The 234,415-nt window shown below is 42.9% G+C and overlaps 3 protein-coding genes across 9 annotated transcripts; 1 reads left to right on the forward strand and 2 right to left on the reverse strand.

Moving 5' to 3' along the window:
* Positions 1–38,154: 38,154 nt before the first annotated feature.
* On the reverse strand, positions 38,155–123,149 carry Cep152 (centrosomal protein 152). 7 transcript variants are annotated; one of them, XM_040746211.1, is made up of 29 exons: positions 122,896–123,149; positions 119,649–119,748; positions 118,727–118,833; positions 118,446–118,518; positions 118,095–118,334; positions 111,021–111,186; positions 106,079–106,222; positions 104,759–104,898; positions 102,781–102,981; positions 99,294–99,441; positions 93,048–93,139; positions 92,128–92,291; positions 85,818–86,016; positions 80,986–81,099; positions 80,347–80,456; positions 79,439–79,567; positions 79,164–79,290; positions 74,581–74,724; positions 72,064–72,345; positions 70,064–70,195; positions 68,511–69,161; positions 65,518–65,659; positions 60,589–60,753; positions 58,367–58,463; positions 57,543–57,646; positions 55,387–55,543; positions 54,989–55,101; positions 44,145–44,225; positions 38,155–38,441 (listed from the first exon to the last, which is right to left on the reverse strand). In XM_040746211.1, exons 2-29 carry the CDS (start codon positions 119,733–119,735, stop codon positions 38,392–38,394), a joined length of 4,359 nt encoding a protein of 1,452 aa, XP_040602145.1. In that variant the 5' UTR covers positions 119,736–119,748; positions 122,896–123,149; the 3' UTR covers positions 38,155–38,391. The 7 variants fall into 7 exon arrangements, with proteins under 7 accessions (XP_040602145.1, XP_040602140.1, XP_040602139.1 ...); XM_040746206.1 differs by lacking the exons at positions 38,155–38,441; positions 44,145–44,225 and adding an exon at positions 51,675–52,980 and having other exon boundaries at positions 106,079–106,219; positions 122,896–123,144; XM_040746205.1 differs by lacking the exons at positions 38,155–38,441; positions 44,145–44,225 and adding an exon at positions 51,675–52,980 and having other exon boundaries at positions 122,896–123,144.
* A 2,152-nt stretch (positions 123,150–125,301) lies between these two features.
* On the reverse strand, positions 125,302–225,377 carry Shc4 (SHC adaptor protein 4). Its single transcript, XM_040746212.1, has 12 exons — positions 224,041–225,377; positions 191,136–191,206; positions 174,356–174,419; positions 172,751–172,870; positions 163,884–163,937; positions 160,542–160,593; positions 148,147–148,267; positions 146,144–146,312; positions 143,112–143,172; positions 140,574–140,747; positions 130,258–130,511; positions 125,302–127,602 (listed from the first exon to the last, which is right to left on the reverse strand). The coding sequence occupies exons 1-12, from the start codon at positions 224,623–224,625 to the stop codon at positions 127,447–127,449; spliced, it is 1,881 nt and encodes a 626-aa protein (XP_040602146.1). The 5' UTR covers positions 224,626–225,377; the 3' UTR covers positions 125,302–127,446.
* Eid1 (EP300 interacting inhibitor of differentiation 1) lies at positions 167,952–169,647 on the forward strand. Its single transcript, XM_013112258.3, has one exon. It carries the CDS (start codon positions 168,126–168,128, stop codon positions 168,603–168,605), a length of 480 nt encoding a protein of 159 aa, XP_012967712.1. The 5' UTR covers positions 167,952–168,125; the 3' UTR covers positions 168,606–169,647.
* Positions 225,378–234,415: the final 9,038 nt, after the last annotated feature.

Genomic DNA, 234,415 nt, shown 5'->3' on the forward strand with positions numbered 1-234,415 from the left:
ATCAAGACCAGGCTGGAGAAACCCACAGAAACAGCTGACCTGAGCATAAGGGAGCTCATGGACCCCAGACTGATAGCTGGGAAACCAGCATAGGGCTGACCCAGACCCCTGAACGTGGGTGTCAGTTAGGAGGCCTGGGCAGTCTATGGGGCCTCTGGTAGTGGATCAGTATTTATCCCTAGTGTACGATTGAACCTTGGGAACCCATTCCACATAGAGGGATACTCTCTCAGCCTAGACACACGGAGGAGGATCTAGACTCAGCTCCAAATGATGTGAAAGACTTGGAAGATCCCCCATAAATGGCCTCACTCTCCCTGGGGAGCAGAAAAGGAATGGGATAGGTGTTTGGTGGGGGGCAGGGGAGGAGGGGAAGGAGAGGGAACTGGGATTAATGTGTGAAACAAGATTGTTTCTAATTTAAATAAAAAACATAGGAGAAAAAGAAATATATACATATATACACAAACACACACAGACACACACACACACATTTTTTAATAACTTTGTGCAAAAAAAAATACCCTTGTTTGGAAAGCTCTATTTATATTCACCTAATGTAAGACCAATAAATAAAAAGAAAGTCCCACTCGTTTTTTTTAATGTAGCTTTTTCACTTTTTTCCATTTTTTATTTCATTTTACATTCCAACAACATTTCTGCTTCCCACCCCACCTCCCTTTCCTCCTCCCACCCTCCCTCACCTTCCCCCAGCCCACTCCCAGTCCACTCCTCCTCACAGCTTAGGGTTCCCATGAGGAGTCAGCATAGGCTGGTACAATAGGTTGGGGCAGGGCCCAGCCCCTCTCCCATGCATTAAGACTGAGCATGGCATCCTACCATTGGGAATGGGCTCCAACAATCTAGCTCATGTGCTGGGATTACATTGTGGTCCTACTGCCTCTGAGCATGGCGTCTCACCCTAAGGAATGGGCTTCAACAAGCTAGCTCATGTACCAGGTTTGTGCCATGGTCCTACTGCCAGGGACCCCTATGATAGTCCAAGATTCACAACTGTCTCCCATATATCAAGGGCCTAGTCCAGTCCCCTAGAGTCTCCAGTTGTAGATCATGAGTTTCCATGAGCTTAGTTCATCTGTCTCTGTAGATTTCTCCATCATGATCTTTACCTCCCTTGCTCATGTGTTCCCTCCTCCCTCTCTTCGCCTGAATTCCCAGAGCTCAGTCTGGTTCTTGGTTGTGGATCTCTGCACCTGATTCCATCAATTACTAGATGAAGGTTCTATGATGATAGTTGTGGTATTCATCAATCTGATTACAGGGGTAAGCCAGTTCAGGTACCCTCTCCACTGTTGCTAGGAGTCTTAGTTGGGGTTCTCCTTGTGGATTCTTGGGAGTCACCCTAGCACCAGGTTTCTCCCTAAGCCCACAGTGGCTCTCTCTATTAAGGTATCTTTTTCATTGCTCTTCCACTGCATCCCTCCCTACCTAGGCCATCTCATTCCCTCTTGTTCTAATCCCCTCCCTCCTACCATCCCCCTCCCCCAGTTTGCCCTGTAGATATCATCTAATTTCTCTTCCCAGGGTGATCCATGTGTCTCGTTTAGGGTCCTCCTTGTTACCTAGCTTCTCTGGAACTGTGGACTTAAATATGTTATCCTTTGCTTTACACCTACTATCCACTTATAAGTGAATACATACTGTGTTTGTCTTTCTGAGTCTGTGTTACCTCACTCAGGATGGTTTTTTCTAGTTCTATCCATTTTCCTGAAAATTTCATGAAGTCATTAATTTTATGGCTGAGCATTACTTCACATTTTCCTTATCCATTCTTCAGTTGAGGAGCATCTGGGTTGTTTCCAGGTTCTGACTATTACAATAATGCTGCTATGTTTAAAACTACTGAAAGGTACAAAATAAATGACATATTACATACAGAAGAACAATGATGTAAGAAGATATTGTCATCTGTGGCGGTTTGAATAAGAATGGCCCCTATAGGCTCATATATTTGAATGCTTAGTCCCAAGTTAGTGGAACTATTTGGAAAGTGTGATTTTGCTGAAAGACATATATAACTTGGGGATGGGTTTTGAGGTTTCAAAAGTCCACACCAACACCCATTCCCAGGTTCTGTCTCTCTGTCTGTTCTCTTTCTCTGTTTCTCTCTCTGTCTCTCTCTCTGTGTCTCTGTCTCTGTCTCTCTCTGTCTCTCTCTCTCTCTCTCTGTGTGTGTGTGTGTGTGTGTGTGTGTGTGTTTCCCAGTCTCCTACTTGGCAATAAGGATATAAGCTTTCAACTATTCCTTATGAACTATCCACTTTAAAACAAAACAAAACAAAACAAAATAAAACAGAACAAAACCACATCTCTTACAGACCTGGAGCTCTCTAGAAGACTAAGCTGGCTGTCCAGAGCGCCTGAGGGATCCACTCACCTCCACCTCCCCAGTGTTGAGATTAAAAACCTGTGCCACCACATGAGGCTGTTTAACATGGGTACTGGGATAACATTAAGTCCTCAAGCTGTATCTCAAGGTCTTTATGACCAGGCTCAGGAAGCAACACCTTTAGACTGTTGAACAATAACAGTAAGAATGCATTAGTTTAGGGAGCTGGAGAAATGTCTGAGACAGTAAAGTGCCTGTCACACAAGCATGAGGATCTGAGTTCAGATACTCAGAACCCACATCAAAATGCCAGGTACAATGGGCACAAGCCTATAACCCCAGTAGTAGAGGGGCATAAATGCGGGCACTCCGAAAGCTCACTGGTCAGCTGGTCTAGCCAGTTGATGAGCTCCAGGTTCAGTGACAGACTCTGTCTCACAAAATAATGAGGAAAACAAAGCAGTACTTGGGGAGTGATAGAGGAAGATAGCAGACATTCACGTCTGGCCTAGACATTTGCACAAACACACATAAGAACACACACAGAGAATAACAAATAAATTCTTGGCTTAAAGTTCCATAACCATGGAAAAATACAGCAAGGATGAAAGCTAAATTAAAAGTATTTTATTTTTACTATTTAAAATGTTATTTTTAGCACGCGGGACGCAGAGGCAGGCTGATCTCTGTGAGTTCGAGGTCAGCTTGGTCTACAAAGTGAGTTCCAGGACAGCCTCCAAAGCTACAGAGAAACCCTGTCTCAAAAAAAAACAAAAAAATGTTATTTTTAAAATGTGAAATGTTAGACAGGTGGTGGTGGTGCACACTTTTAATCCCAGAGCTAGGAAGCAGAGGCAGGTGGATCTCTGTGAGTTTGAGGCCAGCCTGGTCTACAGAACAAATTCCAGGTCAGCCAGGGCTACACAGAGGCACTCTGTCTCAAAACAAACAAAATGTGAAATGCACGCGCACACACACACACACACACACACACACACAGAGAGAGAGAGAGAGAGAGAGAGAGAGAGAGAGAGAGAGAGAGAGAGAGAGAGAGAGAAAGTCACAAAGACATTCTCCAATAAAATTACTCATTATATAGTCAAAGAAACTTCTTATCCTCCTGCCTCCCCCTCCCAAGTGCTGGGATTACAGGACTGTAAACAGCATGGTTTTATTCATGCTGGAGAGGGAGCCAGGTTTCCTGCATGCTAGGCAAGCACTCTACCAACTGAGCCATATCCAACAGTCCAGGTATTTTCAAGTTGATTTTTTTTCATGATATGAGGAAAGGTCAGGACTCATTTTCATCCACAGAACTATCAGGTTTTCTGGTAACATTTATTAGCAAGACTGTTCTTTCCTCATTGATTTGTGTCAGCATTTGTATAAAAGTCAGCAGTTGACAGGCATATGGGGTATTTCTGGGGCATACCCACATGGAGATCCCTGCTCATCACTTGTGCCTTATTAGCAGTTGCATGCTACCATTTTGTTTACTTCATGATAGAGCAGGTCTTCTAACTCTGAGACTTCTGTCTCAAAATTGTCTTAACTTCTGTGTCCACCAAAATCATTCAGGCTATTCTTCCCAGATACTTCTTCCTTACAACTAAAATATTCCTAGATGCCATAGCTACAGGCACACACGGTCTCAAACATGTAGCACAAGAACTGCATTCAGACTTCAAGACTCAAGGGAAAACAAGGTGGTAAGTTCTTAGTGATTTTCTTTACTCTTCTCATGTGGAACATGGGTACCTTGGACTGCAGATGGCTCAGATCCAGAGGCTTTAGTGGTAGAAGTCTTTAGACTCATCAAAGAATGGGGAAATGAGTGGCCTAGCAACAAGTTCTTCTTAGTAACACTGTGGTGTTTGATCTTGATTTTCAACTTGATGAACTTAGAGTCACCATAGAAACAAACTCTCATGAAGGATTACCTAGACCAGGTCGATTACAGTGGGAAGACCCACCCTAAAGGGACCATTCCACAAACTGGGACACTTGGACTGCACAAAAAGGAGAAACCAGCTGGGCAGCAGCATCCGTCACTCTCTCTGCTTCATGATGATGCAAGCAATCTGGTCAGATGCCTCCTGCTCCTGTCACAAACATCACCCTGCCATGGTGGATTGTCCCCCTGGATCCATGAGCCCAAACAGACCTCTCCTTTTGAAAGTGGCTTTCAACCGGTATTTTGTCACAGCAGTGAGACAAGTAACTGTGGCGCTGATAGTCCTCTCTCCAAATGCCAATGGGAAAACAGACTTTATTCCCTATCCCTCAGACACAGATGGCAGGCTTTGATTTGGTTGAAGAGTGCTCTGTAACTCATACCAGAGGGATGTCACAGGCTCCAGAAGTGAGGTGAACTCCACACCTACTTGGAAGCAACAAGAATTAGTGAGGCAAGAATTTCTCCACCAAATTTGCTTCACCAAATGCTGTAGTCTGTAATCCTAGCACTCAGCACTCACAAATAGTAGAGCTAGGAAGATCACCATGAGTTCAAGGCCAGTATTGTCTTCATAGTGAGTAATTCTTGGTCTCTCCTGGCCTAAAGAAAGGTTTTGTCTCAAAACAAACAACAAAAAAGGATAGTCAGGACTAAAGAATACTTGAAATTCACTTAAAAGAATCTAACTCTTTAAATGTACAAAATATTTCTATTTCACAAAAGAGCTTATATAAATGCCACACAAAAAGGTGAGTAACACCATGACTCAAGGGGGGAATTCAGATAAAAGGAAGTCTGAGATCACTGCACACAGGAGGGAGCCTCATTTCACTGAGCAGGGCTGAACATATACACTAGGATTTGAGAGCTGCAGTTTCCATAAGCGCCAGGATCTAGCCATGCTAGGGACAGGGCTCCAGTTCTCCAACCTTCGTTTCAATGTCTCCAAATTCTACAATTCATGATACATGTTTTGTAATAATTTTCAACATTCATGAGTTTTCTTTTTTAATTATTTATTCTTATGTGCATGAGTGCTTGCCCTGCATGTATGCTGGTTTTCCATGTGTGTCCTAGGTATCAGAGAATGCAGAACAGGGGTCAGATCACCTGGAACTGGAGTTACCAACATTTGTGAACCACCTTGTGGGTGTTGGGAATCGAACCTGGGTCATCTGAAAGCCAGTGCTCCTAACCTATGAGCCATCTCTCCAGTGCCATAAAGACTTTTCTCATGAAAGGGTAAGTCCATATTTTGACCAGAATATTCTTGGTAATACATCACAGATAGGCAGAGCCGGGGGAAGAGGAAGGGCAACAGCACTGCATGTAAGTGGAGGCTGAGCACACTGCATGTGCAACTTGAGCACTGCCCTGGAAACTTATTGAATTTGGGTTGTTGTTTTCAGATTTACTTATTTTATTATTTTATGAGTATGAGGGTTTTGCCTGCATGCAGGTATGTTTGTGTACTATGTGAATGCCCAATGTCCTCAAAGTTCAGAAAAAGGCATTGGAGTCCCTGGGACTATAGTTATAGATGGTTTTAAGCTGCTTTGAGTCTGTGAGAGTAACATGTGCTCTTACATGCTGAGCCATCTTTCCAGATCCTAGCTTAAGTTTTAAAAAGTTTTGTATTACCTTTTTTTTTAAAGTGCCATTGTCAAAGTGAATTAACTCCTACCAAAAAGAGAAAGTTATAAAGCACTGTACCATTACTCAATTTTTTATCTTGGTTAAATTACTTGTCTATGAGCTACTTTCTCCTAGTTTGAAATAGTGAGATTGCTCATATTCATGGCTATTCCTGCGGTAGGTGGAGGCTGTAATCAAACATACTAATATTGTCTGACCTTAAGGACTCTGGCCCATATGAATCTAGCTCCTGTGAGTAGCAAGAGTAGCTTTGAAAAGGAAGGGAGTCCCAGCAGGGGTTGCTTTGGGTGCTAACGGGATACTTATGAGATACCAGATTCACATCTCATCAAACACAACAGTGACCATAATATAGCTGTTCATGCTATTCAAGGAAGCCACCAGCCCCCACCCACTTATTCCCATTCTGTCCCCATTGTCACAAGTCCAGACTTGAATGAATGCTCCCCTCCCTGGAGTCTCTGAGTATTCTGGGATACAGTAATCTTCCATTTTTCAAATATACATTAGTCAGACAAGTGTCAGTGCCAACTCCAGAAGTCACCATCACTCAGAATTGGTGGTGAAATAACTTTCACGCTAAGTCAGGGCCTGGAAAGACGGCTCTGAGGTTAGGAGCACTGGCTGCTCTTCCAGAGGACCAGGTTCAAACTGTAGCACCCATATGGTGGCTCACAACCATCTGTAACTCCAGTTCCAGGGGATCTGATGCCTCTGAAGATACTATTTGCATGTGATGCTTAGAGACGAATGTAGTCAAAATACCCATACATATAAAACAATATTCAAAAATACCAGATCAGGAATATAACATACCAACATGAGAACCCATTTACCCATTTCAAAATGCAAAGAGGAAAAGCAATGAGAGCAAGGGTAGTGGGCAGGGCTTTTTCTCGTTTTTTTAACCAGAGATTTACATTGTATCAAGAAATGTCAAAGACTTTACAAATAACATCTAGCAGAATCCCTTACTTTAGACAGAACTATCCCTCAACCATAGAAATCAGAAATACACATCAATTTTAGGTATTATTTAGCGACTCCTGTCAACAACATTTTATTTTTATGCTCACAAAATACCCACTGATAGATTCAGAGACATGTGTCTGCTTGTATATCTATTTACTAGGAGGAAGAAGGAAATGCAGAAGGAAGAGAGAAAGGAGAAAGAAATTTGTTGATGCTTCACTGAGAATAAGCTCTTTCTGAAACAGACCAAGCATATTTTGTAATTCTTTGAAAAAGAATAAACTCAGTAAGAAAAAAAGATAACTGGGAAAGATAAATCTGTTGTGAATAGTTATGGGACCTGGTCTTTAAACACAGTCAGGAGCAATAGAACTTCTTCTTGAGATAGATGGTCCAGGGCAGAAGCAGGGAAAAGCGACTGAGGACGCTGCTGAGCTTAATGCAAGGCATCTGTGGCCAGTCTAGAGAGGCAGGAATGGTGGAGCAGGGAGTAGACATCCCGGGATGCGCTGGGGGAGATGAATACTCCCGTCCCGGGATGCGCTGGGGGAGATGAATAGTGGAATACTCTGTGTGGAATCTGAGGAAGAAAAGGATGAGTTCCAGATGGAATGACCAGTCACCAGGCATCTTCTTAGGCTAGCCTGGGAAGAACTGTGGGGCACAGAGAATGAGGAGCAGGCTCAGCACAGACTCACCCACACTGAGCAGGGTGCTGCTTAGAACTGGGTCACTGTACTGTTCTGACACCCTTCTGTATGCTTTAGATTGTTTATCTAAAACAAAAAAAATCCTAAAATGGCCATCTTAACTGCAGAAATCAATCCTTAGGAAACAATCAAAATCATAGATTTTTATGTAAAGATATTCATAGTAGTTTCCTAATACTGAAATATTAAAAGTATTCTTATTGACTAATAAAAAGGCAACAGTTAAATCTATGTGAAATACTTATATGCTATTTTCAGTCATATCCTAGAAAGCTATTAACTATGTGAGGGAATGTTCATAATTTAGTGGGGAGGGGAAAAGCAACCAGAAGCTCTCATATGTGGTGGTTGACCTTTACGGTCAGCATGACTGGACTAATGTCAGCATACAGTGGCAGAGGAGACTTACAAGACACACCTCTGGGCCTATCTGCGAGAACCCTTCCTGAGAAGAGGAATATTAACTAAAGGAGAGAAGCGTCTGGAATGCAGGCAGAGCCATCACACGGGCTGGGGCCCAGATGAAGTGGAGGGGGAAAGAAGGAATCACCAGACAGTAAGGGCTCTCCATCCCTCTGCTTCCTGGCTGCATCCAAGAGCAGCTCTGCCTACCACACCCTCCCCACTGTGATGGACTAAAAAAAAAAAAAAAACCAAAGATAATGTGTCCAATATGGGGAATCTCAAGCTCAGTAAGAACAAGTAACAGTTATCCACCCATGTCTGTTGCTGTTGCTACCTCAATATTGCCTTGAAACCATAGACAAAGTATTTCACGGGTACCGTGTCTATGAATTGTAACATCACGAGGAAAACAAGGAGAAAGGCATTGTTCAATGGCAGCTGTTTCAAAAATGTGTCAGGATTACTTGTAAACCCCGGGAGGCAGAGATAGAGCCGTTTCTGGGTAAAATGAGTTCATATTACAAGAACTTGTCATTAAAGGGCAAAAATTACAGCTTAAGCTGGCAAAGTCTTCTCCAAGGTTTCTGTGTTCTGGTCATCTGGGAAGGCTCAGGGCATAGCCACCATGAGACTGTTCGTTTTTTCTACAAGCCTGGGGCAAGGTGACTTTTGAAAGAATGGCTGCTGTATACCAGAGGGCCAGAGAGCCCTGCATTGGCCACTGCTTCCTCGACAGCTGCAGGTACCCCAGGAAACATCTGCACTTCAGGCTGCCAAATACACATTTTAACTCCTAAGCAGCGGCATTGATGCTTCAGCGGAAGGAGGGGAGAAGACCTCTAAGGAGAAGGGCTTCTTGTCCCTGCTGCTTTTTGTTTGATTGGGACAAATTCTGGTTGGCCCTCTGCCCTCCACCTCTTCACTAGCGGGAAAGCAGCACAGAATTCTTCTAGACACAAAGGAGCTCACCCCCCCCCACCCCAGCATTGCTCTGCTGCTTGTTCCAAACTCTGAGGCACACAGGGAAGGTGGGGGATTCATAAGGCCTTTGGAACAGGAGTGGGTGGACACATGGTAAAGGGATGTGTTATAGTGCCTGGGCCCTGGAAATAAGGGGTGTGCACAAAAAGACCTGGGCCAAACTCATGTTCTCTGGCCTCTGTGGTTACAGTCACCCCACGCTGAGAAGACAGCAGTGGCCAAGTTCTGGGTCTGATGTTCTCAAGGTCATGCAAATCTCAAATGACTAGACATTTTAGTGTGCCCTAGATTTGCAAAAAAAGCCAGTTGGGGGGGCAGGATATTCTATCCCACCTGGACAATGAGTGAGAAGGAGCACTTTCACCCTGTAGTGAGTGGAGCCTTTGGAGAACAGTGAAGTAAAATGAGGACTGGCCCCTCAGCTAACACATCTCATGAGTTAGCTCCATGAGGGATTGCCTTGCATATCATTCATTAAATTGTTCCAAAGTGATATTAAAAAATAAGCACAAAAACATAAACTAAAGTGATAGATAATAAGTAAATAGCAATGCTTTGGTTTTATAGAAGAGAATATTCAAATACTTAGATTAGCTTCTTATTCCTGAGGTTTGCATATTATTTAAAATAAGATAATTAGATTTGGACGGCTTTGATACCTAGTGGGACACTCATGGTTTGGTTTCTGTATCTCATGTGACACATGATGATTACAACATATGAGGTAATGTTGTACAATACATAGTGTCCACAAATGGAGACAGAAATAAACACATAATCATTCAGTACCCAGATTCATGACAGTCGATTTATATTTGCCAAGGAGCAGATTTTTTTAGCTCATTGAGTTTGAAGTTAAATATATTGCCAAGGGATTAGAGCCGTGTTCCATTTGTTCTAGGCAAATCCCTTTTCATGCTTATAGTCATGTCTTTTCTCCTATGCACACGCATAGGAAGTCTTCACTCCTTGACATGAAAACACCGTTTTAAAGATGCCTGAACTTCTCTAGGAGACTAGTTGCTTTTTTCTGGCTGGCCTAGAACTCACTCAAGTGTACAGAGAGCCACCTGCTTCTGCCTCCCGAGTGCTGGGATTGAAGGCATGTAGCACTGCTCCTACGTGCAGTAAGAACCTAGCTTCTTGTTTAGTTAAATAACTATGAATTGTGTGGTCAGAAACACCAAAACAAAGGTCATGTGTGGGAATGTATAGCATGTCCACATACACACACTGGAAACTCAAGTACAGCTGCAGCTGCGTATTCAGTGGGGGATGCGCAGTAGTCAGTAGCGTCTTGGTCAGTTTGTGTGGCTATAGCCAGATAACATAAAGAAGAAAAGTCCATTTGTCTCACAGTTCTGGAGGTCCAGGAGGACAGTGCCAGCATCCTGTCTTCTCAGGCGAAGGCTCCTAAAGGACTGCACCACATAGCAGTGAGTAGAGCAGAGAGTCTCAGGGGACTTCCCAGGAGAATAGCAGCACCCCCATAAGAAGATTCCCACAAGGCCCTAGTCATGTCTCTTGAAGGCACTACCTCCTTGAAACCCTGGCATTGGAGAACCAAACTTCAACCTGAGTTGTGGTGGAAACAACCCACACACAAATCATGGGACTACCAGAATACAGTCTATCTAAAACCTGAAGGCTTGGGTCAGAAGTGCAGAGTGGAGTGCAGTGTACAGAGCTGTACAGTGCAGTCCATTGTCCCGGGAAAACTCACAGAGGGGTCGGTGGACAGAGAAGGCCCAGGGAGGAGGCGGCGCTTGAAGTCTGCTCGACACGGTAAGTGCAATACATTCGGGGCAGAGGAGGAAGGAAGCAGCCAGGCTGGGAGGAACGGTATGAGCATAAATACAGCTACTTGAGTGCCTGCGAGCCCATCACCCTACACGACGAAGAGCAGGGCGGTGTGGTGAGGAAGTGGAGAACAGGTGGCAGCCTTGAGCAGGAGCCACACAGAGCAGCGCAAAGCAGGGAGCAGCAGGACAAATGTCCCCAGGGAGGTTCAGGGGACATTTGTCCGGTGCCTTCATGCAGGATGGACTGGGAGAGGGATGCCTGAAGTCAGGGAAGTTTCCTGGGAGGCGATATACCATCCGATGAGGAACTGGAAGGAACTGAACGTGACAGTGAGGACAAAAACGCAGGGATGGATCAAAGAAGCCAGCAAATGTGCTGAGAGGCGTGGGAAGAGAAGGCTTCAAGTGGAACCAGGAAAATGCGAGTGGGAAGCTGGTATTGGCAACAAAGGTGTCAGAAGTAGGTACACCGCTGGTTATGGAGAAACTAGGTTGTTTTCAAACATTTTGATGGAGCTGTAAAGACCCATTTTGGCATTGCAAAGCTAGGGGGCATTCTTCAGTGGCTATAGGGCTGGAGGAAGAAAACAACCTGGAAAATCATATTTTTCTTATTCAGTCAAGGTGGACATGGTGTAGCTTAGTCTTTCTGTTGCCGTAACACCATACAAGTGACTGGGTAATTTACAATGAATTACAGGTGCGTTCGGCTCACAGATCTAGAAGCTGAGATGTCCAAGATCAAGGACTCCCTCTGGTTACCTCATAACACAGTAGGAAGTATCACATGGTGAGACAACGCACAGGAAAAGAGACGGGGGAGGGGATCCAACTACCACCCTTCTACCAGCTCTCCTCTACAGTCTGTTCAGGAGGGGAAGCATCTTACCACCTGACCGCCACTCTAATGCCCCACCTCTTAGTATTATCACATTGGCAATCAAATTCCAACATGCTTTAGAGGTGGCGTTTCAAAACCACAGACTGAGTGAAAGCAAAGTCTGTGGAACACTTAGCATCCAGTAAGACATGCCAGTAAACGGGCGGGCAAGATGGCTCAGCAGGTAAAGGTGCTTGCCTCCAAGCCTGAGTTCAACCCCGGCAACACACACAATACAGGGAGAACCCTGACTCCCGCACGGTTGTCCTTCACCTCCACATATGCCATGGCATGAATGCACCCACAATAAAATAAATAAATGTAAAATACCTTGATGCTAATGAAAGACTGCCAGTAGCTTAGAAAACAATGGCAAAACCTTAGACTTTTCACAAACCAACTGGAACATAAGACCCATGAGGCCAGTGACTTCTAGTCTTTATTTGTCCATCAGTTCTAAGCACTTTTGTTAAATAGGCAAGGAAATGAATGAACAGACAAGGGCGGTGGGCATTTTTTTTTTTTTTACTCAAACCTCAAGGGTCACTTTGCAGAACTAGGCGGGATTTTACATCTCTACGGCGGAGAATATGAGGCAAAATCTTCTGTGTCTGGGGCCCAGTGTTCCACACAAGGCTCCTGTGTGGCTGGGAAAAGAGTGTCACACAGGGGCAAGGTAAAGGCTGACTGGAATGCTGACCGTTGCCTTCTCTAACCCTCAGTTAACAGATAGCATGCTGTGTGAAGAGAGCCCAGCACAGAGCGCTGACCTCATTCTTAGTACAATTCCCTGAAGCATGCACAGTCACTGTTTCATTCCAGGCCAAGCCAATAGCACCCCTCCCAGTGCTGAGCTTCAGATGGGACCCGCTGGGATGCTGCCATCCCAGAAAGCATCATGTTCCAACTTCACATACTTTCTGCATGTGTGATACGAGGGTCTCCCTCAAAAGGGTGGTGTCTCAGCTAAAAGGGGCCCTTATTCCCAGGCCTTAAGGGGTTCACCATCTTGATCTTGTCGGGTGGTTTCCGAGAAGTTACATTTAATAAGCTGAGTCTGTCTTTACTCAATCTTTGGCCTCTCTGAGTTTAGATGACTAAACTTTTGTGATTTCTTACTCCCCTCTGGTTTGATGGGTGGTGTTTCTGCCAGAAGGAGGTAAGCCAGTCCAAAAGGTTCTCTCTCACCATCAGGAATCTTGTTTGTTGTCCAAATCCCTGACAAGAAAAGACTTAAGGTCAGACACAGAGAGGGTTGGAAGGCGTCTTGGGGACCTTCTGACATTAGAGTCTTACACTCATGCAAACAATGGCTGGGTAGATGCGTGTGACAATGGATGAGAAGTGTTCATACCAGATCTGATGCTGCACCCAGAGGGTTCACAGCAGAGCATTTTACAACTCATTTTGGTTAGACAAAAAATAAGTATGTGAATTGGTGAAAATGTCGTTCACCAAGAACATGCACTCCATTGGGAATCGTTAGACCCAAGTTTCTAGATACTTCCATGTATCAAATGACTTTGTGTTGTTGATCTCTTGGAATCTCATTTCTCTATCTATAAAGTGGATAATTTCCATAAGATCTTCCATTCTCTAACATCTCAAGAGTTCCTCATCGTTACTTCTTATGAGATTTCCTCAGTGCTTTGGCACACCATGAAAATCAGGGGAGGGGTGCTGGAATAACCTGCAGCTATGTATGGAGTATTCTTTCTGAGAATGTCTGAGTTGTATGTGTGCAGGAAGACACTTCTAAAAGTGGAGTCTCAGAAGTTCTCAGCATTTCTCCTCTTCCCCACTGAGTTGGTGTCAAGGAACATGGTGTCAAGGAGGGAGGCTGATTGGAAAGAGATACTGGATATCTTCATTCCCTTTCTCTCTGTCTGTAGGGGTTTTCCTGCTTTTGGAAAGTGAAAAAATAAATGACTACTCATGACCATCCATTCCAGGCCAAGATAATTCTCATTTCCAAGATGCGTACTCCACTGTCTCGTCTTACCCTCCTGGATAGTGTCACTCTAATCAAAGCCAAAGTGGACACACTGGCACTGAAAAGTTGGCCATGCCTACCCCTCTAGTCTTTCTCCATATATACTTCTTTCTATCTGCTTTTGTACTTCAAATGTGAAAGTTGTTCCTGTGCTTTGAATTTGGATATGATGTCATCCCAATCCTTAGATGTTTCCTTCCCCAAGTCACCATATGAATTCTCTTCCTTCAGATCTCAACCCAAATATCAAAGGGAGTTAACTGCCCTATCTGAAGTGGTCCCAAGCCACCTATCATGATCACATGTTTTGACTGTATGTGACCATGGGATGGTCCCTCCTGGTAGAAATCATCCTTTATATTTATCTACTTGTTAGTCTCTGTATAACTCCTTTACATGTGATTCAGAGTTATACTATGCTTCATCTCATTTACCATAATATTTTCAGTGCATAGAACAGCACCCAGGGGGTAAGGCAAAATAAAGTTGATTGATTTTTTTAAAAAAAAGTGGTTGTAGAAGTTTCCATGGCTCATTAGTAACAGAGCTGCATTTTATGTCAAAATCTCTTGTTCCTCAGTTTTTTCCCCCTAAACCACCCAGCCTGGGAATAGACCTGTCAGTGGACCACCGAGAGAAGAGAGTACTAAGTCTAGTATTCACAAGTCTTCAGGGTAGCATAGGCTGAAAGAGCAGCTGATCCAGTTCTAATTCAAACTCTAGCACTCACCAACTTGTCCAAATCACTCAGTGTTAACTTTAAATGTGCCTTGAGACCATCTAGCTTACAGTCTTTTAACATACATGTAGCATCAGAAAATTACTTTTGAACATAATCTACACAGACCCCAGCATGCAAATAAGACAGAGAAGAGTCCAGAATCCGAGTCTGTTCTCCCCTCCTGACATTGTCTCTGTAACAAGTCTGTAAAAATATAGTTTGAAAACTACTGTACTGCCCAATTACTCATCTAGTTCAAGAGACACTCTGCAAGGGCAGCCTGTTCTATTGTTGTAATAGTTACTAGAAAATCCAGCTGTTTCTTGGATTAAGTATCCATTTCACAGAAGTAAAAGCCACCCCAGTTCAATTATACCACAGCATACACAAAAAAAGGATCAGGATCAGTAAGATGGGGCCTTTGTCCTGAACAAAACATGCCTGGACTCTAGGACCAACCATAAGAGACCCTCTATAGCCCTAAGTACTTGCCCCGTAAGCTGGGGATGCTAACAGTACATCATAGAACCATCATAAGGATGGCAACAAATTCTGTTACAGAGGTCTGCACTATTTTTCTTTTCTTGGATTTATTATTTGTGTGTGTGTGTGTGTGTGTGTGTGTGTGTCTGTGTGTGTGTGTGTGCGTGTGCGCGTGCGCGTGCGCGCGCCCGGGCCTGTGGAAGCCGTAAGAAGGCAGTTGGATCTCCTAGAACTGGAGTTACAGGGGTTGTGAGCCATCATGAAATTCAGGTCCTCTAGAAGAAGGGTAAATTTTCTTAACCACTGAGCTAGCTCCCCATTCATATGCTGATTTTAAATAAGATTAGCCTGTAACACAAAGATATTGATTTAGAAACATATGATGCCCATTGTCCTCTCCACAATGCCTTGAAAGTTTGTAATTTTTCTTGGCCAAGCAAATTGGATACATTTGTGCTGTCTCAGGCCTTGCAGAGTAGCAACCTCAGCTGGAAGCATGTTAGCTATACATCATTTTCCAGCTCCATTCTAGACCTCCTGTAGCTGAACCTGCATTTGACAAAAGCTCCAGACCCTTTACATGTTCATTAAGGTTTCTTTTCTTTTGTTTTTTTTTTGTTTTTTTTTGTTTTTTTTTTTTTGGTTTTTACGAGGCAGGGTTTCTCTGTATTGTTTTTGAGGCTATCGGTCCAGCCCAGCCTCGAACTCACAAAGATCCGCCTGCTTCTGCCTCCCGAGTGCTGGGATTAAAGGCTTGCGCCACCACCGCCCGGCTCATTAAGGTTTAAGAGGTACTTAATGGGGGTCAATTTTCACTCATGAGGTGAGAGAACTATTTACTCTGCCTACATCACTAGGGTTCACTAGAAATTTGAATGGGATGTTGCTACTAAAAACACCTAAGAGCAAACACACACAGAGTTCCCCAACCTACCAGATTCTTCTACGTGTAGAAATGACTATCTTATGGAAGGACAAGCACTGCTCGCTGTATTCTGTAAATGAGGAATCCATTATTAAGTGATTGGACATTCCAGCTAAATTTACTTTATAAGCAAATATAGTCTCTGTGAGTTCAGAGATTCAGTTACCATGGTTCCCTCCTCAGAAAGATACATATATCCTTGAGACTCCCTGGTCCCTGTGTGGTCATCTTCCAGACTTCAGTCTGACCTATAGTTATTATTCCCACTCTAGTTTATGGAGTGCTTTCAGCTGGCCCCATGATTTAATGGATTTAAACACATCATTATTGCCATTATTTCATAGTCCCTGAGCCTAAAATAATATATGACACATTTTAAAATGTATCTTAGGACTTATTTTTATGTTTTATTATCTAGGAATTAATAAAAATCCACTTGTTAAATCTTGCCACCTAGGACAGTAAAGCAGTCTTGATTCAAACTAGCAGTTGGGTGGTCAGAACAAAGCTTGAGGGGGTATGCTCTGAAGTACCACAGGACAGCCAAAGCCAGACACCCCAGCAGGACAGGAAATGCTACATATCAGCAGAGCCAGTACCCTCTTAGGTGGTCCAATACAAAAACAAATGAGCCAACAGCTCAAAGCCCCCAGCTGACTTCATGAAGCTGATGAATGTAGGCACAATTATAAAATACTTGTAAATGTCTTCAGAGTGTGATTCATACATTATTCAGTAAATATAAGAAAAGTGGGAAGATTCAGGAGGCAGCCTTGGAAGGGAGAGTTACAAGGAGCTGTGACAAGGACTCAGTCATCAGCAGCATTTTATTCCTCCAGGTTCCTAGATAGGATTTACCAGCTATTTGGCCTTTTCTTTACTCTAGGGAAGGGGTTGCTCAAAGATCAGCAGTGATACAAATGCCCATTAGTGAACACCAACACAACTATTTTCTTCACCTCTATTATGTTCAGTAGCTTCTGAGTGTGACCCATTTCACAGGCTGTACTAGGATGGGAGAGGCTGGAGGGAACGTGGATATTGGAACCATGAATAGGAGCATTGGTTAGGCATGTAGAAACTTGTCTAGCTCCCCAATATCCCCAACAAGAAAGATGATGCCTATGAAAATCGACACTGGCAGCAAACCCAGAGGTAATAAAAACATCTAGGTATAAAGGGCATGGCTGGAGGATGTTGGCTAGGACTGTCCTGAACCCTCAGAGCTGTTCTTAGTTGGTCTTCCTTCTTGAGATAAATTAGAATGGTTTTTCCACGGCAGGAAGAGCCCTGGGAAAGCAAGTGCATATGGCAGGGAAGTCTGTCTCCCTGTGTTGAAAAGAGATGATTTAGTTTATGAATATGGAGGTATGGTGGGACTATGAGCTGTTGGGACTATAAGTTTTCAAAGAAGAGGTTTATCTGAAGACTCAATAGAAAAGCCAGTTGATCACACATACTGAGGAAAAGAGGACTCCTACCTCAAACGTTCAAGTTGGTCTGTTGTAGCCATTTTAGTTGTGTCAGGGAAATTTCAAAGTGATATGCTACTTGGATATGTTTATAAGTGTGAGAGTCTTTTAGTCTCTTCATATGAGTTAACATAAGTTTTACAATTAGCAGGCACAGTGAATGAGTGGATCTTACTGAGATTGGCAGGTGAGATCAGCATTTTATGATTGTCTTTCTAAGAGAAAGTTTCCACATACATATTTTAACAAATGTAGTTGTCTATAATAAGCATTTCTAACCATAATTCAACAGTCCTTAGAAATACCAAAACAAACCTTTCAGGTCTTAGAAGTGAAATCCAGGTCTGCCTGACCTACAGTATGAGATCCTGTCTCAGAAAAACAAGCAAAAATTCTTTCAATACATTTTGAAACAAATCTACACAGACATTCTCCAATTACATGACAAAGATTAAGTTTTAAGGTCCATAGTATATAAATATCTGCTATATGTTATCAATCTAAACAAGGGCTATGACTAATTGGTGCTTTGGCTTTCTAGTGCATGGCATTCCTTGGCTTCTAAAAGGTTTGTGACTTAAAAAATAACCAGGATTCTTTGTAGGAGGAAACTCATATCTGGCACTCATAAATAGGGAGGCCCTAGGTCCTAGGAGGGAAACTACTATTTCACTAAATGGACATAGCATCCAGCTGCCCTCTACATTCACGTCTCTGTACTCATAGATCAGTGCAGCTCCCAGACAGCTTCAGAAAAGCTCCTCTGTGCAATGGACAATGTTTAACACAGACACCCACAAGTAGTCAAGGTATAGGGAATGAGTGTCTATGAAATGCTCAGCCATGGGACATCTGTATTATACCCCCTTCCCTTGGGGATCAGGGAATATTGGAAAAGAGGAAACAGAAAAATTGTGAAAGCCAGAGATTAGGGAGAACCCAAGTGAAATGGTGTTTTCGGGACATCACATGACCACTGTTTTGTGAATTCACAGCAGCTGTGGTGACCTGCACACAATCAATCCAGTCAGTGTTGTGCATGGAGAGGGAAGGGGCCTACTAAGCTCTACCTGCACTTAGCTAGCAACAGGTGATGGCTAATGAATTTAAAAAATGAAAAAGGGGCCATGAAGTTTTCAGAGACTGTGGAAGAGCCATGAGGAGCTGGGCAGGAGTGGTAAATATAATTGAAAGGCATGGAATGCTTGTATGAAATTCTCCAAGAGTAAGTAGACAATATTTTAGAAGAATAACTGCATTTCTTGTTCTCACTTTAAACAAAGCTGGATTTGAGACACTTGAAGGCTTTTAAAATGTGTTAAGTGGCTTCTAAGTGCAAACTTTTGTTCCAGACAACATTCCCATTTCAAAATTGAAAAGTTTTAGGCAAGTTAAGCAATGTTAAGCAATGTAAGCTGAGTGACAGTCTGCGAGGGAGACAGAATACCTTGACTCCAAAGCTCGTCAGTTTCCGGAGTGTGCCCACAAACTTCTTAGTCAGGACTGAACCTCTAGGTAAACTCCCCAGTCACAGAACTCACCCTGAAAACCTGCAACAAAGGCAGCAGCTTGACTTCCTACTGGCCGCCTTCTTTGGAAATGTAATTGGGAAACCAGCATTCTTGCTTCCTACTTGTGAGCTCCCTGCTGTCACCATTCGTCCACTCCATTCCACCACCAGCAGCCATGGAGGTGTCTGTCCCTTCTTCCTCAGGCTGGGATGGCGGGACTTTGTAAATTACCAAACACTTCAAACAGTGCCTTAGTACTTCAGAGCAAGAAATGAATGTTAGGGCTTTATCCTTGAATGCCTGCCTTACAGACCTAGCCTCTGGAATTCTGCACAGTTTGAGTGATACCATTTCGTTCTTAATTCTTAACTTCCAGATTCATTATAAAGAATCTGCACATGCCTCTACCCCTAGCATCTCACTCTAAGTATTTGATTTGCCTTTAGAAACTCTGTTTCTTCTGATAAACAGAACATTGGTTGTCTCTTAAGGCTTATAATCTCTCTTGGGGTCCATCCTTCATGATTAATGATTGCCTCATGCACACATCGTAAACTAGGTCACTAGGGTAGTCTTCTATGTGTGTTCAGATCTCTAGACCTTAATACAGCACCACAGTTTCCTTCTAAATGTCCACCAAAAATAGTAACAGAAATGGATGCAGCATTCATAAAGAAAAAAATGATCATGGAATATGGGACTTGGGACATTTACAATGAGAATTTCAAAAAAACTCAAAGACTTAAAATATCAGGAAAGGCAGGAAACCTGTATTAACTCTCAAAGTCAAAAGATAAAAGAATAAAAAGCTTTCAGGGATAAGTGCGAGAGGAAGGAGAAACAGAAGGTGATATGCACAAGGCTGAAGTTGGTCCACGGCCCTGTCTCCTGGCGTTTGGTGACCTTCTTTGGACCCCCCGGACAATGTTTCAGCACACGAGTCAGCAGAACTCTGGTATATCAGCAAACAAACCAATACAATGAAGCATTCAAAGCTCTGAGAATCATAAGCTGTTACTAGTACACACATGGAATCATACATTCGTTCATTCATTGATTCATTATGAATGTTTTTTTCGAGGCAGGGTAGCTCTGGCTGTCCTGGAACTAGCTCTGTAGACCAGGCTGTCCTTGAACTCAAGAGAGCCACCTGACTCTGCCTCCCAAATGCTGGGACAAAAGGGGGCACCACCACACCTAACTGGCAGATTATACTTTTTAAATTAATAATCAAACTAATTATTGATAAATTCACCATGCTGGAGAGTGTAGACAGGTCTTAGTAGGACAAGTCCATACCTGTAAGAATGAACCCTTTTAAACCATACATGTGAGGGCTGGTGATGTGAGTCAGTGGGTAGAGTACTTTCCTAAAAATACATCTTCTGGCATATTAAAATGTTTTGATATATACAGTTTCTCAAATTTCATCAAGAAATATTTGTGCCAGACTATTAGCATCTGTAAACATTAGTCCAGAAATGGTGCTATGACTGTATGAAATCATCTAAATACTTGGAAATGTGTGACACATTGAAGGTCCTCTTGGGGATTCACAGCTAAAGTGATTTAATAGAATAATGAAAATCGTTCCTGAATTTATGGGGGCAAATGAGTTAACTACCATGTGCTGGGTGTGGGAAATGAAGGCAGATGATATTTAATGCCCAACAGTCTTAGGCTCACTAGGAAAAGCTGCAGGGCAAATACCAGGTCTTTGTCTGCCAGCCCACTGTCCTCCAAGGCATCTATCCATCTTTCTCTACTAGATCCCATGTTGGATTTATTTCATATCATTTTAAAAGAATGGACTCAGTACATTGAAAATAGTTATAAAATTAATCACATATTTTGAGCATAGTTAGCATGTTGATTTTGCCGTGACAATTGAAATAGAAAGAGAAAGAGAAAGATGAGTTGACAAGACCCCGTTCAATGGATGTGAGTGAGAAGAGGCAGGTGACAACTCCTTGAAACACATCATAGCAATCTTAAAATGTGACATTATGTCACACTGACTCTTTCTATCCAGTGGGGGGGGGGGATCAATAGCTAAATGTCTTGAAGCTTTTGGCATAGGCCTTTTAAATTAGACTATTCCAATGGCTAACATGGAACTTACCTGCTATTCTTGCATCCTAGAATTCCAAGACATAAGTCAAATGATTATTTTCCTTGTAAGGTTTATCATCTGAAAATTCTGAATCAGACACCTTCCCTAAGGGTTCAATGGAGGAAGAAAAAGTGAGGCTGAACAATTATTGAAATCTGCCAGGCAAGAATTAACTGATACCCAAACAGTCAACTGTGTGGATTCAATTCAATAACTTGTGTGAAGGAAGCCATATAATATTTAGCTCTAGATACACATGTTGGTGATGGGGAGCTAAGTAGATGGGTCTAATTTCAGAACTAGAAGATTCAGAACCACCTAGTCGCCCCTCACTGAGTTTTATCGTGGAGAGAACAAAATTCTGGTGTCTAAATGGTGCATGCATCATACCTTTACATTTCCTGGGATGCTGGGGAAACAGTTAAGTGCTAAAAACATGTTCTTGGCTCTATCCCTGGGGGATCCTAGGAGATTAAGGAACAGAAAAGTCAGTAACAGACCAGCCATTTAGAAAAAAAAAAACAGCTGGGCGGTGGTGGCGCACGCCTTTAATCCCAGCACTCGGGAGGCAGAGGCAGGTGGATCTCTGTGAGTTCGAGGGCTGTATTGACAGCCTCCAAAACAATACAGAGAAACCCTGTCTCGTAAAACCAAAAAAAAAAAAATAGTGAAACTATGGATTCTTAGGACAAGTGACTTTAAAGGTAGACAATCTACACTCCAATCTAGGGAAAGTTTGCTTCGTTAGGTGGATCCTGTCAACAAATTAACCTGTTGTCATTTCTTCCATCTTTAAAACCAAATAAAAATTTATAATGTGATTGGCACACAGCATACATCAGTATGGAAATGTTACATTCAATCGAACAAATATGCATAATTATGTGTCAACAAAAATATGTATTTTTAAATAAAATTTTAAAAGACCATGTGCATAGCTCTCCCTCCCAAAAAAAGGCAAGTGTGGTGGTACTCCCAAGTGGATTTCTGTGGATTCAAGGCAGCTAGGGCTGCATAGTAAGGTCCCACTCCCAGCTTTCCTGGAAAGCGATCCACACATATTACCCCTGTAAAAGTGTCCCACGATGTCTTGCTCTGCATAAAGTTTGTCTTTATCAGGGCCTATGAGACCCCCATGATCTTTCCTTTATCAGCTCAAGGCATCCTACCCCAGCCCACACCTTCACACCGCTGCCCTAGCAGCAACTCACTTCCTGGCTGTTCTCAGAGGCCCTCTACACCTGTTCACACAGCTACCCAAAGAATGCTGCCACCAGGACTTTTCTCCCTCAATTTATTTTAGGTCCTTGCTCAAATGCCACCATCCTAAAGCTTTCTGGCACCACCTTCAAAAGATTCCTCATGCATCATGGACTCAGGAACCTGCTCCCATCTGTGGCATTGCTCTCACTGCACTTGGGCTAACTATTTATACCAGATGTACCTGATTGAGTGTATTCATCTGCCCCTTCCAGTGGGAATGGAAACTCCATGAAAGGAGGATCTTTGTCAATATCTAGAATGCTGCCTGAAACATGCTTAAAACATTTTTTTAAACAGATGAACAGCTAGGAATAACTAGGAATGTTTATCTGTTCCAACTGTAAATACAAGGTTGGTATGTGATTGTAATCTGAAGGGGAAGTTTTTCTTGGCCCTCCACTTAAGCCTTTTGCACTTACAGTATATGACTGTGGAATCTTATGTCATGGATCATCGACCACAGGAAAAATTAAAATAAATCTCTGGCCACAAGGAAACAGAAAGCAACAATTAAGGGCTAGAAACATGATTAGACAATTAGTCACCACTGGCTTTTGCCAGCGGAGTAACTGAGAACACAGCCTGGGAGCAAGAAGAGCTAGGTTGGAGCCATTGCTGTGCACTGCCTTACCCTGGAACATGGTGTTATTTGCTTGTCTGAGGACACTGATTGGTAAAAATCAGCTAAAACCTCTAGAATGGTAAGAATTTCATAACATAATGTCCCTATCACAGTCCCAGGTACAGAACAAGAATTTAAAATATAATGGCTTTACTATTTTTCAATACACCATCCAATCACTACTCCATTGACTTCCAGTATATTTTAAAAATAACGCAACGGGCTACATACATCTCTCCAATGGAATTCTTTGAGGGGGAAGAGTGTGTTTATTGGCAATGCTCATAAGATTTTTTTTACACTGGTAGAGATATATTTACACAGAAACCTATAAGTAACACTATTAAAGGGTTCATTTAGTCGAGACAATAAGGATCACATAAAGAGTCGTTGAGAGGGGGGAAATGGCTAGTAGGTATAGCATGCAAGCATGAGGACTGGATATCCAGAAACCACATAAATCTGAATAGGTAGCATGCATCTAATACCCCAATGCTCACACAGTGAGATGGGAGACATGGAGAGAATCCCAAGAAGCTAGTGGGCCAGGTGGTGAACCAAAGACCCTGTCTCAAAGATGATGAAATCTGTCCCCTGACCTCCACATGCACTTGCACATACAAACACACTCAGTACACAAAAAGATACAAAAAGGTCACTGAGAACATGGGATCACATGCATGAACTGTCTATTCAATGAACTATGCACACAAGCTTGAATTCTTCCTGAAGATAGCCAAGAACTGTGTGTCAAGGACAAGCCTTCCTAAAGAGGAGTGAGGTAAAGTCATGTTTTCTGTGCAGCTCAGGATGTCATCTTCCGTTTGCTCCATGAGGGTCTTTCTCCCTGGACCTGACTGGTGTGTGCTGGGGTAGCCTCTTCTCTGCTTCTTTTCTTCTGTTGCCAATTTTAAATCTGTCCGTTGTTACTGGGTGACTAAATAACACAAAAAGGAGTCCCTTTCTCTTGTGTCTATCCAAGAGATCTATGAAAATGTTGCTATGAACTCATGTAAGGTTACAGAAAACAAGATTAGTGCAGTGCCTGGCACAATGTTAGTCATTTGGCACACACCTAAAAATGTGTTTGTGCTAAGAATTGTGACACATAGAGCCCTTCCTGGATTCTGCCTCCAGCAACCCTTCCCCTGGCTCTGCTGCTGCTAGGTCCTGCCCCCAACCCCAGCAGACTTTCACCACTGAATCACAGACCACACCAGGCACAACTGCCCTTCCACAGAACTCCAATAGGCTCCACAGGCCCACATACAGTCCACCCTAGTCAGAAGAAAAGCCCCAGCAGCTTTACCAGGGGCTAGGCTGGTCCTAGGTACCACAGAAGACACAGGATTTACTGAAGGCCATAGCAGATATAAAGACCCAAGAATACCTCAGCTTTACCAGAGGCCAAACCCAGTCAAGAGACCCAAGGCCCCCAAAACCACAGTGGAAAGACCTTACTGGACCTGAAGGCTCATCAGTCACCAAAACCATTGGCCACTTAGACCAGAAGACAAGAGAGGAAACAGAAATCAAGAAACAAAACGCTCATTCAACAAAGACAAACACAGGAATCAATACCTAGACCTATAATCACCACAAATCCAAATTCCTAAATGTCAGTGTAAGAACACAGTCAATACCAGAAAGGACAATATGTAACCACCAAAACCTAGCTATCATATGACAGCAAGACATGAACAGTCCAACACAGCTGAAGCACAAGAAAATGACCTTAAAAATAACTTTATGAGATGATAGAGGCCCTTAAAGAGGAAAGGAAAAATTTCTTAAATGGAGGAAAAGACAACCAAAAAATTGGAGGAAAAATTGGAGGAAATCAATAAATCTCTTAACAAATGTCAAGAAAACCAAGAAAAAACAAATGAATGGTTAATGGAAACAAAACTATTAAAGACCTGATGAATAGTTGGAAACAGAAGCAATAAAGAAAAAACAAACTGAGGGAATTCTGGGAACAGAAATCTGGGTAAGTGAACAGGAATTACAGGGGCAAGCATCACCAATAGAGTACAAGAGATGGAAGAGGACTCTCAGACATTGAGGATATGGTAGAAGAAATAGATTCATTGGTCAAAGAATATGTTAAATCTAAAAAATCCCTAACACAAAACACCCAGGAAATCTGTGACACTATGAAAAGACAAAACCCAAGAATAGAAATAAAAGAAGGAGAAGAATTCCAGCTCAAAGACACAGAAAATATATTCAATAAAACCATAGAAGAAAAATTTCCCAACCTAAAGAAGTATATGCCCTATGAAAATACAAAAAGCCTGCAAAAGTCAAATAAACTGGATCAGAAAAAACGTCCCCTACCACATAACAATCAAAAACACTTAAACATAAAGACTAAAAAAATATTGAAAACTGTAAAGAAAAAAGGCCAAGTAACATATAAAGGTGGGTGTATCATAATTACACCTGACTTCTCAATGGAGACTCTAAAAGCCAGAAGAGCCTGCATAGACATCTTGCAGACTCTAAGAGGCCATGGATGCCAGTGCAGACTACTTTAGCCAGCAAAAATTTCAATCACCATATGATGGGGGAAGTCCTGTGATTATGTCAATAAAGCACTGTTGGCCTATAGAGAACCAAGATAGGTGGGACTAGGAGTCCAGGAGGACTCTGGGAAGGAGAAACACAGAGAGTCAAGATGTAACGCCATGGGGTAGGAAGGCCGGAACTTCTCCGGTAAGAGATATACTTAGATTAACAATTATGTGGTAATTACTTAAGTCAGAGATAGCCAGTAGGAAACAAGCAAGGCCATCAGCTTCATAATTAATATAGCTTCCTGTGTGTTTATTTGGGACTGATGCAGCTCTAGAACCAGGCTGGCGGGAAGGCTTCTCTCAAGAAAAAGGCTTCCCTTTACAACCATAGATGGATAAAAACAAGATATTTCATGACAACAACAACAAATTTAATCAATATTTATCTATAAATCCAGTTCTACAGAAGATACTGTAAGGAAAACTCCAACCCAAGGAAGTTAGTTACACCCATGAAAACACAGGCAATATATAATCCCATACCAGCAAAATCCAATGAAGTGAAACGCACACACCACCAACAACAACAACAAAAAATATAACAGGGATTAATAATCACCAGTCAATCTCTCAATATCAATGGACTCAATTTGCTAATAAAAAGTCACAGGCTAACAGAATGGATATGAAAACAGGGTCCATCATTCTGCAGCACACAAAAAAACACACCTTAACATCAAAGACAGACATTACCTCAGAGTAAAGGGTTGGAAAAGATTCTTCAATCTAGCAGACCTAAGAAGCAAGCTGGTGTTGCTATCCTAATATCTAACAAAATAGACTTCAAACCAAAATAAATATAAAGAGATGGAGAAAGGCATTTCATATTTATCAAAGAACAAATCTACTAAGATGATGCCTCAATTCTGAACATCTATGCCCCAAACACAAGGTCACCCACATTTGTAAAAAAAAAAAACATTACTAAAGCTTAAATCATACATTGAACCTCACATATTAATACTGAGAGACTTCAACACCCCACTCTCACCAATGTACAGGTCATCCAGACAGAAACTAAACAGAGAAATAACAGAACTCACAGATGTTATTATTCAAATTGACCTAACATATATCTACAGAATGTTTTACACAAACACCAAAGAATGTACCTTTTTGTCAGCATCTCACTAAATTTTCTTCAAAACTGACCACATATCCATCACAAAAGTCTCTCTGAGTTTGAGGACAGCCTTGTCTACAGAGTGAGTTCCAGGACAGCCTCCAAAACAATACAGAGAAACCCTGTCTGGAAAAATGAAGAAGGAGGAGGAGGAGAAGGAGGAGGAGGAGGAAGAGGAGGAGGAGGAGGAGGAGGAGGAGGAGGAGGAGAAGAAGAAGAAGAAGAAGAAGAAGAAGAAGAAGAAGAAGAAGAAGAAGAAGAAGAAGAAGAAGAAGAAGTAGAAGAAGAAGAAGGACTAGATGCAGGAAATAATCAAATTAGGGCTGAATTTAATGAAATAGAAACAAAGAGAATAATGCAAAGAATCAATGAAACAAAGACTTGGTTTTTGAGGAAATCAACAAAATAAACCCTTACCAAAAATAACTAAAAGGAAGAGAGAGTAATCAAATCAACAAATTCAGAAACAAAAAGGGGGGCATAACAACAGACACTGAGGAAGTCCAGACAATCATTAAATCATACTTCAAAAATCTATACTCCACAAAATTGGAAAAGCTAAAAGAAATGGAAAATTTTCTTGATTGATACCACTTATTGAAATTAAACCCTAAGATTATATAAATGTTTTAAACAACCCTACAACCCCTAAGGAAATTGAAGCAGTCATTAAAGGTCTCCCAAACAAAAGCCCAGGGCCACATGGTTTCAGCACAGAATTCTACCAGACTTTCAAAGGAGAGCTAATACTAATACTCCTCAAATTATTCCATACAATAGAAACAGGAAGAACATTGCAAAATTATTTTTATGAGGACACATTACCCTGACACCCAAACCACACAAAGACTCCATAAAGGAAGAGAATTACAGATCATTTTCCCTCATGAACATTTCTTACAATTGTTTACGCTGCATTTGTTTAACTATGTAAGGATATATGTTTAATTATGTAAAGATGTATTGCATTTGTTTCATTTTGCCTGCCTAAGGTACCTGATTGGTCTAATAAAAAGTTGATTGGACAATAGATAGGCAGGAAAGGGATAGGCAGGGCTGGCAGGGAGAGACAATAAATAGGAGAAATCTAGGCTCAAGGAGAAAATAATGAGGTAAGAAGCCAGACAGCTACCAGGCAGTCAGGCCGCCACACACAAGAAGCAGTGAGAGTCAGATATATAGAAAGAAAGAAAAGTGAAAAGCCCAGAGGCAAAAGGTAGCTAAATAGGTTAATTTAAGTTAAAAGAACTAGCCAGAATCAAGCCAAGCAAGGCTGAGCATTCACAACTAAGAAGGCTCTGTGTCATGATTTGGGAGCTGGTTGGTGGCCTAAAAGAGAAAGCCTACACATATGCACACCTGATTTTTGACAAAGAAGCCAAAATTATACAATGGAAAAAAAGAAAGCTTCTTTAACAATAATACTAACATAACTAGATGTTGTCATGTAGAAAAATGCAAAGAGGTCCATATCTATCACTCTGCACAAAACTCAAGTGCAAGTGGACCAAAGACCTCAACATAAATCCAGTTACACTGAATCTGATAAAAAAAAAAGGAAGTGGGAATAGCCTTGAACACATTGGCACATGAGACCACTTCCTGAATAGAACACCAGTAGCACAGACACAGATCAGCAATTAATAAATGGGACCTCATGAAACTGAAAAGAAGCCTACAGAATGGGAAAAGATCTTCACCAACTCCATATCTGACAGAGGACTGATCTCCAAAATATACAAAGAACTCAAGAAACTAGACATCAAAAAACCAAAGAACCCAATTTTAAAATGGGGTACAGACCTAATCAGAGAATTCTTACCAGAAGAATCTCAAACGGCAGAGAAACACTTAAAGAAATGTTCAACATCCTTAGCCTTCAAGGAAATACAAATCAAAACAACTTTGAGATTCCACTTTACACTTGGCAGAACAGCTAAGATAAAAAAACACAAATGATAGTTCATGCTGGAGAGGATGTGGAGCAAGGAGAACACTCCTCCATTTCTGGTGAATACAAACTTGTACAGCCACTTTGGAAATCAATATGGCAGTTTCTTGGAAAATTGGGGATCAATCTACCTCAAGACTCAGCTATGCTGCTCTTGGGCATATATCCAAAGGATGATCAATCATACCACAAGGACACTTGCTCAACTATGTTCATAGCAGCTTTATTTGTAATAGCCAAAAAGTGGAAATGATCTAGATGCCCTTCAACCAAAGAATGGATAAAGAAAATGAGGTACAATTATACAAGGGAGTACTAATCATCTGTGACATCAGGAAATCAGAAGGCAAATGAACAGAAGTATAAAAGTCATGTTGAGTATGCGAGGTGGGGAAAAGCGGGAGGAGAGAAGGGAAGGGGAACTGGGATTGGAATATAAAAAAAAATGAATCAGTTAAAAAAGTAATAATTAAAAAAATCATCCTGAGTGAGGTAACCCAGACCCAGAAAGGCAAGCATTGTATGCGCTCACTAATAAGTGGATACGAGATGTAAAGGATAATCAGAATACAATTCACAGACCCAGAAAGGCTAGGTAACAAGTAAGGCCCAAAGCAGGACACTTGGATCTCCCTGGGAAGGGAAAGTAGAGATCCTCTAGGAGGACTGGAGGTGGGTGGAGATGGGAAATTGAGGGCTTGAGTTGTTGTGGGGGGCGGGGGTGCTGAGATGACTGGAATGGGGAGGCTTTTGGGGGGTCAGGTAGAAACCTGATGCCATGGAAACTACCATGGAATCTACAAGGATGACCCCAGTTAAGTCTTCTAGCAATAGTGGATATGTAGCCTGAACTAGCTCTCTCCTATGATCAGATTGGCGACTGCCCCAATTGTCATCAGGGAGTCTTCATCCAGTACCTGATGGAAACAGATGCAGAGGCCCACAGCCAAACATTAGTCAGAGCTCAGGAAATCTTGCTGAAGAGAGAGAGGAAGGATGGTAGGAGCCAGAGGGGTCAAGGACATCGCAACAAAACCCACAGAAATGACTAGCCTGGCTCATAGGAACTCACAGAGTCTGAACCAACAACCAGGGAGCCTGTATGGTACTGACCTAAGTCCCCTACATATATATGACAGTTGTATACCTTGGTCTATCTGCGGGACTCCTAACATTGGGAGCTAGAGCTGTCCCTAATGTTTTGGCTGGTTCTTGGGAACCTATTCCTCAGCCTTAATACAAAGGGAGGTGCTTAGTCTTACTGCAACTTGATATGATTTGTTGATACCATAGGAGGCCTGCTCCTTTCTGAACAGAAACAGAGGAGTGGATTGGGGCGGGGGAGGAGAGGTAGGAGGAGGGGATAAGATGAGAGGAGGGAGCGGAAACTGCAGTCAGGACGTAAAATAAATTAAAATAAAGAATAGTGACAGATCAGAGAATTTCTCCCTAAAGAATGCTTTCTGTTCCAGTCGGTGGTGGCGTACATCTTTGATCCCAGCAATCGGGAGGCGGAGGCAGGTGGATCTCTTTGAGTTTGAGGCTAGCCTGGTCTACAAAGTGAGTTCCAGGACAACAAAGACTACATAAAGCATCCCTGTCTCGAAAAATAAAAACAAAAATGCTTTCCAAGTTATTTCATCATGAGAGCTTGGGATCCCCAGAGCCCACAGAAACATATGGGCATAACCAGTTGTGAGCATCTTTATCCCAGTGCGGGACGGAAGAGTCAGGTGGCTCCCAGGAGCTCTCAGCCAATCTACCTGCAATGTTCCAGGTCCAGTGAAGAGACTGTCTTTAAAAAATAAGGTGGAAGCTGAACATAGTGGCCCACATATTTAACTTCAGCACTTAGGAGACAGAGGCAGGCAGACCTCTGAGCTTGAGGCCAGCTTGGTCTACATAGAAAATTCCAGGCTAGCCAGTGCTATATAGTGAGACCTTGTCTCAACAAATAAACAACTAACTAAAAGGTAATAGAAAGTAACTGAGGAAGACATCCTAATACCAAGCTCTGGGAACCACAGGTGCATGCACAAATGTGTACTCCTATACATGTATGTGCTTACACATACACACACACACACACACACACACACACACACACACACACACACACACCAGATATGTTGCCTACCAGGGACTAAAAACAAGAGACAACTTTCCATGCAAACAAACAAACAAAACCTATAATACTAAATGCTTCTGAAGTGAATACATGCCATGTTCTCTTGCTTTCTGCCACTGTTATTAAGATTGACTGACAACTAGCTTCAATGCCCACTTCCTTCTAAGTGTTACCTTATATTACATGGGCAGCAAAGGAAAGTGTTTCCCCAAACTCCCTTGCAGCTAGGTTCTACATTTGAAATGGGCTCAACCAGCTAGCTGAGTTTGCAAGAGTAAGTTGGACCCTACTAGGACACCATCTTGTTGTGGCTTCTAGGAAATTATGGCTGTAGATAAGGTCTACACAATAGTGAGCATGTGCATGGTTGCCAGTCAACAGTTTTGGCTACTAGAATCAGGTGTGACCATAGTGACAGAAGCTTCTTGAGCCTTGGTTTGTGACTGTGGCGTTATAATCTTAAATTTAATGGTGGCTTTAGGTTCCTGGTCCTTTACAGTGTCTTAGAAGGACTTTATTCCCTGTATCACCCCTTTCTTCTTCAGTGACTTGAGCCATGACTTGGGTCAGTTTACCCAGAACATACTCTGAAATGAGAATTTATGTGTGGTTTATTGAGGAGGTGCTTCTGGGAGTAACCAGTAAGGGGACAGGAGATATGACAATGGAAAGAGGAAGAAGCTTATGACTTTAGATAGAGCTCCAGCCCCAGACAGTACCACCAAAGTGCCCTGAAGGGCAAATTACATCTCAAAAATGGACCTCAGCTGAGCAGGGCTTTCAAACTTACTACTGTCTGGCACTGGCCAGGGGCCACATTGAAGAGAAGGAAAAGGTGCTGTGTGCTTCCAGAGTACTCTGGGGCTCTGAGGGCATTTCTCTGGGAAATCCTGGGTATTTAAGACAAAGACTACAGACATGGAAGAAGGGCACACAGAAACACCCAGTGATGCTGGAGAGCAGGACAATCATCAAACATAGGGCCCTCTACAAGGGAGATGCCTACAACTTTCACGAAAACCCTGACAGGCAGGAACCCACAAGCCACAGCTTTATTAGGGGACAATGACAAGTACCATACGTGCTACTGAAGTGAAGCCTACAACCAAAGTACATGTCCACAACTGTGACAAGGACCAAGCAAACAGGCTTGCTTCAGCAAGCCCTTTGGGCTCTGGTTTTCTACCTCAGATAGAGGGGTTTATTGAACATGTAGGCATTTTCTTTCATATTTGTGGCCATCCAGCAGGGAAAAAATGAAAACAACAGCAACCCAACATTGGCACGGGTCTTGGCACCCTACCCATAGTGGGGAATGCAGCCATATTAAAGCCACAAACTCCACCTTGCCAAGCAGACACCATGGGTAGGCCAGTGGTTTACTCTGTGTCAGAATGCTTCCTCTACAATAGAAATCAGAACTATTTTCCCCTTGTCTATGTCAGAATCTGATGCAGATTTACAGTTACACAATATACTTATTTACCCAAAACATGTTTCCTCCTTCACATCATCATTTTGACAAGCAATGGTTTGCCCCAGCTGATCAACAGACCATCACTAATTCCCTTTTCTTCTAGTGTTTACTAATTTTAAAACCTAGCAAAATTGGATAAGGCATGTCAAAAAAATTTCGTAACCTAATTATATTACTGATAATGAAAAAAGCTAAAATTCTTTGTGATTTTTCTGATGAAAGTTCATGTCAAGTCTTTTCTGACAAAGATGTGACTAACAACAAGAACATTGGCTGGGATGGGCTCTGTACAAATCAGTAACCCAGCTTGCAGGAGAGGCAGCCATGTGAATGTGGGCACCACTAGGAATAAAATGAAAAGGCATTTGTGAGTTTCTTGTATCAAGGGATTTTAAATCATTAATATTTACATATTCTCAGGACCTCCTGAAACTGAGAAGCTTCTGTAAGGCAAAGGACACAGTCAACAAGACAAAATGGCAGCCCACAGAATGGGAAAAGATATTCACCAACCCCACATCTGACAGAGGGCTGATCTCCAAAATATACAATGAACTCAAGAAGTTAGCCACCAAAACACCAAACAATGCAATTAAAAAGTGGGGTACAAGCCACTTTGGAAATCAGTATGGAGATTCCTCAGGAAAATGAGAATCGGTCTACCACAAGATCCAGCAATTTTCTTAGGCATATACCCAAAATGTATGCATTCATACAACAAGGACATCTTTTCAACTATGTTCACAGCAGCAGTATTTGCAATAGCCAGATCCTGGAGGCAACCTAGATGCCCCTCAACTGAAGAATGGATAAAGAAAATGTGGTACATTTACACAACGAAGTACTACTCAGAGGAAGAAAAAAAAAAAACAACAGAATCTTATAATTCGGAGGCAAATGAATGGTACTGGAATGAAGTAACCTAATCACAAAAAGACAAACATGGTACGTACTCACTCATATATGGATTCTAGACACAGAGCAAAGGATTATCAGCCCACAATCCACATCGCTAGAGACGCTACGAAACAAGGAGGAACCTAAGAGAGACATACATGGTACCCCAGAGAAGGGGAAAGGGACAAGATCTCCTGAGCTAATTGGGAGCATGGGGGGAGGGGAGAGGGAGCTAAGAGAAAGAGAAGGGGAGAAGAGGAGGTGAGAGGAGGACATGAGGGAGCAGGAAGATTGACTGGGGGTGGGGAATAGAGGAGAGCAATATGAGATACCATAATAGAGGAAGCAATTATAGGTTTAAAGAGAAATCTGGCACTAAGGAAATTTCCAGAGATCTACAAGGATAACCTCAACTAAGAATCTAAGCAATAGTAGAGAGGCTACCTTAAAGGCCCTTCCCCAATAATGAGATTGATGACTGCCTTATATGCCTCCCTAGAACCTTCATCCAGTAGCTGATGGAAGCAGAAGCAGACACCCACAGCTAAACACTGAACTGAACTCCTGGAATCCAGTTTCACAGACAGAGGAGTAATGAGCAAAGGGGTCAAGACCAGGCTGGGGAAACCCACAGAAACAGCTAACCTGAATAAGGGGAACCTCATGGACCCCAGACTGATAGCTGGGAAACCAGCACAGGACTGATCCAGAACCCCTGAACGTGGGTGTCAGTGAAGAGGCCTCGGCAATCTATGGGGCCTCTGGTAGTAGATCAGTATTTATCCCTAGCAAACGAATGAACTTTGGGAACCCATTCCACATAGAGGGATGCTCTCTCAGCCTAGACCCGACCCAAATGATATGACAGACTTTGAAGATCCCCCATGGAAGGCCTCACCCTCCCTGGGGAGCAGAAAGGGGATGAGATGGGGGATTAGTGTGTGCAGGGGAGGAGGGGAGGGAGAGGGAACTGGGACTGACATGTAAAACAAGCTTGTTTCTAATGTAAATAAAAAATAAAATAGACTTTTTTCTTATATAATATATCCTGACTACAGTTTCGTCTCCATTAACTCCCTCCCCCCAGAGCTCAGGGAACCCTGTGGAAGAACGTAAGAGTCAGAAGGACTAGAGAATAAGGTTCTCTAAATCAACATGATGAAAGTTCATGTGAACTCACAGAGACTGAAGCAGCAAGCACGGGCCTGCACAGGTCTGCGCCCGTCCCCCGGGTATTCACTACGGCTGCTGCGCCGGTCCCCCGGGTATACACTACGGCTGCTGCGCCGGTCCCCCGTGTGTACGCTATGGCTGCGCCAGGCCCCCGGGTGTACACTACGGCTGCACTGGTCCCCCGGGTGTACACTACGGCTGTGCCGGTCCCCCGGGTATACACTACGGCTGCGCCGGTCCTCCGTGTGTACACGGTCCCCCGTGTGCACGCTAGGGCTGCGCCAGGCCCCCGGGTGTACACTACGGCTGCGCCAATCCCCCGGGTATACACTACAGCTGCGTCGGTCCCCCGTGTGTACACGGTCCCCCGTGTGCACGCTAGGGCTGCGCCAGGCCCCCGGGTGTACACTACGGCTGCGCCAGTCCCCCGGGTATACACTACAGCTGTGCCGGTCCTCCGTGTGTACACAGTCCCCTGTGTGTACGCTACGGCTGCGCCGGTCCCCCGTGTGTACACGGTCCCCCGTGTGCACACTACAGCTGTGCCGGTCCCCCGTGTGTACACGGTCCCCCGTGTGCACACTACAGCTGTGCCGGTCCCCCGTGTGTACACGGTCTCCCGTGTGCACACTACAGCTGTGCCGGTCCCCCGTGTGTACACGGTCCCCCGGGTGTACACTACGGCTGCGCCAGGCCCCCGGGTATATACTATAGCTTTCAGTTTAGTGTCTTTATGGGACTCCTGAGTGTGTGAGCAAGTGGGTCTCTGATTCTTGTGCCTTCTCTCGAGGCTTTTATTTCTCTATTAGCTTGGCTTGTCCAGTTTGATGTGATGGCTTTTGTTTTATCATTACATTTTGTTTTGCTATGGTTTATGATTATCTCTTAGAAATCTGGTCTTTTCTAATGAGAGACAGAAAGGGAGTGGATCTGGATGGGAGGGGATGTGGAGAGGAACTGGGAGGAATAGAGGGAGGGGCAACTGTAATCTTCACTTTTGAAATAATGCCTTAAGAAACTCTGGGAGACACTGCTACAAAAGCATTCTTTCTTCAATCAGATGTAAGGCAGGAATGACCCTGCCACCACTATGAGCCAATGCCATTGTAGAAGTACCAATAAATACAATAGATATGGAAAAGAGGGAGAGGAGGAAGAGGAGGAGGAGGAAGAGGGAAGAGGAGGAGAAAAGAGGAGGAAACAAGGATGAGGAAGAAGAAAGCAGGTATATATGCATTTGGGAAAGGTAATATCAAGGAACCTATATGACTCTCCCGACAACACTTGCAGTAGCTTACATCTAGAACTTCCCCGGAGGTCATCTCTCAAAGGCTTGGTTGTCAGTTTGGAGAGACAGAGCCTAAAGGGTGGTTTCTAAGCCACTGGAAGCCTAGACTCAGAGACAGCTATGTGGGGCTGCAGAGACAGCTCAGTGGTTAAGAGTACTTACTACCTTGCAGAGGACCTGAGTTTGATTCCCAGGACATCAGTCAGATATTCACATTTGTTCTTGCTATCTAAATAGTCATAGTGTGCAATACTGGTAATAGCACTTTGCAAATTAAAGAATAGAATAAAAGGTTCAGGAATATCTACATTTTAGAAATTACTCTGGAAACCAGAGGGAGCTAATACTTCTGAGGAAATAGCTCCTTGGGAATATACTATCCAAAAACTACTCCTAAGAGGGGAAACGAGGGAGCTGGTTCAGTGGGTAGAAGCTTGCCATGTAAGCACGAGGACTTGAGTTCGAATCCCCAGTGCCCACATAAACAGCCATGAGTATCTGTAACCCTGATGTGGGAGGCAGACATGGACATGACAAGAGGACAGGGCAAAAGGACAGGGATGATGGTGGGCAATTCCCTAAAGCTCCCAGCCATCCAGCCCAAATGGCAAGCTCTGGGTTTGGTGAAGAGAGACTGTCTCAAGCATTAAGGTGAAGAGACTGAGGAAGACACAAGGGCACTGACTCTGGCCTCCAGGGGCCCCCCACAAGTATTCCTGTACACTTGCAAACTCACAAACACACACACTGCCCCCTGGATGCAGGTAAGGAAACAGCCACACAACCTTAGAGTAATAGATTCGAAGTGCGGAGTGAGGGCTCAGTTGGATAAAGCACTTGCCGTGGTCCGACAGGCCACAGTCCCAGCACTTCTAGCAAGTGGGGCATTTCTTTTTTTCTCTCTCTCTCCTTTTTAAATTTATCTTTTTACACAAGTTACTCTCAGTTCCCTCTCCCTCCCAACCCCGCACCCCACTCCATCACCCCTCTGCTCCCCATGAAGGGTAAGGGCTTCCATGAGGGATTTTCAGAGTCTGTTATATCATCCCCGGCAGGGCCTAGGCCCTCCCCCATGTGTCCAGGCTGAGACAGCATCCCTCCATGTGGAATGGGCTCCCAGAGTCTATTTGTATCTACTCTCCTAGTGGGGCATTTCTTAACAGTGCGTATGGAAGTGGAGCCGTTCTCCCGTACACTGACGCCCTGAAAACTGACGGTGAGTAGAATAAGCTCGCAGTGAGAAAGAAGCGCTTAGTATGCCCCGGACGCATGCAGAGCGAGCATGGTGTGTGCTAGCAGCAGCGGGTGGTGAGGAAGTACAGTGGACTGCGTTTATGTCATGTGACATCCTCTGAGAGAAAACTAGATGCAACCTTGACTCTTCTCAAGTGTGGCCAGAGTTCTAAGGTACCTACAGATAAAATGCAATGCTGCCTTAAAGGGCTACAGGAAATGAAACCTGTATAGGGGAGGACAGGACAGACCCAACAGCTCATCTGCACACAACTCAACACTCGCCTACGTGAGCATCTCCAGTAGAGCCAAACTCTGACCAGAGTATCGTCACCAGGGAAAACGCCCAGCCTCACACATGCAGGCCGATCATCTCATTTAGTGGACAAGGACATCGCTAACTCCTCAGGGACTGACTCAGGCAAGCCCCAGGAGGAAGCTGTTCGGAGCCCCCACCAAAAGATGCCCTGGAACCAGTACAAGTTTAACCTTGTTGTTTTATTCTGGTGTCAACTAAGAGTCAGTCACAGAATGGGGGCGGGGTCTTATTGATGCCCATTCAGCTGGTGAAACACACCTCCTGATTGGATTCTCCCAAGCCCTTCCGGAGTCTTCCAACTGCTGCCAAGCCTACCCGCTGGGACTTCTTTAAGAGGCAAATCCAATCACCACAACCTGCTTTTCCCCTCAGCCAAGGTACTGAAAGCAATGCTTTGCATGCTGGGACTCTTCCTGTCTCGCCACCCACTCCCCATTCCCAGTGTATGTTTCCAGTGTTGCTAAGCAACAGGTCATGAGCCCACCTAACCGGGATTTGAGATCATTAAAGGCAAGCCAGAATGGCTACGAGAATTCCATGAGTTTTATCTTCTAAGTCAGCGGCTATTAAGTGGAAAATACTCTAGATCCAAAGTCCCCAAATCACTATCTTTATTTCCCCTTTACTCTGGTTTTAACCATAGGTCATTCTCATTAAAAAGTCTCTGGGGTCTTTGACAAATGCAAGTTTTACAGTTGCTGAGAGATCCTTGGCCCTGGCCTGCCACAGCAGGCCTGCCAGTCACCCAGCTGCTATCAATTAACATTCCATCAGTTTCTCTGTCAGTTTGGGTTAGACTGACTGACTCACAGGTACAGTCTCCTTGGCAACATTCTGATCTCACAATGTGCTCACCACAGAGCTGGAATTTTTAATGAAGTTTCATTCAAAAGAAAATAATTTAATGAGCAGTTATTATGTGAAAATCATTACTCAACAAATGTGATATAATCCCAAGGGTACTGAACCTCATTGTCCTAGTTAGTGATAGACTAATTTTCTAAGTAGATATTATTAAATCACTTTCTGTATTAGACAAACCCACCCTTTTTTAAAAAAAACTGTGTTTAAAAGATCAACTTTTTAAAAAGGAAAAATAAGAAATACAACAAAAGAAAAAGAGAAACAAAAAAAGAACAAGAGAAAACAGAAAATATCAAGAAGAAATTAAAACACAGAATGACAAGAAAGAAACAGAAATACAAGAAGAGGAGAAAACAAGACCACGATGAGGGAATTACTTCTACTTCCTTCAGGGCAAAACTGAACAGCTAGGAATCTATTCCTGATACAGTCTGTTTTATGGCAACAGACTTGATATCCACATATATTTTTGTATAAAGCCTGAGTCACCAAATGAATAGTTTATATGATAAAGAATCCCAGGAAAATCCTCAGAGGCCCCAGTCACAGGAGAGCGTTGAAGCTGAAGAATGTGTCCATCAATCCCTGGTGGCCTGTGGAGAAAGGAACAAAGGAAAAAAGGCACAAGGCTCATCAGGGTGCACCACACCAGAGACCTCACAGGCCGTACTTTACTGGAAAATAAATAACAAAGGATGAAAGCCCACAGAGGCAGAGTGCAATGAAACTTACCTGCTTCCTACTATTCAGGTAGCAATTTCAAGCAGAATCATGATTCGAAGTACACACACACACACACACACACACACACACACACACACACACACACGAACACACGCACACATGCACGCTCAATAAAATACTTGCAAATTCAATCCAAGAACACATCAAAAAGATGATCCATCATGCTTACATCAGCTTCATTCCAGAAATGCAGAATGGTTGGATGCATATAAGTCAATAAAGGAAGTACATCACAGAAATGGATTCAAGGGCAGAAATCACAAATCCCTTCAACAGATACAGAAAAGGCCTTCAGCAAAAGGCAATATCCCTGCAGTGGCAGTGCACACCTTTAATCCCACAAAATATATATATTCCTCCAACATATATTTTTGGCATCTTTTTAAAAAGTCAGTTGGCTATAACTATCTGGGTTTTTGTCTGGGTCTTATTCTATCCCATTAATCTGTGTGTCTGTTTTTGTGTTGGTGCCATGTTGGTTTTATTATTATAGCTCTATTATATAACCTGAAACCAGTTATGTTGATACCTCCAGAAGTATTCATTTTGCTTAGGATGTGCCATCTAGGGTCTTTGGTGCTTTTATATTAATTCTTTGATTCTTTATTTGCTGTTCGTATCCCTGTTCTTTCCTTCTGTCTTACTGCTCTTCCTAAGCACTCTATTGAATAGAAGTGGGGAATGCTTTGTTTCTGATCTTAGTGAAAAATCTTTTTTCCCATGTATATTGATTTTGACTATAGATATGTTATATATAGCCTTTATTAAGTAAATGTAATGTGGATTTTTAAATGAGAATGGTCTCCATAGGTTCATATATTTGAATACTTGGCATCCAATTGGTGAAACTGTTTGGGAAGAATTAGCAGGTATGTCACTGGGGCAGGCTTTGGGACTCCAAAAGTCTTCCTTTATTCCCCACCTCTAGTGAGCTGTCTGCCTCCTGATTCTGGCTTGAGATGTGAGCTCTGTTGTTTCTGCTGTCAGGCTTTTGTTCCACCATCATGAACTCTAACCCTCTGGAACCTTAAACTAAAAGTCTTTTATAAGTTGTCTTGGCCATGGTGTTTTATCACAGCATTAGAAAAATAGCTACCACAGATGATGTTCTCTGTATTCCTTGTCTCTTCAAGGCTTTTATTATGAGGGATATTGGATTTTGTGTGTTGGGGGTGGAATTTAAGATAGGGTTTCTTTGTGTAGCTTTGGCTGTCCTGGAACTAGCTTTGGCCTCAAACTCATACAGATCCACCTGCCTCTGCCTCCTGAGTGCTAGAATTAAAGGTGTGTGCCACCATCACCTGCCAGTGACTGTTTCTAAAAACAACAGAAACCTAAACTGAAACTTTCATATATAACCCAACTATACCACTCAAGAGACTAAAGATGCACCTATTGGAACACTAGTGGCAAAGGACTCTACATCTTATTGAAGATGCTTGCTCATCCATATATATGGCCACAGTAGTCACAATAACAAAGAAATGGAATCAGCCTGGATGTCCATCGACAGACGAACAGATAGTGACAATGTGGTACACATACATAATGAAGTTTTATTCAGCCATAAAGAAAAAGGAAATAAAAATTGGGAAAATGGATGGAACTGAAAAATACGAAGTGTGTCCACTCAGTTCAGGAACACAACATGCTCTCTCAGAGACTACCTTTTATAAATGCACATTTATGTGGGGGTGAGTATGTATAGAGCCTGGAAAGTCAGAAAAGGCCCATGAAGGAGGAAAACATTCTCTACAGGGAAGGGAAGAATAATAGAATGCATGTGATATAAAAGCCAAAGGTGAATAACTGGGGATGGAAAGCAGGATGAGTTGGGCAGGGAGATGGGAAGGTAAACCAAACATAGCCATGCAAGAAAAACCAATAAAGAAGAAATTAGCTACTTGGGAATCTAACAAAATCATAAAATTAAAAACAAAATACCCTATACGATTGGATAGAGCTACTGCCAATGCCATAGGCTGTTAAATAAATACCCTAGTGACAAGGTTGGGCTACCATCTCAAGGCTTCCAAAACACTACTGACAATTTCCACTACTGGTGGCTATCTGCAGAACTAGATAATGAAACCCTACTGCTAAGCACACACACACACACACACACACACACACACACACACACACACACAGAGCACACAGTAGGGGTGTCTAGTTGCAGGACACAGAAAAATACAGCAGGAATGGAGCTCCAAAATTCCTCCCTGCTGGCTAACCCTCAGTGGAGAAAAATGCTATGCAGACTACTAAGAGAGAAGTGCCAGCCTTACTCAGTATAGAACCTGTGTGCAACAATACTGACTGATCAGGTAAGATGTAGCTCCTGGTACAGTAGGGACAACTTTGTTATGGGGTTAACCAACTGTTTTCTGATTGTATTTGAAGTCCCTTTCTTCTTTTCTTTCCTTTCTATTCCTTCCCTTCTTTATCTTCCCTTCTCTCCCTTCCCTTTCCCAATAGCCTCTCTCCTTTGTTTTTTGAGACAGGACTTCAATGTAGTCCAGGATAGCCAGGAACTCACTGTATAGTAGGCTGCCTTCAAACTCAAGGAAATTCTTCTGCCTCCGATTATAGGTGAGATCCACCACACCTGACTGGCCTTATTTCTTACGTGTTTCTGTGGATATATAATTTAAGGCTGACAGATATTTTTCCTGTAAAGCTCTTTAAAGGTGTTGATGGAACAGGGGATACAGATCAATGGGTAAAGCGCTTGCAATGCAAAGATAAAGGCTGAATTTTAGAGTCCATGTCAAAAAGCTGAGCATGGTGGCATGCACTTGTAATCCCAGCACTGGGCAAGCAGAGATAGGAGGATCCCTGGGGCTCACTGGCCAACCGGTCTAACACCTCTGTTTTCACACATTCACCAACACTATGCATGTGTCTACACACACACAGAGTGTTAGTTTACTGTTTAGTCAGGATTATCATTTCTGTGATGAAATACCATGAGCTTTCAATATTTACTCCTGCTTGAAGATAAATACAAAAGTCGACTATGAAATGTGCTCAAACTTAGAATCACAAGCAGTTTATTTGTATCAGGCTTTCCTCCCTATTTTATACATTATACAAACTGAGTGCCCAGCATGGGATACATTTCAATTTTTGAAAATTAAATATCTAACCATAACTATATCTATATGTATGTATGTTGGGATGAGACTCAAGGTTAAACATGAAATTTACTTAATGTTATTATTGTTTTAGTCAGGGTTTCTATTGCTGTGATGAAACAATGACCAAAAGCAAATTGGGGAGAAAAGGTTTATTTGGCTTACACTTCCACGTCACTGTTTATCAGCGGAGGAAGTCAGGGCAGGAACTCATGCAGGGCAGGAAACTGAACTCAGGAGCTGATGCAGAGGCCATGCGAGGGGAGTGCTGCTTACTGGCTTGCTCCTCCTGGCTTGTTCAGTCTGCTTTCTTTTTTCTTCTCCTTTCTTTCTTTCTTTCTTTCTTTCTTTCTTTCTTTCTTTCTTTCTTTCTTTCTTTCTTTCTTTCTTTCTTTCTTTCTCTTTCTTTCTTTCTTTCTTTCTTTCTTTCTTTCTTTCTTTCTTTCTTTCTTTCTTTCTTTTTGTTGTTGTTGTTGCTGTTGTTTTTTCCAGACAGGGTTTCTCTGTGGCTTTGGAGCCTGTCCTGGAACTAGTTCTTGTAGACCAGGCTGGTCTCAAATTCACAGAGATCTGCCTGTCTCTGCCTCCCAAGTACTGGAATTAAAGGCATGTGCCACCACCGCCTGGCTTCAAACCTGATTTCTTATAGAACTGAGAACCACTAGCCCTGGGTTAGTACTCTGCAAGGGTACAGACCCTCCTACATCAATAGTTTTAAAAAGCCCTACAGGCTTGCCTACAGCCTCATTTTTTGAAGACATTTTTCATAATTGAGGCTCCTTTCTCTGATGGCTCTAGTCTGTGTCAAATTAACATAAAATTAGCCAGCACAACTCTTCTGATCTCTTTTTCTGATGAGATTTAAGTTACCATCCAAATCATTATTCCCTTACAAATAATGGTTGTTTTCTCTGGATATGTCCAGGAGTTTCCATTTATTTTTAGTTTTCAGAAATCTGTGTAGTGAGCTTCTTAAAACTATAAACATAATTTACACAAAAATTGGACTTTGAGTAGGATTACTTAAAATGTTCTATTCCCCTTCTGTCTCTCCTCTGAACTTATTTATATATTAAGCCTTTTGACACATTACTACAAACATCGAAGTTCTGTTTCCCTTAAGTCTTTGATCACTGCTGTGGATAATTCTAAAAAGTCTATTTTCAAACTGGGTGGCTTTTTATGCCATTTCTTTCTACTGTTAAGCCCATCAGGTAAATTTTATATTGCAGATAACTTCATCTTCAATAAAAAGCTTTGGGTTTTGGTTTTTCCTTTGCTGAAATGTCCTATCTTTTCATTTATTATAAGCATATTTTCCTTTACATTCTTGTGTAAAGCTATGAAAAGCCATCTTGAATTTTTTCTGATCATTTCAACAGTGTGATCATCGGTGTTTGCTGTTTTGTTTCTCCTATGCTGTGGGATTATGGGCGACAGGTGGAGAGTGTGGCCATCAGCTGGTGGGGGCTGGGCTGGGCTCTGTTACACCTCCCAAAGAGCATTTATTACTTATTATTTTTATTTCATGTCAGCAGTTTGTTGGACTCAAACCGTAAAGTCCCATTTCTTGTGCAGCAGTCCAAATCCCCCATCTTTAATTTCACCATAACTAAACCACTTAGAATCAGCCCTGCCCAAGAAGAGTTCATGGGTTCATGCAAAGTTTAGTAGTGTAGCTTGCACCCAGGGTTTCTGATTTCCAGTCTTGCCTCCCTGTTGCTGGGATTTCACTTGTTCTTTGTGCATTTTAAGTGGGCATTTTAGACTCTATTCGGTTAGCTGCAGTAAGGTAAAAGCTGTGTAAACATGGAGAGCTAACTCTTTGTTATTCCCTCCTCTCAAACATTGACCTCTCTCTATAGTCTAATTATACTCAGCCTGCTGCATCCAGGAAGTTGGTTTTTGTGTCTGTTTTTATTTTGGTGCAGAGTTTGGAATTTTGTGTGTGTGAAAACCAGTACAGTTTTACCTTCTCTGGAGCCAGCTGCAAGTGTGCAGGATCTCAGCACACTCAACACATCTCCCACGATGAGCCAAAGTCCCTCTGCCAACCACCGGAAAAGCCTTTGTCCCCCATAACATTATTGTATCTCTCACCCCCCAAATGAAACTTTATCTTTACCTTGATGTGAGAAAGGAGAAAAATGAAGTTGCTGGAGAACAAGTAAACGTTTTCAAAGACTGAAACTGGACTGAGAATCCCATAGCAGAACTTTGCACTACAGAACAGGGGCAGGAGGAGCTGAAGGCCACCACTGAGCAAACCCTGCAATCAGCAGGACAAAGGAGCAGCAGATCAGGGCCCTCCTGGTCGGTGTTTTCATCTCTAAGCGTTCTTGATCATTCTTATCCTTTCCTTACTGGGTCAAGGCCCTCCCCTCCCAGAGTAGCAACACCACCAGATATACTTACTAAATTTGACTTCCAATTTCTTCCAAGGTATAAGCCTCCCCTCGGTGAGTTGGTGAGCATCTGAGTATAGGCATTCTACATCTGCGGGCAACACACGCTTGAGGTCAGCTGTGAGAGGAGCAGAAGCAGACTCGTCCTGGGTTGGACGAGTCATTCTTCATCCTATGTGTGTGGGGGGTGTCAAATTCATTGATCTTTGGTTTTTATAGTGACATTTTATAGACTTGAACAGAAACTCTACAATACATGAGCAAGCTTTCAACACACTTTAAATCGGTTCCTCCAAATCTGCCATCCTACACCCAGGGTATCACGTGCTGTATGAGACCACTAGAGGGGAGTAAAGCATTAAATGAGAACATAACACAACTCCACCTGGAATCCTAGGTGGGTCATACTTACAGCTGTTGCCTGTTTGCTGTTTCCAATCAACCCCACTTAACTGCTTCAAAACACACAGTAGTGAGGGAATCCCCGTTTCCATATGGAAATCTGTCCTGTGAGATTTGAGAGCACACATTCCTCAAGCAGGAACAGCTCTTCCCTCCGACATGGGCATGCTCCCTAAAGCTCTATTTCATGACGACAAGAAGGAAGAGCCTGATCTTGAGATCAAGCCCCATGGAAAGCAACCGTAGTGTCCCCCTGCTGCTTGTTTTCAGAGATCTCAGAACACTGACTGGCAAATTTGCCCCTAGCTCAGTGGTTCTCAACCGCATGTTGTGGTGACCTCCAACCATAAAATTATTTCATTGCCACTTCATAACTCTTATTTTGCTACTGTAATGAATTGTAATGTAAAAATACCTGATATGCAGGATATCTGATATACAATGTCCAGAAGGGTCACAACCCACAGCTTGAGAACCACTGCCTTAGCTCCTTCTAGGAGACTGCCAGTTTTTCCCAGGTGTCCACTCTGCTCCCTGAAATCCTACAATGCACAACAGCTCACACAGTTGTCCGACAATGATGGCTGGTTGAGAAGCACTGCCCTAAGTGCCTGTTCTCTGAAGCCAACTGCAGGGGCAGAGCAGTGGGTACAGGAAGAAGGCTTCCCTTCTGGACAACCAGCTCAGAGGGCCCGGTATTAAGAGAATCGACGTCCACATGTATCCTTTGGTTACTATTACTGGGCAAGAGGGCGGTGTTCCTCAGCTCATAGGTTCCCAGCAGTTACAGAATGATAGAGTCAAGATACTGTTAACTTCCTAGTCAGGTAACCGAGAGTGTGATCAATTAGTGTGATCAATTGATTGATTTCTAATGATGGCTGAAAACTAGTAATACAATCTTCTTCAGTCACATGTGACAGAGCTGTGGCTACAAGGGGTAGGTAGAGAACATCAAGTTCTCTCTCTCTCCCCCTCACTCCCTCATTCCCTCCTTTCTTTCTTCCCTTCCCCTTTTGGCCCCTCCCTCCCCATTTATGTGTGTATCTCTCTCTCCCTCTCCCCCATCTGCCTCCCACTCCCAGGGAACAGTGGTCTGAGAGTCCGAAGCTTGAACTGGCTGCAGCCTGCAAGTGTCGCAGTCTGCTGAGACGAAATCACAGGAACTGAACAGGTAGAAAGTCTCCTGTCAGTTAGTATTAGAGTCAAGCCTGTGGTCACACTGCATTCCTTACCACTGTCCATGCTGATCATTTACATAGTCTCAATTTGTACAGACTAAGATGTAGACCCTTAGAATTCCTCTTCTAACATGTTCACCACTAAGAAAGGCTCGAGATAGATGCTCATGCAAGATTTGGATGGAAGGGAACCAGCAGTCACATGGGACTCATGAGCTTCTCAGTTACTCACTCCCAGGTTACAGGTGTGAAAAAAGTCCCACATCAAGAGACCCAGTTAGCTAGTTCCAGGACAGCTTCCAAAGCCACAGAGAACCCCTGCCTCGGAACTCCCTCCCCAAAAGAGACCCAGTTAAGAGGATTATCTCGCGTGAGCCTCCCTTCCCTGTACAGACAGACGCTGCCTGTGGACATCAGCTTCAGCTGAACATGTGGGCTTCCAACTTTGCTGCTGCATTCTCCCTTTCCTGTGTCCAAGGCTTTGGGTTGTGTTTCCAGTCCCAACAAATGCATGACCGAAGTCCTTAATATTCCCTTTTATCCATCCACCCACAATCTGTGGTCTGTATCTCTTCTTGGTTTTGTTTGTCTGGATGCCAGCTGTGTTTACTTCCCTTGCACCAGAGCAGGTGAGAGAGGTCTGTGGGCTTCTCTTGTATCGTCAGGCCCAGGCTTCTTGACTGCTGCAGTCTTTTCTATGACTCTCTTCCACTACAGAAGACAGAACTCACAGAATTCAGAGCAAAGGCTCACAGAAAGGTTAAAGGTACAATGAGAAGAAGGCAGAGGAGGAAGAGGAAGAAGGGGAACAGGAGGGTGGAGGGTGGCTTGGGAAAAGCAGAGGAAGATCTGGAGTGGCATTAGAGATACAGGAAATCCAGCCATACCACCTCCGCTCACCTCTGTCTGTCTCCACCGGCACCTCTGCTTGTGAGTCAGGAAGGCTGCCCATGCTTAGCTTATGGGTCATATGTGTAAATAGCTATCTCTTAATCCAGTTTTCATAACTTCTAGGTTGTTTGTTTTGAGACAGAATATCTCTACATAGCCCTGTCTGTCCTGAAACTCACTATGTAGACCAGATTGGCTTTGAGCTCAGAGACAGCCACCTGCCTCTGCCTCCCTCCTATTGGGATTAAAGGTGTGTGGCGCCCCACAAGGCATACTTGTAGGTTTTTAACACTACAAACTGTGACCTGTGGCTCATATTTTGGCTTTAAAGGTACAGAGCAATGGCTGTAGCACGCTGCCATTTATAAGACACACCACTTCATGTGCACCTGTGTATACAAACGGAATACAGACTGTGCTGCAGGGGTGGACTTTAACCGGGAACCAGAACAAGAAACAGGACTTTCCAAGCACATCTACTTACACTTCTATCACTGACGTTAATTTTAGAAATGTGGACTTGCTTATGAACAAACTTATCACAAATATTATTTTATCTACTCTACTTGCAACACACTGAGTATCAACACACATAGAAGTGGCTGCTGCCATCTGTGTCTCCAAAACAATCTATGGTGACAATGATACAGCCCTCCCCATGAAGGTATTTCCACTGATGATTTTATCTGGCCTCAGCAAATGATGACTTGTGCCGGTTAATGAATTTACAACAACCTTCACATCTGGGCACAACTACTTAACCTGTGTGCTCACTGGGAAAGGGAGAGATCCCACAACACACACAGTCAAGGTTTCCAGACGAGAAAGAGAACGCAAACTGTGTACCCACTCAAACGGAAGCCAGGCATCTGTTAGGGAATGCATCTTAATGAAGAGAACAAAGCTATGATTGCCCCTAAGGAGGCAGGGCACCATGGAAAGATTTTCTCCAACAGAATAGCATTGTGAAACTGGGCCTAAACAATTATCTATGGTCTCTAGAATCATGGAAGCAAAGGGCAATGAGGGCAGATCAACTTATTTTGTATTCTTAAAAACCCACAGAGAAACTTTGTGTGATTACTAAGTATCCAGATGAAGACGGGTTTGCCAGTGGGAACCATTGAGGGCAGGGCTCTCGTGGTAAAGCAGCTGAAGAGAAGGCAAGTATGTGTTGTAGGCTCGGTGGAATTTGCTTAATAAGTTGCACATTTGACATTGTAGGTCAGTTCCTCGGGTGCCAGGAGACAAAGCTTATTATATAATCACATACTTGTCCTTGCTGGAAATGAGTACTGAGGAAAGACAGTCTCTGCTGTTTCCAAGCTTTCTCTGGGCAGCCAGTTGCTGAGGTGAGCAGCCCTTAGAGGCATGTTTTCAAAGCTGAGGCTGCTCTGGGGAGTCTGCCCCTTGCACTTACCTTCCGCCTTCACGGGAGGAACCAGCACAGGTCTCCCTGGCAGGTTATTGGGGGGTGGATGGCAGACTATCTGATCTTGACCTGAGCCAGGGATGAGAAGCTAATGACTCCAAGTTTTTCAGCTTACAGACTTCTGCCCGTTTGGCCACAGATTTTTTTTCCAGCTACAGTAACATGCTCTGTGGGACTAAGGACAAAAGCCTCTTCAGTTCTGGCAGTCTTTGCTGCACATGGTGTCCACATCCAAACCGCATCAAACCCCTGTGTTTGTTTCTGGTCCTTTATAGACTTCTCTAAAAGGGATCGAGCTCAGCACTTCACCAAGGGAAGCCACTGGCTCATCTTGGTGCCTTTGAGATGATTTGCTCTCTTCCAGTATCCAAATGTTTATTTTGGAGCAGGTAAATAGATGCAAATAACCCTCTTCAAGGAAAGGCCGAGGGAAGGTCAGCCTGTACTATACAGATTCAGGAGGGGGCTGGAAGAGGGAAACTGGCTTTGAGCAGATGACATCTTTATCTCCAGATGGAGATGCTGCCAACTTTTCTTGGCAATAGGCCAGATACATACCGATCTGAGAAGATCCTCTTTTCTTGAAACTTAGTTTTAGGTCAACCTCTGTGCATCCTGGGAACACAAGTTTACTTGATGTAGAATTGATATACTCACATGTCATTTTTACCAAGTGCTGAGAGCATGGATGCAAGGGGCCAGCGGGGGAAGATTTCACATCCAGAACCTTGGAAGCTGATGCCAGCACTATGCTTTGTTCACTCAGCTCAGATGTACCCAGTCTTTAGTAGGTATGAGAGTCATTAGGACCTTTGCAAAATCTCTCATTTGAACTCTCCAACCCCATGCAACATGTTATCATGGTAAAGTGGTTGCACAAAGGCTCCAGTTTTCCCAACAATGAGGGTACTACCTCATGTGGTCTGGGGACATTCAGCAGAGTCCGTCCCTCCTCCCTCGTTGGTTTAATCTCCCAGGTGGAAGCGAGGTAGGGCAACAGATGCAGAACGCACAGCTAGACACAGAGGCCTGCAGGGTGCATGCGGCGTGGTTGCCATGTGCCAGCCATTTTCAGCGCGGAAGGGGATGGACTTTTAAAAGGAACATTTTCTAGAGCTTTTCAGCCATTGGCTGGATGAGGGATACGAACCACCCTAAGCCAATTAGGCATAAGGGACTGAGACCATTGTGATTAGCTCAGGCCAAAGAGAGTTGAGCTCTAAAGAGGCAGACACTCCTCCTTGCTCTAAAGAGAAGTCGACAGTGTTTGGTTTGGCAGAGAAGCACCAACATCACTGAGACAGCCTCCTTTCTCTTACATGGAATCCAAGCTCAGCAGAGAGTGATGACATACAGATCTCAAATGGTTTATCCCAAATTGTATCAGGAGATTTGAAATTATATTACCAGAAAATGTCTAAATTCCCTCTCATTCGTAAATGAAACAAAACAAACTGAAATTTAAGATGGTGTGACAGGCTTTCCCACTGGTTGGTTAATTTCTAGTTACAACATAGCCCACAGATAATATCCTATATCCCATAAACTTAAAACAACTACGTATTTACTTAGTGTGAGGTGTGTGTATGCATCTGTGTACTATGACACACATACAGAAGCTAGTCACGCTTTGTCGATCAAATGAATCCAGGGTATCACACTCAGGTCATCAGGCTAGATGACAAAGCTCCTTTTCCCCCTAATCCATCTCACTGGCTCCTATTCCATCAACTTTCAATACTCACTAAAATCTCTTTTCCCCCCACATCCTTCAAAAAATTTATTAAACTGGTCTCATTTGGGAAGCCTGCTGAACTCATTTACTTTCTTGGGAACATGGGGGAGAAGAGGAAAGGATAAAGGATCAATGACACATGAAGGCAAACACGAACAGCATGGATAAACAACTGAGTAAAACACCAGCTCCCAAGCTGCTGCAACTTATATGGGAGGCCACTAGTGTTTAGCGATTTTATGAAATGGGAATGGGAAAAGGAGACCCAAGATAGTAGGAAAATCAGAAACTTGAACATGGGTTAATCAGAAGCCAAGAAATAGCCAGTATCATGTCTGTGTGGATGCAGACATGCTCCCTGTCATGCTGATAATGGACTGAACCTCTGAACCTGTAGGTGGGCCACCCCAATTAAATGTTTGCCGTGATCATGGTGTCTATTCACAGCAATAGAAACCCTAACTAAGACACTGGGAGAGGGAAAAGTTGGTTCAGGGTGTAATTTCTGATAACTCGACAGTGATCCAGGGCAGTCCTGACACCCAATAGTATATATACACTGTCACAAAAGAAAAGAGAGGAAGGAGGGAAGGAGGGAGGGAGAGAGGGAAGAGCAAAGGGGGAAAGAGAGATAAAGGGAGCTTGTCTAGGTTAAACAAACAAAAAAGCAAGTTCCAGAAATATGTTGCTAGAGATTCCCATTAAATTAAAGGAAAAAAAGAAAAAAGAAAAAACTAGGGGTAAAAACAACAAAAGAGACACCAAACAATAATCAAAAGAGCTGAAATGAGCCAGGCATTGGTAGTACACGCTCTTAATACCAGCACTTAGGAGGCAGGTGGATCTCTGTGAGTTCCAGGCCAGCCTGCTCTACAGAGCGAGTTCCAGGACAGGCCTCAAAGCTACAGAGAAAACCTGTCTCAAAAAACAAAAACAAATGGAAAAAAGAAAAAGAGTTGAAGTAGCTACAGTCATTACAGTAAAATTAACTTTAAGATAAGAAATATTAAATTCAAAGAGAATCTTATAATGGTAGAGGATCAATACATTAGAAACAGCAAATATAAACAGACTCCTAACAACACATATACATGACACAAAAAAAACGTAATGATTATAGACAGAAATAAACATACCCCACTCAGTAAGAAATGTTATTATACATGTAAATCCCTGTGTGTGTGTGTGTGTGTGTGTGTGTGTGTTCGAGTGTGCATGCATGTTCACAGAGGTCAGATGGTAGCTTTGGACCCCTGGAGGTGGCATTAGACATAGGTGAGAACCACTCTAATATGGGTGCTGGAAACTAAACTTGAGTCCTTTGCCAGAAAAGCAAGCACTCTAAAGCACTGAGCCTTCTCTGCAGCCCTCCATATCCCTTGCTTACCAGAACAAAAGGCAAACCCATCAGCACAGTCATGGCAGACTTGGTGATGCCATTAACCAAAAGCCTAATTCATGTTGAAAGCTTCCAGAGAATAGGAGCTACACTTTTGTCAGGTGAAAGGTACTCCCCCACAGACCATAATACCAGTCTCTATAAAAGAACTTTAATTATTCAAAGTATATTCTCCAGAAACAATGGAAAATAGGGGAAAACTGTGTGTGTGTGTGTGTGTGTGTGTGTGTGTGTGTGTGTGTGTGTGTGTGTGTTGGTGTTCCCAAATTCTCGGGAATAAAGTGACATATTTCCAAATAAGACATAGATCAAAAAACAAGTTACAAGGAAAATCAGTGAAAACTAATACACAACATATTGATATTTATGAGTTGAGCTTAACACTACATCTGGCTTGTTATATACACAAGTAATCAGTCTGTATTTTTTGAGTCAATTTCAAGCATGATGTCAATGTACCATTTCTAGACTATAAACTACAAAATAAATCATGACAAATCTACAGATTACACACAATTTTATTAAATACTTTAGCACTGCAAAATAAGTCAGCTTATAAATATAAAAGTAGAGGGCTAGCAACTGAATAAATCACAGAGGCAGATCACACAGCACATCACCCAGGCCCCCAAGATGAAGGCGACTCCAAACCTCCAGTAACTGCATGGGAGAAAGAACTTTACTCAGGGCCAAGGGCATCAGGCACACAGAGACTGCAGACCTCATCATTAATTTTCAGGATAAAGTATTCCCATCAGTTTCTTGGGTAAATAGTATGATTCTTCTGAAATATGGCACATGATCAGTCTAGATTGGCAAACGGGCTGTCAAAGCCACTATCTTGTTGGCTAGTCGGGGGAGCAGCTAGCTTTCTCGAAGGCTTCTGGCATGCTGAAGATGGCCCTGTGCCATTCAGTTTTCTGAGATCTGGCTTTAGCACATCAGGGCTCAGCTGAGACTGTCCTCGAGTCGCACCCATCCTCCCTGGCTGGGAATGCAGGGTTTCTCTGGGCAGATCTGGAGTGGAGCCTCTCCGACAAACCATGTTACTTTTCTGGGCATCTGGTAGACAACTGGCTGCTGAGAACTGTTTCAACTGAACAGGGTCCCCCAGCATCTCCCGAGTCCTTTGTGACCTCTCACCTAGAAACAGCACAGGACGATTGCCACAGGGTGAAGTACTGTCAGGGAGCCAGCCTGGAGAGCTGCTAGGGCCCCCTCCATCCTTCACGGGAGGGTCCTGAGTGCCCACACCCTGACTCTTCTCAGACTTGGCGCTCTCAGTTTCTGTGAGAGAACCACACATAACTGCTTTGAGCCTTGGCACCTCACTGGGGCCTCTAAGGCTTGAGTGTATGGATCCTGAGATGCCTCTAGGTGAAGATTTCTTTTCAGCACTTCCAAGGAAAGGGGTGGAAGAATAAGGAAGCAGTTCAGAGCCAGCTCTACTGGGTGGGTCTTTCTTCTTGTGCAGATCAAAACTGCCTTCGCCCCTATGTGGAACAAACTCAGAAGTAACGTTCTTTGCCAAGATGTCTGGAGGCCTGCAGCTCCCATCCCCACACTGACAGTTTGAAGGTGAAGCTGCGGAAGCCACAGGCTTTATCTCTCTGTGTTCTGAATCCTCTAACTGCCTCTGTAAATGCGATGCAGCCCTCCTCCTAGGAACTTGCTCACACACACTTCTGGGGATAGTTTTTCCACCGTTTGGTTTATTTTCAATGTGATTTGGAATATTCTGATTCACACCGCTCCTTTCTGATTTTTCAACGCCAGTCAGCATCTCTGAAGTCAAGGGAAATGCTACTATGTGCAAAGGAACACAAAGTTAACACAAGAATTAAGAGAAAATTAACACTTTAAAGAGAACAATTTGTTCATAATTTTGTGTATTATCAACAAAAATACATCAGGGTTAGACAAGTAAAAATAGTATCTTACTCATGTCCATAGAGATGGCAGTTTTTGTGGCCGAAATGTCACACACTAGGCTGGCTAGTTTATGTCAACTTGACACAAGCAGGAGTCACCAGAGGAGGGAGCCTTGTTTTTCAGCTATTCCATTATTTTTTTAGTTAAGTCCTACAACATTTTAAGAGCTGACTGCAATGCAATGTTGCTCTGAGTCTGATGTCAAACACGAAGTTTCTCACAAAGAAAATCCAGTAGAACAAGCCCATCTCTCTAATGCTCAGGACACTGCACCAGATCGGAAGAAAAACAGCCACAGAATTGTGTCTGAGTAGTGAGTGACCCCCTAAGCCTGAGTTGACCGACAGAAGCTGGTTCTCCTGGGGACATGATTTTCACGTCCTTGCACCCAAAACAGAAGACAGCTCTCTTGTTACATGCCACTGCCCTTTACACCCCAAGGACACCAATCCAAAACTCACACAAGTAATGCTTGTGACTCTATGGAAATATTCTAGGTGCCTGAGCAATCTCTGCTTCCAGGTGTCCAGAAGGTGAGAAGCTGAATTTCCACATAGGCATGTTAAGTATCTAATTGGGAAATAGCAATTTTCTTCTTGTATTCGGCCAGTGCTTATTTTTCAGACACTAAAGCCGTGCTACACAGTTTCAGGGGAGATCATCTCATTATCACCAGCCCCTTTGATGTATGCTCTACTTTGCTCACATACATTTACGTTTAAATTCCAATAGCCCCATTTCATCTCCTTGTTATCATTCTCTATTACCTTGAGTTCCTGTAAAAGTAGCAAGTATCTGTATTTTGTAAAACCCTTACCCCATTCCCAGTCAGCAGTTGCTGATGTTGCAACCTACTTTTAGTGTTCACTTATGTATGTCCTCTAGCTTTTCTTCTTTTTTGATTTTGTTAGACTAAATTTTTTTCTTAAAACATTTCCTTCTAGTAGTTTAGAAGTCACACATTCATTTCTTCTTCTTGGTTTCCCCAAAGTTTCCATCTTTCTAAGAACATTCACTATACTTCTGAACATCCTCAGGGGCTGCTTTCTAATTATAGTTGGCCTTAGGTATGCATTCTGTTAGCTTTGTTCTGCATCTGTTTCTGCATCTCTTTCCTGGTGATGATGTTCTTTAAATATATGGTGACTCTTGGTGAAATGTTTGTCTGTCTGTGCTGCATGACTGAGGAGCTGGTAGAGGGGAGCAGCTGGGTTGCAAGGAGGAAGAAAGCTGACGCTCAGGGAAAAGAGGCTAACAGTACATCCCCGCTGTCCAGGCGCCCAGCAATCTGCTCAGGGAAAAGAGGCTAACAGTACATCCCCGCTGTCCAGGCGCCCAGCAATCTGCTCTGCTTCCATCTGGCCCAACACTAGGCTTGGGGAAGGGAAAAGAGAAACGGGGATGGGAAGGAGAAGGGGAGGGAAGAGAAGGGGACTGGAGAGGAGAAGAAGGGAAGGAATAAAAACAGTGCTTCCACATGGGCACTGGCTACACCACCAGCTCCATGGGCCACTGCTCCTCCTGGAACATATGATCCCGCCCGCATGTGAAACAGGGTTGTTGTTGCTCCTACTTGTGTTATTGTGGGGCAGTTTTGAACTGAGGTTTCGTCCCATTTTCTCATAAATCCTATGGCTTCTGGTCTACCAAATGCCATGGCTCAAATCCAGTTACAATTCTGCCCTTTGTTCACGCTTTGACATTTCAAACCTTGTCCACCACTTCTCGGGACGGCTGGCACAGTTGGTGAGGCTATGCAGTCTACCTGTTGAAACCGCAGTCCAGCTTTCTCCCTTCTCACCCCACGTACAACGTTATACATCAACTCTGACTCCTTTTGCATACAGAGAATACCAGATATCCAGATGACAAGAGAACCCACCTGAGTGGCCCGCCTTCGCACACCTCACTCTGTAGTCTGACTCTGCGATTGTTCCCAGCAACTCTGCCATTGTAGCGAGTTTACTAGCAGCATTCATAATCTTTTTCTCAGCTCTGTGGGGAATTCCAGAACATAAAATCAAAACAGTTTAAATGGAACACCTGAGACTTCTCAGTCCTGGGACTGTTTCCTAATAGCTCTGTCAACACTCAGCCTAAACTTCTTCAGGATCACATAAATGCTTGGTTCTGTGGTTAAGGAAATGACAGCACATTGTCCAGATGTAGTCAGGACACACAGTATACACTGATCATATATATACAGTAAACTCTGCGGTTAAGGAAATGAAAGCGCACCGTCCTGGTGCAGTCAGGACATGCAGGGAACACTGAACTCACCCTTCTTCCTTTCCATTATCCTGCAGGATCTGCTGAAGGCAAGTGAGATAATACTTGCGCATCTTCCGGGCAGTTTCCTGTCGTTCCCTCAACACTTCCGCCTTTACCATTTCTGCAGCTCTTTCCTTACTCTCCTGGATGTATCGAAGCATGTCACCTGCAGAGGGTGAAGAAACCCTCACAATTTTCACTGTTTCTCCAAAAGCAGAAGGTGCAAACTTCAGACCAGTTTTCTGGCAGATGAGGTGAAGGAGGCATAGTTTAAGCTTTATACTTTCCATGCTCTTTAGAATGGAACATTTCACAAGGCCACCTTGGTGGATTCAGAAGAAAAGCAGTTAGCCCTAAGGTAGTGATGGCTGTATGTGGGGAAAAAACACCATGTATTCTGTTACGTTCTAAACCCTCAATGCAGTGAGCAGGGAGCATGTGTTCTGTTGCACCCGATGGTACAGTTGAGAAAAGAAACACCCAGGGGTGAGCAGAAAGGCAGACACTGGGAAGGAGGAAGACCGCATTTTTCTCTCATCCATTCTTAGCCGGTGCTTTCAGTAGTTCTTACGGACAGTCAACAACTCACAAGGGACGTACAAGATGCTCTGCACAGACTGGCAGAACCGTACTCCCTTCTGAAAGTCACATAAAGTCACAAGCCACACCGTTCTCTTTGTCAACGTGGCCTTCGTTTGTACTACTACTGGTTAAAGCTAACTTTTAAAAGCTAAATCTAGGACTACATTCTACATCGAGAACTTAGCCGCTTTAACTATGTTAGGAATGCCCACTCGCACAGAAGTCGCCCTGTCAATGTCAGGAAACATCTGAAAATGAGATGCTGTGTATACAAATACTAACTGGGGTCCACTTTACCTCCTTTGAGATGAGAAAATTAAAATGATGTTGCCACACAACCTCCAACTACCCTTCTAGTAACTAAAACTTAACATGTATATTATATCAGGATGAAAACTGCCTGACTTCCACTTCTCAGAGGAAGCATGGAGGAGATTTTGTTGTAATTATGCCCTCTGCTAGTGGGAAAAACAGCTGAGAGTCTCACCCATGATATTGATCAGCCTTTCGCATCTACAAGTGACTGACACCCAACAATCAGAATCTGAGACTTTCCCTGCCTTTTGTTAAAAAATGAAAGCAATTTTAGGAGGAAAGCGTGTCCTCTACATAAGCCCTGACTGCTGTACTGAGACATACACCATGTCCTCCGTTTTTGTAGCTAAAAGGCAGGAGACTTTACTCCGGAAACTCCTGGAGATGCTCTGTACGGTGGCGGGCACTGACAAGGCCCTGGCAAATTCATAGCCGTTTGGAATAAGAAGAAACGATACCGACTAGATTCATCCCCACAGTTCCTATGTCTGCAGTAGGAATCGGGCTTAGGTGCCACACTGCCCCTCCCTCCACACAGCTGCAGAAGCTCTGCTTCTGAGCTATACTTCAGTCTTCCCATGGCATGCTCTTTACTACAAGTGATTTACATTGTGAGACTATTACATTTTAAGATACTTTGATTCTAATGTCTAAACAAATAATAAAAAGTGATAACCAACAATATAAAAGTAACCACTCTTGGGAACTAGAGATGACTCAGTGGTTAAACGCACGGGCTTCTCTTGCAGGACCAGGCTTTAGTTTCTAGCATCCACACATAACCATCCCCAACTCTAGTGCCAGGGGCTCTGACACCATATTCTGGCCTCTACAGGCAACAGGCATACACATGGTGCACAGACACATACACAGGCAAACTTGAATACATATAAAATAAAAATAAATGCCAGAAAAAATCTGGGTGATGGTGGTACACGCCTTTAATCCCATCACTTGGAGGCAGAAGCAAGTGGATCTCTGTAAGTTTTTGAGGCCAGTCCAAACTAAAGAGTGAACTCTAGGACAGCCAGGGCTATTACACAGAGAATCCAACCTCAAAACACCCCTACCCCCCACCAAAAAACTACCAGTGTCACTTGGGCAAACTAATCCATTGCTCTATAATTTTGAGATGGCATCAATAATCTCTTCTAAGGCTGAAGAAAAAGGCAATTTGGAAAATTTACTAAAATGGTAAACCCTGAGTTTCCATTTCACAATAGCATAAAAGACCAGGAAGGGTCTTGAGAATCTATTTAAGGACTCACGTTTAATTTTTTTAACTGCTTTAATGTACTGCCCACGGAGTTCTTCCAAGGCTTGCCTACTGCATGGTAGCCATGCGTTCTCAATGGCTCCTTCAGACAGTGACCTAACAACAAAAACAACAGATTCGAAACAACACAGGCTGTAAATGAAAGCATCACTTGAAAGGGTTACATGTAATCCTACAATCTAACAAAACGACCTGAGATGGGCCCAGGATTCCACACAAAGGAACCATCATTAGCCAGCTACTTAATGTAAGAGGAAGGCCGGGGCAGAAGCTCCGTTGGTAGAGAGATTGCTCAGCATCAAGACACCCTGGATTCCAGGTCCAGAAATCAGGAGTCTTAGTACACACCTATAATCCCACCACTCACTGGATTGAGGCTGAAACTCAAGGTAATCTTGAGCTACATTTGATGCCAGCCTTGGGAGACATTAACCTTGTCTCAAAAACAAAAACAACAACAACAAAAAAGGAAATGAACGAATCAACATATGATTGCCTAAGTAAATACTAGCAAATCCACAGGATGAAAATGTGCAGAGCTCCTGAAGAGCATATTGTAGGAGGTTCCTAGTAACACTGGGAAACACATCTCTAATCTTATTAGTCTTCACTAATAATCCCCAAATCCCAATGTTTTGAACATCATACACATGGCATGCATATATAAACAGCCTAAGTGATATAAAACAATGGAATAATACAGTCTTTCCTGTGAATATATTTAATGTGAAGTAACACATTAAACACATTCAGGATGATACTTCTACTAGTGTTAAGGTGCTCAGAAATGAAATGGTTTTAACTATAAAGGTTTACCGTGGTGGTGATGCACAACAGGCCCTCAATGCTTCCAATTTATTCTTCATGTCATTGTTTTCTTCTATTAATTCTTCAACCACTCTGCTGTTCTCTTCTGTAACAGAAAGTCAGCATTAATTTTCTGCCCCTTTCTTCCCTAAGTAACTGTAAAAGTGCCTTCAGAGGGGCTGTCAACTTTCAGGTTCTCTCCCATGTTATCATTCCCCAGCGAGCTCTGCACTGAACCTTTCCTATGCAGTTTTCTCAGCATTTAAAATCTGTTTCGTCTCCACTGCACACATCCTGAAAATGATGTCCACCTGTCTGGGGCGTGGCGTGCATGCTGAGATTCCCAGCTAAATAGGAGCTCTCTAGAATGGATCTGCTTTGTTTTTGCGGTGTTTCAACTGGAACTCAGTGTTGTACATGGTATGCAAGAATTCTGCCAGCAAGCTACATTTGCCACCAAGTTCTAGGTTTTCTAATTCTATGTATGCTCTGCTCCTAGTATAGAATTTATGTTCATAAAAACCACCGTTGAGCAAGAACCTCAATAGAAAACCAAGAGAAAATAACCTAAAGTAGGTGCCATTCTTTTAGTTAGTGTAAGGTGTTCAGGAGAGAGAGGTAAGCACTAACTATTTAGTGTAAGGTGTTCAGGAGAGAGAGGTAAGCACTAACTATTTAATTAGTGTAAGGTGTTCAGGAGAGAGAGGTAAGCACTAACTATTTAATTAGTGTAAGGTGTTCAGGAGAGAGAGGTAAGCACTATTTACTGGCTACATGGGCTTGAGAAAATTCCTCATCTTTCTAAGCCCAAGTTTGTCCCACATGTAAAATGGGGATAGTGTCACAAACCTCAACAGATTATACACTAATAAAACAACAACTCCTAGCTATCAACGCTCAGTGACTGAACAAAGTCACCATAGTAGTAGACCCTCTGAACTAAGACACAAAAGCAGTGGACTTGGAAGCCACTCACACTAACTCTATCACTTTTTGAAAAATGCTATCAAAAAAGGAAATTAAAAACAAATAAGCAGAACTGCAGATTTCACAGAATAGATTTATAATAAGAATGTACATACAACTATCAGATGACTCAGATTCCGACCCTGGCTCTTCTATCAGTCCACTGCTTTGAAAGAAGCGCCACCTTTCTTGGAGTTTTTGGAATAATACAAGATAGAAGCTTCAAAATAACTACACCAAGTGTGGTGACATATGTCTTTAATTTCAGTGCTCAGGAGGTTGAAGTAGGTGGATCTCTGTGAACTCAAGACCAGTTTGGCCTATAAAGTGAGTTCCAGGCCAATCAGGGCTACATGATGAGATCCTGTCTCTAAATAGGTAAATAAAATAACTATTTTATGATCATGGTGTACAGTGTTAAATAGTACTATGTATAAATTACAACCACTGAAGAGGCTTAACAAGAGTTACAATCCAATGCATTTTTAGCTGCCTTGTGAAGGACAGACTGGCAGATAGGAAAGGAAGCGGGAAGGCGCGAGAGTGAGTGTCAGCATCCAGGTAAGACCAGAAGTGAAATGAATGCAAAAAACAAATCAAAGTGCTTGCTTGCCCCACTACACACATAATCTCTCTCTCTCTCTCTCTCTCTCTCTCTCTCTCTCTCTCTCTCTCTCTCTCTCTCTCTCTCTCTCTCTCTCTCTCTCTCTCATTTGAGACCATAACATTTGGCTTTTTAAAAATTATTATTATTCATTCAAACATTTAGTGTGTAGCATGTTGTGGGTATCATGACTCTGAAGACAAATAAGATAAGGCACATCCTGCGTCCTTAAGAAACACTTTGATGGTAGAATGCAGAATAGCAATGGAGAAAGGGGTGAGTGGAGAAGAGGAGGGGGGAGTCATGTCAGGCCAGCAGCTCCCTTCTTCAGAGGGGCAATGGGAAATGGTAGTGGGAAACCCTGACAGCGTGCACAAGTGGACCGGATGGAAGCTGGCCCACACCTACACGCTTTATTGTGCTATACCCACCACCCAGAGCAAAACCTGACTTGACAACCACTTCCATTTCCAGTCACACTCAGGCCTTCGGTATCTGATCAATCAAGAAAGGATGTTAAGCTCTTTAATTCAATTAGTAAATACAGATCTAAACTGGATTAGATCTAAACTGGTGCCCATGTTAACATAAACATTCCACCTGAACATGTCAGCCAGGGCCCGCCAGCCTTCTGCAGCAGCAGTGAGCCTGAAGCACTAACCTCCAAGTTTCTCCACTGCAGCCTTTTGTGTCCTTTCTAAGTGCTGAAGGTGCCCACGGCACTTCTCCAGGTTCCTTTTCAGAGCTTGGCACTCCTGCTTTTCCTTTCCAAGTTCCTGGGAGCAGTGTCCACAGCACAAATCTTTAATTCCAAAGATATTTTTTTCTGTAAAAAATTAAATGATACAAAACCTTTTCATAAACTGCTTGGGTTACAGGCAAGCAACAAAAAGAAACTCATAACCAAAGGCCACAGCATAAGTGAAAGAACAGGGTGCTCAAGAAAGGCCAGGTCTAACTCCCATCCCAATACTTGCTGGCATGGTTACTTAGCCTCTGTAAGGCTTAATGTTGTGATACATAAAACTCAGTAATGCCACCCAGTTTAAAATTGCTCAGAAACCAATGTCCAGATCTTAATATTGAATACCATTCTCCATAACAAAAACCTTTTAAAAGAATTTTTAAGAAATGGCTAACTTCAAAAGTAGAAGATGACACGATGAAACAGAAATATCTTGCCAACCCAGAAAGTAAGAAAAGAACTAAAAGTTATGAACACGGAACAAGGACACAGGTGACAGTCTGAAAGGTCTCCTCGATGACTCTGGGCAGTTTGAGTGCTGATTAAATCCACTAATGAATTGTAAAGTATTGAAAAACAAGAATATGTGAATCACACACATAATGACATGGATGGAGAGACAGATAGTTGAATTGATGAACCAGCAAGTAAAGATTTTTTTCTTTTAATTGTAAAAACATGCTGAATGCCAACTGGCAAGTGTAGAGAGATGTTTGGAGTTGGAAAACTTACCATTTTGAAACCAGGACAATAAAGACAGTCAGGCAAGAATCACCAGTAACCGCCATCTCTAAGAGAAGGTTTTGTTTTTGTTTTTGTTTTTTGTTTTTATTTTTCGAGACAGGGTTTCTCTGTGGCTTTGGAGGCTGTCCTGGAACTCACTCTGTAGACCAGGCTGGCCTTGAACTCACAGAGATCCACCTGCCTCTGCCTCCCAAGTGCTGGGATTAAAGGCGTGCGCCACCAACACCCGGCTCTAAGAGAAGGTTTTAATGAGAAGGTCATTCACAAGGTCCTCAAAGTGCCTCTCTGCAGATTGTTTATTGGCTACAGATGGAGGAAGGACAGTACTTACATAATGAATAAACTGGACACAATTTTGACCAGGTGATCAAATTTAATCTCAACAATAAAAGAAAAACGGACACTAAATGCTTCCAGTTGTGAAAAGATACTACCAGTGTAGCCTTCCAGGCAAGAAAACACAAGCCAAATAGAATCATGAAGAACAGAAGACAAACAAGCTCTGTTTTGAAAAAGGGAGACCTGCACCTTTCTCAACAGAAACAGGAGGAGTGGATGGACAGGGTGTTGGGGGATAGGGTGGGGGAGTAGGAATGGGAGCAGAGGAGGGAGGAGAAAATGTGGTCAGGATATAAAATTAATTAATTAAATAAAAAACAAACACAAAGAAGGAGGGGAAGAAAAGAAAGAACATTACTTCTCAACATTTCAAAGTGACAAAAGACAGAGATGCCATGGAAATGCTTTATCAAGGGTGACTGAGTATAGGACACGGTAAATGAGCATGAAGAACAGGGGAGGTGCTATACTAGACGGCCTTTGGGTACACTGACAACATCAGAATGAAACAGCAGGTTACACTTTAATGTTAAATTTGCTGTACTAAGATTATACAAGGAGAAAAAAGCCCTATTCCTAGAGAGCACAACCTGGGGCATTTAGGCATTAAACATCACAATATATGTAGTACTCCAGAACGAACAATTTAGGTATTAAACATCACAATATATGTAGTACTCCAGAACGAACAATGAGCACAAGACAGAGATATGTCAACAGGTATAGCCAGCTAACTGAGTGTTCCACTTAGCTATTTTTATTCTTGCAATATTTTATTCTTGTAACTATTTTTCATAAGTTGGAAATTATCAACAAATTGAAAAGTCAGTAAAAAAATGGGAGCCATAGACAAAATCATTTGGCATATAGTTAAGTACCTGACATATAGTAAGAACACAATAAAATAACAAGTATTGCCACCAGTACCACATAGAATTTATAAAATTAAGGTAATATGTAAAAGTGTTACCAAAAGTAGGTGACCATAACTGTAAAAGATACGCTAAAGTGGAGATGCAGGTAAGAGATGAGGATTTGACGCACTGTGAGTCAGTGGTTCAGTGACATTATTTGCAGCCCCCTCCTGACTTCTCCGTCTCTTTTAAATGGTGCCAATTATGTTCATAAACACCAGGAGTCATATCAGCATCACACTGGGGCAGCAGGCTGATTCCAGACTCTTCATTTAAAACTGATGATAAAACTGAAAACCAGACAATAATGTCCACTGACAAAAAACACATGAACTATAACATATGCATTAAGTGCATGAGAATGTGTGGCTCAATACACAGGCAACTGTCAGTTCTTTGAAGGTTACAACAAAAGTGTCAATCATGCAGCAGAAGAGCGTGTGTAGGACAGGAACACACTACACAGGTTCAATATACTGGAAAGGATGTCATGAACTTGACAACTCCTAGTTCAGAAATCAGTGGTTAAGCAACAGCCTCATATTCCAGGTAAACTCTGAATACAAAGGGCTACAGCATAGTATAAGTTACTTGGGGCTGGAGAGATAGCTCAGCAATTTAGCACATTGGCTGCTCTTCCAGAAGACCTGGGTTTAATACCCAGCACCCACGTGGGAGCTCACAACTGTCTGTAACTCCAGTTCCAGAAGATTCAATGCCCTCTTCTGGCTTCTATGTCTTTATGCAGACATAAAACACTTAAACACATAAAATTAAAACTCAAAAAATTTTAAAAACATTATTTCAAAAAGTTAAAATTTTACTACACCAAATGCTTATGCATTACCATGTACTTTGCTATGTCAGAAACAAGTAGAAAAAAGTACCACACCTGTCCTAAAATCTGCACAAATAAAAATGATTGCAATGCACCAGAAAGACTTGCATTAACGGAAACAGCTGAAATAAAGCTTGCAGGATGGATCTGCAGGTAGAAGCACTTGCTGTACAAATCTGACTACTGCAGGAAGGAGAGAACAGACTAAAGTTGTCTTTGACCTTCACACCTGTACTATGGCACATGTGCCCCTAACTACCACTGCACGCACGTGCACACATGCACACACACCCCAAAACTAGAAATATAAGAGAAACAACTTAAGAAATGGGATAAATGGAGGGTGGGGGTGGCGCTCTTGGGGAAGGAAGAAGGAGGACAGAAGTAGGGGGAATGGATAAATAACACTAAAACATTAAAGATGTTTGAAATAGACATAAGGAATCATATTTTATAGTTACCTAATGTTATAAGAAACACATACATGTGCAAATACACACAGAGAGTATAAATTAAGTTATCATACTTGGGAAGATAACATTCCCTCACGAGTCAGAGAGCTAATAAAAATCCCAGAACCAGGCATGAGAAACCTTCTTTTGAGTTGTTGGTCATGTTGGTTCAAGAGAATCCCAAAACAATATAGATTATTTATGCTGCCCTAGGTTGCCTCCCCAAAGTTGAAGGTAAGTCCCTATGGCTGAAGACAACACACGAGTTGGGAGATTTCAGCTTGATCAAACCTGATGGCGCCTTCCGGAAGATCAGCTTTCTTAGTACCAGAAGTTGATTTGCAAGTTGTCAAGGGAGGAAAGCAATCGACAGTCCTTCCCAGCTGTCATGCTTACAAACCACAATGATGACCAGCAGGGCAAGATATTCCTAAGGTGCAATAGTGGCAGTAACCAACAGCTCTGTAGTTGGATTCGGAGGCCCACTCAACAAGAGGGAAATCATGCCTGGTACGTAAACCTAGCCAACCACTATGGCTAGTGAGGTCATAGATCCTACTACTGTAACTTTCCTAGGCCTGTATAATTACTAACTGCATTCTAAATAGTTATCCTTACACCACAGATAAACAAAGCTCTCACCCCTCCTCAAAGAATACTCATTTTTACACAAGGAGACTATTACAGGAAGCCACAGTTGGTCGAAATGCAGAAAGCAGCTGACTGTGAGGCACCCATCCCTAAACGATACACCTACAACACTACTCTACACCCATGGCTCAGGGAACATCGTGGAAATGAGCAAGAGGGGTTGAGGAAGACTGATGTAAGATTGTGTCTCCGAGATATGACAGGGAAGCAACACTAATGAAATCTCAACAATATGACTGCTTAAAAAAAGATCTGAACAATTATAATACCAGGTGAGATGTCAAAGCAGATGAGGTCTCACAGGGTCTCACCCCCCCAAACAAGAACTACAGGCCACTAAGACATGCAAAAGAGAGGGAGGGAAAGAGAGAGAGAGAGAGAATTTGACTACCCAATACTAAATGGTCTGCCCTGAAATCATACATATAAACCAACACTAAACAGACTCAACAGATTGCATTTATCTATCCACACATGCTTATTCACTCATGCGCACACACACCCCCACACCCCCACACACACACACCCACACCCCCCCCCACACAAATAATAATGAATAAAAAGAGACCATAAGTTTGGGGGGAATGGTTAGGCGGGATTGAAAGGACATGAGGGGAGAGGCTAAATGACAGAATTGTATTTTAATTAAATAAAGAGAGGAACAACTTTAGTAAGTTTCAGTGATTTGAATGCACTCTCCACTATTCACATTTGGCAATTCTCTTAAGTGAAACCCTTGAGTTCTCAACAGTCAGGACTAAATGTCTGACAGGTCTATCCAAGTCTCACTCTTCACTTTGTAAGCATCATTGTGAATGGAAGGAAACCCATCAGGATGGAAGAGGGTCTAAGTGAACCCTGCCCCTGAATAGGAGAAATGCAATCTAGAAAGGAAACAAATCAGTACCAGTTTCCACTTCTGCTTCTGGCAAGGCCAAGGACTCAGCACGATGTCCGGAGGCGGAGACAGGAAGGGGAGCTGCGACTCCAGGGTCTCCTTGGCCAGTGTTCCAGCTGACAGAATTTGCAGAGGTCTTGACCACATTTCTCTGAAATAAATTATCTTCTTACTTAATACCTGGGAAAAATATCTACAAATATTTGCTTAAAATCCTAATTTTAAAGAATAAAGAACTGCAATTCTAATATTAAAAATACAAAAAGAAGCCAGGTGGTGGTTGTGTACACCTATGATTCCAGAGGCAGGCAAATCTCTGTGATTCCAAGGTCAGCCTGGTCTACAGCGACAATTACAGGACAGTCAGGAATACACAGAGAAACCCTGTCTCAAAAAAACAAACAAACAAACAAACAAAAACAGAAGCAAATTAATATAAAAGAAAGCACTGCCTATCAACAGTCTTGCTTTAACTATCAGCAGTGTTGCTCTTAGGATGGTATATGACTAGCATCCAATATGCCAATGGATAGGCCTCCCTGGCTAGCTACAACACAGGACAGGAGACAATGAATGGTATCAGAATTACTGGTGAAAATCTATCAGTACAACAGGAGTCAAATTCACTAGCGACTATGACACTGATATTTTACTTCGTAGCATATTCAAAATAAGTACTTTAACACACTCTGTTACTAGGCAAGAAAGACACTTGAATGCCACATTATTAAAGACAGATGATGCTTACAGAAATGAACCCAGTTCTCAAGGCCCTTTCCTCATCATGAAGGCTTAGTGTCCAACACTCTTTCAGGCATTATGCCTACTAAATTCACCAGTTTTTAAAGCAGTATCTTCATCTTTTGGACACCTAATGACAACCAAAAAAAAACAGAACACATGGCATTGCTATCTAGCTTTAACTTGTCTCTGGAAGGTGACAGAATGTAGTGCCTTAAGTTTGCTTGAAATTCTCCCAACATTTCCACTTTCTTCTATCCATTAAGAAATATTTTATTAGCTGGGTGTTGGTGGTGCACGCCTTTAATCCCAGCACTTGGGAGGCAGAGGCAGGTGGATCTCTGTGAGTTTGAAGCCAGCCTGGTCTACAAAGTGAGTTCCAGGACAGCCTCCAAGACAATACAGAGAACCCTGTCTCGAAAAACAAAAACAAAAACAAAAAAACAAAAAAACTATTTTATTTATTAATATCTTTTGATAAACCATTTTCTTGAAAATTGTCTTTCTCACTTCCTGCAGCCTTCCCATCTTAGCAAGTTTTTGGTCTATTTCAATCTCCATGAGCAGTTCTAAACCCTATCTATGGCTTTCATAAACTATAAATCAGCCTTTCATATTTGTGGAACACATACTGCAAACTTGGAATCACTAATTGACCCCCAGTGTCCTGGGCTGTGTCGGCTACAAGGCAGCAGGTCAAGTGCTGCTTCTATGACAAACTGGAGATGAGGCGTTTCAAGTATCTTCCTCAGGAATGCAGTGGGGCCCACCCAAGGACAGCTGTGAACAGCTAAACTCTGCCTGCATTGTCTCATGTCCACAGCCCTGAGCCAGATAAGTCCCACTGATGAGCTACACCGCTTGTGCAATTATAAGCCCTGAAAGACCTCCAGATTGATTTTGCACTGACATACAATGAAAGGCCTTGAAAGTCCTGCATTCTCACTACAGAAAAAGTTAAATTCATTAGCAACTAAAGTTTGACTGAATAAACAACTGTAATAAACACATGCATTTTTTCACTTGTAAATACTCTTTTCCAGACAAACTTGAAAGCATCAACATGCTTTCTCCATCACCTCTAGTCCTAAAACCTGCTATTTTTCTTATTTCAATTATTTCTCCCCAAGATTCTCAATGAAGTATTAAGCAACGCTCGTGAGAAGTAATCTTGCCAGTCATTTTTATTGATGGCAACTACGTAATAGTAACATTGTTGTAAAACCAAGGATAAACATATGACCTGGGATGAACTGGGATGAAGTGGTCTGAACATTTCCATCCCTCTGGCTCTAAAGTTCTGGTTTTTTTTTTTTTTTCATATGTAAGATGCAGACAGAGTCAAGAATGAGGCCAGGGATTCTCTTTTTTTCTGGATGGCCAACCATAATATAGACCTGCCCAGAGCAACTCGCTAATTTGTGTCCTACACTGGAACTACCACCCTGGCTTAAAAGTATTTCCAGTACGCATGAGTATCAAATGCTCAAAAACAGCCTAGAAAAGCCTTTAGCAGTGACGTCTTCACAGATAAGAACTCTAATGTCTAAAGCTTGCCCCAGAGTCTATTCAGACACCTTCCCACCTGGTCCTAAACACTGAAACAGGCTGGCACACACTAGAACAAGATTCTGGAATTTTCATGATTCTAAATTAGTCAGCCTGGTTTCATCTGGTTTTAGACAGTACTGCATGACTAAAAGGACACAGAGAATTCATTCTGCATGTACACATACAGGGCATCTATGAAACTGGACTCTAGGAATTCTGGCAAATGAATCAAACACCTTGTTTGCTTATTTCTTTTTAACAATTCTGGGACCTCATTGGCACTTTTTGTATAACAAGACATTGAGGACAATAGATACACTTCTAACCTGCTCAAAAAAAAAAAAAAACAAAACAACCCTTTGTCTTAATATGATGTATACTTGATTAGAAACACAATTATTTAGTTTCTAAATGTTATGCCTTTATAAAGAATAACACACATATATGTTTAAGTAATAGATATCTAGAGGATAAATGCCCTGCTTCATAGTGGTAGAGTTATGAAGCAACTAAAAAAAGAAAAAAGAAAAAGAAAACCTAGCAACAAATGCAATCCATTAGATCTGCTACAATAAAGCTTGTTTTCACTGGGGAAAACAAACATTGTAACCCATTAGTCCTAAGCTGAAGATGAGAAAAGTCAGCCAGAGTCACCTTCTACAATCACAATCACCCCTGGTATTCAAGAGCTCTCTACTCTAAGAACATACCTTTGCCCACTGGGAGGCAACAGTGTCTGTAAGCGAGGGCAGCATGTCTTGAAGTGCTTTTTGTATGCAGACTTTTACTTTCTCAAAATACTGCACAGATACCCATTTTGAAGAACAAACTGACATGACTTCCAAAAGCTGCCTGTCCTGTGAGTCACCAGCGCACTCCTTCTGGGTGTCCCTTAGGAGAAACTCGAGCACAGTGAGGATGTCTTCCTGATACTGATGGATTTCCAGTTGTGCTCGCTCGGCCTCCTGCAGTGTCCACTCCCTGCGACTCTGGTCCAGACATGCCTGGAATTCTGTCTCCTTCTGAAGAAGCAGCTCAGTGTTCTGCTTCGTAAAGTCTTCTTTAGCTGCTGCAAGCACCTCGTTAATTTTATTTCGATGACCATCTAAAAACTGCCGATAGTCTTCCTCATTTTGTTCTTGAATCCTACGGATTTCCTCCTGTTTTTCTCTGTTCCATTCAGTTCGGGCCTTCGCCAACTCAGCCCTGACAACCACAGGGATTTCCTTATCCTTTAACTCCAGTTCCTTCTGGAGGGAATGTATTTTCTCTTCCAGTTCCTTGACAGCCACTACATTTGGTTTCATATTTTCAAGTTCACTTCTCCATTTCTTTTTAGCTTCAGAGAGTGCAAGTGACAGCTAAAAGATATAGCAGCACACATATGACGGGGTCAACAGCACACATATGACAGGGTCAGAAGCACACATGTGACAAGACAAGGGTCAGCAGCACACATTTGAAAGTCCCTGACAGTCTTTATTAACAACAAATCCTCAGTGTCTTGGCTAAACTTCCAACTAAACAAGCAGTTGAAAATAAAAATAGTGGAAAAATAAATCTAGATGTGACATACATTCTGTAAAATATGCTTACACTATATGTAAGGATCCTCTTGTGTATGTGTGTGTACATGCACGCATGTGTGGGTGCACTCACCTGTGATGGTGCCAGAGGCTGACACTGGGACTCCCTCCTCTCGTGCTCCATCTTATTTGTTGGAAAGAGTCCCTCACTAACTCTGAAGCTTGTTGCTCCCACTGGATTGGCTGGTCAGCAATTCTCCGTGCTCCTGCCATCTCCAGTCAAGCCCAGGTGCACATGCATGGCCTTATGTGGGTTCTGAGACTCCAAACTCAGAATCTCATGCTTGCATAGCAAGCACTTTACCCACTGAGACACCAACACCCACATAAGAGTGGCTCACACCTCTATCCGATGCCAACTCCAGGTATCCAAAGCTACCATCTGACCTCTGTGAGCGTGCAAGCAGCTCAGGAAACCTTTGCACGTATGAAATGATAACAAGGAGGAGAGACCTGTTCTCAATCTCAACCATACAGCTCGTAATGAAAAGGGGTTAATTCTAACTGTAGCCATCTCTCTGATGAGAGATTAAAGGTGCTGAGACACACGGCCTTCCCCTCCAGTGAGATAAGAGCAGATTCCACCTGCTTAGCTCAGTGTGATAGCTCAACGCCAGGAGCAGATGCACATGCCAGAGCGGAGGTGGGAGGGTATGGACAGACAGCGCAGCACTCACCCTCTGGGCAACAGCCAGCTCCTGCTGCTCCGCCCACTCCTGCTGCTGGGCTCTCAGCAGTGCCTTGTACTCTGCAAGCTTGGGCAGCTCCTGTATCCAGCGACTACGGGCATTCTGCACAGCTGTTTCCACCTACAGGAGGTGACAGGACAGAGGCATAGCAAAGGTAAAATTTCACAGCAACTATGACCTCATACATATTTTACATTGTATCTCCCTACATTACAACCAGTTGACTTCATACCAAATAGTACACAGCAATCCTTCTTTCTAAATTCTGTCCCCTGCAAAGGGCAAAACAGGAAGTGGGAATCTGTATCTGATGAGCAATGTAGTTATCAGACGCTTCATACAAAGTACTATCTGTCATTTCCAACCAAGTTCTATTTATCCTGGTAGAAAAACTAAAGTACGCCATAGGGTCACCTAGTGCCAGCTGTCAACTGCTATATCCATCCCCTCCTCGTTCGTGCTCAACCAATACACCATGTGCACACAGACACAGACACACCTCATACCTAGAACAGATTGCTGCTGTCAAGAATTAATTTGGAATTAATTTGGACATAAGAATGCAGATGACCCTTCAGGTTCCAACAAGACCTCAAAGCATGATGAATTTTAAAGGTGGGCAGGTTATAACCTATCCGCAATTATCATGTGCACAGCTTATTAAACTTTGCTCTTTCTTTTAAAACATACACATAGCAATGCAGAGCTGACACAAACACTTTGCAGTGAAAGTACTGATTGCATGTGCATATAAACTCCAGGTGGTTAAACTAGAGCAAGAAGATAAAAGTTCCTACAGAAATTTATGCCTTCTGGAGACTTTTTCTCCATATGGTGTTATCTTTTCTTACTTTTCTTCATATGCTCTAAAATTTCACGTATACTAAAGAAGTGCTTTTAAACACTTCTCTAAGCAACGTTTTCTTAACCTTAGTAAAGACTTCAGAAGATTGCTGGTCTGGGACTATGTAGACCAGGCTGGCTTGGAACTAGTAGTAATTCTGCCTCTTAAAGTGCAATACTAGGCTCAGTTTCAGGAAACTTTAGCTAATGGAAGGTGTCCTTAATATATCACATGTTTTTTTCCTTTGTTTCCTGACTGTAAGATACCCTACAATAACATACAGAATAATGCATATGTACAAACTGCCAAGTAGTTAGCAAAAGCTAAGGATATTTAAATACCTTACTTCAATTACTAGTTTTTGCTTTTTTTTTTAACTGGGATTGAAATGAGGGTTCTATTGTGCTGGGCAAGTATGCTATCACTAGTGTACACTCTGAGCCCCAGGTAGCTTCTTGTTTAAAGTAAAATATCTAAAATAATAAATATATAATAGATTTTTAAGACAAGACTTGCCTTTTGCACTCTGATCTCTCATGCTTAAACAGCCCAACTCTCCAGAATCACCACACTAACTACTGAATACAGAGACTAAGTCATCTTTACTCTGTTAACATGAGCTACACTTTCCTCAGTACAGTCTTGCTTGGACAATGCTCTCACCCATGTCTCAAGCAAGGCTGAGAATGTTTCAAGGGAAAGGCAATGGCACCACTTTTTGGCCATTGATGGGAATTACAAAGTTCCATTATGGGGCACATCTGCCAGCCCAATTCAGGATAGAATTTTAACACCGATGCTATTAAATATCTTAATCTAAAATTACTAACAAAAATACTTCAGTGGAATATTTTCTGTGAAACTAAATGTGAAAGATTCTTAATTAATTAATTTGAATGTTAAAATAACCACCACTCACAAACACCCCTCAGGCATTCTCACACTTAGATTTCAGAAAGCAACACAGAAAGAGTTTTATAACAGAAATGAAAAAAGTTTTATAGACACTGCAGGATCTATGCCATTCTAGAAATGCTAAACCATTTAAAATGTACAAAGTCACAATCCAGTTCAAAGGTAGCGTTTCTCAGATTTTCATTGATCAGCAACCCCCAAACTTCACTCCACTGAACGCATCTATCACCTGTTGCGTAATATTCTCACAGTACTTGAGCTCCAAGTCAACTTCAAGCTTCCTCAAAGCTTCCTTGACAGCAACCTCTTTCTCCTGCTCCAACTCCCGTTGAACCTTGCCAGCCTGCTCCTCTGCCAAGGCCGCTGCTTCTGCCTTAGAAATGGTATCTGGAAGGGCCACCTGGTCAGTCTGGCTGCCACAGTCTGAAGTTGCCTTCCTCAAAGCCTGTACACTATGATTCAGTTTGGACCGCCATTCCTTTTCCAGCTGTTGAACAAGTTTTTGTCTGCTCTGTTTTTAGAAGGAATGAGAAGAAAAGCACTCAATAAAGTAAAACCTAGAATTAAAGGTTACTCAAAAAAAAGCAACTACACGTGTACTTAAAACCTTTTTCTGACACTGCAATACAATGTTGTCATCTATAAAGTTCATGGTCCAAAATCACACAAATAATTCCATGTTTTAGTTAAGTTTAAATATGTTTCACACACCGGGCACATTGTGTCCTGCAGTAGCCGTTGGACACACCTGATAAATACTCTTGTAGTTATTATATGAGGGTTAGAAATTCAGTCCACAAAAATATATTCCCAAGCAACACTTGAAAATTCCTCTTTGGCTTTAACTACAGAACAGAATTCACATGAAGACTTAATGATAGTATTAAGGGCAGACCACCTCAGGGTCAATATGTGACCAACACTTTCTGATTCTGCCACTGTAAAGAGTCCCACTGTAGAGATGTCATGACAAAAAGTCACAAAATTGTTTGCTATTAACCATGGAGTTTCATATCAATAACGCTTCCCACAAAGCAAGTACTGAGAAAATCTAATCAACAAGTTTAAGTTGGATGGTGTAAGAAACAGTCTTACCAATTTAAACACCCTGGAATCTTACTCAGTATATACTAAGTTAGAGGGCGGCATGGACAGAACCCCTCCTAAGTTCCCCATGTTCAGCAATGCAGTAGGATGGGTCGAATTAGTCTCATGCAAAATTATAAAGTAGCAAAACAGCCTTTCCTTTTTTCCTGTTCCACCTGCTGAGTACCTGAAGTTCTAAGAGTCCTTCCTGGCTAACACACTAACTGAATAGCAAGCTCATAGACAGAATCTAGTTTAAACAAGCTAGAATTCTGGTTTATTTTTCATTTCTAAGTGTTTGAGATCACATTTTCATCTTTAAATTTCTAAGAAACCAATCAAGCATGGTGATGCATGCCTTTAATCCCAGTACTTAGAAGGCAGAGGCAGATGGATCTCTCTAAGTTCAAGGTAAGTCTGATCTATATAGCAAGTTCCAGGCTACAAAGTGAGATCTGTCTCAAAAAAGACAGAGGAGGCAGAGAAGAAGACAACTAACCCATGCTGGTAAGGATGCAGACAAAAGGGAAGTCTGTACACTGTTGGCTAAATCCAGTCCAGCCACTATGAAAGTCAGTATGGAGGATCCTCCAAAACCAAAACTAGAGCTATGAAAGGCACAGCCACACCACCACCACTGGGTGTTCACCCAAAAGATGCAAGTCAGCATGTGGCAGAGACAGTCACACAGCAATGCTTACTGCTTGCTCCAATAAACATAGACTACAGCCAAGTATAGACTCAGCCTAGATGCCACAACAAGGTAAACCAATAGAGAATGCAATCTACACACGAGAGCTACCTTCAGTCACCAACTTATAGCTTTTGCAAGAAAGCAGATACAGTTGAAGATAATTATACCCAGAAAATTAAATCAATTTCAGAAAAATAAATGCATCATCTCTCATTGTGGATCTACAGATTTCATAAAGATACATAAAATCAAGTATATACAAGAGCATGAAAGTACAAGTAAAATTGTCTAGAAAACAAGGACTAATGGGATGGGGGAGGGGTGAGTAGAGAAGTTCAGCAGGGTAGGGCACTACATGCTAGGACATTCTCATACTTACACTGCATTTTAGAACTAAATAAATTAAAGTTTTGGCTTCTGGGCCTGCCCATTACTTTTCTTCTAATCCAATGCATGAATCATTTATGTCTATAATTATATAATTAGAGACATTGGTGTAGACTTATTAGAGTTTTCATAATAAGAAATTAGACCACAGTTTCATTTCTAGGAATCAAATAATCAAAAAAAAAAAAAAACAAAAAACCATATATCCTGAATTTGGATAAAGACCATGGACTAATTTGGAAAAGTCAAAGTGGTATGATGTGTTCTAACAGCCAAATTCTGAGAGACAGAACAGATGGCTATCTAATACTTGCTAATTAATTATAAGCCACATGTCCAGGAAGAATGACCTACAGTTACTAACACATATAATGACCAGAAACCAGGTGTAGTGTCTCATTCCTTTAATCCCAGCACTCAAGATACAAAGGCAGACATGCCTGTGAGTTTAAGGCCGGGCTACTCTACGTGGCGAGTTCTTGGCCAGCCAGGGCTGGGAAAAATAAAATAAAGAGTGACCAGAAGCCTTGAGCCAGCCCCCTTTCTTGAGATACCCCAGTGTGCTCCGCACGGCATCACCTCTGCCTCAACCTGCTCTTTAACACCGGCTTCCTGCTCTTTCAGCCAGCTCTGCCTTTCCGCCTTAAGGGTTTCTTGGTACTTCTCTTCAAGTTCTAACTTCAGTTTGCCCACGTATTCTTCTCTGTCTTCCAAAAGCTGCCTCTGTAAATAAAACCCAGTTAGTATCTCAGCAACGTTAAAAATGTCTCAACATGGCATGGTGGAGGCAGGATCAGGAGGTCAAGGTCATTCTTGGCTCCACAGCCGGCTCAAAGCCAACCTGGGCAACAGTATGAGACTCTGTCTTTATGAAAAACCAAACAGTGCATGTGGCATGAGTCTTGGTCCTGCTTCTCATAAATTCTGTATCTAGACTAAGTTCCCTACCTAACACTCACATCCATGATTCTCTCCTTATTTTAATTTTTATAAACATCACTAAATGCTAAATTCTCAATTTCTAAATAATTTTAAATCCTTTGTAACACTTCTGTAGCCAACACTGTCTAAAACTGTTCCTTTAAAACTTCATTTTCCACTGAGTGACTAACATATATGACATGCTTTCCATCATGTTGATCTACTGAAATATAGCCAAAATATTACATGAACTCAACTCCCCATCTGCTCATGACTGCCTTTCCCACACACATGATGTTGATAGCTTGCTTTAAGATATCATATTAAAAAACATCTGGACAGAATATTTATATTTAGTCAAGACTTTGTGCCTAGTTTCTGTCTTGAAGCAGGGAGCTTTCAACCTGTGGTCTGCAGGCTGGTCCAAGCAAACCAGAGTCAGATCTCCATCTCCAAGGACAGAGCTGACCACTGCTTACCAAGAGTAAACTCCTAGACATGCAGCAAGGACCGGTCAGCTAAAGAACCCCATGCTCTTTCTCCAGCTCCCAAGAGGCCAGTGGTCATACACAGCCTTCTCCAGAGCCTCACCTTCCTTGTCACAATAAAATGACAATTGTCTACAACAGGTATACGGGGAAAGTCACTAATGGCACTCTGTGCAGCACTCACAGTTGCTGATGGCACACTGTGTGCAGCATTCACTGTTGCTGATGGCACACTGTGTGCAGCATTCACTGTTGCTGATGACACACTGTGTGCAGTGCTCACAGCTGCTGATGGCACACTGTGTGCAACACTCACAGCCGCTAACGGCATACTGTGTGCAGCACTCACAGCCGCTGATGGCACTCTGTTGGGGAAGTCCTGTGCATTTGTCAATAAAGCACTGTCTGGCCAATAGGGAATCTAGATAGGAGGGACTAGGATTCCAGGAGAATTCTGGGTAGGAGAAACACAAGGAGAGTCGAGATGTAACCGCCATGGGGTAGGAAGCCCGGAACTATTCTCCGGTAAGAGAAATACTTAGATTAACAATTATGGGGTAATTACTTAAGTCAGAGCTAGCCAGTAAGAAACAAGCAAGGCCAACAGCTTCATAATGAATATAGCCTCCTGTGTGCTTATTTGGGACTGATGTGGCTCTAGAACCAGGTTGGTGGGAAGGCTTCTCTCAAAGAAAAAGCTTCTCTTTACAGTATGGTGTCAGAGCGGGATTGAAATTCCACACAAAACAACAAAAGCTTTAAAGGAATTTTAGAAACAGAAGAAGGGAGAGAAGCACAGATTTTTCGTAGCAGCATTTTCTCAGGTGGGCTCTGTTCTGCTAGCAAAAAGCCGAGATTCACGTGGCTCGCTTACGGGAGTCTTCCTGACTCGGCATAAAAAGAAAAAAAAAAAAGCAAGGTTCTTTTAAGAGACTCTGCTAACAATTGAAAAGTTGTATGTACAGCTGGAAGTGGCAGCGACCACATCTCCAAGCTGGCAGCTGGAGTCACGCTTACGCCCGCCATCTTGGAAACGGCAGTTTAAACAGCCGCGGTTTTAACAGATAAGACACGTGGCCAGAAAAACATAAAGATTTACAGTAAAGTCAGACTTGGATGAACAAAACCTCTAAAGGTTTACAGTGTGTTTAAAAATATACGTAAGATTGAGAGACAAAATGAAACGGCAAAGTGTTAAATAAGTAGAGAAGCCGGCTGTTGAGGTGCACGCTGGTAGGATTTACTCCAGAGGCAGAGGCAGGCGGATTTCCAAAGAGAAACCCTGTCTCAGAGAAAAAGAAATAAAAGTAAAATAAATAAAGTAATAATAGGTAAATAAATAAGCCACATAAAGATGGAAAATACACAGAGAGTCTGGATACTGTACACTATTGTGTTTTTCAGTTTTTTGATTGCTCAGGAAGGAACTGCTGCTAAAGTACACTTGATTACAAATGCTGCTAAATTAATCCAACTTCTATCTTTTGAAAATGCCTTGACTTCAAAATTTAAGTATAATGATATGTTACTTGGGAAAGGAGATTTATTTTGTTTATGTTTCTACAGAAAATGAAAAGCTGAGGATTCCTTCCAGGCTTCTGTGGTTTGATCAACCAAGAACCCCGGAAGCAGTGGACCAGGTGTTCCAACAACTGAAACGGCTAAGATGATGCAGCCTTACACACCCTGAAAATAAGAACTTATACAGGTTTCTGAGTTTTGTCATGATCCCCATGATATAAACAGCGCCCCTTCCAGCATGAAGCAGTTTGGAATGAGCGACGTCCTAATTCCCAACTTGTTTATAAATCTTTTTCATTTAAATGGGGTTGTTTATTATTGGCTAATGATAATAGCCGATCTCTTTTTTAATGGTAAAAAGGGGAATTATGGTATGGGTATGGTTTTTCATTTATTGATACAAATTCAAGGTAAAGTTTGTGATGTGTCTATTTCTCCTCTTGATTAAGTATTGTGCTTATACTGATCTTTTAAAATGTAATGCATAATTGAATACAGACTATAGATAGTTAATGATAATAAAATTTATAGTTAGGTAAGTTAGGTTTTCTAGATATACAGAAATATATTTGAGATAGATAAACAGTCTTCAAACCTCTCAAAGACCTTCAGAAAATGACATTTAAAATGGTTTGGGGTTTTTCTTGACAATGAGAAATGTCTGCTCCTGGCAGCACCAATTACGTCTGAGAGGAAGATGGGCATCGAAGAAACTTGTTATGGAGTTTGCTTTCAACATGGCAAGATTAGCCATTTGGGAAAGAAACTGCTCTTGCCTAGACTGCTTGACTGTTGTTGTATAATCTGGACATGCAGGACCCACAGGAAAGTGACTGCTGAACTCAGTCTTACAGGGTTCCTGCTTCATGGAAGAGTCTACCAGACTTTCTGCAGGACACAGAAAAATGACTGACAGACTGCCAATGCAGATGGACAGTTTGAAATTTCCTGCTTTGCTGAGAAGTGTTCCAGACACATTGTGGCCTATGGGCTGAAGATGGATGCCCCAACGTTACAGAGGAACTTCGGGGGACTGTCCAGACAGTTTAAGATATCTCTGTCAATCCTAGTGTTTATATATTATCCTTCTGTGGTCTTTGATGGAGTTGAAAACAGATAGTTACAATTATAGTTCTCCTTAGTTATGATAAAAGATAAGCTACATATAGGACTTTGGACTCACAAGAATGAGATAGATGATGTTTTCTTTAAATCTTGCTAAAATATTGTAACTATGTTCTTATTTGATAACTGTTCTGTTATATATAATTTGACTATGTTAAAGTTAAGACTTTCTTTTTGTTTAAACAGAAAAGAGAAGATGTTGGGGAAGTCCTGTACATTTGTCAATAAAGCACTGTCTGGCCAATAGGGAATCTAGATAGGAGGGACTAGGAGTCCAGAAGGACTCTGGGTAGGAGAAACACAAGGAGAGTCGAGATGTAACCGCCATGGGGTAGGAAGCCCGGAACTATTCTCCGGTAAGAGAAATACTTAGATTAACAATTATGGGGTAATTACTTAAATCAGAGCTAGCCAGTAAGAAACAAGCAAGGCCAACAGCTTCATAATGAATATAGCCTCCTGTGTGCTTATTTGGGACTGATGTGGCTCTAGAACCAGGTTGGTGGGAAGGCTTCTCTCAAGGAAAAAGCTTCCCTTTACAGCACTCTGTACAGAGCTCACAGCCGCTAATGGCACACTATATGCAGCACTCATAAGCTATGCAGGATCTCCTGCACAGGCAGCAAACACATGAAAATGGAGATGCCGTGGGGAGTGAGTTGATCCAGACTGTTTTGTCTTCCAGCATAAGTCTATAAAGCTGAGACTGGACAGATGGCTCAGTGGTTACTGCTTTTGCAAAGGACCAGGTTTGGTTCCCAACACCCATGCCAAACAGTTTACAACAGTCTGTAACTCCAGCACCAGAGACACAATGCCCTCTTCCGGACTGTGACAATTACACTCATGTGCACAACATACTCACAGAAACACACACACATACATAATTTAAAATAATAAAATAAATCATAAGTTAAAATTTATTTTAAAAAAGAAATGTGATCTTCCCTCATCTAGTCACCCTTTCTACAAAGGTTTTAATAACAATTTGAGTATTTTTTAATTTTGTGAACCATATAGTTTGATATACTCAAGTAAAAAGGCCTCTGTAAATACCTTTCCACACAGTGTAAATGAGCAGACCTGAAAGGAATGGGAATGGCCTACCTTCTGCTCCTGAGCCTTTTCCACGGTCTTCCTGAGAGCGGATTCTAGCTCGTCCTTTTCTCTGCATACTTCCAGATAACATTCCTGCACAGAAGCCATCTCCTTGTTCATCTTATCGAGGTCAGACCTTGGAAACACAGAACCAGCAAGTAAGCAGGTGTGTGTGTGTGTGTGTGTGTGTGTGTGTGTGTGTGTGTGTGTGCGTGCGTGCACAGGCGCACATACATGCACGTCTCCAAATTACGAAGCAAACAGGCAGTGAGGCCTCCTCTTACCTGAGCTGTGACTTGGTACCCTCATAGACCTCAAAGAGATGCTGCTTCTCCACAGCATGCTTTGCTAAAAGGCTCTCTCGGATCTGGGCCTTCATGGCTTCGTGGTGCTGCTGGTAAGTCCTCTCACACCTAGCAAGAGAGGGAAACTGAAGCCATGCAGCACCAGGGTCAGGATAACTGGCCGGCCTGCCTGTCTGCCTGCCTGCCTGCCTGGCCCCTATTTTCATTAATGCAAATTATAACCAGGTCAGACTTCTTTCCCCCAAAAACAAGAACAGTTCATTTGAAACCACTGGCCTTACAGGAATCTTCATACATTTCTTTCTTCATGTTTCTAGAAAAAAAATTGGACTTGGGTATGAGAATATTCCAATACTTCAAACAGAATAGTTGGTCTATACTCAAGACTACTGTCTATAAATAAATAACTGTTTAACTGAAATAACTGAGAAACAGTCTCTGAATTTAAATCATACATGTTCAATACACAAATACCTGCAGCAGACCTCTTACAAGTCATCTTCCACAGCACTGTCTGCAAATGTGTAACTCGGTATTTGAAAGACAAACCCCTCCCAAGTCTCCCGGGTGAGCCTTTAGAAAGGCTCTAGTATTTCAGGGAACTGCAGCTGTGATGAGCTAGTGTTAGCCTACCAGATAACTCTGTCTTGGTGTTCCAAGTCATAATCTGGGAAGTAGGGGCTGCCCATCTAAGTGCTCCTCAGGGACCTTTCACTCCACTTCAGGAGAGGGGCTGCAAGGGCAGAAGCCTGGGCTATCCAGGAGGAGATGCTCCAGGGCGACGCCCTCCAGGAGGACACCCTCCAGGAGACAAACAATGGGCACCAACATGACTCTCTCACCTATCCACAGCCTCCTGCTTATCGTGGTCAAAGTCCTGCTCTCACCTATCCACAGCCTCCTGCTTATCGCGGTCAAAGTCCTGCACCATCTGTCTCATCTGGTTACACAAGTCTTGGTTTGTACTTCTCAGTTTTTCTTCCGCTTCTTTAAGCTCCTGGACACAGAACAAAGGGTTACGGAAAAGAAACCCCACCTGCATTGACTAGTCTGACATCCTAACACCCTCAGACTCATGCCATTATCTGATACAATACCTCTCTCACAATTCTACAAAAAGTATCTTCACACATAAGACAGACATATAAGCATTAAAATAGTGTGACTGTTTTGAAACATGTCAAATAGAAATATTTAACCAGAGAAGTATTATGCTAATCGATACCTTAGAGGAAGCCATAGAATTCAATAATCTTCATTACAATAAGAAAGGTTTTACATCTCGGTCAAGAGCTGGCTAAGAAGACAGAAGCATGTCTATTACTCAAGCTACCACATGAGATAGGAACCACCCAACCTTCAGGAACAGTACAGACCATAATAGCAAGCAGTGAAGGAGACAGCCAGAAGCACAGAGACTTCCCAAAACATGTCCACTACCTCACATCGCCTGTGTCTGCAATTAAGTCTGCGCTACCTTAGTAAGGCCATGAAACGTCTCATTAAAATATAGGACATTTACTCACCTGGTTCTGTTGTTGTAAAACCTGAACTTCATTTTTCAGTCTTAGAATATCTTCTCTGACAATTGCCTCAGGCCATAACTGATCAGTTGTTTTCTCAGAGGCATCTGTTTTTGTCTGAAAGTTTAAAAAGGTTTTAAGTTAAACTAAAATGATATACTTTGAAAAAATTTCACTTAGGGAAAAAATGTTTAAATAAAACAAATTCACATGCCTTTTTCTTCATCTTTCTCAAATACAATCAATATAACGATCAAAGCAGAAAGCTAACACGGATGTGTAATAACCGTTCTACATATTTCATACAAACAAATGCCTCCAATTTTCCTCTAATACCCTTCTCTGCATCAAGATTAAATCTATGTCACACTGCATTTAATTGTCTTGTCTCCTCCCAACTATAATAGTTCTTCATTCTGTCTCTCAAACCCATGGCATTTTCTAGGAGTGCTTATTAATTACTTTGCAGGGTACTTGCCTTGTTTTGTTTTTTCTAATGTTATTTATTAAATTCTGCTTAGGCATCTAGCACAAATGCAAACATGTTCCATCACTGGTGATGACCAGCTGAAAGCAGAGCACCCCAGACATTCCCCACTGCTTGCTGTCTTCACACACTGTACTTAGTAAGGTGTATCTCAGGAGAAGATTATTAAGATAAGGCAATATCCCATTTCTGCTACACTTTTACTCATTAGGATTAACATATATTCTATTTATGTACGTTTTACTATACTTTATTCAGTAGGTACTACTTTTAAGATACATAATACACTTTGGTATATTACTTTCTAGACAAGTCATCAAAATGGACACACTGCTAGGTGGTACAGGAGCTAGTTCCAATTCTCTTGACCTCTAACATCAGCAATTATCTTCAGCTACTGAACTGGATGGGAAAAGGGGGAAGCTAACAATTCCTTCACCTTCATTCTGTGCTGCCACCACCGTGGAACCTCTTTGTTTGTATAACTGCATGTCCCCTTCCATCTGAACGTTTCCATATCTATGAGTTCCTTATTCTCTAAAGGAGAATCAATACATCCATTCAGTCTATGAAAGCACCTGAGATCTACTCCATGACGTTATCTGGACACAGTCATGAGAAAAGTAACTAACACAGATTGTTGCACAAAGGGGCACTGCTGCCCTGACTACATGACTGTGTGACTAACAGGCATTTTTAACTGGTTTGCCAAAGGGATTCGGAGATTTTGGACCTGATGAGATGCCGCAGGCAGAGCTCATTGGACAGCTCTGGCAGAAGCATGGGAAGACTAGCAGGCTGACAGATCCAGACAGTGAGTCTGGCTCTCCAGGTTTCAGCCAGCGACTGGACTACAGCTATTCGTGTAACATTCTAGAAGAGAATCCAGATGCATTCTGCAACAGCCTGGGAATCTGTGTGAGGCTACATTTGAACGGAATGGACTAAGCCGTTCTGGGGAAGGAATTTTAAGACTTCACAGCATCAGGGCTGAGGTGTGGCTACTACTCACTGCTCTGCTGTTCTCATTCAGTACCCAAGGAGAGAGCAGGTGAGGCAGAAAGATTAGAAATGTAGTTTGGTAGAAAAAGGAGTGTGAACAAATTCAAAGTTTCAGACATGGCAGATGGGGGAAAAACAAGTGTAACCATTAGCGATTACTACAGAGGCCTCCACCCCTCAAAGAGTTAACTGAGCATCAGAGCTGGGATGCCAGGGTTAAAACTGACATGCTCGGGTGTCAAGTTGAGAAAGGGCGGAATGACGACTGTTAGTCTGAAGCATTAACTTCGAAGGATTGAGATCACCTAGGAGACAATGGCTCTAGACCCCGGTGAGGGCGTTTTCAAGGAGTTTGACTGAAGAGGAGAGGAGCTCCACCCTTAACAGAGGTGGCAACATCCCACCAACTACAGACTGGGAATGAATTAAGAAGAAGGAAAAGGAAGCCAGGTGGGTGTCAGACCATTTCTCTCTGCATCCTGACAGTGATGGCATGCCATGACCAGCCACGTCACCTCTCCCACTTCGGTCCTTCTCCAACACAAGAGCCATACCCCTTCACCACGAGCTAAAATACACTTGGAGTTGTTTCTTGCCAAGGGTGGTATAGATATCCTGTATATTATGGCTGATCCCTCAACAGTCACTTATTTTCATCACACCGACAAATGTGCAAACCCACATGATCAAACACAAAAGCAATTTATTGGAGATCAGACACAAAAAGTTTTCTGTGTTCAGTGTTTTGTGTTCACAAAGATTTCAGAATATGGACTCTGAGACTGTTGATAGGTCAGTATGGTTTTCCTAAGACCGTTACAATTCTATCTTAAATATATATATTCATAAATATTAATTCTTAGTTATGTATCTATGTGCCAGTATGTGCTCATGAATGTGACGCAGCCCAAGGGGTCCATCAGATCCCATGAAGCTGCCCCAACAAGAGTGCTGGGAACCAAACTCAGATCCTCTACAAAAGCAATTGCACACTCTTGAATACACACCCATCTCTCTAGCTCCACTACATTCAGTCTTAATCGTCATTGGTCAAATGAAATGAACAACATATCTGATCTACTCTCAAACACTGCCCAATGCTGTATATGAGCAGTCTCCTAATCTCTATCAGCTATTAGCCTGGAAATGCTGCAAAAAAAAAAAAAAGTATGTTTTGATTGTTTGTTTTACTTAAGACAGGGTCTCACTGTGCAGCTCTGGCTGTACTAGAACTCATAGAGTTCATCTGCCTCCCAACTGCTGGGATTAAAGGTGTGTACCACCTCATCAAGCTGAATTTTTAATAAAAACAATTTTTTAATTGTAGATGTCCCAAAGTGCTACAATTATATGTGGCTCCACATAGTCAAACTGCCTTTTAAATATTAATGTATACCTTATAATTCTATTATCAATGAACCCACTAAATCTTACACATAATAGCTTTTTAAAACCAAAATGAATAATTACCAAGTTGCAGGACAACAATAAGATATCCAAGAGGAGTCCCAGTGAAGGCTCAGTATTGATGGTGTAACAAAAGCCACTCAAACCGGACTATGATTAATGATTCACTGCAATGAACACTTGCAAGTGGAGATGTATGAACTAAAGGGTGTACTGTGTGATCTACTGAGTCACACTACAGCTTCCACAATGAGATCTTTCTTTTTCTTTCCTTTTAAATTTTGTTTTATCTTGGGAAGAAGGTTGCAGAGGCAGAGAGCAGATGAGGGAGACCGGGAAATGAGTGGGATTGAGATGCAGATGTGGGGTCACAACAAATCAATAGTTAAATTAGAAAAACAAAAAGAACTATTTTTTTCTCTCTCCATAGAAATCCCAGTGCCTCCCAATCATGTTTCTAACTTTACAGACTAATTGAATCCTATTATAAAGGTTAGGGAAAGAAGAGCCCCTGTGATGTTTGAAGGTGATCATAAACTCTCATTCATTATAAAATATAGTCCAAACTTGAATGTTTAACAAAAACCAACCTTCTGGATTTTATAGTACCAGAAGGTGCAATGCAGGATTCTCTGTGTGTGTGTGGGGGGGGGAATGGACCAATCAAGAGTCTCCCTCAGCTATTAACACTGTGAACTACAGTATTGACCGGTATGGCAAGGATGCCCATGTGTGCAACAGTGGCACAAATGTCACAGGGTAACCAGGTCTTTCTCTTTAAGTCACAATAATTAGCACCTTAGAACCCTCACATACTTTGACAGGATTTATTAATGAACAGGACTCTTGGCATAAGAACAAGGACATTAAAAAAAAGCAATAGTCAGACTAAAAATTATTTCCCTTCAGGAAAAAAGGAATATACTCCCTACATTCCTTTCAACAACCTACTTTCTTTTCTTAATTGCCAGTTCATTTCTGCTTTATTTTCCTTGACAGTAAAGATGGTAAAATGAGGAGGAAATGGGCTGGTCTCAAGATCTGGTGATAGAAGCTTCCAGCAATATCCCTGACACTCTATCAGTCATACAATGTAACTTCAATTTTTTCAGATACACTGTGTAACCCCAGCCACAGACTCTCCTGCCTTCATTTTCCTCATCTCCAAAGATACTGGCTAAAGAATACTGAGGTGGATAGCAGAAGCAGGGTGTCATAGCATTCCTATGATCTTGGTACTCAGCGGGCAGAGACAGAGATTACAAGTTGAAGGCTAGCCAGGGCTACAAAGTGAAATCTGTCTCAAAATTTAAAAGATACAAGTCAAAAGTAAGTACTGACCAGTGCTATAAACTCCATTTCCTTAGAGTCAGGTTCTTTCTTATAGGAACAGAGCCAGGGAAAGCACAGAAGCAGAGCTTTTCAACTGTGGTTCATGACTCCCCTTTCACAGGAGTTGCTGAAGACCATTGGAAAACAGATATTTACATTATGATTCATAACAGTAGCAAAATTATAGTTATCAAGTAGCAAAAAAAATTTTATGGCTGGGGTCACCACATGAGGAACTGAATTAGAGGGTCACGGCATTAGGAAGGTTGAGAAACACTGGAGGGATCTCACTGGAGGTGACTACTAATGGAGTTTAAAGCACGGTTGGTTCAACCCAACCAACAAAATGCACATGCCCTTTTACAAAGTAAGAACTCCTTTCATTTGTGAACAAAGAATTGAACCTAACTGGTATCTCATTTACTAGGTGCCAAGAACAAGCCAAAAATACCCTTTCAAGTGGCTTTTTTTCCTGTAAGCATTACTTCTAAGAGTCAAAGGAACCCCAGGAAACCAAAAACTTAACATAGATCTACAAAGCATAAAGGCTCTCTTTACTGCGTGCTTCAAAGGGACTTCTGAACTGTTCAGGCTCCATGGACCTCACCTCCATGCCTTTGTCGCCATCCTTCGATTGCTGGAGCGCTTCTGTTGTCCCACGGCAGTCTCTGAGCTCTCTCTGTAGCTGGGACACCAGATGGCGCTTCACGGAGTTGCTATTCAGCAAGCGTTGAACTTGGGCTTTCAACTTCAGGATAAGCTCATCCTTCAAAAGCTCTTCGTTTGCAGCTTCTTGCTGTGCAGTGCTGAGGGGAAACAGCCAGTGTTAGGATTAAAACAAGTAACGAATCAAACATAGGTGTCCCTTAAAGCCCTAACCACATGGTAATCATGCTCTTCCTGCCTTGACTGTCACGGCATTTTGAACCACTTTATTTCTTTGTTTTTTTGGTGCCTCATACATGCTAGGCAAGGGTTCCAACACTTACCTACACCCCAGCTCTGCTGAACAGTTTGAACTTGGGAGCTGGAGCGAAGGCATGGTGATTAAGTGCACTTGATGCTCTACAGAGGACTTGATTCAATGCTCAGCACAAGGTGCCTCGCAACTAACGCTAGCTTTGGGGGCTCTGAGGCCCTCCTCTGGCCTCAAGATTACCAGGCACTTCAGCAGTGCACATACAAACATACAGGCAAAACACTAATACACATAAATCAAAAATAAATAAACAGCTTTTGTCATACACAGGGACATCTTCTTTGCACAAAAATAGGTCCATTCCTCAGAAGACACTCTCTCTGTTTAGTCTTTCTGCTAGGCACAAGTGGTTTAACTCACACTTGCGATTTTAGGTATGTGGCATGCTTATATTCAATGAGGCAGTATGGACATTGACGAAGAAAAAAACATCAAACATCAGCTACCCTAACCAACTACTGTTATCTCTCCCAACTTACTGACATATAAGTCTAGGCAAAATTCACGTAACCAGAAAACAGAAACAAAGCCATGCTAATCTAATCTAAACTTTTTCTCTCTCCTCTTTCTAATTCGCTCCCCTCTCCTTACAGAACAAGAACTGAACCTAGTGGCCTCATGCATGCTAAGTGCTCTGCCGCAGAGCTGTATTCCAGCCTTTAAACTCAACTCTATTCTCAATAAGCTTAAGGCTTAGAATGAGATTCTCTCTCTTTTTTTTTAAGTCATTTTATTATTAGTGTGTGTGGGTGACACGACAGGACCACTGCCCTCATGAATTCTCAGCAGCTGAGGCTGCCTATACACGACCTACACAAGGCCAAGCCAGTCACCATCGTAGTTAGAAGAAGAAGGATGCTTTATAGGTCCCCACTCTCAGCTGAGGAGCTATTCAGTGATGATGGCTTTTAGGGAGGGATAATCGGTTTCCTTTAAGGGCATGCACAGCCCCTGGTAGGTCCATGCCTTGGTGGACGGCCCTACACCCATGAGCACATGGCCGGCAAATTGGATTTTTATTTAAATTTTTATTTAAAACAAAAACAACAAACAGGGCATCAAGTTGGAATGCATCTAGGAAGCACAAAGGGAAGGAGATGACAAATATAATCAAAATACAGTGTAGGCATGTATGAAATTCTCAATTGATAGAACTGTCTTTTTTCTTAAATGAAAAGTCATAAATTTCAAAGCAGCTTCACAGTGGCTAGTATATACTCTAAAATCATAGGTACTGGGTAAACACTAAATCTCAGACATTAATGATAATGTAAATATATTGGTTCATTAATTTTAACAATTCAATTTGTTAACAGGGAGCATAGGAGCTGAGTAAACAGAACTGTGTAAAATATAAATCCCTATTTCTAAAATCTTCTAGAAAAAAAATAATGGTATGTGAATTAAAGTTTTTACTCCTGAAATAGAAAGATTTCAGATTATTTTAAATGAAATGTTAAAATATTGTGCATGTATGAACAGAGAATGAACAAATCACTAGGGTTTTTTGTTTGTTTGCTTGGTTTTTTATTTTTTTGGTTTTTCAAGACAGGGTTTCTCTGTGTAGCTTTAGAGCCTGTCCTGGAACTCACTCTATAGACCAGTTTGACCTCAAACTCACAGAGATCTGCCTGCCTCTGCCTCCCTGAGTGCTAAGATTAAAGTCGTGCGCCACCACTACCCGAAAGTAAATTTATTTTTTACAATATAATTGGAACTCCTTAGGATGGATATATCTTATATATAAATATAAAACGATATGCATATATTCTATATGTATTCTTGCATATATAAAACCTCACCTATTTAAATCAAAATGGAAATCATAACTCTAACAGGTAAAGTTATGTAAGAAACAAAATACATTACAAAGTACTCTGCTCTATGATGTGGTGAACTGTGAGTCCTCCATTTGCTCAGCTAGCAAATGAGAACTCCATAATTCCTCCTTTGACTGAAAGCAGGCCACTGAAATAACACTGCACTCCTAGAGGAAGCCAAATCAGAGAGCAGAGAAAGTGCTTGTAAAACGATTTTCTCTACTTCCTCGAAAGGAAAAAAGTTAGAGTGGTCACCATTCTGCCTGGGGCTCACAGCACCCTATGTCAGCAGGGTCCCTGAAGCCCAGATAAACTGCAGTCCCTTATGCAGCCTACTGAGAAGAACAAAGGGAAATGGCATTCCACTTGGTAAATGCTTATTATTTGAGCTTAGCAGCCAGCTTTTAATAATGGAGAGAGGAAGTCGTCTGCAAGCAGTATACAGATTTAGCTACTCAAATTCCATCAATGTAAAGTAGAACATGGAGGCTAAACCCTTAAACTTCACTAGACAGCAGCCAAAGGGGGTGGCTGGTGGTTGGCAGTAAAAGCTGGGAGCCACTGATACCTGGGTCAGTGATTTGAAAGCAGCTCAAGAAAACAGCAACTCAGCCGGGCGGTGGTGGCGCACGCCTTTAATCCCAGCACTCGGGAGGCAGAGGCAGGCGGATCTCTGTGAGTTCGAGGCCGGGCTGGACCGATAGCCTCCGAAACAACACAGAGAAACCCTGTCTCGAAAAAACAAAAAAAAAAAAAAAAAAAAGAATACAGCAACTCACCCTGGGAAAATTTGCTTCCTTTTATTCAACAAATCAGTTCCCTGGATTTCTTCCTTCCTGTGTCCTTGAAATTTGATATGAGGATGCTTCTCAAAGATGGGTGATCAACTATTAACCGCTAGTGTGAGATGATTCTAAGCTAGATGTGTCCTCTGGATGCTCTCCCCAGCTACCCACTCCAGTTCAGTTATTCTCCACTTTCCCAGATGAGTGGGTCAGTCACTTCTTTATAATAATGGTGAGATGCCTCGAGTCTATTAGCTTTAGGAACATACACTAGAATTACTACATTGTGGCTATGAATGTTGTATAAATAGAAATTATAAGAGTAGCTAGGCATGGTAGTGCATGTCAATAATCCCAGTACTTGGGAGTTCAGGGCAAGCTGTGCATTTGAGGCCAACCTGGGGTACACAGCAATATCCTACCTCAAGGAACAAAACAAAAACCAAACAAAAAGGAACAAAAGGTAGAATTCATTGCAATGAATAAAGATGAAGCTTGTCTATTGAAAGTTCAACATGGATGTATTCATCACTCAGTTTCAAAGCCAATCACAACACAAACCAAAAAGTAATAACAAACTGAAGAGAAATATTTTTAAATGAACTGTATCATTAATCTTCAACATAAGACAGATAAAGAAGAATGAAGTTTAAAGTAAAAGCCTTCACTATTACGTAAATACAAACAAATAGAAAACTAAAGAGTTTAGAGTTCAAATCCTGGTGGCAACAGTGACTATCTGAGCCAAGTGATTCACCCCTCTGTGCTCCAGTAAAGCCAACATTTGTTACAAAATTGGGGATCAAAACGCTTTATACAGCATGTGTTGAATTTAAAGTTGGTAAATGGAAAATCTCGTCAGTGGCATATTTTAACCAATCACCTCTAAGATAACAGAAACATCTATTACTTGTTAGTACTTAATAAGTCCTATGGCATATTCCAAGAGACTCACATTCATTCCCTATTTTAGTTCTCTAAGTTCCAAGACAGAACAAGCCTGATAAAAGCAAAAGCAAATCACAAGCTCAGAGAAAGTTAAAAGGCTGGTGTAAGGCCAGTTACCTAGCAATACAAGGCAAAGCTGTGGTTCAAACCATCCTGGATCTGAAGTCTATACTCTTCCCTAGTTCCTGAGAATTCAATTGGCATTGACAAGAAATGAGGCTTTCACAGCAAAGTATACTTTCAAGATGATTACATATAACTTTAAATTTGTAAGGACCTAGGTATAAAAATAATAAAATACTTCTTTTGTGTACACCAGCCATAGTGGAAGCCTTTGTTCAACATCATATGATTGAATCATACGTTGCCATTACTTGGCTTTCCACAACTCTCCCTAAGGCTGAGCTGATAGCAGCCACGGTCCCCAACTTCATCCAAGCCACAGTGACCTCCATGTGCAAACCAGGTAATTACTGGGATGGAAAGAAACATGGGTCACATGTCCCTGGATAAGAGCTGTGGATGACTCCCACCAAAAACAACAGTCTAGTTCCACTGTTTTCTTCTTTGCTTTCCTCTAGGCTGTGATCTGTAGAGATGAAATCCCAGAAGACAAAACACTCAGGTAAATGGAGCCTTGCTAAGCTAAATAACAGCATTTTCTTTTGCAGTATCACCTCATTACTTTAGATTCCAACCAAGTAAATCCCACCTTACTGCTCTAAAACTGTAATGGCATTGATAAAATGCAATCTTCCCAAAGGCCATTAAAGGTGAACTGTCAGTAGTTTTAGCTTCGTACTCAGTTGTTTAATACTTGAGACACAACACTATTAAACAATGCAATAATGACAGTGAACACAGTCAGTGGGGGTGAAGGTCAAATGCTTTTAAGAAACTCTTTCTTCTGAAGTGGAAATAGTCAGTAATACAGCACTTTATTAGAGTGAGCAAGGTCCTAGGCTCTATTCCTCAGCAAAAGAAGCACTTGCTTTAGCCTAAACCCAATCTCTTGACAGGTATCCATCTCTCATCCCTAACTCAGACCTGCGTGGGGGATGGATGAATCCTCTGGTCAGCCCAGCACTGACCAAACAGCACTTGGTTGCTTACCGGGTATGTCTCCCTTCCTCTGGTCAGACAAACTGCGAACTCCCCAGGAGTTTCTAACGGATTTTTTGTAGGCTACCTCAAAAAGTACGTTCCATGTAATAAGGATGAAAAGTCCACCATGTGTATGCAGCATCCGCTGCATGTCTGCCTATAACTAACACTTCAACCCTTTCCCGTCCTTTCCCAACACCCGCACCCACGTGACTGATAAAATATCTACAAGAACAATAGCATAAAAGAAATCCTTTTCAAAAGTGAGATTTCAGGGCTGGAGAAACAGCTCAGTGGTTAAGAGCACTAGCTGCTCTTGAAGAGAGCCCAGGTTCTCACATGGTAGCTTACAACCACCCATAACACCAATTCCAAGGGATCTGACATCCGCTCTACCTTCTACAGACACTAGCATGTACACATGCATACATGCAGGTAAAACATGCCCAACAGAAATAAATCTTTAAAAAGTTATTTAAGATCCCAGTAAGGTTCCAAGGAAAGTGTAATGCTTATTTATTGTCTCACAGATGACTGATGTAAAACAACTTTTTTAACACACAGGCTACCATTAAAAACAAAAGGCATTTACCTCAATAGTTCAAACGTACAGTCTGTACATTTGTGCATGTGTATGAGTTTGTGTGTGGTGTGTAGACAAGTATGCACACAGGTGTCCCACTCTGTCACTCTCCACTTCATTCTCTCTCACTGAACCTGGAGCCAGGCTGGTGGCCAGCAACTCTCAGCTATCCTCCTGTCTCAACCTCCCACAGTGCTGGATGCTGGGTATTTGAACTCAGGTCCCCATGCCTGCGCAGAGTGCTCTCTTAGCGAGAAGCCGTCTCCCCAGTCCCATAATCTGTATATTTTAACTACATAATCCCCTCCTTAGCGTTCTATAACCAGTCTATCTAAATAATAAATTAATTCCGTTCATTTGGATTTTCAGGCATTTATATTCCATTAAGAATTTCTAAAACACAAGGCCCCTAATAGGGTCTTTATCTTATGTGTCATGCCCCCCATGTCCCCTACCCCCATCACCAGCTTTATATTTTGTTTTGTTTTATTTTGTTTTTCAAGACAGGGTTTCTCTGTATTGTTTTGGAAGCTGTCCTGAAACCAGCTCTGTAGACCAGGCTGGCCTCAAACTCACAGAGATCTGCCTGCCTCTGCCTCCCGAGTGCTGGGATTAAAGGCATGTGCCACCAATGCCCGGCCATAAATCACCAGCTTTATTAACATAGAGTCTTCTACAGTAAACTATTCAAGCAGTACCTGTTAGCTTTGGATTGTTTCCAATTGACTTTTTTAATGCCCAAGTCGACACACGATTCAGTGAGCTCTATACTCAAGTCTCCTTCTGAGTCACCTGGAAGTACTCCGAGGTCTGCAGCTGATTCATACAGAGAAATCTCATTTTTAAGCTCTGCTAATTCCTCCTAGAACAAAATTATCAAAAATAACTTTCATTATTTTCCTAAATAACAAAATCAGTCATTTTATGTTTCAAACTTTATTTTAATGATCAGTAGAAGGCAGAAAAGCCTCTTCAAATATATTAGCACTCATTCTAAATAACTTCCTGAAAATATGGTTCCTGCCACATTTACAACTAAACCAAATGAATGAGGAAGCAAAGGCAGGCAGTTCTTTCCATAACCCTCTTATTTACAAAACATGCTTTGCTGGGATACCTCTCATATTCCGGCCTCACTATAGCAGAGGACAAAACAGATAGCTCAACAAGGAGCATGCTATGCTCTGCCTGCAGGAGTGTGTTATGCTCTGCCTGCGTGATCAACAGGTAGAGTACTTCCTTCAGCAGAGGCAACACGAAGAGTCCTCCCCAGCATCTTCCTTACCTTTCAGGGAAATTAAAGTGGTGGAGGATGTGAGAGAACCACATCCCAACTAAATATTCCCCACCCCTGTAGAAGCCCTGGTCCCCGGGATACACCTGCAGAGCCCGAAGAGACAGTGAACAGACTGGCAGGAGGAGGCAGAGGCCGGCTCTTCAGTTCACTACAACTGGGCTGGAACACCTAGGTCTAACTAACGGTGGTATGGGTGAGATCCTGAAACACTTGCCTAGGCTGGCATGAAAAAGGTCCAGCCACTCTTATTACACAGAGAAACCAAGGTTCAAAAAAGGTGCTATAGCATTGCCCAAGTCTCTTCTAAGAGACAGCACTCACTTGCAAAGCCTTATTCATGCTCTCACTTAGGATGTGGGCCCTCTGTGCTTGCTGCAACTGTAGCTGTAGCTGAGTCACCTCCTGCATGGAGCCTGCAAGAGAGAGTCATGGGATATACTGTTTGTTACATTTGTTTAATGATGCAAAAAAGTGTTGCATTCTTTTATGTTGCATTTGTTTAACTCTATGAAGCTGTGCTACTGTGCCTATCTAAAACACCCGTTGGTCTAATAAAGAACTTAACAGTCAATACCAAGGCAGGAGAAAGGATAGGCAGGGCTGCCAGGCAGAGAATAAATAGGAGGAGAAATCTGGGAAGAAAAGTTCAAGGAGAGAGAAAAGGAGAGGAGTCACCCAGCTACACAGCAAGTCATGGAGTAAGACGTAAAGAAAGGTATATAGAATAAAGAAAGATAAAAGCCCAGAGCCAAGGGTAGATAGGATAATTAAGAAAAGCTGGCTAGGAAATAATCAAATTGAGGGCTGAAATCAATAAAGTAGAAACCAGGAAAACAATACAAAGAATCAACGCAACGAAGAGTTGGTTCTTTGAGAAAATCAACAAGATAGACAAACCTTTGTCCAAACTTACCAAACAGCAGAGAGTGAACACGCAAATTAACAAAATTAGAAATGAAAAGGGGGACATAACAACAGACTCTGAGGAAACCCAGAGAATCATTAGGTCATACTTTGAAAACCTGTACTCCACAAAATTCGAAAATGTAAAGGAAATGGATGACTTCCTGGACAGCTATCAATTGCCAAAACTAAATCAAGAACAGATAAGCAATTTAAATAGACCTATAACCCCTATGGAAATAGAAGCTGTCATCAAAAGTCTCCCAACCAAAAAAAGCCCAGGTCCAGATGGCCTCAGTGCAGAATTCTACCAGAAATTCAAAGAACAGCTTATACCAATTCTTCTCAAAGTGTTCCACACAATAGAAGCAGAAGGGTCTTTGCCAAACTCTTTCTATGAGGCTTCAATAACCTTGATCCCCAAGCCACACAAAGATACAACTAAGAAAGAGAACTTCAGACCAATATCCCTCATGAACATTGATGCAAAAATACTCAATAAAATACTGGCAAATCGGATCCAAGAACACATCAAAACAATCATTCACCACGATCAAGTAGGTTTCATCCCAGGAATGCAGGGATGGTTCAACATACGAAAATCCATCAACGTAATCCACCATATAAACAAGCTGAAAAACAAAAATCACATGATCATCTCACTAGATGCTGAAAAAGCCTTTGACAAAATCCAACACCCCTTCATGATATAGGTCTTGGAGAGATCTGGGATAACAGGGACATACTTAAACATAATAAAAGCTATATACAACAAACCAACAGCCAACATCAAACTAAATGGACAGAAACTCAATGCAATTCCTCTAAAATCAGGAACAAAACAAGGCTGTCCACTCTCTCCATACCTTTTCAACATGGTACTTGAAGTCCTAGCTATTGCCATACGACAACAAAGGGGGATCAAGGGGATACAAATTGGGAAGGAAGAGGTCAAACTTTCACTGTTTGCAGACGATATGATAGTTTACATCAATGACCCAAAGAACTCTACCAGGGAACTCTTACAGCTGATTAACACCTTCAGCAAAGTGGCAGGCTACAAGATCAACTCAAGAAAATCAGTAGCCCTACTATATACAGATGATAAAAGGGCTGAAAGAGAAATCAGAGAAACATCACCCTTTACAATTGCCACAAACAACATAAAATACCTTGGGGTAACGCTAACCAAACAAGTGAAAGACCTGTATTGTAAGAACTTTGAATCTTTAAAGAAAGAAATTAAAGAAGCCCTCAGAAAATGGAAAGATCTCCCATGCTCTTGGATAGGTAGGATCAATGTAGTAAAAATGGCAATCCTGCCAAAAGCAATCTACAGATTCAATGCAATCCCCATTAAAATCCCAGCACAGTTCTTCACAGACCTTGAAAGAACAATAATCAATTTTGTATGGAAAAACAAAAGACCCAGGATAGCCAAAACAACCCTGTTCAACAAGGCAACGTCCGGAGGCATCACCATCCCTGACCTCAAGCTCTATTATAGAGCTATAGTCCTGAAAACAGCTTGGTATTGGCACAAAAATAGACAGGTAGACCAATGGAATCGAATTGAAAACCCGGGTATTAACCCACACACGTACGAACATCTGATCTTTGACAAAGAAGCTAAAAATATACAATGGAATAAAGAAAGCATCTTCAACAAATGGTGCTGGCATAATTGGAGACTGGCATGTAGAAGAATGCAGATCGATCCATGTCTATCGCCATGCACAAAACTTAAGTCCAAATGGATCAAAGACCTCAACATAAATCCAGCCACACTGAACCTCTTAGAAGAGAAAGTGGGTGGTACCCTTGAACGAAATGGTACAGGAGACAGCTTCCTGAACATAACACCAGTAGCACAGGCAGTAAGATCAACAATTAATAAATGGGACCTACTGAAACTGAGAAGCTTCTGTAAGGCAAAGGACACAGTCAGCAAGACAAAAAGGCAGCCCACAGAATGGGAAAAAATATTCACTAATCCCACATCTGACAGAGGGTTGATCTCCAAAATTTACAAAGAACTCAAGAAGCAAGTCTCCAAAACACCAAAGGACCTTATTAAAAAGTGGGCTGCAGAACTAAATAGAGAGTTTTCAATAGAGGAGTCTAAAATGGCTGAGAGGCACTTGAGAAAGTGCTCAACATCCTTAGCCATCCGGGAAATGCAAATCAAAACAACTCTCAGATACCATCTCACCCCTGTCAGAATGGCTAAAATCAAAAACACCAATGACAATTTATGCTGGAGAGGATGTGGTGAAAGGGGGACACTCCTCCATTGCTGGTGGGAGTGCCAACTGGTTCAGCCACTTTGGAAATCAGTGTGGAGATTCCTCAGAAAAATGGGAATAAACCTACCACAAGACCCAGCAACTCCACTCTTAGGCATATATCCAAAAGATGCCCATTCATACAACAAAGAGGTCTGTTCCACTATGTTCATAGCAGCTTTATTTGTAATTGCCAGAACGTGGAAGCAACCTAGATGTCCCTCACCTGAAGAGTGGATAGAGAAAATGTGGTACATCTACACAATGGAGTACTATTCAGCAGAAAAAAATAATGGAATCATGAGATTCGCAGGCAAATGGATGACACTAGAAGAAACCATCCTGAGTGAGGTAACCCAGTCACAAAAAGAGAAACATGGCATGTACTCTCTCATATATGGATTTTAGACATAGATCTGGGGAGTGCCAGCCTACAATCCTATGGCCAGAGAGTCTGGGAAACAGAAACTTTATTTAGTGGCTGATCGAAGAAGAGGCAGACTCCCTTGGTTAAGTACTGAGCTGAACTCAAGAAAGCCAGTAACAGAGAGGGAGGACTGATGATCAAAGGGATTAAGACTGGGCTGGTTTAACCCCAGAAACAGCTGACCAGACAAAGGTTAACTCTTGAATCCCAGGCATTAGCCTGGGAAGCCAGCATGGGACTGATCAAGACCCCCTGAATCTGGGTGTCAGTGAAGAGGCCTAGGGAATCTATTGAGCCTTGGGCAGCAGATCAGTACCCATCCCAAGTATACACACGGACTTTGGACTCCAATAGAACAATGTGAGGTGCACTCTCACCCAGAACTCTTGGGAAAGGGTCTAGGCCCTGCCCTATATGAAATGACACACTATGGACACCCCCATGGAGGGCCTCACCCTCCCTGGAGAAATGAGAGGATAACGGGGGGGCACGGGAGGAAGGGAGGGAATGGGAGAGGGACCTGGAACCGACTTGTGAAGCAACCTTGATTCTTATCTAAATTTAAACTGGAAAATAAAATTAAAAAAAAAAAAAAAGAAAAGCTGGCTAGAAACAAGTCAAGCTAAGGTTGGGCATTCATAAGTAAGAATAAGCCTCCGTGTGTGATTTATTTGGGAGCTGGGTGATGGGGTCCCCAAAGAGTAAGAGCCAAAGAGCCAAGAGTAAGAGTAAAGAACAACTATAAGTAACTGAAAGGAGACAAAGTACCACATCTACACAACGGGGATCCACCAAGGCTCGAATGGAGTCGGCTTCATTGTTATGATTTTAGAGCCATGCACATAGGGAGCCTTGGGAGACCTCAAAGACCCAAAAGACTGGTTCTCAAGTTCTGAGATTCAGTCCTCAAAGAGCTCAAGGCCTGGGCATTGAACACTGGACCCTGTAAGCCCCATCAGCCACTGCTGCATCTGCAGACCAGAGAAGCCCAGGAGTCATCTCCTGGAGACACAGGGTTCCAGCCCACGGAAGCCAAGAAAGTTCTACCCAATCATTTCTGCCCTCCAATTAAACTGTATCTGGCCAGCTTTTTAAATGCTTTTATTTTTATTTCCAACATTCCCATCTCTGAATATAAAAGGAGTACATTACAGCTGTATTTCTGAAATTTTAGCAAACTCCTATTTTTAAGATATGTCTGTGTACACACACACATCCATAGAGGCCAGAAGAGGGTGTCAGGTCCCCTGGAGCTGGAGTTACAAGAAGTTGTGAGCCCCATGGGTACTGGGAACTGGACTCTGGTCCTCTGCAAGAACATGAAGTGCTCTTCACCTCTGAGCCATCTCTCCATCCACAACAAACTAACTTTTAAATGTACTAGGACAGATTCTAGTTCAGAGGGCCATTTGAGGAGGTCGTTAAATGAAAACAGCCCTCTCTGAAATAGCTGAGGGAAATAATTATGGCCTATTAGACAGCTTCAGAAAATCCTACCTTCAAAGCCTTTAATAGCCAGGAAACAGACTCACCATGGCAAAGGAGAAACGGATTCATAGCTAAGCAGGGTTGGAGGAGAGCCTGAATAGGACAGTGTCCAAATCTGGTCCCTCAGCAAGCACACACACATCCATAGGCAGCCGTTAACTCTAGTACTTCCACTGAGTGAGTACACTACACTCCTCTCCACTTCCACTGAGTACAGTGAGTACAGTGAGTACAGTGAGTACACTACACTCCTATCCACTGTACCAATTGTCTAACGAGTTCATACACTAAAATATAACTGGGATATTAGCTAATAAAAAATATTGACTGATTGTCAACCACAATTAGGATAATTTCATCTGTTCAACAGTCTGTGTATCAACACTGACATTTTATTGCCTTTAATATCTTATAAAAACAACAATTAAAAGTACCAATACCATGAAAAGCATAGGAAGCAATTTTTAAATACTACAGAGGCCACACTAGAAATCTTAACAGTAACTGGCCCTCTGTGAGGGGATAAAAAACTGAAGATAAACAAAAAGACATTTAATCAAATACTGGCTCTAAAACGGGCAAATACAGTGAGATTGTATAATCAAAGGAGGCTGAGGACAGAACTTTGTCTTTGGGAGCAGAAAGCCACCTGGCATGTGTGCTCCTTTCCGCCACAGGAAGCAGTTTAGGCATCACAGCCCAGGTTTCTTAGAGGAGTGCTGGTGATTTTTATTTGGAACAGACACTTGTCTGTACTTTCCAGATTACATAACAGAAATGAACTGAACCTTTAATATGACTTGCACGAGTAATCCTCCCTGAAAGAAACTGGTCACTGGTGGACTTTTCTGTTCTGGCTTTGTATAGTTCGGGGATCCGGGCTGGTGAGATGACTCAGTGGGTAAACTCTCTTGCAATGCACTTTGTGTCACGAAGTGGTAGCAAGACAAGCTGAGTTTGAGCTCTAGCCTATGAAGGTCGTCTTCTGTTCCACACTGGAACCACGGCACGCACACACAAGCCCACACACCCACACACATGATAACAATGAGTAAAACTATAGTTCAGGAATCCAGCTACATTCTGTATAGGTGTGGAATATTTCTTTATTCCACTGTCTGAAGATGTGTCACTGTGACGGGTTTAACAAAGAGCTGGACGTCCCTTAGCTAGGCAGGAAGAGGTTAGGCAGGACTTGTGGGGGCAGAAGAACTTCACAGAGGAAGAAAGGCGAAGTCACCAGGCAGATGTGGAGAAAGCACAGTGGGCAGTGCAGGGTAAAGGTAACTGAGCCACGGAAAAGATCAAAGATGAAATATAAGTTAATTTAAGTTGTAAGATCTAGTCAGAACAAGCCTAAGCTAAGGCCGAGCTTTCATAATTAATACGAAGACTCCACATTATTATTTGCGGGCTGTACGCGTATTACAGTAGCCTCTGGGAAACCTCCCACAAGACACGCACCTGACTGCAGCAGGTGGGCACACTGCTTCTGACTGTCCTCTAGGCTTCTCGTCAGCCTGTTAATGAGCTCAGTCTTCTCTAACTTGACAGCTTCCTGGGTCCTCTCCAGTTGCTGCACGTGATCCTTTAACCGAGTGCAAAGGTTTTCCTAAACCGAAGTCAACAAAGCATTGTCACGATCAGGGTTAGCAGAAATTAACAAAGTATGAAACGTAAAATCATCACCTGGTAGTATGATCTCTTGTATATGGTTAACCTATGCACAGGGTGAGAACAAGGGAGCATGTGGCCTGGGGGAGGCCACGGTTAACCTGTGCACATGGTGAAAGTAAGGAAACATGTGACCTGGGGGAGGCCATGGTTAACCTGTGCACAGGGTGAAAGTAAGGAAACATGTGACCTGGGGGAGGCCACAGTTAACCTGTGCACAGGGTGAAAGTAAGGAAACATGTGACCTGGGGGAGGCCACAGTTAACCTGTGCACAGGGTGAAAGTAAGGAAACATGTGACCTGGAGGCCACGGTTAACCTGTGCACAGGGTGAAAGTAAGGGAACATGTGACCTGGGGGAGGCCCAGCTAAGAGAGGGCACCACAAGACACTGTTATTCTAAAATCAGATTTTAGTCATGCCAAAGGAAATATAGTACAGTCCTGTTTTCATTTTATGCTGTGTTAATGTATATATACAAATGTAGGCAAACCACTTTGAGTCACAGAATCCGTACCCTCAGACAAGGAAACAGATGAACACATGGAAACTCTATTCTAAGCAGCCAAAGGCTCATTCTATTCAGGGCAGCCAAAAATAATCTTTTCCTCCTCTGAGTTGCTTTTAAACTTGATCTGTTTCTCTTATATTTCTTTATACCTTTTACACATCTTATTTCCCTTGTCTCCTGAAGGCATCTCTGTAATGTTATGCATAACAATCATTATAATGAATTCTTGAAAAGTTAATGGTAAAAAAGACATGGTAATTGAGTAGAATATATGAGAATATATAAAAAATATACACTACGGGACAAGGATCTGTCTTGCCTACCTACACACATAGAGAGAGAAGGATACTGTACAAACATTTCTCCAAAAAGGAAAGGTATTTGGACATAAGGAAGCAACAGAGTTTGAAGCCCTGGTAGAAGAAACCATCACTTCTCACCTAAAAGCTGCTCATGCTGAATATCAATCAAAGCATGGAAGAGGCAGAATAATCAGTGTAGCAACAGTCTTAAACTACCAGAGAAGCCCTAAGAAAACCATTAGCAAGAGCTCCGAAATAACGAGAACATGTGGGCCTTTGGTACCAGACTCCCTAGCACAGCCTAAACCCCCATAATGCTCTCAACACACATGCAGAGATGCCCAACATGCAAATAACACAGGAGTGCCCTGTGTAAAGGAAAGGGCTCTGAAGGCTCTCCTTTGCTTTAAAATAAGAATTTTCGATTCTATGTCATAATGCAGCTGTGTTTGCTTTAAATTTTTCTACCAGGTTTTTAGCAAAATGAGGCTTCTGGAAAGTGGTCTGTGTTTATTTAGCACTGCAAAATTCTTGGCATGCAGCTGCTGTTTCCCAGGCCAGCTTGGGAAGTGCAGCTCTAACGAGCATTGAGAGGAATACAGGGCAAACGCTGCTTGTTGTGGAAGGGTGGCAAGACACTCACTCATATTCTAGAGGTCACAATAGTTTTTGAATTGCTTTCCCACAAAGATGGGGACCAGAGAAGGGATGTTCCATCTTGCCCTTGAGCATCATGTCGGAAGTTCTTGCCAGTGAACTAAGGTAAGAAAATGAAATAAAAGGAATACAAACTACAAAGAAGAGAATAAAACCCTCTTTGTCTATGAATGGTATAATCTGCTACACAGAAAATCAGAAGGGGGAATCCAACTAAAACTAATAAGCAATTACAGAAGAGTCACAGAGTGCAGCTAATGGGGAAATCACTTTCCCATCTACCACAATGAGCAAATAGAATTTGAAATAAAAAAAAAGCCATACCATTTACAATAACACTCCAAAAATGAGGGTCTCTAGTAGAAATGTAAAAGAAATGTATAAGACCTAGTTGGAGTAACTACAAAACTCTGAAGAAATCAATAAAGAACCATACAACTATAACAGTTCTCTATGTTCACTAAGTATCATCAAGATGTTACTTGTTCCCAATGAGACCTACCGAGTCTGTGTACCCTCAGTATACCAGCGAGTAACTTTGTGGGTGTCAACAACTGAGTCACTTAGGTTTATATGAAGGGTTCCACACATCACCACCACACTGTGAGCATGTTTAGGATGAAGGAACTAATCACAGAGGGCAGGAAGTAAAATCATGGGAAATTCTTATCTCTTTCTCACTTTTGGTGTGAACTTGACTTTTGTAGCACTCTTCAAATGAGGAATACCAATTGGATTATAAAATAATATAGATTGGCTACAAGTACTTTAACTCCTTATTACAAATACTGCTGAGCCAATTGATAACAAGTTTACAAAGAGAATACCATAAAAAAACACTCCCAGGGTGGGGAGGATAAGTCACAGTAAATATAGCTCATGGTTTGGAATATGAAGCCCACTCAGCACAGAACCAAGATTCTGTTCTATCTTCTAGCTGTCCTTTAATAACCACACACTGGAAGGAACTGGTTGTACTAGAGCAGAAAGAACCAGGGAGGTTGTCCTGAGAGTCATTTTGGGATCTACCAACATATGTAACAACCGTTCGTACAAGAAAGGCTTCCAAACACACTTGTAACTCCCCCCACCGCATCCCAGTGAGATAGTGTCAAGTCCACAGAGGTGATGCTCGCCAAACACCCCACAGGAGCTGACAGATTCCATTTTCTGTCAAGGACCTTCTCTGGTCCCCATCTTTGTGGGAAAACTCAGATTTTTCCGTTAAATATGCTAGATTTAGATTTTTTTCTCCTTTGAGAAAGTTCTTAAGACTTTTCTTTTAAATCATGAATGGGTGTTGTACTTTGATAAACTGTGTTTATCAAAGGTAATATGAATACATAAACATTTTAAAGTAAAATAAGAACTGCCTTCTTAACTATATAGAAGGTCACTGTATAGACTTTGGGTCTACTTAATTTTGATGCATGATTTTTTATAATAAAGTTCATTTAAAAATTAGATAAATAAAAACAGTGGCAGTACACCCATTCCTACCAATTGGCATTTACTCTACAATAATATGAACATGTATAAATATTATACAAAATTAAGTTTGACTAACACTGTGAGGTCTGAGAAGGTACTAATTGATCCTACAAGAAAGGTACCCAAAATTAGAATTTTAGACATATTTATGATTTTAAAAAAAGGTTGTTTTGTATGTGGGGGGAGAAAGGGGTTCAGTTACAATTTTATACCTATTATTAGCAGCAAAACTTCTAACTGGGGGACCACAAAATATCAGTTACAAAAAACAAGCCAGCTTTACTGGATGAATAGTTGCTCATCAGATGTCACCTGACCTGCTCCTGAAGTGCTGCTCTGGTTGCATCCAAATTCTTCTGTAAGGACAGCACCTGCTCTTCATACTTGTGCGTGAGGCCCGAGACGATGTTCTCGTGCTGTTCTCTGGCTCGTTGAAGTGATTCAGAATGATGGAGCTCCACCAGTTGCTGTTTCAAGTTTTCCAGGGTGATTTCAGTTGTTCTGGCCTTCTTGGTCAACTAGCAAACACACACAGGTACCCATGTTGATAGCATCTTAACTCTGCTCTATAAGACTGTCCCCAGCAGCTACTCACAAGCCCACGGTAGCTGGAACAATTCCTCACTCACAACTAGATTGTACAGTTATATGCAGAGGGTAAACGAGGATTCTGAAGAGTGCAGTAGCCCGGCTGCAGGAGCAGCGCACTATCCCTGCTGAGGTATCAGCACAGTAGCCCTGCTGCAGCCCAGCATCTTTTGCATGACTCCATGAGCAAAGGGAAGGACAAGCAATTGTAGAGCCACAGAAAATGTGATGCTCCTTCAAAAACTGCAAACCTACAAATGGTCACTGATTAAATAACAAGGTTTTGGTTCTATTTTTTTGAGACACGATCCCACTGTCTGGCCAGGTTGGCTTCACATTCCCAGGTTCAAGTGATCATCCTTGTCTCAAACCACCAAGTAGCCAGGACTACAAGCACATGCCACCACGTCCCAGCAGAATGAGCAACGACAGCACAGCTGATATGCGGGTAAAATAAGGACCCACAGACACAATACTCTAAATCTGTGATTGTATAGGCTATATGGCAAAAAAGTTAAAGTTGTAGGTGGGATTAAAGTTACTAGTCAAATAACCTTAAAAAGAGGAGACCCTTGAAGGGAACTATTTGGCTCAAGACCTTCACACTCTCGGGATTTGTCAGTAGCTGACTGTGTGACCTTGGGCAAGTAATTTGCCCTTCTAAGATCTGCTTGACACGTGTATAAAATGGTAGAGTAGCTTTCTAATCAGAATTCCAATTAGATTCTTGTTTTATAAAATATTAAACATTGATTGATAAAATCTAAAGAAAAAAAAGAGGGAAATTTTCAAAAAATTTTTAATAGGACAATCCTTGTTTGCCAATTTTATAATGCACTGCAAAGCTACCATCATGACAGTATTCAAACAGGAACAGAAAATATGTAAGAAGAAAAAGCTGTGCAGGTTAATTTTAAACATCTCAGCATACACTGACCACCAACTGAGCCAAATACTGGCCTAAATGACAGAGTTACAAGCATGAGGCTAGCCCAATGATGCCTTCAAGGTATGCTTCATCTTTTATAAGAGAGTAATTACCCTGAGGAAAGAGACTCTGGAGTAAAAAGCGATAAGCAGGAGCTAGTTAGTCAAATGGCCATAGCCATGGAATAGGCACTCCTGAGAAGAGCCCGTGTGCATGGGCACACAAAAACAAGACTGAGGGGGAAGAAATGAACCTTGGACAAAAGGCCACCTTGTTCCACAGGTAAAGTAGGTCACGCAAAGCCTGTAAGCAAGAGAACAAAACAATTGGAACTATATTCTGGAAATATTATCTGGGTGGCCATAAGAGAATTTGCAGAAAGGGAAACTAGAGTAGCTGAAAGGACAGAAAAGCTGGCATCAACAGAGAGTAACTGCCTCCTCCTCCTGGCACCCACAGATGACCCTGGTGGGTAGCAGGACATCAACAACACAATGTTCTGAATGTAGTCTTGTACAAATAAAAGGGTTTTGTTCTTTTTATTTATTTGTTCTTATTTATTATTTACTTATAAGAGGTGAGTGTTTTGCCTACCTGCATGTCTTTGAGCCACACATGCTTGGTGCCCACAGACCCAGAAGAGGGCGCTAGACCCTGGGACTGAAGACAAGGGTTGTTGCAAGCTGCCAGGTGGGTGTTGGGAACGCCTGATCCTCTGAAGAGCAGCCACGGCTCCAGTCCCCAAACTAAACTTCTATTAGATAAAGATAAAAGCTTACCTTTTCTTCACTGACTTTGAAGGCTTGGATCTGGGCCTCCAGCGCTTTTATCTGTGCTTCAAGCTGGATCTCCCTTTCCTTCCCATTCTGAAAGAGTTTCTGGGATTCCCGAAGGCTGAGGGTCAAGCCATCCTTCTCATCTGGAGCATGAAAAATATTTGCATAAATACTGTCATTGTTGTGGGACCATAATTGTCACAACCTCTATGAGATCTATCTGAATGAAATTCAATTCAGACAAATGAGTTTTAGGTGCTTTTGAGAAAAACAACAACAATAAAGAACTATGAAAACAATTTTGATGCCAAAAATAATTCAAAGAACCAGCCCCACTACCTTTAATCCTTAGTGCATCCCTTCATGGCAAAAGGGTTCCCAATACTTGCAGCATCTGTTCACTTTAGAACAAACACAGATGCAAGCTTGTGAATCAAAGAGGGATCCTAGAGCAGGTCAGTTATACACACCCATGATCCCAGTACTCAGAGGACTACATGGTGAGCAGTACTGGTCCCAGTACTCAGAGGTCTACATGGTGAGCAGTACCAAGGTATCTGAGGACTAATCACTCCATCACATACAATTAAAGAAGTCTTGAATTCCCCAGTCTTTGGTCCCTCCCAAAAATACTTGACCATAATATTTCACAAATTCTTCTCTCCGAAAAGATTTTGTAAGCATCACAGAAAGAGCTTTTTTTGTTTGGTTGGTTGGTTGGCTGGTTGGTTTTTTTCAGACAGGGTTTCTCTGTAGTTTTGGAGCCTGTCCTGGAACTTGCTCTGTAAACCAGGCTGGCCTCGAACTCAGAAATCCACCTGCCTCTGCCCCCCGAGTGCTGGGATTAAAAGTGTGCACCAACAGAAAAAGAGCTTTTGTTTCACTAGCAATTAAATTTGAAACCAGTTGGAATCCAGTCATAAAATATTCTATAAATGGACACTTAACACTGACTAAAGCTGGAGTACAAAAGAATAAGAAATCAGACCTGATCTGATTCCTCCAGATTATTACACCAGAAATGGCAACTAGAGTCCCTAACTTCTACTCCACTGAAAACTACACTTCACCTCTAAATGCCATCAGCACAGGTGAACAACTGAGAAAAGAGGAGGGGGAAAAGGAAAGGAAAGGAGGAAAGAAAAATGCCTGTACACACTAGTCACAGAAGTCCTGCCTGGGCTTGGGATCTGCTGCCCTGGTCACATGAGGCATCGGAAATGAAAAGCACAAGAAGTTAGAACAGAGTAAGATGAATTTATTAGAAACCAATGGCCCAGGTCTTATGCAGCAGAAAAAGCTCCAAGTCAGCAGCAGTCTCACCTTGGATTATCAGAAGCTGGTGGTTCAAATACCGAATCTGGCGTTCACTGTCGTTCAGCTTTTCAACTAAGCTGTCCAGTTGTCTCTCCTTCGCTTTGTTAAGAACCTGGAGTTGAATAATATGTATATTTTCTGCAGAGTCTGCTTTGGAATTAGAGACAATTTATTAGATAAAAACATACTAGAATGCAAATCTGTGATCAGCTAGGGTAGTGTATTTTAAGCTTTTTAAACAACTTGGTGAAATATCGTGAAATCAATTCAAGGGATTGCAACTAGCATCCTTTGGAATGAAGAAGATTATACAGAATGTATCAGAGAGCGTCATGTAGTAAGATTTGTATTTTGTCTAGAATTAGTTTCATTTACATGAACGGACTACTGCAGGACAAACTACACGCATTACTATGGGTCACCATAAGGCAAGGAGGAACGTCTCTGGGTTTGGGCTAAACCCGACTCACTATCAGTATGGACAATTGACACACAGTTGCAACAGAGAAACGTGTTCTCGTCAAATGAGGGACAAAACACGAGCACAGAGTGGCCACCATACTATCTCAAAAGAACACCACTACATACACTTGTCAAAATAGCTTCTTTACACAAGGGTGAATACACTGGTTTATGTTCATACTGGCTCATAACAGCTATATTCATTAACTAATAAGAGAGGAGTGAATTCTTATGTCTTCATCAGAAACAAAGTTATTGTAGAGAATATTTAGACTGGGCGAAGTAGAAAAATGATAGGTATAAGAAGAATAACACTTCATTTCCATGATATTCTTCATTTCCCACTAGGTTAAACCTTCTGTAAGCTTATGTTCAATAAATACACATAAAAATTTTTAATATTTATAAACAAAATAATTTGTACTCTTTCCTACATAAAAAAAAAAGAAAGCAAAAAACTTAAAAGCCAGGCATGGTGGTACATGCGTTTAATCCCATCATTCAGGCAAAAGGTATGTGTCTGTGAGTTCAAGGCCATCCTGGTCTACATAGTAAGTTCCAAACCAGGGCTTCAGACTGAGACCCTGTCTGAAAAAAAGAAAAAGAAAAAAGTTTGAATACTGAAAGCATCTCTCTGACCTTACAGAAGGAAGGGACAGAAATAAACTGTCTCAAAGCTCCACCTTTCCAAATTCACTTGTTTTTATTAATTTTAAACTTTATTATAAAAAATAATTTACAAAAAAAGAGATTACACACCAAAAGTAACCAGATCCACACGTCAATGAACTTCTGAACAGAGTAGCCATTTAAAACAGGAGCTGTGGAACTTCACGTTGGATATGACAATTCACTATCAAATAGCATATTTTATGCATTTATTCATCATCAAAAACAAAAGTTCCAAGACAGAGTTAGAACTAGAAAAGCAACTAGTTTATGCCTTCTTTCATAACTCATTCATTACCTATATTCAGTCCTTCCTCTTCCCCTGACATGAGCCTTTCTTGTTCTCGTCTTCATGTTTTACCACCCCCACATGTGTGTTTGTTTACATATATGCCTATATAATGAGCTACGTTCCCATATGAAGGAGAACACTCAGATTTTTCTTCTGAGGTTGTGTGGTCTCTAACTGTTGTTGCTAGGAACTTTGGCACTACCATCGAGTTATTCAACTCATTTCTAAATGTCAACTTTAAAGAAATGTATAATCACCTTAGAAATAAATTAACTTAACAAAACGTAGATTTTTAAGGACAGTAATGAAAGACAAAAAGCATGTCACTACTAGAGAACTGAAGGAGCAGATGTAGGCATGACTGAGTGATGACTGCCTCTCCATCTCAAACCACCTCAGCCACATGCTTGTTCTACTTCTTTGAGGCACTCCAAATAGAGACAAGCACTCCTACACTTGCTGTTGATGCCTTCAAGGCAATTGAGCTCTGGGACTCCTGACAGCAATTCTGTGGCCCTTACAAGCCTAAAGCAACACTTTGTGTCCAGACAAAGAAGACCAGTTTTCTCTTAACCTAGCCCAGATATCCTATAGTATATAGGACAACTTCTCCAATCACTCGAGAGTCATACTGACTCTTCAATATGCACAATAATTCACAGTTAATTTAATTCGCCAGGAGCATAATAATAAAAGCTTCCATCTATTAAAGCGCTAAGGCTAGTCACTGTATAGCTTTTTTGTTGACTTTTTTTCTTTTTTTAAGCAAGTGTTTCATCACAAAATCCTCTAGTGCCTCTAAGTGTTTTTCTTATCATCATATTTATACACATTCTACATGGGAAAAAAAAGGCTAGGGAGTATGGCAGTTTGAATAAAAATGGTCCCCACAGACTCCTATATTTGAATGGTTAGTCACCAAGGAGTGGCACTATTTTAAGGGATTAAAAGGATTAGGGGAAGTGGCCTTGTTGGAGGAAGTATGTCACTGAGGGTGAGCTTGGAGATTTCAAAAGCCCATGCTAAGCCCAGAGTCAGTCAGTCTGTCTGTCTGTGCCCTCTCTCTCTTTGCCTATGGATGATGTAGCTCTCAGCTACTGCTCCAGCGCCAGTATGCATGCCACCCTGCTCCTGCCTGATGACACTGGACTAAACCCCTGAAGCCGCAAGCAAGTCCCAATTGAATGCTTTCTTTTCTAAGAGCTCCCTTGGTGTCTCTTCACAGAAGTCCAACAATGACTAAGACAGGGGGTAAGTGATGTATTACTAAACCTGAGATCAACATCAATTCTGAGTGCAATAGCAGGTTTGTACAATCATCACATAAAAAATAAAAGAAAAATTAAGAAATTTATAATTGATTTATTAATTACATGTCTACAGATTGAGAAACCCAACACTGGTAAGCTAAGTGTATTTGTGTTTCAAAGCGGACAGGAAAAACTCTAAGTTCAAGGTGACTGAAATACTCAGTGCTAAAACTTTCCTCTTACATTTTAATTTCAAATATTGCTACATTAGGGAGCATAGCACAATGACACCCAAAGAAATAGTTATGATTCGCAACAGTTTTATTGTATCTTTACCCCACTAACACCTCCCTACAAACATGTTCTCTTGTGAGGTTCTGGGAATGAAAACAAGGGCGTGCCCCCTAGCACTGAGCTGCAACCACGGCCCTTGGCATTTTTGAGACAGAGTACAAGGTCTCACCAGGAAATGCAGGTTAACCTTGAGTGTTCTCACTGTACTCAGTCTGTCTTGACGCTCACTGTACTCAGTCTGTCTTGATGCTCACTGTACTCAGTCTGTCTTGAGTGTTCTCACTGTACTCAGTCTGTCTTGAGTGTTCTCACTGTATTCTGTCTGTCTTGACGCTCACTGTACTCAGTCTGTCTTGATGCTCACTGTGAACTCTGTCTGTCTTGATGCTCACTGTACTCAGTCTGTCTTGAGTGTTCTCACTGTACTCTGTCTGTCTTGACGCTCACTGTACTCAGTCTGTCTTGAGTGTTCTCACTGTACTCAGTCTGTCTTGATGCTCACTGTGAACTCTGTCTTGATGCTCACTGTACTCAGTCTGTCTTGAGTGTTCTCACTGTACTCTGTCTTGATGCTCACTGTACTGTCTGTCTTGATGCTCACTGTACTCAGTCTGTCTTGACGCTCACTGTACTCAGTCTGTCTTGAGTGTTCTCACTGTACTCTGTCTGTCTTGATGCTCACTGTACTCTGTCTGTCTTGGTGCTCACTGTACTCAGTCTGTCTTGAGTGTTCTCACTGTACTCTGTCTGTCTTGACGCTCACTGTACTCAGTCTGTCTTGAGTGTTCTCACTGTACTCAGTCTGTCTTGATGCTCACTGTGAACTCTGTCTTGATGCTCACTGTACTCAGTCTGTCTTGAGTGTTCTCACTGTACTCTGTCTTGATGCTCACTGTACTGTCTGTCTTGATGCTCACTGTACTCAGTCTGTCTTGACGCTCACTGTACTCAGTCTGTCTTGAGTGTTCTCACTGTACTCTGTCTGTCTTGATGCTCACTGTACTCTGTCTGTCTTGGTGCTCACTGTACTCAGTCTGTCTTGAGTGTTCTCACTGTACTCTGTCTGTCTTGACGCTCACTATGTACTCAGTCTGTCTTGAGTGTTCTCACTGTACTCAGTCTGTCTTGAGTGTTCTCACTGTACTCAGTCTGTCTTGAGTGTTCTCACTGTACTCAGTCTGTCTTGACGCTCACTGTACTCAGTCTGTCTTGATGCTCACTGTACTCAGTCTGTCTTGACGCTCACTGTACTCAGTCTGTCTTGAGTGTTCTCACTGTACTCAGTCTGTCTTGACGCTCACTGTACTCTGTCTGTCTTGATGCTCACTGTACTCTGTCTGTCTTGATGCTCACTGTACTCAGGCTGTCTTGATGCTCACTGTGAACTCTGTCTGTCTTGATGCTCACTGTGAACTCTGTCTGTCTTGATGCTCACTGTGAACTCTGTCTGTCTTGATGCTCACTGTACTCAGTCTGTCTTGGATGTTCTCACCATGTACACAAGCTGTCTTGATGCTCACTGTGAACTCAGGCTGTCTTGGATACTCTATGCACTCAGGCTGACCTTAACTGGTGTCAGATCCTCCTGTCTCTCCTAAGAGCAAGGATTACAGGTGAACCAACACTGCCTAGTTCAATAAACTATTTATTTTGAAATAAACATTTAAAGTGCTTATTAGTTTGCTCATAAGTACTTCAGTGTATACTTTTCATATAATGATATAAGGGCTCTCTGAAACATCAACAATTCTATTACTGTTACTTAAAAATACTAATTCTAGAATGTATATATAAAAACTCATTAAAAAGTGTCCAAAATCCCCAATTAATGTTAATGAAAAATGATACCACTGGGTGTAGTGTCATATCTCTAAGCAGGAGAACTGCCATGGGTGTTGTGGGCAGCTTGGACAACACAGCAAGGCCCTATCTCAAAACAAAACTAAACAGTCAAATAAATAAATATAGACAGAATACCTACTTTCATTAGCTCCTAAAAATTGTTGCTGCAGGCCTTCAAACATGTCATTTGCTGCTATCTCCTTGGCTGGTGAGCTAGCGCTCTGGCCAGAAGTTTGGTAAGGCTTATATATTGCTTTATATGGCTCCAAAGCTTGACAGCTGGGTCCTTGAGATGACCCAAAATGCTATTAAAAGATGACAAATAAAATGAACAATTAAGATTTGATCTTTTCTTCCAAAGGTACTTTACTAGACACCTCCCTCCACCTTCCAAGTGGTGGAATTACAGATGTATACCACTACTCCTGGTTTATGCAATACTGGGGTTGAATCCAGAACCCCAGGCAAACATTCTACCAACTAACCTACAACATCCCTCAGTATATATCTTTAATATAAAGAAACAGGGGCACTGGAAACCTGAGGACTGCACGCAGCGGATCCAGATCCCACACTAACGGGATTCAGCCCGCCCAGAGACTGCCAGCTTCCAAGTCCCAGTCTCCACCCATGGGACAGGCGAGGCGAGGGTCCAGCCTACCCAGAGTTTGCTAAGGTCCCAATACTAGGATGGCCTCCATCCACGCAAGAGGAAAGCCACCAGGGTATTGGACCTGCTCCCACCCACTGGAAAGGGGTCACATACCCACCAGGGGAGGAAGAGACTCCTTCTGCACCCACAGGAAGAAATGATGGGAAGGAGACAATACAAAAACACACCCACCAACAGAAAAACCAATATGACACCACCAGAAACTAGAGAATCTACACCAGCGAGACCTGAACAGTCCATTGCAGAAGAAGCAGATGAGAAAGACCTTAAAAGCAACTTCATGAAAATGATAGAGGTCCTCAAAGAAGATATGAGAAAATCCCTTAAAGACATGGAAGAAAAAACAAAAAATACAAGAAATGGAAGAAAAGACAAACCGAAAACTTCAACAAATGCAAGAAACAGAGGAAAAGACAAAGCAAAAATTACAAGAAACAATTCTAACAGTACAAGGATTGAAAGCTGAAATAGAGACAATAAAGAAAAAGCACAGTCTGAAGGAATGCTGGAAATAGAAAGGCTGGGCAAATGGTGAGTACTACAGATACAAGTATAACAAACAGAATACAAGAGATGGAAAACAGTATCTCAGGTGTTGAAGATACACACTAGGGGAATTAGATTCATCGACCAAAGAAAATCTTAAATCCAATATATCCCTAACACAAAATATCCAGGAAATATGGGACACCATGAAAAGACCAAAACTAAGAAAATAGGGATAGAAGGTGAAGAAATCCACCTCAAAGGGGCAGAAAACATATTCAACAAAATCACAGAAGAAAACTTTCCCGGCTTAAAGAAAGACATGCCAATGAAAGTACAAGAAGCCTACAGAACACCAAATAGAGTGGACCATAAAAGGAAATCCCCTCGCCACATAATAGTAAAAACCCCGACAAAACAGAATAAAGAAAGAATATTAAGAGCAGCAAAGGAAAAAGGTCCAGTAACATACAAAGGCAAACCTATCAGAATCACACCTGACTTCTCCATGGAAACTCTGAAAACCAGAAGGTCCTGGATAGATATTCTACCAACACTAATAGACCACGGATGCCAGCCCAGACTACTATACCCAGCAAAGCTTTCAATCACTATAGATGAAGAAAACAAGATATTCCATGACAAAACCAGATTTAAACAATACGTATCCACTCACCCAGCCCTACAGAAAGTTCTGGAAGGAAAACCCCAACCCAAGGGAGTTAACTACAACCAGAAAAACATAGGCAACAGATAATCCCTCCTTACCAACAGCCAAAAGAAAAGAGATGGAAATCCACATATAATTCCACCATCATCAACTATTCCAAAACAAACAAGAATGAGCAATCAATGGTCATTAATATCCCTCAATATTAATAGTCTTAACTTGCCCATAAAGAGACACAGGCTAACAGAATGGATTCGAAGACAGAACCCATCCTTCTACTGCATACAAGAAACATATCTCAGCCTCAAAGACAGATATTACCTCAGAGTTAAGGGTTGGGAAAAGATTTTCCAATCAAATGGACCCAAGAAACAAGCAGGGGTAGCAATCCTAATATCTAGCAAATTAGATTTTAAAATAAAATCAATCAAAAGAGATAAAGGAGGGCACTTGATACTCATCACAGGAGAAATCCACCAAGATGAAGTTTCAACTCTCAACATCTATCCATCAAATACAAAGGTATCCACATTCATAAAAGAAACATTACTAAACTCAAATCACATATAAAGCCCCACACACTTACAGTGGGAAACTTCAACACCCCACTTTCACCACTTGACAGGACTATCAGACAGAAACTTAACAAAGAAGCAAAGGAACTAATAGATGTTATGACACAATTGGGATTATCAGACATCTATAGAACATTCCATACAAATAAATAATAATATACCTTCTTCTCGGTGTCACATGGAACCTTATCAAAAATTGACCACATACTTGGCAAAATTTCAAATCTCAAAAGGTACAAAAAATTGGAATAACTCCATGCACCTTATCAGACCACCATGCATTAAAATTAGAATTCAACAACAATACACACTGCAAAAACCCTACAAGCTCATGGAAATTGAATAATGCGCAATTGCATCACTCCTGGATCAAAGAAAAAATAAAAAAAGAAATTAAAGACTTCCTAGAATTCAATGAGAATGAAGACACAACATACCCACACTTATGGGATACCTTGAAATCAGTGCTATGAGGGAAATTCATAGCACTAAGTGCCCACATAAAGAAACTGGAGGATAGTTACACTAGAAAATTAACAGCACAACTGAAAGCTCTCGAGCACAAAGAAGCAAACTCACCCAGAAGGAGTAGACGCCAGGAAATAATCAAATTGAGGGCTGAAATCAATATAGCAGAAACTAGGAAAACAATACAAAAAATCAATGTAACGAAGAGTTGGTTCTTTGAGAAAATCAACAAGATAGACAAACCTTTATCCAAACTTACCAAAGGACAAAGTGTGAACATGCAAATTAACAAAATCAGAAACGAAAAGGGGGACATAACAATGGACACTGAGGAAATCCAGAGAATCATCAGGTCATATTTTGAAAACCTGTACTCCACACAATTTGCCAAAATCAAATCAAGAATATACAAGCAATTTAAATAGACCTATAACCTCTAAGGAAATAGAAGCAGTCATCAAAAGTCTCCCAACTAAAAAAAGCCCAAGGCCAGATGGCTTCAGTGCAGAATTCTACCAGAAATTCAAAGAACAGCTCATACCAATTCTTCTCAAAGTATTCCACTCAATAGAAGCAGAAGGGTCTTTGCCAAACTCTTTCTACAAGACTTCAATAATCTTGATACCCAAGCCACACAAAGACACAACTAAGAAAGAAAACTTCAGACCAATATCCTTCATGAACACTGATGCAAAAATACTCAATACAGGCAAATCAGATCCAAGAACACATCAGAAAACTCATCCACCATGATCAAGTAGGCTTCATCCCAGGCATGCAGGGTTGGTTCAACCTACGAAAATCCACCAATGTAATCCACCATATAAACAAGCTGAGAAACAAAAATCACATGATCATCTCACTGGGTGCTGAAAATGCCTTTGACAAAATCCAACACCCCTTCATGATAAAGGTCTTGGAGAGACCTAGGATACCAGGAACTTACCTCAACATTATAAAAGCTATATACAGCAAACCAACAGCCAACATCAAACTACATGGACAGAAGAAACTCAACACAATTCCTCTAAGATCAGGAATAAGTCAAGGCTGTCCACTCTCTCTCCATACCTCTTCAATATTGTACTTGAAGTTCTAGCTAGAGCAATACGACAACAAAAGAAGATCAAGGGGATACAAATTGGAAAATTAGAGGTCAAACTTTCACTATTTGCAGATGATATGATAATTTACATAAGTGACCCAAAAAAATGCACCAGGGAACTCCTGCAGCTGATAAATATTTCAGCAAAGTGGCAGGATACAAGATCAACTCAAGAAAATCAGTAGCCCTACTATATACAGACAATACAAGGGCTGAGAAAGAAAGCAGAGAAACATCGTCCTTTACAACAGCCACAAACAAAATAAAATACCTTGTGGGAATGCTAACCAAACAAGTAAAAGACCTGCATAACAAGAACTTTGAGTCTTTAAATAAGATACCAGAAGGCAGAAAGATCTCCCATGCTCTTGGAGAGGTAGGATCAGCATAGTGAAAATGCCAATCTTACCGAAAGCAATATACAGATTTAACACAATCCCCATTAAAATCCCAGCACAATTCTTCACAGACCTTGAAAGAACAATAATCAACTTTGTATGGAAAAACAAAAGACCCAGGATAGCCAAAACAACCTTATTCAACAAAGCAACATCTGGAGGCATCCCCATCCCTGACTTAAAGCTCTATTATAGAGTTGTAGTCCTGAAAACAGCTTAGTATTGGCATAAAAATAGACAGGTAGACCAATGGAGTCGAATTGAACACCCTGATGTTAACCCATACATGTATGAACATCTGATTTTCAACAAAGAAGCTAAAAATATACAATGGAAAAAAGAAAGCATCTTCAACAAATGGCGCTAGCATAACTGGATGCTGGCATGTAGAAGAATGCGGATTGACCCATGTCTATCACCATGCACAAAACTTAAATCCAAATGGATCAAAGACCTCAACATAAATCCAGCCACACTGAACCTCTTAGAAGAGAAAGTGGGAGGCACCCTTGAACGAATTGGTACAGGAGATGGCTTCCTAAACATAACTCCAGTAGCACAGACACTAAGACCGACAATTAATAAATGGAACCTCCTGAAACTGAGAAGCTTCTGTAAGGCAAAGGACACAGTCAGCAAGACAAAAAGGCAACCCACAGATTGGGAAAAGATATTCACTAACCCCACATCTGACAGAGGGCTGACCTCCAAAATTTACAAAGAACTCAAGAAGCAAGTCTTCAAAAAACACCAAAGGATCCAATCAAAAAATGGGGTACAAAACGAAATAGAGAATTCTCAGTAGAGGAGACTAAAATGGCTGAGAGACACTTGAGAAACATCCCTAGCCATCCGGGAAATGCAAATCAAAACAACTCTGAGATACCATCTCACTCCTGCCAGAATGGCTAAAATCAAGAACTCCAACAGCAGTTATGCTGGAGAAGATGTGGAGAAAGGGGAACACTCCTACACTGCTGGTGGGAGTGCTAACTGGTACAGCCACTTTGGAAATCAGTATGGAGATTACTCAGGAAAATGGGAATCAGTCTACCATAAGACCCAGCAATTCCACTCTTAGGCATATACCCAAAAGATGCACATTCATACAACAAGGATGTCTGTTCCACTACGTTCATAGCAGCATGAACTATTATATGTAATAGCCAGAACCTGGAAGCAACCTAGATGTCCCTCAACTGAAGAGTGGATAGAGAAAATGTGGTACATTTACACAATGGAGTACTATTCATGGGAAAAAAAACAATGGAATCTTAAAATTTGCAGGCAAATGGATGGCACTAGAAGAAACCATACTGAGTGAGGTAACCCAGTCACAAAAAGAGAAACATGGTATGTACCCACTCATTTATGGATTTTAGACATGAGTCAGGGGAGTGCCAGCATACAATCCCACTGCCAGAAAGTCTAGGAAACAGAACCTTCATCCAGCGACTGATGAAAACAGAGGCAGATACTCACAGACAAACACTGAACTGAACTCCTGGAATCCAGTGTCAGAAAGAGAGAATTGATGGGCAAAGGAGTTAAGAGTGGGCTGGTTTAACCCACAGAAACAGTTGACCTGAACAAGGGGGAGCTCTTGGACTCCAGATTAATGGCTGTTTGGAAAGCATGGGACTGACCCAGACCCCCGAATGTGGGTGTCAGTAAGGAGGCCTAGGTAATCTATGGGGCCTTGGGTAGTATTTGTCCCTGGTGTGCATATAGACTTTGAGTGCCCATGCCACAATATGAGAATCTCTCAGCCAGGACTCTTGGGGTAGGGCCTAGGCCCTGCCCTGGATGAAATGACAGTTACTGGAGATCCACCATGGAAGGCCTTACCCTCCTTGGGGATTGGAGTGGAGATTGGGTGGGGGCTGGGGGAACTGGTGGGGAGGGTGAGGGAGGAGGGGAAGGAGAAGAAGCTGGGATTGACATGTGAAACAAGATTGTTTCTAACCTAAATAAAAAATTTAAAAAAAAAAGAAACAGGGGTTCAGTCCATGCCCAAATACTCATAGACATTTTTGCTCAAAAACAGCACCCACTGTTATTGAATACTATGAATAGTTTCCTAGTCCTCTTGGGCATACAATGGAGTCAATTTCAAAAATAAAACTTAAGAATTGCAATGTCACCATCTTGGGAACATAAAACATGTGATACCATTTCATGTACAATAAATCCTCAAATATTTTTCAATGAATAACATTCTCCAGAAATAAAGAGAAAATAACTACAACTACCTGTTAATGGAACCCCCCCCAAAGAATCATCATGTCATTGAATGATACAGAATAGCAATTGGGAAAATGAAACACTTCTTGTCATTGAGAAATTCTAAGACAATCTATCTCCCAATGCCTTTTAGAACTCCCCACGTCAGTACACAGTGTGTTCCCTTAAGAGTCACCCAATCTACAGCTGTGACACCACACAAAGCAGGAACTAGATTTGAAGTGTTGGACTTAAACTCATTATAAAACTGGTGAACACAGAAATGAAGGAAATGAAATGCTTAAAGACAGCGTGCTTCTCAGGGAAGCAGCCTCACGAAGACAGAAGCAGGAAACGAGGAGCTACTCCTTGTCAGACTTAATCTTTAATGTTTAAATAGTTATTCCCCAAAAGCTCCTATTTAAACATCAGGCTTGGCATCGCAATTGCATTTGACTATAAACAGAAAACTAATTTAGCAGGACCCTGAGTGAGTAGACTCAGAAAAACTGTTGTAAATCACTTTACCATTGCATTCTCATACTTCCTTAAACACAAATGCCATGCAAGTACATGTATGCACACAAATTCTTCAAAGTCAAATGCTTACAATACCTGAAACTTGTCCCTCTGAGGCTCTGAAAATGTAATGACACCGGCTGCCTGCTTGTGAAATTCCTGCTTCTGACCACCAGTGTATGGCCTAAAGTCTTCAGGAAGGTGATACAAATCTGCCGGCTCATGTTTACTTGGAGGGCTATAGCCGCTTCCACCCTCATCCCCGCCTTCTCCAGGATGGTACCCAAGATGCTGGTCTTCAGTTTTACTTCGATTTTCTTCCCAGCCATTGCCACACTGTTCTCCAAAATATAAATCCAGTACAGTCCTATTAGTCAACAACAGTAAAACAAAAGCACTAATATCTATCTACCCTACTCACAACACTGTGGTCACAGCAGCACTTACATTCACAATGTGAGACTTGGGCAGTATGTCACGCTCAATCCACTTCCTCTCCACTTGTTCAGAAGGATGCAATCTTGAGAAAAATCAATTCTTTAGATATACACTCTATCTTATTTGGCCAGAAATAACCCAAAGAAAACCAAGATTCCAGTATTTGTTTTTCATTCAACCTTAACCCAAAAGTTTCAGAAATCAGTCTACAGTGTATATCATTATCAATAGAGAATCAAAGGAGTGTTTGTGAAGTGCAATAAACAAGAGGAAGTGGTGCAGGTCCTTACCCTCCCACTATGCCATCCACACTGCAGTCAGAATCGTGGTGCTCAGGAGAGGAGAGGAGGTCGTCATCCAGCATGTCATGAGGGAGGTCCGTGAGTAGCTGCTGCAACTGAATCAGGAGTCAGCATCACTGACTGACACAGGACACTACCCACGCTGCCCTGAAGCCCATGACTGCACACAGGCAAGAGTTCTTACTCCTTCATTTAATGAGTTTCTGAAATTGCACCTGGATCGTGTTCATCATTCCACTTGAGGAAAGGGGAAAGCATGACCCCAGGATTAGTGATTGCCTGCAGGCCTTCCTCTTTCTACAAGGCGTCGGGTTTAAAAGTTTCTTATGGAGGCACAGCAAACTCTAAATCATTGTGCTCATTCCCGGTGTCTATCAGGTTCCACAGAGCGCACCTGCCTTTCAGAATCCCTCTTCACTAGTCATGCGGGTGTGACAATCACATCCCACGGGAAATCTGATTTGCCTGATATCCTCTGCCCAGGTGGTGGGAACAGCAGCAACAGCATATGGTCTAGGAGCCCTTAAGCTCTGCTAATGAGCTCGAGACCCTCTAAGGAGTGATTAGAGACAATCACCTAAGCACTAGGCTGAGAAGATACCTGATACTCTCTGCTCTTAGAAGATGCAAAGTGTGCACTAAAACTAACTAAAACAAAGCTAATTTCAGAATCAATATGCAACTGCAAAGCAACAGGAATGTGGGAGTAGAAAAGATGGATCCCCAGGTGTCACAGAGCCATCTTTCCAGCCCCCACTCCTCTATCATTTACAATTCCAGAACTAATCTGACTAGAAGTCTTGCTTTGTTGAAGTTTAATGAGTTATAAATCCCTTCAAAATGGCACAAGATGATAATCATGATCAATTGTTGGACACCGGGTCCAGGCGCTTTCTTCCAAGTAGCTTACCTCTTTTTCCCTTTCATAGTCTTCTTTGTCAAATTCTTCATCTTCATTTTGTGTCTGCAGTGCTACACTACCAAACTCCAATGACATGGTCCTCCTGAGGCTGGAAGGAGAATTCCACACACAAAAAAACAAAAACAAAAGCCATATGACAGCAATTCATAGCACAGAAAAAAATGCAAAGAATCATCAAAACAATGGCCAGGTTTCCCAAGCAGCTAGGCAGTATTTACAACAGTAAGACGTTTGCAAACAAAAACTTACAATGCTAACAAACTAGACAGACCAAACACAGAAACCTTAAGAATCAGCAAAAGCGAAGCCTCAGATTTATGCATTGAATGCAGAAAGAACCCTCACGACTCTCTCTGCTCAGCATCCCACAAACTTCACGTTTTCCAAAAAGGAACTCAATTCCAAGTGCTAGTGATTGTTACCCAGAAACTGTTCACACACCAAAAACCTTAGGGTTCTAGGACTCGCTCTTTGGCAACCAGGGTCATCTACAGGACAGATGAGAAGGCTGTGGCCTGGGCCAGCATGAAGCTCTAATACAAAAGTTTCCAGGGAAGCAACAACTAATGCTGGGCAGGCTTCTAATTGTCTCAATTATACACAAGCACCTAAAATCCCCAAATTGCAAAACGTTGAATAATCCTGACCAAAAGGGAAAAAAATGTAAGTATGTGCCACCAGTGGCCTGGCTAACACTGTCTTCCATCTAGTACCCCTAGTACACCAGGGGTACGTACTTCTGTGTTCTCAGCCACAACTCATTCACTACAGCTTCCAGGCTGTAAAAAGTCATTCAACTGAGTCACATAAGAAGCATATGGAGGCAGTAACACAAATGCATCTTGCCATAAAGAATAAAACTCCCTTTAGGTAACAGCTGGGAACGGCATCACAAATCTCCTGTTAGCCCTGTACAAAAGCACCCTTTATCAGCTCTAAGACACACAGATTATATGAGTAGTCACATTTTACACTAAGAAACCAACTCAGTTATGACACAACACTATTTTTAATTACAGACTATTTTATAGATGTTAAAATGTGAACACAAAATTTGTGCATTTAACCTGACATGGCATAAAGCACACATGCACAATCTCACTGGGACTGGAAGCCTCGTCTCTACCCAAGCTCTGATGGAATTCTCTATCAGAAAAGAAAGATCAGAATATGTTAACCTAAGATGGCTGATGATGTGAGGAGAAAACACTTCTCTCACATCTCTGGGTTCAGTTCATTGCTCCAAGTAGACATCATGATGAAAACAGAGATACACTTTAACCTATCACCCTAAAGGTATGGGACAAAGTTGAGCCAAAGGCATCCTCCAGGAAGAAAAAAGATCCTTCCAGAGATTAGAGAGTTGGCTCAGTGGTCAGGAGCACTTATATCTTCAGTGGAAGACCCAGGTTCAGGTCCCAGGATCTTCTGCAAGGAATTTTGCAACCATCTGTAACTCCAGTTCCAGGAGATAGGAGGTCCATTTCTGTCCTCCACAGGCTCCAGGCATGCAAATGATACAGAGATATACTTGCAGGCAAAAGGCGCATACACATAAAATAAAAATACATTTTTTTTCAAACTAAAGCAAAAGACATCAGTCATAAGTCAAATAGTATGCATCACAAAATACATTAGTAAAGTCAAGAGTGTCAGTCAGTGGTGGCACACGCCTTTGATGCCAGCACTGCAGGCAAATCTCTTTGAGTTTGAGACCAACCTGGTCTATACAGTGAGTTCCAGGACAGGTAGGGCTACAGAGAAACCCTGTCTCAAAAAAACAAACAACCAAACCAACAAGCAAAATGAAGTCAAGAGACAAAATTACAAAAATTGTAAAACTACTTACAACACACTTAATAAAAAGTATCAATAGACATTTTTTCTAAGAAAACGAGATGATAACCTAAGATGGGAAAATAGCATGAGAATTCATTTTAGAAGGATATAAATGCTCATTTAACATTAACATTATCTTGGGCTTAGGAGACGGCTCAGTGCATCAAAATTCTTGCCATTTGAGTGTGAAGACCTGAGTTCAAATCCTCAGAACCCACTAGAGCCAGACCCACAGCACAGGCATCTGTAATTCCAGCCTCAACGAGGAGATGGAAGGCACAGACAAGAGACTGTCCAGAAGGTCATGGACCAGATAACTCACCCTACACACGAGAACAGCAACAGAAACTGTCTCAAACAAGGTGAAACCAAGGACTGACACAAGTTGCTCTCTGACTTCTACACATGTGGCATGACACTGGCATAGCCATATTTACACATACAAATACACACAGACACAGATCTCATACACATAGCTACCTACAAGGGGATATTTCCAGAATCTTGCTTTTGTGACCAAACTTTAATGTACATTTTCTTTTTCAAAAGTTTTTTTTTAATTATGAGTGAATATAGCCACTGGGTCCCAGGCCTTAGTAGAGCTGGAGTCACAGGTGGTTGTGACCTATGCAATGCGGGCGCTAAGGAACGAACTCACATCCTTTACAAGAGCCTTTACAAGAACCGTCTCTCCAGCCGCAGCAGACAGGATCTTTGGATAGACCTTAGAGGATGCAATAAGGCTGTAAGCAATTAAGCACTGAAGGTCCTCATTCAAAAACCTGGGCTCTGGCAGTTGTGCAATCTTAAACTGCTCCCATTTCTTTACTAATGAAACAAGGTAGGTGTGAGAAGGGAGTGACCGTAACCGCCCATGGGAAACCTGACATCTCCCAGATGAGGACTCCGCCCTCCTCTAGATGCCAGCTCCTTCAAAAGGCCATTCTGCGCACTTCCAGAGTGCTCTTATTATCCTTTGCTTGTGGCTTCAAACTTCAGCCTTTATTTGCATGAAAACAATCACGTATTGTGAAACTATAAAGTGAGACTCGGCTTAAGTCACACTAAAATTCATGACTACAAGAACTAAGTGTGAGTGCCCTGGGAGTTAAGAAACTGCACCCACTAGCTTACACGCTAACTTCCCTTACAAGACTGGGAACAGCCAGGACGCAACAGGTTGTTTCAGACCCTTTCCAAGTGCGCTGCTCTGACTACAAAGGGCACGAAGAAGCACTGGAGGAGGGGGGCAAACAGCCGTAGACACAAATGATGGCAACCTCTTGCGACCCGTGGTACCGACAGCAGCTTGGACAAACCAGGGTGGGCAGAGGACAGCAACTATCTAAGATACAGGAAGCACCCGCTACCTAGTGGACTCACGCAGCCCCCTTACCAAAGAGCTGGGCCCGGCACCCAGGAACCCGGGGCGCGCACGGGTCTGCGGGTGCAGCGCCAGGATCGACGACCAGGCAGGGAGCCAGCGTGCACAGTCGCCCGGTGCAGGAGACTCGAAGGCGGCTCCTGATCCCGCAGTAGCCCGCCCGGCCGTGAGGCTACAGGCACCGAAGCGCACTCCAGCAACCAGCTACCCCTATTTCCAACCAGCGAGCACCTTCCCGGTACAACCTAGCCCGCGAACCCCACCACTCGATGAGCAGCCGCCTCCTCCAATCACCGCCGCCTCTTGATAGGCCTGCTGGCTGGGCGGATCGACAGGGCGGAAGGCCCGCCTCCCACATGGTCGGTTGAGAGGTCGCCCGCAGTTGCTAGAGCGCGGCTGTTCGAAGAGGGCGCCAGGGGCGGCGGGAAGCTTCTCGTAGTCCCCATTGGAGAAGTCGTAAGCCAATCACAAAAGCCTTCTGAGAGGGCGGGCTTTCGGTTGCCTAGATACGGCGAGCGGGTTTTCTTTCTGAGCAGAGTACGCTAACACACTGCGTTTTCCCCCCATAAACTCTTAGATGTTTCCTCCCACTACCAGCTTTAGTGGTTGTTAAATTTGGCCTTATCTTCAGACCTGAATTGTTTAAATTTGTGTTTCTTTTCTGATAAGACTGCACGTGCTCTCAGGTACCATCCTCTTCACTACATACTTAAATTCCTTTGTATGTTGGCTATCGTTAAGTCCCATTATATCATTGAATTAGGAGGTCACAACCACATTGAATAAATCTCATTTTTGCTTTCCACTTTTAATTTGTCTCTCTTGATTGGCTTACTGAGGAGGGTGGCTGGACCCGGCTTGGCCACAGGTTGTAGCCTTGAGTTCTGTAGCAATTACTGTCTCTGACTTCTTTGGTAAGAAGGATCCCAATGAATACCAAGATCTTGATGACGTACATTATCACATCCTTTTAAACCTTTCCCACGTATACCATGTGGAGTAAGTACTTGTCCAAGGCTCTTCCAAATCTAGATAGTTTTGCTCTGCCGACTGCCATCCGATCCTTGTCATGCTGGGGATCTGACTCAGAATGAGAACTTGATCCCGAGACACATTGAAATCCCAAGGCTGGATTTCCAACGTTCCAGGATTGATTTTGTTTCACCTGTATTGCCCTCGGTACACCCGTCACTTAGTGGAGCTGGATTTTGCTGCCACCACACACAGTGTGCATACTGGATGTCTTTTCTGCTGTAGTCAGTTCCTATATGCTGTTTCACTGGTACAACGTATTGAGGTATTTACTTGAACATTTATCATCATGCTTCATGGCCCATGCTAGGCACTCAACTGTTGACTTTTGGTGAATAAATGGAAGGAATAGGCAAATAAAGGAAGATAATGGGTCCAGAAAAGATTACAAATGGCATTAATTAAACAGCATTTGTTGAAGGTGAGACAAGGTAATCTGCCAATGAGAATGGGGCTTGAGCATGCTTCCTTACCAAACTATGTCTAGTGTCCCATGCTGAGGTGCACAGTGGAATACTGTATAGTGAAAATGGTAAGATGTGAGAGGAATAATTTGCTCTTTGTTGAGATATGTACTTTTCCTTCCAGAATTTCTGTCCCCTAGCATTCTCAATCTAGAGCTTTCGGGACGTTCTGTTGAGTGTACCTGTCTTTGTGAACCCTTTTCTTCTCATCTGTTGCTTTTGGATGCTGGCCAGAGCCCACATATGTTTTCCCTGGGACTTTGAGCTTTTTCTCTTTTTCTCAAGCTCCCCTCCCTACCATCTGGCTGCTGGTCCATCATGTGGTTGGCCTGTCCTCCAGTTTAACTGGAGCTTTTTCTCCTCCTCTAGGCAACTACCGAAATTTACAGCTTGCCTCCGCTGGGGGTTTTCTTTCAACGCTCATACAATTGTCCTCAAGCTTCTGTTGAGTTCATTCTTCGATTCAATTACTAAGGAGATTAAGAACACCAGGAGGGGGCCCTGCTTTCCCTGGAATCACTCTGCTGTGCCATGAGAAACCCACCTTTAAAGAAAACCTCAACAAGCTCCCTCACTCTGTCTTCAAGTAACTTCAGTCAGTGAAGAATCCTAGCAGACAAGAGACAGAGCAGGAGAAAATCAGGTTCTTACTGCTCGTGGCCAATCTCCTCTTCTGCATCACCAGGTTCAGTTGGGACCCCCAGTCCAAGACCGTCCACAGCTCCTACATGCAGCCATATGGCTCAAGCACCTGCATTTTACTTGTGGTTTCTCTATACTTTAACCATACCTTAAGTTCCCTTTGTTAATCTCTCCTCAAACTACCCAGTTTGAGTGAGCCATCTGTTTCCTGCCAAGACAATGATCCACCACACATACGATAAAATTTCCAAGTCCCAAATACCACACATGTGTTCTCAGCTGTCACAAAGCAATAATCATTTATTTTTTAGGAAAGTCATTTACAGATATATTTATAGGCAAATGAACCCCCATTTTAAAATAGAGATTGAGAATATGAAATTAAAATAGCATGCAGACATCTCTTGCATCTTTTGGGTGTGTGTGAACAGGGTCCTTAGTATCTGAAAGTGCAGTATTTGCTCTCCTAGCTACACCACTCCAGTCCAGTGGGGACTACCCACATGTGCTGCTCACACAAACAGTGCGCCCTGCATCTGGGACTCCTGATCACCAAGTCTGTGTTCATGAGCTGGAATGAGACCACAGTCCTGCCCTGTCTCTGATGCAGGTTGCCTGCCTACAAGTTCCTATCACTACACTGATCCCTTTTATGAAGAAAAATGATTAAGACCTAAGATATATGGAAGAAACAATGAAATATCCATTATTTTCTAGCTGTGGAAAGGAAACCTATGTAAGAAGCCAATGGCAGCAGAAATAAAACGGTGAGCTTTACATAAAAAAGTCAGACTTCGATGTACTTCATTTCTGATGATATCTGTCCAAAAGAACTACCCCATATTGTAGCTAAAACGTACAAATATAATCACAAAGGTTAGGTTGTATCTACTTAGCCAAAATGAAATAGTATTGAGATAACTATCCAGAAAACTCAAGATCAATCTCTCTCTCTCTCTCTCTCTCTCTCTCTCTCTCTCTCTCTCTCTCTCTCTCTCTCTCTCTCTCTCTCCTTCCTCCCTCCTTCACTAATGGCAATGTCTTTGTTTGCAAGTGCAAATAAGAACTGACTGAAGCATTTCTGCTATTACTAAAAGCAATCGATCCATTTCTATCAGCAGTACTTGCTGTATACTGAAACACTTGGGGTCAAACTATGTGAGTGATTTGCTTAAACCCTTTATCAGTAGAGGATGGACACAGAATAAAGGGAAGCCCTAAATGTTTACCCTTAACTACACTGCTTATCAGTATTAACTTCTAACAAAGGAAAAACTATGCTAGGATGGCAACGGACCTTGGAATGCACCTCTGAGCTCCCTCACATACAAGAAAACTGGATCTAGACAGGTTTAGCAACCTGCCAAGAGCCCCAGTGATGAATAGTCTGAGCTTGGAACTTCTCTAAAAGTCTTAATTTCATCACCAGTTTAACCACTATGCTGTGTGTGGTAGGCCTTTCCAAACCCTTCACCCCATGTGTTTCCTCACTCTACATTTTGTCTGATCACATGTAGAGAGAGAGATAGGACACATATAAAGGTGACACCAGGATTCAGTGGCAGCCAATCCAAAGGAAAGTTTCCTATACTTTAAATTGCTTTCTGTACTCTGAATAAGAATGGAACCCTTGTGGACTGAGCATGAAGAACACTGGTTTTGTTTGCCATCTTTTATATACGTGTACACAAAAATCAAAAATAACCAAGGGATTTGGCCTCATGAGTTTGTCTCATGCTGCATATGAATAGTTCAGTTAGCAAAGATTGAGAAACACTGGCCAGTGAATTGGGGCCACACCTTTTAATTCACAAATGAGACAGAATGATGATGTCACCAGTGACTTTTGCTTCCATTCCACAAGCATAGACACAGTCTGAATTTGATGTCAGTGTCATATTGAGTATGGCAGCAAACAGTGCTACTAAACAGAAAGTGGAATAAAGTTAACACTGTTTGTCAAATTACTTCTTACTTTTTTAGCAAGGAAAAACTTTTTTGGCAACTGGTTCTATAGCTATAGAACAGAAAAACACTTGAAACTAACTTCCCCCATAAGAAAATGTTCCCAGATTATCGAGTTGAAGGCACATACCACTGCCTGAGCAGTTTAAGTTGTCTTTAACATATGAAATTGTAACTGTGCTTTTAGCTTTTATTCAATGCAATGTGACCTCTAAAAAGTGACCTCTGTGCATATGGATAACTCCTTTTCAAATGGATCAAAATTATTCTTCTCTGATTTTCATATTCAGAGGGTATTTTATTAGTTCTCTGTTTCATAAAAGACATAGTCCTTGGTGGTCTCAGAAAGACATGGTTCACAGCTTGTGTTCTGTTTTGTCTGGAGAAAAAGTTGGAATTGCATTGTTTCTGACACAATAAGGATAGTCTTGTGGAATCACTGCCACTATGCCTGGAGTTGTCATTTCTTGGAATGCAGAAGTCCTGTATTATTGTCTTTTCTTACTGGTTGTTTAAGGCTTACTTCACTTCCAGAAGAGATGATTGGCAAACTATTATCCATATGGTATTTGATAAGGTGCCCAACATTATCAAACACATGGTCCTTGGTCCTCACCTGGAAAAGGAAGCACAAATACATTTGAGTTGAACACTAGTAGTTCTTCTGAAAGATGTAGACAACTGCACATGTGTGGTGGGGGTATCCCTAGAGTAGGTATTTTGCAGAGTAAAGAAAGGCTGGTTTTTAGTTCTATCCGCCTTAATAAACAAGTTTATCACTCCCCATTACCCTTTTACAGTAGTTTTCCTAGAAGTTCAGAAAATGGCAAGCACTTGTCATTTAACCCAAATCTACAATCCGCCTCTCTGCATGTCACCACTTCTATAAATATCTAGGTGTTTTGTACAGGCACATTACCAGGATGACAGTTATCTTCCAGAGAATGGAGTGCTTCCACATTACCCCATCTCTAACGAAAGCTGGCCCCTTGGAGAAGCCCTGCCTCTCCCTAGAGTCTCAACACAAACCCTGTCTCCTCCAAGAAGGTTCCTGCCTCCCAAGTTCTGGGATTAAAGACTAGTTCCATATCACCTGGCTTCTGGCAATCTCAAACAAATAAATAGTTAATTAGGCCATTGTTACAGAAGCACTCCCCTGAGCTTTCTCCTGGGGGTTTCGCAGTTTCACATCTTACAGTTGAATCTTTGGCCCATTTTGAGTTAACTTGTTTTTATTAGTAGTGTAAGAGTCCAGTTCCATCCTTCTTCACCAGTGTATTCAGTGTTCTATCAGCACTTGGAAAGCATCCTTGCTTCAGTGTTTGCCTTGAGAAGATTTAGTGATCTTCTTAAAGATCACTTGACTGCACACATGAATTTATTCCTGGGTCCATTATACTGTCCATTGGTCTAGTTGTCTGACTTTATGTTAGCACTACTGTTTTGATTAATGTAGTGCTGTTGTGTGTTTTTTGTTTGTTTGTTTTTCGAGACAGGGTTTCTCTGTATTATCTTGGAAGCTGTCCTGGAACTCGCTTTGTAGACCAGGCTGGCCTCGAACTCACAGAGATCCACCTGCCTCTGCCTCCCGAGTGCTGGGATTAAAGGCGTGAGCCACCAACGCTCAGCTCCTGTGTTTTGAGGTCTTCAGCTTTATTATTCTTCCAAAATAAAGTGTTTGGTTATTGAGACTTCTTTTGTCAGTTGACTGCCATGAGGAGTTTTATAAGAATTGTAATTTCGAGTGTAGGTTGCTTTGAGTGGTGTGAACATTTTAATAATGCCTAGCCATCTAACCCATGAAGGAGACATCTTTCCGTCTATGTGCATCTTCTTTAGTTCCTTTCATCAGTGTTTTATAGTTAGCCCTGCAGAAATACTTCGTTGCTATTTTATTGTCTTTTGGTTTTTGAGATAGGGTTTGAGGCAGCCCTACCTGTCCTGGAACGCACTCTGTAGACCAGGCTGGCCTCAAAGTCTCAGAGATCCACCTGCCTCTGCCTCCCCAGGAATTAAAGGTGTGCACCACTCACTCCTGGCTGTATTTCTTCTTCTTGGTTGAGTTTATTCCTAAGTACCTTTTTACTGTTGGTGCCATGAATGTAACTGTTTTCTTCATTTCCTTCTGGATAATTGTTATTTGTGTGTAGGAACTCAGCTAATTTTGCATTTAAAAATGCTGTCTGCTGTGACTTCTTCCTCTGTAGCATTTACTATATCCTTTCTACTACTATTTTTGTAATTTTATTACTATTAATTTCTTTCTGTTTTCTTGTGTGTGTGTGTGTTTCCATCATGAAAGGGTATGAAATTCTGTCAAATGCCTTTTCTTTTCTTTTTTTTTTTTTTGGTTTTTACGAGACAGGGTTTCTCTGTATTGTTTCGGAGGCTGTCGGTGTCAAATGCCTTTTCTACATTCACGGAAATGATCAGGAAATTTGTATTCTTCTTCCCATTTCTGATGGCTAATCTTGTTGTCAACTTGACCACATCTGGAATCAGCTAAAACCCAAACAGATGAGTACACCTTTGAGGGATTTTTTGACTGGGTTGTTTGAGATGAGAAGACCCACTCTATATGGCCTTGGTGTCCAGTAACACTCACCTCAAAAGATAAGTTCAACTTTCCCTTTCAGCATGAGATTTAGAAAGGGCCAGGGCTCATTCTCTAGACACCAGACATCATTCGCTAGCAAAGTCACTTGGCCCAGAACCTTTCTCTGGTAGGGGAGTTTTAATTACTTAGTCCACCTGCCTAGCAATTTTATAATGTTTAGATTCCCCATTTCCTTGTGATTCAATCCTGGAGTATGATGTGGTTTTAGACACCTGTCCATTTCTTCTAGTTTATTGTTGGCATATTGTTGCATATAGAACTTTTTATAATCTTAATTACACGATACAATTATAGTGCATTTCCTATTTTATTTGTATCTTAGCTAAAAGTTTGTCAGTTTTCTTAATGCTTAAGAAAGCCAAAATGCTTAGTATCATTTAAAAAAATGTGTTCTATTCTTTATGTCACTCAACTCTGCATTGCTGTGGCTATGGTCTTACTCACCTGCAGGAGTCTGTTACAACTACAGGTTTGTACCACTGAACAGAAACGGGCAGAAAGAAGCTGTCCTCCGTGTCATGCTCCAGGGTGGCTTCAAGTTCTAATCACAGCACTAGTTTTGGCCGTATGGCTCAAGGAAAAGTAAGCACTTAGCCTTGATCTCTACTGACTACCACGTGTAGATACGAAGTGTGACATCTAACACAGTCATACCTTGCCTTCAGGATCCACCAAGAGGAGGTGCTTCGCCTGGCCACCTTGTAGTCCACTCAACACATACTGACCAGGAGATGTCATACTCTCTCGAACCAAAAAGTCCCCATCCTTTACCAAAAGTCTCTCTGCTGCCCCCCTGCTCAGCTTGCCGTGGAAGCATTCTTCATTCCATAGTTGCTGCTTAATGTGTGGCAAAGACAGTGAGCTCACAGACTGGGCCGTGGCTCCTGGCTGTATAGTTTCTGGTGCCTCTAAAATTAAAAGACAAAACAGAGCTATCACAAATCCTGAGTCCACTCGTTCTTCCTTCTGTGTTCAAGGCACTGTTTAAACAACTGTAGAACAAATGTCCTGCCGGGAGGCTCTAAGTTAGAGGTGAGTTTAATCAATGCCATTGGTTCTGTCACTAGGAAAGGTTACCAGGCACAAGAGTGTCTCCTTCAGCGGGAAGTGGAATCAGCCCCTGGGAACTGCTTCCACAACTGTGGACAGGGACTCTTCTTTACCAGGGTAGCTTCATGTTAAAAATGAAAAAGCTTATGTTCAACCTGGCTCATGAATAACTTCTACGATGTTTCTAATTTTTTTAAACTACAACAGAAATTTTAAATTATGCCCCTCTATAACATTTAACTTTTATCATTTTTCTTTTTAATCTTGTTTTTTGTTGTTATTTGTTTTTGTTTTTGTTTCTCAAGACAGGATTTCTCTGTGTAACAGTTCTTGTAGAACTTGCTTTGTAAACCAGTCTGGCCTCGAACTCACAGGGATCAGCCTGCCACTGCCTCCCAAGTGCTGGGATTAAAGGTGTGAACCACCACTGCCCAGCTAATTTTCATTTCTATGCTAGTTTGTAAGTTGTTTAGTTTATAAATTTACTGCACCTAGACAATTCCTCTTAGCAAGCTTTTTAGTTTGACATTGTTAAATGGTCCTACTGTGGTCGGTATCATTTACCTGTCTGAACTACAGATGGGACTAAAAAAACAAAGCACAGTGTTAATGGAGTTCAGCCTACAGCAGCTTCCCAGGGTCCTAAAGATAGTGTTGCTCCAAGCCAGGAGCATTGGGAATGAGAACACAGGTGCACCAGGTGAACACAAGTGCATCAGGAGAACAGAGATGCATCAGGTGAACACAGATGTATCAGGAGAACACAGGTGCACCAGGAAAACACAGGTGCATCAGGAGAACACAGATGCATCAGGAGAACACAGGTGCATAAGAAGAACACAGGTGCATCAGGAGAACACAGATGCATCAGGAGAACACAGGTGCATAAGAAGAACACAGGTGCATCAGGAGAACACAGGTGCATAAGAAGAACACAGGTGCATCAGGAGAACACAGGTGGACCAGGAGAACACAGGTGCATCAGGAGAACACAGGTGTACTAGATGAACACAGGTGCATCAGGAGAACACAGGTGCAAGAGGAGAAAACAGGTGTACTAGATGAACACAGGTGCATCAGGAGAACACAGGTGCAAGAGGAGAACACAGGTGCATCAGGAAAACACAGGTGCATCAGGAGAACACCGCATTGTTGAGGCTCATGGTGGTAATGATTATTGTACTATTCTCATTTATTGTAACAAGCACTTGTTAAGGGCTTTACATAATGTTATTTTATTTTCATTATTTTAATTAGACAGGTCCCCAAATTGGATTTTGAGAATGGCTGCTACTTATTCAAATCCACAGTGTTAATGTTATAGATCTGGGATTTGAAACAAGGACCATCTGACTCCAAAGCTTGGGATTTTTAGTCAACAAACTCCAAGACACTGGCATTGGATGTAAAGATCTTTCATTTTCCAAATCTGACTAGCTGCCCTATCTCTTTGGTACCCATAAAGGTCCCTAGGAAATAGCGATGTTGTCTGGACAACATTGTACAACATTTAGACATAGACACATTTAGGAACCTGAGTCAGGAAGATTGTTGAGAGTTTAAGGCTAGCTTGGGCTACACAGCAAGTTTAAGACAAGCCTATTCAACTCAATGAGACCTTGCCTCAAAGTAAAGTAGTTGGCTCAGAGATTAAGAACACTTGCTTCCCTTACAGAGAACCCTGAGTTCAGTTCCTATGACCCACAGGCTGGCTCACAACTCCCTGTAACTCTAATTCCAAGTGATCTGGCTCCCTCTTCTGGCAACCATGGGCACTACATACATGTGCTGTACTTAAGTGGGGGTGTTTAAGTAAACATACTCATATCATAAATACATAATTGAAATAAATACTTTTAAATCTACAAAACAATGGTTGACTATATCATTTTCTACGACCAAACTTTGGTAAAAGTCATATATTTAATGGCAAATGAACACAGAAAATAAATCACAGAAACCAGCATTGTGTCTGATATGCAAAGGATCTTTTGCATAGAAACCACTCTTCATTTTGCTAACACAAAGGAGCAGTTACAGGCCCTTATGGAAGGGTCTCACCAAAAGAAGTGCACTGGACTCAAACTGTGCAACTGATACTCCACCATGCTGTGGTATCATTGCTGTTGACAACCTACAGAACCCTATAGCTGCCCAAGTCCCTTGCCAGTGTGTTGGAGTGCTGCTCTACTTAAGAATGTCTATTTGCATATGACAGTTACAGTTAGCACCACAAACATATCTTGTAAAAAATCTTCAGTCTAAACCTAATGACTGGAAAGAATGTTCCCCCACAAATCATCATCTCTCCCATTGTTGCCAGAAAAGGCCTGAGGAAATGTGTCCAGACAGTGACTAATACTTATAGTTGGCCTTGGTGCTGCCTGTTCTTGGACACAATGGGAAACTTCTAATGAGCAGTCCTGTGTGTGTTTGTGTTACAGAAAGGCTCCACATGAGTGCAGAGCAATGCATGCAGGCATGCATCATGTCAGGGACATACTCCACACAAGTGTGGGACAATGCACACAGGCATGCATCCTGAGGGTGCAGGCAGCTTAGCGTGGTGTACACTTTTGGCTTGTTCTGAGATTACGGACCACTTGTGGACAAGGACAAACCAAAGGAAAATAGACATTATATCATCTTGAAAAGAGTCAACAGTTCATGGGCCAGCCTGGGGATGCAGACAGTGTTTTCTAACATAGGTTCCCAGATTAGGACAAGGACAAGACACAGCTTGCTGAACAATTCCAAGTATTCTCTTAGCATCAAATTCTATTAGAAGAAAACTTTGTAATAGATTTTCCAATTCATTTTAACTTTAAAAGTCATATTTGGAGGCTGGAGAGATGGCTCGGTGATTAAGAGCATTGGCTGCTCTTCCAGAAGACCTGAGTTCAATTCCCAGCACCCACATGGCAGCTCACAACTGTCTGTAATTCCAGTTCCAGGGAATCCAACATCCTTATATAGACACACATATAGGCAAACACCAATGCAAATAAATCATTTTTCACAATATTATATATGTTACTTTGTTTTATTTTTGGAAACAAAAACAAAGAAAAAGTCAGCCTTGGTCTCATCACCAACTATCATGACTCAACGCTGTGGTGCATTACTTGTCACCTTGCTCCTAGGTGACAACTGATGCTGGTAAGTGATCTGTGTGTTTATGATATGCAGCACACAGTACACAAGCTCGTTCATTCTGAAACAGAAGGGCAGGTGCAGAGGGAGCGCTCATTTTTAACGATGGACAAGAGGGGTAGGTAGTAGGTACTCAGCAATTCATCAGCATGGAAAGTAATCAGGAAACTGTTGGCATCTGCAGTGTTGGGTACCGTATCAGGGCTTGGAAGGAGGGTTTTTCATTTCTCAGTTACCCTGTTTTTATTATTTGCATTCCACCAGTGTCTCCATTGCTTTTCAATTTTAAAAATGTCTAATGAAGTGCATGCAAAAGTCAGGACAGTCTTGCAACTCAGGATACAACTGGAAAGTGCAAACTTTGAGGAGACTATCAAGTTTGAGGGGAAATTTCCACTTTCTGAAACTCAGCCTACCGTCCCCCAGCACATGGCCTCGTGTCCTGTGGCAGGCAGAGAACTGAGAGTGTGGTCAGTTCTGGCCATTGGCAGTCACTGTGCTTCAGTAAGATGCTGTGATGTTGGAGCAGTGAAAACAAACCATCACTTCTGCAGGAAACTCCAGGACTCCTTTCCAACAAGCCTCGGGCCACAGCAGTCTCTTCAGTTAACCCACAGTCTTCTTTTATGTGGGTTTTGGATTAAAGATGCTGGGTGTAACACATTTTGTTAACAGTGAACTCACGGCCAATGGCACTATAATTCCTACTTGATTGATGTTTTTATAAACCTGTCTTTTCTCATGAGGGCATTTCACAGTTTTCTTTCACTTAGAAAAACTACACATCACTTTAGTACCAATGCTTAGGGACTATTTTAAACAGCAAAATCATCAAAAAAGTGAAAAAAATGGCATTAAGTGTACCATAAAAGGATACTTAAGGTTTCTGTTTGTTTGTTTGTCTTCATCTTGTGAGACAATTTGACTGGGTAGCCCAGGCTGTCCCCAAACTCACTATGTAACCCAGTGTGGTCTTGAACTCTTGTGATCCCTTGGCTCAGCCTCCCAAGTATTGGAGCTGTAGGTATGCACCACTACACTTGGCTTAAACAAGTGCTTAGAGCATTAAAAACAAAAATGAGGTAGCGCCTTCCCTTGCTGATGTCATCAGGGATGTGTAAGTTAGAAGACTGATAGTCTTTGTGGGTCAGCGGGCAGCTACAGATCACAACCAAAGACTGTGAGTACTGATTTGTGGGTAAGACTAAATCTTGCTGAGCAAGCACATCTCAACTGTAAACCTATGAATACCGAGAACAGACACAAGATTGTATGATGAGAATTTACCTGCATTGCTGAAAGTAAACATTCACCTCTGTAAAGTACCTGGAAATTTGTTAGAAAATTCTGACAAAAAAAATTGTTAAGTGTAGATGAGAAGTTAAGAAAGTACCCCAAGACCAAGCATGGTGGTCAAAGCTTTAATCCCAGCACTCAGGAGGCAGAGGCAAGTGGATCTCTGAGTCTACGTAGTGAGACCTTGTATAATAATAATAATAATAATAATAATAATAATAATACCAAGAGAAAAATTATTTGCAATATAAAGGAAGAATCATGTGCCTGTTAAGAAAATTACAAGTTGGGCGTGGTGGTGCACATCTTTAATCCCAGCACGTGGGAGGCAGAGGCAGGCAGATGTCTGTAGGTTCAAGGCCAGCCTGATCTACAGAGTCAGCTAATTCCAGAATAGCCAAGGCTACACAGAGAAACACTATCTTTAAAAAAAAAGAATGAATGAAAATTACAAAGATATGTCAATTTAGTATATGGTAATGAGTATAGTAGTATAGAACATTAATTGACCCAATAGAGAAAGTGAACCAAGGAGCCCAAAAATACATGCATATATACAGGACCTTAATATAATAGTAGGGGCAGTAGGGGAGAAAGAAAGATTTTAATCAACAGTGTTTGGAATGCTGATTCATAAAAAATTAAACTAGATTCACTATCGAATATAAAGGGCCAAGAGGTACTAAAATTGTCAACCTATAAAAGAAAACGCAGTAGAAACCAAACAAAAAGAAAAACTAATTAAAAGGATGTATGTCGGAAACATAGTGGAGACAAAAATGGAGTTTAATCAAATAGAAAACAAAACGAAAAGCCAGATGCTTTAGCAAGATTGATAAGACCAATAAACCTAACAAAGGCCCACTCGAATAATGAGAAAACAGCCGGGAGAGGACATATTACCAGAGCTCCACGGGACAATGGAGTAACAATAAAAGGAATATGCTGTACCAAGTTTCTGAAGAAATTACATTGCCGAGGAATTTACATGCCTCCTTGTTACATATTCTGGTTCCTGAAGCAACCTTCAAACTCTCATGCCCACGGCATTGTAAAATGGGCTGGGGAGGGGTGAAGCCTTGAGAGACACACCTGCAGGCATCTGGTCCAGGTGAGGACGTGGAGGATAATGGCAGGAACAATCCAGGAGGCACCTCAGACACCACAGACGGCAAAAGACAAGAGTCATCTTGCAAAAGCGAGCCAGGCTTGAAGCCAGTGGTGTCTGAAGCGGTGTCTGGCTCTGGTTCCAAGAGTCCCCACCACTAGGACTCCCAGTGACTGCTGTTCCTTGTGAATGTGAGTTTCCAGGGCAGGTGTACCCCTGTGCAGAGGGAAGTTTGGCAGGTGCTAAGGACAGCCATTGGATGCGGTGCATTGTGTGCAGAGAGCCACTGGGCTGTCTGAGGGGGAGAAAGGTACAAAGCGGTAGAGACAGCTAATTGTCAGCAGGTAATGTCCTCCCTGCCTCCACACTACCGAACCCACATAGGGTAACTTCCAGCTTCCCTTAAGCGAGGTGGCATGTGTCTGGGTTCTACAATGGCAAGTGAAGAAATGAATGGTGTCTTCCGGTGAGAAGAAACAACGTCTGCCACTTTGAGTCATATCATTTAAAGGAATATTGACAGACTATTGTCTTTCCTCTCACTGTCTGAATACAGATAAGGACCCATATGGGCACCTTGAACCAGACAGGAAAGACAGATGTTCTGCCTAGTTCCACTCTGTGTCACTGGTACTTGAACAAGTAGATAGAAATAAATAAGCCAGTCAATTTTACATGACAGTGTCTGGGAGTTTTCTTTGTTTTGGAAGCTTATATTGATCATAGCAGAGCTCAGGAACACACCTGCCACTGCCAGTAAGAACTAAGGCTTCGTGAGAAAGCCTCCTGCTCGCAGTGTAGTGGGATGGATCGAGGATCCCAGCTAGTCAGAACTCTGTGTGTGTGTGTGCATGCATGTGTGTGTGTGTGTGTGTGTGTGTGAGCGCGCGTGCATGTGTTCGTGCATGTGCGCATTTGGTTTTTGTCCTGAGTGGATCAATACAACTTTCTGGATAAAGGGAGCTAAGTCTGGATAAAGGGGGCTAGGATGATTTTTAAGGAAGGGGAAACAAGAGGAACAATTGCAGAGCAAAGCTGAAGATCTGTTTAAGGCAATTTATAGAAAATAAATAAGTAGAAAAAATTACCACAGCTCTAACTTACCATAAAATTTTCTTAAACCAACATTTTAAAAATGCATTTGGACTTGGGTTTGGTATTTGGAGGGAGGAATGGCAAGCGGACATTAATCCTTAGGGGTGCCCCAAAAGCCCAGGAGGCTGTGCGCATTGAATCCTAATAGGAAACAAAGATTGGGAGAGCATTAGGAAAAGGACTGACACCAGTGAAGGAAGAGGGCAAAGGCTAAGACAAGCCCACTGAAATCAGTATGGCCGTTTTTCAGAAAAGTGGGAATCAATCTACCTCAAGACCCTGTAATACCACTTTTTAGCATATACTCAAAGGAGGCACATTCACACCACAAGGACATCTGTTCAACTATGTTCATAACAGCATTATTCATAATAGCCAGAACCTGGAAACAACCTAGATGCCCCTCATCTGAAGAATGGATAAAGAAAATGTGGTACATTTACACAATGGAGAACTACTCAGCAGTAAGAAACAATGACATCCTAAAATTTGCAGGCAAATGGGCAGAACTAGAAAAACATCATCTCAAGTAAGGTAACCCAGACTCAGAAAGACAAATATAGTATGTACTCACTCACAAGCGGACACCAGTCATAAAGCAAAAGACACCCAGCCTACAATCCACAACCCCAGAGAAGCTAGAACCCTCTTACAGAAACAGATGGAAGCAGATGCAGAAATCCACAACTAACCAATGGGCCAAGTTCCTGGAGTACAATCAAAGTGAGAGAGGAGTGATAATATGAACAAAGGAGTCAATACTATGATGGGGAAACCCACAGAATCAGCTGACCCGAGATAGTGAGAGATCCCTGACTCAGGTCTGACCAGTAGGGAACCTGCATAATACCAAACTAGACTCTCCTAATATAGGTGACAATGGTGTGACTGAGGCAATATATGAGGTCACTGGCAATGGGTCCAAGATCTAACACTAATGCACAAACTGCCCATTCTATATGGATAGACACCTTGCTCAGCCTAGACACAGGGGTGTGGGGTGTGGGGGTGGAGAGGTGCCTTGGTCCTGCCTCAACTACATGATATGACACATTTAGTAGACTTGCTAGGGGAGGCCTTACCCTCTCCAAGGAGCAGACAGGAAGTGGAGTGGAGTGGAGAGGAAGTGGGGGGCAGGAGGAGAGGAGGGAGGAGGAACTAGGATTAGAATGTAAAAAAATAAATTTAATAAAAAAAAGACTTTAAAAAAGATAAACCCACTGAGGTCAGGATAAGGCAGCCTTGTTTGCAACTCTTAGCAGGGATTCCTTTTGCTGTTGATTAACTTGGTCACTTCTATTATTTCTCTGTCTGGAACAAAAGGTTAAGTCTACTCAGTTACCTTTGAAGGCATCTCTGTAACAAATACTGCCTTTATCCACACAGGACATCTCACACAGGACAACCACATGAGCTCACTGCAGCAATTAAAGGAATATCCGGTTACCACCTCCCAACATTCCCCCTGTGACCGACAGAGGTGCACTTCCTTCCAGGAAGAACCTGGTTCTTCTAGCCTGGCCCAGCAGTCAGCTTCCAGATGGCCAGTCCTTCGGGGCCTACCTCAGCAGCCAAAGTCCTGCCCTGCCTCAGGTGGCCCACATCCAGGCAGATTCTTGGGGCTAGACAGGCCAGTTCGCTTGGGCCCTGTGTAGGCCAGTGCTGGCAGAACACACAGGCTCTCAGTGGAGTTGGCCAAAGCTTTCATAGGCCTGTGCTGTTGCACCTTCCCCTCTGCCCAGTCATTTTCTCCTCCTTGGCACCCAGATACTGGTGTCTATAGACCTCAAATGCCAGCCTTCACCTTAGTTAGTACCCGCTTCCAGAGGACGAGCTGGCTGGACTGTGTGAGAAGAGGCATCTTTTCTGCCAAAGGATAGAGTATGTGTCACACGGCTGTCAGTGAGGGCCACTTCATCTAAGGCTCTGTTGAAGGCCAGGCCACACAAAACCTTTGAAATGTGTCAGCTCACAGCCACTGAAATGCTGCTTTTGGCAGCTCCGGGGAAGCTTCCTGGGTGGTGACAGGTCCTCCTCAGGGGCTGCTTCCCCAGCTTTGGAGCAAGCCGAGTCTGACATCACACCAATCACTGAGCCCAGTATTTTGTGGGAAATAAACTGTAGTTTATTTTTCAAAACATTTTAGGCTTTGGGATTATTTAGCTTTTACTTATCTGTGTTCCTACTTCAGCATTCAGCATCCCAAGCACGTTGGCAGGAAAACAACTGTTTACCTCACTGTATCTGACCCACAACTGAAATGTATGACTGGAGAACAGAGTGTCTAGTGTCTGTTCTGTGTAGATGCCATGCCAAGGGGTTTGAGGTGAATGAAGTTAGCACTGCCACTAAACAGGACAGAAATAGTGGCCATTGTTTCTCTTGCAAAGAAACAAATACGAGATTACCAGCTGGCTTTGAGAGTCCTTCCTTGATTAAAAACACACATCAGAAACTCAAAAGAAATGGAAGCAAATTCAGTGTTGAAAGAATTATTTAAAATCCATGGGCTAAATCCTTAAAATCCATAGCATGTCCACAAAGATCAGATTCGTCACTGACTACAGTGAAAGAGGGAGGTCAAGAGTTAGCAGAGGAAGGCACTTGCCTCCAAGCCTCACATTCAAATACAGCACCCAAACCCACAAGGTGAAAAGAGAGAACCTACTCCTGAAGATTGTCCTGAATGCCTTTGCATGTATTTGTGCATGTGCGCGAACACACAAAAATAAATAAATATTTTTTTTATTTTAAAAGAAATCTTTTTAATTCCCTAAAGATGAAGCCAGGGAAATAGTTTTTTTTTTAAATGAGAGACTATGCCTATGCTTAGTGGTCCCTCAAACGATGAGTTCAGGTCTTAATCACCTTTCTAATTTGGTAAAAAGGTCTCTTCAGATATAACCAAATTAAGGGTCTTACACAACCACCTCATCTCACCAAAATGCAGTGACTTCTCCTGTTGGGCAAAGAGAAGGGAGCTCAGGAAGCAGAGGGTGTGAGGCCGATACAGACATCGGAGTGCCCGTAAGCCAAGCATTGTTGACATTTACCAATTAGCCACAGACATAAGGACAGGGGCACTAGGCAGATTGCTCAGGGCACCAAGAGGAGTCAGTGCTACCAACAGCTTAATTTGGACATGTGACCTTCATAACCGGGAGAACTGGGAGCTGTTGTTCCCAGACACCAAGTATGTGGTGATTGGTAGTGACCAGTCGCCACAACACCAGGACACTAGTAATACAGGCAGTGGGAAAGCACTTACTTCCAAGATGCCATGTGCTCCCTTGTGACTGAGTTGAGCTTTGATTTCCAGCATAGCCATGGGTACTCTGGAGAGCCTGTGTATTGACGTAGCAGGGGTCGTCAAAGAGATCCACTCGACAGGAGTGCCTCAGGGACGCGGCATCACTGTGCATCCCTCTCTCGTGGGGAATACCTGGAGTGGTTAGCAGTGAACAGTGCATTATAATTTTGCTATTAAATCATATTTGAATTGAAGAGCAGCAGGCAGCTGCGTGTCACACATGCCCACCCCAAACAAGGACTGAGCTCTGACACTTACTTAGGTTGTTGAGGAAAACCTACCCTCTCTCTGGTTCCCTCCCTGTCTCCACCCTATTCCTTTTGTCAGCTGAGCCACTGACAAAGCAGGCATGAGATAAGCAAGAAGACCTGAAGAAACGCCAGGGAATGCAAGGACCTGCAGAGCAGACAGCACCCGCTCAGGTCCAGGAGGAAGGAAAATAGAGAAACAGAGCTTACTGAAGGGAACTTCCATCGCCAACCACCTTTTAAGGAATTGCTACTTAATACAAAGCCTTACTTTGTACTAAATTAGCTTAAATGCTCTTTTAAGACTGAAAACCCAGTCACACTTCTCAGAGATTTAAAAGCCTTCTCGTTCTTCCCATTCTCTTCTGGGCTCCTATCTACCTGGCCTCGCCTGGACAGTCCTGCCAGAGTCACACTGGCCTTCTGCGGCATGACCACCACTTAACCCGCAGGTGTGTGTCTGCTCAGACCTCTCTTTCTTCAGTGGAGCCGTCCCTTACCCCCAAGACTAGATGATGCTCTGCTTCCCTGGAAGTTTGGGCTTACGCTGTGCATGGGAGTAACTAATTCTGTCATGTCTGTTACTGGGTAAGGCCTGTACTGCATCTAGGCTGCATGTTCCTTAACAGCAAGGGTAATGTGCCTTGCTCACAGCTACGATTCTTCACGAGTCTGGCACATCACTGTTACTGGATGCATGGGTATGAGCACAATCTTTCATGATCTGTGGCATGAAGGACTCCACATCATCCAGATGGTTGTGACCTAAGGATGCCAGGATGAATTTTTTACATCTCTGTTTAAATGAGCACATTTATAAGTTTCAGCTGTACATGCTCCAGGATTGCCATGAGGTTGTACCTGAAACCACTGTTTCCCTGCACCCGAAGCCATGGCTCTTGACTGCCTTACTGTAAGGCAACATTCCTTCTTCTATTGCTTCGGTCATGCTACCCCTTTGATGTGGTTTAAACAGGGCAGGCTCATACCAGATTCCACATGATAGTGAAGAGAGAGGCCCAGCAGTAGGACACCCTTAATGCTGCTCCTCATTCCACATGTTTCTGTTTAGTCAGCTGTTCCTGCCATCTCACCAGCGTTATACTTTGTATGTCAGAAATCCCAAGGGAGGATCCAGTCTCTACAGAATCAAGTGACTAAAAGATCATTGCAAGACAGTCAAGGCCTAGAGACAATGCCTCTACTCATAGGGTAAGCTCTTCCTAAGCAACAGTATGAGCTCATAAACAATAGTGACCTAATAAGGTTGGATTTTTGCCCCCAAATGCTAATTCTTCCCATACTCAAAATTATCAAGATTGAAAATGTAGATGACATCTGCTTTTATAACTAAATGCTGTGAGAAACCTCAATAAATATCACTGACAGGATTGTTGAGTAAATGTAGACTCCATGAGACATGGAACAAGTCAACTTCAGCACACTGAGAGTACTGTAGAGTGAGCAAGGTCCATCCCATTGTTAAATCCAGCTGGCAATTCCCAGGAGGAGGGGAAGGAGAAGTTACAGCTCCAAGAAAGCATGATTTCAGAGGCACCTACACTTAGTTTAAGTTTCACTTTTTAGCCATATAACTAAGAAAGTTTAGAGTTTTACATTTGATCTCAGCCAAAAGGCTGAGAAGTAATTAACTTAGGATTTTAGTGGACCGCAAAGAATTTCATGGAAAATTCTGGCTGGCCTAAAACTGCTATGTATACCAGACTGGCCTTGAACTCACAGAGCTCTGCTTGCCTCTGCCTCTGGAATTCTGGGATTCAAGCAAGTACCACTATGGAATTTTAATTTCTATCAGAAGGAACTATGTTTTTAGAAAGGTGTAGAATGGTGATAAGCAGAGATATAAAACAGTCAGTAGGCTACACTGGCAAAAATAGATCCAAAAGGTGACAAATGGTCTGCTGAGTCCTTAAAAGTCGTTATTCAGTTTCCTCCCCACCTCACCCTGCAAGACTTGCCTTCCTAAATAAACAAATAGTTCTGACAATCAGAAAGAAGCCACTCGCTGGCAGTGCAGCTGCTTCTATAAACTTATTTCTAGGGACTCACGTGAGAGCAAAGGAGAAGCGTGAAGCTCTCGAATGACACACAATGACATTCTGGCTTCTCTAGGAAGCCTGCAACAAAGACTGTGTGTCCAGTTTGAGGTCTGCCATTTAAGAGCGGGGTCACACATTCGTATGGCTTGAAAGGAGTTGGAGTGGCATCTGGAAGGCATTGTACTTACCTACTGACCCGCTCTGTCCCATACAGTTCTCATACACACCGCTGCACTTAGAGTTCCCGGGCTGTACAAACAACAGATTGTAGGATGTTTATCAAGAGTACATTTTTATAACCTTCAAAGAAAAAGATAGCTTTCAAGAGAATACAGCAGGCAACCTCACTTTGCGGCACAGGCAAGGTCTGACAAGCTGGGAATGGGGAATCTGGAGGGAAGCACGGTACTTGATGGTCTTCCTTTTGGAGTTAGTTGCAGAAATGAATCTGATGGTGGGGGATGTCAAAAGGACTGTCCACATCCTGTGTCTTGAGAAGTTACATTCCAGCACTCAAAGTCTCAGCTAGAAAGTGATTTTTAACTTAATTTGTGTGTATGTTTGTGCATGTGTTTGTGAGTGTGTGTTCACATAAGTATGGAAGGCAGACGTCAATGTTGGGTGTCATTCTTTGGGAGCTGTCCAGCTGGGTTTTTGAGACATGGTCTCTCACTGATTAGGCCAGGCTAGCTGGTTAGCTGCAGATCCCCAGTTAGCTGCCTCCTGCCCCCTCTGCAGTACTGGGACTACAAGCACATGCCATCTCACCTGACTTTTTTTTAATGTGAGTTCAGGGGATTACACTCAGGTCCTCATGCTTGTATAGCAAGCACTTTACAAACTCAGCATCCCAATCTCTGCCTAATTTTGAGATGACAAACTAGAACCCTGCTCTACTGATGCTTGTGCTAGACTCACTTGTCACTCTTGAAAACCTCAGCCAACTAGAGGGCTTCAGTCATCCTCATCTTGACATGTATGCTCTTCAGCAATGGAGTGAAGATGTGTTGATGCCTTGGAGAAGTGCAGCATGCATGCTTTAGAAAGATTTATCTGGGGCTGGAGAGGTGATGGGTCAATGTGTACTGCACTTGGAGAAGTGCAGCATGCATGCTTTAGAAAGATTTATCTGGGGCTGGAGAGGTGATGGGTCAATGTGTACTGCACTTGCTTCATGAGTGTGAAGGCTGGAGTTTGGATCCCCAGAGTCTATGCCAAGCCCTATGCAGTAGAACTCTGTAATCCCAGAGAATGTGTAGGGGAAATGGGAGGCAAAGATAGATGAATGCCCAGAAGCTCCCAGAACGTCTACCCTGTGGTATGAAGCAAAACAAAAGATACGCTGTCTCAAGCAAAGTAGAAGGCAAGGACTCACCGTCTGATTCTCCTTTGGCCTCTACATGCATGCTGCAGCATGTACATGCCCTTGCACGTGAATGTGTGCACACAAAACACATACACACCACATTTGTAAAAATTAAAATAAAGGAGTGGATTTAATAGGCTTATCTGATGACATCATGTAAGATGATCTGAGGGCATGTAATCAATGACAGGTATGTGTCTTTCAGAATCACTTAGGCAAGTAGGACCAGAACTTGATAAGCTTCAGTAAAGTCAGAGTGGATAAAAAGGATATTCACATGGGAGAAGCCTGGATACTGGACACAAGTTGATATGGGCTCTGAAATGTAAGAAAAGGCAGAGTCTATTGATGAGAGAAAGAGAGACAGTAGCATGAATAAACAAGGCTATGGAAATTGAGTGTGGCATGGTAGTGCGCCTTAACCCCTGCAGTCATGAGGCAGAGGCAGGTGGATTGCCGTGAGTTCAAGCCAGGGATACATAGTTTGGTATTAGAGCTGAAGAGCCAGGTAAGGGTTGAAGGTAGTAAAGATAGAGACAGACGTATACTCAGGCTACAGGCTACAGGCAAGATCTAAGCCCAGGAGGAGCCATGGAAATGCTAACAGGGTGGCAAGGTAGGACTGGGTTTTCAAGGAGGAAATGGGAGAAACTATGATAGAAAAAGGAAAGACTCAACTTGCCCTTAAATGTATCAGGAATAGGCGGGGACATGGCTCATTGGATAGAAAGCTTTCCAGAGAAGCCTAAAGACTGTGGTTCAGGTCTCTAGCACCCATGTACATACCAGACAACTCCCAGCAATCCCAACGCACAAGAAGCAGGGAGAGAGAATCTGTCCAGCAAGCTGGGTGCTTGACTAGCTGAACAGGCAAGCCCTGGGCTCAGCAAAAGACCCTGCCTCTGTAAATACAATGAAGAGTGTTGGACATCAACCTCTGGCCCCCATGTGTGCTCACACACATAAGATTACACATATGTGTACATATCTGTACCCAACAAATATGCAAAAACAAATTGCAAGATGAATCATGGCAACACATGTGGTAGAACAAATGCAATGAGTCAAATGTTATCCATGTGGATGTTCACTATAAGGATTCTTCCAACTATAACAAAAAGTTAGACAGTGGGGGGGTCTGGGAGCAGAAAATGAAAGGTTCAATAAGTGAGCACCAAGATGAAAATAATGTTTAGGCAGCCAACAGAAGAGGATTCAAGGAAGAGCACCCGACAGGTTGCAGCCCTAAAGATGCAGGGCTACTAAAGGGAGACGTCCATTTAGCAAGTCACTAGGAGCCATTGTAAAAGTCATTTGGATTAGGTTGTCAAGCAGAGTTAGGACCTCAAAGTCACGGTGTTCACGTGAGAGCAAGGATGGAGACTATGTCCTTAGAAATGGGAGTGAAAGAAGGTGAATCAGCGATGATTAGGTTGCATGGCCAAAGCTTATCCACAGGCAGAAGAGAAAGACCCGGTTGGGTGAGGTTGAGGCAGAGACTGGACAGAACAAGGACATAGAGCTGGTAAGAGGTGTGTGTCAGTGCAGGCAGGGGAGGGTTGTATTCGGACGCAATGGCTCAGGAGGAGATGCGAGAGCAGGGGGAGACTGGGAATGTGGAAAGATAAAGATGAGAGTGATGCATTGGGTGATTCTAGTGAAGACAGATAGGATGCTTGCGGAAGCTGTGGGTAGGGTGTTGGAAATAAAAACAATCCAGTGTAGGCTGTGATTTACCCTACTTTTGAGAAGACCGTACTTTTGATAAACTCATCACATCTGGAAAATCCTCAAATCGAGGGCTCTAGTGGTAAGAACAGAATCACATCTCCAGTACAATAAAACATTACTTACTAAATAGCACAACTTCTCACACCGGATAGGGCAGTAAGCCATTTGGTCTGTAGCTTGAACCTTGATCCGCACATCTGAAATGCCGCCTACAGGTGGCTGCTTCCCTGGCATTGCGTTGTAATAGTCATGATCTCTGTCTTCAGATGTGCCATCCGTGTGTACCTCCTCACTGCAAGGGGAAAAAAGAAGTCCCAAGAGGCTGGGTGGGAACTCAAAGGCTAAATGAGATACAGAGAGATCACGGCCAGGCAAATCATCCTGGAAAACTGTGCATTGTGTTTTTTAAGTCCACTGCTGTGATTAAGCAATATCAAACATCTGGACTGCCATGCCGAATTGTTTAGAAGCCTGTAGATAATCCAAATGGAGGAAGCCAGCGAAGAGTGTCAAGGGTGAGGCATTTGCATTTCTTTCCAGTAGTAATAATATTGATGGTAAACAATGGCTCGCCTGGATAGAAGGCTGTTTCAACAGAGCATCATAAAAATGTAAAGTCTTCTTAAGTGTCTCTGGCTCGCTGCAGTTGCTTCATTTTGGAAATGCTTTGGTCAAAGAAAATTGAGATATTGTTCTTTGGGTAGAGGGCCTAGCCCAGTGTGCTAAATTAAGATGAAAAGAATAAAGAGCTGTGGCCAGCTATCTTGTCTGCACAAATCTACACACGTATGGTATTCATAAAGAACATTAGAGTCACATGTGGCAAAGTGGGAGAATTCTGTAAACATGTGATTGTTTTAAAAAATTGAAATAGGATAAAAAAGAAACAAATAGGCTTTTCTTCCAAACTGGAATTAACAAAAGTTTCTTCTGAAAAGAATAAGTCAAATCAAATCTCTTTACGATTTTGCACGCATGTGAGGGACGATGCGATTGAGCGCAGCAGGCGTGTGTGTGCCAAGGCACACACGGGAGGTCAAAGCCCAACTTCGGCAAGTCAATTCTTGCCGTCACTCTTGGTTTTGGCTCTCTCATTTCTGCTGCTTTCCCGTGGACTCCACCTCCTGTCTCACCGTAGGAGCTCCAGGACGGCAGATGCATGTCCCCAGGGCCATCTTTCTACTAGGTTCCTGGGACCAGAACCCAGGTCATCAGGCTTGAGTGCTGAGCACTTTTATCCACGGAGCCATCTTCCCACACCAAATCAAGTCTTCTTAGGCCGAGCTAGCCTACTAGCCCACATGACTGTGTAGGATCCCGGGTAAAAATGTTAGCAGCAGGACTCCCAGTAACCCTTTTCTCTGTTGCCCTGGATGACCTACCTCATAAAAAGGCATCTTCGAGCCCAGTGCTTGTTGATACACAGGATGACAATTTGGGGAAGGGTACATTTAAAAATCCCCAAGGGTTTCATTTCTTGAACATGAAGTTGGTGGCAGGATCAGCTTTCATGGCCTCGGACACCAGCTTCTTGGGTCCCATCTGCTCCACCCCCACAGACTACAGCCAGTTATAACACCTACTAACAGCTAACAGATTCCCGAGGAGATCTTTCTTACTATCTTTTTCTTCAGCTTGGATTTACTTTTTACTAATATGCGTGAGATCTGCGTTAAAGTAAATCTGAGGAACTTGTTAACATTTGTTATTTTAGAACTCTGTGCAGTCCACAGTTTTGTGTAACACTGAAGAAACCGGGTTGATTTCTTCCCACTTTAGTGTCGGAAGAATGTCTGGATAAACAAGAGTGAAGGAAAAGTAAATAGCTCTTATTTTTGTACTGAAACTGTTACTTGTAAGAAAAAAATTCATCTCATTTGTGAACTTCAAAACATCATAGTAAGTTTTTTTGGTGTTTTCTTTTTAGACAGGGCCTCACCATGTATCATTGACTGGCCTAGAACTTGCTGTATAGACCAGGCTGGCCTTGAACTCACAGAGATCTACCTGCCTCTGCCTTCCAAGTACTAAGATCAAAAGCGTGTGCCATATGCCCCATCGTCATAGTAATGTTTCAAATATTCAGAAAGACAGAAAGTTAAATAACTATGAAACTCTTAACTGACCTTTCCCAAGTGTTCAAGGAAGGATTTTTCAAATACTGTTTGAACCGGAGTTCAAAGGCCTGTCCTATGGTGCTTATAACATCTTGGGCCATTCCACTGTGACATTCTAGTATGTGGCACGCTGTGAGGAGACACACAAAAAGTATTGTGAGGACGTTATACAAAGTCAAAATTGTCCCTGAACACAAATTTATAGTTACATTAAAACAAAAACCAGGCTTACAAACTCACTTCATCTTTAAAATGGCATAATCAAACCTCATATTCCATACAAATCAATGAGAAAAATACTCAAAATCTACATAGAAATTTTGGTTTCAAGGTAGATATTTAGGGCTCACACTTTATCATCTTAATTTTTTACAACTTTGTGTGTGCCTGTGTGTGTGTTTGTGTGTGTGTCTGTGTGTGTTTGTGTGTCTGTGTGTGTGTGTCTGTGTGTCTATGTATGTGTATGTCTGTGTGTATGTCTGTGTGTGTGTCTGTGTCTGTGTGTCTATGTATGTGTATGTCTGTGTGTGTGTGTATGTGTGTGTGTGTGTTTGTGTGTGTAGTTCAGAAGACAATTTGTGAGGTCAGTTCACTCCTTCCACCATGTGAGTCTCAGGAGCAAACTGAGGCTTGGTAGCAGGTATCCTCTGGCCATCACTTTGGACATGGAAAACCATCTTGACTGAATGATGTTGTTACCAGTTTCATGCTAGCTCTTAAATTCAACGCAGGAGATGAGAAGTACAACAGTCGCACAGGAAGCACTCACACCGGAAGCAGTCACACAGAAAACCAGGTTTGAGACCTTGTGTTGCACGGTAGATTACAGAAGACAGGAGCAAAAAGTAATTTCCAAACATACCCCTGAAATGAGTGCCTGGCAAGGATACAACGGAGGAGACGCCTTCCTCCACTCACCCTTTTGCCTTGTTGTTGCTGCCATAAACCAGTGACGCCGACGACGGAGAGCCTCGCTGAAATCCCACTTAAGAACTTTACAATAAGACTTAAATTCCAGATTGGGTGAAGGTGTCATTACCAGATACTTACAGGTTTACTGGACATAGTCTCACGGAAGCCGTGAATAAGGACATTTTCACAGGTTAAATAAACAAGGCAGGGCAATTAACAGCACATCGCCATTGACACATAGGTTGCTACTATGTTATTATATGTGACTGTGTTCTACCACCTCTCTGAAACCAAACACCTCTCTGTAGCTAACCTTGAGCTCCTGATGGGCCTTGCCTCTATGCCCAGGTGCTTAAATTGCATCAACCGTACTCAGCTGTATCATCCTTCTTGACTTGGCCAGCATGTGGTATAAGCTTAGGGTTTTGCAATATGGAGAGTTAATTGACTGAACTTTTCAAAGGATGAGTTAGGAAGGATACTTAGGCTAATTTATAAATAGAAGTAATAATAACAAGAAGGTTACAAAAAGATAGGAGTAGTAAGCCGTAAGAGAAATAAGATAAATAAAGCAGAATATTTTGATACTTTAAAGAATTGAGACATGAGGGATAGTTTAATAGTAGTTCAATACATGTGAGAATGTTGTTGCTGTTTTAAGTGAATTATTTTCTCAAAACCTGAAAGGGAGGAAACGTGAGGTAGACAAAAGACAGCGTGTAGGGGATTAGATGAAGTACTGGGGGTACCATTTGGGCGTTCCTTATTGTGACTTTATCACTGGAACAAATTCATCACAAGGACATCTGAGGAAGGAGGGAGGCCTGCTTTCATGAGTCAAACCTGCAGCAGAGTCTTGGGAGACACTTCACATACATGAATGTAGAAAGTCACTCACACCCCTGACGGAACACTCAGTGGACAGTTACTGATAATAGTCACTGCAATAGTTCAGTGAGCTCTGTAATGGGGCTTCTTCAGCTGGACAACAACTCAAGGGATCTCCCATAGTCTCATTCCAGAATTAACCTGATTTAGGGGTGAATGATTTACTAATTTGCACATTTTATCTGAATCTCTTTCAGTATTTTTAGCAGTGGGCATTCATTATGCATAGCGTTTGGTTTCATACAATTCCTTTCAAGTACTTCATGTAACTTGACCATAGCTATGCACTCCCCTTTCTTCATTTAGTCTTCCTTTCTCTGTCCCTCTTCCAGGCTCATCCCTTCCCTCAGTCTCCCTTTGCTTTCATGTCGTGTGTGTGTGTGTGTGTGTGTGTGTGTGTGTGTGTGTGTGTGTGTGTATGAAGGGGAGGAGTCGGGAGACATGTGAGCCAGCTGCCCAAGATACCAGAAAACCAGAACCAGTAAAGCCATGGCCACATGGCAATACATACATTAGTAAAAATGAGTTAACTTAAATGTAAGAGCTAGTTAGTAATAAGCCTGAGCTATAAGCCAAATATTTTGTAATTAAAATTAAGCCTCTGACTGATTATTTAAAAGTGGCTGTGGGACATGGCAGGACAGAGAAAAATTCTGTTTACATACTTGTGGGTCAAGATGTGAGCTCACAGCTACTGCTCAAGTGCCATGACTGCCTGCTTGATGCCATTCTCCTGCCATAATGCTCATGGTCTCACTCTCTGAAACTATAGATCCTTAATAAAATCCTTCTTTTACAAGATGCCTTGGTTGTGGTGTTTTGTCACAGCAATAGAAAAGTTGCTATGACACTACTCCATGGCAAGGTCCTCACTTGCAAGGACAATAGGGCAGGAGACCTGTTTACCTTAGAGAAAGTCTGGCTTTTCTTTTTCATAGCAACTTAAGCCCTCTGAGGAACAGGACAAGCAAGTTAGACACAGAGGAAGAATTAAGCCTGATTACCACCCTCTGCTACTTGAGCACAATCTAAGATGTTTTGAGGTTTTTTTGTTTGTTTGTTTGTTTGGTTGGTTTTTTGAGACAGGGTTTCTCTGTATTGCTTTGGAGGTTGCCCTGGAACTCACTCTGTAGACTAGGCTGGCCTTGAACTCACAGAGATCCACCTGCCTCTGCCTTCTGAATGTTGGGATTAAAGGCATGTGCCACCATCACCTGGCCTGAGGATTTTTTTAACATCTCTGACTTGAATGCCTAGAGATGTTGGTTTTGTCTGTTCAAAATAATTTTCTGCTTTGCTTTGATTACCCTGTTGTTGGTCTATTACTTTTTAAGAAGATTGGATAGAATGAAGAAAAGAAAGAAAAGGGAAACAGAAAAGAAGAAAAAAGCAAGGGCACCTAGCTCTCTCCATGAAAATGGTACTGGACAGGTGCCATGCCCACCCCCAATCCCCTTAGGAAACACCCTATTTTGTCAGGGCTACTCTGTGAACACTTTTAGTTTGTTCACAGGCTGGCAGCATAGGAGTAGACTGTGAGTCACCTACAAAACTGCCAAGCCAGAATGCTTGGTCAGGAACCACCCCCTCTGCAGCTGCCAGGCAAGGGAAGAAAGACAAATACATAAGAAGTGTCATGTCCCCAAGCAGAAAGTGACTCTTAGTGACATCAAAATAACCATGGCAGTCTGAGCTTTGCTGTCCGCATCTGGAATTAGTGCAGACCTGGTTTCTTTGCCAAGTCCACAGCCCTGCCTGTGCATATCAGAAAGAGTTAGGAAGAGTCATAGGAGCCAGGCAGCAGTGGCTCATGCCTTTGATTGCAGCACTTGGGAAGCAGAGGCAAACAAATCTCTGTGAGTTCGAGGCCATCTTAGTCTACAGAGTGAGTTCCACGTCAGTCAGGACTGCTACACAGACAACGCCTATCTGGAAAAACCAAAACAAACAAACAAACAAACAAAAACAATAACAAAGGAGTTTTGCTTCTTTAAGTTTCTCAGAGGATGAGTCTGTGACCATCATGGCTAGGACTATGGCAGCAGGGAGGCAGGCACGACAATGACCCAGTTACTGAGACACTGAATCTTGGTCCACAAGCAGCATGAAGCAAAGGGAGATAATTGGAAAAGATGTGAACTTCTGAAACCTCAAAACTCACCCCCAGGGACATGTCACCTCCTGGATCTCACTGTATACCCCTGGCTACCCTGGAACTCACTATGTAGACCAGGTTGGCCTCCACTCACAGAAATCCTCCTGCCTCTGCCTCCTGAGTGCTGATATTAAAGGCGTACACCACCACTATCAGCTAGCAGTCTGCATTTTTCATAAAGACCAATATTTGTCTAGAATTAGATCTTGAAAATGACAGTCCAAAGATCAGTGGCTCAGATCATCCACCAGATGGTGCTGTGGGATGCAAATTCACTACAGGCTGAAGCAACTGAAAACATACCACAGTACTTTCTAACCAGACATAAGTAATTGGGCTTGTTCACGTTGATTTTCTCTGGGGGGGGGTGGGCTTTGGTTTTACAATTCTCTCAGAATTCAGCCCATGGCTTTCCTATACACAAATCATCCAGGTAAATGGGGGCCTCTTTTTAGACTAAGTTGAGACAAATATGCAAACCTCCTTAGCCTACCACAGCTTTGGCGAGCTGAGGACAGCACCAACTTCCTCACAGCTGCTACAGGAGAAGGCTGGCCTAACCACTGAAATTTTTACTGGAACTTGCCTTCCCTACAAAGAAGGCCTTTCATAAACTAAGAGTCCATGAAAGGGTCCTAGCCTACAGGTAGAGATCTCATGTACTGAAACGGGCGTGGTCAGTGCTGTGGGTACGTGAGATCTCTATCTACACTAGCCAAGATAGGAAAATGTGATAATAGCTTGATATGGATGCAAAAGTTGAACAAGGTGTATGGGATGGCGCATTGAGGACTATCAGCAGGAAGTCTGCTCTCCTGTGCCCACCTCCATTTCCGGCCAGCCATACCTTCCCCCTCACCCTTGCCATCTGGCTCTGCCTTCCTAAGGTCACCTCATCTGTCTGCTCTCTGCTGAACTGAGCGGTGCTTTCTTCTCCTGGTCCCCTATTTCTCAGTGGGTGAGCTCCCCCAGGGTCTTCGCCAGGAGAAAGTCCTATTCCTCCTAAGTAGGTCGTCTTTATCTGACTTCCTCCCCTTCTCAAGTCATGTCACCTCTGACTTCTTCACTCCGAGAGCCTTAGCCCTCTCCACTCCGGCTTCCTCTGTTGGTGATCTTACTCTTAGCTAAGTAGAACTCGTTTTCCAAAACCTGCACCTGCAGCTGGCTCTAGTTCTCTCTTTCCTTCTTTCTCTCTTCTTTGCCTTCTTTCTTAGGTATAGTTTCTACTGCTGTGATGAAACGCCATGATCAAAAAGCAAGTTAGGGAGGAAATGGTTTATTTAGCCTACGCTTCAGCATTGCTGTTCATCACAAAAGGAAGTCAGGACAGGAGATCAAACAGGGCAGGATCTAAGAGGCAGGAGTTGATTCAGAGGCCATGAAGAAGTGCTGCTTACTGGCTTGTTCAGTCTTCTTTCCTATTGAACCCAGGACCACCAGCCCAGGAATAGCACTATTCACAATGGCTTGAGCCCTCCCACATCAGTCACTAGTTGAGAAAATGCCTTACAGCTGGATCTCATGGCGGTATTTCCTCAACTGAGGTGCCATCCTCTCTGATGACTCTAGTTTGTATCAAGTTGACACAAAACCAGCCAGTACACTCCACTTCCCTCCCTACTCCTCCCTCCCCTGTCTCTAGCTCTCTCATCTTCCATCCGTCAAAAACTGCTTCTGGTGTTAGGCACAAGATGGGCATTAGCAGGCTTGGAAGCCATAAGGATGGGTGCCTAACTTGTGGTCAATTTTGGGCCTCACCTCCCATTTTCCAGGTCAAAAGATGGAGGTATAAGTGCTTTGTTGAGGCCCATGAGGGGAAAGGTACTTCCTTCTGGTCCAAGGAATGGAATCTGCCCTGAGTGGACACCTGCCATTTCCAGACACCCTGAAGATTAAAACACTGTACTACTGAGTCCAAGTGGGCCTACTAATTGCCTGGCCAGGAAGCCAACTCTTGGTAAAGTGAGAGATAAGCTAAGAGATAGGCAGGGTAACCACCCCTTCAAAAAATAATGTGCTTATAGCCCCCAGAAGTCTCTCCCTCCTTATAGTTGTCCCCAGATCTTCTTTGCTAAGCATGCTACTTTTCTGAGTTCTACCTTAAAAGCTTAACTTCTATCCCCCACTTTCTATCCCTTCACTGGATACCGACTGAAATCTTAGGCATATTTGCCCTGATACTCTGGGCTTTCTCGCTGTTTTCTGTGAAGGTCCCTTAACCCCACTTCTATGGCTGCTTGCTGACTCCCATTGCCTACTCTTATCCACAACCCCTCCTCTTGCAGGCAGCTGCCAGGACTTACAGCCTGCCTGTCCTGCAGTTTTTCTCTCAGGCTCTAATGAAATGAATTTCTGTGAGAGTCTGTTTTAAAACTGTTTTACTAAGGAAACTAAGAGCCTATGAATGGGACTCCCCGTACCTAGCAAACATGGACAGGAGAACTGTCCTTCCCTTGGGTAAACTCTAACTTACTGGTAATTTTATGTCACCTGTCTGATTCCACTACTTTAATTCAAGGACTTAGAACATTAAAAAATATATAATAAATATTCCTTTTAAGAGTTATAGAAAATAAAAAGGTACAAAAAGAAAATTAAAATCACCCCAAATCTCAGGGACAGCCATTAGCAGTTTGGCACAGAACTTTCCAGTTTTGTTTGGTTTGGTTTGGTTCTGTGTAAGTCCCCCCTCAAAAATCACCCAGGGTCACAATATACAGAGCACTCACATTCTGCTTTGTGCACTTAATAGCATAGTGGATGTTTTGCCCATGTCATTACTCATTCTTCTAAAACAGTCTTGATTACTGCCTTGTTATACATTCTATGGACTGGTTTAATTTTTGACAGATGCACACTGGAATAATCTTTGCCTTAACATATAAACATACATGACAGTGATTTTAATTGTTTGATCTTTGTACACAGCCTAATTAGTTCCTGAGAAATGAAACTGCTGGTTTGAAGATCACCTGGGGCAATAGACTTTTGATGCAAATTGCCAAGCAGCTCTGCAGAATGTTTGCACCTGTGCTCCTGCTGGTGCGGCTTCTCTAAGCCACACTTGCAATGTCCTAGCATTAGAAATTTAAAGATGAAATATGACATCCATAAGGCTTGTGTTCTTGATTGCTAGTAAGGCTACCTTTCTTTCAACTGCTTCTCGGTGCCTCGCAATGCTCTTGTGTAAGGAAGCTGTGCTCAGGACTTGGAGTTGGTCCACCCCTTTACTGGCCTGAGGAAAATCACATTTTTCATTCTCCCCCCAAGTGGGGTCTGTCTATACAGCTGCAAATTTTATATCTTCCTGCTCCAGCCTCCTGAGTGCTGGGATTGTAGGTGTGTGTCACCATGCCTGGATTTAAAGCACCTCACTTTTCTCAACGTTAGTGTTTTATGTATCTATATGACATACCATTATTACCAACGTTATGAAGATGGCATGAATTAATGGGGACAAAGTGTGCCTGGCAGTGTCTGCAATGTGGTGAGCGTGTAATATATGACAATACTTTCTTTGCCTTGCTTCTCTGTTTCATTGTTGGTCCTTTCTTATTGACAAGAACCTCCACCTTCTTAGTGGAAACTTCTATTCCGTCATCAACTCTTGTTATTAGTCTACAGATTTGGTTCAAATTGTCCCTCCATCCTCGAGGAAATTTAGATCAATACGACCTTTGTCTAGAATTAATGAAATCTTATCTGAATTGGAATCTCCAACTCCAGACTGCTTTTCTGTTCTCCAATATCACTGTACAGATACAACTGCAAGAGGCACAATCTACAATTGCAGTACAATGGCTTGGAACTCGCTCTGTAGACCAGGCTGGCCTCAAGCTCCCCCTGCCTCTGCCTCCTGAGTTCTGGGATTAAAGGTGTGTGCCACCACAGTCCACACGTAATACTTTTTATAAAGTGCAAAATCTTTGTTGGCACCTGGTGACGTATCGGCATCCTCCATTCTCTCCAGTCTTTCCCTGGCCTGTCTTTTCAGCTGTGGCTCTCTGGCTTCTGATCTTCCTCCTCCTCTGAAATCCTGTCTTTATGGATGCTCTCATCAGCTGCACACACAGTTATCTCATTACACTGTGCTTCTACCTGCACAGACCCTAACGGAGCACAGACCCTGTGAAAGCTTCTATTCCCCGGAGACCTCTCCTCCCCCATGCACATCCTACAGGTTATGTTTGTCCCTCTCAATAGATGATGAGTTTCTGCCAGCCATACTTTTCTGTCAGCTAGCTCATCCTTGGTGCATTAGGATGCAATTAATCTCTCTTAATCTCTCTCTCTCTCTCTCTCTCTCTCTCTCTCTGTGTGTGTGTGTGTGAGTGTGTGTGTGTTGTGTGTGTGTGTGTGTGTGTGTGCTCAAATTTATGGGGGTTCTTCTCTGCAGATACACAGGACAGGAAAGGCACAGGTGATGGGGAAATAACTGATTTTTAAACCCAGGAAAATCACCTTATGATTCTAAGTTATGGTTTGATACACTTGTTTTTCCTGAGGAAAGAAAGATGAAAGACAAACAAAATTACATTTTCTAAGTGTTTTCTGTTATTTATCATAAAATACCGGAAGCTAAATGTAAAAGACAACTATGGTCTGGCAAGATGGCTCAGCAGGTAAAGGCACCTGCTGCCAAGTACGATAACCTGCGTTCAATTCCTGGGCCCCATGTGATGGAAGGAGGAAATGACTCCCACTAATTGTCCTCTGGTTTCTACTGCCCACCATGGCACATGCATGTGAACACACAGCAGACACACAATCCAGACCCACACACCGAGGCTTGAGGATTTGAATCAATCTGTCACCTCCCACACTGAAATGGGGGACATTACTATTCCACCCAGCCTTTGGGACTGTGCCTTGTGCTTATTACCTGTATGACAAGCTGACACAAAAAGAGAAAACTGAACCCTCGGTGCTGTTTGTTTCTGAAACCCCACAATAAGCTCAGTCAACAATGCTCAAGAATACCTTTTCAAAGGCGCATGCCTCTAGCTGTGGGCTCCTCCATGCAGCCTCGCTCTCCTGAGCCACTCGGCATGGAAGGAGCACTCTGAATGAACATGCTATATCATAATGTTTCCTGCCAGCTTCACTTAATTAACCAAGAAGAACGATTTGCGTCTACATGGCCCTCATCCCCAGCAATGTACTTCAAACTCCTACTATAGTTGACTCAAAATCAAAAGCAACAACATGTCTGCAGATATCCATTGACTCAGATGTTTGTGTCAACTATGAACTTGACAGAGTGTAGAATCACCTGGGCAGGAGGTTTATGGGCATGGCTGTAAGGAATTTTGATTAAGTGAAATGGAAAGACCCACCCACAATGGGTGGCGCCATTCCCAGGCTGGGATCCTGGACTATATAGAGAGAGAAAGAGAACTGAGCAGCAAGCATGCATTTGCCTTTCTCTGGTTCCTGATTTTGGATATGACATGACTTGGTGTTTCAGGCTCATGTTACCTTGACTTCCCTGCCATGACAGCTACCCTTAAACAGTGGGCCAGAATGAGCCCTTTCTCCCTTACATTACTCTGGTAGGGTTCGTGATGACAGCAACAGGAAGGAAACTAAGACAGTGACAGATGCCAAAGTGAATTCACATCTGGATTCCAGATGCTTTCCTTTATCGTCTCTTTAACAGGGTTTGAGGGTCTCAGACTGGCCTGGAGCATGGCATGTAGCTCAGTCTGGCCTCATATGTGCAGTGATCCTGCTTCCTCCTATGCACTTCTTATGGTAAGAAACAATGTTATTTAGAAGACCTCCCAGATAAGAAAGCAGTTAGTTGGTGGCTCTTTGCTGGTAGCTTTTCCTGTGCTCTGCTCCTCCATCTCCTAACTGCTCTCTGACAGTTATCCTTCAACATTACATAGCTCAGAGTGACTCAGTTTCAATGGGCTGAAGTGTTGGTCACCTGCCGTTTCTTTTCGACCTTCTCAAGACTATGTCCTTCTTGGCAAGCAATTATCAATGCCTATGTGCCAAGCTCTATGCCAATGGCTGCTTCTCATAATTTCACTCTGACAACCACACTGCTTCCATGGCTTCAGGTTTCTCCCTAAATGCACCTACTACAGCCTGCCAGATCAATTTCTAGAGCTCTGCTTTGCAAACAGCAACTCCACCCATCTACCCACGGGATCAAGACCCTGCTGGTTAGCTCTTTCCCATCCACACCAATAGAGTGTTCCTTCTGCCATATGCACTCTGAAGTTGCACTTCCCAATACACCGTGTGCATGGCCACCTTTGTGAGCTATAGCTCTTTCACTTCCCAAAGACCACTCCATGTTAATCAATTAATTGGGAGCAAATTCCATTGCTTGGGGGGGGAGGAAGTTCCCGACTCCCAGTTTCCATTTAAGGGGAAACTGGCCCAGTCGCCCAGAGGAATCTGAATGCCCCAGGGGTAAGGATGAGAAACAGGACTAACCACATCTGTCCAGAAAGGTCCAACCTTCTAAGGAACTTCAGGCCTTTAAAGTAAAGCATGGCCAGGAGGTGCATTTCTTAGGCAACCTTGTTATGCCCTGGGATGAGACATCCACACAACTCTTCCACTCAGTCATTCAAAACACCGTTTCTGGGCATCACTTATGTCTGAGCCATTGTGAAGAGTGTCTGAGAAACAACAGTAATCAAGATAAGTCCCTGTCTCCGTGGAGATCTCCGCCTGAGAGAAAGAACACATGAATCACTCAAACAAGGATGTGAGAAAAACAAGTAACAAAGTGTGACTTGTTCATAAGAAGAGGAAAAACCCCTTGCCGTGTTCCCCATCTGTTCAGAGGATCTTGCCTCATTCCTCTTCTCTTGGGTACCATGCATATCTCTTAGAGGGGTGGGGAGGAGTGGGAGCTGGGAAGAAGAGAGGGGGAGAAGAAGAAGAGAGAGTAGGTCATGGGGGAACAGGAAGGTTGAGTGGGGGGTAGAATAAGGGAATCATAGGTTAGAAGACAGATCAGGCACCAGTGTGACCTCTAGCGATCTAAAGGGATGACACCAATTGGCAAGCTAAGCAATAGTGGAGAGACCACCCCAAATGCCCATTCCTGATAATGAACTTGATGTCTATAACCATCCTGGAGCCTTCATCCAGTGACTGATGGAAGCAGAGGCAAACACCCACAGTTAAAACTGAACTGAACCCAAGGAACCCAGGGACAGACAGAGAGGAACAATGAGCAAATTGGCAAAGAATGGGCTGGCAAAACCAGCAGAGACAGCTGATCTGAACAGGGGGAGAGCTCTTGGACCCCAGACCGACAGCTGGGAGGCCAGCATAGAACTGATCCAGACCCCCTGAATGTGAGAGTCAGTGAGGAGGCCTGGGCAACCTATGGGGCCCTGAGCAGTGGATCAGTGTTTATCCCTGGCAAACAAATAGACATCATGTGTCCATAACACAAAGAGGGATGCTCTCTCAGCCTGGACTCTTAGGGGAGTGCCTGGACCCTGCCCTGAGTGAAATGACAGACTCTAGATATCCCCTATGTGGAAGGAAATGGCGATAGGGTGGGAGGCTGGGGGGGGGGGGGATGGTGGGGGAGTGCGGGAGGAGGAGAGGGAACTGGGATTGACATGTAAAACAAGCTATCTAAAATGAAAATAATAATAATTTAAAAAGAAAATATATTTGAAACAGAAAAAAAGAAGAGGAATACAGTGCCATGGTGGGGGTGGGGAGCACATGACTGGAGGCAGGAGATGCCATCAGTCGAGGGCCTCTCAAAAGAGACACTGGAGCTGAGACCTAAAGGTGGACAGGGCTTGCCAACACCCACAAACACCTGAGTTCTATCCCTAGCACTGCATAACGCTGGGCATGGTAACATATGCCTATACTCCCACTTAGGATGTGAAAGCAGGAGGATCAGAAATCCTTAGCTACATGGTGAATTCAAGACCAGGCTTGTCTCAAAAAAGACACCACATACTCAAATTCAAAGTAACACTCCAGGCTCTTCAGTAGCAAGTACAGAGGGACTCATACATACATACATACATACACACACACACACACACACACCACAAGCCTACAACAATGTCTCACTGAGTTTTCAGAGCAATTCCTTTATCACCCAGGGATATGCCAGCCCTGCTACTATAGCCAAAAGAGCTTCTTTTCTGAGTATGTAAATACATAAGCTTTTTAGTTTGTCAATATTTCAAGTGACTGAGATTTAAATACTGACTGCAAATCTTTCCACTTTTCTCTGATGGTAGGATTATTAATTTCCAATTCAAATTTACATAGTTTTCTTCAAGTCCTTCAATATCACAATACAGTGATGGTGCACCATTGCTCTGTGTGATACTCATTACTGTGTACATTAGAAATAACCAATTTGAGTTGTGTTTTGTTTGCTTGTTTGTTTTTATAGTTGATACCTAACAGCTCTTAGAAAAAACTGGGAAATACTTTTCCATACCTCGTTGGTTGACTGGATCTTTAGCTACATAGGCGACATAGTCTGTGGTATCCTAGTAAAAAGAGAAACAATTGCATTTAAAAATGAATGAATTGTAACCACTAGAAGATAAGACTTCCTTAAGGCGCAACACTGAGGCAAACTCTTAGTCAGAACTTTCTCTAGGGCAGCGGTTCTCAACCTTCCTAATGCTGTGGCCCTTTAATACAGTTCCTCATGTTGTGGTGACCCCAACCATAAAATTGTTTTTGTTGCTACATCATAACTGTAATTTTTGCTTCTGCTATGAATCATAATGTAAATACTATTTTCCAATGGCCTTAGGTGACCCCAAATGGTGTCACAACCCACAAGTTGAGAACCATTGCTCTGTGACATACGCTTTAAAGTTTAACAACTAAATCTGCATGTAATGACCCTCAAAGGCAGAGTTGTTAAGACTGAAAATTCAGAGGCAGATTGCATCATTAAAAATATGCCGGGCATGGTGGCGGATGCCTTTAATCCCAGCACTTGGGAGGCAGAGGCAGGCACTCTCTGTGAGTTCGAGATCAGCTTGGTCTATAAAAGCTAGTTCCAGGACAGCCTCCAAAGTCACAGAGAAACCTTGCCTAGAAAAAACAAATAAATAAAGTAAAATAAAAGAGAACATAGCTAAGAAACTCTTTAAAAACTGTCTACGAACTGCCTGTCCCTGAGCTGGGTTGAAATGTGCATGGAACTGAACAGTTACAAATATAGCAGAAGCTGGGATGTGGCATTGAGATTGGCCTGTGTCCAACAAACTCATGTGTATCAGAAGATGAGTTGATCAAAGTCCTTTCTTTGGTTGCCGGCTTGTGTGTGTGTGTGTGTGTGTGTGTGTGTGTGTGTGTGTGTGTGTGTGTGTGTGTGTGATGCAAGTTAGCTTACAGAATAATAAAGCAAAAATATAAATTATTTCATCAATAAATGAGGCAAATCGTTTTAAAGCAGAGAACCATGAATAACTTAAGTTCAAAAAGAGATATGCTGCTGACTTTGTGAAAACAATCAAAAAGGTGGTTGGAAATTCCAGCTTTTATTGAAAACAGAAAGCTGATGAATGGTAAGATTTTAATAATTAAAGATGCTTTTGTTATCTTAATTCTCAGAGGGGAAAAATACCTACAATGCCATTTCGGAGTATAAAAATGGTCCCTGGAGGGAAGATGCAGTCTACCGGCAGGAAGTAAAAGCCACGTTGGGAATGCCCTCCAGGATAGCCACTTAACAACCACAATGAATCACGCAGGAAGCAAATTTCAGGGTCAGCAGAACTGTCTTAAGTCATTTTTAAAAATAGCACACATCTAAGTAGATGTCTCAGGCAAAGAGAAAGATGGGTTGAAATGGCTTCTAAGTAAGTAAGGTCCTGTCTATGTGTTTTGCTCGCCTCTCTTAGAAGTCAGGGTCATTACAGACTTGAGACACTCTGAGACCATGCCCAGCCTATTTCATCAACTTCCAAATGATTTCCAACCTTCTAATAGCTTGAAAATTCTATGACTGGAAATATTGCAGAATAGTTACATGGAAAGAACAGATGTCAGGCAATGTCTTTTGCTTTTCACAACTCTGTGCCATGGTTTTGAAATAGAGAAAGCATGATGACTGTAGAAGCATTTACAAGAGATGCTTGAACAGTTACTAGAAAAACAAAAGCTTTTTGAGAAAGAATAAAAGTGAAGGTGATGACAGGTTAAGAAGAAAACTGGAGACAAATTGGTAGGAAGAAAAGATGATGCTGGCCCACATGGGGACTTTTTTCACCCAGCTTCACCTTCCCTGCTCCCAGTTAACTATTTCACTGCAGTAGCTCAATGTTTCCTAACACGAATATGGATACAAATTCTAAAGGCCTCTTTGTGACCACACCCCTGCATGTGCATCATCTCACTTGATTCTTGCAATACTGAGGTGATAGGAATTATCTGTCTTGTAAAGGAAGACCCCAAACCTTAGAAAAGTTAGTACATCAAATATACTTGACTCCAATGCTTAACACTAGCCTACACTGCCTTCCTGATAAGAAGGTAAAATTTCCCTGGCAGGGGGTGTCCTAATGCCAATGCTTAGGATAGAGCCTGATCATCATTTAAAACCCAAGCCAGTGGATTTTCCAATTGCAGAGATAGATGTACAGAGTTTCCCACAGCGAGTGGCTTGATTTTGGCAAGGACTGTGCTTGAATGAATTTAAAGTGTTGAAGCTAAGGGTGAAAAGCCTTACAATTCTGAAGAACGTGGGATGCAGAGTAAATGAGAGTCTGTGCACCAGCCCTAACATGACAGCCACTGTGGAAACTTGAACACGGTAAATTCAAGGCAAACACCAATCATTGTTTTTTTAAGTACATCATAAACAGGAAGCCTCTTTAAAAAGTGCTTGAGTCCCTTCCTGATAAATCTAATAGGCTAGGAGAAGAGAAAGATTCGCTTCTCTCTGTGTGTGTGTCTCTCTCTGTGTCTCTCTCTGTGTCTCTCTCTCGTCTCTCTCTGTCTCTCTCTCTCTCGTCTCTGTCTCTGTCTCTCTCTCTCCTTTCTCCTCTCTGATAGCCCAAATTTTGGTTTCATAGTTGAGGCCAAATATAAAGTTGAATAGATTCGAGTATAAATATACCCCTGGGCACATCATGAAGCAAAAGCCATCCTGCAAGCCCAGTTTGCTAATGGATCTGCAATTAATTAACCACGTATGGAGCCCCTCTCTAAAGACTCTGCTACAGAAATGAAACTGTGAGGAATCAAGGAATGACACTCCGAAAAGTAGTCTTAAAGAGAAACCCTGCACAACATGTGGGAAATGAACACTATATAACATATTGACAGAGAGCACCAGCAAATTCTCCCTCCACAGCTAACCAATGTCTCCACAGGTTTTTGCAAATCTGGATGGTCATTATAGGTAAATTAGGCTTAATGACCTTGGTTGGCAACAGTGATGGTAAATGGGGTTCCCGTCCTGTATCAAATCCAACTGGTGGTCTGCTTAGAATGCTCTTGGGAATGATTCTGGAAGAGGAATGGCAGTGCACATAGGATACACACACCTCTCACAATTTGTTAACAAAAAATAATTAAATGATAACTCAGTGGCTGCCAACAGCACAGAATGCTAGCAGTCCTTCTAGTAAGCCTAAACTTTTAAAATCCAGACATAGGAAACATTTGCCCAAATTGTTTTTGGTTTTGTTTTGTTTTCTACCTGATACATGCAGCATGTAACAAATTGTGATATCTGGAAAAGACATGAAACAGTTAATATTCTGCATATGGGAGTTCTTAGGAGTCACATAAAGATCTTTTATGAATCCATACTTACAGGGTCCCCTCCAGAGGCAAATGAAATCGATTGCATTTGATGCTTTGCAATAATCTAGAAAACAAAAACAGATTAAACACACACAATGCTATAATGCATTTGCTTTGTCTCCACCTGCTTAACATCCCTTTAGAAACCACTCTGCCTGCATTCTAAAATAAACCCTTTTTGTTGTTGCTTTTGGTATAGGGGTTTAAGTCAAAACTGTGTATATTCAAAGTCTTTGTTCTACCACAAATCTATGTACCCAAGCCCTGAATAATCTCATTTAACCCATGGGTTTGACACGCCTTTCCCTCTGCCCTCACCACCTAGACAGACATAGGATCAAGGTTTACCTATCCAATCAGCAAATACCAATCTCCCAATACAGCCAATCAGTGTTTTATGGGAGGATCTGAGATAGATAGTAGGAAAGAGAGCAGCTCTCTTCCACTAAAGACATACTGGCCTAAAGTTTCCAGGAGCCAGCTTTTTCTGTTCTGTGGGCAAAGTCTGCTGTAATATGAATTTTTCTTTCTGGAAAAACTGAAAGCTGAGAGTTAAAAAAATGATGACAACACAGGTTTCATCACTTTAACCAGTATGTCCTCCCTTCCCCCCTTACATTTTTTACTAAATTTCTTTCTACATTTTTTTTACTATATTTACTTTTGTTTTAGTCATTCACTACCATGTATCCAAGCACACTAATATAAGTCTTCTAACACAGGAGCTGGAGAGGCTGCACAGTGTTTCAGGACCCAGGTTCCACTCCCAGGCCCTACATGTTGGCGCACAACCATGTGTAACTCCAGTTCCAGAGGATCCAATGCCCTCTTCTGGACTCATGGAGCACAAAACATGTGCATAGTACACAAAAATATGTATAAGCAAAACACCCACACGCATAAAACTAAGATAAATCTAAAAACAATTTAAAATTTTGAAGATTGCTAATGTGAAGTATGACTAGCCAAATAACCACATTAATTAGCCAAAAATGATTGTTTTATTTGAGATACTAATTTGTTTGCTTGTGTTTGGAAAGTAATACAATACATTAACTAATTTATAGAGGTTAATTATTATAAGGTTCTAAAGGTCATCAAAATACCAACTATTCAATAACTAATGGATTCTGATAGCAGAACTGTAAGGTCACACATATAAAGCAGTCAAGCAAATTTGCTCCCAGATGGACATCCAACAAGAATTGAATACACATTTGAAACAAAATATATTCTCAGGAAATTAAATAACTATTTACAATAGCCCTGAATTAGAAGCAGTCTTGATGGTGACTGTTGTGATATTCAAAGAGTAGACTACTTACAATGTAACAACATATTTGTTAGGTTAAAAATAGTCAAATGCAAAGAATAAATTAATGCTTCAATTAATTTACGAAAATGGCAGAGATTTTATTGCTTAAAGTCTGTTTAGTGGTTATTCATGAGGCACAAGAAAAGGGAATGTGGTTTTCTGGGATCCACAAATGTTTCCTTTTCTTCTGGGTAGTAGATAAACAAATATGTTCAGTTTGTGATAATTAGGCCACACACATTACTTGTGTACTTTTCTGTACTAATATTTCAGTAAGAACAAAATCAACATGCAAAAATCATGTATCAATAATCACTCATCAGAAACTGCATTTAATGGGTAAAAAGGAAGATTTCATACAAATACACACAAGTATAAAACCAGTAAGAATCATGCAATGCTTTGGGGAAAACATCATGAAGGGTATAAAAAATGACCTTTGGCAGAAGAGAAGGCAAAAATTCTGAAACAGTCAGAGGAAAGGAGGGAATGCTATGTATGTTGTTCTCTGGACATAGCAGGGTCATTGCACCTATGAATTCACAGCCTCTTGGTTATCCTCACAGCTCCTGCACGAGATCCAGCCAATCCAAATTCCAGGATTAGTAAGGAAGCCCTCTCAAGGCTGGATGCCTAACTGAGGAGCCCTTAGCAGATGATAGCTCCTGGGAGAAGAAGCATCCATCTTTGGAGGATGGTTACTGGTAGGTTGCCCATGCATCAGTAAATAGCCTCACATTCAAGCACATATGACCAGCACTAAGTGGACTTAGTGGGTCATTAAAAACAAAAACAAAAAAGGATATTAATTTTGGAGGGGATATGATATGACGAGAGGCCTGAGGGGAGCTGGTGGATGGAAATGGTGAGTGAATATGATCATATGTCATTGTATAAATGTATGAAAGTCTCAAAGAATAAAATTTAAAATCTGCTTAAGTAGAAGTGTATATATCACTTTATGAATATGAAGATGATATTATTGTAAAGATGTCAATGATTGTCTCCTGAGCTAATTTACAAATACTCTGAAATTCTACCAGTCATTAGTGTAGCTTTTCAAACTGCTTTTAAAAAGTATGTGGAAGAATGAGTATGAAAAAACAACTAGGGCATTTTTTTAAACAAGTGGACAAGGTTTACCTTGTCAGGTAGCAAGGCATATTACTGAAGTTGGAAAATTCATCTTAATAGTACAAAACGAGACGCAGAAAGTATTTGATTACATAAATACTTTACGTAAAAGCTTTATATATGACTCCTTAAGCATTACAGACTTCAAGAATATATTTGTAAGATGAAAAATAGTATATTCACACATTTTCAAAGGATTCCTACAAATCAGCAAAACAAACATAAAGTTCTGTTACTGTGTTGAAAGAAACCAAATGCCCCCTATACCTACTGAAAGATCATTGTCCTCCAATAAATTAAAGCTATGGGAAGATTATAAAGATACAATCTTAGGGCTGGAGAGCTGGCTCAGCAGTAAACAGCATTGGCTGCTCACACTAAGGACCAGACTTTGGTTCCTAGCACTCGCACTCACAGGGCAGTGCAAAACTGTGACCTCATTTCCAGGAGATCAATATCCTCTTCTGGCCTCTGCAGGTGATGCACACACATGGCGCACGGACATTACACGTACGCAAAATGCCCACACACATAAAAGAGAACAAGCTGATAAAACTAAAGTTAATTTTATTAACTCAATAAAACAACAAGCGGCAAGGGCGTGGATATTCTCAAACACTGCAGGTTAAGTTTGTAGAGCAACTGTGGAGCCTGACTACCCATATTTATTTAAAATATGCATAGCCTATGAGCCTAGAAGAGTACTCACACTGGGACTTCCTTTTTCCCCATGGTGTACGTACACACACACACACACACACACACACACACACACACACACCCTATTTGTTCATGATTAGGTCTTCAGATATAGGGAGGAAAAAAAAAACGGAAAGCTTAATTTTCATGCCGCACTAGCTGGCAGGAGAGGTGGATTTGAAATGATGAGCAGTAGTGGACGTCCTGGTCCCAAGGGATGCTGGGGAGGCAGGAGGTGGATGACTGCCTGGATGCAGGGGAGGCTGGGAGGTGGATGACTTACAGGGGATGCTGGGGAGGCGGGGAGGTGGATGACTGCCTGGATGCAGGGGAGGCTGGGAGGTGGATGACTGACAGGGGATGCTGAGGAGGCGGGGAGGTGGATGACTGCCTGGATGCAGGGGAGGCTGGGAGGTGGATGACTGACAGGGGATGCTGGGGAGGCGGGGAGGTGGATGACTGCCTGGATGCAGGGGAGGCTGGGAGGTGGATGACTGACAGGGGATGCTGGGGAGGCGGGGAGGTGGATGACTGCCTGGATGCAGGGGAGGCTGGGAGGTGGATGACTGACAGGGGATGCTGGGGAGGCGGGGAGGTGGATGACTGCCTGGATGCAGGGGAGGCTGGGAGGTGGAGAGAGGCGGCAGTCTGTCTCAGAAGCCCTGTGCTTTCCAGTATAGCAACATGACAAGTGCGACAGAGCAAGCACACGTCAAGGAATTTAGAGCGGGTGTGCAGGTGGAAGGCCCAGACCCAGCAGAAGCTTCAGGGAGTCCGGCCCAGCTCGGGGGGCGGGGGTTGGAGGAGAGGAAGAAAGGGGGGGCCCCCCCAGCAGAGTTCGCGCACGCGCACCACGCCCACCGCGCCCCAGGCCTACTCGCCTGCGCACGCGCGCCAGGCTGGCACGCGCGCCACGCCCGCCCGCTCGCCTGCGCACGTGTTCCGTGCCCCGCACGCGCATCACGCAGGCCCACTCGTCCGCGCACGCACGCACTCCCGCACGCGCGCCGCGCCCGCCCAGTTGCCTGCGCACGCGCACCACACCCGTTCGCGCGCCCGTCTCGGTGGAAGCTTTTTGCCTGGCTGAGTTAAGCGTCTTCCACCATGGCGGAGATGGCAGAGCTTTGCGAGCTGTACGAAGAAAGCAACGAGCTGCAGATGGACGAGCTGCCCGGCGAGGGCGATATGGAGGTAGGCCGCGGGGCCCGCGGGCCGGCCCCGGAGGAGGGCCCCATGGAGGAGGAGGCCGCGCCGTTAGCCGCCCGCGCTCAGCGCGGCCTGTTCCCCGAGGCTGGCGCAGACCTGGAGGGCGACGAGTTTGATGACTGGGAGGACGACTACGACTTCCCAGAAGAGGAGCGCTGGAGCGGCGCGATGCACAGGGTGTCTGCCGCGCTGGAGGAAGCCAACAAGGTGTTCCTGAGAACGGCGCGAGCCGGAGATGCCCTGGATGGCGGCTTTCAGGCGCGCTGCGAGAAGAGCCCTTTCGACCAGCTAGCCTTTATCGAAGAGCTGTTTTCGCTGATGGTTGTCAATCGACTGACCGAAGAGCTCGGTTGTGATGAGATCATTGATCGAGAGTAAATGCTGACGAAAGAGGAAACTACCTGAGAGGGAGAGATTCAACATTCTGCTATTTTTGGGTTCATTCCAGCTAGTTTTGTGCAAAACAAAAAACAAAAACGGTTTTTGTTTCTCGGAATAGAAGACAAAACAGTGAGTGACCGTGCAGTCGTGGAAGAGGAGAATCAAGGAAGGAGGGGCTCAGCAAAAAAAAAAAAAAAAGCTGGTTCAGACTGTTGAACGAGATGATTTTTCCCTGCGATGGAGAAGAACTTGCTCGTGTTAAGCCTGTAAAAATGGTTTCGCAAGAGAAAATCGTGACTGCCAATACAAGAATCTAATTAAAGAATGAGGAAAAATACATCCACAAGATATCTTTGATTTGAACTGAAAACCTGTTGAGAAAACTTTCCAAATTCTATTTTGTGGTTTATATAAATCAGTTATCAAAAGCTAAATTTGAGATGTAAGATTGAATACTTATCCACCCCAAAGAAAAAGCAAAGGAAATATGTGTGTTAAGTGTAGGCGTGTTATCATGTGTACTATTAAAATGTGTTACAAAAGATGGAATTTTGACTGCACATGTATCTTCATGATTTATAAAGCTATGTGATCTGTAATTTGGAAAAATCCATTGTGATGATTTTTTAAAGTTAAATATATATAAAACCAACCAGATGTCTTTTTAAAGTTTCAAGTTCATGCATTAATATTTATGGGAAAGCCCAAAGACAAATTTTCTAATACCCTTTTATACTCGGGAACTTTTGCTTGCTGCTTTTTACCTTGACAGATGGTAAGACTATAGCTGAACTTCATATTGTAAGAGCTGTTTGTGAAAATTGTCAAGTAAAAGGAAACCCTGCCTGTACCTATAAAAGATTTTATGAGCTATTATGCTGTCAAATGTTGAAGGTTTTAAACCTGCTCAGAAGTCCACCTGGGTACCTGATATTCAAATGCTCTCTCTCCCTCTCTTCCTCTCTCCCTCCCTCTTTCTGATTAAGCTTGTTAGTCCCTATGCACCAGCATTGGCGATAATAAATTTTCCTGTTCTGTGTGTTTTGTTTTGTCTAATAGCTCTGCATACATTAACTCTAAGCAAGATTCTTTTACTATGTGTGTCACTGCATCCATCCTAAGATTTAAACAGCCAGTGCTTACAATGGTAAAATGAACGTTTTCAATTACCTGACTCACAGAGTGAAAGAATTGACCAGCCCATGGACACCCGCTCTGTGTATATGTTGCTGTGGGTTATTTGGTGAAGATGCTGAAGTTCCTTGAGTGGTAACTGCATCAAAGGTCATGCCAAGAAAAACTTTGCATTAGCACATCTTTTATGAATTAAAAATCTGAATGTTTGGTGCCATGATAGGAATATGGGACAGTAGGATAACTCCTCGGGATTTTTGGGGAGGGGGGGTGGTATTATTTGGGGGGCTGGGCAGGTGAGATGGCTCGGTGAGTAAAGGCTCTTTCTGACATATACCCAAGCCTCATGACCAGTTTGATCTCAGGAGCCCATGTGGTGGAGGGAGAGAAATAACTCCCCCCAAGACTTTAGAGTGTCATCTGAGTCAGCGCCCCCAGAGCACCTGTGTGTAATGTGCCCCAGCTGCATGTGGTCTCAGTCGGTGCTAAAGTACACGAAAGATGGGACGTTGACTGGCATGGGGACTCCTGTTTATGTGACACTGGGAGGCTGCCACCCATGTGAGGATGGGACCTTCTGGCAGTACAGCTGCAAACATCCCTGAGCAGCACCTCAGCCTCCCTTTTACTCACCCAGTAAGTCCAGCTCACTAGCTGGACTCGGAGCACTCACTGATTTCATTTATTGGTGTCTATTTGGGGTAAATAGTCCTTTGCTCACATCTCGCCTGGAAAAGTAATATAATATCCATATGTATTTATGTTTGGGTACCAAAGTATATCTTGAAAATTAGGAGGAGCCATGCATTGGTATTTTGCTTTTTTTTTAAAAAAAAACTTACATTTATGTGTGTATGGGGAGGGTGCCTGCCGCAGCAAGCAAAAGGTTAGCCTTCAGGAGTGGGTTCTCACCTGCCATGTGAGCCTGAGAATCAAACAGGTATCAGGCTTAGCAACCTGTCTCACCAGTTCATATCCCCTTACATTTCATAGCCTTTAGATAGTCTGTCATTTTCTCATGCTATGTCCATGAGGACTCTTCTCCACTGGCTTCATCCCTTGAACATTTTAACTTTTCGTGGTATATAGGAAGTAAGTCTCAGAGAAACTTACGTGATTCCAGAGGCCCCTGCTCAAGACGGTGCAAGCAGTAACAGTGGGCAGAGGAGTCTAAACAGCCCAGCTAGGGCTAGTGCAGGGAGCCGTGGAGATGCAGCTTTTTTGAGTCCTCATTCATGCTGGATAGGCTTTTTTTTTTTCACTGATACAGCTGCCATTGAGGTCATCCATGCACCTACAAGCAAACCCTCACCCATTGTCCTATAAGTAGGCTCAATGCACTTAACCTCTCACTAGGCAGATCTGGGTAGAATTGGTTGGTCTGTCATTGGTACCTTGCTGGAGCCAACATGTTTGTTGACATCTCTCCAGCAAAAGTCACACAACACACCTCTAACTGCAGTGGTTAAAGAAGGATAGTGGAGAGAGAGGACAGGCAGGGTGATGCCTCACCACCATGTGCAACACAACCCCATTGTTCACACTCCCCAGTTCACTTCAGTCTCCCTATGGAAAGGGCCATAAGAAAGCAATTATTAACTAGAGGTGGTGCATACACCCTTTACCCACACTCCGGAGGCAAAGACAGATCTCTGAGTTCAAGGCTAGCCTGGTCTATATAGCAGGTTCCAGGACAACATAGTCCCTATCTCAAAAACAAAAACCAAAAAAACAAAAACAAACAAACAAAAAAAAACCCCCAAGAACTGATTGTTAGATTTGTGGTCTCAAGGGCTTAAATGCTTTGCCATTTGCCAGTGAGATTGAGCCAATCCGTAAGTCCTTGGTAGACGTCACTCCCTATAGTAACATCCTCAGTTATTTATAGTAGACACAGCAACATCAGGCTCCAACATGTATAAGTAACCTGGCATGAGAATCTACATGTAGTTCTCATACTTATTTGGTCCATTGTAGGTGTGTTTTCTACATTTGTTGCAGTAGTGTGGGTCTCTTGTGAATAACATTGGCAGGAAAACCCAGGCAGATAATAGCATAATAAATTATGAAAGGAAAATGATGTCCACATTGTCACATCTTAGAAAGATTTTCTACTAAAAGACCTGACACTTTCTGCACAAATTTCAGTTAGCTACTTTTGTTTGGGACGATTCCCTGAGCCAAATGCCTCTGTCTTCAAGAATCCAGCTGTATCTATTTGCAAAAGTTCAGTCAATAAGATTGACATTCCCTCACAGGAAGGAGGGGCAGGGAGGGTCACAGGACTCTCAGCCAAGTCTCCAGTCACTCCTCCCTCCCAACCAGTTGAATGCATTTCTACCCGAATTGTATGTGTCTCAGAGAGGAGTTAAAACTCCATAAGGTGGGAAGGACTAGGGACCAGGCTCCATCTGCACAACCATAGGAGAGTCACCATCCATACTGGGTGCAGACTTCTCAGTGTGACTGTTTGAAGGCCATCCATTCTCCAGCCTATAACCCTTCACATATGCTTCATAAGTGAGACAAGGGCATTGGTTTCCCAGGGCAAACTTTGGGGAACTGTACGATTTGTCAGTGAGGCCTTATAAGGAGAGAAGTAAGTGCTGCCTAGCCCCCGACTCCTGGAGAAGATTCTCATAACACATTAACCTAACATGTTAATACCCCAACACCATCTTTGTTCCTTGTCCTATATATGACCCCAGTTCAATAACCATATCAGGGATATTACTTGGCAAACAATATTAGCTATGTCCTTTGTCTTTGGTTCTTTACACAGAACCAATCAGGGGCAATAAGAAGTTCTATAGGCAGTTAAATTAAATTCCCCAGCAATAGTTAATAACACTGTTAGAAACTCTAATTACCGAGTGCATAAATCTCAGTCAATTTTCCTCCTTGTGGCTTATTAAGTTGTAAGCACACTCTGACACTTTATTCCCTTACTAACCACAAACTTCCAGGAAAAAAATAATATGCTAAACTATAATCATTGGCTACATTACCTGTTGGTTGTCAAGGTTCATCAGTATGAGGCTGCACGTTGAAATCGTCAGTTTTATATTCATTCCTGAAAACTGAAGATTGCTTTTGCCAAGAACTGTTGACAGGAACTTAACAGGAGCCTTTAAAAAATAACAAAACACTGCTATAAGTTATGGATGGGTACCGTCTCCTCTCTGCTTTACTTTACATAAACCAAATGAGCTGGAATGGTTGTGTGGCATGTGTCCGAGCCCACAGCACCAACGCATGCGGCCTGAAACATCCTGACACAGATTAGAGGCGAGTCTATGCTAGGGACACTGCAGAATTTCACATACTACAGAGTTTCTGCTCTTAAGAAAACTAGTGGCTTGACTACAGAAGAGAAAAAGACATACTATTTTCAACTGTCATTACTCAGTGCATTGGAATCAAATTATATCTTTGTGTTGCATTATATTACAATGTTGGACTATGAAAGAAAAGTTGCTGTTTGAATCACTCACTTGAGTTTCATAAAGTGTAATTAGGTGAATTTTGGCTTCAGAGTAGGTCAAATTTTCAAAGAATTTCCGAAATGGTCCTAGACATACTTCTGCCACTTGGTACTAAATAATTATGTGAAGTGAGAATGTCACTTCACATAATTCTCACTTTAATCACAGAATAAGTTATTGATCATATCTGAAGAATGTTTGACATTCTATATCCTGCATTATCAAATATGCAGCCAAAATTTAACTATTTATATGAAAACAAATAAGCAATCCTTATTAGTATGCAAATTTGCTTTCACCATTAATAAATGTTGCATAAATCATATGTGTACCAATTTTTATTTTTTATTTATTATCATGGTATGTGTGTATACCAAATCATGTTTATGAATGTGGGCATGCGCATGTCAAAGCACATGGGTGGAAATAAAAGGACAACTTTCAGCAATTGGTTCTATATCTCCACCATGGGATCCAGAAAAGGAATTTAAGTCATTGGGTTTTTTTGTCACAAATGTTTTTACATTCTGAGCCATCTCTCCAGCCCAGAGAATTGTTTGAAAATAAATGTGTTTATGCCTTATTATCAATAAATGTTCGGTCTGTATACTCTATAACTAGGGTCATATAAACTCTCAGGTTGGTGACCTCCCCAGCTATCTAGCTCAGCCTGGAAAAGTCCAAATCCAAGACCTAACTTCCACTCTCAGAACACATACACACACACACACACACACACACACACACACACACACACACACACACACACACACCACATGGGGGGGAGAGGGCTGTGTGTGCTTGTAATCCCCACAATGGGGAGGGGGTATTAGAGACAGATCTCTAGGGCTCACAGGCCAGCTAGCCTACTTGACAAGTCCAAAGCCAGTGAAAGAGCCTGTCTCATAAATAAATAAATAAATAATAGATGTGGAGGGAGACTGAGCCTCCATAGCCACAAGCACACATTACACACACCCACATTCAAACATGCACACACACACTTAAATTTCTCAGACAAAAGGGGGCCATTAATACAAACATTAAAGAAGTCCAAGAATGACTACTTTTATACCATTTTGTCATAATTGAAGCGACATAAAACAAGAAGCTCTTGTAAATATTCACCTTTCTCTTTTTAATGGCTCCGTGGGCCCCAGGGACAGCATCACACAGGCGGCTTATTGCTTCCCTAAAGACAGAAACCATAGTCTTAACATCCTTCCTGTGGTCTGTAAGTGATTAAGAGCAACATTCAGGAAAGTATACAGAAAGGATATTGGTGGAGCTGACATGATGATTTTAGCTCAGTCCCTCACTACAAGGCTCTAAACTTTATTTTTTCTGCAGTTCAAACCCAGGAAGACTTAGCAGCATTACCAAAAAAACTGTCTTACAAGGAGTCCTACAATTCACTTCATTGATTTTTTTTTCATCCTTTGGATTTTCAGACTTATTTTATTGTGATGTTGATTTTTAACAATCAAGGGCAAACCATTTCCTTGGAATAAATCACAATTCTATCCTGAGCAAAATCCTCCCCATGGTGTTGTGAATAAAAGTCATACTAGTTCACCACAAAAGACAATTAAATATGAATGAATCTGATGGTAAAGGAAATGTCTGAGGGAAGGGAAAAGCATTGAGCTTCAAGGTGGCCTCAAATGGAGCCACACTGACTCAGCTACTGCTGCAAGCCATCGAACTCTCATGTAATTTCACAGAGCAGAAGAAAATCAATTTTAAGTTCTCCCCTTTGCTTACTGCAGACTGCACTTCCTGGGGAGCAGGCGGCACTGCTAATAAGTAAGAGCGTCTGGTTAATGGAGGAGGGGCAGGGGCAGGCACCTCCCCCCTGGAAGGGAGAACCGATGAGAAGCTTCTGCTACATACAGAGTTGAGCATTCATAACCAACCAGGCGTTCCCTCCACAAGAGGGACACCTAGCCTGTTCACAATGCAAAGGGAAAAGATCACTGTTAAAATTAGCAAACCGCATCTGTACGTACACACAATGATGTATTGCAGCTTTTAAATATATTTTATGACGGTTCAAAGGAAGGAGGTGCCACCAGAGCAGAGACTGCAGCCATGCTTCTGAAAAGCCAGTCGGGAGAGGTTGGAGCTCTAAAGAATGTTTTGCAGAAATAAGAAGAATTTCCAAAGATCCTGGGCATCGCTTCTATATAAAGTGTTTCGGCTCAGAAGCTCTGGTTTTCTCTGAATAAATGAAAATTTCTCCCAAGGCATTATCTTCTCCTTTCGAATAAATACTTGTATTTATAACTTGCCAAAGGAAAGAACTGCTCTTTGGTTTAGTATTCTCTTGGGAGGGTGTATTTATTGTTCCTCCAATACTCCAACCTTTGTTTTCTGGAATTAACTGAAGGATGAAGCAGAGAGTTGGGCTTTCTTGCTTGGTTGTTTATTTAATATTTTAGTCATCTAAATGATTATTTGAATTGATGAGATTTTTATGATTGATCCAAGTTGACCTCTGGTACCACCAAAATAACTCATCAAGGCTCCTCTCTGTATTGATAGAATTCAACAGAATATTATAAGAAACAAAAGGCTGTCTACTCCTGGGGAGCCAAAGGGAGTGCTGAATAAGTGGTTTGAAATAACAATAGAAAAGGTGATGAAGGTTGATGCTGCCACATGCAACAATTGCTAAATAGTGTTACAAATTGCTGCTTTTATATAGTTCCTTGTATTTTCACAAAGGGCTTCCCCAAGCACTCTGATTCTGATATATCAGCTGTCAGTGTCTTCTAATGAATTAGCACTATGAGTCTGACTTGAAGGGAATTATCCTTCTCAGAAAGTGAACCACCTGGCAGAGCGGGATTGGGATCACAGACACAGAAGTATGAGCAAGGACAAGAAGACATCCAGTACTGGAGGAAGGGAGCTCAAGCATGTGACACCACTGGAGCCCAGTGAGGGCAGCTAAGAGACAGATTACCAGTTAAAGACTGGAGGCAAATGGGAGTGTTTAGTTCCAACAAAAAGCAGCTTGAGACAACATATAAACAAGTGTGCCAAAACAACTTTATTTTTAGGAATAAGGGCTGGCCAGAACTGGCTGATGGGCCATAGTATGCCATCCCTCAATTAAATTACTTACACAATGATATAAAAACTTAGTCTTAAAAAGCAAAGCTGGGTATGGTAGCTTCATATCCTTCCACTCAGGAGACTAAATCTGGAAGAGCTTCAGTTCTAGGCCAGTCTGAGCTACATAGTAAGACACTGTCTCAAATAAAAAAGAAAAGAAAATGTGAAACTTTTCATATTTGCCATGCTTTTTTTTGTGTGTGTGTTTTTGGAGACAGGGTTTCTCTGTATTGTTTTGGAGGCTGTCCTGGAACTCATTCTGTAGACCAGGCTGGCCTCGAGCTCACAGAGATCCGCCTGCCTCTGCCTCCCGAGTGCTGGGATTAAAGGTGTGTGCCACCAACGCCCGGCTTTCATCATGCTTTTAAAACTGAAAAATTTTAAAACTATAAGATACCTAATGCACATTTAAATTAGAAGAAAAGAAAAGAAAAAATTAAGTTTTAGGAAAAGCAGGAAATACTAATTCAAATGTATTTATCCATTGTTAGGGACCTTCCAAATTATTCTAAGGGGTAAAGTGGTAAAATTTGACAAATATTGGGCCTGTGAGGCGACTCAGTTAGTAAAGGCATTTCTGCGAAGCCTTGCAATCTGAATTTGATTCCTGAAACCCACATAGTAGAAGCAGAGAACTGACCCTTACAAGTTGTTCTCTGACCTCCACAAGCACACCATGGCATGCATGCCCACACACATATACATAATAGATTAATAAATGAAAATGTAAAACATTTTAAAATAACAAATATAAAGTTTACCAAGAGTCTGATGGGAGAGAATGTGATTAAAATAGTTGGATACTGTGTACATAACAGATATCCTTTAATTTTAGAGTAAAAATATTGGCCCACAACAAAGTGGTAGATAAAATGTAAAAGCTAGATACTGGTATTTGGGGTGTTAGGTACTCAAACTACAGAGGTACTAGGGGGAGAATCATACAGAGCAATGGGAAAGGGTAGACGCTCCGATGTGACATGCTGGTTACAAACAACACTACAGAAAGTGCTTATGAAGGTATGTGACTGTGCTTCTAGGCTGTGAGTCCAGCACTTGGTCACTGAGACAGAGATTGGGAATTCACAGCCAGCCTAGGCTACATAGCAACATTGTCTCCAAAACCCAAACAAACTTATAAACACTAACTTGGGTTATTTATTGGCATGTGCGACTTATGGTTTATTTTATTTTTATGGGCATGTGTGTGCCTGAGTGTGCGTATGCATACCACATATGTCCACAAGAAGACCTCAGATCCCCTGGAAATGGAGATACAGGCTGTTGTGAACCACCATGTGGGTGCTGGGAACTAAACCTAGATCTTCTGAAAAAGCAGACGTGCTCTTGGCCAGTTGGGTTGTCTCTCTAGCTCTGGATTATTTCTTGTTTCTGATTCTATTGTAGTTAAATGGAAGCCGAATAAATAATGTTTTACTTCCACTTGAAGTTGGTTGGATAAACAATCTTCTAAAAATATTTTTGGTGGTTATTTGCTTTGTTTGGGTTCTGTTGTTTTTTGATACAGGGTTTCATGGTATAGTTCAGTCCGGCCCTGAATTCCTGATACTCCAGCAATGCTAGAGTTAATGAACTGACTCCCTTGACCAGGATAGCTTTGTTGTCCCCTCTCTGACCTGGCTTCTGTGTACTTCAACTTCATTCTAGCCGATACCATTCCATGGCAAGTATTTGGCTCCATTTTGTAAAGAGGAATCTAAACTTGGACAGATCCAAATTTCACCATCTTCTAATAAGGCAGCAAATGATGCCAGAGACAGGGAGCAAATCCAGACCAACACTTGGCAGGGAAGAAACAGAAAGAAAGAGTCTCCAGCTCTGGGGCTAGAGCAATGTGTGCTGGCTGTTCTTTGCTTGCAAAAACCTCCAAAAGAGGGATGGGTCCATGATCTGGTCAACCCTTTACAGCAATGAGGCTATGATAAACTGCTAAGGGGGAAATGATTGCCGAGTTCTACCTAGTACTGACTCTGTCAGTTAACTGGCTCTCTCCCAGCTATGGAAAGTACATTTGTGCAAGGTACACTCATACAACCTAGGCCAAGTGAGGTTCCTGTGACTTCTTAGAGTGTGAAGGTTTCTGACTGTAGCTATCCTCAAAAGAATAAGAACAGCCTGTGCCGTAGCGTCCATGAACTTTCACAAATAGACATTTTTGGATGTGTGCGATGGCACACACCTACAGCTTCAGCACTATGAGGCAGAGGCAGGAGAAATGCTGAAAGTTCAAAATCAGCCTGAGCTATGCAGTGACTCTCTTTGTCTCTCTGTCTCTGTCTCTGTCTCTGTGTGTGTGTGTCTGTCTCTCTGTCTCTGTCTCTCTGTCTCTGTCTCTCTGTCTCTGTCTCTCTGTCTCTGTCTCTCTGTCTCTGTCTCTCTCTCTCTGTCTCTCTCATTCTCTCTCTCTTTCTCTCTCTCTCTCTCTCTCTCTCACACACACACACACACACACACACTTGGATTTGAGATTCCAAAATCAGTCATGGCCTGTCTCTCCCAAAGCAGACCTATTGTACAAACTTTATTCAAATTTAAAAGGCCAGTTTCCCACCCTAGCCTCCCAGAAAACATTCTAGAAATTGCTACCAAATAACCTTTCACATTTCTGCTTTCTTTGCTTGCTATCTGTGCTAGCTAACCCAGAATCCCAGTCATGGGAGACAAGGGTGACTGCATTTGCTGCATTTTGTTGCTTTTTTTTTATTTTAACACAAAGATCTTTTCTGTCCCTAAGATGGAGACCAAGAAATTAACTGTAACATTGCCAAGGATGAGTGCGGCTGTCAGGGACTTCGGAAGCCTAAGCCACAGGCACTGGCTAGAAAGGCAGAGGGGACAAGAACAGATCTCTCCTGGGACCCAGAGTGCCAGGTTGCCTTCTGCCTGCCCACCCAGCGGGGTGGCAGGGGTGGAGGGAGGGAGGGAGGGAGGGAGGGAGGGAGGGAGGGAGGGAGAGAAAGAGAGAGAGAGAGAGAGAGAGAGAGAGAGAGAGAGAGAGAGAGAGAGCCTCTGAGCACAGCACCAACAGTGGCCACTTTGTTCGTTGATCCTCCACGTGAGAGGGAAGGGAGCGTGGGCTGATGTAAGGGAATGAGAATGTGGCTGAAGCTTTACTGTCGAGACTGCAAAGCCTCTGCCCACGCCAGAAGACAGAAAAGGAAATTTTGCCTATCTCACAAAGCCCAGACTAACCATCCAAACAAAACCATCTTTCTTTACAGAGTGCCCACTGCAGGACTTAAGTTAGATTTTGCTTTTCTCTATGTCTTTAGCCCTTAAACAGTAGTCCTTCTCTGAAAGCCATGTTGCCTAGCAGTCCACTGTCCACCCACCCCACCCCGTTCCTTACCACCCTGGTAGACAGATTATGTCTGCCCCACACCTCAGCTTTGTCTATGCAAACAGACAGGAGACTCAGATTTCAATCTTAACAAGAGACTTTCCAGATTATTGTCAAAAATAGTCAAGTAAAATAAAAATGCTTGTAATTCCCAGGGGTGTCCCCTGACTTTTCATTTCCACATGAATCCTGAGACAGTGACTGGCTGTCTCCTATAGCCTGTGATCACCTTCAAGCAATGACCAGAGGCACTCCACACCCGTGCCTCCTTAAGTTGTTGGGATCGTCCTGGGGAAACGGGAAACCTTTTCCTACAACACATCAAGACTTGGCGACCTATGTATTCCATTTTGTTCATCTTGGTGAAATGAAAGGCAGGCTGTGAAAGCCCTCAGACAGGACACTTTAGAACCAAGCCTGCCTTCATGACGATGAGAGCACAATGAATGCAGTCAGGGCCCACAGACAGAGGAACAGTGCAAGGCTTCACACTCCCCTTTGTGCCCTTATCAAGGGGGCATCACCAGCACCCAAGGAAGGTACACCCAGCTCTTAAAATATACCCTTTCACTTTAGAAGCTGCCTCTCTGATCCCAGAGCAGTAAATAAAGCCTTTCAGAGTGCCCAGCATTTACTCTCGCAACAGCTTCGCCCCGCTCTGGCCGCCTGAATCGAATTATGCTTAAAATCTGACTCCAAAGTGCATTTGCAACCTAACCCAGCTCATTGTACATGGGTTTCTCCCTCCACCCTGGCCTTCTCGTTTGTCTTGGATGCAAATGTGAACCCATGAATCACACTAGAAGCCAGTGGAAAACCATTCTCTCCTGAGACTGCACTTCCCCCAAGTCCCCCAAACTAACCAACAGGGATTGTCTGGCGCTCCTTCACCATGATTTCTTGTAAGAGATTCCTATGGTTCAATATCTGAACACCTACACCTACAAACCAGCCACTCACAGGGTTTGCAAACAGTTAAACCTTGTGAAAATATCAATAAAGAAATAGCGTTGATTCAAGCAACAACAACAAAAATTGGCAATCCAAAAGAATTTTCCTTTACTTCAAGATATGCTGGGCTGCCTTGAGACAAGTCTGCTTTACCTAAAACATTACATATTGCTATCTTTTGGGAGTTAAAGGCTGTACCGATGTGCTGTATGACTGCTGACATCACATTTCCTGGGCTCCAGGTATATCAGTGTTAGAGTACTGGCCATACACGTAGGAGACACTGGTTTGATCCCTAGCTCTGCAGAAAGGGGGGGAGGCAAGAGCTTGTTTTGAAAAGGCAAGGTCAGCTAATTCAATCAGCCACTTCATCCCAATCCATTTAAATGATGAGCATATGCTTCTGAAAATTAGGCCTATCTTCAAAGAAGGAAGAAATTTGCCCCATTTAATCTTGCTATGTCTGTGATGTTTAGAGACAGCAATTGATGGAATGAATGTGTAGCCTCCATTACTTCTTTCCTTTTAAATACTGAGCTCTCCTAAAACTAGGTTGGCATAGCAGCCACAGCCATCGTGTAGGAGCCTCCATTGTTTCAATGTGCACATAAGTAGCCTTAAGAGGAGTCACTAACTAACTAGCCTGTCTATTTAAGTTCACAATGGTAAATTGTAAGAGAACAACCCTGACCTGCACATCTGCTAAGAATTCATATAGCCATTTAGGTAACTGTTACTGAGCTGAAAGGTTCTTAGCCCACTAGTAGCTGGTTCAAGTGCAGATGTCTGGAGCTATTCCTAGAGATACTAACTTTGCACATCTGGGCTGGGGCCTAGCAACCTGCGGCTTAACCAGCGGTGCAAGAGACTTCAAAGCACAGCTCAGGGCCGGGACTGCTCAGTGGATGAAACCTTGTCTTGGCCACACTGCACAGAGTGACTGGTTCTGCTCTACAGCTGTAACCAGATAGCTGGATTTGTGGACATGAAGAAATTAGGGTACCTACTCCTAGAGGCTAGGGTAGGGAGGGCTATCCTGCCTGTACATTTAAGTGATAGTCCATTGTAGAGAAAACCTGTTTCTGATTTAGTCACCCTCTATGCTAGGGTAGATATTTGGCATGACTCTCCCTCTGACTCTTCCCAGTCTGCTTTGGGATAGGGATTTATTTTTAGGTCTGAATCTCTTTGGTCCCATGACCCTTCCATACACAGGTGGTGATGGTGACCTACACTCTTTTTCCTAGCAGCCTGGGGCAGACAGGCCTCCATCTTCCCCTCCAAACACTTGCAGACACTAAGCCCTGTTCCTTGGCCTTGGCTGCACAGAGCAGAAACACCAGAAAGTGTTGGCACACACTGCAGACCAACTCAACCTCCAGGCATTCTGATTAAATTAGTACAAGATAGGCTTAGGGCCTGTGAGGTTTTTTGTTTGAGTCTTTGTATTTGAGATGGGGTCTTATACAACTAAAGCTGCTCTCCAACTCACTGTAGCTGAGGATGAGCTTGAAATCTAATGCCCCTGCCTCTGTTTCTCAACTATGGAACTACAAGTTTTCAACCCTCTTCCAAGTACTTCCAGCAGAGCCTTTGCTGAACAGCGTTTAAGGGCAGCGGTCTACAAACCTTTTCAGAAAAAGTCCAGATAGTAAAAGTTTAAGGCTTCTCAAGCCATATAGTCTTTCACAATTCTGGTACTATGACTTTAAAAACAGCCATAAGCAGTATATAAAAAGTATAAAGCCATAAACAACATGTAAACAGCCATAAACAACATGTAAACAAACATGCTTGATTGTAATGCCAAGCACTCATGGGCACTGCTGTTTAATTTAATTTCTACACAACACAGAATATTTTTCTTTGATTTCTTTTCAACTAGTTAAAAGTATCCAAAGCACTCTTGGCTGATAAGGTGGCAAAATAAAACTCAAGTAGGAAGTCAAATTTAGCTCACAAAGGTCAGAAGAGAGTGTTGGATCCCTTGGAACCCGAGTTGGATAGTGGTGAGCCACCCAGGTCCTCTACAAGGGAACCAGGTGCTCTTAACCAACAAGCCATCTTTCCATTTTCCATTCTGTTTCGTCTTTGTGGAACAACAGAGAAGGAAACCATTTTGCAGGAAGGAGGGCTTTAGTATCAACTAACCTTCATTAAGCTATACTACACACATGACACTACAGTGTAAGGTTCACGAGGACACAGGAATAAAACAGAAACATAAAATTATAGCAAATGCTAAAAGGAACCAAAAAGAGGGGCTTAATGTCTCTCATCTGATGGGGGATGTCCTTCTGTATATGTTTCTCTTATTGGTTGGTGAATAAAACACTGATTGGTCAGTAATCAGGCAAGAAGTATAGTCTGGGTTACCAGATGAGGAGAATGCTGGAGAGAGGCAGCTAAGAGACATTATACTGCCGAAGGAGTAACATGTCAGATTACAGGTAAGCCACAGCCTCGTGGCAATACAGAGAGTAATAGAAATGGGTTAATAATTAAGACAGAGCTAACCAGTAAGAAGCCCTAGCCATCAGCCAATAATTTACAAATTGTTATAAGTCTCTGTGTGTTTATTTGGGGCTATTCAGCTGTGGGACCAGGTGGGACAGAAACTTCCATCTACACTCACCTTGATCCCATAACAATGAGAAGTGAGAAAAGCTGGTTAAGTAGATATCCATTCAGTAGCCTCTTTCAATATCTGTGGCCTTGAACAAGTTTTCAAATCTCTCTGTGTGTGGTTTGAATGAGAATGGACTCATAGATTCATAGATTTGAATTCTTAGTCACCAGGGAGCGACACTATTTGAAAACATCAGAGGAATTAGGAGGAAGTGTGTCATTAGGCGTCAGGATTTGAGAGTTCAAAAGCCCATGCCAAACCCAGAGTCTCTCCCTCTGTCTCCCTGTGGATCAGGGTGTAACTCTCAGCTACTTCTCCAGCACCACACCTGCTTGCATGCTGCCAGGCTGATGGTAGGCTAAGCCTCTGCAACTGTAAACAAACTGCCAGTTAAATGCTTTCTTTCATAAGAATTGCCTTGGCCATGGTGTCTCTTCACAGCAATAGAACAGTGCCTACACACTGTGTTTCAAAGCCTTAAATATACAGAGTAGAGGACAATAGTGCTTTGAACATGGCTCAATAAATGACATTATTTTCTTATCATTACCATGGCTAGCTACCAGCTTTAAGACCTGGATCTAACCTTCTAAGTAATTGGATGGGGTGGAGGGGGATATAGGACAAATTTTGCCTGCCATACAATCGTAATAGATAATACAAATCACTTTAAAGATAGATCATGTATCTGATTTCCTTTAGGGACCCCATGGCACCTAGCATACTGTTTTGGACACAGCAATGTATTCAGGATCTCATGTAATTTCAGCGTGTGTGACACCAAACAAGGCACAACTCTCATCTTCCTACGTAAGCCAGAGACTAACCCATAACTTGACACAACCTAGAGTTACCTGGGAAGAGAATCTCAATTAAGTGATGATCAGGTTGGTCGGGGCGTGTCTGTGGGATCTGTTTTGATTGCTAATTGATACAGGAAGACCAAGCCCATTGTATGTGGTACCATTTCAAGGGCCGGGCTTTGACTTATGTAAGGGTAGAGCAAGCTAGCAAGCGTTTATTCTCTTTTTGCCCTCGATTGTAGATGTGATGTGACTAGCTGCTTGACTTCTCCAAAGTGATGGACTGTAACTTGCACCTGTAAGGCAAATAAAACCATACCTCCCTTATTTGCTCTTCAGTGTATTTTATCACAGCAACAGCACTGATGCTAAGATAGCTCCTTTCAGATGAGTAGACTAGTTCTCTCCAGTGCTGGAATGTTTACTGCTGATGGTTCACAATTAAGTTCCTTCCAAAGACATTGCCCTGTCCTGAGATGTTATCTCACTCATGCATCTGTCCCATCTTCAGAGACAGCAGGTACTGGGCAATGCCTAGTCACTTTGTTTCAATTCAACACTCAAGGGCTGGCCAAATCCCAGAACTGTCCATAGAGTCTGTTGTGGCAGTCACTCTTCACCCCCTCCCTTTACATAGACCTATTCCCTCAGTGTGTCAAGGGATAGCTTCAAGAGCCCCTACAAAGTTCTCCATCTACCTGAGACTCAACAAAGAGCTACTGTTAAAGTCCTCATTTGCAAATATCCTCAGCCAATCCTGTCTTCTTCCCTTCTAACAATTCATGCTGCCACGGCAGTGAAGACATGATTTTCAAGAATGAATCATAATAAATTAGAAGACCCTGCTATGGTTCAGACATCCACTAAATACACAGCTCCTGCACAGCTCTCATATGTACAGCTCAATGATACATCATCAAGAGGTACTAGGGGCATGTATTTATCCTACTAAGAAAAGATCAGCTTTTCTGAGAGGAACAGCAGCAAGAAATGGAAAAGTCTGTCATTCTGGCAGAGATGCACTAACTGGCTTGCATTTCCTTTGATCACAAGCTCTCTATTAATCAAAGAAAGGTATTTCTCTAGATGGAATTCACATTTAAAGAATTCTAGAGACCGGTTAGCATGTCTTTAAAAGACCCATATCACTAATTTGTCTACATAAGCTGTTGAAGAATGAAGACTCACTATTCTTAAATCCCCCACTATACCCATTCTCTCCTACAAACAAAAATAAAATCCCCACATGGTTTTATAATTTTCTAAGAGCCACCTGTTCCAACATAAGGGCTTGTTATGTGACACACAGTCTAACTGGAGACATTTTCAAATAACTGGATAGGCAGACGTCCCTTACATCTGAGTTTCAAGGTGTGGCCCCTGGACAAGTAGCATGGGTGTCACCTGGGACCTTAGATTTGCAAAGTCCTGAGCTAAAACTTCCAGGGACATGCTCCAACATTCTGTTCCTAACAAGTCCTTTTATGATAGTTGAGACTGTCTATCTAAGGCTATTTCTCCCTCTTTCATCAAGATTAAAAAATAACTCTAAAATATCATCAGCTGCAGATCTACAAAGCCCTGTGAAGGTGTTTTAGAGAGAGCTCACACATGAGAAAGGAGTCTGACATTTGAAAGCCAGGTTCAATTCCAACTGAGGATTAACTGTCCCCTTACTCTGTCACATCTGGATTTTAACAGTTTTCTAAGATTTGTCTCTTAACATGTTCTCCCTTGGAGGTAAAGACCTGAAGTTACCAGACTCAGTTTCCATTCCCACTGTTTATCAACATGTGAGCTGACCTTTGTAAAATCCTTAATTCCTCTACATCTCAGAATGGGGAACACAATACACAGTAACACTTAGCTTATGGATGTTACAGTTTATGATGAGGAAGATGCTGATAATAGTATCTACTAATTAATAAGCTTCTTGCCACTGCTTGATAACTGGCTACCACTTCCGGTCCCTTCACTCAGGTAAACGCTGGGGTGCAGCCTGTCACACTCCCTTGCTCACAGCCATCTTTTCAAACTCAAGTTCATCGACATCACACTGAGAATCTGTGGTGCACTTACTCTTTTCCTTTGCACAAAAACACATATGCACAGCACCAACAGCCCAAACACTGGGTTTGAACAACCAAGCATCTGAGCAATTTCCCATTATTCTAAAATTCTTGCTCACTTCAAGATTCCTGATCCTATGTCTTAGGTTCTTTCTCTGTTTTTCACCTTTTTTCTAGCCATGAATGACTGTGAAGCCACAAGAACTCTAAGGTCACTTGAAGATATGAGAGCTAGGACCAAAAAGTCATAAAAACTTACTGATGGTGTGGATGAGAAGGGACCCCATAAGCTCTTGTATTTGAATGCTTTGGTCCCTAGCTGATGGAACTGTTTGGAAGGATTAGGAGGTGTGGCCTTGATGGAGGAGGTGTGTCACTGGGGGTGGGCTTTGAGGTTTCAAAAGCTTACAGCAGGCCTAGTCTCTCACTCTCAGCCTCCAACTTGCAGATCCAATGTGAGCTCTCAGCTGTTGCTCTAGTGCCATGCCTACCTGCCTGCTGCCATGTTCCCTTCTATGGTCATGGGCTCGCCCTCTGAAACTGTAAGCATCCTAAGGAGAGTGGAGAGTGGCTCTTCTGTTACTATGTGGATAGTTAATTCAGGGAAGGAAGCCGGACTCCATGTCTAGTCCCCTTCACATGCTCCAATAATTCATAGATTCGGTGGATGTTGGGGTGGGCCAACTCATTCATAGCTCTGGCTCTGGGTCTAGGTGGTAGCTAGGTTGGTCAGCCCACCAGCCTTCACGGGGAGGACATTTTTACAGAAGAGAGCAAATGGTCAACCATCTGCCACATGCTTTTCATTTTCCCCCTCTCTCTTTTATATTTGTTTCTGTTTTCCAGACATTTTGAAGACAAATGTGACTGTGTCTTTGTTTCCTTAATAATCTTGTCTCTCCACTAGCAGGAAATGTCTGCTTCCTTGTCCTTTCACAAGAATCTGCTGTTGTTAACAACTGAGATCTGGGCCAGCATCAGGGATAGAAGTGGGATAAAAATTATGAAGGAGGGGATGGAGAGACGGTCCAATGGTTCAGTGCAATGGGTGTTCTTTCAAGGACACTGTTTGGTTCCCAGCACCCACATGATGGTTCACAGCTACCTATAACTCCAGTCCCATAGGATCTAGTCCCTTCTTCTGGTCTCCACTGAAACCAGGGGTTTACATGGTACACAGACACAGACATTGAGACAAAGAAAAGCAAGTTTTAAAAAGACAAAAATAAATGCGAAGGGAGAGGAGTAAGAATTCAGGAGCCAAGATGGGAAACAGATGTTACAGAAGAGGTGGGGCCGTTTTCTTATGCTGACCAGATAAGAGGAAGGAGCAATTTGCTCAGGGCCGTGATGTGACTTCAAGGTGCCAACTTAACTGGCTGCACAGGTACTAATATCCATGGGAGAGAGGGATCTAAAGGAAAAATTCTGCACTTAGATAAAACATTCCCATCCAGATAAACCACAGGGTGAACCTATTGTTGTATACTAACATACAAGCTCATGTCCACATGGAGGATGTCTCCAAAGGTCCTGTATTATCAGAGGAAAGTTTCAAAAAATATCTTTACTTTCAGCTCTTGAAGAAAAAAATGTAAAACAATTTTTTTATTCTGTTTTGTTTTATGGTTTTTTGAGACAGGGTTTCTCTGTGTAGCTCTGGCTTCCCTGGAACTGTCTAGATCAAGCTAGCCACCTACCTCTGCCTCCCAAGTGCTGGGATTAAAGACATTTACCACAAACACTTGGCATAAAATAATTTTTAAACATTTTTACATGGGTCTCAAACTCACAGAGATTGGCTTGCCTCCCCAGTGCTGGTATTATGAAGTTTTTTGTTGTTGATGATGATGATGATGAAGGTGTTAGTGGTTTTCTTATTTCTTTGTTGTTTTGGATGTTAGATGGATGGTTGGTTGGTTGGTTGGGTGGTTAGTTGATTGGTTGGGTTTTGGGCAGGGGAGGTAGTACTGAGAATCAAATTCTGGCTCTTATACATATTAGAACAAGTAGTAGCCAGCTTTAGGATATATAGTTTTAAAGTAATGTATGGCTAGTAAGTAAGAACATAAACTATACTGTTCAGAGAAAACCAACAATACAAATCAAAAACATCTAAACTATTTGCTCTGGTCAAAACAACAGAGATAGAAAGCAGAAGGGTATCTGGCAGAGACTGTGGGGTCAGGGGAAGAGAGAGAGTGTTAGTGTTTAATCGGTACAGGATGCATTTGGGGCTGCATGGTAATGATGCATATCAGCAGTGTGAATAGGCATGCACTCCTGAACTTGAAAGATGGTTAAAATGGTAACTTTGTTTCATATATTTAACCACAATAATAAAAAAAACTGGAGTGTTAGGAAATTGTTCCTTGTGGGAGCCAATCTCTGTGAGTTTGAGCCCAGCCTGGTCTACAAAGCAAATTCCAGAACAGTCAGTGCTACACAGAGAAACCCTGTCTCACAAAACCAAAAATACAAAATATTATACAATATTGTTTATATTTTTGTAATCTCATATGTAGAAGTAGAAGCTGGGAAGACATTCTGGACACAAAATGATAATAGGTATCATCTCCAGGTGGGATTATAAGCAGTCTTTCCTTTCATGTGTTTCTTAATGTTCTAATAACTATTCAGTATTTGTGTAATTAGGAAACAATAAAGTCTGGGAGCACTCTTCTTACAGGTCCCTCTCTTGAGCATTTATTAAAGCAATAGTACTGGTTGTTACCTACAAGCACACTGTATAGTTACTTCCCTTTAATGCCTGTTTCCTATCTCCAATGCTCAGTTCCACAGGAGCAAACCCTTGTCTTACTCATGCAGGACCCTCTATAAATACTCAGGTGAAAGAATGGGTCTCAGTGTAAACAGATGGATCAACGGAAAATAAGATCTTACCATCTCCATCTACAGCTCCTGCTTCTGTAGCAAATATTAAAAGTGAGAAATTTATAAATCATATGAATTTATTTTTTATAGTCCCAGAGGCTGGCAAGTCCAAGACGAAAATGCCAGCAGCCTCAGTGTCTGGCAAAGTCACCTTCCTTCATAACAGAGAGCCCCTTTCTGTATCTGCATGTGGAAGAAGGGGACAGCAGCTCCCTGCTTCTCTTTGCAAAGGGCATTAATTCCACTTACAAGAAGAATTCTGTCTTTGTCACCTAATCACTTCCAAAACAGGACCACACCACCAAATAAGCTTCCCTGTATGAATGGGGACACATTCAGACTATAGCACTCAGGTCAAAACAGTGGGCATTTTTTCGGTCCTATGCACCGAGGAACATCCTACTTCCTGGCATCTGGAAAGAGGATTACAGGAAGGGTTTCTCTGGTTCAGAATCATCAAAATAAAGCCTAAATAAGTTAACAGGATGGAAAGTAATCTGGAATCCTTGTCTTTTGGAGCGCGATACAAAGGGTGTAAGAATGTGAAACGTAGGTTATAAAAGAGGAGAAATATTGTGACCACCTCCAGACACTGGATCTGCATCCAGGTAGAAAGACACATCTAGTCAATAACTATCCATCAAGCCCCTTCTATGGTCCAGAGACTAAGGCAGGTGTCACAAACGCAATTATATGTCATTTGTTTGACATCTCATAAAAGATGGTAAGATCTTGATGCCACTAAATTCTGTGTTTTGGTGCACGTATATGCTTGTACAGAACTTCAGAGATTGGACAGTTCTCTGTTATTTGTCCCCCATTTATTTTTGTTTCCTCTGACATTTGTGCAATTATGCCTACTAAGCACAGTTCTAAAAGGAACACTAACGATTTGTGAGGAGAATCGGAAGGCAGAATTGGATGCTTCGTAAGGAAGTTCAAGTCAGCATCCCGTACCGTGCATTTCCTGAACCCTGGGGATATACGGCTTCATTTTATTATACCTATTTTGGGCTAGACAACCTAAGAACATTTTGAGATAAGGTTTTTTTTTAAGCCACAGCAAAGGAATTAACACTTCATTGTATACTGCAAGTCTCCTAGATGGGAAGACGGTCTTTTGTTCAGGCTTCAGGGTAGAATCGCATGAGATGAACATCAGGAAAGGTTATCTCTCCACAATGAGAACGCTCACCTTTAAGCAGATGGCTCACAGTCACAGATGCAGATGGGAGCTGCGGCAAGCTTCTGAGTACCCTTGGCACCTGCACAACAATCTTCACTCTGAACCGTTTATCAAACCATCCCTCTCGCCTCATCTCCTTGTCACAGCTTGCCCCGCTGCAGTGCCACTTATCTCTCTTTCCATCTTTGGTTTAAAGCTGACTCTAAGGAAACCGAGGCCCCATACTTGAGCCCTGTGCTACAAGGGCTCTAGTTTCTTTTTTTTTTTCTTTTGTTTTGTTTTTTGAGATAGGGCCTCTCTGTGTAGCCCCGGCTGTCCTGGAACTCTCTGTAGACTAGGCTGGCTTTGAACTCATGGAGATCTGCCTATTTCTGCATCAACAATGCTAGGATTAAAGGCACGCACCACCACCACCCAGCTCTAGTTTCTTGTATTAAGTTACATGGGACAACTCTTTGTAGAGGTTCACTCACTTCATTGGACTAAATGGAGGGCTACCCAGACAGGTTCTCATGTCGGAGACTGAACCAACAAGGTAGCCTTTACGTCGACAGTTCTTGCTTGAACTTATTTTGATGTGTTGGAGACAAGAAATGGCTTATTTCTAGATGCACTTTTAAACACTTTGGTACCTAGGAAAACAGTTACTTCTGTAGACTGAACTACCAACTATCTTATAAATCCTCAGATGTAACATTAATGCTTTTCCATACAGGTCCAATGCTGGAACAAGCATATACACAATGAAATTAAGCCAGTCACACAAGATCAATGGGGCAGTCCTCCCCTCTAGCCACATGGGTGACTTTGACAACTTCATAAGAGACCCACAGGAGAAACTACATTGACTTTAAACTACAGCCTGGTAGAGTCTCTCCAGTTTCAATCTCTTACCTTGTAACTTGGGTTCTCATCCCAAAATCCAGTGACCTCATTGATTGCAGCACTTCAATACAGCCCATGTACTAGAAAAAAAGCAAGAAAGGATAAGTAGGAAGACGCAAATAACAAAACACCTACTCTGAGCTACTGAGCTATGCAACAACTTCCTGGGCCATGCCCACAGTCGGCTCCTGATGGCAGCTATGTGTATAACCATCACCTGTGCTGATATTTTTTACCACCAACATGCACGTATATCCCCTTGGCTATAAAACATCAATGAACTGAAAGTAAATACAAACTCAGGTACTGGGAATGCTGGTGACAATGATGACCTCAGGACCAGGGTTGGGAATGTGGATCTGAGGTCTTTACACTATGCGTGTGTTTTAAGGCCCCAGCTAGTGACCAACTTTTTTTTTACATTGGTTTTGTCCTTGGTAAAATGAAAATATAGTTGGAATTGTTGGGAGAGCTAAATTATTTCACCTATGGAAAGCTTTTAGAACAATGTCTGGCAGGCATAACTGCACAGATGTCAGAGGGAGCAAAAGTAAGTAGAAGATAAATAACACAGCACTGTCCAATCCCCTTAGTGCTGGAACAAGCATATACATGCAAAAGACAGAATTTAGTAACATTAAGACAGTCTTATCGGGGCTGAGCAGTTAGGAGCATTAGCTGCTTTTACAGAGGACCCAGGTTCAATTCCCAGCACCTACATGGCACCATTATCCATAATTCCAGCTCCAGGGGATCTGACATCTTCACACAGACATGTATGCAGGCAAAATACCAATGCACATATAAAATAAAAATAAATAATAAATTATAAGAATAAGGTCTTATTAATAAGATCACTGTAGCTCAAAAGAGAGAGAGAGAAAAAAAAAGAATAACGGTAACCATGCCCTAAAACAGTACTTGGTAAGTTTAGTTTGAATATGGAACATTGGAAAAGATGGTGTGACTTCTAACACAAAAAACTGTTTGTAGCTAATGTGACCACAGAGGAAGCCAAATCAGGGATGCAGTTAGAGAGGTTTAAGTCAGTGTAAAGGTGGGTGATCGTGAGGGTGTGCAGTAGGATGATCCCGGACAGGAAGGAAATGCTGGCCCACTCAGAAGAGGAATAGGAGCAGTGGGGAGGAGACAGATTCAAGTGACAGCAGGGAAAGACATACCAAAGGATTCAGCAGCAGTTAATTTGCTACTGGAGTAGGAGAAGAGTGAGTCAAGGATGACTCATCTGCTTCCAGCCTGGGCACAGAGGTACCTGTAGTGCCATCACAGGACCAGCGAGAAGGGGGCAGGCAGGAAAGAAGGGCTATGCATTGCTTTGGAGCCCATCGATTCCAAGGCTCCAGTTGGTAAGGCAGGAAGTAACAGGCTGACAGCTGGAAATTGAATTCAGTGTCCCCGAGAGGACAAAGCAGAGGAAGGGACAAGGGGAGGGACACAGTCACAGCTTTCTAAGCATCTCTGCAGGTGAGGCAGTGTGATCCTCCCAGCACTCTCCCTGGAGAGTGCGGCACTGAAAATTGCCTTGGAAAGGTTATGAGTGCCAAGTGCTGTGAATGAAAGGGCTCTCAGGACCTCAGAAATGAGGCACTTCCTGGTTTGCTGTCCTTTGGAAGCCCTCAGCTTCCCTTGGTGACGGGAAGAGGAGGGGGCACTCACCAGCTTCTTTTTGTCGTGTTTCCATGAGTGAATTTTATAGATGTCTTATCCCCAAACTGACTGCTGTGTGGGAGACATTCTCAGCCAGATCCACTAGCTGTACTCTTCCTGGGGGTCTCACAGAATCATTCTGTGTACTTGGTTCTTAACTTCCTAGGCTTGAGCACAGCAGGGAAATGAGGTGTCTGGGGACTGGGACCCTTTAGAGGCCCTGCTGGAAAGCACATTTCAGAGTTGCAGTGAAGGAAGATACTGCCGCCCACACTCCACAGTGAGGCGGACAGAAATGGAAAGGACTGCCTGAGAGTTCTCATTGACTGCTCTGACTACATAGTCCTCTCTACCCTCCTCACCCCAGACCCTGATGCATGCACCCCAACTCCTACACACTGATCTGGGGAAGAAAGGAGTCTATACACAAGTCAGGGAGTAAGTCTGGGCTACACTTTCAATTCTCCAGGATGCCGGCTTGGTCCTGAGGTGGGTGCCTTCCCGGGCAGTTATCATCACTAACGTAAGCTGATATGGTACACTGACCTATCTGAACATGTCTGAAAAGGTATGGGCACTACATTTTCACACTCCAATGCAGGGATTTCTAATACACATATCACTTATACTCCTCGCTACTGAAATCTCTTCACAACTATTACCAAAACAAAGTCATTACTATCAATGTCTAGACCTTTGCTTTCCTTGCTTCCATAACTGTGGAGGCACAGATAATGACTCATGGGACTAGGCTCAAATATAAGTTAAATATAATTTATTTCCAGGAGAAGTCACTTACACAAGAAGCAGATGGTCGCCACAGATTCCCGCTCTAAGGATCCACACTGGCTGCTCCCTGTGAACTCGCCAGACCCAAGAGAGCCACCTGTCCTGACCGGAGACCTAAAACCTACTCTCCATCATGTCCACACCTGTGACCACCCCCAAACAGGCATGGTCAGTGCTACAGGTGCAGGCAGGGTGGATATCTCACTACAATTCCCCTTTTAGTATAAAGAAAATATTTAGGCTTGATACAAAACTACATACAAAGATAGCAAATATCAAGTATGCTCTAGGAGAAGGAAAAGTAAGAACACACACACTTAGGACCTATTGCCAGGAAGCAACAAGAGCAAATGACAAGAACTACATATCCAGTCCTAGGGTAAAGGCATAACAGAGATTACTATAGAGTTGTCCTAAGCTGGAAAGCTTAAGTCTTGTGCCTAATATTTTTTTCTGAGAAGAGAGAACAGTAACTGTGACAGTCTAATCTTCAACCTCATCAAAGACCTGAGAAAAGGATAACAATACTAGAGTAGGCAGGAAGTACAAGTGAGTGACTTCCAAAAGGTGCACCAAAGACAGAAACGGCATGCTACCTGGACAGTCACCCAGGGTCTCACAGTAACATAGGGGCAACCAGCTTTGACTAAGACTTAGAGTGTCTGACTGACCAACACAGAAGCAGGGAGGTAGAAAGGCTGTCTTACCCTGACTTGGCAAGGTTCAGCAGTCTTCTAAGTTTATCTCCTGCAAGCATAGTAGGACAGCATGTCCAAAGTCAGCGGTGAATGTGGGGGCAGTTCTTTGCCCAAGAGGTCGTTAGTTGAGGAGAGAATGGACTCCAGAAGGAATGACATCAGTGCCTAACATATTCCCTGGAATAGGTTGGTGCTGTCAGGAGCAATTTGTCTCACATCAATGGAGTACTAATATTAATATTTTATAGGTATATGTTTGAAGATCAAATGTCTATGTCTGACTAATCTCATAGGTATAAGAAATGTGGGTGACAATAATCTGTAATTCTTAGAAACAGTTGTACAATGGCTGAAGCTTCCCAAAATAATTTAACCAATCTTAAAGCCTTTATGTGGCAAGGACAATGACCTCAAATTTGTAACTATATACATATATATATATATATAATTCTCAATAACAGAGATAGAACTGAAATGTCTTGACTAGATGTAGAACTATAAAGTGCAAAATGATAAGATATCCTAAGTCATATCAACATACAAAGTGTATATATATCAAGATAGTTTTATATTTGTGTGCAAAACATTGTAAACAGACAGAAGACCCTAAACAGTCAACATACAAGAATCTAACAATTTAAGTTATCTATAGCTAACAGTTGCTAAAGGTAGTTCACTAGAAAATATGTTAATCTACCTATATCCCATCCTACCCATACCTTTCCCATCCATACCCTTAAACTTATCTAAAAGAGATACCCAAGTCTGAGAATCACCTCCCATACCCAACCCTAAACAACTAAAAACCAACCCTATACAGGTGAATACCATCCCTTATATGCCAATAGTGGAGAAAGGGGCATTGTTTTCATAGGATTGCTTCCTGCTGAAATGGGATGACGATGACTCCATGGGATCCTGTAGGGGAAAAAATCAGAGCAACATAAAGTCTGAAGAGGACTAGTCGTAACATTTGTAGCTAGTCTCTGTGTGGTGGGAGATGCTTGACTGAAGTTCTTATCTGAAATTCTGGCCAGGGTGTAATAAGAAGGTGCACCATTTCAGCTGGGTAGTCTGGAGTTTTCTCGAGCATTATAGAACCAAACCGTTTTTAGGGTGGTGTTTGTTAGTTCAGAGGCTGAATCAAATGGATTCTATGTAGGGCCCCTTCTTCTTTTCGGAGAGTTTAAAGATTGCTGTTAGGAAATTTTTTTGTTCGCTGTGGAGGACTTTAATATCAGCACAGAAAGTTTAACTTCCATAGGTAAACATACAGGGAAAGGTAACAATAAGGATGAAATTAAGAATGAGGAAAATTAGGATTTTAGAGAATACAGAGTTAAGACAATAGTAGTCCTAGATTTTGTTTTCTTCTGTCTTACACCAATTTGATATGAGACAGAAACTCTGAATTTTATTTAAACAGCATGTTTGAATTTGGAGAAGGAGAATTGGAGAAGCCAGGTTTGATTTTTATGTGAATCGGGACTACGGTAGTGCTGAGAAGCAGGGAACCAGAAGACAAGAGTTTAGTATAAATATTTTTACCATATATCAGATTCTTCTTTGTATGATGGCTCTTTCTGGATAGCTATTTTTTCTTCTTTAGGCATCTACGTGTTTGGTGTCTTTTTTTGCTTTTTTGGAGATGGGTTTTTTTCTGTCTAACTGCTCCTGACAACACCAACTGCGTCAAAAGTGAAGATGTAAACATCGAAGAAACTCGTTATGGAGTTTGCTTCCAATATGACAGGACTAGCCATTTGGGCAAGAAACTACTCTTATCTGGACTGTTTGACTTTATGCTGTATTAAATGGACATGCAGGACCCACAGGAAAATGACTGCTGAAACAAGATGGACATTACTACAGGGTTCTCACTTGATGTAAGAGTCTGCCGGACATACTACAGGACACAGAAAAAAGTGACTGATAAACTGCCAATACATATGGACAGTTTAAAGTTTCCTGCTTTGCTGAGGAGTCTGCCAGACACATTATGTCCTATGGGCCAAAGATGGAACATTACAGAAGAACTTCAGGTGACTGAGCAGGCAGTGAGTTGTCTCTGTCAATTCTAGAGTTTGTATACTATCCTTCTGTGGTCTTTAATGGAGTTGAAAACATATAGTCATGGTTATAGTTTTCCTTAGTTATGATAAAAGATAAGTTACATGTAAGACTTTAGACTCACAAAGATAGGATAGATAAAATATTTTCTTTAAATCTTGCTAAATGTTATTGGACTAAATATTGTAATTATAGTTCTTGCTTAATAATTATTTTGTTGTATGTAATTTGACTATGTTATATGTTAAAACCTTTCTTTTTATTTAGACAGAAAAGAGGAGATGATGGGGGAAGTCTTCTGTACATCTGTTTCTCTTATTGGTTGATGAATAAAACACTGTTGGCCAATAGAGAATCAAGATAGGCAGGACTAGGAGACTAGAAGGATTCTGGGAGGTTTAGACACAGAGAGTCATGATGTAGGATGCAAGAAGAGTAACATGTCTCTGGAAATTTCTTTGGTAAGAGAAGACCACGTGAAAATACTTAGATTGACATAAATGGGTTAGAAATTAAGTCAGAGTTAGCCAATAAGAAGCCCTAGATATTGGCTAACAGTTTCATAATTAATATAATGTCTCGTGTGTTATTTGGGGCTTTGAGACAGCTGTGGAATTGGACGGGAATCCCGTAACACATTACTCTAAGTGCCTCACTCCCACACTTCAATATAATCTTGGCCCCCATCCTTGTCCTTCCCAAGGGCAGGGCCTCCCCACTAGCCTTTCTCCCTGATTCACTCATCTCTCTCCACATTACAGGTCTGATTATTCCTCTTCTTCCCAAAGGTTTTAATTCACATAACGGTCCTTAGGTCCCCTCCTGCCACTCATGAGCATGACCCTTACTTGTCCCTTCCCTGCCACTGAGCATCAGATTCATCTGTCAGTTTGCTTGCTCATTTCCTTGTCTGTGATCGCTGTTGAAAGAAGGGCCTGGGACTGTGCCCAGCACCCAGGGGTACTCAGCAAACACTGGGAAAGGAAAAGAAAGAGACAGAACACTTTTGTTACACTACAGTATCTGGTACTTTACTGTGTGCATCTTTATTTTATTTTATTTTTATTGTACCTTTAAAATGAGTGGAGAGAAGAGAAGTGGCAGAGCGAGATGAATCTCTCCACCTTGTGCTAAAGGAGAATAGAAACACTGACCTCTCAGAAAAAGCTCTGAGTACTGCCTCAGCCTTGTTTTCTGCTGCTGTGATTGAAGTATCGTGACAACACTAACTTAAGGGACAAAGGTTCTGTCTTGGCTCAGAGTTTCAGGGCACAGTCCATCATGGTGGGGAATTCAAGGCAGAAGGAGTTGGAAGCCACTGGCCACACAACATTCATAAAACAGAGAATAATAAACATTTGTGCTCAGCTTTCTTTGTCCAATTTATGCAATCTGGAATCCCAGCTCAGGAATGGGGCCACCCACAGTACCATTAAGATAACTGCATCCCCTGCATGCCTTGGGTCCATCTCCCAGGTGATTCTAGACTCTACAACACTGTCAAGTAACACAGGTCTTAGGGATGCTACCACAGGCAAGTGTGTGACTTTCTTAGCAATATGCTCCATGGGTAGTCTATTTGGCCCACTTCAGACCCTGGAGACAACCAGCCCAGACAGGAAAATAAAGGCAAGTCCACTGCATGGCTGAATAGTAGAGGACAAAGAGCAAAGACAATCAACTGGGACAGACATCCCAAGGCTAATAATAGGTTCAAGGCCCGTGTGATGTGGAAGTGGGCAGGATTCTCACCTCAGTGGGATGGTTCACCAATAGGGGATTCCAGCCATCAATAAGTAGAACAGACTTACTAGGAAGATGGAGGAAGGAAACGGTCATCTCCAAGATTCCCTTCTTAGCCACAGGTTACATTATTACCTCCTATCCACTTCCTTGTTGGCCCAGGCATTGCTATGAGAGCCCCTTCCCTTCAAGTAAACCTCCATGACAATTCACAGTTAGTTAGCCATCAGCATTGGAGTGAGGACACTGTCAGCTAGTCTCACTGTAATGCAACACAGAGTGCAGGGGTGAGGGTAGGGGTGGGGGGTCATGCAGAGGTGACCAATGGTAAGGAGAATTCCCTTCCAAGGCTGGGGTACATGTGAAAGACACCACAATGGATTTTTGCCACCTCCAAGCCCAAGCAGAATTAGGGAGGGAGCAGTATCTAAAAACAATCTGTTTCTTTGTTGATGAACTTCTGAACCTTGTAAGTGAAAGTTGCTGAATGGCAAGGCCCAAGGGAAGTTTGGTTTGTCAGGGTAAATCAGAGATGGCATTAACTGGTTTATTAGATGCAGACCATCCACGTAAAACCTAATCTCTGTTCCTAAAATCCCAGCTCCTGAACATGGGCAGCTTCCACGCAGACCGCCCACATAAAACCTAGTCTCTGTTCCTAAAATCCCAGCTCCTGAACATGGGCAGCCTCCAGAAGAACGACGTGGCTCTCTTCTAGGGATGACCCATCAGCACCTCCACTGGAAGAGACAAGAAAACTGAAGACTATTGGGGAGAAAAACTTGGCTTCCTCTCATTAGTCCACTGACACCGAATCACAGTTCACTCTAGAGAAGCATCTCTCAACCTGTGGATCGGGAGTGAAATGGATGGATAGATAGATGATAGATAGATAGATAGATAGATAGATAGATAGATAGATAGATAGATAGATAGATAGATATCCTGCATATCAGAAACCTGAATTATGAGTCAGAACAGTAGCAAAATTACAGTTACAAAGTAGCACCGAAAATAATTTTATGGTTGGAGTTACAGCATTAGGAAGGTTGAGAACCGCTAGTCTAGATAGTCTGCAGCCAATTGCTGGACTCTGTGTGGCAGTAAAGGCAAACAGGGAAGAGGCCATTTTTGTCTCCCGCTCCCTTTCTTCGGTCTATCCAGATAGGGAATAGTGATGAGCCAGGGTCATGATGGGGACTGCAGATGCTGGGAGAAGGCTAGGAAGGTAGCGTGAAGATGAATACATATTTTGTGTATTACCCCTTATCTTCAGGACTTTGGAGATTTGGTCCCTTTGCTTGGCCCTGGGAATCTCTCAGACATTAGTATTGGATTTTTTTTAAGTCTGTAGGATTAGAATTAAAAATTAAAAAAAAACAGGCTTAACATTTCACCTGCAGGGACCATAGCTTACTAACAAGTGTTAAGGACGTTTGAACCAACTCATAGCCCTTCTGTGATGGTCAGTATCTGTCAACTTGTCACTTGGGAAGAGGAAGCCTATATGGAGGAATTAGCTCATGAGCATGCTGGGGATGCATTTTCTTGGTAAGTGATTGCTGTGGGAGGTCCCAGTCACTGTGGGCAGTGCCACCCCTGGGCAGGTGGGCCTGGGTTATATAAGAAAGCAGGCTAATGATCAGAGTGAGCCAGTAAGCAGCGGTCCCCTAAGGTTTCTGATTCAGTTCCTGTCTCCACGTTCCTGCCTTGAGCTCTTGGCAATAGACTGTAACCTATGAGCTGAAACAAACCCTTTCCCACCCACGTTTGTTTTGGTCATGGTGTTTTATCATAGCAACACATAACAAACTAGGGTACCATCTTCACAGTGAACTACCCCTGGGCCCAGAGTAGGGGAGACTACCATGCTCGTGTGGGAGAAGTTTAAGTGATAGGCCTTGCAGTTGATAAGTGTAAAATAAGACAAAGGAGAAAACATATCAGAAAGAAACTCTAAAGGCTGCCATCAAAGAACTGCAGAACAAGTCTGCCTGCCCTTGCAGCAGACACCCAACCACAGCAGAGGCTACCACTCCCGCAAGAAGATACTGCAGGATTCTCCTGCCATCTTTGAACGATGTCTAGTCCTCATTAAAAAAAAAAAGAAGGAAGATGAGACATCCCTTCAGAACCGTGAGGTTGTCTGCACGTCCAGCCCTACTCCTGTGTGGAGGAGTAGGCATCCCGAAGGCCCTTAGACTGGTACAGGCTTGGTGAGAAAGTGCAGGTGCCTTCCACACTCCACCGCAACTGCCCAAGCCTCAGCTTCGCCCCCCCTCTCACCCTCCCACCGCTCGCTCCTCTCCGAAGCTCTCTTCCTTTGGCTTTTGTGAGAACATGTTCCCCAGTTTATCATCTTTCTTTTTGGACCACCTTTCCTCAGCCTCTGCTTTTGGTTTCTTCTCATCCCATCTTTATTTTCTCTAAACAATGATTATGATTCCTGCTTTTCTCCGCCTACGCAAATGATTTCCAACCCATTAGAATCAAGAGGGAAGCTTTAAAAAAATGTCTGATCTGGGCCAGTGAGACAGCTTGGTGGTAAGAGCCCCTGCCACCAAGCCTGATGACCTGAGTTTGAAATTACTCCAGAGAAGATAGATGCTCAAGTGGCCAGAAGCATATGGAAAGACATCCAGCATGATCCATCAATTAGAGAAATGCAAATCAACCACTTCACAACCTCTGGGAGGCATAATTTAAAACAAATAAATAAACAAAAAAGCAAAAAATGGAAATATTAGTGAAGATGTGTAGAAATTCAAACTACCACACACTACAAAAAAAATGTTAAATGATATAGCCATGATGGGAAGCAGCTGAGCAGTGCTTCAAGAAAACTAAAGAGGATTAATGTACAAACCCAGCATTCCCACCCCTAGAAGAGACCCAGGGAAACTGAAAATACACAGCAGCACAAAAAGTGCCCACAACCATTCATAGAAGTTGTATTCATAACAGCCCCAGGCTAGAAGCATTCCAGTGTCCATCAACTGATGTGTGGGAGACAGGGTGTGTAACTGTGCCTCAGCATGGTGTCTGGCAATGAAAAGGTATGGAAGAATGCTACAACATAAATGAACCCTGAAATCATTAGGGGGAGAGCAGTGGCAAAAGAATACCTATTATATGATTTCATTTATACAAAATAACCCAGACTACGGCCTTTTTCCCTCCCCTGCTTTCTCTGCCTTCTTCTATTTCTCTTCATGAATCTATTGCCAAGAAGAGCACAGATTTGTCCACTTTCTGTCCCCGGCACTGGATTAGTGACTAGGAAGTAGAACTGGGAAGGATGGAGACAGCATATGGTTGCTGGCAAGTGTGGTTTCTTTCAGAGCTGCTAGCAGCTTTCCAACATTGGCAACGGTGTACAATTCTGTGGACATACGAAATCAGCCCCAATGAATGGTATACTTCGAATGTCATTATGAATGTGTCACATGGTTCGTCACAATAAATGAATCATATGGCATGTGAAATACATCCCAGTAAAGCAATTTTCCAGAGACAATGACAGTTAAGAATCCAAGTCCAGCAATATCTGCAGGCAGTACATGACCCTGTGATAAACCACTCAGGTACAAGTGGTTGACTAATGAATAAATGAACCAAGAATCAGAAGCCATTAGTCTGAAATGTTACCCACTACCCTGGAGGCAATGTTCTCTGCTGCCATTTGGAGTCCCAGAGAATTTTGGCCACCTCTCCATGCTGCACTGATCCAGTGAGGCCTCAGTTTGTTTCAGTGTCTAAACCCTGGCTGCACTACAGGCTTCTCAAGGACAGGGAGGCAGGGAGGGTGGGGATGTGGGGGTGTGTGTGTCTTAGTCATCATTCTGCCCTGCACCTCTGACAGTGCAGGACATGATTTATTTCAAGGAATTTGCCAAGAAATGATGTTCAGGAAGTCTCAAAATAGCCTAATAGCCTGCATCCTGGCTGGACCACCTAAAATACATTCATTCTTAAAGGAGTATGGCGTCCTTAAAGATAACCCTGGGGCTAGGTCACCTGAGGCTCTCCCACCATGTTTCATTTGAAAGATGGGTCTTCTGGAGATAGATGGGAAACTCCTTCCTCTAGACTGGGATGATGCGCTGCTCAGAACATACCCCTCACCCCAGGAAATCACCTGCTTCTGTTAGAGTGATGGAACGTCTAGGAAAGCAGGATGCCCCCCCACTTCCCTTCTCTTCATTCTCTGCCCTATTCTATGTCTCTCTTCCTATCCCTACTGCTGAAAAAGCTATGTATTTATCTGTTCTCTGTCTCCCTCACTTGAGGTAAATAATGAAAAACAGGATTACCCCTGGAGTGCTGCCTGGCACCCAGCAGCTTCTCAAATACATCTTTGTTAATTAAATTGAACTTTTTTTTTAACTCTAAGCATGAACTGAGAACTTCTCTTTCCACACCAAGGTCAAAGCTTAGAAACCTGGACTTGTTGACTAGTTTTCAAGTAGGAACTTGGCATACAGAGAATCTCAACCATCTGGAGTCCTGAGTGCTCACAAAAAATAGAACCTTCTAGAAGTAAGTTGTGCCTTCTGTTTGTTCTGCCAGGAGGGAGATCTCATGCTCCAGGAGAGGGCCCAAGTCAAATGGCAAGACAGGGGCTGGGAAGGCATGTCATTCTGGGACACTGGCTTTCTTTCCTCCACTGAGCAGACTGCATCACTCAGTGACTATGGAAGGAATTGTCTCCAATCTACTTCCACTCCTTGTTTACTTGAAGTAAACAGAGCTGATGATATCTAAAGTAAAATTTCTGATGATTTTTAGGTATGTGAGGCTTTAAGTTGTTTCATAAGAGTTTCTCTTTGACAGAGGGAAGCCTAGGATCCTGCAAATAAAATAATTTTGGGGCAGAAGCTAGAATATACAATAAAAATCTTAGTCTTGTCATCACCTCAAAGTGGCTAATATACTGGGAAGTGAGTTGCATATGATTGTGCCTAGAACGTTCTAATTCTTTTGCAAAAAGGCGCTGGTCATCAGTGGGCCAGGCAAGTATGCTGGCCATTTCTCCCCTCATTCCAACCAGCCTACTCCCATTGAAAATCCCTTACATAAGAAATGTTTTGAACTGAGGGAGGTTTCATCTTTGCCTACAAACCTGAATGCAGACAAAATCACCCAACTTGAGGTCATGCCAGAGGCAAATCCCACACAGAGAGCATTTTCAGGGCTGTGACTGCTCCTAGGAACAACATTGAAGCCCCAAGTAGTTCTTTCTGTCGCTGTGCCTATCATCCTATGTTACGTGTGCTTTTGCATAGACATGGGACGTACTCACTCCATCTAGCTCAGGAGTATCGTTTCATTTGATTCCCAGGATGAAACTGGGGCAGGGCCTAAAGAAGTGGACAATCCCTTTTGACTGCTGAAAAAACTGATCATCAGAGACTCAGTGTTCTTCTCAAGGGTCCTGGGCTGGTTAATGTAGAGTTCAGGTCTTCTGATGTTTGAGGCTGTCTATATCATGACACCTCCCTACCCCAAATAAGTTTATCATGTAAGAGGAATGCTAGCCTGTATGTATACACTTTGATGTTTGAAAAAGTGTAACATAGTTTGCGTGAATATATACGTGCTCATATGTATGCTGTACACTCTGATGTGGAACACTGCTTTAAACTCAAGATTATGGTATCTTATCTATGAGACAGTTATTAGTAACCATTCTCCTTGGGTTCCTGAATTAGACAGAGGTTTTACCATGATGACTACCGTCTTAAAGTGTTCCATGTACCAAAATAGGTATAATATAGGGAGATATTTAAAATGAAAATGAATGCAGGAACCTGAACATCTATAGATTAAAGATACTGCATTGTGTGTCTCCTCCACCTATCCATCCAATAGAACCCAAGCTAGTGCACTATCTTCTCACCATGTCTTCCTCTTTGGCACATTATGGTGCAGCAAGATAGCCATGGCTGGAAGGTAAGCATATGTCAGCACCATATTCTTAGACTCTCCAGACTCCAGAACCACAAACCAATAAAAATTTATTTATTTACTTACTTATTTATTTATGTTTTTCAAGACGGGGTTTCTCTGTGTAATAGTCCTGACTGTCTTTGAATTCGATTTGTAGACCAGGCTGGTCTTGAACTCACTGAAATCCACCTGCCTCTGCCTCCTAAGTCCTGGGATTAAAGATGTGCACCACCATTGCCTGGCCAAAAATTTTATTCTTTATAAATTGTCCCATCCTAAGTATTATGTTACAGCATAACTATGCTGTCAAGAATGAAGATGTTCCAAGTAAGGACACTTGTGCCCCTCCCTTTAGTGACCAGATTATTGAATCAATAGATGCCAGGAAATAGACTTTTCTCACGAATCTCATACTGTGAGAAGGGAAAAGCTAAAGCCTGGTGACAGCCAGAAAAGGAATTTGTCTTCCAGGAAGAGGTTCCCCACATTCCCGACTCATTCGCAGATCACTTTCCAAGAAAGACTGGCCCTGAGTCAATGATCAGTGATGGAAAGTGCACAGCCTGCCTGGGTCTGCCTGGCTGCACATACTTCTTCCCTCCACCCACCCATAACCCCATGTCCAGACTCTGAAGGTGGAGATGGGGGCCACTGGGCCCTCTTTATCTGTACCTCTTACCAAAGCAGCCAAGCTGGACACATCTGCTTGCTCTGATTTTCACTATTGCTTTGCCTCTTCAGTTGGCCAATTGAGAGCAGGTTAATGCCAGGTAGATATAGCATTGCTGGGCCCCAGGCCCTGACTCTAACAACTCCAATAGCAACAACATCAGAATCTGAACTCAGCCACCTAAGATGGCAAATATGTCTTCAGTTTCACCTCACACCAATTATTCTTTGTGTTCCAAGACAGCAGGAAGTGGAGCAGACAAAGGGGAATCCTCCCTGACAAAAATTCTCTTTGTAGTCTTAGTGGAGAGTCCCCAGGCCTTGTATTTTGTATTCAGTGGCTTTAATTTCGGAATTAAAATTCAAAAGTTGCAATTAATACCTTTAAGCAAGTCTTTGTGGCACCCTGCCTAAGCCTCCCAAGCAGCTGTTAAGAGATTTTTATCAATGTGTAAAGGCATAGGCCAAGCAGACCAGGAATGCTAGTCTCTTGTTCCAGGAGAAAGTCTTCAGCCTTCTGAGACTGGTGGCTCATGTTAATGTGACTTGAGATCCTGGCTTGCAAAGCCGCCCCACTTAGGTTCACGTTTGCCATATCAGTTGATTACTTTCTCCTAATGGAGGCAGGGGAATCCCCAGTGTGTCAAGGAATTAATACATTCAGATGAGGAAGAGCTCTAAAAGTGCTAATTTAAGGGAGCAGCTGAACAATTGGTGCCAGCAGCTGCTAAATTGGAGGCCCGTGGTGAGAGAGGCGACCTTTCTTACTCCCTGAAGAAGCTCCTTCCTCTGGACAGAGTCTCCTTCTTTTGTTTTCATTTTTCTGTTTCCTCTGCTGCTTTCATTTGTATACGTGTGAGCCATTAGTGCCAATCCAAAAACATTTCTCACTTCCCCTTTCCCTGCATATGGATTTTACTCTGTCAGCCTCTTTGAAGTTAGACACAGCTCCTCTTTTGATCAAATGACGTCACACAATGATGATCTGCCCTATTTTTTTTTTTCTCTTACAATTCGGAAGTTCCTGTCGGCCCAGGTGGTTGAGTGAGGATGATACAGAACAGAGCCTTAGACAACCTGCTGTGGATACACAGCGAGAGGAAGAAACACTGAGGCTCCTGCTGACCTGTTACCGAGGAACAATCTGACTGAGCCTGCCAGGGTCAACATGAAAAGGAAGTGAGAACCTCACAGAGCCTAAGAGTGTGGATGGCAAAAACTCAGACAGGCTTGCATTTGAGCAGAGCTTGGCATGTACTTACTAGCTGCTCAATTTTGGAACTATGGAGAGGCTTCAGGGAATAGTAGTCACTGGGTTGGGGTGACTGTTTTTCTTGGACATCTTCAATTCCACCCGCTTAGTTTGGAGAGCTGATGAAAAAGCCTCAACGGCTGTGAAGGGACTTCAGTGGAGATCACCGTCTATAGGGAGGTGACAACAGAGCGGTGGGCTTTGTGGTAGGAAGAGCTTCAGTTAAGGAGCTTCAGGGAGCCAGGGAAGATTTCTCAGCAAAAGGGATGGGGATGGAGTCAGGAAAGGCAAGCCAGAAAGGTTGGAAGAAGGGTTGCCAGGCAGTGGGCACAGGGCAAGAATAGGGGGCGCTCCCCAACTCCAAGTACTGCAGTGAGAGTAACTTCTGGAGATGAGGCAGGGATTATAATACATTCCTTTCCAAACTGGACGTGGTGGTGCACACCTTTAATCCCAGCACTCAGGCAACAGAGGCAGACAGATCCCTGAATTCAAGGGCAGCCTAGACTACAAAGTGAGTTCCAGGACAGCCAGGACTACACAGAGAAACCCTGTCTCATCAAAACAAAACAATACACTCATGAAAAACCGTTTGACACTTAGCATGTGGAAGCTGAGTCTTCTATTCTCAGAACCTTTAACAGTGTGGAACCACATGCTCAGTGGGCTTTCTGAACATTTGCTGAATGTTTGGTTATTGTTACCAAACTTTAGCCAACTCTAGCTTAAATGTGATACCAGTTTCTCCTCACTCTTCCATGAGATTCCAAACTACATTTCCTTCCAACTCACTTCTTAGACCCAAATAAATAAAAGCTAAAAATACAGCCTGGGTCATGAATCATAAATGAGATGGAAAACAGCAACTCAACTCACGGAAGTTAATCTGTTCCCCAGGAGAGGCCTGCTGGATATCCTTTGCTCTGAAAGGCTAGGCAAAAAGCCAGCACCACATAATTCAGATACTCAGTGTGACTCTTGGGCCTATTACTGGGAGTCTAAGCTTGCTAGTCCCAGATGCAAAGGACTGGCACCTTATGTGGCTTATTATAGAGATGCAGAGAGGCAGGCTCAGAGGCAGGTGTCAATAAGGATGCTAAAGAGTGCACACAGAAATGGAGTGATTATTGTTCAGTGGTCCAGTGTGTCCACCATGGCTTTCGTTTGTTTGTTTCTTTCTTCTTTTTGGCCATGGCTTCAATACTGTTGCTTCTGTCGCCAAGACAACACCATAACTCTCAGTCATTCCAAAGGCTTAATGAATGACCTACCAATTACATTTTGTATATGTGTTTAATTAAGTTGGGATGTAATGTAACCTAATAATAATGTGTCTGTATGAGCTCTCCTGACAACCCATAATCCACTTAAAGTGGAACGACTGTTTTTTGACATTATTTCTCAGTTATATTTCTATAAATAGAATAATCCTGTTCTATTTCTCAATTCTTGAAAAATTATGCCCTCTATTCACAAATCTGGTTCAGTCTTGAGAAGCGAGGATCTAGAGCATATGGTTGCATCAAATAATACAAAACAACAAAAACAAAAACCATGTGCTCACAAACATCTGCTAGTTCTTATTCGAGGCAAATGGGGCACTATGGGCGCCAGCAACCTCTTCCATTGTCCTTTCCTGCCCAGAGTGTCGGTACCCTTGACCTTCAAGAGCCTTTCACCTATAAAGCATTGCTCCTGCCCATTCAGTTGTATTCAACCCTGCACTCAGTAAAAATATGAAGCCTCAGCTGGAAGTAGATATAGCTAAATTATACTGTCGATACACCAGGAATGGTGGTGTATGCTTTTAATCCCAGTACTCAAGAGGCAAAGGCAGGCAGATCTGTCTGAGTTCCAGGCCAGTCTAGTTTATAGAGAGACCCTGTCTCAAAAAAAAAACCTAAAACAAACAAACAAACAACTGTGACTGCCACTTAGTTAAGTGTCACTGAAAAGAGACAATCAGCCAAATTATTTGTTATCTTTGCTGGGTTTTAATGAAATATGATGTCTCTGGTAGAGCATGAGTTTAAAGAACCATGTTGTTGTCCCTCCAAGTTCAAGTATAAAAGTGCTACAAAGATGACTAGCCTCACAATGCTGAGACCATGCCTCACGCTAGTAGGTCTACCCCTGAAGTGCCGGATGATACTCAGCTAGCCTTCAGTTTAGATGATATCTCTGAAAAAAGAAACAGCTGCATCCCTGGGCATCATCTGTCATTGTGATTCTTTTTAAACGAAATGCAAGTGTTCTGTGAAGCATCTATCTAAATTGTTCTATTATAAATAAAAACTCGGGAGTCAGATATTAGGGTAAAAACCTGATAGATCAAGAAAGCAGCAGAGGAATGACCAGCTGACCCTTTCTTGCGACACTTTCCAGATCCAAAAGAAAAAAAAGTGAATCTTTCTAAGCCCCTCCCTATTCCTTTCTGTCCTCTCTATCATATCTTGGGTCCTCCAAAATCTCTATGGCTAATTCAGTTAGTTAGTCATTGACTCTGGTCCTGGTTCAAGGTTAACTTTATTAACAGTCACGGAGTGTCACAGTGTGATCAAATATCCCAAAACAGTTCTGTAATGTAGTCTGACCCTAGTGACAGGCTGACGGAAAGGAGTGATCTCCCAGATCATCGTTCTAACTTCTCTACTTCTCATCAACAAAATTAACATGGTACATCTAAGCGAGGTGGGGGAGGGGGGATGCAGCAGAGACAAGCTTGCTAAACACCAGTGTTGTTTCTGCTTGTAGGAATCTGTACTTCAAGGTAAGGGGAAAAAAAGCTAAGGAGAAGAGTGATTTAAGGGTAGTACAAGGCTCAAGTGTGCTGGGTAACAATGTTGACAGTCACTGGAAAGAGGAGAGACCTTGGAAAATTCACAGTCCCTGGGCAAGGCAAGAGTGGAAACTTTACAAAGCTCTCAAGGACTAATTCAAGTAAATCATCTTTAATAATGAGTTGGGTTCAGCCTAGTTCCTGAATCAAACAGCTTCTGGAGTGGGGAGGAACATCTGCCCTTTCTGTATGTCTGGGTAGTTTTCAGGGAGTCTTTCATCCTCTTCGGAGGAACCGGGTCATAGCCTGTTTGGGTAAATCCAAAAGCTGCTGCGGAAAGTGGCGGCAGTCACAGCTGTTGCTTCAGGGTTAGACCAAAGGCTCGCTGTGATGGCATTTCAGGAAGGGCAATCTTGCTAGACAATGTTTAAAAAATAGACAGTATTGTTCCTGAGGTGGGTCAGCAGGTAAAGGCTCTAGAAACCAATTCTGACAACCTGAGTTCAGTCTCCAGGAGGATGCACATGGCAGAAGGAAACAGAACTAATTCTCTGTTAACCTCTGTGCACACGCGCACACTCACACACACCAAATAAGAAATAAATGTGATTTCAAGCAAATAAAAATCCCACTTTGAGTCTGAAAGTGATGGGAACAAGGTCACCACCATCAGGCTCTAACTGAACATGGCAGTTTGTCAAGTTGTTCACTTACCATAGACATGAAGTTCCCGATAAATCTACTCTACAATTGTGATTCGGACTTACATAATGCCCGCAATTAGATCACTGCCTTAAGAATGAATTTCAAATAGGACCTTAGATTCAATTGTATATTTTATGACTTGTACTCCTTAGAGCAAGAAAAACAAGCATTTTTTTAGCTGAAGATAAAAAAAAAATAAGTATAAGGAAGTTCTCTAACTCCTTTTCTTTGGTTGTGTGTTTAGGAGTTTTTCTGGTTTTGTTTTTACTGTCTTTTTTGATATAGAATCACTACATAGCCATGGCTGGCCTGGACGCTTTCTAGGGAGACCAGAGTGGCCTTGAACTCACAGAGATCCTTCTGGCTCCCATCACCAGGTCTTGTCCTTCCCATCTGTTTTAAAGGCCCTTAGTATGGGGTAGATGATTGGCATTACCAGCCATGACATGGAGTAATAACTTTGTAGGAACATAATTAGTCAATAGCACAGGTGTGTGGAGGTGGTTGGTCACCAGTGACATTTGGCTTCAGAATCACCCAGGACACACAACTCTGTGTTTTTCTGTGAGAGAGTTTGCAAGGAGGCTTAACCATGAGGGCACCCACCTGCAGTTCTGGCAACAGCATCCCAGGGGCTGGAGTCAGTGAGTCAATGCAAAGGGCAGAAGGAGGAAGTGATCTGAACCAATCTGCTTCCTATCCTCGGACATGATATGACCAGCTGCTTCATGCCCCTTCCATCATAACTTCCTGACACAATGGGCAGGCCACACTCCCTTTTCAAGGGTGAGCCCAAATGAGCCCTTCTTCCCTTAGTCACTTATGTTGGGCATTTTGTCACAGCCTTGAAAAGAGTAGCTAACACAAAAGGAGAGCTCAAGTACAAATCTAGGGCCAGAGAGAGCTCAGGGAGTCATACGTAATGAAGAGTCTATCTCAAACTTGACTCCCATGGAAGGCAGGTAGTTTTCTTCCTTCCCCCAACTCCTACACTCCAAGCCTATAGCTATGATCCCTGAAAATCCGCATTCGAAAATAAAAAAATGGGAACATGAAGAGTAGGTGGTAGCATGCTGGGTGTAAACCAGGCACTCCTGTGACCTCCGAAGACAGCTTGCTCACTGAATCTTTTCCTTTAACATTCTTCTGAAGTAGCTTATGCTGGAAGTCTTCAGATCCTCCCACTGAAGAACTGAGACGGCAATGCAGTATGACTAAAAGATTACCCTGGTTGGCAATCTTTCCGTATGTTTGATAAGAGCATCTGAAATCTACCCCCTTAGCAAATTTCAGATTCCAATCTAAATTACTAACTTTATCCCTGTGCTGAATGCTAGGGTTTTAGACCTAGTTATCATGCTGAACACAAATTTTGTATCCTTTAGCATATATATAAAGTTTGTATCCTTTAACATATATAACATAAGTTTTCCCGCCAACCTGGTTCCAGAGCCGCATCAGTCCCAAATAAATACACAGGAGGCTATATTAATTTTGAAGCTGTTGGCCATTTGCTTGTTTCTTGCTGGCTATCTCCAACTTAAGTATTTAACCCATCTAAGTATTTCTCTTACCAGAGAAAGGGTCCAGACCTCTTACTTCTATGGCAGCTACATTATGTCTACCTGTGTTTCTCTTTCCCAGAATCCTCCTCGACTCCTAGTCCCACCTACTTTGCTTCCCTATTGGCCAACAGTGCTTTATTGACATATACACAAGACTTCCCCATCATTTGTGTATATGTGTGTGTGTGTGTTCATATGTGTGTGTTCCAGAGTGCATGTGCATATGCCTACCATTCGTATGTATGCATGTATGGTACAGTGGATGAACTTAAGGCTTTATGCACTTCACCTAGGCAAGCACTCCTCCACTGAACCACATTCCCATCCCTATATTCAACATTTTTTAAATTCTATATAAGTGAGAAATGTACCCTCAAATGTATACAACCATTTCCACCGTCCTCTCTCAAAACCACAAAAACCACAAGACAAATGTCATTAAGTAAGACTTGAAGGGTAATTACTTAAAAGGCGGCTAACTCAGCCAGCCAGGAGGTGCAACATTTTGCCTTCTTTTTTCCTACTACCTAGAAAACAAAAGTGGTGGTGGGTGGTGCTCCAGCAGCAATGTTGCAATCTTGAGAGTGCCCAAGGATGAAAGCCATGTGTGAAGGATGGCCAAACAGAAAGACGGAAGGAGTCTGAGCTGACAGCTTTGTGGCAACCTTGTTACCCTGAACAACGCACCTGTGAACATTTTTCTAACTCAGTAAATGAGGGAACTCTCTGTTTTGGTGAAATACAAATAATGTCTTCACCCAAATGGCTAGAGCCGGGTAATCCATTCTCTGCAGGTGGTGGTGGTTATAAATCTTTGTTGTCATTTAAGAGGGGTTAGTTACAACTTGTTATTAACAATGGTAAAAAAAATAAGCAAAAGAAATTAGATCTCAGGAATCTCTTTCTGAAAAGAAAATGGAGAATATAGAAATGATAGGATAAAAGGGTAGGTTATTGAATCCACTTTTAAAACAAAAACAAAAACAAAAAACAAAAACAAAAAAACCTCCTAGTCTTAAATATTTCACATTGATATGGATTTTGGAATATTGATACAAATTTAAAGTTAATTTTGTTATATTGTGTGTATATTTCTACTCTTATTTGGGGTATTTGTTTATGCAACTCATTTAAAATGTAATGCATAATTAAGAAACACAAATTAATATTCATCTATCATAGCCAAACTTATATTAGGAATGTTACAAGGTCATACACAGATATATTCAGGTAGATAGATGGTCTTCAAAGACTTCAAAGACCTACGGAATATGATGTTTAATGTGTTTAATAATCTAAGGCTTTTCATGACAGCAAGACACATCTGCTCCTGGCAGTGCAATTTACTTCAGAGAAGATAGTGGACATCGAAGAAACTCCATATGAAGTTTGCTTTCTTTTTGGCAAAGTTAGTCATTTGGACAAAGAAACTGCCCTTGCCACAACTGCTGACAGTATACTCTCCAAACAGGACAAGCAGGACACAAAAGAAAGCAGCTGCTATACTTTGCAAAGACAAAGTATAGGACAGTCCTTCAAATTTTCCTGCAGCAGAGAAAATTCTGTCAGATATTCTAGGTATGTAGGCCAAAAAAACTGGATGCTCCAACATTACAGAAAAACTTAGGGTGACTGTCCAGACAACCAGATGTCCCTGTCATTAGGTAACATTTCACCCTTCTGGGATCTTTGATGGAGCTGAAGACTAGATAGCCTTAGTTGTGATAAATGATAAATTAGGTATAAAACTTTAGAGTCAAAAAGATAAAATAGATAATAGAACATATTTTCTCTCATTTTACAAAATACAAATGAACTAGATATTGTAATTGTAATTTACTTGATAACTTTTTGTTATATATAATTTTACTGTTAAAATTAAAGCCTTGCTTTTTAATTAAACAAAAGGGGGGAATGTGGAATATTCCTATAAACTGTGTGAATATATGTCACTGTGATTGGTTTAATAAAAAAGCTGATTGGCTAATAGCTGAATAAGTAAAGGTTAGTCAGGAGAGCCAAACTGAGAATGCTGGGTAGGAGAAGGGCAGAGTCTGGAATTGCCAGCAGATACAGAGAGAAGCAAGGATATGTCATATTGAGAAAAGGTACCAAGCCACATGGCAAAACATAGGTAAGAAATAGGGGTTATTTAAATGTAAGAGTAACAAGCCTGAGGTATTGGCTGAGTATTTGTAATTAAGATTAAGTCTCCATGTTGGCTATTTGGGAACTGGCTGGTGGGAAAGAAATATCCACTAACACTCCCCAGCCACCTTGACATTTCAGAGAAACACAACAATGGAAAACTGAGTAGATAAAAAAAAATGAAGAAAAAGAAAGAGAGCTACTGTCATTGTCACCCTTCTTTTGATAGCCAAGTGAGACAACATGTTCTTCACTAGGAGCCCACTGTCTGTGCCAACAGCTGGAGCACTGGGGTCAAAGATGAGCTAGCATATATTCACATGATGGGATAAAATAGCTTCTTTTTAGCAAACAGATAAAGAAAAGTAAATTTGTTTTCACTAGAGGGCATTTGTCTCGGTGTTGCTCATAATATATATATATGTGTGTGTGTGTGTGTGTGTATGCACATATATATGGACTGGCCATTTGGGATTGGTAAACATTTAGAGTGCTTATCTCTGGGAAAGATTAATTCTTCACTACATGGTGTTACTAATTGCTAAATTGTCCTTCCTGAGAAAAGCATATTCTCCAAATGATGAAAACTGTTGAGAACAAATTATACCTTCTTAATAAACTTTATCCAAATTTGGTTAATGTTTACAAAATGCTGTGGAGACATAAAGGGCACCCCAGGAGATGCAAGGCTATTACAGAGAAAACAACCATTAAAGTATTGTAATGGGAGAAGTCCTTCTGTGTATATGTTTCTTTTATTGGTTGATGAATAAAGCACTGTTGACCAATAGGGAAGCAAGATAGATGGGACTAGGAGTTGCAGAGAATTCTGGGAAATGTAATCAAGAGTGGAGAGTCGCCATGTGATCACAGGAAGAGAGGACGCATGAGGCTGGTGTCCTCGGTAAGATAAGACCTTATAGAAATTAGTATTATGGGTTAATACTTAAGACAGAACTAGCCAATGAGAATCCCTGGATATTAGCTCACATCATTGTAACTAATAGAGTCTCTGTGTATTATTTTGGGGGCTAAAGTGGTGATGGGACCCAGGCAGGTATCCTGTAACAATATTGGCGCTTAGTTCGCAGCAGGTAAAAGTAATAAACTCAAAGCAAATTTATAGCTCCTACATAAAGAGGCAGGCCCTCATGAGCCATGAATCACAACTATGGGACAACCTGCATCTTGACAAAAGCTGCAAGTGCCTTGTGAACCATGTCAACAAATCATGTGGAGAAACTGTTAACATGTGACACTACAATAAAATTCCCTGACTGGATTTGCCTTGCCCAACCTGTTGCATCAGTAGGGTTCTGGTGTGTCTATACTTACACAGAAATGTATCACTAGTCTCATGTCTTTGGCTGTGAACTGTGGGCTCACTGGGAATATCATTACACACATGGATAAGGTGTGAATATTAGATTCAACTTTTTTAAAGACAGTCTATGAAAATAGGTCAAAAACTTGGTTAAAAATAAAACCTACTTTGTGATGGCAGATTGCTTTTTTAAAATGTTAGCATGGAGGTAGTTAAGACCATTCAAAAATATAAGACATGAAGTGGGTTCTGTCCTCATCTGCTTTGAAGATCTCTGCGAGAGCTCTTTTACTTCAGAGAAACAGGAAGACGTGTAATGCAGATTGTTCGCTGTGGGCAGAATTTACTCAAAAAGGATGGAAAGGAATATGAATCTCTGTATGTGGCATTCAAATAAAGGTCCTTGTCTTCACAGCACAAGTGTGTACTTACATAAGCTGCCTATGCGTCGGGGTTGTATGTGTAACATTTTCTTAGCTGGTCTCAAGGGCACCAGAGAAGCAGCTTCTGCTGTGCAGCATTAGGAGGCTCTCCTGCTTTCACACTCTTTGAAATCACCTAGAGTCACTCCATTTAAAGGGATAGTGGTCGGGTAAAGATGACTGCCCTCTATCTATAAAGCTCAGCACAGGGCAGATGCTCTCCACACTCTGCCTGTCTGGATGGCTGCCATGTCCAGCTCAACCTGTCTGAACTGGAACCTCCCTCTTGATGCTTCTTCTCCTGCTGGGGTCCCTTTATCTTTCACTGGTATCTCTCTCCACCCCAGGGAATGTCTGGTGCCTTATTTTCGGGTATGATTCTGTACATTACAGACTATAAAGATCACCAGGAAACTGTTGGATCTGATAAACACTTTCATCAAAGTGGCAGGATATAAAATTACCAGTACACCCAGTATCCTCCCATCATAATAAATTCAAAACCACTCTTCACAGAAAAAAATCTTAAAATTCCTATAGAACCGAAAAGTCTGTGGGATAACCAAAGCAATTCTGAGCAAAAAAGAATGGCACTGGAGGTGTGGCCACAGCTGATTTCAAGGCATACGACAGAACTGTCAGAATAAAAACAGCTTAGTGATGGCACAAAGGCAGACATGTAAATCCATGGAGTAGAAGCGCCAGCTATAAGCTACAGTCGCCTGATTTTTAACAAAGATGCCAAAAATCTACACTGGAGAAAAGACAGTGTCTTCATCAAACAGGGTGTGAAAGCTGGCCATTCACATGAAGAGTGGTGACACTAGATCCTTATCTCCCACTCCACAGGAAATCAACTCCAAACAGACCAAAAATCTCCATGCAAGACCCCAAACTCTGGAACTACCAGACAGAAAAACACTCCAAGTCATTCAGGAAATAATGTGACAATAGGCAAATGGGACCCCATGAAACAGAAATGCTTCTGCTTAGCAAAGGAAAAAGACCAATTGAACGAGGAGACAGCATACAGAATGAAAGAAAAACTTTGCTGTTTATGAATGTTTAGGAGGCTAATATCTAAAGTATAGAAGAAAACTAAGAAAGCTAAACAAGAACTCAAATAACTCACTAATAAATGAGCTAATGAAACAGAAAGGTCTCAAAAGAGGAAGCAAATGGCTCATAAATATTCAACCTTATTGACCACCATAAAAAATACAAACTACATTTAGATTCCATCCCACTCCAGCCAGAATGGCAGTCACTAAGAAAACACCAACAAATGCTAGTGAGGATGTGGGCAAAAAGGATCTTTATACATGGCTGCTGGGCTTAGAAACTTGTCAGCCTCTTATATATCTAAAAGATGCAAATTCATACAACAAGGACATCTGTTCCACTATGTCCATAGCAGCATTATTTGTAATAGTCAGAACCTAGAAGCAACCTAGATGCCCCTCAACTGAAGAGTGGATAGAGAAAATGTGGTACATTTACACAATGGAGTACTACTCAGCGTAAAAAAACAATGGAATCCTGAAATTTGCAGGTAAATGGATGGCACTAGAAGAAACCATCCTGAGTGAGGTAACCCAGACACAAACAGACAAACATGGTATGTACTCACTCATATATGGATTTTAGACATGGATCAGGGGAGTGCCAGTATGCAATTCCACTGACAGAGAGTCTGGGAAACAGGAAAGAACCTAAGAGAGATATGCATGGTACCCCAGAGAAGAGGAATAAAGCAAGATCTCTTAAACAGACTGGGAACATGAGGGGGAGGGCTGGGAAGAAGATAGGGAGAGAATAGGAGGAGAGAGTAGGTCATGGGGGAATAGGAAGGTTGAGTTGGGAGTAGAATAGGGGGAGAACAGGATGAGAAATACCATAATAGATGGAGTCATAGGTTTGAAGAGAGATCTGGCACCAGTGAGACCTCTAGTGATCTACAAAGATGACCCCAACTGGCAAGCTAAGCAATAGTGGAGAGACTACCCTAAATGCCCATTCTTGATAATGGACTTGATGATTACCTTATATGCCATCCTAGAACCTTCATCCAGTGACTGATGGAAGCAGAGGCAGACACCCACATCTAAACACTGTGAACTGAACCCCTGGAACCCAGTGACAGAGAGAGAGAGGAGTGATGAGTAAAAGGGCAAAGAATGGGCTGGCGAAGCCAGCAGGGACGGCTGAACTGAACAAGGGGGGAGCTCTTGGACCCCGGACAGACAGCTGTGAGGCCAGCATGGGATTGATCCGGGCCCCCTGAGTGTGAGAGTCGGTGGAGTGGCCTGGGCAACCTGTGGGGCCCTGGGCAGTGGATCGGTGTTTGTCCCTGGCATATGGATGGACTTCATGTGTCCATGCCACAGGGAGGGATGCTCTCTCAGCCTGGACCCTGCCCTGAGCGAGGTGATGGACTCTGGATATCCCCTGTGTGGAGAGAGGTGGGAATGGGGTAGAAGGCTGGGAGGGGGGTGGGGGGTGCGGGAGGAGGGGAGGGAGAGGGAGAGGGAGCTGGGATTGACATGTGAAGCAAGCTCTTTTCTAAAAAAAAAAAAGTAACAAAAAAAAACTTATCAGCCTCTGTGGAAGTCAGTATGGAGCCTCCTCTGAGAACTAAAGTTAGATCTCACATATGAGCAGGTGCACCACTCCTGGGTTTTTACCAAAGGACTCCAAGTCAACTCATCACAAAGATGCTTGCACATTGTGTTTATCACAGCACAGAGCACGGCATCATGGAGCTAACCTAGGTGCCCATCAACAGAGGAACAGGTTAGGGAAATGTGCTGTGTATGCAGGTGTGCACATATGTCTGTGACAAGTGAAGTCAATGTCCAGTGTCCTCCTCTATTGCTCTCAGCCTAGGTTATTCCCTCTTTCATCATTAGCTCCTGATCCACAGCCAGGCTCGTTTGCCTTCTCTGAGTGACTCAGCACTATTGGCCCATTAGGCCTCACCAGGCTTCTTATGGGCCCTGTCTGGGTACTGAGAGACGTTTGGCTGCATCTAAACACTTAAGGCCAGAAGAACTCTTCCCTCTCAGTTATAACCAAATATCTCCAGGTATAGCCAAGCGGCCTGTGAGGTAAAATAAAATCTCCCCTGGCTGAGAACCACAACACTCATCGGAGTGAGCATTTTCCAGTTTCATGTGCCCGAGAATCACGTGCAGGGCTTACTTAGCAGAGCGCAAGTTTCTGGGCCTCTGCCTCTTATGATCTGGGCCATGATGAAGGTTAGAAATTGAGATTTTTAACAGAGGTAGATGCTCCTTGGAAGACTTTTGGAAATAAAACAATGAAGAATTAGTAACATAAATATCTTCACAGTGTAGAAGCATTCCACTCTGTTGCTACAAGGGATCAGTGCAGACCAGGGAAGACACAGAGAGACTTACGGACAAGGTTCTGGTAGGGGTAAGGGAAGGGACATGTTGAGGTGCCAAGGTCAAATTTAGTCCCACATACACACACACACACACACACACACACACACACACACACACACACATACTCACTCACCTAACCCCAAGGTATACCTTTGAATGTCCACTCCCCCCATGATGAGACACGTTTGTTTGTACAAAGCCTTTGCCTTCTTTCTCTTCTCATTTTACCCTGTCCCTGACCTCATGAGAAATCTTACAAGTTTAAGCAAAATTTGTTCTAAAAGTTTTCATGCTCCCGGACAACTGATGCACAAAGTATCTGCTGACACACAAATTCTTTGTGAAATGTGGACAGCCTGTTCCAGGATACTGCCACATTTATAGGACAACAAAAGCTCTTCCCACAGAGGAGGCAGGGTCCTTCCCTCATTCTGTCCCCCAAGTACTCTTTGTCCCACTGCTTAAAAGAAAGAAACCCCAGTATGTTCACTCAAAAAAGACATCTATCTCTGTTTGTCTATCAGGTTTTCTCGTTTGGGAAATGAGAGAGGTTGGAAATGTTTTCCCATGGCCGTGCCACGGGCTGATGTGCAAACGCAGACAGACAGACAGACATGTTTGGATACAGACAGCCAATGGGAAGGAGTGGAGCTGGGGGGAAGGGGGAAGAGCCACCTTGACCCGCAGGTGAAGTGCCATGTTCAGGTCACTCTCCTGGTACTAGGCTGTGTGCTGGGAACCACAGTTGGTTCATTCTTGTAGTATGGTATTGAGTGGAAGGTGTACATGTAAGAGGACATCATAGGAAATGGCAGCCAGGGATCTCAACGCACTGTGTCACTCTGTTCCATGTGGACACATGCCACCCACAAAATTTTCCTTAAGCAAGAGTGAATGGGCAAAGCCTGTGCTCGCTGGGGTCCTCTAAGGTTTGGCTATGGTTTGAATATGTCCCCAAAGATACAGGAATTGAAGCTTGGTCTTGGTATGGCACCATTAGGAGGTGACGGGATCTTCAAACACTAGGCCCTAGTAGGAGGAGAGGACAGAGAATTTGGTCCTTGGGTGCATTCCTTGGAAAGTTCTCATAGCACCCTAGTTAGTTGCCACAAAAGTGAGTTGCTATAAAAGAGGAAGCCTGAACCCTGATTCATTCTGGCTTTTTATCTCTCCAATATCCATTCTCACACTGTGTTTTCACCAAGATGCCGCCTACCATATTATGATACAGTCAAGGGGCCCTTACCTGAGCTGCCCAGTCCTACCTAGACTTACGGCCTCCAAAGGTGTGAATTGAGTCTCTCTCTTTTCTTTATATAATATTCCACCAATGGATAAATCTTACAGCAATGGGAAACAGACTAATGCAGGCTCCCTACCATTCCTCCACATTCTACTTTCTTACTACTATTTGAAGACAATTTGCCTATAAGAAAACACATTTCAGTTTGATTTTCAAAAGCACGCCCACCATCTTAACCAGGTAGAGCCAATGTGCAGTTGCATATTTAATGCAGCGAACCAGGAGAAATAAGCAAGAAAGGAGACCTGGAGTCACTGAGTGCTGCTGGTGCTGGGAGATGGGAGATGGGAACGCTGTCCTCGGTGGACTCCTAGTCCTGGGCTCCCCCACAAAGAAGAAACTGTAAGTTCACACATAGTATTGTGGACTGTATCCAGCTCAGACAAAGAGAATTCAGAGTGTTAGCTTATTGACTCACAAATCAGATTACATCTTTAGACAGGGGACATGGGCTGGGGGTGCGAGGAGGAAAAGGCTGTAATGTTTGCAAAGGAAAGGAAGAATCCCTCAACTCATGTAAAGCTGCTGAACACAAGAGGCCCATGAGAGGAGCAGACCCTGATGAGTTCCCCGCCCCCATTGGAGCAGGCCTTAATCCAGCTATTCCTGTTCCTGAAGGAGAGGGTTTGGCCATGGACACCAAGTAGACTGCTGTGTGAATACAGTGGTTGAGAGTGGAGGGGTGTACCCGTCACCACTAAACACCTACAGCTGTTGGCCCTCACCGAAGCTAACTCTTGCAGAGCTGGCCCTTCTAATGTCTTCATGTGAGGTTTTCTGACTCCTTAACTAAAGTTCTGTTGCATAAACCACCTAGTTTGTGGCGCTTGCCACAGGAGCCCTGGGTAGCTGTTCCAGTGTGGGGCAATGGTTGAGAGAGGCAGGAAAGTACAGAGTCTACAATCAAGTCAATGCACAGCCAGGCCGGGTGTATGAGCTGATCTCAGGAGAGCGCTCTCTGGCAACGCATGGCCCTTTACCTACTTTGCCCCATCAATAAGCTTCTAGGCAATATGTCTGCGGCGTGTGTGTGTGTGTGTGTGTGTGTGTGTGTGTGTGTGTGTGTGTGGCTAAAGGGAAGAGAAGTGGGTGAGAGTAAGGCAGATTGAATGGGAACCTCAGTCAGTTACTTACTAGCTTTCATGCACAGACATCACAACTCTGGGCTGTTTAGAGAGAACAGTCCACCGCAGACGATAGTAGCAAGGACCACTAGTGGAGGTCTCCTGGGTCTCTTTATGCCTTATATTTGACCTGTGTTAGAGCCAGAGAGTAGTGGGAAATAAAACTAACATGAAAGGAGAGAGACGGGAGAAGGAGCCTGGAGTCGTTAGATGCTGGTGAAAGAGTCTCAAGAACTCAGGGTTCACTCTTTTTGATCCCCACAGCCCATGTTGTACAGGGCACCTCGGAGATGAGCATGGGTTGGCGACTAAAGTGCCTTGGGCAGACCTCAGAAGGATGACACTTTGTCATATGGTGAAGACAAAAGTCACCATCTGACACTGCGTAATGAAATCACCCACTCCAGTGCTTTACCCAGACTACACTTGATGCTCCATTCCTGCCTTGGTCTCTCACAAAGAATGCATCATTAGGCCACCTTCCCTGAGGAGCTTCCAAGAGAACCAAATTCTGAGCTAAACAAAAATTCCTTAAAAATAGGTTCTTAGGAGTCGTAGAAAAAATTTTGATAACATTACTAATTCTACATCTTAAGACCATGAGAAGAATCATTTTTAAGGTTGTTTAATCCAAAGTCAACTCCAGCTTAGAGTGGATGGAAACAGAGTCTTGGTTGCAATGAATGAAGATGCCATCCCAGTGCTGATTCTGACCCAAAGAATACAACGTCTCCACCCAAGTGACTGCCTTCCTGTTGATCCTGCTTTCGTTCTCTTCACAGCATCGCTAACATTTGAAACAGGATGCTTGTCTATTTATCCGACTTGTCTATTTATTAAAAGCTCCACTGGGACGAGACCCATTCCGATGCTTAGAGCTTGTCTATTTTGTTGACCAATGCCCAGTTTCCATAACGGTTCCTGCAATGGAACTGGTTCACAATATGTGTAAGTCAGATAAATGAGTAACTGGGAGTAGAGGGCAACACTCGCATATGTGGATAAGGAGGCAGAATGGGGGGCTCCTTTTACCTATAAAATTTGCCACATGTCTACTTGCTTCTCAGGACATCTCTTGATCCCCTGACCTGAATCCATTGCCCCAAGCAAGGCTTTATTCTCATCTTCCACATGTCTGTGTCTGTAGACAAGAGTACAGCCATCATGGTGAGTCCCACTAATACAATAATTTCCACTGAAAATTAAGGGGTTGCTGCTTCATTCTTAAAAATTGGTTCACATCCCAATAGAATTCTTGGGAACAGAAGGCCAGCCAGGGTCCCACCCTGTGGGGAAGAAGCTAAGAATGGTGTATAGGAGACAGACCTGAGTCCAGACCTCACTCTCCTTCTGACTTGAAAAGTTACTTCCTCAGAATTCATTTTCCTCAGAGACATTTTAACTTGATAACATGACAAATGTAATCCTTTTGTTTTTCAAGTTAGGATCTATAACAGGCAGCTAAAACCAGAGATAGATATCACAATATTGTAGCAATATTGTGAGTTCATCTGGGTCACAGGGTCAGCACTTCTCCTGGGGTAAGTCATTATTACTGTGAGAAGACAGCTGGCCTCCTCATTAAAAACCCAGAAACACTGCTAAGGGAACCTCCCAGGGGAAATGGACATCACCCAGCAATCTTCACACCTAAAACTGTACAGATATGTGAGTGTGGGGAGCCAGCAAGGGGTTTGGGACAGAAGAAAAGGTGAAGCTGAGGGTAGGAATCTGAAGCAATGGGCAGGTGCCAAGGGTACAGGTTTGGGAATCACTCCAAACCATAAAGGGCTGGCACTCTGCAGCTTGACAGATGCAAAGCACTTGTGGAATTTCTGCAACGCACGCAACCCTAGCCCGGTGTGCTACTCCCTGTGGAAGGCAGGAGCTGGGCTCCACATGCTCATCTTCCTTAGGGCTGTACCAAGTCATCCGCAAAATTTGTTCTCTTTGCAATCCTCCCAGCATCCATCATTAAGCCTTCCTTAAGATCCATGTGGTTGGTTTGCAACACAGGCATTCACACTTCAGTTTCTACCTTCAGTTGTCTTTTTGAGCTTAATGCTGAGCAGAGGAGACCACTTACCTGTAACCAGCATCTCTAGATATTACTGTTGTAATCTGGTACATCAAAAGTAAACTTAGGAATCCTCTTTCCTAATTTACTGTTTCTGTCTCTGGCCCTGCGAGTGTCACCCAAGACTTAACTTTAGAAGTTGCTCTTCATTCACCAATCTTCATCCTAAATCATCTGTACCCTCCATGAAGAATAGCAAGCATTCTCACTGGTCTCAGACAGGTCTTCCTGCTCCCACAGACGCTAAATAAACCACTAGGTGGATCTTTTAAAAGCTACATTCATGATTTGCTTGTTAACCTATGAGGGTCCTGCTCACCAGTGTTTAGAAATCTTCGCCGGCCCTTGGAGAACTTTGATGAACATTGTCTCTTCCATGCTCTAACCTGTTCAGTTCCTCAGGACTATTTGTTAGCCACCCCCTCCCCACACACACACCTTTATCTCACTGTCAATGACAACCCCCCTGTTTCCCTGAAGGCCCCACAGCGACTCTGATACTACTCTTGCACCTGTTGAAAATCTCCTATCATGATGATCTGACATTGTCATGGCACACCTCATAAATCTCAGAAGCCAACTACATCCCCGTTTTCCAAGTTCCCCAAGGATTCTCACAATACACACCAATTGCTGAACATCGCCCTCTGGTTATCCCACACGCTCACATTGAGATCTGAGCTCTAAAAGACAGGCTGCCCCTCTACTTACTCAGGATGCTCAAGTGTTAAGGCTAGTTCCAGATACATCACTCAGGACTTTGCCAGGCCTTCAGAAGTGCTTGTTAAATATCAAATTAAAAAAATTAAACCAAGTCAAGTCCCTTGAATACCACACTTTCTTCTCTTAGCACAGAAATCTCTACTGCATTCACCTCAAGTGTAATAGCCAGTATAACCTATTAGGTTTCAACTATGAATCCAAAGAGAAATCCTTGACACTGGATGAGCAAGACCAGAAGTTGCCATCTTGTCTGTCTTTCTGAGAGGCTATGTCTGCACCAACATAACAGCAATGGCTCACACCCTTGGAGCAAAGAGGGTCTGACTCTGGTACATGTCAGGTCCCTGTGGGAAATCTGTAAGGCCGATTCTCCCTTCTGTAAATATTGCAGGTATGTCTTCCTGCACCCTAGAGCCCAGCCAGGTAAGGTGAAGCCCCAGCAGAGGACAAAGCTGCCAGCATGACAGTGTTCAGGGAACAGACCTTAAGGACTTACCCTCACACAGTAGTTCAGACCGGACCCCAACAGGTGCTGCAGAGAAAGCTTGTCCTGCCTGCTCCTGGGGGTTGGTTGTCCAGGACCAGGCAGTGGGCAAGCATCAGGAGGCAAAGGGGTTGCCCTGTGTCCCACCTGGGCCGGATGTGGTGAAGGAGCAGGCCCCGTCCTGTTTAGACTGGTTTCTGGGGAAGCTGGACTGCCTGGAGCCTGATCTTGGCTCTCTTGGAGCTTCAGCCGAGGCACCTCTTTGGTACCCAGGCAAAAGGTTTTCAGACTCAGAAAAGTAACTGGGTTGGCCAGCTTCATGCTTGCCATACGGGGGATCAAGGTGCACAGCGCAGTGGGGCTCTCCTGGGTGGGCACAGTGGCATCTTCAGCTGGCAGGTGAGGAGCCAGGGCTGGGTAGGAAGGTGGCGACGAGCCCTTGTTTCCAACAGAGCCTCCGGGGCTCCCTTCATCCAAAGACGTGATGGACTCGTTCCGAAAGCGGCTGTACTTGGCCCTGTGAAGCATCCCCAGGTGCCCAAAGAGTCCTACATACAGAGCGAGTCCTGCCTGGCTGTCCTGGCCTCGTTCTCTCATAGCCTTGGAAGTGCTGAGACGGGGCACCGAAGCCTAAACTGCTTCGCTGTCCAATAGACCCACAAACACAGCCACCTTTTACTTCTGTTCCGGGGGCCACCCGCCCGGGTCCCTGACTCCTCAAGGATGATAGCCCAGGAAGATGCCTCTCTGGCTCTGATAGCAGTCCCTTCACGGCCCGGGCAGAGGCTTCGGGGGATCCTTGCCCCGGAGTCCCCCAGGCTGGAGCAGCGGGTGCCACCACGCCTCTAGCCCTAGCAGAAAGATTTACCCCCCTTCCCTCTGCGCACAGGAACTTTCAAACCTGCTCCCTCCTGCACCCACGGGGCGGGGCAGCGACCGGCCCATTAACCCTTTATTTGTTCCCGTGATTGCTCATTTTCAAAGGGAAAAATAAAAAAGCACATAAGAGTCAAAGGCCCTTCTGTATGGGCTGGGGTTATGACGGCTGCCCTCTCTCGGAGGATCTTGGTTCTGGGCCACCAGCCAGGAGTCCTAGCGACGGGCGCTGGTCCGCATTGTTCCTCCTGCTTGAGGTCCGGGCATCCTCGGTGCAGCTCGGGCCCGATCCGGCCGGCCCACCCCTTCTCGGGGCGCCCTTCCCTCCCGGACCCTCCTGCAGTCTCCTTCAGAGCCTGTGCACAGCCGAACGCTGAGCTGAGCGGATGATACGCAAGCTGTTGAAATTTTTATGAATGAACTTAGCCGAATGAATTTCCCTCGTTGTGTGAGAGCTAATAAATCTGTGAATGGAGCCGAGAATAGCTGCAATTGACTGACCGGTTGGGGTGGGGTGGGGAGGGATGCTGCTTGGTTTTCGTCCAATCAGGCTGCAGCTTCATGAGTCATGCACAGTGAATATACTAAACTAGTAGCCGGGAGAGACGAAGCCTGGCGGAGAGGAGGAATAGGTTAAAAGTAAAGGCAATCTTTGCTCCTGGATCAGTATGCCGGGAACCAGAAGATTAAAAATCGATTTCCTTTCTTGTTGAGATGGGGAGGAAAGAGCTAGAACTTAGATATATTGTAACACCTACATTAGGGCATACAGTACACAAGCAACTCTTGTGCAAAGCCCAGATTCATTTTTCTTAGCAAGGTAATTCTTTTTTTTTTTTAATTGATTGCCGCTCCATCTTCCGTCTGGTGTAATTTCCTGAGCACATCAAATGCCCCTGGAAGAAGACAGTGAAGGTTGAGCACACAGGAAGCGGAGCCCCAGCTGGGAAGAGGAAATGCAGGTTCATTCAGGAGCTGAGCAGAGGGAAAGGCTGCGCCCCTGGGATGGGGGTGGGGTGAGATCCCGGGGAGGAAGCCGCTGAGATTGCATTTCTCTGTGAGCCTTGGCTCTAGTACCTGAGACTATTCATGAATTCAAACACCAAGGCAGCAGCCAAGAGACTCTGGGAAGAGGTCCACCTCATCTTCCCACCGACCACAGGCCCCGTTAGCTCCTGAGTGCTCAGGGCTTAGCCTCCACTCAGGAGCCATCAAACACCCGTGACCAGGAGAAAAACCGCCTCAGCCCTGCTTCCTTTGCTCTCAGGCTGGCTCAGGATGGCTTTTCAGCATCCTGTCTGCCCACTTTGTCAGTGTGTGCTTTTCTCTGGGAAGATCTTCTGTAGCTTCATATGCCTTCTTTTCAATCCTAACCGACTTTCTTTTCGCATCTCCACCCTTGGCAAAATGAAAAGGATGACTAAATCATATCCATGCGCCCAGGACCTGGGCAGACAGGATGGAGGCAAGACTGAAATAATCTGTTTGGTACTTCTGACTGCTCCCGATTCCTCTGTTGTCGCCCCTGTTTTCTCCTCCCCTCCCTCACCCCTCCCTTATGTATGCCTTGCCACAGGAACACCATACTGCCTTGAGAGAGTCCCTTACCCTCTGTGAGTGGTAATGACCTTGTCTATGAGAAGTGGCTAGTGAATGATGTGAAAGGCTTTGAACTACTTTAATCCCTGGAAAGTCTTGGCACAATGTTCCAGAGAGTATCTGCCTCCCTAAGCATACTGGATAGTGTTTTTAAAAGGCCACTGGAGAGCCGGGCGTTGGTGGCGCACACCTTTAATCCCAGCACTCGGAAGGCAGAGGCAGGCGGATCTCTGTGAGTTCGAGACCAGCCTGGACTACCAAGCGAGTTCCAGGACAGCCTCCAAAGCCACAGAGAAACCCTGTCTCGAAAAACCAAAAAAAAAAAAAAAAAAAAAAAAAAAAAAAAAGGCCACTGGAGGGCCTGGAGTTAACAATATGTACTGCTCTCTCAGAGGACCTGAGCTGGGATCTGTGCTGGACAGCTCACAGTACCTCCAGCTGCAGGGAACCAGATGCCCTCTTCTGGGCTCCATGACTACCTACACACACACACACACACACACACACACCCGTACTTAAAAATAATAAAGCAAATCTTTAAAATAAGTGAATAAATGGCCATTGGAAGCAGGGTGTTCCCACTGAAGCAGTTCCTAACTGCTAGAGTATTCTACATCATATTAGGCAATCAAAAAGAAAAAGTATCACAAAGCAGGGAATGCCAAGAAAGGATACTGTCTCAAGAAACTATTCCCAGTGCTCGCATGGGCTAGGGAAAGGTGGTGACACTGCAGACGTCTACATGGCCTGCTGAGGCTGTCCTGCCTGTAGGCCTGAGTGACCTGGAAGGCCCTTTCACCCAGCTCTAAGTCGCACCGACCAGACCAGCATAATAGGGCATTCTGGAAGCTGCAGGCAGAGCTAAGTAGGAACAAACAGATAAGAAAGCAAACATAACTGCTGTGAGCCACTTTTTTGTCCTGGGAGCTTGGAAGACCTTGACCTGCAAAAGCCATCCAGCAGCCCCAGAGAAGGCTGATTAAGGCAATGGGTTCCTTTGCAGGTAAGTAGGTGAGCAAGAGGTCAATGTATCATCTGCCACTAGAAGCAGGAGCAAAACAACACTATGTAATGTTCACTGGAGTGCTGCAGCCGGGCTCCCACCCGCTAGCTACCAGTATGCCTGGCAGTCTTAGCAACTGACTGCGCCAGCGCTGTCTTACACATGAGCAGACATGAAGTAAAGAGAGATCCGCAGCCTGGTCCTGGCTGCTGAGTAAGGATCCCACCAGGATGCCTACTGTATTTGCTGCCTCCTGAAGACCAGGAAGCCCACATCTGGATTCTGGCCCTGGTTGAGACCACAAGCATCTGAGTACTCCCCAGAGCTCTGGCAAATACTCCCAGGTTCCAGAGTTGTAGAGAAGCCTAACTGAATCTGCTGTCTGAGACCATCCTGAAAGCAATTGCTCTGCCACCGATTTCTTTCCTCTCTCTACTCTGCAAAACTGCCTGGAGAAAAGAAAGTGTATGTAGCCCACCAAGGACTTTTTAGAAGTGAGAATAACGCCAGACTAGAGGGTATAAAAACCCTGATGGCCAGACCACTATCCACACACTGCACACTTGGTAGTTTGATGTAGAGAAAGACCCTTAGCTAGGCTGGCTTGATGGAAATGAGTTTCTCAGGGGACTGGAGTCGGGGATACAAGTTCAAGGCCAGCCTGTACTAGAGTAAGTTCAAAGCTGATAATTCAATAACTTAAAAGGAGCTAGAACTAGGTGCTTGCCTAGCATGCATGAAACTGTAGGTTCAGTCCTTACTGTCATTAAGAGAGAGAGGGGAGGAAAAGCTGTTAGCCTGGGAGTTAAAGAGCCAGGGGCAAGCAATTCTACTTTCTTATCTGTCTGGGGACCTCTGGGAGACAATAGTGTGTGTCAGGCTCGTACTGCCCAGCAGGTTCAAAGGTGAATGCTTTGCTACTGCACCTGATACCCACTGTCACTGCCATCAGCCATCTGGAAACGATGCCCTCACAAGGCCTCATTTTGTCCTGGCCACCAACATTGCAGAGTATGAAGTTGCTATTCCCTCATCCTCCTCTTCCCACACTGAAACCTGTCAGAGCACAGCTGCAGCAAGCTCGACAATGGCTTTACATCACCATGAGAGTCTGCATCTCCCTTTCCCCAAACAGATTTTTTACGTAGCTTTTCAAAAATGTTCCCCAATGCAGCTGAATGCTGAAGCCTGTAGCTATGGTGAAAGGCTCCTCAAGGATGGTTATCAATACCTTGCCTCTGAGGCTACCATGTGTCTACCTTAGGACACACAGGAAGACTGACTGGGAGGACTGACACACATACCTCCTACAACTGTTCCCAGGCCTTTGGACCTGGGTTTGCCAGGCCATATTCATAAAGTGCTTAAACACAATGATGCTCTTTGCTTTTAACTTTCTTCTTTCTCTGGGTTTTCTCTAGCTGTTCGTCCGTGTCTACTCTACTGTTCTAAGAGCCAACAATTTGTTTCCTCACTTTCTCAGGTCCAGGAAGATGGAAAACTTTGTCCCAGGATAGCTCCTTCTCAGCCATTCCTAATTTAGATGGCTTAATGAAATTTGGGACAACGGAGCAGATGAAATAGTCATGAGATTCTAGACTTTGAGCAGGGAATTTTGAGGACCTTGGGATGAGGTGAATGAATGTTGAACAGGAAATACAAGAACCTATTGGAGACAGAGAATGGGCTAATTAACCTATGGGAAATCGACACATTTGTGTGAGTTAAACTGCTAAATTTATGACTTTTGTTTTGTTTTATTCTTGATGCCAACGTAGTGACTTTTTGTGTTGCATCAGAAAAGAAGGAACAATTTTGCACCTGATATCAAAAAACAAAAACAAACAAACAAAAATCCAGCCTGGGTGGAAACGATGCTTCCTATTTTCCCTCAAAGCACATCAAGGTGAAAAGAAGGACCAAGTCGGAGTGGGAACTTCCATCCACCAGTCTGCCTTGAAGTTGTGTGGGAGAGCGAAGACAAGATGACCCAAAAGCCAGAGGTAGGAATAGCACACAGGCCAGGCCCCCTTTTCCAAAGCCACCTGCATTCCCAGGTCCTTCAGCATCGGGGGAAAAAAGAAAAGCTCTCAGACTACTACATAGTGCGTGGGTCATGGCCAAAGAAGCCCAAAACTGCATCTGAAGGTGTGAGAGTATGAGTTAAAAGAAAACAATTTGCTGCAAAACAACTTGCTGCGAGGTGGTGGCTCACGCCTTTAATCCCAGCACTTGGGAGGCAGAGGCAGGCGGATCTCTGTGAGTTCGAGGCCAGGCTGGTCTACAGAGTGAGTTCTGGGACAGCCAGGGCTACACAGAGAAACCCTGTACCCCGAAAACAAAACAAAACAACAACAAAAGTTTCCAATGAAATGTTGGAAGAGACAAGAGGGAATAGTAGTCTGTCCCAGCATCTGGCATAGATGGGAACATCTATAACCCTAGCTGAAGCAGGAAGATCATCAGCCCTGCCTGGGCTGCAGACAGAATTCAAGGCCAACTTTCCCAACTCTGCAAGAGCTTGTTGCTAAATAAAGAGTAAGAAAGAGGGGCCAGTAAGATGGCCTAGTGGGTGAAGGCACTTACCATCAAGCTTGAGGACCCACATGGTGAGAGGACAAATTGAAACCTGCTAGTTTCCCCGTGACCTCCAGATGCTTTTGCATGCACGCACGCATGCACACACATGTGTTTACACACACACTGAACAAAGAAATAAATAAGGTTAGAAAGATGGCTCAACAGCTAAGTCATTGGCTGCTCCTGCAGAGGACCTGGATTCCCACCACCCACATGACAGGTCACAACTTTCTACAACTACAATTCCAGGGAGGTTAGTTTGGTGTTTCACCACAAAGAAGGGCTCAAACTCTGCAGCCACATGGTATCTTGGTGAGCTTCTCTCTCTACTGTGGCACTTACAACAGACATCAAATAATAATTCTATTGCCCTATTACCCAATTTGGTCTCTAACTTGGCAGGCTCACTTCACAATGACTCTCCTTACAGATTATATGAACTTGGTGTTTCCTTAATTTCTGTTTGAAATCTACCATATGGGTAGGCTTGCCTCTTTTAGGATTTTTGTTGGCTTCTGTTTTTTGAGGCAGGGGTTGCATTACTGTGTAGCCTAGGCCCTCTTCAAGGACCAAAGCTGGTGCATGTTTGGATAGATTTGTAATCTCAGCACTCCAGAGTCTGAGACAGGAGAATTGTGACTTCATCCAGCTAATGCTAAGTGTTGCCAAATTACCTTCACTAAACTGAGTTTAGCCGAAAAAGGCTCATGGCATAAAGAGAACTCTGGGTCCCTTAGTGCTGCCTCTGGGGGAGCCAGAGGACTTTCGAGATTCATTTCACAAACTTTATCTCTGCTGGCCCCTCCCTTGCAGAGACTGAGGGTGTAGGGGCCTCGGAAGAGGTGACAGGAGCAGGACATGCAGTTTATGGAGCTAGTGCAGGACCTGGATCCCTGCTGGGCTGGTGGAGGTACAAACAGCCAGGAGGGTGACACAACCTCTTGTGCAGGCACCATAGATGCAGACGAGGCAGGCTCCCGCCAGCCCACCATCATAAAGCCTGCTGTTATAATCCCATGGGCCCCTTTGGCCTCTCAAGCCGACTTCCCGTCTTAAGACCCCTTTTCGTTTCACATAGAAGTACCTTATTGATAGAGAGGCAAACAAGCCAAGGATGAAAAATTCATCCACATCCTAATTTAGACACAATCCTTGTTGATATTTTAGTCTCATGCAAAGCACACGCACATAGTCTCCCTCATATGTAACCACGGCTTTTTTTCTTTTCTTAACAACAGCAACAACAACAAAAAACCCGTAACATCGCAATCAGTTTTCTACCTGTTTTTTTCCATGTTTGGAGGAATCCCCATATTTCTCATGCAATTACCAATGGGTTATTTTAATGGCAATCTAGTACCATTGTGCAAATTGCACTATGATTTACCAGTTGGGGCATTGAGGTTCACATGGAGGCTGAGCACTCTAGATAAGTTTTTATGAGTGTACACTCTCCCTGGCTTCTGTCTTTCCTGCCATGTTTGGATTTTATTTTACAGTAAGATTGAGAAATTTCCTCCTCCCTTAATATCCTCTGGTAAACAGATTTCTTGGAATGACTTTCTGGAAGCAGTTGCTTTCTTAGGTGCAGCCCTGCGCCCCCTGGGGGCGGCGGCGGGAACTGCGTACCTGGGCTGCCTTTGACTGCGGCCTTGGATCAGGCTGGGGTTGTCAACGCAGCGCGACTTCGCGCTGTTGTAGGGATTGAGCCACAGAGCCAGGCGACCAGGCACGCAGCACCGAAGCTGCAGGAGCCTGAGAAGAAAGAGCCAGTGTGCGCCGGGCAAGTCCAAAGGCTTCTCCAGGCACAGCGATTCGCGGGGAGGGGCGCGGGCAGAGAGGCCACAGTCCTCCGCCAGGACAAAGGGGCCTCAGTGCTTGTGAGCAGGCGGCTCCAGGGGCCTGGTGGTAGCATAAAGGGAAGCTGTGTCTCCACAGCACTCAAGATCACCTTTGTCTTCGGAGTCTAAGTCAAAGAAAGGTTACAGAAGGAGCCTGCAGGCTCTCCTCCCTCTGCAGGGGTCGGTCCAGAGTAAGAGCCAAGTTCTTTCCCAAGATGCTGGGAATTGAGATGAAAATAGAATGTGCTTGCCTGGTTGTGGCGACAGTGGTCAGTTGTGTAGAAGGCACGTCCTTTGACCAGGGCTCCCTTGGAGGGAAAGCCAGATCAAAGAACTGAACCCCGTGGTCCGGAAGGGGCCCCAAGCACACAAGATACACAGGCAGCAATGAGAATTCACCCTCACTGGGAAGCGGGGAGATCCGGAGGTGGGCCCATTTCTTCTCAGCAGACTAACTAGCCAGCCTTTCACATGTGGCTGCTGCCTGCCTCTATCAAAGCAGCAGCTCTGTGCTGCCCTGAGGCTGCACCTCTTTGGTCAGTTGGAGAAGGGCAATGGGACGCAGGTAAACGCCACCACCCTTATATTTGGTCTTCGCATGGTCTCCTGGACCTGGCACAAGATTAGGTGTCTTGGACCAGACCTCTGTTGACACTTAAGGCCAACAGGGGCAGTGCTCTTGGCTGAACTCCCTCAGTCACCCCAATAGCTTGCAGCAGAATGAGAAGCTGTGATGAGCAATATGAATCCCCTTCCAACACATAACCACACACCCCAATGTGCATCAAGTTCTGGTCTCTGAGTTCGAGACCAGCCTGATCTACAAGCGCTAGTTCCAGGACAGCCTCCAAAGCCACAGAGAAACCCTGTCTCAAAAAATGAAAAACAAACAAACAAACAAACAAAGACTCCAGATGTTTCTATACCTGTACCCTGACTTCCCTGACACCAAGTAATTCATGGGCAATTGTAGAAACGCAAGAGGTTAAGTTGCTTACTGCCTTATAATGGTAATATCCAGTAGCCTTAAAAGAGCTGGTGAGAAGCTAAATTAACAGAGGGCATGCAAGTCAGTCACAGGGGAAAGATGTGAGGTGAGAGGCTATGGAGAGGCTTAAGCCGCTGCACCAGTCCTCACTGCTGCCCTTCATGGACACTGTGCTCTACACGGTTTGAAGGTGTGCGCTGACCCTCTGCTGAGCACATCTGCTGGTAATATGCCTTCACTTCAGCTCTCAGTGTCTTTGTTTCAGTAACCCTGCCAGTGTTCCCAATGTGTTCATTATCACTACATTTGTACTGGTGATCTGGGCTCAGTGACGTTTGCTGGTGCTCTGTTATGTAATTGTTTTTGGGGTGCCCCTGACCTGTGCCTGTGTAAGACAGAGAACTGCACATCAGTAAATGCTTTAAGTGTTCTGGCTGCTTTGTCAACCAGCCGATGTCTTTCTCCATCTCCCCAGGCTTCCCTATTCCACAAGATAGAACAGTACTGAAATTAATAGCCACACAGTGGTTTGTATGTGTTGAACTGAAAGAATAAAGTACACATCTCTCATTTTCAGACAAAAGCTAGAAATGAGCAAACTTGGAGAAGAAGGCATGGCCAAGGCCAAGACAGGATGGAAGCTGGCCTTCCGGTACCAGCTGGCCACGCAGTGAATGAGTGAATGTGAAAGGAAGGCTCACGAGGGAGACTGTAAAAAACAGTCAGTGCACACAAAAATGACAGCAGAGCACAACAGCCAGATGGCCAACACGGTTTGGTGGTCTGGACAAAAAAATCAAATTAGCTACCACATTCCTGTAAGATAAAGCCCAACCCACGTTCCTCGCTTCTGTGGAGCTGGGCACCTTAGGGATGTGTGACTCATGGGGACTCCGGAAAGCTGCTGCCTCTGTAACATGACTGAACAAGGCTAAGTGGCACTTGGGGTAGACGCTGTGGCAAACTGGCTGGGTGTGGCCCCCCAGGTCTGTAGAGCTGCTGTGTAGGAAGTGGAGGCGACTTAGTGAGACATCTTAGGACAGAACAAACTAGGGCGACAACTACCAAATCCCTCTTTACTGTATAAATAAATATCTTATTATAGCAACAGAAAGCTAATACATCATTTGAAAGGCTACAGCTGCCATAGCTAGTGATTCCTCTGATGGTTCTGGGTGAAATAATTTAAAACCCTTCTGGGAATGACCACTCCAGATGTTATCAGGAAGTCCTGGGCTGAGGGTGTACGTCAGAGGCAGAGTACTTGCCTAGTATGTGCGAGAATTTGGTTCCAATCCCCAGCACCACATACAAAAACGTGACTCCTAGGAGAAGGGGAGTGTCAGGATTGACTCCAGCCCTTGTGTATGATGTTGAGGGCTCCAGATTTCAGCAGAGTTAACTGTGGATGTGGCAGGAAAAGGGAAAGAACCAGAACCAGAAGCAGGCTGGGAATGTGATGGTGAGCTGCCCTCTCACACAAGGCTTTAGCAATGAGTC

The sequence above is a fragment of the Mesocricetus auratus genome, unplaced genomic scaffold (genome assembly GCF_017639785.1).
Source record: "Mesocricetus auratus isolate SY011 unplaced genomic scaffold, BCM_Maur_2.0 Super-Scaffold_100004, whole genome shotgun sequence".
NCBI classification, from domain to species: Eukaryota; Metazoa; Chordata; class Mammalia; order Rodentia; family Cricetidae; genus Mesocricetus; species Mesocricetus auratus.

Coding starts and splice junctions, on each gene's coding strand:
- Cep152 (XM_040746205.1), bottom strand. CDS start 119,735: ATGTCATTGGAGTTTGGTAGTGTAGCACTGCAGACACAAAATGAAGAT. Junction 92,292..93,047: donor GCATGAATAAGGCTTTGCAA/GTGAGTGCTGTC, acceptor ATTTTGTTCTAG/GAGGAATTAGCAGAGCTTAA. Junction 65,660..68,510: donor TTGCCTCCCAGTGGGCAAAG/GTATGTTCTTAG, acceptor AATTTATTTCAG/AGAAATGTGGTCAAGACCTC.
- Eid1 (XM_013112258.3), top strand. CDS start 168,126: ATGGCGGAGATGGCAGAGCTTTGCGAGCTGTACGAAGAAAGCAACGAG.
- Shc4 (XM_040746212.1), bottom strand. CDS start 224,625: ATGAGAGAACGAGGCCAGGACAGCCAGGCAGGACTCGCTCTGTATGTA. Junction 172,871..174,355: donor GAGCCATTAAAAAGAGAAAG/GTGAATATTTAC, acceptor TATTTTTTAAAG/GCTCCTGTTAAGTTCCTGTC. Junction 143,173..146,143: donor GTGAGAAGTTGTGCTATTTA/GTAAGTAATGTT, acceptor TTGTTTGTACAG/CCCGGGAACTCTAAGTGCAG.